Here is a 285,797-nt window from a genome sequence, read left to right as displayed (position 1 = left end):
TTTTAGTGATTGTTGCTTGGAAGAGTCACCAAACCAACCATAGTTGTCGTTGAAAAAAAGTCAAACGCACTTCAGAAGAGGAAATCGCTTGGAGCGAATCTCCATCTTTGCTACTAAAAAAACACATACTAATACAAAAATGAAAAGTAGAGCTGGACCTCTCACTCTTATCTATCTAGTATAGGGGAATAATTTATGGTTTCTAATACAACGAAATCAACCTTAAAATATTATCGTCAAAACATATAGGAAGCTACTCGATAGAGAAAAACTCTATCCTCTAAAGTTAAAATCTTAGCCTCTATTACTAGTATCAATACTAAATCTCAATAAAACATTTTTTTTTTTTTCAATTCTGATATAAAAAAACAACAAAAGTAAGAGGTCTCTATGGGATGGGAGGGAGCAACCAAAAAGAAATCTATGCAAATTTTTTCTCTACCCAAAAAGTAAGGGAAGGCATCAGGAGACACTCTATTTTGCTTCTCCAATAAAATGAAAATTGAAAACTTCTAGAGAGAAATGAACTTGACTTGAAAAAAAAGGAGCAATAACTTTTTTACTTTGTCGGGAGTACAGGTATGTGAAATTACTAAGACATTAATGATTTTCTACATGAAAGATGGAGTATTCCGAAACTAGGTTCTTACAATTTTTCTACTTTTACTTGAAAAACTTAAATTATTTAATTTGCGATCACTCAATTTAGAAATTTTAAGTTTATAAAAAATATTAAAATTATGCTTATTTAGTTGATTATGCTTTTTAATTTTTTTTATCCTATTTAAGTTATTTATTAAATTTCTCAAGAGGCAGACTATTTAAAATATACAAGATAAAATATGATGGTGTTATATTTTTTCAGTAATCTTAACTCTAATTCAATGACTTGGAACATATAATTAAATTATAGAATATTTTCAAATTTTAATTTGATCTCAATTGATTTAATGCTTAATAAAGCATTAAAGCACCAACTTCTGAAATATCAGTATGAGACCTCAATACACTAGAACATTCATTTCTATCAAGACATCTTCATAGCCGGTGAATTATTGGAATCATAAAACATCACTTATTCATAAGTTTTTTTTAAAAAAAACATAGAATGATAAATACAAAAAATGAAATATTAATCGTTCGAACTGTATTTAATTAATTTAATTTATTTTACTCTATTTATAATTTAAATTTAATATTTTATAATTTTTAAAATAATTTTAATATTAACGGTTAAAATTTATTGTTCGAATTGTATATGATTAATTGTTTAAGATTGAATCAATGTCTTGTAATTAAGACTTAAAGTCTGAATACTGAATCTACTTTTTGGATAATTTGATAGACCTCCAACGACTTGAAAGGAGTGGGTGTGGAATTTGGTGAATTGTTGAAGATATGCAACTAAGCTTTTTATGTGTCAATGGTAGGTTTTAGTCAATTGGTATCTCAAATTGTCTAATTACGTTTCCTTTTTCTTGTCCATAACTACACTTCAAGTCTAGCAATTGGGTTAATTTCAAAACTTCAAGTGATACAATCTTAAGTAATATACATGAATTTGGTCCAAAAACTTTTATTACACTATTATATTTAAGAGTTTAGATACCAATATTTTGGTAAAATTTATAAAATTATTATTTTAATACTATTAAAGTAACGGGTTAAAATTATTATAAAAAATATATTTTTACTTTATGTAGTAATATATTTTAATAAAATGTTATTTTTTTTAAATATTACAAAAAAAAATTAACCGCTGACTTATAGGTAATAGTAAAAATAGATTTAGCGGTTCTCAAACTATTACTAATAGTATTTAAGATAACAATTTACTATCGCTATTTTAAAATTATTTTTATAGTAGCGAAAATACAATTACATTCTTATTTTTTTATTTTTCTCATTAATTTCATCACTAAGAAATTAAATTAACTAATCTATATTTGTTGAAAAAAATCTATAAATAAAAAACATTTTATCAGAAAATTATTTGTTTTTCATTGATTGATTGTTAAAAAAAATGATATTAATAAATTTATGCATAAAAAGTTAAGTGGTAGTAAAATTCTAATAGTAAGCAAACGATTTGTTCTTTTAAAAAAGAAATTAACTATCTTAAAAAAGATTACTTTTTTTCTTTGACAGAAAATTTTTGTTGATTAATTTTTTTTTAAATATTTCAAATATTAAAAAAATATTATCTCTAAAATAAACAGGGCTAAATAGTTACTAACATTATTAGACTTAGCTTAGGAGTCCACACTCCACAGCCCTCCATTTCTCTTTTGGGCCTAACATTGACAACAGTTAGCTCCACCCCCATACCCACAATATATACTTTGAGATCCATTCTCATTAAAGGAAACAAACGATTAAAGTCTGAGTTCCATTCATTAATCTGGACTCTTGAGTCCTGTAGAATGAAATAAAAAATTTTAAAATAAAATAAGATTTTTGAGTTGGTATGATTTAATTGGGATGTGGGTAACTTGAAGTTAGCTTGACTGTCGGATTTGGAGAAATTATATTATAATACAGTAATTTCATGTAAAATAGGTCAAATCAGTGAAATTAGAACATGCATATTGAAATAAATTTCATAAAATCTATTTTTATGTACATATTAAAAATAATTATGAATTCATCACAAATTCGATTATTATAGGTTAAACTCGTTCTATTAGGATTCGGTAGAATCGAATGGGACAGACTAATACTGTTGCTATCCCTAGCCACAAGGAAGGCATTGGAACCAGAAGTAGGTTCCACCAAACAACCCATAATCTACTTTTCATAATTGTTGCCCGCTAGAACTAAGACATGTAGGACGAAAATAAAGCTCTTCATGAAGAACTGCCTGTAAGTGAAAATCAAAAGGAAACCCAAGTATTTACGACTAACCCTCAAGGCAGGGTGGGGAACTCACGATCCAAGGCTAATGTATGCCAGAAGGAAGGCACTTTGAAGCCTAGAACCAGAATACAAAAGAGAGAACCAGAATCTATTTGTTTTATTTATAAATATAAATGACATGATAGATAATTTATCATAGAAAAGTTTTATTTCTTCCATTATTTTCATCCCTAATACCCAAATAAGAAAAGGAAAATAAATGTTCATTTACATTTAGTTTTTCCTCCCCCCTACAAGATTTTCCATGTTAACCATACCAAAAATTGATTCTGCTATATTTTCTGGCATAAGATAGATATGCCAAGAAGAGGATTGAATCACACAGCACTACCACAACCTCTAGTGTTTGAATAACGATTCAACGAGTAAAATGATCCACTCGGAGTTGAGTTTGACAAACCCCTGAAATTGTTAGTGGCGCACTTAGCAAACTCTGGCATAGTCACAGTCTTCCCAATTTCAAACTCCATCTCACCAAAATATGCTAATTCAGCTATTTCTATCAAAACAAATCAATTGAAAAAAGCACTATTTTTTCACTTTTTCGATCTCCCTTTTTTTTTTTCCCTAAGAGATAGAGACACACAGGGCTCGAAGACAGACTTGAACTGTTATCAAAACCATGGCTTTGATCTCCTATTTACCTAATAGCCAGTACAATTAATCATTTGTCTTCCTTTTGGATGGTTGACAACTTGAGATATTCAATTACGTTTTTAAAGTGTTTTAAAGCTTGAATTCACCCCTTTCTGCCTCAACTTGGGTGAATGAATCAACTACAAGCTACAACCATCCACAATAAAGCTTTTCACACATTTCCACATCAAAATGGCTTTTAGCTAGGAGGAATGTTTTTATGCGGTGCTAACGATTTAATAACTATCTTGATGGCCACTTTTACTAACATGGGTGCTCTCTAAATCATAGTTTCTCTTTGGTGGCGTGGAAAAATCTTGCACTTCCTTCTTGGATGGTGCTTGCACGTTACCACTTTATTTTGTGCGGTGGAGGCGTAGGCTTTTATGAGTCACAAGTCATAACAAAATAAACAAGAGGGAGTGGGTGGCTGTATTAATTTGAAAAAGCACATGATAGGGAATCATACTCTATAAAAGTACGCAATTTCCTCATCAAAAACAAGTAAAAAAAGCATTCATTCTGTTCTCACTTTCATCTCTTTCCTATGTGATTATTGTAAATATGACTATATACAGTAAGATGTTAAAGAGCTGATCTACCCCGCAATGGTAATAGTCTCCCAAGGCCTGCACTTTCTAATCCTAATCTCCATATTGCTCTTCTTTATGCCTCTAACATCACAGCACTGTCTCCGCCTTTCGTAATCCTACAATCATATCAGAATTTATCTGCACTATTAGCATATGAAGTCAAAGATGCTAATGAAAATTTCAAGCGAAATGTTCTAAGCTAAATATCATCTATACTAGTAGTACCGATATGTAGACTCTCATGCATCCCCATGATCAACTATAATGATAAACATGTGTGCTTGATAAAAAATGTGTGGCACTAAAATTTAGAGATACAGGAAAGTGTGGAAACTGACCTTAGTCCAGTATTGTGGGTCTAATTTCAGAGCTGATACCACAATTCTCTGCAATGACATTGCTTCTGCATAATCTGTTCTGTTACACTTCTCCGGTGTAGGCTCATTCATCTGGTAACTAGTCAGGGACCCCCTTTGGCCCACTTCCTCCGCCTGCTCCAGCATAAAAACAACAGGAAGTTCACATGGGTTGGATTTCATGGGTTGGGTATTGAATGTGAATGGTCCATCCCTCGAACCCCTCCATGTTTTGAATGTCTGCAATGGAGTTTGCAGGTCCTTCGCTGGCAATAGCAAGGGGTACAGCTGAACAGTGAAGCCCCATGCTACTGATATCGACCATTTGCGCTTGTAGTCATAGCAGAATGTTTGTTGAAGGATACGGGGTGGGTCTAACTGGTATGCACCGTTAAGAGACTTGAGGGAGTCCGTTTGGTTCTTGTATGGGAACAATGAATCTACATAATCAAGGTGGTGGAGGGATACCAGTGGGGCTACAGGGTGTGCTGCCATAAGACCATATGCATTCCCTCTAATATCAAACTGTAAGATTTAAAACACCAGGTGAAAATAGTTAAAGCACTTTCAGAAAATTTAGCAACATTAATTTAACGAGTGTGCTTAAATTAGTCATATTATTGTTTCACTCATTGATGTATTTGAACACTAAATCTAATCCTAACAATATAACAAAAATAGAAGAACATTAGGAGTTGAATGCTTTGTTTTTTCAACCATTTCCTAAGAAGTTATATGATATCTCCAAAGGATGTTGAAAGTGCATAAACTTAAACTTAGGTCTAGTTTAGTTAGGAGTAAGTAAACCAAAGAAGTCACACTTCTCATAAAATGCAAAAATCTTGTTTGATTTATATTTTTAAGTTAACTTCCTAGGATGGTAAGGAAAGTAACTTACCTACGTGAGACTTGGTAAGTTGCACTTTTCTAGTTAAGTTCCATGGGATTTACCAATTTATCCTTAAATTTATTACACTTAAAATTATATTATGGACATTATTGTCTTTTGCAACTTAAAAATAATTCTACCTTTTGTAGACTTGTTTTGTACCAAACACATTAATATCATACTTTTCAGCAAGTAATTCCCTAAAAGTGTACTTTCTGAAAATTATATGTGCCATGAAATAAGGTTATTTGAACAAAACAAGTTCTTAAAGCAACAAAGAAAACCTCGAACTCATACTCAAGCTTATAGCCCTTAAGTAAAGTATGAGATTCCTTGACTTCCAAAAGGTAATCATTTTACCAAGATTTGAATGTCTAATGACTTCTCTGATGATTATTAATTTTAAATATAAAGAATTGGGTATAAAGATGGTAAAAATAAAAACAATATAAAAGTGTACAAAGACGGTATGCCAATGTATGGATGCCGGGACACAAGCATGTGATGAAATCTCGAAGAAAAAAGTTAATGTTTTCTTAAAAATCTTTTTCCTTAGTATAAATGAAAAAAACAGTGGTCCAAGATCAATGTGGCTACCATAGATGCAAAAGAATATAAGAGGTGGGTGTAGCACTCAAAAGAAACTTTACTTTAGCTGTCAAACAGTAAAGGAACCTCCCTCTATTGGAAGTATATGGGCAAAGCAATAAGAAAAAGAGCAGAGCAGATTTTAAAATTTTCTGTGTGCCAAGGACAAGATACAAGGTTATAAAAAACGTCTGTGCAGGTACCTCACCTGTCCTTTTTCAAAAAAGAGATGCACGGTATCGTATTCTAAAGATGAAAAGAAAACAGAAACTATTCAGTGTGTCACTTGCATTGCTCTTCCAATATTTATCTGATATATGCGAGTAGATTTCATATTTTTTTTTTAAGGGATTGAAGGTGTAGGGACTCAAACATGGGTCTCCCAGGTGAGTAATATGCCTTTAGCCACTAGATCAAACCAGATTAGGCAACCAAATTTCATAGTTGATTTTTATGTAAATGCAAGAAACTCTATCAATGTGGGGATATATGAAGCAGAAATTAATGTCGTAGGCAGTTTTCATTGAACAAGGATGACTGCAAATGCAAGAATGTAAAGAAGCGGCTGAAAAATTACAAGAAAAAGATTTGAATTAAAATTCACTCTTGAATCATGTCAAATTTATCACAATGAAAATAAGACTCCCACTTCATATCAATTACAGGAACATTTCCAACAAAGATAATCAGCTTTAGTTCAATGAATCTTGGTGAAATGTAGAGTTTCAAGTGGGTATCTATGCAGATAAATTGATAACAAGTGCTATGTATCATTAATCAAATGAAAAACTATTTATTAAACTGTGAAAAATTGAAAGCTTGTATAGATTAAAATCATATGGTCGGTGTGTATTTTTAATTAACTTTATATAAATTTCAATATAAATATTGTGTGAAACATAAAATTTGAAAATCTTATAGAACTACGAGGAAGATTTTTATTCAGTGCCTAGTTGCATGTATCACCTAGTTGCATGTATAAAAATATCAAATTTTATTTTTCAATCCAAATTTAATCTTAAACTATCGGTAACAAACCAAATAACGTCAAAGATACTAAATAAATTATAGCTCATACTTTAAATTTATGACAAATGACAGCTGTATTTGACTCTTTAATGAAAATGCAAGGGCAAATGTGAACTGAAATTGAAATTTGGTGTATTTGATCACTATATAGTTAATGTAAATTTGGCCTTTTGGCCATTTTTAAAAATACAAGACCTAATTGGTTAATTTTGTAATGGTAAAAGGACTAAATAGTAATTTTAATTAATTATAGTAAAATAATCATTACCTGCATTTTATATGATGGACTATATACGTGGCAAAAAGCCCAGAAAACCGTCAAACACGGTCAAGTGAGACGCAGAAATCTTTTGACTCAAGCGCCTCAACCCAAGCGACCCTTCTCCTAGTGCCACGTATGGCAGAAAATCACTAACTAACCCAAACAAAAACGTACCTGGTGGAATCCTAGTTCTCTGGTAAGTGGCACACCGATCTCACTGATACACGCCCATATCCTCTGATCAGAGCCGTAGAAATAAAAGTACCTATCCAGACAACCGTCCAATATGGCGACCAATTTCTCCGCCAACGGATAGCTGATCGCGAATCCTCCACCGCCAAAAGCCATATCATACGTGTGTATCAAATCTTGCTCCACGCTCTCAGAATTCCCTCCAATGTACCACATCCGATTGTGATCATATTTCGTTAACACTGAAACTAAGTTCTCTGTGAAATACACTGTATCATCGTCTCCCATCACGAACCACCTCACGCCAGGCAACTTCAATTTAAAGCTATCGCTTATAATCCTCGCTATCCTCACCGCCGATCTGGAGCTCGAGAATTTGAACCGAGTCCATTCCCGAGAGGAAAGCCGATGCGGGGGTGCCGATATGAGGATTTTGTTTTTGCCTTTGGGAATTTTGTCCAGCCAGACGAAACCTCTAGTTCTTTTTGCGTCCCACCAGAGACAGCTATATCGGCTGCGACTGTTCCATGTCGCTGCTGATCCGCCAATACCGAAGAGGATGTGGGAGATGTTAGTGGGTACGGAATCGAGTTCGGGTTTGGGTTCTGGTGCGGTCCGGTTTGGAGCTGGGAAACTGAACGGGTGGTTTTGGGGGAAGAAGGCGGCGTAGAGGACGATCGAGATTGAGGATACGAGACAGAAGAGGATGAAAATTCTCGCGAGAATTGGGAAAATCTCGCACGGTTTATCGGGGAGAGAGATTAATTTGAGCTTTTTTACCAGATCGCGAATGGGTTGCCAACGAGTCCGACTCATTTCCCTATCTTGTGGAAAATAAGAGAGCTCCTTGTGGAGTTATGAATTAATAAAACAGCTTCCGATCACCGGATAAACTTTTCGTATACACTCTGATCAAGAAAAAAAAAATGTTACAGAACGCCTGAAAGATTATAATCTATGAACGTGGGAAGGCCGGGAAGACTACTAGGGGCTCCTAAGCATCTTCGAAAGTCTGTGAAAACCAGAAACCCTCTGGGATGCTAATTTCTGAAACTAACAATGTCAGCCGGAAAAGCGTTCATTTAAGTATAGAGATAAAGCTCAAAGCTCCGACGATGATGTTGATGAACCCAAAGGGAGGAAAAAAGAAATATCTCGAAAGCTCCAATTTATGAACTACCCATGATTGCACAAAATTAGCACTCTTTCATTTGAGACCAAAATCCTCAAAGCCCTAAATGGAAATGATCAACCCATAAAATCGAACTGGCAGGTGAATTTGAATTGGTGAAGCTGCCCACACATGCTAGGAAAACCCAAGAGTGGGCTTCAGTGGGTGGGAAATTTCTGGGTGATACGGTTTAATTTGGTGGGTTCTTCTCTCCTGTATGTGAAGAAGAAGCTCACTTTTAACTTTGTGCATTCGTGGAAGTTCTGATCAGCTTTTTCGGTTGAAAAGAAAAAGAGAGAGTATGGTACGTACAAATGATGAAGAGACAGCAAACAGAGAGTGAGAATTATTGTGATGAAAAAGATTTTGGGAAATTCCTAGAGGATCTGATCTAAGTCGTCTGTTATACCAATAATGCGAATTTCATGTGATTTTTAAATGCGAATCTCAAAAGATTTGGTATTCTAGGTGTTTTAGAGAGTATGGTTATAAATTACCAATGGTGAGGAAACCAGATTAAGTGGAATGGACATGGTGGACGTTGAACCATTCGCAAGACTGGCTTAATGCCATGCTGCAACGTACTTATATTGACTTCTGAAATTTTAATGAGATTAATTTTCATCAAAAAATTTTATCAAATTAAATTAATTTAAAAATTCAATTTAATTTTTTATTTATTTTAATTTAATTTAATTTTTAATTTAAAATTTTTTTATTATTTCGATTTAATTTAATTTTAATTAAAAAAATAAAAAAATTAAATCGAACCGATTAATAATAATATATACGGAGGGATTAGATAATATTAAAATTAAAATATTTTAATTAAATTTTAAAATAATAAAAATAAAATGTAAAAAATAAAAAATTTATTAAAAATTTAAACCGATCAAATCAAATTAAATCAAACCGAATTAGATTAGTTTAATTCGATTCGATTTCTAATCAAAATTGATTTAATTTTTATAATTATCAAAATTTTAATTTTCAATTTATTCAGTTCAATTTAATTTTAAATCAAACCGACCGAATGCTTACTCCTACCATATATAGTTTGCTAGTAGAGCTCTACAAAATTTCTCCTTCAAAGATATATAAATAGAAAGGAGAGATAATAAGGATATGTAAAATTAAAATTTATATTTATAGTGTGTATATACAGTGTTTCTTTTGATTAATAAAAAATGGTATAGAATTTATTATTATTTACGATTAAATTATTTTTTCAATAAAATTTATTAGAAAAAAAATAAAAAATCTTAAACTAATAAAATCTTATTCATATACAAAGACTTGAGGACAAATACAAGTACCTAATAATTGAGATTAAATAACAAAAAGCCCATAAAAAATGCCTAGAATACTTGGCTCTAAATAAATATCAAACGATAATTTTTTGTCATAAGTATTTGGAAATAGTGAAAAATCAAACTTAATCACTTTTGAAATTTCTTATTATTAGGAGTGAGTAGCTTTCCATTCAAATCAAAATAATCACCCAATTGATTTAATTGAAATTTTAATTCAATTTTAATTTTAAAAAATTTCAATTCAATTTTAATTTTAAAAATTTTTATTATATCGAATCAGTTCGATTTTAATTAAAATTTTTTTAATAAAATCAAAATCAAAACTGAATAACTATGGTTGATGATTCTTAGCTAAATGGCTCAACAAAGTCTTTTAATCAAGCCAATGCCGGCAAATATGTTTCTTGTTTTGTACTAAATTAGGGAACTTTGATCCTCTTGGAGTCTGAGATTAGAACCACAAAAATACCTTCTGTTTTTTTCTTTTTGGAAAAATACCAATTTTTAGATCCACGATGAAAGCTGTTTGTAAGCAATTGTTTTATTATTTTGATGTTTTTATAATTAAATTATGTTAAAAATAATTTAAAAATAATTATTAATATTTTTTAATTAATATATTTAAAAAATTACTTTCACATTAACAGTTTTAACTGCAATGCCAAATAAATCATAAATCTTCCTTTACCGTGCTTCTTTGATATGAGAAAAATACAAAACAAAAGTCCTCGCCAATCCTCATTAGGGTAAGATTGTCGACTCTTCTGCTAAAAACTCTAATAATAATTAAAGGATTGACACTTAAATTTTTTAAAAGTGTTCGAAACTTTTGGACAAAAAGGGAGAGTATTAAGAGAAGAGGAATGCAAGTGTTTATACGGCTTCATTAAACAAACAGAATGCATTCTGATCTTTTGATTGCCAAGATTGTCAAGTCTATTATTTAAAAAACAAATGTTTATCTATTTTGGGATGAAAAAGTGCACGAAGAGAAAAAAAGCGCGAAGATTGTTTTTCTTTGACATTGTTGATTGTAATCGAGTTTGTACTTGTGAGCTTGTTCTTTTCTCTATAACTCATTGTGAATAAAAGATTTCTTCTTTCGAGATGTAGGATGATCCTTAAAGATCGATCCGAACTCATAAATCTATGTATATCTTCTTCATCTCTGTTCTTTCTTTCTCTTTATTTTATCTTGTTTCCATTGCATCGCTCACCGGAGATCGGAGTTTAAGCTTCGAGTAACTACAAGTGGTATCAGAGCGGCAACAAGTGGTATCAGAGCCCTAGTTTCTAAGCGGGGAGGTTCGTCGCCGATCAATTTTTGACACAATTTTGGAAAGTTTATTTGAGAAAAGAATGGTATCGACAATGCAAAAACTTGATGTTGAGAAGTTTGATGAGAGAGGAGATTGCATACTTTAGAAAGAAAAGATCGAGATAATTCTTGAGATTATGGGGTTGCAAGATGCTCTCAATGATGATCCAGGAACACGGAATCTTGAGGAAGAAAATGAACCAAAGAAACCCGGAACTCCAATCCAGAAAAGAATTCTTTCTTCAACTCTTGAAACATCAGAATCTTCTGGAATTGCTTCAATTCTTACCTTGGATCAAGTAGTAAGATCAAAAGAGAAAGAGATTGAGCAGTCAGTCAAATGATCAAGAAGAGAAAGGAGTAGAAAGGCTAGGAACTTGATAGTTCTGTGTCTCTCGGATCAGATTCTTAGAAAAGTAATCCATGAAAAGACTACTTTTGGGATTTAGAGACTTCTAGAGAAACCCTACCTGGAACAATCTTTACCTAATAGAATGTACCTGATGTAGAGGGTTTTAGACTTCAAGATTGATGAGGGCAAGACTATTAAGGAGAACTTGGACGTTTTCCAGAAGATATTGTCTGATTTACAGAATCTGTAGGTTAAAGTGGAGGAAGAATTCCAAGCAATGTATTTATTGAATTCTTTACCTCCTTATTATGAACAGTTGAGGGAGGTTTTGAAGTATTCAAGAACCAATATCATGGTTGAAGAGGTGAAGACTGCAGTAAGGTCCAAAGAAGCAGAACTCAATGCTTATAAAGGTATAAGAAATCAGAGTGAAGGTCTGGTAGTAAGGGGAAGATCTGAGTATAGAGACAACAAGAATAGTGGCAAGAACAAATTGAGGGTAATATTAAAGTCTAAGAGCAAAGCAAAATGCTAGTATTATGATAAGAAATGTCATTTTAAGAAGGACTACTACTCGAGGAAGAACAGTTAGAAGAGTTCTCAAAATGAGAAGGGTGAAGCAGTAATATGCAAGATTATGAAGTTTTTACTATAGAAACTTTAGAGGTATTGCCCATCATTGAGTCAAAGATTAAAGAACAGTGGATATTGGATTCAGATTGTACATTCCACATAACCCTGGGAAAGGAATGGTTTGCCACATTTGAAGAAAGAGATGGAGGAAGAGTCAAGATGGGAAACAACATAACCTGCAATATCAAAAGAGTTGGAATAGTGAGAATCAGGATTCATGATGGCTCTACTGTGATGTTAACTCAAGTGAGGTACATTCTTTAACTCAAGAGAAATCTTATTTCTCTTGGTGCATTGGAATTGCAGGATTGCTGATACAAGGCTGAGAAAGGCATAATGGAGATTGTCAAAGGTTGCAGAGTTATAATGAAAAGAGAGTTGATAAAAGGTCTATATGTTTTACAAGGCAAAACTATTTTTGATGAAACAAATCCATTCGAGGCTACTCAGGATCAAACTTGTCTTTGGCACAACAGGCTTGGACACATGAGTCAGAAGGGAATGGAGACTTTGGTAAAAAAGGAACTGCTTCAAGGTACCAAACTATCATCTCTAAGTTTCTGTGAAAGCTGTGTCTTTGGTAAATCTCATAGATTGTCTTTTAAAACTGGTAAGCATACAACAAAGGGAATTCTTGACTACATTCACTCAAATTTATGGAGATCACCAAATATTCTCTCCTCTTTGTCAAAATGTCAGTATTTCATCTCTTTTATTGATAATTACCCAAGCAAGGTTTAGATTTTTTTCTAAAATCAAAGGATGAAACTTTTGAGAAGTTTGTGGAATGGAAATGCTTAGTGGAGAATCAGACAGGAAAGAAGATTAAGACATTGAGTACAAACAATGGTCTTGAATTCTGTAATCAATGATTTGATTCATTTTGTAAGAAGCAGGGAATCCAGAGACATAAAACATGTGCTTATACACCACAACAAAATGGTGTTATAGAAAGAATGAATAGGACAATAATGGAAAAAGTCATAAGCTTGCTCAGTGAGTCGAGTTTGTCACAAAATTTCTAGGCTGAAACTGTATCTACTTGTGTGTACCTGATTAAGAAGTCTCAATCTATTGTATAGAGTTGAATGTTCTAGAACAGATGTGGTTAGGGACTGAGCCTTCTTATTCACACCTGAGGATGTTTGGTTGTGTGGCTTACATTCATACAAATCAGGGTAAACTGTTATCAAGAGCAAGAAAAGGGATATTCATTGGGTATCCTCAGGGAATCAAATGTTACAGGATCTGGTTGTTTGAAGAGAAGAAGTGTGTCATTAGCAGAGATGTTAAATTCAATGAAGAACAATTGTTCAAGGATTTGTAGGAAGAGAAAGTGGAAGAGGTTACAGGGAAAATCTCAGGAATGAGACTGTTACTCTTCAGGTTCCTACATTGGAACAATAACAGTGAAAGGACTAAAGATCAAGGTGAAATTCCTCAGAGAATAATTGAGAGTTCATCAGGATCTAAAGAGAATGACATCCTTTCAAATGATTAATCCAAGAACACTAAAGATGCAAAATCGGGACAAAGACTGAAGGAAGATGTTGAGTCCAAGCAAGAAGATCTTAGTGATTATATGCTTGCAAGGGATAGATGTAGAAGAAAAATCAAACCCCCTTCAAGATATAATGATGCTAAGACTGTGGCTTTTACCTTCACATCTACAGAAGAGATTGAAATTGAAGAACCAATGTCAAATCAGGAAGTTATGACCAATTTGTAGGTCAAGCAAGGTTTTGGAGTCTGGCGAATGAGCTGGTGAAGGGAGTAGGCAAGACTGCTGAAGTCGGACTGGCTGGGACAATCTGCCAAGCCAAGTAGGAAGGAGTGTTTGGATGCTCGAAAGCTTGTAAGGTAGGAAGGAGTGCTCGGAAGCTTGCAAAGCAGGAAGGAGTACTCAAATGCTCGAAAGCTTACAAGGCAAGAAGGAATGCTAGGATGCTCGAAAGATTGCAAAGTAAGAAGGAAAGCCCAAAGGCTCGAAGACTTGCCAAGGCTTGAAGAGCTCGAAATCCTGGAAGGCTAAAGGGCGAAAGTAGCCCGAAAGCTTGAAGATTCGCACACGGCTGGTGAAGCCTGAAAGCCCTGCCAAGTAGAAATAGAAAGGAGCACGGGTTTAAGCACGCGTAGCCTAAAGATCACTCAGCAACACGGGGCAGATCCGTGTAGTGTTCTATTTCTCCGTGAAGATTCCAAATGGGTCTTAAAGCGTATTTTTAAAACCAAACACTTAAATCACTTTATAATTAATCCGTTCAAATTAAAAATCTTTCCATTCATTTTTGTTATTAAAAATATGAAAATGTATTTATTACTCTTTTCTTTTTAAATGGATAAATTATACTTTAATTATTGAGTTTTAATATAATTAACAGATTAGTCCTTGTATTTTTTAAAATTGAACATTTAAATCCTTCTATAATTAGTCTATCCAAACTTCAATCTTTTCATCCATTTCTTGTAATTAAAAGCGTGGAAATATCTTTATTATCTCATTTTTAAATTAAAAATGTTAAAGAGTTAGAATTTCATCCATTTTTCCCCATTTATTAAAATTTAAATATTTTAATTATTTATTTTTTATTTGAAAAAACACTTAAATCCCTATTAACTTTTGTCCATTTTAGCTTATTCAACTAATTTTAAACACTTTTTGTCCTTAAATTTCTATTCATTAAAATATTTCGGTACTTGATAACTTTAAAATTTTCAGAAAATATTTACAATTTCAGCCATTTTTAAATAGTACCAAGTAACATTAAGTAGATCATAAATTTTTATAAAAAATATTTTAAAAAGAAATTGTACTTTCAGGAATTTGAACTAATGTCTATAATGGATTGAACAATTATAATATTAAATGGATTGAATGTAAAGGGATTTAAGAATTCAATTTTAAAAATATAAGAATTTATTCATTAATTAAGCTAAAATTTAAGAATTAAAGTATAATTCATTCAATATAAATGTTTCACCAATATTAGCAAGAATTTAAGTGTTTATGAGTATTTTAGATATTTAAAATATTTATTTTCGTTTTGATCGATTGACTAACAAAATTATAGACAAAAAAATCATTAATTTGGATGGATTAATTATAAAGAGATTTAATTGTTCGATTTTAAAAATGTTGATTTATTAATTACGCTAAAACTCAAATACTAAAACTATAATTTAGTCTTATATTTAATATGGATAATGGCTCGTATTATCTTTTCGCTTGCCATAGTTTATTTTAGAAAAAAAATTAATTAATCTTTATAAAATTACTAATTTTTTTAAAAATAATTTTTAAATACAAAAAAATAAAAATTTTCATTTCAAACAAAATAATTGATAATAAAACATTAATTAAATTCCATTCTTATGATTTTTTTTTAAATTTCAAATAGGGTATTAGATTTTGTTAAAATGAATTTGCCTTGCCAAGATTGACCTATATAGTTTTATCTTAGATTCTCTTATTTTACATTTTTTTTTGTTGAATTATTATTAAGTCTATATATATATATATTAAAATTAATGATACAATTGCTTATTTTATACTTTTAAAACAATGAAAAATTATGAAAATTTAAAAACCACAACATTTTACTTTTAATTCCTTTTTTAATAATTTTCTTATTATTAGAATGAGAAAATTAAATTCCTTTTAATTTTTAAAATTTTTATTTTAAAATAGGTTGAAATTTTATATGATTTTATAAGAATCCATTTAATTTTTTTTTTATAAAATAAATGATATCAAATAAAAGATTAAAGAGTTGTTGGCTGCCTTTCCCCATCTTCACATGCTTTTTTCAGTAGAAATCCGCACAAGCACAACCCTGAGTTTCCTTCATATGAACTACTATCAAAGGTATCCAGTTGTTTGCCAAGAGGTATGCGTCCTTCGAGTTGGTTATGTGAAACTCGAAAGACTGAAAGAAATAGAAATCCATGAAGTTTGTTGGATCGTAGGACAAGAACTTGTAGCTGTGGAAGAGTTTCCAGAAAAACAGGGAAAGTATCATCTATCTCATTGTTGCCAATTTCCAAAACTTGCAAACTTTTGCAATTGAGAATAGACCGTGGAATTCGCCCTCCTAATTGATTGCCATGTAAGTTCAAATACCTCAAGCTATTGTCCTTCCAAAATGATGTGGGGATGCTTCCTTGGAAACTGTTCAAGCCTGATGACCGCTGGGTTTCACCACCCCGGTATAAGGTCTACCCATGATAGCGACCCGATCCAAAGGTTATGGGGCCTCTTCAATGAACCGGCCTGGACCACCCAAACTTGAGGTCGGGCCTCTCGTGGGCCTCAGCCTTATCATACCAAGCTCAGCCCTGAAACGTGACAGGAGAAAGGACGGCAGGCCCAGTCACCTCGCAGTAGTGTTTAGACGCGCGCCGGGGGGAATTAAATGGCCGTCTGGCGCGGAGTGAGCGTCTGACACTTTTGTACGTACGGACCTGAATGACAGAGACAGGTGACACTGTAGCTGAGATGTCGTTAGGCATCGCTAACGGACAAGAGAAAAGGAATAAAGGAAAGAGAGCACATTCCCTTCACCTAAGCTTACCCAACCATTGTAAATCCTATTGTAATACCCGGCTAGATCAGGCATCGGAATTCCTACCGTCCGGTGGAATTCAAGGATGTTAGAGGTTTCTCAAAGGGTAGAGTGAAGGTTTTCTAAAAGATTGTTACGAGTTTTAATGATTTTTAAAGTGTGTTACAGGTTTGAGTAGAATAGGATTGAGTTGTGAGGCTTTGGGGACAAAGGCCAGGTTCGGCCGCCGAAGGTAAGTTCGGCCGCCGAAAGTGCCCAATGTTCGGCCCCCGAAGGTTATGTTCGGCCCCTGAAAGTTGCATGGTTTTGCATGCAGTTTCGGCAGCCGAAGCTGAGGTGGTCGGTTAGTTGTGCACGCTCTTCAGTCCGTGGTTTGGCCAGGTGTTCACCTCCAGATCATGACCAGAGGTTAGGCCACGTCTCCCTTGACTCATCTGCACGCTTTTAATCAGCTCATGCAGAGGATTGCTCATTTGCAAGAGGTTTTGAAGGGTTTTGAGAGAAAAGTGAGGTTTTGATAATTTGGAGAGTTTGAAGGGAGTTGTTGAGTTCAGATCGTTCAGCTTCTTGAATCAAGAGGTAAGTGAAGATCTTGAGCTCTTTTTTTTGGTTTTGAAAGGTGTGTATGGAAGGGAAGGATAGAGATGCATGCTTAGGGTTTTAAGTTAGTTTTTGATGTTTTAATGATGAAGCATGATTATGTGTTATGTTTGATGTTTGTGTTGGGGTTAATAGGTAGTTTTGGACCCTTTGTGCATATATACCAGAGTATATGTGAGTTGAGGAGTTGAGTTATGCATGTTAGAGTGAGTTTGGAGAGGTTGTGCATGAGAGGAAGCAAGGTTCTGCCTTCTGGAGAACCCAGCTTCGGCCGCCGAAGTAAAGATTCGGCCGCCGAACCCCTTGTGGAGGTAGTTTCGGCTGCCTAAGGTTGTCTCCGAAAGAATGGACTTTCGGATCTGTCATGCACATTCGGCCGCCGAAGGTGCCGCCGAACATGCATGAGTTTCGGCTCTGGAGAGGACATTCGGCCGCCGAAGGTGTCGCCGAATGTGTTCTGTCCAGCCTTCTTTTGCATGATTTATGTGATTGTTTTCAGAGGTTCAGAGGGGATTATAGGGGATTGTTTAAGAGTTGTTCAGAGTATGTTTGACACCTCATTCGAGTCCATTTATGTAGGATTGGACCCGAGAATTCGAGGAGGTCATCAGAGTTAGAGAATGCATAGTCAGTACAGTATCTGCCAGAGGAGCAGAGGTGAGTAGAACTAATCTTAATCTTTTTATACAGAAAGACAGAATGTTTGAGCATAGTTCATGCATCATGGATGCTATGATTTATATAGGGTGATTACATTAGAATCACGAAGTTGGTGCATTGCATTATCATTGTTTATGAGGATTGGACCAAGGCGACATCAATAGCCCGTCGAGGGAGTTTTGAGGTCATGTCTAATCCAAGATATGAAATGTTTGAGTTGTGATGCATTTTCATATAAAATGCGTATGAATGAACTGTTTTCAGTATTTCTACTCACTGGGCTTTATAGCTCATCCCTTTCCCTTAATCCCAGTTTTGCAGGTACAGAGTTAGCTGGGGAGTCAGAAGCATCAGAGTGTTGGCTCCAGTATTGCATGTGTAATAGAGTAGTGGACATGATGTAACTTAAAGAGATAGATGTAAAGATAGTGTATGTATGAGTTAGAATGTGCTTTGCTTATAGTGTATGTTGATCCTTATAGTATGTGGATCCCTAGTGTATGCATGCATCCTGTTTTATGTTTCTTGATGAGAAATGAGTCAAACCAGACTTAATAGATGTTGTGTTTCGAAAACCCAGTGAAGTATAACTGTGAGGGAAGATAAGGTTTAATTCCCTTGACCCAAGACCAGTGCAGAGGGAAGACCAGGTTTGATTCCTGTGACCCATAGAGAGGCCATTAGAGAAGACCAGGTTTGATTCCTGTGACTCTATGGTAGCCAAGGTTAACTTATGATATGCTGACCCTACAGAGTGGGTTCTATGTTTCAGAGCATAGTGCATGGAGGTTACTTGGTAGAGTATCACTGGTTTAGCCCTGAGGGCTATTTCAGATTGAGATGTCTGATGTTTTAAAAGGTTAAGTCTGGTAATTTTAAAGTAAAAGTTAGTAGTCGAGTTGGATCATGTATGTGATTTTATCAGGTTCACAGAGTTCATAGCAGACTTACTACGGGTCTAGGCGGCCTTAAGCCGATCTGGATCCTAGTGCCGAGCACTTTGGGCCGTTACAGAGAGGTACCGGTTTCCGGGGTGTTACACCTATTTTCTCTGGATCTCAGATCATCAATGCCCTTGCAATCCACAATCGTGCAGTTGGAGAGATGAAAAAGAAGACGACAAATTAATCAACCAAATAGGTTTCGACCATGGACATGTTTACCTCATCTAAAATGAGTTCTCTTAGCTTGGTGAGGTTGTTAGCTAGTCTATTGAAAGTGGTGGGTTCTATTGTCAAATGCATAAAATTAGTTGAATAATAAATTCAGTTTCCTTCTTAATCCATTGAAAACATTTTAGAAAATGATTTTATGTTTTTTAAAACCAAAATCAAGAACCTGCAGTGGAACCCAACACACCCTTAACTATTCTAAATATTAATAAATTTACAATATTAAACTTTAATTAATAAAAATAATGATTTATATGATTTGAAAAATAATGGGTTATAATTAATTATATAATATTTATGAAACTCAATTATAGCCGTAAAGACCAAAGGCATCGATTTTAATGGCTTCAACACTATTTTCCCTTGTGTTACGTTTCAGAGATAACGGGCAGTGACTTAGAGACTTGTCCTTTTTAATCTATTATCTCTCTTTTTAATCTACTCAAGACGTGTTATATATTGCAGAGCATGATAAAGTGTTTTTTTTTTAAATGAAATTTGAGAAAATTTGTACTGATATTATATATTTATCCATTCAACTAATTAAAAGTTATAATATGTGATTATCTGAGATTCAGATGATAGGATTTCCTTGTGTGTGTAACCTTGATTCTTTTAGGGGTACTCCTTTCTTTTTATTCTTTCCTTTTTGCTCGCCAATGGCGTCTAACGGCCTTTCTGCAATAGTGACGTCTGTCACTGTAGGCAGACCCGTATCATCAGTTGTCATACCTATGTCAGGCGGTCATTTAATTTTTTCCAGTGCACATATGAATAGAGCTGCGAAAGGACGGAACTTGTTCATTTCTCCCCATGTCTCTTTCTTGGGTCGGCCTCTTCTTTACTGGGCTTGGGCTCGCAGACAACTCGACCTAATTTTCGTGCTAGCTCTTGCCTAAGAGCGTTCTGAACTCAAGGTCTACTCTGCTTTTGTGGGTCTTGATTCAACTTAACGGGGGTGCGAAACCCGACGGTTATCAATATAATTTTAAAATTTTAATATATTATAATTTTTGTCTATATGAATTTTATAGGTAGATAGATATATAAATTAAATTGTAGAGAAAACATTCTCTTATCCATAAAAATAAAATTTTATTTTTGTGAGTAAAATGATCATTTAGACTCTTCAAGGAATATTAAAAGTCCCATTAAACTTTTAAATAAATTTTAGGTATAATCAGATTTTTAAATTTATTAAATAAAATTATTTAGTACTAATATAAAAAGAATTTTAATACCGTTTACATAAAAAGCAGAAATTGACCCACATCAATTAAATTTAGATGCATTTTCCCACTTCTCTAACTAAATCAATTAAATTCAATCTTAAGAGTAATAAAAATCCCTAAATTGATGGCAAAAGAATCTACGCTATCATCTCCCATTGCAACTCTAGTCAAATTGAGAAATTGCAATTTGTTACTTATCCAAAAATTTGAACACCCAAAACGTCTTCTCTTAAATATTTTTCTTTCTAAATAGTCCATATTTTTATAGATAATCGATTACGGCATTTCGCATCTTCTCTTTTATTAAATATATTATAAACTCTTGAGTCATTCTTTCTAATCGGATTGAATGAGTCGATAAAAGAAAGGATACTATTTTAATTTCCTAATCTTCTATTGATTTATTGTTTCTCTCCCAAAATCGTTGACAACAATAGTAAGCAATTTCATATTTGTTCTATATATGAACAGTAAACAGTAATTAATTGAAAGATAACATCTATCTACTGTGTTGTCGGCCACATAATACTACTAATGGTTAATTTTTTTAAATTTCTATTACATTAGTGTTAAATTGTCTTATTTACTAAGTTTGAGAGCCTAATTGGACCTAAAATTTGTTTAAGAACTTAACTAGATTTTTGATATTTATTGAAGGGTTTAAATGGGCCCTTTGCCTTTTTGTTATTTACTTTTTAAAACTGTTTTCTAAAAATTATTTGCATAAAAATAAGTTTATATTTTGTGTTATCCTAATATAAGTGACCAAGAGGGGTGAATGGGTCACTTTCCAATTTTTCAGCTTTTACTCAAAATTTTAATGAAAATTTATGGCTACTAATTCTGAAAGTGAAAAGATAATAAATTAAAATAAGTTTTTCAAATGTTTTCTTGAAAAATTTTGAAAATCAATTAAAATCAAATACTCAAGTGAATAATAGAAGCAATTAGATGAAAACAATATCAAAATAGCAAGCTAATTTTATCAAACTCTTATCAATAGTAATTCTAACTTGCAAACATATATCACAAATTAATAATGAGAGCTGTAAGTAAAGAGTTTAGAGATAAGAAAATCAAATACAGAGATTTTATAGTGGTTCAACAAACTTAGCTACTTCTACTCTTTCAAGGTCCTCCCTTGAGTCTTGATTCCATTAGACCTCTTTTAATAGTAAGAGAATAGTCTTTCATACAACCAGCAAGATTTCTATATGCTTGTAAACCTATACACATTTGATTCACACTCAAATTCTCCCTTAAACTTCAACAGGTGCTTAAAATTTCTATCAAATGATCACACATTTGATCAACCTTATATAGGTTTTGATTAAAAAAAAAAAACACTCTCAATGACTCTATCAAATACAACAGAAATGTTATTAGGATGAGAAAAAGAAGATCTGCCAATAAAAATTAGATGCGAGAATGAAAAACTTTTAATGCAAAAATATCAAATGCTCTCAAAAATTCTGTATTTTTCATTATCCATTTATGAAGAGATTTAATCTTTTAAATAGATGTCTAAAAAACTTTTCTTTCTTAGCTGCAAAGCTAGTTTAATTATAATAATTTTGAAAAAACTAACCGTTAAATCATTTGAAATTCACATAGACTAAAATTAGATACTTTTTCGGTCTGAAAGTAATTAACTAAAATAAGCACACGTAGAAATTAAATCTAAACTGTTTTTAAAATTAGATATATAATTTTAGTCTTTCGGTATAATTTAGAAAAATAATTTAAAATATTTTCTTTGCTTTGTAAGAAATGAATGAGATAGATAGATTAATCATTGGCATATCAACTCATTCACTTTTTTACAATAAATTCTAAAAATACTTTTCGATATTTCTTTTTCCTTTTCATCTTATATTATCGAGTTTTCGTTCTTTTCGATATATAGAATTTTCACGTATCTCCAATACTTTCTAGATATTTTGTTTTCAATATTAAAAATGGTTAGATAAATATAATTCATTAAGTTTTAATATAATTCAAATCAAATTTTTCAAGACTCAAGGAGTCGATAATTTGTTAGTAATAAAATATTTTTTTAAATATAATATAAATAATTTTATAAATATTGCATATAAATATGACTATTAAATTATCTTTATAAAACATGTGATATTATAATAAAAATTATTATTTGATCTCTTTAATTAGTTTATCAATTTTGAAAATATATTAAAATATAATTGAGATTTTAAAAAGTTTATTAATTAATCTCTTCAATAATTTTAATAGTTAAATATTAAAAAATAAAAATTACTATTTAACTTTGTGGTGTATAAAAACTCACTAATTAGTCATTTAATTTTAAAAAATATATTATAATGTCCCTGAGATTTTAAAAAATAGATTAATTAATCTCTCTATCAAATTTAGCTATTAAATATTGCAAAAAAAAAAAAAAATTAAAATGCCTTTAAAATAAAGAGATTAATTAATAAATATTTTTATAAAACCAATAGACCAATTAATAAAATTTTTTTTATTACGGTGACTTAAATAGTAAATTATTTAATGGTTAAATTAATAAAAATACTAATTAGAATATTTTTTAATACTTTAGAAATATTTTAATGTATTTTTAAAAATTAAAAGATTAACTAATGAGTTTTATCATATCATATCATATGGATTAAATAGTAATTTTTTTTATAAAAAATTTAAAATATCCCAAATATGGCGTGAATAATTAATAAATACTTTTATAAAATTGAGAGATGAATTAATAGTTTTTTTATATTATAAAAAGTAAATATTAAAATATTTAAAAATTAAAATTAATAGAAGAATTAATTAATAGATTTGTTAAAACTTCAATCACATTTTATTATATTTTTTAAAATTAATGAGGTTAATTAATAAATTTTTTTATAGTATAAGAATTAAATTATAAATTGTTTTATAATAATAAAACAAAAATAATATTTTAAAAAAATAAATTTGATTGATAAAATATGATTTAAAAATTGTTAATAAGAATCTTATAAAAATTAAAAAAATATAATAATTTAATTGAATATTTAAAAATAATTTTTTTTAAAAAAAATATAATTTAAAATTTTTAAATTTATTCAAATATATTTATCATTAAATTAAATTACTTGTGTAATATTTGATAATAAAATTAATATTATACTTGATTTTCAATAATATTTTCAGTGAAATTGTTAGCCGAGAAATAAATTATTGTGGACATAGTGTGGATTTTCAAATCAATCTGCCATCCTTTCCGTGTCACATCCACAAAAATAACTGCAGTTGTAAAATCCTGTACTACTCACGTATCTGAGTATGCAAATCTATTCGTTTGCAAATTAATAATAATAAAATTATATTAAATAATTTTTTACATTTTAAATTACAAATTATCGCCTTTACATTTTAAAGTGTTAACGTTTTTTTTATTTCCTTAAAATGTCAATTTTTTATTAATTTGATAATTCTTCATAAAATAATTAATTTATAAAAATATATTTGAAAATTTTAAATTTCAAAAAATTAACAAAAAGATATTATATTTATATATTCTTAATTTTAATGTTCAAAACATTAAAAAAAGATATTATATTTATATATTCTTTTGATCTATTGATATTATTTTAATTTAAATTTTATATTTTTAATTAAAATTAATCTCTATATTTTTTATAAATAGTCTCTAAATATTGAAATTATTAATAAGTTTTTATCTTTATAAATTAATCTCATTATTTATTAAATTTTAATATTTTATATATAAAAAAATAATTAAATAAAAAATTTGACATTTCCTTTCTGTTCTAGTCAAATGAGAAAATAAATCATTGAGAAAAGAAAAATTAAATGAAAAAAAAATTCTTTAGGTTTAAATTTAAATATATTGTGTCAAGATTCTTCATTTAATTCTTATTTTATTAATTTATTTCTAAATATAAAATATTAAATTTAATAAATATATAAGATTAATTTGTAAAAAATATAAATATTCATTTATAAATAATTATAATATTTAGATATTAATTTATAAAAATATAAAGATGAATTATAATTAAATAGCTATTTTATTATTAAATAACTTTATAATTAAATTTGTAAATATATGAATTATATTATATTTTTTATGAAATTTTAAAATTTTAATTAAAAATTATTTTTAATTAATTTTTAAATTCCATGTCAACATTTATGAACGGGGTTTAAAAAAAAATTACTTTGTTAATAGTGAAACCATATAACTCATTTATTATAAATTAAATTATTATAGAACATTACTAAAAAAAAATCAAACTATAATTTTTTTTTTCTAATTATCCTTAAAATATATATTATCATTATTAAAAAAATAATTATTCGTATGATTTTACTTAATTAATTAAATTATCAATATATTTTATATATTATTATTTCATCCCTACCCTTGTCAGTAATTTAAAGTTTTGAAACTTGGATGAGGCTTGTATGAATCTATTAATTCTTCATTAGGTTTTTTGGGCCCTTGTATGAATTTTGGATGAGGCTTGGCTCTATCAATAGCAAAAGAGAAGCATAAGCCCAGTTATGGATTCGTGAGTTTTCACTAATCTAGACTACTATGGATCCAAAGTTTTGAAATGGTCAATTTTTTTCTTCTGAAAATTCAGATCATCATCAGGATGTAGATAAAAAGTTTCCGACTTCCAGACGATTAGGCCTTGGTGTCACCACCACCACCACCATCATCGTCTGCGATCTTCAGTCTTCACCTTCTTTGCAACACACAGAACAGAATCATGTCAAAGGCAGAGAGCAGTTTCAAGGAGCCCAGATGGTCTCTTCAGGGAATGACCGCTCTTGTCACTGATGGCACTCGGGGAATTGGGTATCTCTCTCTCTCTCTCCCCCTCTATCCCCTATTTTTTCTGCGGACAAACTATAATGGAACGTGGTGAAATCACTGGTTTAATCTCTGATTGTGGGGTTTTATAGGAATGCAACGGTGGAGGAGCTTGCTGGGCTTGGAGCTAGAGTGCATACATGTTCAAGAAATGAAGCAGAGCTTAATAAGTGTTTGAAAGAATGGGAAGCCAAGGGTTTTGTGGTCACTGGGTCAGTTTGTGATGCGACATCTCGAGCCCAGAGAGAGAAGCTAATTGAGCAAGTGGGTTCTGTTTTTAATGGCCGTCTCAACATTCTTGTGAGTAATCCAGTGACAGCCTGAGCCATTGGATAATATCAGTATTTTTACATCTCATGATTTTGTATGTTTCCTCTGCAATGAACAATCTTGATTGCAATACTTGCACAAGGATATAAAATTGGCTTATTTAGGTATAATCTTCCTGGTTCCAGTTTAAAATTGGATTTTATTCTTGAATTGATTTCTCTTGGAGGGGTTTGATCAAGATTGTCAAAATCTGGACTCAACCAACAAATGGTGTTAGGTCTTCAAATTTAATAATAGAATTGTTCCATATTATGAAATGGCTACTTCTATTGGATGGTATTTTTCAAACTATTTGTATTAGATTTCATGATGAAGTCAAAATGCAGGAAAAATAAAATTTCCCCCTTCTGTTTATCCAGTGGATTGAAATTATATCAAAACAAGATTACTTTAAGTACCTTCCATTGTCTCAGGTTCCACTCTTATTGGGAATAAAATGAGAAACCGAAGATGATTATTTGTTATACTTATTTATTATTTTTATGTATACTCCACCAGGAAAGATTAGCATCAGTTCACTTGCTTGAATCATTATTCTGCACTTTAAGCTAGCCAGGAAGCTCTTCTCAACAGCTTGAAGATGAAGGGGGAATTTTGCTAGACTGTCATGATCAATTAGATTGGCGACGGGTATGTTGGCAGTGTTTTGCAGCTGAAGGGCCATGGTCGGTCTGAAGGTCTTGGTTGAAGGTCTTGGTTAGACATGGCTGCTCCGGGTATGTTCCTGCTGAGTTTGGTGAGGGTTTGAGAAGTATGGGATTGGTTAATGGGTGTGGTAGGGCTAGAGAAAGAAAATTGTTGCCCCTCCGAGGGCAGAACTCAAGTATTGAGGGTGCTTGTAGTGTGATTATCATTGGGGTTAGCCATTGTGGATCTCAGTTGTTTCCTGGTGACATAAAGATCTCCTTCGGTTCCCACACACGGCGCCCATTGATGTTCTGAGAATAAGGTTTACAATAGCTGAGTTAGTTCTCTCCTTGAGGACCCAACCTTCTCCACTTTTATTCTTTTTCTTTTGCTTGCCAGTGACGTCTAATGGCCTTCCTGCTGCAGGTACGTCTCTCATTGTCGTCCAGCTCCGTACGTACGACGGTGTCAGTTTCCCTCACTCATGTCAGGCGGCCATTTAATTCCCCCGAACGCGTGCAAGAAGGGCTGCGAAAAGACCGAGCCTGCTACCCATCTTTGGGTCCCATCGCGGGGCTGGCTTCAACACGGCAGATTTTGGGCCTGTAGGCAGCCCAGGTCGGTGGACATCTTCAGGTCCAGTCTAGTGTTGTAGGCAGGCTTTTCTTGAAACGCTCCGAATTCTAAGCCGTCCCTGGCTATCATGGGTTTTGGCCCAGCTCGGGAGGGAGTAGACCCGGTGGTTATCAAGATGGATTGAATACAAAGAGATTTAAGAATTCAGTTTTAAAAATATAAGAGTTAGAACCATTAATTATGCTAAAATTTAAGAATTAAATTATAATTTATTTAATATAAAATATTTCACCAATATTAGTAAGGATTTAAGTATACATGAAGTATTTTAAGTATTTATTTTCTTTTTTATTAATTGGCTAACAGAATTAAAAATAAAGATATTGATTCGTTAATTATACTAAAACTCAAATGCTAAAACTAAAATTTATTCTTATATTTAATATGGATAATGACTTATATTATCTTTTCACTTCGCATAATTTATTTTAGAAAAAAAATTAATCAAACTTTATAAAATTATTAATTTTTTAAAAGAATTTTTAAATATAAAAAATTAAAAATCTTCATTTCAAACAAAATAATTGATAATAAAAAATTAATTAAATTCCATTCTTGTGATTTTTTTTTTAAAATTTCAAATAGGGTATTAGATTTTGTTAAAATGAATTTGCCTTGGCAAGACTGACTTATATAGTTTTATCTTAGATTCTCTTATTTTACATTTTTTTTGTTAAATTATTATTAAGTCTATATATATATTAAAATCGATGATCTGAGATCCAATAGAATAGGGTTTTACAAGGGTTTTTGTATTGAAAGACAAAGCTTAAACTTTCTGGGGAGGGGGTTCCCCTTTTATCAATTTCGCTATGCTTGCTGGTGACGTGTAAAGGCCTTTCCATGATTAGGACACGCGTCTTTGACATACAGATTCGGGCGTACGAGGGTATCAGCCGCCTGCTCCATGCGTAACGGCCTCTGATTCTCCCCGTGCGTACGTTCGAGCGGATCTGCTAGGCTGTCTGAGTGTGGCTCTGGATACTGGGCTGGGCCGAGAGTCGGGCCGGACGCTGAGCCTGAGAGGAGAGGGCCTGCTGGTCGCGGACTGGGCCGGTCTGAGTGAAGAAGCTTGATTGAGCCCGGCCTTGAAGGTTGAATGAGCCAGGCTTGTTGTGCATATCAGGTGCGTGGGCCTCTACGTTATGGGCCTTTGGTTGTGGTCAAGCCCCTGGTCCGGGGTGAAGAAATCCAGCGGTCATCAATTGCCCCTTCACCTTCTCGGTAGTTATTGCTCCCACTGCCGAGGGGGTGAATATCAAGAACCATTATGACCGCGCCTGTTCGTGTTCAGGTGCCTTAATAACATCCTTTCATCTTTCTGTCGTTCTGCAGTTTCCGAATCCTATCTGCTTTTTCCCCCTTCTGGTTTTTCTCCATTCTTCACGTTCTTTGCTGTCTTTGCTTTCCTGTCATCATTATCTGGACATGTCCTTTATTTCCTTTTCCATGACTATCTTTTAAAATTCTGACACCATTAGCTTAGAGTCTAGCATAGCTCTACTCCGTGCTAAGGCCTCAGGCTCCGGGTATATATCAACGCTAACTTTTCTTCATTCTCAAATCCTCTGCTGGAACAAGAGGTTCTTCCTTTCCGTTTCTCTGTCTGCTTCTTTCCTCCAGCGAGATTGTTCTGATGTTCTGTTTTATCTGCAAAGGATCCATTTGACGCCTTCTTCAAACGGAATGAGGTGAGCTTGAGTTTGTATTGCTTTGTTGCCCCAGAGGTTTGTTTCAATCTTGCTTTCATCATCTTGATGGAGAATTGTTTCTGACTTGTCTCTGTTTTGAAACTTTTTGCAGTACCTGAGATAAAAATGGGTCAGTTCAAAATTCTTGAAAATTTGATGTTACCTCTAAGGAGTCTGGACGGTGCTTTGGAGATCCTTCTGGTAGGGCGGCCGATGGGTGGGACTATTCGGCAAGCTGCTGAGACTGTTTTACCCAGGTCGTTTGGCCGGCCGCCTCCTCTGTTTGTTGTCCGGGCTCCAAAGAGGTTCTGGGCTGTTGGGGAGTTTGCTCTAACTTTGCCTTCCCTCAAGAGGGAGAAAGAAATTTCTCCGATGCCCCTGTTATCTTCTTTTGATATAAATGGAAGTGGCGAGAAAGATCAGCTTATTGTTCCCTTTGATGTGAAGTACCAGTATTATGCGAGACTGAGATCTGCTGCACTCAGTCAAGCTTCTGGCGATGCCTTCGAATGTATGCTCTGCGATCTCCTTGGAGCCGTAACTAGAAAGCCCGTGTTTTCATGGTACATACGGACAAGCTCGGATATTATATCCTGTCCGTATGTATCGTGAATCACATCTGGGCAATCAGGGTGTCGACCTATTATAGGGGAACTGAACAAGTTGATTCCCATAAGTATTTCTCACTGTTCCCCTATAATAGCGAGACAGATCTTGGTCTTTTCTGAAAAACTCACATTCCGAGCTGCGAGAAGTCCTCCGAACTGAAGACTAGAATAGTAGGGTAGGTGATAATCGTAGATGATGAAGTATCCGGATATGTAAATCCTTTAAGGATAGTCTTCCATTCTGTAATGTAGGCCTTTGTAACGTGCTGTAATGTACTTTTCTTTTAATGAAATTCTTATTTTTTACTCATACTTGTTCTTTCTCTGTCATGGATGAAGTACTGATACTGCTTTTCTTCGTAGCTTTAGTCAACTAAATTTTGTTTCGTTTTTTCCGAGCTGAACTGACCATATTTCGCGAACTCTTGCTTTTAGTCGATGAGCCGAGCTTCGGGCCTATTTAACCAACTGGACGGTCGGTTTACTTTTCCGAGCTTTACTAACCGACCTGTGAGCTCGGTCTTTACTTGATGGGTTGAGCTTTGAGCCTCCTTTAGCCGACCGAGCTCTCAAGGTATGTTTTCCGAGCTGGACTAATCCGACCTGTGAGCTCGGTCTTTTAATCCTTGAGTTGATTTCTGAGCTCTCAGCTCTGTATGATTCCGAGGTGCCCTTGTCGCCTCTTTCCGATCTCGCAGCCTTTGTTCAATAATGATAAATCAAATCTTATAACTTTTTAAGTGATGAGCAAGTCTGACCTTTATCATGCTCCCATTTGCTTGTACTTTTGAGTCTTTTCATGACTTGCCCCTCTGTTTCCTTGGTATTTACCATGGAGGTGGTGAATTTTGCAGGTTGAGTTGTTCCTGCGGCCTAAGTTGCTCTGACTGGCGAGTTGGGCTTGTATTATGTAGGTGGCAAATGGGCTTTTGATTGATGGGCTGTAATCACTGATCTGGCCCTTGACGGATGTGGAGAAGCCCAGCGATCATCTTTTTGCCCCTTTACCTTCTCACCGGTTATTTATCTACCCGTTGAGAGGGTAAACTTCGAGAGTAATTAATGATCGCGCCGCTCCAAGACAAAACTGTTCAGATCAACGTTCCGTCTCATTATTGCCTGTCATCTCGAATTCCTTCTGTCTTCTGAAGAAACTAGCTCTTTTCTGCTCTCTTTCTTCCTGCAACTCCTTCTGCATTTTTCACCCCATTGTGTTCTCAGGTACGCTTCCTTGTTCTTCCATGGCAAGTTCAAAGCTTCCTGATGTTGTTAACCTTGAGTCGCATATTACACCCTCCAACATAACTAAGTATATTTCCCAGAGACTTTTAGATGCTCCATTGTATTTCATTCGAGCACCTTTTTCAAATGAAAGGATAGTCCTTCCTTACCCTCCCCCTCCGGGTTTGGTGGATCCCCAAGAGGGTCGTCGTATAGTGTTTTTCTTGAAGCAGAGAGAATTCGGTCTACCGTTTCCTTTTACCACTTTCTTTATTGAGGTCTTTGAATACTTCGGGGTAACTCCTCGGATGTTATCCCCAAACTCCATTTTGTTCATGTCCTGTTTTGAGTCGATCTGCCTGAGTTGGGGTTTTACACCCACGGCCTGTCTGTTTGTCACTTTTTTCCGTCTTGTTAGGGCGGTTCAAAATTTCTATTACTTTTCCCCCCGTATTGGGTTATCTCTTTTCGCGGGGTACAAGGACTCCATAAAGGGATGGGTGGAGAACTTCCTTGTGGCGGAGTTAAAATTAGGGTCCGCCAGAACGTGGGAGGTGGATCTAAGTTGGGGGGAGATCTTTCCGGGTTGCAACGAGCTGTCCCAATTGAGTCTTATTGAGCAGGTCGGGCTGCTTCGACTGACTTCCGTTGAGAGGAAGTATGACGTCGAGAAGTGTATGTTCGCGTCCAATCTTAGGGATATCCGGGACACGGGTATAATGCCTTGTCCGACTATTCTGTTTCTTCTTTGCTCATAATATCGGAAAGTATGCTGACTCTTTATAATTTCATTTCTTTTGCAGCTTCTGAGGTAAAAATGGATGACATCAAGTTCCCCAAGAACTTTGTCCTGTCTCGGGATAATATGCATGCCATTTTTGACGAATTTGGGGATGGGCGTTCAGTGACTGAGATTGCTGCGGAGATGGTTCAAGTTGCTTCCTCCAAGAAGGTTAGCCGACCTCCCGCCAAAGCTTCTTCTAGAGCTTCGAAGCCGAGCTCTCGCAGCACTAAGTCATCTCGGCTGTCTAGCCGGGGTGGATCGAGCTCGACTTCGAAGCCTGCTGAGGGGTCTAGATCTGCTCCAGCCTCCTCAGAGGTCGTGAGGGAAGCCTCCCTAGCTATTGTGGAGCAGACCCAAGGTGCTGATCAAGTGGAGCAGGGTATTGCCCATTCTCCTGGAGGGGTGTCAGGGGGAAAATCTAAGTCCCCTGCTACTGAAGACAAAGAGGCCTCTGGGACAGGGATGGAGATCATCCTCCTAGATGACCAAATCTCAGAGGTTTCTGCTCAAGATGCCCCTGCCGCTGTGAGGACTGGGCCTGAGGGATCTGAGGGCATTCCACCAAAGACCGGGGATAAGCGCCCAGCCCCATCCGGAACATCTGCCCCCTCTCCTGCTCGAAAAAAATCCAGGGCTGCCACAGGACCTTCTCCAGCTCTTCCTCCCATTGGGAAGGAGAAAGGTGTTCCTGCTGTGCCTTCGTTGTCTCCTTCTGGCAACTTTCTGAACACATCGGACATTACCTCCGAGTCTCCGGCCAGTGCTGTCACCGAACTTCTCAGAGAGCGAATGTTCAACGGAATTACAGAGGCTTCGGATCCTCGTCTTCTTGCCCTGACTGGTCTTTTAGCCAGTTCTACCAAGGAGCAAGTGTCCTTCCGATCTCGCTCTCGTGAGGAGCTCAGATCTTCAATTAGAGAAATGCTTCTGATGGTAAGTTATTTTTTCACCTCTCTTTAGGTTTGCTTTGTTTCTTTTTCTTGACAGTTGTTCTTCCTTTCTAGGTGACGGGCCTCTTTATGGAGGTGGATGTTCGTGATCGCTCCCTCCAGGAGTCCGTAGACCGCCGGATTGAAGAGGCGCGTCTGGAGGAAAATCTGTCTGCAACCAGTGATGCGAGGGGTAATCTGGTAGCTGCTCGGAAGCAAATCCAGTCCCTCCAGGTGGAGTTGCATTCTGCACTGGAGGCCCTTAGAAAGGCTGATGAGAAGGCGGCTGAGACAGCAGGGAATACCAAGTATTTAGAAGCAGAGCTGTCTCAGACCCGTGAGGTTCTCAAAGCGTCTGATGAGAGGGCAGCTGCAGTGGAGGTTCGTTGTAAAGAAGTTTTGAAGCAGTTGTCCTCTATGACGGAGGCTCTTAGCGAAAGGGATGAGGCCGTGAGGCAAAAAGCTGAGGTCCAGCAACAATATGAGGCCTTAAAGGCTGATTTTGAAGAGCTTCAAGCTCAGCTGAAGGAAGTGAAGGCTCAGAAGGAAATGGCCCTAGCTCGGGTGGAGGTCCTTGAGCAGGAGTTGATCACGAGCTCTGATCGTATCAGAGACCTGGCTTCATCGGCTGAAGAGTTCAACCTTCGCCACCAGCAGCTCAATCATGAAGTCAAAACCTTAGAGCGCAAGTGTTCAGCCCTGCTTGGGGTAGTAAAGCATGTTGAAAACAAGGCTCAGCTAGTGCGCGAGCAATGTATTGCGGAGTATCAAGAGTCTGATGAGCTGAAGGGGAAAATTGAGCAGGCCTGTGAGGCTCATCTTCAGGACTACAAGGACTCTTCTGAGAGTATAAGGCTTCTGGTGAAATGAAAGCGGCTATTCTTAAGAAAGCCTTCCGTATGTATGTGACCGGCTATAATCGCGGTTTAAGAGAAGCCAGACACGCTCTTGATACTCCTTTGGCCGAGCTTCGCAAGTACGAAGTGGACTCAGATGGCGAGCCAGTGTTGTATGGGGAGGATGATTTCCCTATGCCCCGAGGAGATTGCCGGAGGGACATATGCCGGCCCGCTGAGTCTTCTTCGGAAGAGTCCGAGCTAGAGGGGGAGGACGTGGAAGTCCTTGAGTCAGGGAAGGATGACCCTAACTCTGAGAAGGAGGATCTCCACCTTGAGTCAGAGATAGCTCCTGTTGTAAACGTTGAGGGCTCTGATCCAAGGGATTCCGAGCTTCCTTCAGATGTGACTGCAAGTAGAAATAATGTAGGCGAGGGTGTTCTTACTGATGTAAGTCCTTTAAGGACTATTTATCCCCCCACCTCGTCAGAAAGATAATTTGTAATAGTTATTTGTAATGAAATATCAGTTTTCTATTTCCTCAAGGTACTCTAATATCTTTTTTCTCATATTTGTGCACTATGTATTCTCATTCATAAGCTCTGAATTGCTCTTGAGTTGTGTTATAAGTTATAGAAAGTAAATATGTTAATATAGGAAGTAAATATTGATAGATGGGTCAGTTGCTTAATCCTAGGGATTGTATAATCATAGACTTGATTTTCCTTCCTATTTAGATACCCTCTCTCATGTATAAATAGATTGTAATCTCTATTGTGAAATACAACAAATATTATCCTTCTACATGGTATCAGAGCCTTTCTCGTAGAGATTTAATTTTTCTCTCCCGTCAAAGTTTTTTTTTAAGAAAAAAAAAAAAAATTTTTTGGAGACTTAGGGCTCTGTTTATTTGAGTTACCCATAACGGGTAATATTTGGATCTCACCATCGCTGGAGTCGCCACATCGTTCCCTTGTCAGATCTGAGGTTTATTTGCCGTTCGGGTTTTGGGGGAGGTGTTTTTATCAGTACTGTTCATCGGACTGTTCACGGGTACTGTTCATCGGTACTGTTCATCGACACTGTTCACGAGTACTGTTCACCGGCACGTGGTACTGTTCACGCCGGGTACTGTTTTCTGATTCTGTGTTTCTTTTGTTGCTGTCGTTTTGGGTTTGTTGTCATGGTTGAAGTGAAAACCACCACCGTAACTGATGTGATTCCTATGATGACTAAAATCACGGAACACAAATTGAATGGATCTTCCAATCAAGGAATTTTGATATCTGCAGATGAGTATGCACAATTCGTCCAATACCAGGCATCTCTAAAATCCTCTAATTCCTCCTCTATCACTGCAATTGCCGAGTCAGGTAACTCTACTACATGTCTTGTATCTTCATCCTCAAAATGGGTTATTGATTCTGGTGCTACCGATCATATGTCAGGTAATTCTACCCTTTTGTCCAATCTTGAGTCTCGTACATCGCCTTCTTATGTTACTCTTGCTGATGGCACTAAATCTTCTGTCATTGGTTCTGGTCATGTCAACTTAACCCCTTCTCTTTCTGTATCCTCTGTGTTATGTCTCCCTAAGTTCGCATTTAATTTGCTTTCCGTTAGCAAACTCACTCGTGCATTGAATTGTTGTGTCTCATTTTTTCCTGATCACTGTGTTTTTCAGGATCTTTCGACGAAGCAGATTATTGGTAGAGGGAGTGAGTCAGAGGGTCTTTACGTCTTGGATCAGCAACTACCTCGATCTCCTCGATCTCTGGTATGCTCCACGCGTTTAACACCTTTTGATGTTCATTGTCGTTTGGGGCATCCTTCTCTCTCAGTTTTAAAGAAGTTATATCCACAGTTTCATTCTTTGTCTACTCTAGATTGTGAATCTTGTCAATTTGCCAAACATCATCGTTTACCTACACTGCCTCGAGTCAATAAACGAGCTTCGTCCCCCTTTGAGTTAGTACATTCAGATGTTTGGGGTCCTTGTCCTGTTGTGTCTAAGTCTGGCTTTAAGTATTTTGTTACTTTTGTCGATGATTTCTCTCGTACTACTTGGTTATTTTTAATGAAGAGTCGTTCAGAATTATTTTCTGTTTTTTGTGCATTTTATGCTGAAATCCAAACCCAATTCAATACTTCCATCCGTATATTGCAAAGTGATAATGCTAAAGAGTATCTCTCTGGGGAATTTCAATCTTATTTGTTACAAAAAGGGATTCTTCATCAGTCATCTTGTGTTGCCACTCCTTCACAAAATGGAGTTGCTGAAAGAAAAAATCGACATCTTCTTGAAGTAGCCAGAGCTCTCTTATTCCAAATGAAGGTACCTAAATGTTTTTGGGCTGATGCTGTATCCACTGCTTGTTTTTTGATCAATCGCATGCCTTCCTCCATCCTTCATGGTGATATCCCTTATAACATTTTGTTTCCCACTAAATCTTTATTTCCTATTGAGCCACGTATGTTTGGTTGTACATGTTTTGTTCGTGATGTTCGTCCACAGGTTACTAAATTGGATCCTAAATCACTCAAATGTGTCTTCCTTGGCTACTCTCGACGTCAGAAAGGGTATCGTTGTTTTTCTCCTGATCTGAATCGGTATCTTGTGTCTGCGGATGTAACATTCTTTGAGTCCACTCCATTTTTTCCGCCATCATCTGTTTATAACACCGGGGGGAGGAAGATGACCTCTTGTTATACACTGTTCGCTCTTTGTCTCCTCAGACTACTCCTACACCTTTCGCTCATGTGCCAGGTCGCCCTCCCATCTTTCATGTGTATTCCAGACGCTTAGAGGACTCTGACTCCGTTCCGCTACCTGCTTCTTCGTCGACAGATCCTGCTCCCACTGATCCTTCACCGTCTGATTTGGATTTGCCCATTGCTCTTCGCAAAGGTAAACGTACTTGCACTTATCCTATTTCATCTTGTGTCTCTTATGATCAATTATCCTCCTCTTCTCGTTGTTTTGTCACTGCTTTAGATTCTATTTCAATTCCCAAAACTGTTATTGAGGCTTTGTCCCATCCTGGTTGGCGTGCTGCAATGGAAGAGGAAATGATGGCCCTTGACACTAATGGTACTTGGGAGTTGATGTCCTTGCCCCCAGGAAAGCGGGCTATTGGGTGCAAATGGGTGTTTGCAGTAAAAGTAAACCCTGATGGATCTATTGCTCGCCTCAAGGCCCGTTTAGTGGCCAAAGGTTATGCACAAACTTATGGAGTTGACTATTCTGATACATTCTCTTCAGTTGCCAAGCTCGCATCTGTCCGATTGTTTATTTCCTTGGCGGCTACTCATGATTGGCCCTTGCATCAACTGGATATTAAAAATGCTTTTCTTCATGGTAATCTTCAGGAGGAGGTTTATATTGAGCAACCACCTGGTTTTGTTGCTCAGGGGGAGTCAGGTAAGGTTTGTAGACTTTGAAAATCCCTTTATGGCTTGAAACAGAGTCCTCGAGCATGGTTTGGCAGGTTTAGTGAGGTGGTCCAACAGTTTGGAATGAAGATGAGTAAGTGTGATCACTCAGTGTTTTATAGAAATTCTGATAGTGGAGTAATTCTGCTTGTAGTATATGTGGATGATATTGTTATTACAGGAAGTGACATTGCTGGCATCACATCCTTAAAAGAATTTCTTAAAACACAGTTTCATACAAAGGATTTGGGTTCCTTGAAATATTTTTTGGGAATTGAAGTTATGCGGTGTAAGAAAGGCATCTTCTTATCTCAAAGAAAATATGTTCTTGATTTGTTGGCAGAAACAGGAAAATTGGGTGCTAAGCCTTGTAGTACCCCAATGACCCCTAACCTTCAACTTACCACAGAAGACAGTGAGTCATTTGCAGATCCTGGAAGGTACAGAAGATTAGTTGGTAAGCTGAATTATTTGACTGTGACTCGTCCTGATATTGCATATTCAGTGAGTGTGGTAAGTCAGTTTATGTCCTCTCCTACTGTTGCCCAGTGGGATGCTCTGGGACAGATTCTTTGTTACCTTAAAGGGGCCCCAAGGCGAGGCCTATTCTATGGTAACCATGGACACTCAAATATTGAATGCTTTTCTGATGCTGATTGGGCAGGCTCGAAAGTTGATAGGAGGTCAACTACTGGGTATTGTGTTTTTGTGGGAGGTAACTTGGTCTCATGGAAAAGTAAGAAGCAAAATGTAGTCTCCCGTTCTAGTGCTGAATCTGAATATCGAGCCATGGCACAAGCCGTTTGTGAAATCTTGTGGGTACGTTAACTGTTGGAAGAAGTTGGGTTTTCAAATTCAGTGCCTGCTAAGTTGTGGTGTGATAATCAAGCAGCTATCCACATTGCCTCCAATCCAGTATTTCACGAGAGGACCAAACACATCGAGATTGATTGTCATTTTGTTCGTGAAAAGGTTCAACAAAAGATAATATCAACAGAACATATCCGAACTGGAGAACAATTAGGAGATATTTTCACTAAAGCTCTAAATGGGACTCGAGTCGATTATATATGTAACAAGTTGGGCATGATTAACATTTATGATCCAACTTGAGGGGGAGTGTTATAAGTTATAGAAAGTAAATATGTTAATATAGGAAGTAAATATTGATAGATGGGTCAGTTGCTTAATCCTAGGGATTGTATAATCATAGACTTGATTTTCCTTCCTATTTAGATACCCTCTCTCATGTATAAATAGATTGTAATCTCTATTGTGAAATACAACAAATATTATCCTTCTACAAGTTGCAAGCTCAGCTCTTAGCTAATAGTCTGAGAGATCAAATCTCATACCTTTTAATGGCGACTAGCATGTCTGCTTTTTGCTTTTAGCCCCTTCTTCTTGGTTGTAAATTTGTTTGTTCCAGATAAACTGATCTGGGCTTTGAGTATAGCCCTTTTTCTTATTTCTCCTTCTGAAGGTTTCTTCATTTATGAGCCCTTTTAGAGAGGGAGCTCGACCTTTTTTCTTTGGCCTTCATATCTTTGAGCTTTTGAGGATATACGTCTATCCGAGCTGCGAGCCCGGCTTTGAGCTTTTGAGAGTATAGGTCCTTCCGAGCTAGGAGCTCGGCTTTTTGTTCTATAGCCAAACTTTTAGCGTTAGCATCTGTTTTGAGGTCGGCGCTGCTTAGCTATCGTGCCTCTTCAGGAGGTCGGAACCTGATTTTTCTTTGGTTGCTCCGGGCTCCTCTCTTCTTGTGAGGTCGGAACTGTGTGTTAAGTTGTCCCTGCATATGATATGGGGAATTTTCATTTCGGGAAGCTCTTAAGTCCTTCACCGACCATTTTTTGTTTTCAGGAGATCTTACGAGATCCTGACTGTTTTTGTTTCGGGGTGACCTCGGGGCCCCGCCGACAGTTTTTTGTTTTGATTTTCCCGAGAGTTCTAGGGGATCCCGGTCTTCTTTGTTTACCCGGGAGTTCTAGGGGATCCCGGTCTTCATGCTCCGGGAGGCATCTTTATGATCCTCACCGGCCAATCCGGGGTGACCTCGGGGCCCCGCCGGCAGTTTTTTGTTTTGTTTTCCCGGGAGTTCTAGGGGATCCCGGTCTTCTTTGTTTACCTGGGAGTTCTAGGGGATCCCGGTCTTCTTTGTTTACCCGGGAGTTCTAGGGGATCCCGGTCTTCATGCTCCGGGAGGCATCTTTATGATCCTCACCGGCCGTTCCGGGGTGACCTCGGGGCCCCGCCGGCAATTTTTTGTTTTGTTTTCCCGGGAGTTCTAGGGGATCCCGGTCTTCTTTGTTTACCCGGGAGTTCTAGGGGATCCCGGTCTTCATGCTCCGGGAGGCATCTTTATGATCCTCACCGGCCGTTCCGGGGTGACCTCGGGGCCCCGCCGGCAGTTTTTTGTTTTGTTTTCCCGGGAGTTCTAGGGGATCCCGGTCTTCTTTGTTTACTCGGGAGTTCTAGGGGATCCCGGTCTTCATGCTCCGGGAGGCATCTTTATGATCCTCACCGGCCGTTCCGGGGTGACCTCGGGGCCCCGCCGACAGTTTTTTGTTTTGTTTTCCCGGGAGTTCTAGGGGATCCCGGTCTTCATGCTCCGGGAGGCATCTTTATGATCCTCACCGGCCGTTCCGGGGTGACCTCGGGGCCCCGCCGGCAGTTTTTTATGCCTTCTTGAGGTTTTTGCACAAGATTCAGGCTCATTGGCCTTACTGTCGCTTCGTCATCTCAGCTGGTTTTGTGCCTAACTGAGGTCTTGTTTCAAGGGATCTTTCTGAGCCCTGTTCTTTCTTTTTCATGGAGGAATGTTATTCTTTTTCATGGAGGAATGTTATTCATAAAGATAATTCATATTGTATAAATAACTTTTATTTACTCATATTTGTCCAAATACAATGTTTTTCTTTACAAATATTTCAAGGGAAATACCTTTTTAGGTGCTGGATGTTCCAAGCATGGGGCTCGGAATTTCCTTGCATATCTTTGATTCGGTATACCCCTGGCCTGACCACTTTTGTCACCCTGAAAGGACCTTCCCAGGTCGGTGCTAACTTGCCCGTGGCCACTCTTTTTCCTGTAGCTTCCAGGTTTCTTAAGGTCAGGTCTCCCACTTTTAAGCTTCTTTCTCTGACCTTTTGGTTATAATATCTCGCTGCTCGTTGTTGATAAGCGGCAGTTCGGACTTGGGCTTCTTCCCTGACTTCCTCAAGAGCATCCAGGTTGCTTCTTAACTTATCCTCATTAGTATTCTCACTAACGAATTGGACTCGATGAGTGGGGATCTGCAATTCAACTGGGACTACGGCTTCTGTGCCATAAGCAAGTGCAAACGGTGTTTCTTTAGTGGGCGCTCTGGGAGTGGTTCAGAGTGCCCATAGTATGCTATTGAGTTCTTCTGCCCAATTCTCCTTTGCGCCATCCAGCCGTTTCTTTAATCCTTGAAGGATAGCTCTGTTAGTGACTTCTGTTTGGCCATTAGTCTGAGGATGAGCCACGGAGGAGAACTTATGCCATATGCCCATGTTCGTCGTGAAGGCTCTGAAAATGCTGCAGTCAAATTGTTTGCCGTTGTCTGAGATAAGTACTCTAGGTATGCCAAATCTGCAGATGATATGTCCCCATACGAAATCTATCATCTTGCGAGCTGTGATTGTGGCTATTGCTTCTGCCTCTGGCCATTTCGAGAAGTATTCCACAGCCACCACTACGAATTTCCTTTGCCCCGTAGTCTTGGGGAAAGGTCCCAGGATGTCGATTTCCCATTGTGAGAAAGGCCATGGACTGGATATGCTTGCTTGAGGAGTGGCAGGGGTTCTGATGGCATTAGCAAATCTCTGACATACGTCGCACCTCCGGACAAACTCTTCTGCTTCTTTTTTAACAGTGGGCCAGTAGTACCCTTGCCTGAATATTTTGTTGGCTAATGTCCCTGCTCCCTCGTGAGCCCCACATAGGCCTCTATGTATTTCCTCCATTACCTTTGCAGCTTCTTCCGGACTCACACACCGGAGCCATGGGCTGGACTTCCCTTTTCTGTATAAGGTTCCCCTTATTGCTTGGTAGTTGGCAGCACGAGCTGCTATCTTTCTAGCTTCATCTTTATCTTCGGGGAGCTCACCCTCCTCCAAGTATCTCAGGTATGGGGTCATCCAAGTTGGGCTCTGTTCTACCTGCAGTACCGTGTTTATCTTTTTAAAAGCAGGTGTACGGACATGCTGTATATATACTTCGTCCGGAAGCTGTTCTAACTCCTCTTTGGTCAATCGACTAAGCAGGTCTGCTTCCTCATTTTTATCCCGAGGTATTCTTTGGAATCTGACGATAACTCCCCAACCCGTGAGCTCGGCTTCTATAGTTTTTACTTTATCAAGATAGTTCTGCATGATGGGGTCCCTAGCCTGATATACTCCCGTCACCTGGTTGATCACCAACTGAGAGTCGCTATTCACCTCGAGGTCGGTTACCCCGACCTCCGAAGCTACCAACATTCCATTTACCAGGGCTTCATATTCGGCCATATTGTTAGAAGCCGTGAATTCTAGACGCAAGGCATAACATACTTTAAAACCTTCTGGCCCCTTAAGCATTATCCCAGCGCCACTACCCTCAGCACCTGATGCTCCATCTACCTACAGCTTCCAGCTAAATTCTTGGGGGGCTCTCTCTCTTCCCCCTTTCTCTTCTTTCCTTGACGGCTCATCCGTCCTCCCGTTCCTCCAACAATCATGTGGATGGTCCCACTGGACCCATCATTCACTGTGTAATACCCGGCTAGACTCCGGTATCGGAATTCCTACCGTCCGGTGGAATCTCGGATGTCGAAAACCTCTAGTAGGGTAAAACCATATTTTTATGAAATGTTTTAATGTGTTTTATGTTTTAAGCATGAAAGAAAATGAGTTTTTGCATGAAAATAGCATTGGAGGAAAACTCAGGTTCGGCCGCCGAACCTCAAGTTCGACCGCCGAACATGCATGCGTTGCGGGTGTGCTTTAGGCCCCCGAAAGCATAAGTGAGGGAAGTCCAGGTTCGGCCGCCGAACCTCAAGTTCGGCCGCCGAACATGGCATGCATGGGGAGGCACATTCGGCCCCCGAACGTGGTCTGGCCAGCCACTATAAAAGGGTCCCTTAGCCGAAAACGGGCGAGCTTTTCCCCATTTTCGGCCAAGGTGAGCTCTCCGCCGTCCCTCACCCATTTTTGATGTTCTTCCTCTAAATCTTTCAAGATTTTCACTTGTTTTAACTTGGTTTTGAAGATTTAAGCTTTTGAGCAAAGTTTTGGAGTTTGGAGGTTCAAGAACCAAATCTCTCCCAACTCCGAGTTTTTGGGTCGTCTCTCTCGATCTTCAAGAGGTAAGAGCCGATCTTAAGCTCGTTTTATGTTTTGAATAAGTTTTATGCAAGATCTATGGGTTAGAATGCATGTTTAGGTTATGGTTATGTTTATGGGTATAAATGTGTGTTCTTGAACAATGTGGATGTTTGATGTGTTGTAGATGGGGTTTATGATGGTTTGAGACCCCTAGGAACATGTATGCTTGCGTTTGTGTGTTGTAGAATAGGTTTGATGCATGTTTGATAAGTTTGGAGGCGAAATGTGCATTGGGAGCCAAGTTTCTGCCCTTTGGCAGAAACCAGGTTCGGCAGCCGAAGGAACTTTCGGCCGCTGAACATGGCTGGGGAGGCAGCCTTTCGGCTGCCGAAGCTTGCCCCCGAAAGGAGACTTTCGTCTCTGTCTGGCAGTTTCGGCCGCCGAAGGTGCCGCCGAACATGCATGAGTTTCGTCTCTGTCTGGGAGTTTCGGCCGCCGAAGGTGCCGCCGAACCTGCCTGACTTTCAGATCTGGAGGGACTTTCGGCCGCCGAACCTGCCGCCGAAAGTGCCCTGTCCAGGCCTCCTTTGCATGTTTTTCTATGGTTGTTTCATGTTGTTTTAGGGGGTTTTTGGGGAGTAGTTTAGGGATATGTTCTAGTATGTTTGGTCCCTCATTTGAGTCCACCTGTGTAGGTTCGGACCCGAGGAACCGAGGACCCCAGCAGTGAGTTCAGCTGCTTCGGTGTTGTCAGAGTCAGCCAGAGGTGAGTGGAACTAAACTTAATCTTTTAAATTAAATGTTTTATCATGTTTCATGCATCATGATTATGCAATAGGATGATTGCATTAGTTTCACGAATATGCCGCATTGCATCGATTGTTGTTGATGTGGGTGAATGTTGGATGACCCAATTAGTCCATGACAGGAAGACCAGGACCCCATTCTACGGCCTGGCACAGAGTAAGGAAAGACCAGGACCCCATTCTACGGCCTGGCACGGTTATGGACTCGAAGACCAGGCGCCCAGAGGAGGCCCTGGGATAATGGTAAGTAATGTATGTATGACAGGAAGACCAAGACCCCATGCTACGGCCTGGCACAGAGTTAGCTTGGACTAATTGGTGACAAGTTCGCCCAACCCTTATGTGAATTGTCTGTGTTATGATGCATTTCATAGAGCATAGTGTTAATATGTTTTATAGTCCTACTCACTGGGCTTTTAGCTCACCCCTCTCCCTTTACCCCCAGGCTTGCAGGTACAGTATAGAGCAGGAGTCCGGATAGAGTAAAGAATTCATGTTTATGTAATAGCTAGTAATGGACATGATCATATTGTAATGTAAAGTCTTAATTAGTATAGTTATGTAATGAGATGATGTATATGGATGTTAGTGGTGTGCTTGACCATAGATTGTTGTATCCCTTTTAATACATGATCTTAGAGATTATTATGATGCTTATGTAACCAACTCAGCATATGTTATGTCACCCATTGGGGACACTGATGAGATCCCATAGAGGGATCAATGTTATGTTAATGTTTATGCACAGGTTGAGTTTGGTTGGTGTTCATGGAAAGAAAAGTTTTAATTTTTATGTATGTTGTTGATCATGTATGGGATTAAGCAGGTTTTCAGGATGCATGTCAGGCTTGCTACGGGTCCCGGCGGCCTTAAGTCGACCCGGATCCTAGCGCCGGTAGCGGTCCGATTTTCGGGTCGTTACAGAATGGTATCAGAGCCCTAGGTTCATATGGTCGGACCTAGAGTGTCGGGCTCATAGATGTTATAGAAGGTCAAGCACAATAGGAAAGATCATGTCCACTAGGATAGGATGTGGAGTCCTGTCTTGTATGATGATGTGAAATGCCATGATAATATGCATGTGCATTAATGATATGCTATGATATGTGATGTATGTGATGCGGGTTCATGTGTGCCCACATGAACCATATGATGCTAATGTTTGCTTGTGATGTGTACTGTTTTTCAGAAAACAGGATGAGGGGAACTCGTCGATCAGCAAGATTGACTGGAGTACCACCTGAGGATGAGGGCATGAGCGCCCGTCCTCCAGCATTGCCGAGGGCAATGTCTAGTAGGTCTAGCAGAGAAAGAGCAGTAAGAGACCCTAGAAGGTCTCTGGATCTGGGTAGAAGCAGATCAGTCAGAGGAACAGTTCAGGGAGGAGCGTCAGAGGACGTGGGGGATGACATGGATGTAGAGCAGAGGAGGGATGGCAGTCTGGGAGTTAGCATGTCGGAGGAAGGTATGGGAGAATCCCAAGGAGGCACTCAGGCCTCGGGATTTGTTCAGCCACCTTACTACCCACCCTTCTCACAAAACCCCGGGTATTCGATGGGAGGCACATCGGATTACCCTAGCTTCACTCCTTATCCCACACAGATGCCATACCCACCATACTACCCACCATACTCACAGTACCCAATGTATCCACCCCCACCTTACTATCCAAATCCAGTAAACCCTACCTCAGAAAATGTTGCACCACCTCCACCACCTACAGAACCAGCAGCCCCAGTTGCTCAGCCATCTAGACCTAGCTCAGCCAGTGGGAGCAAGGTTAAGATGACTGACTACATGAAATTGGGTGCTCCCCAGTATGAAAAAGGGGATGACCCATTTGTATATCTGGAAAGGGTTAAAGTGATCACAGAGGAGATTGGGGCTGATGACAGTAGAGCCATTCAGATGGCTGGGTTCACGCTTAAGTGCAAGAAGGCACGAGAGTGGTTCAAGAATTATATGAACCCGAGAGTGGACAGCATGTCTTGGGAAGAGTTTGCAAACGAGTTTGCAGGTTGGGCTTTTCCCGATAGTTCAAGGGAGCTGAAGATGATAGAGTTTGAACAGTTGAGGCAGACGGATGAAATGAGTGTAGAGGAGTACACCGACAGATTCTTGGAGCTGTTGCCTTTTGCTGGGCAGAGTCTGGATACAGATTCAAAGAGGTCAAGGAGGTATGTCATGAAACTTCATTCCAGGTATTCCTCCTTGATCCAGTCAGTGGACAGGGAGAGCTTCCATGCCATAGTAGATATGGCCAGGAAAATGGAGGCCAGTGCCATCGTTCAGGGGACAGTTAAGCAGTCAGTGGCACAGTCTTCCGGTTCTAAAACTCTGGGTGGGGGAAGATTAGATCCCTCTACCCTGAGTGCAGCAGCTTCAGGCAGTAAGAGATGGGGTAAGCCCAAGGGTAAGAAGAACAAGTTCTGGAACAAGGTTAAGTCCAGTCTGGGATTTGGGAGTGGCTCAAGCTCTGGTGCGGATAATGCAGTTTGTGCGAGGTGTGGTAGGCCACACAAAGGAGTATGTCGGTTTGGGACGAACGCCTGTTTCAGATGTGGTCAGGAGGGGCATATGGCTCGAGATTGTCCAAGAGCAGTCCCGATGGCTCAGTCCCAGCAGACAGCTTCAGGCAGTGTAGCGCAGCCAGCAGCTCCAGCCATGACTCAGGCCAGTGGCAGAGGCAGAGGGAGAGGAGCAGCCTCTTCTTCAGCGGGTTTCAGAGGTGAAGGTCCATCAGCTCCAGCACGGATCTTCACAATGACACAGCAGGAGGCAGATGCATCTAACACCGTGGTGGCAGGTAACTTAATCATTGGTTGTTCAGATGTGTATGCCTTGATGGACCCTGGTGCATCTCATTCTTTTATCGCTCCGAGAGCCGTGGGGAGGTTGGGTCTGATGACTTCTGGGTTAGAGTGTCCTCTCTGGGTCAGTGGACCCAAGTGTGATCCATCAGTGGCAGAGTCAGTCTGCCAGTGTAGTCCTGTGTTTGTTGAGGGAAGATGCTTGTCCGCCGACCTAGTGGTTCTAGATTTGACAGATTTTGACGTCATTCTAGGGATGGACTGGTTATCTACCCATGGTGCTACCTTGGACTGCAGGGACAAGGTAGTCAGGTTCAGAGGTCAGGATGGGTCTGAGGTCGTCTTTAGAGGAGACAAGAGGGGTACACCTAGAGGTCTGATATCAGCCCTTTAGGCTCGTAGGTTGCTTAGGAAGGGATGTCAGGGGTATTTGGCTCATGTGAGAGAGCTTAGCAGTCAGGTCAGAGAGCCCGCCTCAGTGCCAGTGGTTAGAGAGTTCTTAGATGTGTTCCCAGACGAGCTGCCAGGTTTACCACCTGCTAGGGAGATAGAGTTCGAGATAAAACTGATGCCTGGAACCCGACCGATCTCTATCCCTCCCTACAGGATGGCGCCAGCAGAATTGAAAGAGTTGAAGGAGCAATTGCAGGAGCTGGTAGACAAGGGCTTCATCCGACCGAGTACCTCACCCTGGGGTGCTCCAGTTTTGTTTGTGAGAAAGAAGGATGGATCCCTTAGGCTTTGTATCGACTACAGGCAGTTGAACAAAGTCACTACCAAGAACAAGTACCCATTGCCAAGGATCGATGATCTATTCGACCAGCTAGCAGGAGCGGGTTGTTTCTCCAAAATAGATCTGAGGTCCGGGTATCATCAGTTGAGGATCAGGGAAGAGGATGTGCCAAAGACAGCTTTCAGGACCAGATATGGGCATTTTGAGTTCCTTGTGATGCCGTTCGGGTTAACCAACGCCCCTGCAGCATTCATGGATCTCATGAATAGAGTGTTTAGTCAGTACCTGGATCACTTCGTTATTGTCTTCATAGATGATATCCTAGTGTATTCCAGGAATGCAGAGGAGCATGCCCATCATCTGAGGTTGGTTCTACAGATCTTGAGGGAACATGGCTTGTATGCCAAGTTCTCTAAGTGTGAGTTCTGGCTGAGGAGCATTTCGTTCTTGGGGCATGTAGTGTCAGAGAATGGTATTGAGGTAGACCCCAAGAAGATAGAAGCTGTGGCTAACTGGCCTAGACCCACTTCAGTGACGGAGATCAGAAGTTTCTTGGGTTTGGCAGGTTACTACAGGAGGTTCGTTCAGGACTTCTCAAAAATAGCAGCTCCTCTGACCAGGCTAACCAGGAAGAACCAGAAGTTTCTGTGGACTGACCAGTGCGAAGAGAGTTTTGAAGAGCTTAAGAAGAGGTTGACTTCAGCACCAGTTTTAGCTCTGCCATCTAGTGATGAGGACTTTACAGTCTTTTGTGATGCGTCCCGTGTGGGACTGGGTTGTGTACTGATGCAAAATGAGAGGGTGATTGCTTATGCTTCGAGGCAGCTAAAGAAGCACGAGTTGAATTACCCCACACATGACCTGGAAATGGCAGCAGTAATCTTTGCGCTCAAGATGTGGAGGCACTACCTCTATGGGGTAAAATGTGAGATCTTCACAGATCATAAAAGCCTACAGTACATCCTGAGTCAAAGAGATTTGAACTTGAGACAGAGGAGATGGGTAGAGCTGCTAAGTGACTATGATTGCAAGATTCAGTATCATCCGGGTAAGGCGAATGTCGTGGCAGACGCCCTAAGCCGGAAGTCACTAGGTAGTCTATCCCACATCACGGCAGAGAGGAGACCAGTGGTGAAGGAGTTTTACAAGCTCATTGAGGAAGGTCTACAGTTGGAGTTGTCTGGTACAGGTGCTTTAGTTGCTCAGATGAAAGTGACACCTGTGTTTCTGGAGCAAGTGGCTTAGAAACAGCATGAGGACCCAGAGTTAGTGAAGATTGCCAGGACTGTTCAGTCAGGCAAAGACAGCGAGTTCAGATTCGACAACAAGGGGATCCTCCGCTATGGGAGTCGTTTATGTGTACCAGATGACATAGGACTAAAAGGAGACATTATGAGAGAGGCTCATAATGCAAGATACAGCATTCACCCCGGAGCCACCAAAATGTATCAGGATCTGAAGAAAGTTTATTGGTGGCCAGCTATGAAGAGAGAAGTGGCACAGTTTGTGTCAGCCTGCGAAGTTTGTCAGAGGGTGAAGCTGGAACATCAGAAGCCGGCTGGAATGCTTAACCCGCTACCTATTCCAGAGTGGAAATGGGAGAATATAGCTATGGACTTCGTAGTGGGGTTACCGGCGACGTCCAACAGATTGGACTCCATATGGGTGATTGTGGATAGACTCACCAAATCTGCTCACTTCATCCCTGTCAGGAGTGGCTATTCTGTGGACAAGTTGGCGCAGGTGTACGTTGATGAGATAGTCAGACTGCATGGGGTTCCTGTTTCTATTGTGTCAGATAGAGGACCCCAGTTCACCTCCAGGTTTTGGCGGAGTCTGCAGGATGCCATGGGTACCAGGTTGGATTTCAGTACTGCCTTCCATCCACAGACAGACGGACAGTCAGAGAGGACCATCCAAACCATAGAAGATATGCTGAGAATATGTGTGCTGGACTTTGGCGGTTCTTGGAGGCAGCATCTACCTTTGGTGGAGTTTGCCTACAATAACAGCCATCATGCTAGCATTGGGATGGCTCCATATGAAGCTTTATATGGAAGGAAGTGCAGGTCACCTGTTTGCTGGGAAGAAGTTGGAGAAAAGGCCTTGGCAGAGCCTGAGCTAGTAGAGATCACCAGCAGGGTGGTACCCTTAATCAGAGAAAGAATCAAGACTGCTGCAAGCAGACAGAAGAGTTATGCAGACATCCGCAGAAGACTAGTAGAGTTTCAGGGAGGGGATCTGGTATTGCTCAAGGTGTCTCCAATGAAAGGAGTGGTTCGGTTCGGGAAGAAAGGTAAGCTGGCTCCCCGGTACATCGGACCCTTTGAAGTCCTGCAAAGGATTGGGAATGTATCGTACAAGTTGGATTTACCTGCTTCAATGAAGAGAATCCATCCGGTTTTCCATGTTTCTATGTTGAGAAAATTCGTGTCAGATCCGGGCAAGGTTCTTAGTGAGCCTGATGTGGAGATCCAAGAGGATCTCACCTATGTTGAGCAGCCGGTACGGATCCTAGACACCCAGATCAGAAAGCTAAGAAACAAGGAAATCCCGATGGTGAAAGTCCTGTGGAACCACCACAATATGGAAGAATGCACTTGGGAGACACGGGAGTCCATGCTCCGGCAATATCCTCATCTCTTTTAAGGTTAGTCTCTATGTGTTTTATGTTGTATGCCTTACATGTGCTAGTTGAGGAACATTCGGGGACGAATGTTCTTAAGGGGGGGAGAATGTAATACCCGGCTAGACTCCGGTATCGGAATTCCTACCGTCCGGTGGAATCTCGGATGTCGGAAACCTCTAGTAGGGTAAAACCATGTTTTTATGAAATGTTTTAATGTGTTTTATGTTTTAAGCATGAAAGAAAATGAGTTTTTGCATGAAAATAGCATTGGAGGAAAACTCAGGTTCAGCCGCCGAACCTCAAGTTCGACCGCCGAACCTCAAGTTCGGCCGCCGAACATGCATGCGTTGCGGGTGTGCTTTAGGCCCCCGAAAGCATAAGTGAGGGAAGTCCAGGTTCGGCCGCCGAACCTCAAGTTCGGCCGTCGAACATGGCATGCATGCGGAGGCACATTCGGCCCCCGAACGTGGTCTAGCCAGCCACTATAAAAGGGTCCCTTAGCCGAAAACGGGCGAGCTTTTCCCCATTTTCGGCCAAGGTGAGCTCTCCGCCGTCCCTCACCCATTTTTGATGTTCTTCCTCTAAATCTTTCAAGATTTTCACTTGTTTTAACTTGGTTTTAAAGATTTAAGCTTTTGAGCAAAGTTTTGGAGCTTGGAGGTTCAAGAACCAAATCTCTCCCAACTCCGAGTTTTTGGGTCGTCTCTCTCGATCTTCAAGAGGTAAGAGCCGATCTTAAGCTCGTTTTATGTTTTGAATAAGTTTTATGCAAGATCTATGAGTTAGAATGCATGTTTAGGTTATGGTTATGTTTATGGGTATAAATGTGTGTTCTTGAACAATGTGGATGCTTGATGTGTTGTAGATGGGGTTTATGATGGTTTGAGACCCCTAGGAACATGTATGCTTGCGTTTGTGTGTTGTAGAATAGGTTTGATGCATGTTTGATAAGTTTGGAGGCGAAATGTGCATTGGGAGCCAAGTTTCTGCCCTTTGGCAGAAACCAGGTTCGGCAGCCGAAGGAACTTTCGGCCGCCGAACATGGCTGGGGAGGCAGCCTTTCGGCTGCAGAAGCTTGCCCTCGAAAGGAGACTTTCGTCTCTGTCTGGCAGTTTCGGCCGCCGAAGGTGCCGCCGAACATGCATGAGTTTCGTCTCTGTCTGGGAGTTTCGGCCGCCGAAGGTGCCGCCGAACCTGCCTGACTTTCGGCTCTGGAGGGACTTTCGGCCGCCGAACCTGCCGCCGAAAGTGCTCTGTCCATGCCTCCTTTGCATGTTTTTCTATGGTTGTTTCATGTTGTTTTAGGGGGTTTTTGGGGAGTAGTTTAGAGATATGTTCTAGTATGTTTGGTCCCTCATTTGAGTCCACCTGTGTAGGTTCGGACCCGAGGAACCGAGGACCCCAGCAGTGAGTTCAGCTGCTTCGGTGTTGTCAGAGTCAGCCAGAGGTGAGTGGAACTAAACTTAATCTTTTAAATTAAATGTTTTATCATGTTTCATGCATCATGATTATGCAATAGGATGATTGCATTAGTTTCACGAATATGCCGCATTGCATCGATTGTTGTTGATGTGGGTGAATGTTGGATGACCCAATTAGTCCATGACAGGAAGACCAGGACCCCATTCTACGGCCTGGCACAGAGTAAGGAAAGACCAGGACCCCATTCTACAGTCTGGCACGGTTATGGACTCGAAGACCAGGCGCCCAGAGGAGGCCCTGGGATAATGGTAAGTAATGTATGTATGACAGGAAGACCAGGACCCCATGCTACGGCCTGGCACAGAGTTAGCTTGGACTAATTGGTGACAAGTTCGCCCAACCCTTATGTGAATTGTCTGTGTTATGATGCATTTCATAGAGTATAGTGTTAATATGTTTTATAGTCCTACTCACTGGGCTTTTAGCTCACCCCTCTCCCTTTACCCCCAGGCTTGCAGGTACAGTATAGAGCAGGAGTCCGGATAGAGTAAAGAATTCATGTTTATGTAATAGCTAGTAATGGACATGATCATATTGTAATGTAAAGTCTTAATTAGTATAGTTATGTAATGAGATGATGTATATGGATGTTAATGGTGTGCTTGACCATAGATTGTTGTATTCCTTTTAATACATGATCTTAGAGATTTTTATGATGCTTATGTAACCAACTCAGCATATGTTATGTCACCCATTGGGGACACTGATGAGATCCCATAGAGGGATCAATGTTATGTTAATGTTTATGCACAGGTTGAGTTTGGTTGGTGTTCATGGAAAGAAAAGTTTTAATTTTTATGTATGTTGTTGATCATGTATGGGATTAAGCAGGTTTTCAGGATGCATGTCAGGCTTGCTACGGGTCCCGACGGCCTTAAGTCGACCCGGATCCTAGCACCGGTAGCGGTCCGATTTTCGGGTCGTTACACACTGGTCCAGCTCCTATTCTCCTAGGCATCTGAGTTGTCGGACCAGGCTGAGGCCTCTGTCCCTCTGGTTTCTTCACAAAATTTTTGAGGTGCCCCCTTTTTATCAGCCTCTCAATCTCCGCGATTAACTGAAAACAGTTATTCGTATCGTGCCCATGGCTCCGGTGGTACTGACAATACTTGTCAGGATTTCTTTGATCTGCTTCCGACTTCATGGGTTTGGGCCTCTGGAGGAACTCCTTATCCTGGACTACCATGAGCACTTCGGCTCTGGAAGCGTTGAGGGGGGTTGGTTTCTCGGGAACCCAAGGAGGGAGCACTCTTGGTTCAGGAGCCCGAGGAGGAGGAGGAGGCCTTTGATCCCTTCTCTCCCAGGCCTGTTTGTACGGCTCAGGCCTCTTTCCATGTTTCTTCTCGTGTCTCTCCGGTCTCCTCTCCTCCGGGGCTTTCTCTTTTCCTGCCATCCCTTTAGCAAATCTACTCGTCACTAAGGCGTCATCCTGCCTTATATACTTCTCCGCCCTCTTCATCAACTCAGCTAGTGAGGTCGGAGGTTTCCTGCTCAAAGAACCAAAGAACTCGGCAGAGGTTGTTCCCATTTGCATGGCCTCCACCGCCCTTCCTTCATCCAGCTCGGGAATCTGCAGGGCCTCCGTATTGAAGCGGGCGACATACTCTCTGAGTGATTCACCTTCTTTCTGTTTCACTGTTTCTAGATAGCTCGTCTTCCTATCTGCTGGCACCCCGGCTATGAACCTGCTGATGAAGCGGGTGGCAAGATCTCCAAAACTTTTAATGCTTCTGGCCTCCAGGCTGTTGAACCACACCCGCGCTGGTCCCGAGAGCGTTGTTGGGAACACCTTACACATTAAGGCATCTGACAGGGTTTGCAACTCCATAAAGGTCTTATAGTTCATGACATGCTCTCTCGGGTTACCAGCTCCATTATAAGCCGCCATCGGCGGCATCATAAACTTCTTGGGAACGGTCTCCTGCTGCACTATCTTTGAGAAGGGAGAAGAAGTGGGCAAGGAGGTTTGGCTCTGATCTTTCTTACCTAGCTCGGCTAAGAGCTGCTCTTTCAACCTTTTCAGCTTTTGGTTCATTTTCTCGTCTTCCGGGCTGGATCCTTTGCCCAAGCTGTATTCCTCCTCCTCTGTTTCAGTTCCCGTTTCCCTGGTTGTTCCGGCAGAATAGTTGTCTGCCTCCTCATTTTCTATCAACTCTCTTGCCCTTCTCCCATGGATTCGGGCCTCCGGTTCTTCCTCTTCCCCGGCATCGTGGCTGTTAGTTTGGAGGCGGTCAGAGGTAGGTCGGGGCTCATTGGTTCTGGGTTCCTCCACTACTGGGAGTGTATTTACTGGGGTGCTAAGGCCCCTCTGTTGCATTATCTGCCCCAACCAGTGAGCAGTAGTCTGTAGCTGGAGAGCCATGGTTTGAATGTCCTGGTTAGACAGAGTCACGGTGGGAGTATTCCCTGCCAAGCTTGGCGAGGGATTAAGAGGAATAGGCGTTTGGTTATTCAACGTTGTAGGGCTAGAAAAGGAGAACTGCTGCCCATCTTGGGCAGAGCTCAGGTCATTTGGAATGTTAAGGTTACTTTCTTGGTGGTTTGCCATCGTGGATCTCAGTGGGTTTTGAAAGTGAAAACTCCGGTGATGAAAAGATCTCCTTCGTTTCCCACAGACGGCGCCAATTGATGATCTGAGATCCAATAGAATAGGATTTTACAAGGGTTTTTGTATTGAAAGACAAAGCTTAAACTTTCTGGGGAGGGGGTTCCCCTTTTATCCATTTCGCTATGCTTGCTGGTGACGTGTAAAGGCCTTTTCATGATTGGGACACGCGTCTCTGACATACAGATTCGAGCGTACGAGGGTATCAGCCGCCTGCTCCATGCGTAACGGCCTCTAATTCTCCCCGTGCGTACGTTCGAGCGGATCTGCTAGGCTGTCTGAGTGTGGCTCTGGATACTGGGCTGGGCCGAGAGTCGGGCCGGACGCTGAGCCTGAGAGGAGAGGGCCTGCTGGTCGCGGACTGGGCCGGTCTGAGTGAAGAAGCTTAATTGAGCCCGGCCTTGAAGGTTGAATGAGCCAGACTTGTTGTGCATATCAGGTGCGTGGGCCTCTACGTTATGGGTCTTTGGTTGTGGTCAAGCCCCTGGTCCGGGGTGAAGAAATCCAGCGGTCATAAAAAATTAATGATACAATTACTTATTTCATACTTTTAAAACAATGAAAAATTATGAAAATTTAAAAACCACAACATTTTGCTTTTAATTCCTTTTTAAATAATTTTCTTGTTATTAGAATGAGAAAATTAAATTCCTTTTAACTTTTAAAATTTTTATTTTAAAATAGGTTAGAAATTTTATATGATTTTATAAAAAATCTATTTAAATTTTTTTATAAAATAAATTATATCAAATAAAAGATTAAAATTTTTCTTTCAAAACAGTGAAGTACTTATTATTGATAATAAATAAAATACTTTCAACATATCCACTTAAAAATTTTTCATAAAACATTGCTTACTGAAAATTAACAAACAACGTAGCTTAAGTTTTATTTAATTTAAATGTGTTAATTCTCTAAATAATTTAATTAAATTAAGGTAAATAAGTAATTTTTCTTCCATTAAAAAATTTTTATTTTATAAAAAATAAAAAAAAAAATATCAAGCAAAAGCAAATAGAACTAATTTTCACATTTTGTGTGCGAGTTATCCCAGACTTTCTGAGCAATGCAGTTGAGCCATTTCTCAACGTGCCAATATTTAGTTCCCTCTCATTATTCACCAACCTTAGGGGTGAGAGTATTATGTTAATTGAAAAAATATTTCAATTAAATTTTAAAATAATAAAAATAAAGTATAAAAAATAAAAATTTATTAAAAATTCAAATCGAACCGAATCGAATCAGATCGATTTGATTTAATTCGATTTTTGATCAAAATTAGTTCGATTTGATTTTCACGAATATTAAAATTTTAATTTTCAATTTATTCGATTCGGTTCGATTTTAAACGTAATCGACTGATTGATCACCCTAACCAACCTAAGAAGTTTATTTAATTAATATTAAGAAATACAAATTGCAAAAATTTGAATTATATATATATAAATATAAACTTAAATATTACCTTGAAAGCTTAACCCAAATGAGTAGGTTTAATTTTTTCCACGACATCTGTAGGTTTTTGTTTTGGCTTCAACCATCTTCACAACCCATATAGGCTTTCTTGTTCTGAACATCAGATGTGCCATTGTGACACTAAATATGAAACCACATACATACCCTATCAAAACAGCTTTCCACCCAAATCCATTTTCAGACTCTGAATCACCTTCTTCTGAAAGAGTTGTTGGCTGCCTTTCCCCATCTTCACATGCTTTTTTCAGTGGAAATCCGCACAACCCTGAGTTTCCTTCATATGAACTACTATCAAAGGTATCCAGTTGTTTGCCAAGAGGTATGCGTCCTGCGAGTTGGTTATGTGAAACTCGAAAGACTGAAAGAAATATCAAGTCTACCAAATCTGTTGGAATCTTTCCGGTGAGCGTATTTGAAGAGAGATCCAATGATTCAAGATTTATCAATTTTCCCAAATCAGGTGGAATATTACCAGTGAGGTAATTATGAGAAAGATTGAGTTGCTTAAGCGATACAAGCTTCCCAATTGACCACGGTATATTCCCAGTAAATTTGTTGGCTGACAAATCAATTGTTGTGAACATAGTTTGGATCCTTAACTCAATCCCCGATCCTTTCCATGTCACATCCACAGAATAAGTGTATCTATAGAATCCTGTGATACCCATGTATCGAAAGCTTTCATCGGAAACTATCATGGCTTCAAAACTATAGAAATACTCAAGTGGCAGAGGTCCACTTAAATTATTATTGGACATGTCAAAAATTCGCAACTTGGAGAAGGAATAATTAGCCGATGCAGCCTTTAGAAATCCATGAAGTTTGTTGGATCGTAGGACAAGAACTTGTAGCTGTGGAAGAGTTTCCAAAAAAACAGGGAAAGTATCATCTATCTCATTGTTGCCAATGTCCAAAACTTCCAAGCTTTTGCAATTGAGGATAGACCGTGGAATTCGCCCTCCTAATTGATTGCCATGTAAGTTCAAATACCTCAAGCTATTGTCCTTCGAAAATGTGGGGATGCTTCCTTGGAAACTGTTCATGCCCAGATGCAACGCCAACAGATTGTTGCTAAAATTTCCCAAGCAATGTGGAATGGAACCGCTAAAGCTATTGTTGGAAAAGTGAAGAACTTGGAGTTGCTTTAGCTTGCAAATTGAAATTGGAATTGCCCCTTCCAACTTATTATTGCTCAAATCAATATGAATCAAGGAATTATGTTGGAACCGACGAATACGACCCATGAACAGGTTACTATTGAGAAATAAAAATTGCAAATGAGGTAGGTTAAGCAAGGAGGATGGTATTGTTGCATTGAGCAAGTTATTAGATAAATCCAATACAATTAGACTTGAAAGTCTACGAACTTGAGAAGGAATGGGTCCCACCAGTCGATTGCTTGATAAATCTAAATGTTGAAGTGTTGCCAAGTTTGCAAAAGAATTGGGAATTGTACCAATGAGTTTATTATTGGAAAGAAATAAACCAATGAGTTGGTTATGGTTCAATAACCATGGGGGAATTTGACCATCAAAATTATTAGATGAGAGTGCCAAATGAGTGAGATGCTCAAGGTTCCCAAATGCGGATGGAATATGGCCACTAAAATTATTTGATGAAAGATATAACCTACTGAGTTGCCTCAAATTACCAAACCATGATACATTTGAACCAACAAAACTGCAACCACTAAGACCCAACATTTTCACAGACCTTAGATTATTAATAAGATCACCATCTAAATGTATTGTAATTTTTGTATAAGAAACAAACAAAACGTCAAGGGAACTACTCCAATTAGACCTTGGCAAACAAACAATGAGGTCATGATTTCCCCATAAATCGAGCACCCGAAGTTTTTGCCGTTGAAGCAAATTGCGTGGAAATTCCCCTTGCAATCCACAATCATTGAGATAGAGAGATGAAAAAGAAGACGACAAATTCATCAACCAAATAGGTTCGACCATGGACATGTTTACCTCATCTAAAATGAGTTCTCTTAGCTTGGTGAGGTTTTTAGCTAATCTATTGAAAGTGGTGGCTTCTAGTGTCAAATCATTGAAAGAGATATCAAGTGAAACCAAGTTAGATAAATAAGTGATTTTTGAAGGAACTTGGCCTGCAAAACCAGAGTTATTCAGATTAAGATGTCTTAAATTAAAAAATCCACCGAACTGAGGTGAAATACTGGAGGAATTGAAATCATTATTGGAGAGATCCAGAAATTGAAGATGAGAGAGGAGGAAAAGAGAGTTATTGGGATGAAAGGAACCAAAAAGCATACTGCGAGAAAGGCGAAGGCCAATTACATAACCTGTTTGTAAGTCACACGTGACCCCATCCCATAAGCAGCAATCACTGCCTTCTTCCCATGTCTCTGTTTTCGGATAAGGAACATCATGCAGGCGAGAGTCCATTGAGGCAGAACTGGTAATGGAGAAAGAATTTTTGAAATGGAGCAACGCATGACTTTGGTGAAGATGGCAAAGCACATGTGAAGACGAGAGATTTGAGGATGAAAATGGAGAACTAGCAGCTTGAAAATGCAAGAGAAAGAAAAGGAGGCAGAGTAATTGACTGAGCCATAGTGAACAACCCATGTTGTTGCTTTTACGAAATCGAAAGTGGGAAATTCTGAAGGATACATAAAAAATGAAGATGAGCATTGCTGTTTTATAGACTAAAAATTGGGAAATATATGATCTTATGTTTTTTTAAACCAAAATCAAGAACCTGCAGTCGAACCCAACAGACCCTTAACTATTCTAAATATTAATAAATTTATAATATTAAACTTTAATTAATAAAAATAATTATTTATATGTTTTGAAAAATAATGGGTAATAATTAATTATGTAATATTTATGAAATTCAATTTTATTTTGAATCTAGATTTGTATTATGACTCTTAAATCTTTAATTAATTACAAGAAGAAGAAGAAGGCAAAAGGCCTAAATATTGCCCTTAAACTTTTAGGAAAGTTTAAAAATGTCCAAGTTTATTTTTTAGGCTAAACACAATACTTCAATCTTTTTAATTAAGTCTCCATATACACGTATATTTTTTTAAAATAGATTTTTACTTTTTTGTTTTTAAATTTAATTTACAATATTAAGTAATTTTATTAATTAAAAATTATAGAAAATAATATCTTATTAATAAAAATATATTAATATGAACTTAATTAAAAAAATTAAGGATCTATTTAGCTTAAAAGATAAAATTGAATTTATTTGAATTTTAGTATTAATGTGCACTAACATTATTCAGTTTAATTCTAGGATGAGCGAGAACGCCAAGGCAAAGGGACAATGACCATAACTATGGCGTTACGACAAAATATGGCCATCTCAATTCAAGAAGACTTATAACTGCCAGGAATAATCAAAGTCTTCACTATCTTAATCAAAACTGCAATCACTTAATAAAGTAATTGCAATTAATATTTCTCATCAAGACAATTATAGACGTAAAGACCAAGGCATCGATTTTAATGTCTTCAACACTATTTTCCCTTGTGTTACTTTCAGAGATAATGGGCAGTGACTTAGAGATTTGTCCTTTTTAATCTATTCATCCCTCTTCTTAATCTATTCAATACGTGTTATATATTCCAGAGCTTGATAAAGTGTTTTTTTCTTTTTTTTTTTAAATGAAATTTAGAAATTTTTACTGATATTGTATATTTATCCATTCAGCTAATTAAAAATTATAATATGATTTTAAAAAATTAATTTATTATAATTTTTATCTATATGAGTTTTATAGGTGGATAGATATATAAATTCAGGTGCAGATAAAACTTTCTCTTCCTCCAATACCTTTTTATTTTTTAAGGTAAAAGTTCCATTTAAATTTTTTAAAAAATATTAAAAGTTCGGTTAATTTTTAAATGATTTTTGACGTAATTAAATTTTTAAATTTATTAAATAAAATAATTTAATATTAATATAAAAAAATTTAATACCGTTTATATAAAAGACAAAGAATGGACCACATTTATTAAACTCATAGGCATTTTTCCTCTTTCTTTAACTAAATTAGTTAAATCAAAGCTTAAAAAGAATAAAAATTCCAAAATTGATGTTCTAAAAAATCTACACCATTATCTCACATTGCAATTCTAGTCAAAGGAGGAATTGAAATTATTACTTATCTAAAAATTTACATACCCAAAAATTTCCTCCTGAATTTCCTTCCAAATAATCTAAAATTTTGTAGATAATGGAGCATAGCATCTTACACCTCCTTCTTCATTAATAATAAATTTGATCTTCCTCTTACTCCATAATATGGGTCCATCATATGGCCTTTCAATATTTAATTTGATGAAAAAATCTATAGAATAAAAAAAATAGTCAGGAGTTTATGGGAATGCTTCGGTGGAAATCCTCCGACGTTCAAGTCAAGTTAATGAATTAGTGTAGTATGGATAGACAAGAGTTGCAAAGAAAAATAATGTAAAAATAAAATATGGAGTCCAGGACAAAGCCGGAAGAAGAAGAAGGAAAGAGAAGACTCTCTTTTTATCTGTTCTACTATTATGCTACATGTTTATGTCACTTAGACCCGTACATACGGACGTGTCATACCCCTCTCCATACCTGTCTATGTCACTCAGGCCCGTACGTACGGACGTGTCATACCCTCTCCATGCCAGGCGGCTATTTAATTCCTCCGGTGCGCGTGCGGACAAGACTGCAAAGTGACTGGACCAGCTTCTCTCCCTCACATCACATCACTGTGCTGGGCTTCTTCCTGCTGGGTCTGGACTCGCGGGTAACCCATCCGGCCCGGCGTGTACTGAGTTGGTCAGCCTAAGAAGGGCTTAATGGGATTTTGGCCATCGTTCTCCTCTTGGGTCCGACCTAGGCTCCTCGCCCAGGATAGAATAAACCCGGCAGTCATCAATTGCCCCTTTACCTCATCGGCAGTTATTATATGAGTGGCGAGGGGGTAAATCCTTAAACTCTATTTATGACCGCGTGGCCCGTGAACTGCTCGTGTCAAAAGCGTCATTTCCTTGCCTTTTTATTTCTTTGTTTCTTTACTTTGATGTTTGAATGTATGACGATCTGGAAATGTGTATTTGATGATGAATGATATTTCACCTCGGTCTGTACTTCATTATTATTTTTTACTCAGACCGTCTTCTAGCTTTGTTAATTTTATTTAATTAATGGATCAGACTATCTCTATTGGGACTTTGCTAGTCGAACTAATCAGGGCTAAGAGCTCAGCGTCTAGCTAAGCTTTTGACTTGCGAATTTTTCTTATTCTCATGAGGGCATTTCTATTTTTGGCTTATGATCTCGTCAGTGCTGCGAGCTCGAATATATAATACCTAAAGGATATATAATACAAAAAGAATAATCAGGAAATATTTTTACAAAAGTGAGAGATTATATAAAATTTTTTTCTTTTATAATAATTAAATAGTAAAATATTTAATAATTAAATTAATAAAAAAATTAATTAATATATTTTTTTAATACTTTAAAAATATTTTAATATATTTTTAAAAATTAAAAAATCAACTAATAAATTTTGTAACACCACAATAAATTTTTTTCAGTGAATAATTAATAAATACTTTTATAAAATTAAAAAATTAATTAATAATTTTTTATTAAAATTTCAAGACTTATTTAGTATATTTTTTAAAATTAAAAAATTAATTAATTAGTTTTTTCATAGTATAAAAATTAAATAATAATTTTTTTATAATAATAAAATAAAAATAATATTTAAAAAAATAAATTTAAATGATAAAAATAAAATTTTAAAATTATTAATAATAATATTTCAATTATATTCCCTGTGAAATTGTTAGCCGACAAATCAATTATTGTGAACATAGTTTGGAGTTGGGAGTGAAAAAGAAGAAGAAGAAGACAAAGTCATAAAGGAAATAGATTCAACCATGGGCGTGTTACCTCATCTAAAATGAGTTCTCTTAGCTTAGTGAGATTTTGAGCAAGTCTATTGGAAGTAGTGGCCTCTAGAGTGAAATAATTATAAATTATTTATCCTTACACACTTAAACTTAAATTTTCTAATAAACTATCTCTATTTAACTCCCATGACTCAAATTAAATTCTCTAAAAAAATTTTTTTTAAAAAAATTTAGCTTATCAAACAGAAAAAAGAATCTGCTGACTAAAATAAAATTGCTATAATAAAATTTTATTATGTCTTTCTTATTACGTTTTTCATGATTATTTATATAATAGGTTAAAAATAATATTAATAATATAACGGTCATAATATAAAAAATTAATAATCGCACTCACTGATTTAAATTTGGTGATAAATATATCTAAATAAATTAAAATTTTTATATTTTACTCCTCAATTTTTTATTTCATTAAAAAAAAGGACCATATCCTATATGTCAATGTGTACATTACACATAATAAGTGAAAAGGAAAAAAATAATTAAAATGTCAAATTTTGAATTAATATTCATAAAAGGCTCAGTATATTTATAAACTGAGATGTTTGTATTTCTGAAATTTATTTGTGATAAATAGTATCTCCTTTCATTATTTAATCTCTAAATTTTGATAAATATATTAAAATTTTTATAAAATTATAAAAATATTTTATTAATTAATTACTCTATTAATTAAAAAAATTTTAAAATTCATTCGATATGATATGAAAAAATTAATTAGCAAGCATTATAAAATTAAAAATTAACTGTTAATTGATATTATTCTATATAATCATTTTAAAATTTATGAATAATTATAAAAAGTTATTTTATAATTTAATGCATTTTCGAGTAAAATTTTATATTTTAATTTGTAATAAAAAAATTATATATGTTCATGTTTAGTAAAATGAGGATTTTTTTCTAACACGATTAAATATTAATGCTAAATTATAATTTAGTGAAAGCTAAATTTTGATTCATATATTTTTAATTTTAGTTTTTAAATTTTATTTGATTATTAAAATAATCTTTTAATTTAAATTTTATATTTTTAATTAAAATTAATCTCTAAAATTTTTATAGATGGTCTCTAAATATTAAAATTATTAATATGTTTTTATCTTTATAAATTAATTTTTTTTATTTATTAAATTTTAATATTTTATATATAAAAATAATTAAATAAAAGATATGAAATCTCCTCTACATTCTAATCAAATGAAAAAACAAATAATTGAGAAAGAAAAAATTAGATGAAAAAATTTTCTTTAGATTTAAATTTAGATATATATTGTGCCGAGATTTTTCATTTAATTTTTATTTTATTAATTTATTTCTAAATATAAAATATAAAATTTAATAAATATATAAAATTAATTTTTTAAAAATATAAAGATTTATTTATAAATAATTATAATATTTAGATATTAATTTATAAAAATATAAAGGTGAATTATAACTAAATAGCTATTTTATTATAAAACAACTTTATAATTAAATTTGTAAATATATGAACTATATTATATTTTTTTACAAAATTTTAAAAATTTTAATTAAAAATTATTTTTAATTAATTTTTAAATTCCACATCAATATTTATAAACAGTATTTAAACAAAAATTTTATTGTTAACAGAGTGAAATTATATAATTCATTTTGTTATAAATTAAATTATAATACGTTATTAAAAAATAAATTATAATATAGTTTTTTTTTCTAATTATCCTTAAAATATATATTATCATTATTTAAAAAATAATTAATTTATTTAACTAATTAAATTATCCATATACTACGGACGCCTCATCCATTAATATTAACTGCCAATCCACTTCATCACCAAACATTGAAGTTTGACTTCCATTCAATTTCTGAACTTCCATTCTTTGCTTCATCTGGTAGTTATATTTTTAACAATTTGGATTTTTATCTATCTCTATATATTGTGGAAATGAATTTATCAAAATATTACAAATTAAAAATTACATAGAAAGGATGAGAAAATAATTGACAAAGTGAGACAGCTCTCCATATGAAAAAATATCTTTTTTCAAAAACAATTAGGTTTTTTGGGCCCTTGTATGAATCTTGGATGAGGCTTGGCTCTATCAATAGCCGAAAAGAAGCAAAAGTCCAGTTATGGATTCCTGAGTTTTCACTAATCTAGACTATGGATCCAAAGTTTTGAAATGGTCAATTTTTTTCTTCTGAAAATTCAGATAATCATCTGGATGTATATAAAAAGTTTCCAACTTCCAGACGATTAGGCCTTGGTGTCACCACCACCACCACCACCACCGTCGTCGTCTGCAATCTTCAGTCTTCACCTTCTTTGCAACACACAGAACAGAATCATGTCAAAGGCAGAGAGCAGTTTCAAGGAGCCCAGATGGTCTCTTCAGGGAATGACCGCTCTTGTCACTGGTGGCACTCGGGGAATTGGGTATCTCTCTCTCTCTCTCTCTCTCTCTCTCTTTCCTCCTCTATCCCCTATTTTTTCTGCGGACAAACCATAATGGAACGTGGTGAAATCACTGGTTTAATCTCTGATTGTGGGGTTTTATAGGAATGCAACGGTGGAGGAGCTTGCTGGGCTTGGAGCTAGAGTGCATACATGTTCAAGAAATGAAGCAGAGCTTAATAAGTGTTTGAAAGAATGGGAAGCCAAGGGTTTTGTGGTCACTGGGTCAGTTTGTGATGCGACATCTCGAGCCCAGAGAGAGAAGCTAATTGAGCAAGTGGGTTCTGTTTTTAATGGCCGTCTCAACATTCTTGTGAGTAATCCAGTGACAGCCTGAGCCATTGGATAATATCAGTATTTTTACATCTCATGATTTTGTATGTTTCCTCTGCAATGAACAATCTTGATTGCAATACTTGCACAAGGATATAATATTGGCTTATTTAGGTTTAATCTTCCTGGTTCCAGTTTAAAATTGGATTTTATTCTTGAATTGATTTCTCTTGGAGGGGTTTGATCAAGATTGTCAAAATCTGGACTCAACCAACAAATGGTGTTAGGTCTTCAAATTTAATAATAGAATTGTTCCATATTATGAAATGGCTACTTCTATTGGATGGTATTTTTCAAACTATTTGTATTAGATTTCATGATGAAGTCAAAATGCAGGAAAAATAAAATTTCCCCCTTCTGTTTATCCAGTGGATTGAAATTATATCAAAACAAGATTACTCAAGTACCTTCCATTGTCTCAGGTTCCACTCTTATTGGGAATAAAATGAGAAACCGAAGATGATTATTTGTTATACTTATTTATTATTTTTATGTATACTCCACCAGGAAAGATTAGCATCAGTTCACTTGCTTGAATCATTATTCTGCACTTTAAGCTAGCCTGGAAGCTCTTCTCAACAGCTTGAAGATGAAGGGGGAATTTTGCTAGACTGTTATGATCAATTAGATTGGCTTCAAAGCATGGTTACATGTCTTCTAATAAAAAAATGATGTTTAAGCCCACAATTGTGTCGCAATGCAGCAAGATTCTGGGCTTTTTTATGTCAGTAACGGTTAAATGTTGGCTTTCAGATTAACATGATCGATATCGTGTCATTTCTCTGCATGCACATGTGCATGTGTTCTTTAGATGTAATTTGAATGTCTTTAGAATTTTGCATGGAGCAGGTAATGGTTATGCGCTTACTAGGATGAGCATCACTTGACGAGTGTTATTCTTTTCTATGAATATCAGGGAGTTTAACATGCTTGATCTCTTTTATTCAGGTTAACAATGTTGGCACAAATATCAGGAAGCCAACTATCGAGTACTCTGCCGAAGAATTTTCAAAACTCATGACAACCAACTTTGAGTCTGCATACCATCTGTGCCAACTTGCACATCCTCTTCTAAAAGCATCAGGAGCGGGAAGCATTGTATTCAATTCCTCTGTTGCGGGTCTTTTGCACATAGGTAGTGGATCGATTTATGGTCCAACCAAAGGTGAGTTGCTGTTCTAACCTAGTATATTTTATTGCCTGAGCATGTAAAAAATTTGATGGGACTGATTAATATGCTAACATAAACGTATATCCACTTTGCTCGCAGGTGCAATTAATCAACTTACCAAAAATTTGGCTTGTGAATGGGCAAAAGACAATATCAGGACAAATTGTGTTGCACCCTGGTATATCAAAACCTCACTCGTGGAAAATGTACTATTCTCCATCCCGCTCATAGAACATTCTTTTTTTCCTTTTTGTTTGGCAAATAATCCTTCGTTTAAAAATATAGGCATGTCATTCTCATTTACGAGTAAATGTATTATTTCTTTAAAGTGGCTGATACTTAATTATACAGTTAGTTGAATCAATCATTAAGCTTTGTTGGGATTTGTTCTTAGAACTGTTTTAAACATGGAAAAGCTATAGACATCAAGTGGATTTCTGGATTCTTGTTGGATCTCGAGGGATATTTTTTCAGGAGACATGTTATACTATAAAAGATGTGTATATGCCTGCATTATAAGCATGATATATGATATTATTCATTATTTTGAAAGTTTTCTGTGCCCTCGACCCTATAACAGTTCAATCAAATTGCAATGATACTGCTGTAATCTGTTTATGGACATGTGTACTTAGAAGTTTTTGTTCCAAGGTCTCCATTAGTCTTCACTATAATGTCGTTCCGCCAAACGGCTGGAGTCTCGGCGAGTTTCAAGCCTAGCACTCTCTCACCAAATTCTCCTTGTGCATAGAAGTGTGGGTTATTATGTCTGGAATCTCTAAAATGCTGCATATTAACTGAAACTGAGAAGAAATCAATACTAAAATTCATCAATGGTACTTGTAACAGCTCCTCTTCTTACCATGTGAACTTTTTTCTTCTTGCAGTTGCTTGCTAACAAAGAGTTCTTGGATAAAATAGTTGCTCGAACGCCTCTTCAACGCGTTGGAGAAGCAAAAGAAGTATCATCCCTGGTTGCATTCCTCTGCCTACCTGCTGCTTCATACATTACTGGACAGATTATTTCTGTTGATGGAGGAGTCACTGTGAATGCATTTGATCCTGGCATGAGACTGGATTGAGCAATCTGCCCTTTTTCTTTTCTCCCCTTCGTTGAAAATGCACATTTGTCCAATGTCTTGAATTGTTCTGGTTCATAACATATTGTTCATATTTAGTTCTGAGGACATGGTGTTTTGTTTGAAGCAATGTTTTTAAACCGAACCTTGAACCGGCGAGATCATAGAATTAAACCCAATTAAGGGTTTTAGGTTCAATCTTGAACCATGGTTGATGTTTAATGGGCATATTATTTAATAAATATTATAAAATTAATAATTTTTTTTACTATAACATTTTATACATTTCTACAAATAATTATTAAAATAAGTTTAAGATCTAAATATTTTTTTAAAAAAATAATTTGAGATTTTAAATAATAATATTCAATAATATCTAATAAGAAAAAAATTTAAAATTAAAATTTTATAATAGCAAATGGAAAATAAATATTACTATATTTATCTAACGCAATAAACACACCTTATCTCATGAGAATATATTAATCGAACACATCTAAATCATATTTGTTAAAAAATAACTTGTAGAAAGTGTATTTTTGAAAAAATTAACTTTTCAATAAATAAGTTATTTTAAAAGGGCGTGGAAGTCATTAATTGGTTAAAAACCTTTGATATGTTAGTTGAGGTCCCATATGGATTCTTCGTGATAACAGAAATTAGTCCTTAGAAGGTGTTTGAATAAACTTTTTCATTTTCGGTCGATAGCTTATCAGTTTCAAACAGTCAATTTAGATGTTTATATCAGTTAGTATTTTTTATTAATTCTACTTTTTAAAATTTCTTTTTGTCGGCTCATAATCAATGAGATTTTTTACTTTCACTGTATTATTTTTTTAATATTTATTAATTATAAATTTTTATGTTAATATAAATTTAAATATATATTAATAAATTATGAGATAATAATAAAAAATTCTAAACTATTTATATTTTATTAAATATATTTTAAATTATAAAAATTAATTAATATATTCTTAACTAATTATATAAATTTATTTATATTTTACCGGTTAATAGTAAGTAAAAAATTAATATTTTAATATAATTAATAATTATTAAAAAATTTAAAATTTTATCAATTACAATAATTATATTATAATTTTTTTTAATAAATATACCTTAAATCAGTATTTCAATTTTATTTAATTTTTAATTTTGATTTAATTTATTTATAATTTTAAACAATATATTTTTAAAATTTGATAATTTATTTTTTAATATTTTTACATCAACAATAATTTTTTGTCGTAGTTATATATCATAAATAATTTTTTGTATAATTATAACTTATAAGTAATTTTTTATGTAATTATAAATCATAAATAGTGTGATAACATTAATTCTAGTAATTTAAAAATTATAATTTTTTTACTTTAAAAAATTAATTATATTTATTATATTCATTTTAACTAAATTAAAAGTTAATAATTTATTTAATAAATCTAAAATGGATAGATTCATTACATAATATACAAAATATACTCATAAATTAAATTTATTTTATCATTTTTAATTTTGTTATTTTTAATTAATTGAGTTAATAATTCACTTTTAACTCTGTTAAAATAGATATTATAATTAATGTTTAAATAGTAAAAGTTACGATTCTTAATTTATTAAATAAGTATAAAATAACATTTCTTATTTTTTCTCAAAACATGTAGATGAATAGAAGAAAAATCACTAATTAAACTTATGAGCTATTCGATTCGATTTTTAAATAAATCAAACTCGAATTTAATTTTTAAATTCGTTTAGTAAACCAGTCAAATTTGAGTTGTATAAGTATTCGACTTGTAAAATTTCGAGTCGAAATTTTGTAAACTCAGTTTATTTTTGAGTTTATGAATAAACAGTCTGATTAAGCATATTGATGTTAATATTATAAGAGAAATAAATTCAAGGCTTACATATATTTTCACTTAAATTTTTTATAGTTTAATTTTATATAATTTAATTACACTTTTAAAATTTATATATATTTAAATGATTAAAATTTAATAATTTATTTTTATAAATTTATGAGCTAATTTTTATATATATATTTATTTAATTAAAATTATTTAATTTTAAATTTATTAATTTTAAATAAAACTTATTATATATATAAATAAATTAAATTATATGTAAACTATTTAAAATTAAATTCAATAAAAAGTTTAACTCGTCTAAATTAATTTATTAAATGAGTTAAATTTAATTTTATTAATACTCAACTGAAATTTAAAAATTAAACGAGTTAAATTTAATATTATTAATATTTTACTGAAATTTACAAATTAAATGAATTAAACTTAATTTTATTAATATTTGACTAAAATTTAAATTCGAATCCAATTTAAAAAATAAATTAAATTTAAACCTTTTAAATCTCGAATTATTATCTACAACCCTACTTCACAACCAACTTCATAGCGTTAAATATGTTCACATAATCAGTATTAAATTCGTCAAACATATATAAATATAATCAAAATAATTTTTTTAATATAATTAATCTTAATTAGAATTTAAATTTAAAATCTTTTAATTTTGAAAAGACTTTAATATTAATAAACTAAAACTCATTAATTATAACTAAAATAATAATTTAAAAGAGAAGCGTCTCATTACATTAAAAATTAGATTTATTTTAGTGAATGTCGTTTCAAGGTAATGGAGAATTTTATGCTGTATTTAATTATTTATTAGAAAAGTTATTAATAAGTTTTTAAATTTTTAAAAAAATTATTAATTTATTTTTATTTCAAAATCACTCACTCTATATTTATAAAAAAATTAAATTATTATTCTTTCTATTAGAAAAATATTTAGTCAATTTATTTTAATTTTTATAAAAAAACTAAATGGTATAAAATTGTAAATATTTAAAATTATATTAAATAAATAATATATATAATTAAAATGACATCTAACATTTTTTTGATAAATATGAAAATAATTTAAATTTTAAAAATATATAAAAATCGACTATTGAATTTTTTAACATCAAAGTGACGTAGTAACTATTAAAATAATAATTCAAGAGAGGGGACACGGCATCACATCAGCCATTAGATTTATTTCATTGAACTGTCATGTCGAGAAAATGGAGAATTTTATGTTCTGTACAATTATTTATTTAGAATTTGAGAAAAAAATATATTTTTTTAGTTTATTTTTTCACTTAAAAATAGAGAAAATAAAATATTTTTATATTAATGAATAAATTAATGAATAAATTTATTAAAATTATGAAAACAAAATTTTCTGTAAAATAGATAATAATAAATTTTCAAATGACATCCTTTACTGAAAGTAACAAAAATTACTGTATTTTACGTTTGAGGAAGAAAAATATTTTCCATTTTCCGTAATTGACAGGTTTCCAATTTCGGAAAGTATCTTCAGTCTTCAGTTTGCATCTTCTTGGCAACACACAGAACAGAATCCTTCAGTTTGCATCTTCTCGGCAACACACAGAACAGAATCATGTCAAAGGCAGAGAGCAGTTTCAAGGAGCCAAGATGGTCTCTTCATGGAATGACTGCTCTTGTCACTGGTGGCACTCGGGGAATTGGGTTTCTCTCTCTCTATCCCTTTTCTTTATGTGGACAATTTATAATGAAATCACTGCTTTTTTAAATCTCTGATTGTGGGGTTTTATAGAAATGCAACGGTGGAGGAGCTTGCTGGGCTTGGAGCTAGAGTGCACACATGTTCAAGAAATGAAGCAGAGCTTAATAAGTGTTTGAAAGAATGGGAAGCCAAGGGTTTTGTGGTCACTGGGTCAGTTTGTGATGCGACATCTCGAGCCCAGAGAGAGAAGCTAATTGAGCAAGTGGGTTCTGTTTTTAATGGCAGTCTCAACATTCTTGTGAGTAATCCAGTGACAGCCTCAGCTATTGGATATTATCAGTATTCTTACATATCATGATTTTGTATGTTTCCTCAGCAATGATGTTGTTGTTTTGCTTACTGTGTCTCCAACCTTGATTGCAATACTTGCATACCGATATATATACATGAGCTAACTTATGCAATTGCAAATTAGATTGTTTATGCTGCTTGTTTAGGTATAATCTCCCTGGTTCCACTTTAAACTTGGGTTTCTTCTTGAATTGATTTGTTTTGCTGGGGTTTGATCAAGATTGTCAAAATCTCTCAACCCGCAAATGGTGTTAGATCTTCAAATTGAATAATAAAATTGTTCTATATTATGAAATGCTTGCTTCTATTGCTGGTATTTCTCAAACTATTTTTTCAGACTTCCATGATGAAGTTAAAATGCAGGGGAAAAGAAAAAAATCCCCCCTTCCGTTTACCCAGTGGATTGAAATTATATCAAAAACAAGATTTATTAAGTACAACTATGCTAAAATTTTTTTAATATATTTCTACTTTTTCTTGCCCTAGGTTCCAGTCTTATGAGGAACATAAATTGAGAAATCTAAGATGATTGTTTTTTTCGTCTTCGTGTAAATTTCTCCAGGAAAGATTAGCATCAATTCACTTACTTGAATCATTATTCTGCACTTTACGCTAACAGGAAACTCTTCTCAAGAGATTGAGGATCATTTTGCTTGGCTTCAAAGAACGGTTACTTGTGTTCTAATGAAAGAATGATGCTTAAGCCCGTAATTGTGTCACAATGCAACAATATTCCGGGCACTTTTATGTCAGGAATGGTGCAACGTTGGCTTTTCAATGAAGGCAATTGATCTCATATCATATCTCTGCATGCACATGTGCATGTGTTCTTTAGATGTAATCTTGAATATCTTTAGAATTTTGTAAGGAGTAGGTAATGTCGTGCGCTTATTAGGATGAGCATCACTTAATGAGTGTTATTCTTATCTATGGATATTCAGGGAGTTTAACATGCTTGATCTCTTTCATTCAGGTAAATAATGTTGGCACAAATATCAGGAAGCCAACTATGGAGTACTCTGCTGAAGAATTTTCAAAACTCATGGCAACTAATTTTGAATCTGCATACCATATGTGCCAACTTGCACATCCTCTTCTAAAAGCATCAGGAGCTGGAAGCATTGTATTCAATTCCTCTGTTGCAGGTCTTGTGCACATAGGTAATGGATCAATTTATGGTCCAAGTAAAGGTGAGTTGCTGTTCTAAACTAGTATATTTATTGCCTGAGCATGAGTAAAAAATTTGAGTGTAATTAATCTACTAAAAAACATTATCAAATTTGCTGCTCGCAGGTGCAATCAATCAACTTACAAAAAATTTGGCTTGTGAGTGGGCAAAAGACAATATCAGGACAAATTCTGTTGCACCCTGGTATATCAGAACCTCGCATGTGGAAAATGTACTATTCTCTATCCTGCTCATAGAACATTCCTTTTTTTCCCTTTTTTCTGGCAAATGATCATCCATTTTAAAATATCAGCATTCCATTCTCATTTATGAGTGAAGGTATTATTTCTTTAAAGCAGCCAATAATTCATTATACAGTTAGTTGAATCAATCATTCAGCTTTCTTGGGATTTGCTCTTAGAACTGTTTTGAACATGGAAAAGCTGTAAACATGAAGTGGATTTCTGGATTCTTGTTGGATCTCAAGGGACATTTTTTCACAGACATGTTAAACTATAAAAGATGCGTATATGCCTGCATTATAAGCATGATATATGATATTATTCATTATTTTGAAAGGTTTCTGTTCCCTTGACCCTGAAACAGTTCAATCAAATTGCAATGCTACTCCTGTAATCTGTTACTGACATGTGTCCTTAAAAGTTTGTTTCCAAGATCACCATTAATCTTGACTATAATGTTGTTCGGCCAAACAGCTAGAGTCTCGGCAAATTTCAAACCTAGCACTTCCTTTCACAAAGTTCTCCTTGTGCATAGATGAGTGGATTATTATGTCTGTCACCTCTAAAATGCTGCATATTAACTGGAATCTGAGAAGAAATCACTATTAAAATTCATCAATGGTACTTGTAACAGCTCCTCTTCTTATCATGTGAATTTCTTTTCTCCTTGCAGTTGCTTGCTAACAAAGATTTCTCGGATAAAATAGTCGCTCGAACGCCTCTTCAACGCGTTGGAGAACCAAAAGAAGTATCATCCCTGGTTGCATTCCTCTGCTTACCTGCTGCTTCATACATTACTGGACAGATTATTTCTGTTGATGGAGGATTCACTGTGAATGCATTTGATCCTGGCATGAGACTGGATTGAGAAATCTGCCCTTTTTCTTTTCTCCCCTTCATTGAAAATGCACATTTGTCCATCGTCTTGAATTGTCTGATTCTACGACATATTCTCTATTTTGGGATTGTTATCTTTATGTTTGGTTTTGAGGACATTGTTTCTGTTTGAATCTCTTAGTCTTCCATTGGTACCCAAAGTGAAACATCATCTCTGAAAATAATAGTTAGTTGTTTCAAAAAATTAGAATTATTTCTTTTCTCATGTTTCTATTTTTATTGGCATTAAATTATAATTAAAATTAAAAATAAAATATAAATAAAATCAATTAAAAATTAAACTGATTAAATTAAACTAAATTAAATTAATTTTTATTTAAAATTAATTTTTATAAATACTAAAATTTTAAATTTTAATTTATTTAATTTAATTTTAAACTTTAACTCATCGAAATGTTTACTGCTAAAGTCAAAATACCAACATTATGCCAGATTCAGTAATATGAATGATATTGTCGATAGAATTTTTACATTTTTGTTGGTATTTAAACAAAAGGAATAAAAATTATTATTATATTGGAAAAAGGATTACGTCTGGTGGCTGACCTTATATTTATGAATTCTAAAGTCACGTGGCAATAGTTTCTGACACGTCACCGCATGAGTAAAGAAAGAGAGGGAGAGAGAGTCGACGGTGACAGCTGCCCTTTTACATTGCGAGTGTGTCAAGTAATGAGTGGCGGGTGATATTAATTGCATGACCCTACAGGAGGGTGGCACGCGAAGTCAGTTCCCCATTCTGTGAAGATAGCCCTATGGGCTTACGTGGAAGTTTTAGGAGTATGGGCATCTTTTTGCAGAACTTGCATCGACATCCCACGTGCCTCTTTCCTTCTTCCTCTTGCTTTCATATTTTTTCTCTGTTCTTTTTTTTTTTTTTTTTTTTTTTGAAGATGCTAACGATATGGCGGTCACCATACAACAATAATAATAATAATAATTAAAAACCATACATAAATATTTAAAAGTGAATATTTAATTAATTAAATTAAATTAAATTAATTAAAAATTAAATTAAAATAAATTAATTTAATTCGATTTGATTTGATTTAATTTAATTAATTATATTTTTTTAATAAATTTTTTATATTTTATATTTTATTTTTAGTATTCTAAAAATTTAATTAAAATAATTTAATTTTAATTATAATTTAATTTTTTATATTATTAAAAATAATATAATATTAAACGTTAATCGATTTAATTTTTTAAATAAAAATAAATCAAATTAAAATAATTAAAATTTTAAAAATTAAAATCAAATTAAATTAATAATTTAATTAATTTTATCTTATTTTTAATAATTTAATTAATTTTATCTATTAGTATGATTCAATTATTAAGAGCTAATAAACTTGGATTTGAATTCTCATTCCAATCCTCTTATAAAAAAATTATATTAAAAATAAAAATAATTATACATAAAATCAGTTTGATACTAATAATTAATAAATATCTAAATACCATTATTTTACTTGTTAATATCAATAGTTAGACATATTTTATTAAATGACTAAAATATATTAATTAGAAATGGTTATCAATAATTTATAATTATTTTATCAGTTATTAATTAATAAATATTTTTTAAAAGAATTTATCAAATAAATAAATTAATTATTTGAAGCTTATCAATTATCCCGAATACTATCTAATTATTTATTATCCTATACCCATTTAAAATTTAAAATTAATTATAATTTTATCACTTAATTTAAAATTGCATGAGTAAATAATTTAATTGTAAAAAATAAAAACTACTCTAGATATTATTTGTTGAGTAGTTTGACAGATTCTTAAAGATTAAATTATATTTTTTTTCGCCATTTTTAGTGAATTTTATAACCTTATTAAAAAAAATAGAAGTGGGACGGTCGATTTTTTTAAAATAATTATAAAAAAAAATATTGAATTTGAATGGACAGCAAGCGGGGGGGGTGCGCGAAACATGTCTAAGCGTAAGGAACGAAAGTAACAGTATACGTGTCAAGAATCGAGTGGGGGCTGAATTTGCATCCTCAGCTCCACGTCAGTTAGTGGCCACGTTTCACCAGATACATTTGCCTAACCTCAGATATTCAATGAAACTTTGACATGCCGTCCGTACACGTGTTCTAATCTCCTTTCGTTACCTTACACACTTTCATTCAACAACTGGAACCAACTACCAGAATAAAACGCCAACAAAGTGTGGCCCCCAGGTGACAACCCTTTTCTTTTTTTGATGCACCCTCGAGCCATTTTAACGAGCCTTTTCTCTCTCGCCAACGATCTCTCGTATCTCAATTTGTTGCGGCCTTCTTTCTTGAGAAACTGTTCTTGCTGAGTTTGTCTGCTAAAAGGAATATTTTTGAGATTTTTGCCTTCTGGGTTTTGGTGTGTAATATCGAATTGGATAAGGGAAAGAGAACGTTAATGGCTGGAATTTGCTGCGGAGTTGTTGGTGAGAGTGACGCAGCTGCTCCAGTAGTTGAAACAAGCTCACGAGCTTCAAGACGGAGTAGATTGGAACTCCGGCCATTCAAGGTCGTTGCTGATGCTGTTGTGCAACCGCCGTTGGAAGATAGCCGGAAGCGGCAGAAACTCGATGTTTGTCCTCTTCCACTCGGTTCTGATGCACCAACGGTCCCTCGTGACTGCGACAACGCAGTAGAGAGTTGCAAACCGAGCGATGATGAGTGTAAAGAAAATGAACAAAATGAAAATTCTCAGAAGAAAGAGTACCTGAATTCAAATGTATCAATGAACGGTAACTCAGATTCTGCGAAATCGGATAATGATGTGGCAGAGGAGTCACCGAAATTTGGCTCTACTTCTGTTTGTGGTAGAAGAAGAGACATGGAAGACGCAGTTTCGATACGGACGTCTTTGACTGGTGATAAAATTTCTTTCTTCGGTGTATATGATGGTCACGGTTGCTCTCATGTAAATAACACTAGCTCTTCCAGTTTTGGTTAGTGTGTTTTTTTTTCCCCCTTCCTACTTAGCTTTGGCGTTAATCGTAGTTCCTTTGGTTTTTAGGTGGCGATGAAGTGCAAAGATCGGCTTCACGAGATAGTGAAAGAAGAGATCGAAAGATTCGAAGAAGTGAAGTGCGTTGAGTGGAAGGAAACGATGGAGAGAAGCTATGCGAAGATGGACAAGGAAGTGGAGTGTTGCAACAACGCAGATAAGAGCGCTAACTGCCGTTGCGAGCTCCAGACTCCACAGTGCGATGCGGTTGGATCAACGGCTGTAGTTGCAGTTGTGACGCCGAGCAAGATCGTCGTCTCCAATTGCGGTGACTCCCGCGCCGTGCTCTGCCGCAACGGTGTTGCTATCCCACTTTCCTCCGATCATAAGGTGTGTAATAAATTCCTAATATACCTTATGAAGTTATTTTAAATTCCGGCTACGCGCCGATGTTAAAGCAGAATTAGGTCTATGATTTTATAGCGCGTGACTTTCACGGGCGCATCACTTTTGTCAAAATGGTGGTGCCACTGAAAGATTAGCGGGGAAACATGTGGGTTAGGTCAATTGTTGGAGCGTGTCGTTCACTTACGCATTTGTTTCTTTGTTGATCTACAGCCTGATCGGCCGGATGAATTGGTCCGAATCCAAGACGCCGGCGGCCGCGTAATTTATTGGGACGGTGCACGGGTCCTCGGAGTTTTGGCCATGTCTAGAGCGATTGGTAAGGACGAATACTTATCGGGGAACTATATTTATACTCCATATAGTAGCTAGTTATAGCAGCGAAGAACACTGATCTAAGATTTGTTTTACCATTCAGGTGATAACTATTTGAAACCATATGTGATACCGGACCCGGAGGTGACGGTGACGGAACGGACGGCGGAGGATGAGTGTTTGATACTGGCAAGCGATGGCTTGTGGGACGTAGTATCAAACGAAACTGCTTGTGGAGTGGCACGTATGTGTTTGCGGGCACAGAGGCCGCCATCACCACCTGAATCACCTGGCAGCGAAGCCATCGTGGGAAGTGGTGCCGGTGAAAGTTCCGACAAGGCCTGCTCGGATGCTTCAATATTGCTGACGAAGCTGGCCCTGGCCAGGCACAGTACGGACAATGTCAGCGTCGTGGTTGTTGATTTAAGAAGGAATCAACATAAGCAAGAATAATTAGTGTATAATGATAGTAATTAGAAGATTAAAAAAAATGAAAATATTTTTTTTTGTTATATTTGGCTTTTAAATACTAATGAATTTTGTTGGAGCAGTTTTAGTTTAACTTGAAATTCTATAAAAATAGAATTTCCTTCTAAGAGAGGGACGTATTAAGAGTAGAAGAAAATGGAGGATTTCTAATTATGATTGGAAGTTGGTTTTTGAAATTGGTTGTGGGGAATATGGTTCTAAAATATGTATAATTTAGTGGGACCTTTTATTCCTCATTTGGTTCAATTTTTTTTATTATTTTTTTTCTTATATATGTATTTTGTTATTGATTGATGCAATTTGAATCAAATTGTTGACTACTCGTAATGTGATTGTACAATCAATTTCAACCTTAATGTGATTATGCAAATGGGTAATGAATTAATTTCGTTTTTGAAATAGATAGATTTCGATTTAAAAAAATTAAATTTTCAATTGTTTGTGTAATATTTAACTGAAAATTTAAAATTAATCAGTTTAGTTATCGCATTTCAGTTAAATTACTATTTGACATAATTATTTAATCCACCGTAAAATATTCGCGGATGAAACTGAACATTTATGATTTTATGTTGCATAATATTTTAGCAGATCGGGTGGCGTCGTTTTGACTAACCAAACACGTGAAGTTGATATATATATTACCAGGAAAAAACCTCCATATGCCACGTAGCCCTGGAAGGAGATTCAAGACCCATGTCCAAGATATAGTTGAAGACTAATTACGATGAACATAATGATTAATTAATAGTAATAATAATATTATTATTAAAATATTAAAAAGTAAAGGACAGATTGGGTCAGGTGTCAACTTGCAAAGATAATGGGAATGGATGATTCAGATACTTGGAAGGCCAGATTATTTTTTAATATTTCAATTTTTTATTTTATAAAATTTTAATTATTTAATCTTCGAACTTTATAAATTGTGAGTATTAATTAAAAAAATAAAGCATGACTATATAATTATATTTTATAAAATTCATAAATTAATCTACATTATTATGAAATTAAATACTAAATATTAACTGTACAAAAATTAGAATATCAATGGACTTTCTGTACAGTGTTATTATTATTATTATTAGTGCTGGAATTTTTTTTTTTTTTTTTGATAAAAATTAGTGCTGAAGTTCTGAGCCGCTCAATTATTTTGATTCCAATTCAGGACAAGATGTGTGGGCCTCACATCACCAAACAATCAGGAGTAGACACGTAGCCCATTGGTGTCAGTTTTGGCATCATCATCTCTGCGCTGTACCAGATTTGTTTAGATTTGATGTTGATTTCATTTCCAATGGGGTGGTCCTCAATAGGATAATTTTTATAATTGAATCTTTCGTTAATTTTTCTTTCAAAAAATTTATTTTCGGTAAACTAAATTTGAAATATCATGCACATCCGAGTTAAATCCAACCAAACCAATAATTAAATGACTAAATGCATCCTTATATTTTTATATTAATTAAAATTAATACATTAAATTATAATAATTAAATGCAAATTAATTATAAATATATATATTTAGCTATAAATTAATAATTATATGTCATTATTTAATATTTGAAAGTATGGTGGCGTTCCTATTTGAGCACTATTAATTAGTCCGAGCGGGCAATGGTAGAGTACATGGGGATGGGTTGGACTCTGTGTTTAAGGGTAACATTGGTCGGCCATTTGCCTCCAAATTGGGTGATTTGGAGTACACGCAGACACAGTCTTCACATTTGGAGGAGAAATGGCAAAATGTGGGATGTCGTTTCCAATTTGCTTATGTGATATACCACAATGACCAGTTCCAGTTGAATGGACTAACATCAAAATTTTAAAATCTTCATATTAAATTAGCTGAAATCAGTTGTATGATTTTTCCTAATTAATTCTACATTTATTAAATAATATAATTCAATTTAACTCTTTAGATTTTTGGTGTAAAAAAAATAAACTGTACTTTAATTTTTTAATTTAATAAAATATTTAATTTAATTTTTATATTTTTAAAAAATTTATAATTTAATTCTTGATATTTTTTAAAAATTATAAATTAATTTTTACTGTTAAATTCTCGATTAACCTACCATTCACTATAATGAAAATGATAAAAGTACTTTTTGGTATATATTTTTAATTTAAAATAATATCATTTTTGAAATTTTATTAAATTTATAATAAAATTAATATAATTTTTCAAATTTATCCTTATATTTTATAATTATTTAAAAATAAAATTTTAGATTGACTCTAAATCCTTATGTTTTACTATTGAATTTCTAAGTATATTTTGAAATAAGTTGTTTTAGTTTTATAAATTAATTTTTAAATAATTATAATATTTAAAAATAAATTTTATATTTTATGTGAATTAAACTTTTAATAAATTTTATAAACTAATCTCTAAATAATTATAATTATAATTTTTTTAATAAATAACTATAATATTAAAAGTTTAATTCATATAAAATATGAAAATTATTTTTAAATATTATAATTATTTAGAGATTAATTTATAAAACTAAAATAACTTATTTCAAAATATACTTAAAAATTTAATTATAAAATATAAGAATTTAGAATTAATTTTAATATTTTATCTTTAAATAATTATAAAATATAAAGAAGACTTTGAAAATTATAGGAATTTTATTATAAGTTTAATAAAATTTTAAAGATTATATTATTTTAAATTAAAAATATATATTAAAAGATATTTTGATTAAAATGAATGGTAAATTAATTGAGAATTTGATGGTAGGATTAATTTATAATTTTTTTTTAAAGTTAAATTATAAATTTTTTAAAAATATAAAAATTAAAGTAAGTATTTTATTAAATTTTTTAGTGGAAAGTAATTGACAGAAACTTCTGCTGGTATATCACGTGGTTAGTAAGAAAAGTCGTAGCTTACATCAATTGCCAAAATGAATCAATTTCGTTTTATAATTTTTGCACATTTTTTATATATATATTAAAAATATCATTCTTTTATTTTTTTTTAAATTATATTCATTTTAAATATATTAAATTTTATTAAATATTAACAAATATTCTAAATAATTTTTTTTAAATAAAATAAAATTATAATATTTAATTTATATATTATTATAATTTTAAAAATAAAAAAAAATTAAAATCATACTACAGAAAGTAAGTAATTTTTTTAATTTAATAGAGATTTAATGAATTAAGTGCAACGGAAGAGCACTCATATATTTAACATAGTGATAAGTATATTTAAATAAATTTAAAAAATTTAGATTTTATTTTTTTAATTTTTAATTTTTATTTAAAAAAATATGTATGAATATAATATTTTTTACCATATAGAAGAGAATAATTTTAAAATAGGTAAATAAAAAGTTCAAAATTAAAAAATTTTCCACTCTTAACACCTTAAAAGATAAAAGAAAATCAACTGGATAATTTTTTTATTACAAAAATATATATATTATTCAATTATAATCTAATGTAAATGAATCAATAAAATTCAGTTATTTTATAGATATATTTTAGTTTGGTTGGATTATTGATTAATCATTTCTAAAAAGTTAGTTTTTAGTTATCGGTTCCATTATTTTTAATTTGGTAACTGCACTAAATAAAATAATTGAATTTTTTGAAATAACTTAATTTTTATTAATTAATATATTTGATATAGTTTTATTAAGAAATTTTATTTATAATTATTTTTTTATATCGATAATATTGCATTATTATTTTACCAAAAAATTTATATATATTATTTTATAAATAAAATAAATTTTATATATTTTTAATGATATATAATTAATTAATAATATATAAAATATATATTTTGTAATTTTCATTATAATCTGTTATTATTTTTTAAAAATTTTCAATTTAATTGAATCGATAAAAGTTCGATTAATTAAAATTTAAATTCAGAATCGAATGGTGGTTATTAATTTATCGATTTAAATCGAAAAAATTGACCGAATCGAATTAATTTAAATTTTAGTTCAATTTTTTATTCATTTTGGTTTGATTTAATTTTTAATTTTAAAAATTTCGGTTATTTCGATTTAGTTCAATTTTGATTAGAAAAAAATAAAAAAAAATCAAGCTGAACTGATTAGTGATAATAATATATTATTTTCAATAATATATAAATATTAGATCATATTAAAATTAAAATATTTTAATTAAATTTTAAAATATTAAAAATAAAGTATAAAAAATAAAAAATTTATTAAAAATTCAAACCGATCAAATTAAATTAAATTAAACTTATTCAGTTTAATTCGGTTTCTGATCAAAATCAATTCGATTTAGTTTTCATAAATACTAAAATTTTAATTTTTAATTTATTCAGTTCAGTTTGATTTAGTTTGATTTTAAATCAAATCGATCAAATACTTAGCGGATTGACATTATTTAATTAAGTGATATTTATTTATTTATTTTCAAACACCATCCATTTGTAAAGAGCTCTCAAATGTTGAACACAATTTTCCTTTTGCAGTCAAGAACACAGTGGGTATGAAATCAGATAATTTATTTACAAAGTGATCATCATATTCCATATCTTTATGCTTCTAGCAACTTGATGTTGGGGAATAGTCTGTCTGATTGAATAATCACCATTAATTATGCATTATGGGGAATACTTAGTCCTTTTTATGATTAATTAATCTCATTAAAATTATCTAAACATAGTTTATTACATCTTTGACTTAGAGTGTTTTCATAATAAAAAATTTCAATCAAAACAACAAAAGCTATACACTTAAGGTGAGTGGTCAACTTGCAATATTTGGGTGCCTATAAAGAATTAATTTTAAAATTTTGCTGCTAATGCAGCACTCTAGTGGACCAAAAAGCAAGTGAATGTGTAGTGAGGAGAAATCCTAGAATACTTATATGGTACCCCATTACAATTTTCTAGTTGCTACCATGATAATATATAAAACATAGGCTCCGTTCAAATTAAGACCGATAGATTGGACATCATTTGAAATTCAAACAATTTACTATTAACACGAACTGATCAAACCGAGCCGGATTAAAAGAGACTAGAGTCATAGGCCGACCTCTCTAAAATTATATCATCAGTCTTTGTTATTTTTAAGATTTTAAATGCGAATCTCTCTAAAATTATATCATCAATTTTCATTATTTGAGATCTTAAATTTACTTACAATAAATTAAGTTGATATAATATACACGATAGATAAAATATGAATTATTTAACTTAATATTTATTAACCAACGATTTTCTATATAGTTTAAAAGTCTATAAAAAATGTATTAGTTTAATTTAATGGAATGTATTGCAAAAATAGTTAATACGATCGGATATATATTCCTAATAAACTTAAATTTGATGCTTGAACTAAATTTACATATAATTTTAAAACTAAATCAGTATTTAAGTGTTTTAATTTTAAAATCTTTTGGATCTCCCATCATTACTATGATAATTCATTTAAATTTTAATATATTAATAATAATTAAAACATGAGTTTATTTTTGTTTTTATTTTGTTCTCTTGTTAATTATTTTTATTTCATATATTATGAAACCACGTCATCTTCAATCACCTGGAAAATGATTCAATATAATTATTGTACATATATAAAATTTGATATTGACTATAAACGGTGATTTGACTTGTGTTAATTATTATATATATAATAATTATATTTGATGATACTATATTCAGTAAAGAGTAGAATTAAGTATTGTGTGTGTGAATTTTGTGTCGTTAGCTTTTTCTCCCTCTCTTTATTTTTTTTTCAATTTATTTTTTTCGACACAAAACCGACCTCTTGCATTTATACACTTTATTAATTTCATCTAACGCCAAATATATTATATTCTTTTTATCATTAAATAATTATTTAATATTTTTTAATATTATGCAAATACGATTTCGAATGTTCAGAATTCGTTATTATCATTTAATATATTTTAATTTTATGCAAATACAATCTTCAATGTTTAGAATTCGTTACTCTATAAATATGTTTAGAATTTATTGTTTCATAAATTCTCGCCTCAAATGAACTCACCTCCTTCCTATTTAATTCAATTTGACCAAATAAAATCTAAGTTTTACGCTAACGGTCTAATCTAGATATAGTATTTGAATGGATTATAAACTAACCTTTTAATGTCAACTCAACTGCAACTCGCATATAAGATTGCAGCGATTATCAAAATTATAAAGTTATTAGGCATGACCTTCCACATTCTCCAACTTTCATTTTTATTTCCTTGTTTAAAATAAAAAGTTTTATAAAAATTTAATTCAATTATTTTATATTAATTTTTTTATTTATAAGAATTTATTTTTTTTAATTTATAGAATTTCATTTAAAAAAATAAAATTATATATAATTTTGAAAGAATTGAAATTAATTATTTTTATGCAAAATAAACCGTGTTAAACGGAAAAATTCTGCAATATTATGGAAAAAATTAAAAACTTAATTATATATGTGTGTAGTATGTATAATATTGTTGTTGAAATTTATATTTATCATTTTACATATTATCTACAAAATAATTTCTAATTATTTTTTCTTTTTTTTTTCTGAAATAATTACAAATATATTCTTTTACTTACTAATTACAAAATTTTCAAGTATATTTTTGTGTATTTTCGCCTGTTCATAATTTCATCTTCCCATTTGAACTTATATAATAATAATAATAATAATAATAATTATTATTATTATTTTCACCTTTTCTGGTTGCATGGCAGGGGATTTTCCTGTTTGTGCTCTCTTTAGCTGATTGGAGTTGAGGTGGTTTGGATTGATGGAATATCGGCGTTGGAGGTTCCCTCTAACTGGTTGCTCTATAGCTATATAGACTGTAAATGCCATGGCATCTTTTCTTGTCTCTATTTTCAGTCGAGGCTGTGCTGGGCGATGGTAGGGTGTGTTTTATGCTTTGGTTTTGATCTCTGCCTTCTATGATTTTCCTTCCTTGAGCCTTGCTTTCTGGGTGTTGGGTTGTGATTTGTGGTTGTTTGCTGTTTGGATGCTTTGATTTCGGCATGCAGGTTGTTCATTCATTTCCTGTCCTCTGTTCGATGATCGTCGACCATGCTGGTTTAGAGGGCATGATTCCGGTGGGTGAGGCTGCGGTAGGCTGTGCTGTTGTGGGCTGGGCTTGGCTTTGAGTGGGCTTTTCTTTGTTGGTTTAGTCTATATTTGCGTAATAAACTTTGTCACCGCCTATTGAGTTTTTAATGCAATCTTGCTTGGTTAAAAAAATAAAAAAACTATTTTATAAAATATTTTTAATATTTTTTATAATTTAAAAATAATTCTTTTTAAAGTTATTTATATACTAAACATATTTATCATAATTTCTAACTAGTAAATTTCCTAGCAGTGTATTTTATGAAAAAAATTTTCAGAAATATAATTATTTAACTAAATACTCAAAAAGTAAAATTATTTGAACTAAATAAAACCTAAAATATTTATTTAATGAGAGAGAAGATTACCTCCATGGTACTCGATTTTTTAATCTCTTTTAAATAAAAAAAATGATATTATATATTCTAATATGCCTTTCATATGTTATAGTCAAGTTGTTCTTCTACTAAATTATTATTGAAACTTACAACTTCTACTAAATTATTATTGAAACTAATAAGATGTCTTAATAATTTAATAAATAAATTACTATATCAAAAATAAAATTTGTATATAATTTGAGATTAATGAAAAAGCGTAGTTTATTGCATAGCTTTCAAATTTAGTAAAATTTTAATTTAGTCCTGCTTTTCTAATATTAAAAATTTTAGCGTTTAAATTTTTGTTTAATAGATTATATAATTGTTTTTTACATTTATTATTAGTTATTATTGATGACGGTCGGGTTCTAGGTGTTTAGACTTTAGCTAAGTCCGCATTAGAAAAATTGGGCCTTAGTTCTATTTTGATCCAATGCACAGGCTTACTCTTTGTATAAGTTCAGAACTTATTCTGACGAGTTGGGCCATATGTGGACTTGCACGTGGGGATCTGGTATCGAATATCTATTAGTCTCATGGGATAATAAACCCCATAATGCCTGAGATCGTGTCTAAGTGACATCGAATGAAATTAAATGATTGTCTGATGATAAAGAAGAATACAATACATCCGTACGTACAACCAACATGACTATGACTGGGATAGACATTATGGGATCAAGCATATCTAGACCGTGACCGTTCTCACAGTGCGGGATGGACATTCTGGGACCATTCCTTAAAACTGTAGGGTAGAGAGGTTCATGATTGTAATTGTGGAATATTTCTCCAAATGGCCTAAAGCAGAAGTTGTGTCCACCATCACAGCTCGAAAAATGATAGACTTTGTGTGGGCAACATCATTTGCAGGTTTAGGATACCCAAGACACTCATATTGGACAACGGGGAGCAATTCGACTACAACTCTTTCTAAGATTTTATAAGAAACATGGGTGTAACATCCTCTGGGCCCACAACAGTAGATATTGTCCGCTTTGGGAGAGCCCATGGCCCATCTTACCCCTCACGGTTTTGTTTCTAAGGGAGAGCCTAAGCCCGTCTTGCCCCTTAAAACGCGTCTACTGTGGTCTCTTGGGGCTTGCCCTTATAAGGCGTCCCCCCTCCTTACCTCTTTCCGATGTGGGATACTTTCAATCCACCTCATAGGGCTTGGAACAATTGGTACTCACTCTCACCAGACTATTCCCTTAAAGTGGGAGGTCAAGGGTTCGAGCAGTGGGGGAGGCGACCTAATTTCCAAAGGGAAATTTGGGCCAAATCCACTTGGGGTAAGATGGGCCGTAGGTGCTCTCCCGAGGGACAAATCCTGCCCGGATCCCGTGAGGGTGAGGGGATGTTAAGAGCTGTTCACGGGCCGGGGCGAGCCCTGGGCGTGAACGGTAATAGTGCCGTGCGAGAAGGGCCGGGCTGTTACATAAAAAGGCGCCTTTTTATGTAACAGCCCGGCCATCCTCCGTGACCGGCACTGCTACCGTTCACGCCCAGGGCTCGCCCCGGCCCGTGAACAGCTCTTAACATCCCCTCACCCTCACGGGATCCGGGCAGGATTTGTCCCTCGGGAGAGCACCTACGGCCCATCTTACCCCAAGTGGATTTGGCCCAAATTTCCCTTTGGAAATTAGGTCGCCTCCCCCACTACTCGAACCCTTGACCTCCCACTTTAAGGGAATAGTCCGGTGAGAGTGAGTACCAATTGTTCCATTGGAACAATTGGTACTCACTCTCACCGGACTATTCCCTTAAAGTGGGAGGTCAAGGGTTCGAGTAGTGGGGGAGGCGACCTAATTTCCAAAGGGAAATTTGGGCCAAATCCACTTGGGGTAAGATGGGCCGTAGGTGCTCTCCCGAGGGACAAATCCTGCCCGGATCCCGTGAGGGTGAGGGGATGTTAAGAGCTGTTCACGGGCCGGGGCGAGCCCTGGGCGTGAACGGTAGCAGTGCCGGTCACGGAGGATGGCCGGGCTGTTACAATGGGTATATGGCATAAGTTTTCCTTGGTACTCATCCGCAAACAAACAGCCAAATTGAGGTGACGAATCGAGCTATCCTTCAAGGGCTTAAGAAACGATTAGATAGTGTTAAAAAGAATTGGGCATCTGAGCTGCACAGCATCTTGTATGAAATAGCCGGGTTCGAACTGGCCCAAATAACTTTTGGACCCACTTTCTACTTGGCCCAAAATGGTTAACCTAAGTTATTTAGTAGTTTCGTGCTAGCTCTGATATACAAATCAATTTTCTTCAAATCTATCGACGTGGGACGGATCAGCTGCCGTAATTCCGCAAGGCAGCTGACCGTTACATTCGGTACCGCTGCTGCAATTCCGCAAGGCAGCTGACTGTTACATTCGGTCTCGCTAAATTTTGCGACGTCCTCGTTGCAACTAAATCGGTTACAATTGCTAACCAGGACCGAACCCTTAGGTATTGTGGTTCGCTAGTCCCTCGGGTGGCTCCACCTCGTCTCTCACGGGTAGCCCTTTCCTCGCAGGCCCACTAGCTCCGCACAATTTGTTTAACCCAGGGTGGCTCTGATACCAATTGAAACAGCTGGGTTCGAACTGGCCCAAATAACTTTTGGACCCACTTTCTACTTGGCCCAAAATGGTTAACCCAAGTTATTTAGTAGTTTCGTGCTAGCTATTATATACAAATCAATTTTCTTTAAATCTATCGACGTGGGATGGATCAGCTGCCGCAATTCCGCAAGGCAGTTGACCGTTACATTGTAGGCACTTCGAACTACTCCTTGGACACCAATAGGGAAAATCCCGTTTGCACTGGCATTTGGGACAGAAGACGTAGTTCCCGTGGAGCTGTAGATCCCCACTCACCAAGTTCAGTTCAATGATAAAAAAAACTAATGGTGAGAAATTGAGGAGCAACATGGATGCTCTAGAGGAAATTAGGGATGAAGCACAAGTGCGAATAGCTGCCTATCAGCAGAAAGTAGCTTGGTACTACAACCAGAAAGTTTATGAGAGGAACTTGAAAGTTGGGGACTTGGCCCTGAGAAGACTAGAAGTCACATGAAAAAGAGTTTATGTAGGAAAGCTAGCACCGACCTAGGAATGACCATTTCGAGTCACTAAAGTCATCAGACCAGGAGTATACAAAATCAAAGATTTACAGGAGAATCCAGAATCTCACACCTGGAATATTCAACATTTGAAAAGGTATTCTCTATAGGACATACAATCTAACTGTTATAGTGAGAATATGAATAAAAATCCTCTTTTTTACTCTCAAAACACTTCTGACAAGTAATGAAAACCTCAATGAGATAGGTGACCAGTCTCGAAGTCATACCCTTCAGGTCCTCGATGTCCTTGTTAAACTCTTGCTGGAAAATAGCAGCACGAGCCAAGGCCTCATCGCGCTGGGCCCAGACCTCATTGCGCTGACAATGGATCTCCTCTAAAGCGAATAGCTGTGTGAGGGCTTCATCTCGCTGTGACTCTGCTGCAGAAGCCTGTTGGGAAGACCTGGCGACCTCCTCTCTCGTCTCCCCCAATTGCTTAGTGAGGTCTTTAATTTGCCCTCAAAAATCGATAATGTGCCCACGAGCCTCACTAGTGGTAACTAGATTTTTGTACCGGTGTGCCTCAGCAATGTGCTGGTTCCATCGAGCTCTAGAGAGACCGATTCCTGACATTGATCTCCATAAACATGCCAAAGGACTGCCATAGAAAAGAAAAAAGTTAAGTTAAGAAAGCTAGAAGATCAAAAACACTTTCAAGAAGGACAGACAATTTACCATGGGGAACATCTCCCTTAGACTGTCCCCAAGATCCTCTAGGGAGCGCGAGCTAAAGACCGCTTGCTGTTTGGTAGCACAGGCCAAATGGCTGACAAGAGCCAGAAATCGAGGGTCAGAAGCATCAGGGACCCCCCAAACATCCTCTCATACAACATCCCGACCATAGAGGCTTGCGTAGACTTAGCAATCACCTCGATGGAGCTCAGTAGCTCATTGTCTGAGGCAGACGACAAATGCTTTACTGCCTTTTTCCCTTTATCAACGGGAGGGGAAGGGGCTACCCCTGTAGGTTCTGAAGTCTGGGCACGTTTAGCAGCCTTGCCTTCGATTGTGATGGCACCCACGACTTGAATAAGTGGGACATCCAAGAGAGCAGTCTTGGTACTCTCTTTCGAGATGCTCTTAGTCGACTCGCTAATCGCGATAGACTCCTTAGAAATTTCCTTTGAAGTAGGAGGAGCCTGGAAAGAAGCTGGTGCTTTAGGAGGAACCGACGTCTTAGAAGCTGCTGAACGAGAGCTCCCTGACACAGGCACCAAAGCTAGAGAAGGTGTGGGGGAAAGAGTAGAGTGACGAGCTGAAGACGCAGGAGCTATAGCTTGGAAAACCTCCCTAGTCACATTAGCTACAGACTTGTTGGCCTTAAAGGCGGCCAAAGTCTCCTTCATGCTCTCCCTAGATAAAGTGAAGTTCTTGGAAAACTTGATGGAACCCATTGGCACGACAAAAGTTGAAAAGAAAATATCAGTGTAACAGCCCGAAAACCGGTACCCCTCTGTAACGGCTCCAAACTGCTCGGCACTAGGATCCAGATCGGCTTAAGGCCGCCTAGACCCGTAGTAAGCCTGCTAATCTTTCTAGACATCTGGTATGAACCCGTACATGATCAACCTGTTCGTTTAAAACTGTAAACTTTTCTTTAATCTTTGTACCAAGCTTCACTTGTGCATGCACTTGCTTTTAGCTTATCCCCACTTGAAGTCCATAAAGGCTGCTCCAATGGGTAGTCAACTTACCAATAAGCTTGGTTACAGGAAAACATCTTGAAAATATGTCAAGCATATGAAAACATTTATCTTAAAACTCATGATCATGTACAACTTCTAGGGTTAGCCAACCATAGGCAAAACACAACTCTATACATTAGGCAAAGTACATTTCTAAACCATATGTCATATACTTTTCTTAACTTTCCTCTATCTCATTCTCACATGCTCCATTCACATCATTACTCTTTTCATTCATATACTTTATGTCCATACATCATGTCCACAACTATACCATACCTGCATACAAGTATAACATTACTTGAACTTCACATCTCTTACACAAACATAAACATATACATCAACACCTCACATACTGAAACATGCTTACACATTAAACCATTCTACGCTATTACATAACTTCTTCATTACTCTTGTCTTTCCCATCTCTGACTTCTTCTAGCTATCTCTGGCCCTGCAACACTGGGGTTAAGGGACTGGGGTGAGCTACTAGAGCCCAGTGAGTAGAACAATAAAACATGCTCTCATGGAATGCATCATAACACAAATATTTCACAACAATATATCTGGTCCGTCGGAGTTCACGCAAGCGTCCTTCCCCCGAGAGTTCACGCAAGCGTCCTTCCCCTCACGGATTGCTCATAATCTCATTAACATAGAATAATGCAATGCAGCATATTCGTGAACTAGTGCCATCAACCTACTACATATGAACATGATGCATGAACGTGCTTAAAGAATTATACTTTTGGGAACAAAAGAGTAAATCTGGTTCTACTCACCTGACGCCTCTGTTCAACTAACTCTGGGCCAATCTAACACTGGCGCTAAACACCTCGTCTCAGATCAAATCCTACACAAGAGGACTCATATGAGGTACTAAACAACTCGAGCATAGTCCTACAATATCGCCTTAAAACCCCCCTAAAACCTCATAAACATGCATGAAAAAACATGCAAAGGAAGGCAAAACAGAGCACCTTCGGCGGCACTTTCGGCGGCCGAACGGCTCCTCCAGAGACGAAACTCGGGTAGGTTCGGCGGCACCTTCGGCGGCCGAATGTCTCGTCCAGAGACGAAACTCATGCACTTTCGACGGCCGAACCTCTACCTTCGGCGGCCGAAAGTCACTCCTTAAACCGAAAGCCTAGCTTTCGGGGGAAACCTTTGGCAGCCGAAACTGCCTCCACAAGGGGTTCGGCGGCCGAAACTCCTTTCGGCGGCCGAACCTGAGTTCTTCCAGAACCCAGAGTCATGCCCCTTCAAGCCTCCCAAAGCCTTCCTAACCCATCAACATGCATACAACCTTTTAACACCATGCCTAAACCCTTAAACATGCATAAAAGAGCCTAAAACAACCCTAAACTACAACACACAACATCAAATAGCACACTTGCACATATAAACACCAAAAACCACCCTTGCCTTACTCATGCTTTTCTACCCATAAAACCTTTACAAAACTTACTTAAAACATCATAAATCATGAGGATCAACACTTACCTCTTGGAGAACTAGAGTTGATGTGATCCTAGCTTCAAAATATGGAGATCCAAGCTTTCAAAGCTCCAAACTCCAAAACCTTGCTTAAAAGCCAATACTCTTCAAAACAAAGCCACAACTCATGAAAACCTTGAAAGATTTGAAGAAACATCAACAAAATCACCAAAGGAGAGCATGAACTCACCAAGGCCAGAAAAGAGAGAGAGAACTCCCCAAAATGCCGGTCAACGGGCATTTTATGGATGGCCAACCGCCTCACCTTCGGCAGCCTAACCTGCATGCGAAACCATGCAACGTTCGGCGGCCAAACGTTTCTTTCGGAAGCCGAACCTTAAGCACTTTCGGCGGCCGAACTTCACTTCGGCGGCCGAACCTGGCACAACTCTCCTTGGCCTTTTCTCTTCAAATCTCACGTCCTTTTCCTTTCAAAACCATTAAAACACATAAAATACACTTTCAAACCTTGAGTAAAACATTGTTGAAACCATACATTATACCCTTCTCGAGGAAACCGGCTCCGGACATTCCATCGGAACACCGAAATTCCAGGCCCTACTCTAGCCGGGTATTACAATCAGTCCAGTCAGAGCTCGAAACAACAAAAGAAGAACATAAAAAGAAAGAAAATAAAAAAATACCAGCTTCTCGGCAGTCCCGCAGGTTAGACATAAATATGTACTTTTTGACATTATACTTCTTTTTTACAAAAGTTAGTTGGAGGAAGCAAATTTGGTCTACTAGACTTAACCTAAGGAAGTCATTATAACCCTGAGGAATTTCTCCTAGAAGAGGTCGATATCCCAGTTAACCCCTAAGCTTTCCTTTAGTTCGACAACCATAAAATTTTTTGTCCAACCTTTAATCGAGTTCTTATACTCCGTGAATATAGACAACCTAGCCTGGGGATCGAAGTAATAAAATCCATGGCTAGACCTAATAAGGTGGAAGAAAGTATAAAACAACTCGATAGAAGGGGCAAAACCCCAACACAAATAGAAGGACTTGAAACAACACATGAACAGAGTAGAGTTAGGAGATAACATTCGAGGAGTCACTCTAAAAAGATGGAAAACCTCGATAAAGAAATGGGTAAAAGGGAAAGTCAACCCAAAGTCATGCTGTTTGACAAAAAAAAAACATGTTATGCCCTTACTGAGCGTCTATCAGGCCCGCCGGCGGTGGGTAAGGGAGAATAATTCGTTCATTAGGCAAAAGTCCTAATTTTAAAGATGGTGGTATCAGAATAGTCATCGAAAAAATAGTGGGTGGAGAAAGGAGTAACAGAGAACACCATACCCACTATATCGGGAATCTTAGTAGAAGCTATAAGAGGAGTAAGACATATCTCGGATTGAAAAATCAGGGATTACAGAGAAGAGAAAGAGCAAGATAGCAAAAGCAGCGCAAGAGGCAGAGCAACGAGTGAAAGCAAGAGTGTAAGTCTGAAATAGGTAAAGGCAAAGAAGGGACGTTTTAATAGAACTCTCTTAGAGCCATACGATAATAATTGGGATCTCAAAGTTTACTCTCTCAAAAATCATAGAATAATTAATGAGCGGGTAAAGAGGCACTTGATGACGGTTGGGCTCTGAATGTCCAGGCCTTAGCTAAGCCCGTGCTAGAAAAACTGGACCTTAGTTCTATTAGGGCCCAATACACGGGTCTACTCCTTGTACAAGCCTAGCACTTACCCTAACGAGCTGGGCTAGGCGTGGACCTACACGCGAGGACCTGGTCTCAAATATTCGTTAGCCCCGTGGAACAATAAGCCTCGTGGGACAACAAACCCCGTAATACTCGAGATCGTGTCAAAATGACACCAAATAAAATTAAATGGCTACCTGAAGATAAAAAAGAATGCAATACATTCGTACGTACGGCTAGCGTGACTATGACAGAAAATATACGATCGCAAAACGATAATTACACGTTATTAGACGATAAAAGAGAGAAAAAAAAAAGAAATAAATGAAAACAGAAGGAGAGAAAAAATTAAATTTATCAAAATATACTCTAAGTCTTAACTCTTGATTGGATTTTAGAGATTAATTATTAATTGAAAAAGTTAACTCAAATTAAAAATTAAATTATTATAAATATTAAATTATAAAAATTAAATTGTTATATTAATAAAATTAAAATAAATGAATTATTATAAAAAGTGAAATTTGAAGGATTAAATTATTATAGTCTAATAATAAATTTAATAAAAAAGCTATTTTATTAATATAATAAAATTTTAGTTGAATTTATTAAATTTAAGAGATTATGTTATATATTAAGAAAAAAAGTAAGTACATGTGAGATGGGAAAGTAATCAATTAATTAATTTTTTAAAATAAGGTATATAATTATTTTAGTTATATTATATTGTCTCAATTTTTTTTAAAAATATTAATTTATTAAATATTAAATTTTAATTTTTTAAATATTAAATAATTAAATTTTATATTATAATATATTATTAAATTTATGAATATTAAAAATAAATATGTAAAATTCATATAATATATCATATTAAAAATATTAAATTTATATTAAAATATATCAAATAAAAATAATATTAAATTATTTTAAAACATTTTAAATATATTAAATTGTATTAATAATATTGTATTAAATTATATTAATAAATTTATTAATATCAAATTATATTAAATAAATCATATTATATGGTCATACTTAATATAATTAAATTAATTATTATTATATAATGTAATATATATAATAAAAAAATTAAATATAATTTATTAATCCACTCCTTATCGTGTTAGTGTCAATACGGGCACAACCCACCAACCCGAATCACCACCAATTTCCCGGTCAATATTCCCAAGCATCTCCATCTCAAACTGTCATAGCAGGGGCGTAAATTCCCAAATTTTGACACTCCAAATTCTACCACTCGCTTTCAATTTTAACCCATCAAAGAAAAAGAAGCCAATCAATATTTCCAAGATTGACGCTCTTCAGACCCTTCTTTATCCCGCCCCCCATCAATATTTCGACGACTCAAAAGAAAATATCGCCTCGAAAAGACAGGTGCATTATCATACAAAACCCTGTCTGCTAAGTTATACCCACCTCTGCCTACTTTACACTCGTAGAACTATTTGCCTATTATAGTATTCATAAGATTCTCAATTGGAAGTTTAAAAAGGGCAATGTGAGAAGTGATTGCCCTTTCTTTTGTCTGATTGGGTTATAGAAGGAGCAAGGAGGCTTCTGCTTTCTGGTATTGATTAGTCTTATACTCTGGTGATCTTAATGGACGTTTTATTAAATTATTTATGTTTTGGGATGTTTATTTGCAATTCTCGAGCGCAATATTGAAGTGTTCCGTTGTTGGGTTCATTTTTTTTATTGATTGTTTTCTGCATTTGGTGATTTCAGCTGTTGGTTTGTTGTTGACTGCAATATGGGTGTTGTCTAATTTTTCTTGTTTTGATCAATTTATCTCAATTGTGCTGTTGGGTATGTTCTTTTCTTAATGTTTGCAGATAGGGCATTACATGGAGGTGGGTTGTATGTTGTTTGTATTCTCGTTTTTGTGTTTATTAATTGAGTTATTGATGGGTATAATTGATGGGCATTAATTATTGAATTGAAAAGATTTTCCCTTGATCAATAACTAAAGGCATATATAAGAATTCCATTAAGGAAAAAAAAAAAAAGAAAAGGAAAAGAGGTATATAAGGAGAAGCAGAACGAAAGCGTGCAGAGGAGTAGAGTAATAAATCTAGCAATTGTGTTTTCTTGAATTCACTCTACAGTCTTAGGCATTAGGCTTGAGAGAGGTGCGTGGTTAATTGGGTCATCAAATGTGCAGAAAATGCACATAATGTTCCTAATCCAAGAGCAAGGAAATGCAGAAAATGTTTTACAGGAAAGGAGAAATTAATGGAGCATTCATTATGTATGTATTTGCTAAAAATGCCATTTTATACATGACATAGGTATCTTTCATCTGTCATTACATCTCTCTTTTTGTATTTCATATGCACTCCCTTTTGTTTTTGATTGTGCCGTAACTGCTGTTTGGTCACCTACAGCTTCATGAAATGAAAAATCCACCAGCAGTTCATTGCACCCATAGGTCGTGCTTAGTATGCCCTTACTAATGGTAAATACTTATTCCTTTTTATGTTATGTTTTCTTTCTGCAAGATTCTTAAGCCCTAACTAATGATTAGTGTTGCATCTGAGTTTTGGCTTCTTTTAATGTGTAATCAGAATTATCAAACAGTGGAGAAAAAATGAATGCATACAGCATACTAGAGCCTACTCTTAAGGATATACTTGAGGTTGTTAAACCTTTACGAGAGGATTGGGAAGTGCGATCTAAAATTATTGAGGAGTTAAAAGATGTTGTTACCTCTGTGGAAAGTCTTAGAGGTACTTGTGCTGTATTTTAGTGGTTTTTTTGCTCAATGTGCTGTTATTTGAATCTCCATTCAGAAAACTTTTTTTTCAGCATTCCATAAAATATCTATAGAGGTATAATAATTTTACAAGAAGCCTTTTTTTTTCTTGGTAACAGAAAAACAGTTTCCAACTACGGATGGTTTATGTAATGGCCGTTATTTAAAGTTTTTCGAAGGAGTTGATAATTTTACAAGAAGCCTTTTTTTTTCTTGGTAACAGAAAAACAGTTTCCAACTACGGATGGTTTATGTAATGGCCGTTATTTAAAGTTTTTCGAAGGAGTTGTGACCGTTAAGGCTTTTATTTCACGGGAAAAAAAAGTGTTGGTAACCGGCCTGGTTGCTCTCATTTTGATGGGCAGGAACCTTCAGAGTTGCTGTAGGAGACGGCTTTTATGTTGTCTATGAATTATTGAAGGCAGAAGTCACTTTTTTTCTTGACATTTTGAAGCCTTCCAATTTCCTTCCTAGCCAAATTTATCCTTTTTCTGATTTCTCTCTACTATCTCTCAAGTTTCTCTCAACTTCAAGACTCTTCAAGTGCTATTAATCAAATTCTTTATAAATTTTTTTGAAGAACTTAAATCATCTAAGATACTAAGTGGTTTTGAAGTTTTATTGTACAAAAGATTATTTTTTATTATTTTCAACAATTTTTAGATTTTTGTAATAATTTTTTAGCGAACGCATAAATAAAAATAATTAGAGGTTAAAATGTTAGACTAGAAATTATGAACTTTAGAAGTTTAGAATTACAACCTAATATCATTAGTACCAATTATTAAAAATTAAGTTTTATACTCTTTTATGAAAAATATATAGTAAGTGTAAAAAAGAATATGCCCCTAAAATTAAAGGTAGTTTCTCTGAATAACTTAAATGCTACACATTCATTTTGATGGTAATGAGGTTAGTTATTTTGTATGATGTTTAAACATTATGGATTTTGTGTTTATTTAATATATTTGTACTTATTATTAAATTGTACAACTTAATGTTGATCACATCTTTAAATATTTGCTAATTTTATGAACTTTGAAAATTTAGCATCAGTCTGTTACTATTACATTATGACCGTTATAGGTCTGCATCCGTTACCATTGACTGCGATTTGAAACCATGTCCCAAAATCCTTTATTTATTTTTAAGCCTTTTAATTTAGCAGCTGCTTACGATATTTTCTTTAATCTTAAGTTGCTAGGTTATGTAATGTCAGGATGTCTGTTTGGATCTCATAGTGACTTTTGGATAAATCTGTAAGATGAATTTTTTATAGTATAAACCTTCAACTTTTTGAGGTTCTATTTTGATTAATGTAGAAACTCTTTCTGCTTCGCTATTGGATTTGATTCTGAGTGAGTTAGCTAAGAAGCATAGACTTTTGTTTTTTTATCAATAATCATTTTTTATTTAATGAAAAACTTGTAGCTGGTGCAAACATCTGAAGGTGATGCATCACATTTAGTTATTTTCCCTTCCCACCTGTGTCTTCTTTTTCCATCTTTTTTTTTTCTAATTTAAGTAGTCACTATGATCGTTTCAAATGTAAAAAGTTCTATGTTTCACCATAATGAAGTGTGACTTAATTGGTGCCAACAGGTGCAACTGTGGAGCCGTTTGGATCATTTGTGTCCAATCTCTTCACTCGATGGGGAGACTTGGATATCTCTATTGTGCTATCAAATGGTTCTTATATTTCATCTGCTGGAAAGAAGCGCAAACAAAATTTACTCGGAGAGTTACTGAGAGCTCTGAGGCAGAGAGGTGATTTAATTCAATAGTCATGTCATTCTTTACTGTTATCCCTTTGATACAATTTGGAAGAGAAGATTTTAACCTTTTACGTTGGTGCTTTTTTTCAGTCCTTCATTTTTTTTTACTAATTACTATAACTTTTCCGTTACTATAATTGCTCATTTCTTCTGCACAATTAAAGACAAAGGAAGAAACTATGTTTGATACCTTTAATCGTTTTATCATTTGTCGGGAGTCGATTTGTCAAGTTCAAATGGAAATTCAGAAGCATTTTTTTTTTCTGGTAAACCTCATTGTTGTATCTCCCTTCCAATATGTCAACTTGTTCTGGTCACAGGCTTTCAGCTATAGGAATAGTGGTTATCTTATGCTGTGAATCCTTTTCTTATCATCTTGTGCAATCTCTTTCAGTATGGAGAGTAAGGCTATTGGGAGCAAATGGATACTCTTTACTGCTTGATTATTCTTTAGTAAAGTGTTACTATTTTTATTTCATAATCATTTTGATATGCAGGTGGATGGCGTGGGTTACAATTTGTTCCAAATGCAAGAGTTCCCATCTTAAAATTTGAGAGTGGGCGCCAGAGCATCTCTTGTGATATTTCAATTGATAATCTGCAGGGTCAAATGAAGTCCAACTTTTTGTTCTGGATCAACCAGATAGATGGACGATATCGCGATATGGTCTTACTGGTACATTCTCAGAGACAAACATTAAATGTAGTGCGGAGGATTTTCATCTCTTTCATGTGATATCTTGCTTCTGTAGGTCAAGGAATGGGCCAAAGCTTACAGTATCAATAATCCGAAGACTGGAACATTGAACTCATACTCCCTCAGTTTACTTGTTATATTCCATTTTCAGGTGATTACATCTTTCTGTGCAGTAATTAGTTGAAACTATAGTTGTTATTTGACTTGTGCCTTCCTTACTGCTTTATCTGGTTATTGTTAACTTAGCCTCTCTCTCTCTTTCGCACACGCACAGAGGTACGTTGACTTTAAGGAACTAAGGTTTAAGTCATGTTTACCATATTATTCAGTTGCCTCGGTCTTCTTATGACTTCTAAATTCTTTCCTTGTATTTTGTGTATGGTTTTAGTTTTCTTTTGTCGCCCCCTTTCTTTTTCCCTACCCAAATACCAGTAAGGAGAAATTGTCACATACGGATAACAGAATAAATTTTCTCTTTGACCTTTCCAATCCATAATATCTTTTTATCACTTTTAGAACTCCTACCCATGTATTTTTGTTTTTCCCCCTAAATATGTTTTTCCTTGCAGACATGTGTACCTGCTATTTTACCTCCTCTAAAAGAAATATATCCAAGAAATGCTGTCGATGATCTTGCAGGTACTTCTCATGTTTGATCTTACTGGAGGGAAATTGATGGTTGGTGATTCTCAAGTTCCTTTAAATTGCTTAAAAATAAAAGAACAATTCCCTTTTCCTTTCCTTCTCATCCTTCCCCTTTCTCTTACTTTGACTTCAATATAGAGAATAAGAAAAAAGATAATTTCATTGCAATAAACTTACGGTCTTTGATTGCGTTTAGCTTTTAATAATTTCATTAAATTTACTAGTGGTTTTTTGAATGCCCTCTACCAAACTTTCAGGAAAGGGAAATACTTTTTTGGCGTGGAGTGTGTCTATTAACATTATTTTTTTATTTACAGTTCCTTTGATGACATAAATGTATGATCTGCTTATAGTGAGGTGGAGTTTCATTAAGCAACCATAACAATCTGAGTATCTGATATTCCTGCATTCCAATTGTTGCAAGGTGTGAGAATTGTTGCAGAGGAACGCATAAAAGAAATATGCAATGCCAATATATCTAGATACGTGTCAGACAAATACAGGGAAGTTAATCGGAGTTCTCTTTCTGAGCTTTTCATTTCATTCCTTGCAAAGGTAATATAACCGTTGGCATTCTATGAGTTGTATATTATATAAATCTCGATTATATCCAGATTCATATTCTGCTTTTCTTAATATTGTTCTCTTTTTATTGGGAAAATGTTTCTTACTATACTTCGAAATGACAATTATGTAATAATGTGATAAGTGCTCCACCGTATTTTCTTTTGATGTTTACTTGTTATGTGTTTTGCAGTTCTCTGACATTCGTTTGAAGGCTGCAGAACTAGGAATTTGCACATTTACTGGACAGTGGGAAGACATCAAAAGCAATACGAGATGGTTGCCAAAAACATATGCATTATTTGTAATCCTCTTCTTCCCGACAATCCCCCTCTTCTTCAAAAAAAAAAAAAAAAAAAACATCATTCCGACTTCTGATTTTGTTTCTGCTGCTGATATATGGTAGATTGAGGATCCTTTTGAGCAGCCTGAGAATACTGCAAGGGCCGTCAGCGCTGGAAACCTGGAAAAGATATCTGAGGCATTTCAGATGTCATATAATCGGCTTGTTTTGGCCGGTCACAACAGTAGTTCTCTCCTTAGCATGTTAGTCAGACCACAAATATTAAATTTTATTGCAAGAACAACTGTTGGGAGCTCAAATTACACTCCTGTGGACTACCAAAGCACTCGTCCAGTTATGAGCAGGGCTGTGCAACCTCAGTCAAGAGTGCAGCATCAAATTCAGAACATGAGCAGCCTGGAAAGACATCCCAATTATTTCACTGCGAAAAGACAGGTGAGTCATCCCAACAGTTTGAGCAAGCAAATACAAGAGACTCATCCGAACAATTCAAAGCTGCGGCTGCAACATCCAATTCAGAACACAAGACTGGAAAAGCAGCCCATCAATTTCAGCAAGCAAAGACAACAAATTCATCCTGACACTACAAGCCTGGAAAAACATCCAAACTATTTCACCAGGCAGAGACAAGAAAGTCATCCTGACACTACAACACTGGTAAAACATCCCGATTATTTCACCAAGCAGACACAGGGCACTCGTCCTTACAGTTCCACTAAGCAAAGACAAGAAAGTTATCCAAGTTACTCGACCAGGCAAAACCATGCAGTTCCATATTATGGTCAGGGGCAACATATTTGGAGGCCAAAATCTGATGGATAGAACTCTAGTGGCTGTTATGTGTTCTGCTTTTGGGACATTTCTTAGGAAAGAAAGAAAAAGTAATGTTACATACAGCTATTTGAGTATTTCTGGAATATTTTAACAATGTTCCCTGGGTTTTCTAACTAGCTGGAGAGCGGTAACTGTAGGTAATTGAACAGGGATTTGTTATTGATAGACGTCATCTTTATAACGAGCAACTGTTAGAATTTTGTTGAGTTTACATATAATCAAATTCCTCTACTATTTTATCTTAGTCCATTAAATATTTGAATTATGAACATCTAAATTTATTAAAGTTGAAATAATTAAATATAAATTTAATTATATAATTGATGATTCAATTATATATAAAAAGAAGTAAAAAATAGTTTATCATGTTAATAAATGTTTTTGATTATTCATACTTCCAGAGCACAGGATCTATCTTACTTTTTATCGTTCGGAAGAGGGGGATCAAGAGAATGTGCTCTTCAACAGTTTTTTTTTTAAACTCTCCATCTCAGGATGAAATAAGAGATTTCATCAACAAGGGAAAAAAGATAAATAAATAAAGTTACAAAAGAATTTATGAAGGTATGATCCAAAGGCCAACAAACAAAACCTTAGTATAAAGAGGTAGAAGATTAGACATGATGGGGAAAAATAAAAATCATACAAACACAAATTGTAAACCTCCAAAAATAAGGAAGATAAAGAGCAGATCTAGAGGAGAGTTCTCTGAATCCAGCAAAAAAAAACTATCAATCTAAGGGGATGACAAAATTCTTACAAGAAAGAATGAAAAAAAACTAGAGAAAAAAGGGTAAGGATGGGCTACCACCAGCCATGATAAGTCGTGTTGTAATAGTTACAAAACAAAACCTATGTCTTATGTTTCAAAAAAGAAAAAGAAAAATAAAAGCCAGACCTATATGCTAAAAAAAACATATTTTTTCCTGTCAATCCGATGTAAGCATAAATGGTAAAAATGCTTCTACTTTGAGACCATGAGATCCTGTTATACACTTTATACAGCTCTAGTATAGTGCAGTCTCCTTTATGCAGCATCTCTCAGCTGCCCAGATTTGGCTATAGCAACATGAGCATCCAACACAAGGTACCAAAATGAGAGGATGGACAAATAAAGAATTTTACTCATCCAATGGTATACCTAAAACAGAAATGAAACATTTCTTCCATCTGGAATAAACACTTTCGACTATCTTTCTCCATCTGTGTTAACCAGATTTTACTACGTCCAGTTGGTTTGAGCTTTACAGTTACCTTAAGAGAACAAGTCAATTTCTGTATGCCAATTACTCAAGGACGCGATAGTCCTTTGTCACAGATCAAGATCCTGTAACTTGCATGTGGACCCTCAGATGTGTCATGCAATGCGACGCGCCAGCTCATGGCCTTTGCTGTCTCTTGAAGTTCATCCATGACATCAAGTGAGTCACGAATGTATACTCGACCACCAGGTCTGAGTATGCGATCCATCTCAAGCATGATGGTAGAGATATTACATCTAATGGAAAGGAAAAATCCAGGTAAGTAAAGTAATTGTGACCTTATAAATGCTTGCAGAAAGACTAAAGTTTACCTTTTCCTTTCAATAGAAAAGAGCCCAGCTGCATGCAAGAAATCGTAGGTTCTTGGATATGTATCAAATGGTTCACACCTGATAACATCATATAGAGATGAAACTCACTAAACCATTTCAAAGCAACAGATGAATCGTGAAGAATTATTCATTATCAGTGATTAATAAAAAAATGAGAAGAAGATGCAGAAGAAATGGTCACAGGTAACATCACTTCATTATTTGTTGACTTCAATTATCTCATAAAACTAATCATTACTATATACCCAAAAGTGAAATCCAAGCAGTCATATATTACCAATCATGCATAACACCTAGAAGTCCACGATCATATATAACAGGCAAGGTATTGGGCCTAGTAACAGGTACCACATTCAGAACCCAGCAATCAAACCCTTGGTCGATTAATGCAGTTGCAAATCTGCCAAAATCAATAAATTAACCATAAGATGCCAGAAATATAAGAAACAATGATGAAAAAACACAAGATGAGATGAACAAACCCTCCAAAGACAGCCCTCATATCCATTACGTTTCTTAATTTAAACTTCTTCCAATGCCAAGCTCGTACATAGCCACCTATTATTTCAGACCAGTATTTTGATTCTGCCTTGAATAGCTCTTCTCTGGACATGTAGGCATCCATTTGTATGCTCTTAAGCCTACCAGGTGTGATGTGCAAACGGTCAGGCCATTTCACAAGATTTGCTCCATATCCATCTTCTGGAATTCGAGTAATGCATGCCTTCAAATCAACATACCTAACAAAATCATGCAACCCACAATAAGAATTGGCTGAGAGAACTTCAAGTGCAGGGAAGCAATATGGGTCTTAGTTTTGTCACAGCACATAACAATCGATTGTCCCTTGTCTGGCCCAAAAGAGCTGGGAGCATTTTTTTTTTTACTTTAATCACAGATAAATAATTTAAGAAGACACCAAAGATATTTTACAGATATTATCCATGCCTGAACCTTAATAAGGAAAAGGAACACCCAGGTGTATGGACTAAAGAAGTTCTGAGGTTTAAGTGGGGAAAAAACAATCTCCTTCACAGCATTGTGTACAATTATCTTTCAAATAAAATAACTAACCTAATTCTTTCAAACAAATATTCTCCGCAAAGGTACCAAGGTGCTGAAAGAAATGGTTAGATTTGTTAGTGTACCTAATTAAAAAAGTAGAACCATGATTTTTCCCATGCAAATGTTCATCGTCCTGCATTCACTTTTCCTCTCAATTGGCAAGTCTTCTTATGCAACTTGTTTGTTTTTAAAAAAAAATTACTACTTAGTCCCTATGGTATGGAAACTCACTAGTTAATCCCTCAGTTTTAAAAAATGCATTAAAATGTCCCTAATATTTTAAAAAGTCTATAATTAGTTCCTACGTTAGTTTTAGCCATTAAATATTATAAAAAAATCTAAAATGCCCCTATTATGGGGCATTAATTAATAAACTTTTTAAAAATATAAAGAACCAACTAATAAGTTTTTCAAAACTACATGGACTAAATAGTAAAATATTTAATGGCAAAATTAAAACGTTAGAGACGTTTTAATACATTTTTCAAAACTGAGAGACTAATTAGTGAGTTTCCCGTATCATAGGGATTAAGTAGTAATTTTTTTATTTTTTCTAGAAAAAAAAAGAGGTTTCTGAAATGTATATGTTCTCTTCCTCTTGATTTTTTTCCTTTCAACATTTACTTTTGGCTCAGATGTCAACTTTGCCTATTCAAATTCAGTTTTACCTCCAGTTTTATGCCTTAATAAAATATAATGCTTTTCATTTTACATCAAGGATAACAAAGATGCTATAGACACTAACAGAAAAACTTAGGTGAGACGATTGATTTACCAAACATTGTCAGGGTCATCATTTGGATCACACAATGGAGGTTTTATTCCTGCTTCACGGCTCAGGTAGCAACTGTTGTTGAAGGGTTTCTGCCATATTGCAATATATCCCTCCTTCTTCACAAGTGTCCAGCAAAGACGAGTAGTAAGATCAAGCATCTCTGAAAAATATATAAATGCAAAAGTAAGTACTCTCTGGCTGATCTCTTTTCTTTTCCTTTTTTTCCTGCATGGACCACTTAAGGATGACTAGGAATATTCATATTAAGAACTAATTCATTTACAATTGCTTATTGAGAAATTGAGCTCATACCTTCCCACTGTTCCTCTAGAATTTGCTCATGCTTATAAACTGGCTGTGCTGCCCAAGCAAAGTATCCTCCTGCCCGAAGCATCCTGTTGACCTCAAGGAGCAAGATTCCATCTTCATCATGATGTATTAGAGCAAAACCAGAATCAGAAGATATCCCATTAAAAATGAAGATTAAAAAAATAAAGTAGAAGTAAATGACTTAGCAACACAACCTAACAAGAGATATTACATGCATCTTTCAGTTGATGGGAGGAAGGAGAGAACAAGGGAAGAAAAAGGCAAGGGAATTCAAAAGACTTGATGTCAATTCCGAATGTAATATAATGCCCTCTATTGCTCTATACTTGTTTTGATATTGAAACTAGGTGTCAAACAGAACGGACATACCATCACGAGTCCAATTGATTCTACATCTTGAACAATGTATCACTTCAAAGGCTTGACTTGGATATAACAAACGGTGAGTTGAAAATGCCGCAACCATTGCAGGTACACCACGCTCAAGAGCAAACTGAATTTGGTTCTCATGAACATCCTTGGGAGCTATTGACATAGTTAACACATTCCTCGATAGCAAATAGGCACCAAAACTTGCGACACCACATCCAACATCCAGAACAACCCGAGTATGACTACCGAAAGCAATATCAGGTACCATCTACGCATGCAAATTATGAGTTATTGAACATGGATTAGACAGGATGAAGAATGCCCAATTATATATGTCCTCTGTAAAACAAAAATTTGAAATTAAAACCTTATTAATCTGATCCAAATATTGATCTGCCCCGTGAATGAACTGTGTACCACCACCAGGAAACTTAAACTTGTCTTTTTCTTTAGAAATCCAGTTTTGACCTCCTTTATCCTCAACTAAACGAGTGTGAGGAACATTGCTATACCATACCTGTAATGAAGTAGAATGTCATAGTAAGAAAACTCAGCAAAAACAAAAAGGGCTAAGGAGTCAATTTTACTAATTGAATCAGCAAATGCAACAAACTAAGAGCCTTTTTGATGCTGCTGCAGGTAGCTGGTGGCTGATAAATAAATGTTAAACATTTGACCAAAGATTGCTGCTGTTGATACGTTACATTTAACTTTAACTTTGTACATGCAGTTGCAATAAATAAAACCTTTTGCCTTTAAATACAAACATCATAGTTATTTCAGCCATTACTTACAAGTTACAATACTAATAATTATTTATTACTTTTAATGATTACAACTAATTTGATTAAATGAAAATTAATTTAAACAATATTTCGTTAGTAATGGGTTTTATTTTAGTAGGGATACTAAAAAATATCAACAAAATCTACATTTTTAACTCAAGCTCATGCCTTTGCACAAAAACTAAGGGAGTTTGATTTGAAAAATACAGTTTAAACCACCAGAAAATTCTCATTTTTATTGTTCTTTTTCTCCCAATTTCTCTGCAACAAATCCAGAATTCTGAAGAGAGAAAAAAAAATGCATACCTCGTCTCGACTCCTCGGCCATGGAATTGGCTGTCTATAGCCTTTCGGCTGAGGAACCAAACAATTCAATCCTCTCCCTTCTTCCGGGCAATGCCGTTCATAATTTTCACCTCTCTCCGTCGAATTCAACCTCTTAATCGCCTCCACATTATCCAAACAAGGAATATACTCTCTCATACTCTCCGGGCAGAGCTCAAATCTCTTAACTCTGACACGAACATCCTTCTCACCACTCTCAACTCCAGTCTCATTCCACCAATTCTCCACAACCTCCGGATCAAACTCCCCCACCTCAAACTCATCGCTCATTCTCCCATCACTATCGACAATCCCAAACGTCCTATTCTTATCAGTGCGCGAAGAGTCATCCATCTCCGGCTGAGGAGTCTTGTCAGGTAAGGTTTTGGATTGATTTTGGGCGATGAGAGCAGTGATGTTAAAGGACTTATTGAAGTTAGGCGAAATGGCCACGGATTTTTGCGGGGCGGAAGAAAAGAAGATGAGTTGCTGGTAGCCATTGGAAGACCAGGACCTACCCAAGTAAAAAAATGTGATGGAGATCAAAACGATGGCTGTGATCTTGAGAACGAGAGGGGTTTTGAAGAAATCCACACTGGTGAGAGCTTTCATGTCGGCAAAGAGAAGCTAGCAAAAAAGAAGCGATCTTGGATCAGGGTTTTAGCTTATGGGTTGTTGAGGTAGAAAATTAAGAATTAAGGCCATACGTGAAGTGGGGAGCAAGTGATGCTCTGGATTGAGGAGCAGCAGCTGGTTAAGTCACGTCGGTGGTCTGGTGACGTAACTGATTATAAAGAGGAAGGTGATAAGAACTAGCGTTACTCGTCATAGCATAGAACTCTGTAAAATCCAGAGATAGATATTAAACATATATATATAATAAAATAATATAAAAAATAACCTAAACTAATTTTTTTACATGAGGAAATATTACATTACAGAGTAAATAAAAATAAACTATTTGTGGTTTTATGCTTTTTTTTTTTTTGTTGAAGTATAATTATGTGATTTTATTTGTAACAAACAGGTTGTTATAATTTCAGGTAATTCATAATTAGGGTTGATCAGTATTCAGTTTAAATCGAAAAAATCGATCGAATTGAATTAATTTAAAAATTTAGTTCGGTTTTTTATATATTTCGATTCGATTCAGTTTTTAATTTCAGAAATTTTAATTATTTTGATTCGGTTCGATTTTGATTAAAAAAATCGAAAAAACCGAATCGAACCGATTAGTGATAATAATATATTTTTTCAATAATATAGAGAAATTAAATCATATTAAAATTAAAATATTTTAATTAAATTTTTAAATATTAAAAATAAAGTGTAAAAAATAAAAAAATTATTAAAAATCAAAATCGATCAAATCAAATCGAATCAAATCGAATCAGACTGATTCAATTCGATTCGATTTCTGATCAAAATCAATTCGATTCGATTTTCATAAACACTAAAATTTTGATTTTTGATTTATTTAATTCGATTCGATTTTAAAGCGAACTGACTGAATGCTTTTTAAAAAATTATCAATTATTTTATAATATTTATTTTAATTTATTTTTAAAAAACCACCAACATTGAAATAGTTATATAAAACAGTTATTTAAATAAATTTCCGATCAATTTTTTAACAAAATACATACTAAAGAATTATATGAAATAATCACTCAAATGAATTTCTTATTAATTTTTGACCAAACGCCCATATAACATATTTTACTTGATTTTAAAAAATTTTAAAATTAAGTTGTTTTATGACATAAGAGACTAAGATTGGAAAATTCCAAGTATTTCATTTCTAACTCAACTTTTTTCTCATTTTCCATATTATATTCTTTTTTTAAGGTACTTCTTTTTCTTACTAACATGGTAGAATTGAAAAAAATTAAATTAAAAATTAGATATTTGAAATTTTGTGAATTTTACATATAAATTTAAAATATCTAATATGATAAAATAATTTAATTTTAAACTTTTTTTAAGACATATTACATACGTGTTTTATTAAAAATTTATGTGAATAACTATTTTAAATAATTATTTAAATGTTGATGATTTTTATTTTTAAATTTAGTAATAACAGTAAAACAGTAACTCTTCAGTAATCACAGTGAAAATTACCTAATAAAAGTGATTTTTTCTCTAATTATAATTTAATTTTTAATATTTAATGAATGTTGTATATCGATTTTTATATTTTTATATTTATTTTTAAAATTTTATTTAAATAATAAAATAGTTAATTAATTTAAATTTTATATTTTTAATTAAAGTTAATTCTAATACTTTTTATAAATTAATTTTTAAACATTATAATTAGGATTAAGTTTTTATATTTCTAAATTAATCTTTTTATTTATTCAATTTTAATATTTTATATGTGAAAACTAACAAAATACAAATTAACCGGAAAACGCCCTTTCTTTTTTCTTTTTTCTTTTTTCTTTTTTTTTTTTTTTTTGAAAAGGAGGAATAGAGCCTTTAATTTATTATACGATCATGAAAAATATTCATACAGTCAGCATCCAAGAGGAGCTTAATACTAGATGAAGGCAAATCAATAAGACTCATACCAAAAACTCCACCATGCGCACTATTCGCAAGATAATCAGCTACCATATTAGCTTCCCTATATATTTGCACGACCTTAACCTCCCATTCCCGCTGGATAAGAGCTCTGTAATTAATAACTAAAGACTGCAGTCTATAAAATTAAAAAAAAAAATCAAAGGAAAGTTTAACAGGAATAAGTTTTTTAAATTTATATTTAGATTCATGTCAAGATTGGTTTAATTTTAAATATTAAAATTTTTAAAAAATAAATTTATAAAAAATATAAATATTTATTTATAAGTAATATGATATTTATATATTAATCAATAAAAGTATAGTGATAAATTATAATCTAAAAATTATTTATTAATAAAATAAAATTTGGTAATTTTATTAAAATTTAATGATTAAAGTTTATCTTATTAAATTTTTTATATCTACTCAAATACATTTATTACTAAATTTTTTATTTATGAATTATAGACTTGTTTTAGACTATCAATAAAAGTTGTATTTATATATAAAATTTATTGGAATTTTTAATGCAACTTCCCTTGCATTATAAAATAAAAATTGTATAAAACTTTCATTATTTTTTTGAATTCATAATTTAAAGTTGAAAACTAATTTATGGTAAAAAATGTTTAATTTTAATTAATAAATGTTATTTATTTATTTATTTTGGTAATTTTAAGCTTATAATTGCCGCATTTTCCTTAACGAACTCGTTTTCCCTGGTCTCCATTCCCGTACACAAATTTCTTCAGAATCAGACCCCAACCAAACTCGCCACCCTCTCCTGTATTATCAACCATTTCCCTAGTCTTACGTCCCTTTCTCTCTGTGCCACCTACAACTATTCATCATCACAACCAACGGAAAAGAAACGGGAAGAAAACCCTCCTCCCTAAAACCCTGTCGATCTCTCTTTATCACCTCTCCTTCTTCGCCCAATTTCCGATCATTCACTACTGCTATTTATACAATTGGGTCGCCAATTTCTTTTCAATTCATTCTCTTCTTTCACTTTTCCCTTTAATTTGGTTTTAGGGTTTGATTTTGCTTGTACAGCATCAGGATCCGAAGAGTTTTCTCTGAATTTTCACAATTCAGTAGGGTTGATCATGAAATTCCAGATACTTATGTGGTCTCATGGTTTGTGTTACGCGTTTCGGCATTCTAGGGTTTGCTTGAGTACTAATATCCGTGTTTAGCGGATTCTGCACTTTGGGGTGATAGAGCAGTGGGGTTTTCATTGCTTTTGAGAAGAACTGTGGAGTTAGATGAAAGCATGAACGATTTCAAGGCGGATTTTGATAAAGAGTCGTGTTCCAGGTCAATAAACGAGACGGTGAATGGGTCACACCAGTTTAAGATAAAGGGGTATTCGTTGGCCAAAGGGATGGGAACTGGAAAGTGCATATCGAGTGATATTTTCTCGGTGGGAGGTTACGATTGGGCTATTTACTTCTACCCAGATGGGAAAAATCCCGAGGACAGTTCCATGTATGTTTCGGTTTTTATCGCCCTCGCGAGCGAGGGAACGGACGTCAGGGCTTTGTTCGAGTTGACGCTGGTGGATCAGAGTGGAAATGGGAAACACAAAGTGCATAGCCACTTCGATCGTGCGTTGGAGAGCGGGCCGTACACGCTGAAGTACAGAGGGAGCATGTGGTAAATTTTTTTTTTTTTTTTCAAATTTCTGTATTCCTTTTTGATTATATATATAACTTTTGGAGGGTGGGGGTGGGGGTGGGGGTTTGGGTTTATTGTTTTTACGAGAATTAGTGGTTTAATAATGTTATGATGTAAGGAGATGATGAGGTTTCGAGGTACTTGAATTTGGCACATTGCAGAATTAGAAGAGTAGTTGCATTACATTGCTGAATAACATTGGAATTATTAAAGAATTCTACCATAACTAATATGTTTCATCCTAAAATTAATGTCTTGTTTTTTTTTTTGGCCATGCCTTTTTAAAGCATTTTCAAAGCCCCTAAAGGGGCACCTCTATTTAGGGGAGGGGGGCTTGATCCTCGAACCCCAAGGATCAAGGCAAGATGCCATGAGCAGCCCAACTAAAGGCTGTTGGCGTAAAATTAATCTCTTGTTAGTCATACTTTCATATGTACTTTCACTTTACGGTTATGTGTATGATTTATCTCTGAACTTTTACCTTTTTTTTGGCAACTGTGTGTGCTTAAAAGCGGCCACCTGAACTTGGTTTAGCAATGTGGCAGCGTCTATTGCTGTTACATTGTTACCATTGTATTTTTCTTTTGCCATTTATATCCTTGCTCTCAAAAAAGGATATGTTCTCTTTAATTCCTTTATCTTTAAGGGGCATATCTGGTAATCAACCATCCTGTTGGTATTGAATTTTAGTATATATAAGAATAAGATTGTGATTGTTTGCAATTCTGCATTGATGTGCTGTCACTGTATTGTGTCTTCAAGCCATCACATCGAATTAACATTTCCTTAGATTCTTGCGTCTCCAATCTGCATTGTAAGTTACAGTGCGAACTAGTTGAGTTTATGTGATGCTAATTTTAATTGGTATTTGCTAGCTTTGAAAATCAGCAGTAATGCATTATATGCCTGGTCAGATAATCTTATTTCGTGGAGTTGGAAGTTCTATTTGCAGTAAAATTTGTTGACTGTCATATAGAAGTTTGTTATTGCGTTTGGATCATTTAACTTCTTACAAGTTAAAGTCCTTTTTTTTTTTTATAGTTTTTTTTTTTTTTTTTTGGGGGGGGGGGGGGGTTGTGCAGGTGCTTTTTGTGTGTGTCTGTGTCTACGGGTGGTTGTGGGGGTGGGATGGGGCTGTGGATTGGGATTGTGTTGGGAAACATCTTGATGTCTTCGTTCATAGTACTTTGCTGCTTGACATATTGCAGGGGCTACAAGCGTTTCTTTAGGAGGACAACTTTAGAAAATTCTGATTATATAAAGGATGATTGTCTAGTCATGAACTGCACTGTTGGAGTTGTCAGAACTCGTCTTGAAGGACCAAAAGAGTATTCCATTCCTGTTCCACCTTCAGATATGGGTCAGGGCCTTAGGGAACTCTTAGAATCTGAAGTTGGTTGTGACATTGTTTTCCAGGTTGGGGATGAAACATTTAATGCTCATAAGTTGATACTTGCTGCTCGTTCCCCAGTTTTCAGAGCCCAGTTTTTTGGACTTGTTGGGGATCCCAACCTGGATAAAGTAGTCGTAAAGGACATAGACTCCTCAATCTTCAAGGTAATTTTCTTGTTATTCTCACTTGCATTTGTCATTGTTATCCATCACCTTTGTACCTATTGTGATAGGGTTTATGTTTTAGTGGGCACCATGGAAATATTTCTAGTTCAGTGTTCTACCCATATCATTATAGTTGAAATTCTCTGCAAATATCTTCCCAGTCTCTTATCAATCTCAACATTTTTTAGTTACTTGATGGGTTCATCATTTACCTTTCCAGGCAATGCTATTGTTCATATACACTGACAAACTTCCTGATGTACATGAGATTACCGGCGTAACATCTATGTGTACATCCACCAACATGGTGCAGCATCTATTGGCTGCTGCTGACCTTTACAACTTAGATAGATTGAAGTTGCTATGTGAATCAAAGTTGTGCGAGGAACTGAGTGCTGATACTGTGGCGACAACACTTGCGTTGGCTGAGCAGCATCAGTGTTCTCAACTCAAGGCCATCTGTTTGAAATTTGCTGCAAATCCACTAAACTTGGGAGGTGCGTTTTGTTTGTAGGTACTAAGCATTGCAGGTGTCAGGATATGTCAATCTCAATGCTTGCATTGCTCAATCTGCTGAAGTAATAAATGCAGTTTTTTGTCAATTCTTTTTCGTGCATTCCTGCATATTGAGAGGGTTTACTTCTTGAGAGGAAAGCACGTTTGATTTGCATCATGCTTGTATTTCAACCGAGGATAAATCATTGCAAGGTGTTCATATAAAATCTACTCAGCTCTACTAAGCTTAAAATCTAATCCTTTTAGGGACATTTTTTCATTCCATTTGAGATTCCTCTTTTTTGGTTTATTATGCAATTATTTTACCCCATGTGGGTTTGCATACTTGTCTATGTTAATGAGATCATGACTCCTTTCATTTGGTCTTCTTGGGGGGACTATTTTCATGCAAGGGGAGGATATCTGTTTGTATGGGCATATATTTTTATCGCACTATGGGGGTTGGGTTGTCTTTGATTTGTACTTAAGAGTCATAATTTCAACCGTAACAGATGAAATCTCAGAATGGCACATGTAAACCCACAAGAATTTTATTGCTCATGTTTTTGGCAGTTTGATCCAGTTTCATGATTTCATTTGCTAATTTAAGAGAAAATAGTGGCACAGTATCCAAATCAGCTATAGATACCCTGTCAAAAGCCAACATGAAGGAAAGGAGAAACATGCATGCCTATACTCTGATCATGGTTTCAAACATTGACAACGGGAGCTACTTTATGCCATTTGTGTTGATGTAGAACAGAGAAGTTTGAGATTTTTAGGTTAAGAAAGTTAGCAGACATAAGAGGAAAGTAGATAGTATTGCCAACAGGGTCCCCAGGTATCTAATGTGCGGCAAAAAGAAATACTATTAGTGGAGATTATGGAATTTCTAAGTCCATGAAATGGTTTTGACTTTTGATAGTTCACAGGAAGTTCATTGTGTTCTGTTTATGGGTGGACTTTTAGAAGTCAATTTGTTAATTTCCTTCAGACCCAAATTTTGCCTGTTCTAGTATATCCTTAGGATGATTTTTGCATTTGAAATGCTATCACGTGGAGCATTTTTATATTCCAACTGTAAGTTCGTATATTAATAGAATAGGAATATGGTGCTTATTCATTTTTATCTATGCCTGTTGAAGAAACAAAAAGTACAATTGTCCCATTTGTGCTTTCCCTCTTGTTTTTCACATTTTGCTACTTACTAAGAAAGATAATAAGGTTGCAATTTTTCTTCTTTTATTTATTTGTTTATTTATTTTTTGCAGCGGTAATGCAGTCAGAAGGGTTTCAACACTTGGAAGAGAGTTGCCCTTCACTGTTGTGTGAGATGCTAAAGACATTTGCATCAGGAGATGAGAACTCGAGTCTACTATCAGGTCGGAAGAGGAGTGGTAGCAGCATATATGGGCTAGATCTAGGAGCAGATGGGGCTGCAGCAGAATCAGTGAATCCCAATGCCAGGCGAGTGAGGCGGCGGTTTTAGGATGCATAGTGTAGGTACTGTTATCCTCTGTTGAAGGAGTTTGAGTCTTAGCAAACTAGGGTGGTTTTGTTTTGGATGTACAGTCATCATGGAAGGCCAGAGATGGAACTACAGAAAAAGAAGAGGAAAATTATCTGCTGCTTTCTTTTCTGTTTCTTTTCACCAGCAACTAAACTTAGGCTATTTTGCTTGTGTTGAACTGAAATAGGAGGTAATCAAAATTGTAACATAACCTTGGTTGCATTATAGTTATCATTATTATCGTTTTTTTCTGTTGAACCAAATATTTTGCAGTGAACGTTGCATTTGTCCATCTCCATTCAGGACATATACCGCAAATGCCTTTCCAAAAAATTTTGCCTCGGCCATTGTTGGACTAGGTTCATGAGAGATCTCCAAAACTATGTAAGGTTTTGATCCTATGTTCCTAATTCGTCTCCATTTCCACTACAGCCATTTGCTACTGTCATTGTGGTCTTACCATTTTAACCATTGTTGTTGCACCCTCAAAAAATTAATTAAATATAGAAAGTTAAAACCTGTCATGATAGAAATTTTTTTTTTTTTAAATGAAAAAACCAAGGGTATGCTGATTTTGCTTCGTGTTTTATTGGACCAAACCATTATTATTATTTTATCAACTCCATCAAGCTGAATTAAATAAAAATTCTTAGTGGTACCTATATTGAAAGAAAGAAATAAACTTCTTAGCCTTATGCTGCAACTTTTTTAGGAAAATTCTAATGAAATAATCATGAATTTCTCTAAATTTCCCACACTCTTTAAAAAATTACTAACTCATTCAGAATTTCAAGTTAATATTAATTTTTAGTTTCTAGATACTTTTATTAGTTTTTAAATTATTTAATATTAGTAATATGTGAAAAAGTATGATCATCTAAAAAAATATTTTAGATAAATTATTATAAATTTTTTAAAAATTAAGGTTAGCAATTATTTTTAATATTTTAAATGTATAAATCTTAAACAATAGATATTATGAGATAAAAGTTGTATTATTTAGTTTTTATAATATGATGAAACATTTTAAAAATACATTAAACTAAGGTTTTGAAATTCAATGAAAAAATTCATTTAATTAAGTTTTAGTACCTTTATTCACTAACAATAATAATCTTAGAACTTAAGAGAAGAGATTTTAATTGAGTTTTATTAAAATTACATGAACTATTTAGTAAAATTAATTAGTTAATTTTGTTATGTCATAAGAATTATTTATTACTAAAATATGAAGAATATTTATTTTATGTATTTAAAAAAAATATATGAAGAATATTTATTACTAAAAATAAGAGAAAGTAGCATTTTATTTTATTTTAAAAAATTCAGCCTGTTAAGCATAACATTCTCTTAGTCCCCGCGCCATAAAATTCATGGATGGAGAACAAATTAACAAGAAATAAGATGATAATTATTGCAAAGAAGGTGACGAGACCCATCAATCGTACATGCACTACTGATGAAGACAGAGACTACACCTACTAATAAAGCTAAATAACTAAGTGTAATCGCTAAATATACTTGTGGCTATGGCTACGATCTTCTTCCCCTGAGAACAGAGAAGAAGAAGAAGAAGCTTGAGGACGAGGGGCAGTGTTCTATTCTGAACGAGGTACAGCCCAATGGAAACAAGATATAGTCAGCTCTCTCTTGTAAGCCAAACAACCCTTAACAGGCAACCCATATGTAAGTGGGAATCAACTTCTAATTAAGCTTAATGACTTTAAAAGGAAGATTAATTAACTTTCAAACGTAACTACACAATTATGAAAACCCTAACAGTACAAGTTCAACTACTCTGCTTGCTTTGTTCTTCTTTCCCTGAGAAGTAAAATCTTTATCAGAATCCACAGCACCATCTTCAGAATGAGGTTCAGGCCAGATGAAGGTAGAAATCGCCAACTCTCTCTTGTAAGCCAAGTCGCCCTGATCAATCGGCAACCCATAATCTTGAAGAAGCGAATCAAGTTTCCACTCAGGCATGTGCTCATACTGCTTCTTGGTGTAACGTGGGTAGTGAAGAGGAATCTTGAATGTCTTGCTTCCACTAAATTCTTGGCTGCTGCTCATCATCGTCGCCCTCTTCTTCTGCTCCTTTGGTCTTTTAACTTGTGATGATTCTATTCTTCTGCGTTCTTCCTCCATGAAAAGCATAGAAAGCCCACCAACCACCATCGTGTGTGATCGTCGATTCTTCAGAATATGTAAAAGCTTGATTTCCTTGGAAGCTGACAATGATGAACACAGAGAGAGAGAGAGAGAGAGAGTTCTGTTTGTGGTTTCCTGATGAGAGGAGGAATACTTGTGGAAAAAGGATACTGTGAGATACGAGTCGCTCATTTAAGACTTCTAAAGAAAAGGGTTTCTAACGAGTAATCCACTGGAAATTGGGAGAGCGAAACGATGTCGTTCAAGTATGCATATTTAGTTGAGTTGTATTTTGGGTACTGTGGCTATTGCTTCCAAGGGCGGAGTGAGGGTACGGAAGGGTCCCGTGTCGTGCCAGCGACCGAAAAATGCTTTAAAGGGGATGAAGGGGATGAAGGGGATGAAGGTGCGCCGCTGTGCCGCCGCAGTGCGCAGCTGTGCCGCCGCAGTGCGCAGCTGTGCCGCCGCAGTGCGCAGTGGTGCCCTACCAAAAGGGAAGCTCCTCCCTCGGCCCTGATTGCTTCGATCTTCTTCCCCTGAGAACAACATAGAAGAAGAAGCTTGACGACGAATCAAGGAGCCATCGGCGGGAGAAGCAGTGATCAGTTTTGAACGAGGTTCAGGCCAAAGGAAGCAACATATAGCCATCTCTCTCTTGTAAGCCAAACTACGGCCGTTAATAGGCAACCCATATTGTTGAAGAAGCAAGTCCAGTCTCCACTCAGCCATGTCTTGGTATTCTTCCTTGCTGTAACTTGGATAATGCAGAGGCATCTTGAACGTATTACATTCTATTACCATTGTCTTCTTCTTGTCATTGTTGTTCGTGTGTTCTACTTCCACAGCTGGTTTTTTGTTTGCCTCTGCAGATTCCACAGTTGCTGCCATGCTCATGGATGCAGAATCTTTTTTACGTTCTTCATCCTTGAAAGCATTGAAAGACCTCCGACCACCATTCTTATAATTATTTTAACCTTGAAAGTTTCCTTGGAAATTTGATAATAAAGTGTTTGGTTCGCACTATTATAGGAAATTTTTTATATGCACCCAATAATTAAAAACTTACTAATTTTATTTACCGTGCATGGTACGTTAATTCCGTAACAGATTATTTAAATTTATATATATATTATTATAAAATATTAATTAAATTTAAAATACTATGTTATAATTAATATTATATAATAACATAAAAAAAACTTTAAATAACCAATTAAATTTAAATATTAATATATTTAAAATATAGTTATCTTATTTAATCTTATTCTTAATTATTCAATTATAAAATTTTAAGGAATAATATATATAATAATTTAAATTAGAAGTCTTTCATTATCATATTTTCTAAAATTCTATGAGATTTGCATTGTTTACTAGAATTTTATTTATTAAAATTTATTATAACATATTAATTAATTTACTTTATATTAGCATGTGAAAATAAAATAAAGATTAGTCTTTAATTATAATAATAAAAATTATCATGTTTGCTTTTTACCATCTTATTTTAATTATTCTCCTTTTCTATTTATAATAATACCTACTTGATATAATACAATAATCACTCAAAATAAAATAAACTATATGCTAATATAAATAGTCCCCTAATAGAAATCTGATAATAATACTACGTTATATTGGAAAAAAAAAAATTAGAAACTTTAAATTTTAGCTCTTCATCAAAATTTACCCTTTCAACTTCGAGGATGAGTTTTCAGGAGGAGTTATTGGCAGAAAACTCAATCTAAGTAGATTTTTTGTTAAATTTATAATTGCGAGATTCCATATCTACTAACCGATGTTAATTGAATTTCTAAAAGATCTAATAATTTTTTACAGTGTAAAAATAGATAAATACAAATATTAATATATATAATTTTTATATAACTATATTTAAATTTAAAATATTACATTATATTACTTATTCTCTTCAACTCACTGACGTGAGTGTTGAAGTTGCAATCTCACATTCTCATTTTTATAGATTAACTAATGGCAATACAATTTGTATTTCAGTCACATTATTTGATTTTATTGCTAGAATTTGAAACCGGAATTAAAATAGTAAAAAAAATATTAATTTCAAATTTTATTATTTATAATAAAATATTAGATGTATTAAAAGTTTTCATTTTAAATTCAGTTAAAATTTTTATGCACTTATAATTTAAAAAAAAAGTTAAAACTTTTCGTTTTTAAAATATTAGAAGATAAAAAAATTGTTCTAGTTGTGTCAATTATTTTAATTGCATTTTTATTAAATAATATTTCCTTGTAATTAAATTATTAATTATTTCTTACTGAAATTTATTTAGTATTATAATAAACATAGAATTGAAGTAGAAATAGGATTGAGAATTTCAAATTTAATGAACTGTATAATTAATTTAATAAAAATTTTAATTAGATTAATTTTAATAACTAATTAAAATTTATTTTTTATTAATTAATCAACTTGCAATTTCTGAGAGCAACTTCTAATTAAACTTAATTACCTAAAAGGAAGATTAATTAACCTTCAAACTTAATTAAGTATGCAATTATAAAAACCCTAACATTACTAGACATAGAAGCTCAACTACTCTGCTGGCTTTGTTCTTCTTTCCCTGAGAAGTAAAATCTTTACCAGAATCCACAGAAGAAACAGCAAAATCTTCAGAATGATATTCAGGCCAGATGAAGGTAGAGATCGCCAACTCTCTCTTATAAGCCAAGTCTCCATGATCAATAGGCAACCCATAATCTTGAAGAAGCAAGTCAAGCTTCCACTCAGCCATGTGCTCATACTGCTTCTTGGTGTAACGTGGATAGTGAAGAGGAATCTTGAATGTCTTGCTCCCACTAAATTCTTGGCTTCTGCTCATCATCTTCGCCCTCTTCTTGTTCTCCGCTGGTCCTTCTGATGATTTTGCAGCTGCCGTTCTCATGGACCTAGAGTTTCTTCTGCTGCGTTCCTCGTCAATTAAAAGCTTAGAAAGCTCACCAACCACCATCTTCTGTGATCTTCGATTCTCGCAATATGTCAAGGTTTGATTTCCTTTGAAAATTGGTAATTAATGATGAGTGTATATATATATATATATATATAGGTGTCTGTGAAATCCTTCCATTTATAGGTTTTGTTTGTGTTATCCTGAGGAGAGGAGGAATTCTTGTGGAAAAAGGATACTAATAAGCAAGCAATCCACTGGCAGCTGACAAAAAAACGATGTCGTTTCAGTATGCTCCCACAAGTGAAATATTTGTCTTGAATTAAGTTCCCACCACTTCTCCTGTAATAAATTAGTTACAATAATTTAATTTAATTAATTAAAATTTTAAATTAATTTAATTCGATTGATTCTTAATTTCATAAGTATTGTGTTACTGGCTCAAATTCTCCTAAATAGACTCATTTTTCCTCTATTGTGATAAGCAGCTAAAAAATCTACTACGTTAAATAAGTAATATTAATTATATAAAATATAATTTTTATATTCATTAATTCAAATTGACAAAAAAAATTCATAATTTAAAATAATAATTAAAAAAATAAAATTACAGTTTAATTTTTTTGATTTGATGAAAAAATTACAGTTTAAATTTTTTAATTAAATGAAATGTCTATTTTAATTTCGGTGGTGTTTAAAATATATAATTTAGTTCTTTATATTTGAAAAAATTATAATTTAATTTTATTGGTAAAATTAAAGTTAACTTGCTATTAATTTTTATAAAAAAATTTAAAATATTTTTAATTTTTATTATTTATAGAAAAAATTAAAAAGATTAAATTATTAATTTATTAAATATTATTAAAGAGATTAAACTGTTAATTTATTGAATATTTAAAGTTGAATTCACTAACCGTGTGACTCACCTAACGCTCAAACTCGATAATGGCTACATCATGCGCGCAGTCACTGCGCGATAATCGACGGTATGGCTTGGTCCAGCATTGGCGCAAGGTGGATGCTGGCCTTATTATTTTCGGCAGCGAAACTAAGTAAAATGAGTTAATTTTCTTCTCTGTGATTTCAGCGATCGCGTGAGTGTTGGTATCCGACGAGAGTGTAAGTGTTGCACGTCCCTCCTGTGTTTAGACTAACGACAATCCAACTATGATGAAAGAGATGAGCTACTGATGAATGGCGATCTGACTGTGAAAAAGAAATTGGGGATCATGAAAAAATTTATTAAACTATTTTTTTAAAAAAATATTTTTATTATTTTTATAAAAATAACTGTAACCTAACTCTAATTTAACGATAAAAATTAAATTATAAATTTTTAAAAATATAAATTAAATTAAATATTTCATTAAACTGGAAAAACTAAATCACATTTTACAAAAACAAAACACCTCCTCCTACTCGTTGGCCTTTACTATCTGTAATATGATTGGACGTATATTTAATTTAAAAGACACATAAGGTCGCCGGTCCAATCAATTATTCTAGATACTTATTGTCTGTGTCCTCCAAATAATTCTTAACGTTAGCGTCGGTTGATTTTATGGAAAATAATTTATATGTAAAAATCATACAATAATTTATTTTTTTATTGATTGATTATGATATTAAAAATAAAAAAAATATTAATAAATTTAGATATAAAAGATTAATAGTGCTATTAATTCTCTTTTTTAAAAAATTCTTTAAAAATATTTTTTTAATTATAAAAATATTTTTATTAATAATTTCAATAAAAAAAATTAATCCAATCTAGAAAATTTATTTAGAAATTTAAAGTTAATGAATAATTATATTATAAAAAATAATAAAATATTATAATTAAATTATAATTTATCTAATTTTTTATTAATTAAAATATATTAATAATAACTATATTTTCAATGTATATATATATATATATTCAATATAAATTAATAATAAAAAGTATATCTTTCAATATAAATCAATAATAATCGATAAATAATTTATTTTTTATTTTATTATGAAATTAATTTTTAATAATATTTATTGTAGAAAAAAATCTTTCTATTAAATTTTATTTTTTTAAATTAAATTATCTAACCCATTAGTTTTGTTTCATTTTTTAAATTTTAATAATCTAATCTATTATCTATAAAAAAATACTTATTTATATTTATATATTTTTAAAATTAAATTATTTTTTAAATTTAAATAGTCCATAAAACTCTTAATTAATAAAACATTAATCATAAAACACTTTTATTTATAAAAATTTATTTCTCTAAATTTAAATAGCTTAACAAATAATTTTAATTATATAAATAAATTAGAAACTAATTAAGTGAGATAATAACTTTTTAATAATAAAATAGTGTATAAAATTAATAATATTTTTCATGAAACTGAAGCATGTAAATTATATATTTTTAATATAAATTAGATAAAATATTTTAAGTAACAAATTAAAATTATAAATCGAATTAAACGTTGCAATTTCTATCTCTAATAGGAGTATGATGAATGGTTGAATTTCCATAAACATGAATGGATGCATTTATAGTTAATTAATCTAAAAAAATCATATTAATTTCAAGAAATAAAATAAATTTAGTTTTTAAGAAAAATAAATTTATGAAATATATATTCTATCTCATAAATTTTATATAAATGATAAATAATTTTTTAATAAAAATTATTATATTTTTATTTAGGAGGAGGGAATTATTAAAGTCACTAAAAGCGACGAGTTAGTCCTTCACAGGCAATCAACCGAATTAACTGCCAGCCACTAATATTTAAGTGGTCTTGATGTACGGATCCGTAAACGACCGCTAACCTAAACCTATCATCAAAATATTCACTTGATGTCTAAAGTAAGCCATCGTGTAGCTCAGAATACTTCTTATATGATTGTATGTGAGAGGACCCACAATTGGGTAGTTGGTCTGCATGTGATCAACTGTTTTGGATAGGTGATCGATGTGGCTTAGAGGTGAGATATAATGATTGTGTGTTATGCTTTTGGGAAGAGGAGTTTGTGGGCAGATTTGGGACAAACGTTGCCTATCTAGTTAACTGCCACGTAATTGGTTGCATGACCCTACAATAATTTCACCTGTAGTTGATGATGGCCCGAGGACCCATCTTTGCCGGCGGCCCGCTAGCTTGGAAAATTTGTCTCAAATCCCTTGCTACTCTAAGGTCAGATCGCAAGTTAGCCATTTTACTAATGGTTAGTTATTTGTAATAAAAAAAAATTTTATAAAAAATAACTTGGCAAATTTTCTATTTGATCCTTATATTTTTTTTATAAATTCGATAATATATATTTTTGGCCTTTTAAAATTTGCAAAAAGCTATGTACTTTTATATTTTTAATTTTTTTAAAGGAAAGATATATTTTTTCTCTTAAAATTTTGAAAATGTTATTGTGGATATTTAAAATCTTTAAATTTATGTATTATTATCTTTATTTATAATTTTTCTAAATTTAATTTATAATTTCACTCCTGAAATTTTAATTATTTTTTAAGTATTTTTATACACTTTTGAAATAAAATCAGTTTGCTAAGGTTGAAGGAGTCTCAATGATTAGTGTTTGGGCTTAATTGTGGCAAGAGACAAATTGATGTGGCAGGGCAGTCGCCCCAGTTTTCTTGCGGCTATAGTTTGTCAACCTCCACAACTCCAGTTTTCTTAGACAATGCTACGGCTATGTTTGGCTCCACAAAAGGTTACGTATTTAATTTTTTAATTAAAATTTATTTACTCTACATCACATTAATAGCTCTTACAAATACAAAATAAATTTTTAGGTGTATTCGATTTACAATGAATTTAATAGATATTGATATAAATTTTATTTATTTTTTTATAAAAATTCAGGCAAATGTTTTCTATTGTTGTATTTAAAATTATTCCTCACTTTAAGAATGTTAAGAGCGCTATTTTTTTTACTTCAATTTTATTTTTATACTATTAAACATAATAATTATTTTTATAACATATTAAAATATATCTTTATCTTTTAGTCAAATATAAATTTAGTCACGTATACGCCTTTTTAATGAATATAATATGAATAAATTAAAAAAAAACCATATTATGGATCGATTCACCCATCAATACTAGCGAGATTTAAGTCTAAACTATACAACATTCATGAATGCATGTGCATTATTATCACATTATATCATGTGTCATAAGAAACGAAATAAACTTCAAACGGACTAATTAGTTAAAAATTAAATAAGTCAATTGTGCACAATAAACAAATAACCGTAAACACTAAAATAAGATAACAAAGTGTATAATAAGTATTTAGCAGAATAGGGGAATATACACGGTACTATTTTGTATTATGCATTCGAAATTATTTTATATTTATTTTAAAATTATTTGATTAATTTTTTTAATTTTGTAAAATTTAATTTTTTTAGTTATTTTTATTAAAAATCATTAATAGTATTTAGCGGCAAATGAAGAATTTAAGTCAAAGGATTAATTCTATTTTTTAACAATACTTTTAATTCCATTCATTTAAAAGAAAATTTTATCCAAACGCATATTAAAAATAATTTTTTTGATGTTATAAATAATTTGTATTATAAAAATATTTTCTATAAAAAAAATTTTTGTGAAGAATATTTTCCATAGAAAATATTTTATAATGAGATAACTTATTTTTTATTATTTAATTTTAATTTAAAAAATAAAATTTATTAAAAAATTTATATATAAAAACTTTAATAAAAATATTAACTTATGAAAAATAACTTTTTTTTTCAAGATAAGAGGTCATTTTCCTTGAAATGACTTTTTTCTTTTATTAAAAAATAAAAATTTTTTGTTAACTATATTTTCTTAATGTTTTAAATCTCAAAATATTTTTTACAAAAATATTTTTTTGAGACAAACAGAATTTAAGTTTAAACAGAGTAATTAGAATTTTTTTTTAATAATAAAAATAATGTATAAAAATAAATTAAATAATAAATATATAATTTATCTCATAAATATTTTAAAAAGAAAAAATTTAAGTAAATACTTGAAGTTGAACTCCTACAGCTTATAAATAAATTTATTGGATTGCAAAAAGGAAAAAAAAAAGGAGATATGTAAAAATTATTATTAGATTTTTGAATTTTTTTAAATATTAATTTATTTTTATATTAAAACATCATTATATTTTATAAAAATTAAATTATTTAATTCATATGTAAAAAAAATAGTTAATTAATTTATTTTATTTTTAATCAAATAGATTAAATAGCATGAGAGCTAAAATTATAGTAATTAAATAATATGTATATAATTAAAATTATGTAAATTTAAAATACAAATATTCAAGACATATAAATGAAATTTTTTGATAAAAAAATTAAAAATTTTGATTTTATAAAATATTAAAAAAAATTTAATTAAATAATTTTTAAATAATGATAAACTAATAAATTTTTTAAAATTGAGTAACTTAATAGTAATTTTTTGTATATATTAAGAGTTTAAGTAAATATTCCTAAATAATTTAAAAAATTTCAAGAGGTCTTGAAATAACTCTGCCTCTGGCTTTATTAAATATTTATAATGTTTAGTTTTTATTATTTTAATTATGTGTATTATTTAATTATTATAATTTTAAATATTTATATTATTTAATTTTTTAAAAAAATTAAAATAATTTAACCAACGATTTTTTCAAAGAAAAATTAAAATTTAATTTTAAATTTGCATTTTGTTGTAATTATTTATATTAATTTAATAATTAATTAAGATGTCAAAGGTTAATAATGATGAGAAATTAATGAGTTAATAATGATTAACGATTAGGATGAAAGTGTTTATAATATTTAAATTGAAAATCGATATAATTTTATAATCATCTAAAATTTTAATATAATATTTGTATTGATAATATTTTTTTTTATATCAATAACCTTTGTCCCATAAAATATCAATACCCTTTGTCACATAATTTTAATATTTTTTTATGATCATATTTTATAATCATCTAAAATTATAAAATATTTTATAATTTTTATAATTCTTTCCTCTTATAATTTTTATCCATTTTATTTTTTTATATTAAAAAAAATATTTTTTATTAATTTTTTAATTATATCAATCTTAAATATATTACATTTTATTAAATATTAATAAATATTTTGAAAATTTTTTAAATATAAAATAAAATTAAAGAGAATTATAATATTATTGTTAGGGGTGTCGTCGGTCGGTTCGGTTTGGTACTGAATCAAACTGACCAAAATCGATTTAACCAAATTTTTTTAAATTGTAAACTGAACCGAATCAAATAAGATATAAAATTAAATCGAACCGAACCAAATTGATTCTGTTCGGTTTGGTTTGAAATCAGTTTCTGATCTTTTCTCTAATTTCATTAAATTATACTATAATTTGGGTCTAATAAGAATCGATTTGAACCTAATATATTTAATTAATCATAAACTCCAATCAATTAATCATAAAATTCAAATTAATCAACAACTTCTAACCTAATATATTTAATCAAATATAATAGCTAAATTATCCCAAAAACCAGTTAGCTTAATTTCCAAATTAATTCTTTTGTTCACAAATTTGAAACTAACAGATCATCTGCTCCATATACAGGTTTCAAATTTCAGAGCAAAAGCGGAGATGAGATTCAATCAGCTTTAACTGAACATCAAAAGCCAACAATTTTACTCAGGAAATATAAAGTTCAAAATTTTCCCCAAATATAGAGGGAATTGTAGGAGGCGCAGAAATTGATCCAAACATACATCAAAAGGAGAATGGTGAACAATGAGAATCCACACCCAAATGCAATTCGGGGCAAAAATTTTCTATAAAACCATTAGAAAAATAAAAGAATGGAATCAATTGAATTTATCTTATAAGGATCAATAGTTTTCGCCTCTCCAAATAATAGAACCAAAGATAAAACGACAATCAATGACAATGTAAAGCGTTTGTTCATCTTCTGAAAATCTGCAGTGCGAAAGGGAATGTCCCACTGGGTGAGTGGATGGCCGTGGCTGCGGGACTGAAGACGCGAAGGATGGAGAGAAGAGACTCTGGCTGGCTTTCGCAAGTGGGTGGGTGGCTGCGGGACTGGCGACTGGGTGGGTGGGTGGGTGGTCGTGGCTGCGGGACTAAACTGAAGGACGAGAAAGGAGAAGGGACGAGAACGGTGAGGAGCCTCTTGCGGCCATCAGCGTGCTTCAACTGAGACTGAGGTTTGAGAGAGAGGGAGGTAGGTAGGTGGCTGGCTGTATGCGGGAGCAGGATGGAACCTGGAAAAGTGACGAAGTGAAGTGATATAACCCTATCATAAAAAGCAGCGTTTAAGGCTAATTCGGTCGGTTCGGTTCGACCGAACTATTTTATCTTCAAAATCGAACCGAACCGATCAATCCGAAATTTTTAAAAATTAAAATCGAACCAAACTGATTTTATTTTAAAATCGAATCAAATTATTAAATTGAATCGATTCAGTCGATTATTTCGGTTCTCACTGAACAGTGCTCACCCCGAATTATTGCCTAATAAAGTGATTGAGTATTAAGACATTATCCATAGAATAGGAGTTATAGTTATCCATATAAAGTTTTGTATTATATTTAAAATATAATTTCATTTGTAACAATATTCGATCTATATTCTTTGTACAAATAGGAATCTCATCAGACTTTTAGGTTTTACTTCTTCAATTTTTAATTTTTATTTCAAAAAGATAAAAATCACATTGAATTTATAATTAGGCATACTAATATTTTTTTAATTAATTTTATATTTTATTTAATATTGCTATTAATTTAAATATTATATAGAGATTATCAAGTTAATACACTCACTATCTTTTTTTAATAAAAATGAAATATATATTGCAAAAGTAGGAAATTAATCAGAAAAGTTGAAAATTCGAATATAAACTTATTGAATAATATATTTTTCATCGCTAAAACAAATTAGATTAAGTAAAAAATAATAACTATATATATATATATATATATATATATATATATATATATATTTCATAAAAATTATGGCATTTCTATTGTGGCCAATAATTCCTAAATAAATAAATGTCATGTCATTATAAAAAAAAAATGCTAATATGATATGTCTATTTAAAGAAACATACCATATTCTAACGTCATTTTCATATATAATTGCTAATAAATTTTATTTAAAAATTATAAAATTATATTATTTGCACTCACATATTTAATTTGGTGATAAATGCATCTGAATTTGATCTGGTGATAAATACATCTGAATAAATCTGAAATTTCGTTCTACTCCTCCAATCTCCGATTTCAATTTAAAAAAAATATATATTATTTTTCATGCTTTTAATTATTACTTCAATTTTATTATTTTTTTGACATCTCATTACTTTAAATGAAATTAGTGCCCAAGTGATGAAAAATATAATATATCATTCAAAATTTTGATGAAATGCATATAAAACGATCAACTCTTTTTTATTGTTTTATCACACAATAAAACTTAAAGAATCAATAATTTGCCTATCATAGAAACTCTTGCTACAAGATTAAATTTTCTATCGAATTATACAATGTAAATTTATATATCAAACTTTATTAAATTTTTAATTATAATATAGGGTTTTGGATTTCTTATTAATATTTCACACTTTAATATTACATATAATTATAAAAGTAAATTTATATTAAATTTTATATCGATTTGAAATAAATAATCTGTTCTTATAAAATTTTCTTCACATTGTTTTTTCAAAAATGAGTTTTTAGGGTGTTTTAAATTTCTCAATAAATTTTTTTATTTCTCTGACTCACGTTTTTGAATATTAAATGATTAAATAAATCTTTAAATTTTGGTTTAAGTAAAGTGTGATTAAACCCTAATCAATCAAAAAAGCAAATCGGAGAGCTTCTAAAAAATGCACGCAATAATACCCAAAACCCTAATAAACAAAACAAATTGGCCCCACCTCTTCCCCAAAAACCTGAAACGTGTCTACCATAATCATTGGAGTTGTATAGGAGGCGACCACGTGTTTTCCAGCTATACCTCCACGTCAGCACCACTCGAATAATTCCCCAACTGTTTCTGGTAATTTCAGAACGACCTTCCAGAAACTTCCGGGAATTCCTGGATAGAATTCATCGACACATTTACTGGCCAATATTAAGACACGTGTACACCCTCTCCCACGTGAGCATCCTACGTGGCATCCCCATTCGCCTGAAAATGATACGCCCCCCTTTTTATTGCTCGCTTTCTAAATTACTTCCTCCACCAAACTCCAGCTCACAACACCAAGCAATTTGGTCTTCGTTTCCTTTCTTCTTTTTCCTTCCTTTTCTTCTCTTTGCGTTTCTGCTCTGCTAGAAATGAATGGGGAAGGAACAGGGAGAGATGAGAGATTGAACATGGAGGAAATGGCAAAGGAAAAGTTTGTTTTTATGTGGGGATACCTTCCGGGAGCCTTGCCTCAAAGGGCGCCGATTTTGTCGCCGGTGGTTGTGCGGCCCGATGAATACACTTGGAAGGACGTTTGCGGCGGCGGTTGCGGTTTCGCTATGGCTATTTCTGGTACTTTCTTTTATTCAATTACTATAATTAGGTTCTATGTTTATAGATTTAAATTGTTTCGATTTAGTTGTTTCCCATTGTTTTATGGTTTCATGCTTTTAAATCCCTGGATTTGGGGAATGCCATTGTTTATTTGATAGAACAGGAGCTCCCCCCTCTCCAGACTAGGTACATTTGTTTACTGTTTGGTTGCTGAGGAAGTGTAAGGAAGGGATGGAAATTGGCTTTTTGACTGATGTATTTGCTGCTTCTTTGGTTTATACAAATTAAAGCTGAGATAAAGTAGAGATATTAAAATCGGTAGAAAAAGGTCTTTGCTTTGTTGGGTTCAAGTCAGTTACACACGGTCAGCTGTTTCTGTTGAAGGTTAAAATTAATGTGATTTAGTCATTTGATTCTCGGTGAAATTCAATTGCAGTTTTCAATATAAACAAATGTGTAACTTAGCATTGAATTTTTGTTGGATTTGATAGTTGTCTATAATATTACTTTGCACTAAAATTGTCTGTCAACTTTTAGTTGTCCTCTAATTTTATTGTCACTGGCCATAACCTATTTGCTTTCCATACTAGTAAGTTTGAGTTGCTTAGGATAGAATTGAGGGTGTAAACAATGCTTGGCTTTCTTTGCCTCCTTAAAAGTTAATTAAGCCTTGCTGTTTACTTTTCTAGTGAAATGAATATTCCTCCTTGATTTGGAAAATAGTGGTATTTTCACTTATTCTTCTCTTTTAATCAGAGTCTGGAAAGCTCATTACTTGGGGTTCAACAGATGATCTAGGTCAAAGCTATGTGACTTCCGGGAAGCATGGGGTAGTGCAGTGCTATATAATACTGCATTTTCACTTCATCTATATCTGTTTTTTCTTGAACTAACCTGCATTTTCTTCTTAATTTTATTATTAAGGAAATTCCTGAGCCTTTCCCTCTCCCAACTGAATCTTCTATCGTGAAAGCTGCAGCTGGTTGGGCCCATTGTGTAGCAGCTACAGGTAATGCTGAGGTTCTCGTTGTTTCTTCAAGGGCATAGAAAAAGCTTGATTAGTTTGTTTTAACTAATCTGATTTATCTATGACCCATATTTTTTTGGGTAAAAATCGTTCTTTGTGGACTGGTAAGCTCAGCACTTTGATTTGTTAAGCACAGATAGCGGAGAAGTTTACACCTGGGGTTGGAAAGAGTGTGTTCCCTCAGGGAAAGTATTTGGTGAATCATCTGTACCAGGGGCAGTGGAAAGGGATGTGATACCAAGGCAGAGTCCGTTTTTAACAGAGCAAGGTAGCTTTATTTTATTCTATACACACACACACACACACATGCACGCACATATAACAGTTAACTGTTTAAAGATTTGACTAATGCATGGAAAATAACTTGTGGCAGTGAGTCCTCGCTCTCAAGGCTCAAGATCTACTGGTGGAATTGATAGTCGTGGAATTGGAGATGAAAGTACGAAACGCAGGAGAATTTCATCTGTGAAACAAACTGCTGAAAGCTCATCTTCCAATGATGAGACACTTTCAGCGTTTCCATGTCTAGTAGCCTTAAATCCAGGGGTGAGGATTGCTACTGTTGCTGCTGGTGGCCGCCACACTTTAGCATTGTCAGGTACGTTCCGTCACAAAAGGGAGCTTTCTGACCCAGAGTTATGTTTTATAGTCCTTTCTCTCCAATATATGCAGCACGGATCTTGAAAATATGGAAGATCTTTTGTGTAAAGCAAGAAATTTGATGTATCCTAATTTTACCGAAGTTTCAGATATAGGACAGGTGTGGGGTTGGGGCTATGGAGGTGAAGGGCAACTCGGTTTGGGCTCCCGGGTACGCATGGTGTCCTCTCCTCATCCTGTACATTGTATTAACTCTTCCTATGGAAAAGATATAACTGGAGCACTTTCTCGAGGAGGCATGGCTTCAGAGGGACATGGTTATAGAGTTCCTGGAAGTTATATCAAGGGAATTGCCTGTGGAGGGCGACATAGTGCAGTAATCACAGGTGTGCATCCAATAAAGTAACCTTATTCAGGATCATTGGGGGTTTTTGATTCCTGAATATCCAAGTGGCTAAAGTTGAGGCATTTCGAATTATTTATTGACTGCTTACATAATGTAGTTTATTCATCTGCATTACCGATGAGTTTAGGATTGATAATAACTATTTATGACCTAATATGTTGGGTGATTAAACATATCAAGTGTTCCTTACCCTTATCCCATTACCTAGTTTCAATCCGGAACAAATATTGATATATCTTGTTTCCTCTTAATTTTTCTTGCATTTACAGATGCTGGAGCACTCCTCACTTTTGGCTGGGGACTCTATGGACAGGTACACTAGGGTACTATACTTTCAGCAGTGATTTTTTTTTTTTTTTTTTTTTTCTGTTCTGAATAATTTCTTGCACAACATGCAAATTTGTGCATGCATTTGTGCGTTTGAAGTTATCATCTCTGTTCAACATACATGACACTTGGTTATATGTTTATGCTACTCTTGGTTCTGTTCTTCTATAGCATCATCAACAAGGGTTTGTTTGGTATTGCTGTCAGAATTGCTATAGAAAAAATATTTTGTTAAAGATTTTAGTTAAAATATTAAAAATTGATTAGAATTAACTTTCCTTTAACAAGTTTTAGTCATAATCATACTAAAATAAGAAAACAACTTTTTCCAAACTATATTTTTTTTCTACAGCATCTAAATGATGCTTTTTCTAAAAGGCACTTTTGGCTCTAAACCATAATGCCGAACAGGCACTCTTAAATACTTCATCGATTACTGGAGTCTTTTGTTGAATATCAGGCCAATGTCTCACAACATTTTAGCTATTAATGAAGACTTCTAATGTTGTTGCGTGTCACATAAGTTTCTAGCCATGTCCTCTGGTATAGACCAAGCACCCAGCAATGACTAATTGACTTGAGCAAACATAAGTATTGGACACTGTGAAGACTATAAAATACTCAATAAATCCCAAAAAAAATCCATTATGAATTCTATAATTCAATTGTAAGTTTGTTAAGTCTTTTGATCTTTCATGGTTCTTGTTTTTTCTTTGCATAGTCATTTAAAGCATCACTGGAATGATGAATTGTGAGATCAGCCTCCTAAAGTGACCAATATGTGCTTGTTTATAGTATACCAATAATAATTGTTTGAATAGTGAAATGATATAATCAACCAACTGTTTTGCCTGTTCTTGGCATGGAAATTGTTTATCTTTTTGCTGCAAATATGAATTCTTGATTATCAAACTCAGTTGGTTAATTGTTTGAAGAGTGAAAATGATATAATCAACCAACTGTTTTGCCTGTTCTTGGCTTGAAAATTGTTTATCTTTTTGCTGGAAATATGAATTCTTGATTATCAAACTCAGATGGTAACTTTGGAATTGAGTAATCAATCTTCCTAAACTATATTTGTTCCAGCTGTAAACTTCTCCATTAGTTGCTTGTTCAAAATGTCAATCCTTTTTATCCTTGATTGACACTGGTTGGAGTTAACTTCTTCAGGGTCACAATGTAGGTAAAGTAGAAAAAGGTGGAGAATAAAGCACTGTAGATGTTGAAGATGAGGTTCATCTAATGAGGGATAATCTACTTTACTTCATTTAAAATGCTTCTCTCCTATTTTCTTGTGACTAATTTCACTGTTACACATTGTAGTACGTCATGAAATAAGGAGTAACATTAGTTTTGATATCCCATTGTTTTTGGCAAGTGTGGACAAGGGAGTACAGATGATGAGCTGAGCCCAATTTGTGTATCTGCATTGTTGGGCATACGGATAGAGGGTGTTGCTGCAGGCTTGTGGCACACTGTTTGCATTTCTGCTGATGGTGATGTTTATGCATTTGGTGGCAATCAGTTTGGGCAATTGGGCACTGGTACTGATCAAGCGGAGGTACAATACAAATGCCATTTTCCCTCCCTCAAAAGAATAATGAAAAAACATGATTCCATATCATGGTTTGATGACATGTTGATGTGCTTATATCATCTTCAAAGGAGGATGGGACCAATATGTTAAACATGTAGGGGACAAAATGCTGAAGTGGATTGTTGTTTACAATAAGTCATCAACTTTATTTTTGAATCAGATTGCGGCAAAGAATGTCTAGAATTATAAGAATTAGTACACTGGCATGTTTAATGTCACTGCTTCAGAGCCTATGCACGTAATTAAAAGATTACACAATTTCTTATTGCTATTTCTGCACTATATTTGAGATCATCATTACTGTTTATTGAAGCTTTGCCGTAGCCCCTATGTTAACTAATATTTTAATCATGTGCAAGTTTTTGCAATTAACTTTCACAAATTTATTGAATTTGTAAACCAGACTACACCCAGGCTCTTGGATGCTCCTTGTTTGGAAGATGCACATGCAAAAATTATCTCTTGTGGAGCTCGTCACACTGCTATAATCACAGGTATGTAAACCATATTCAACAAATCTTCCATATCTATTCTTTTCGCGACACTAAATCCACAAACATTTCATTTAGTGCACATTTACACTTCATTTAAATGTTATTATTATTTTGAGTGCACATGCTCCTGCTTTAAAACACCCGGCAACTGAGATTGGGGGAGAGCTGGGCTTTGGGTTGGGTGATGCACTGGACATGTCCATAATCAACGGATGATGGTTGTTTGAAATCCAATTTCTCTTCTTCCATCTTGTCAGCAAGAAACTTTCTGAGTGTCAGCATCTTGGTCAAGGAAAAGCAAAAGTCCGAATGAAATAAAAATTGTAATTTGATGATTAGGAGGAGTAAGAGTGGCAGTGCTTAAAATGTTTATTATGCCATGAGAGACATAGCTTAGAAGGATTGAGCTGATCAATCTCTGGTTTGAAGAGGAATATGCAGTAACTGGTTTGAACTCTGAATTAGGAGTTTAGAGGACCAACTGAGAGAACTAATTGAGAGATTATAGGCGAAGGGACAACTATATAAGTTGTCTCAATAGTTTCAACATGCAAGGCCTCCTTCATTCCTTTATCCTTTTATTCCCATTTAAAAGCAGTACTGGAATTCTTTTTAAGCATTTCATAAATTTGATGCCTAACTATCTACTTTTGTTTCTTGAAGAGGACGAGAAAGTGTTTTGCTGGGGGTGGAACAAGTATGGCCAGGTATTATGCTTAATACTCATCAAATATTAAATCTCAGGAGCATCTAGAACCATTTTGGATTAATTTCATTTATGTGCCTAATGAAAACCTAAATAAGGCGGTTTACTTTGCAAGTTAGTTGATGGAGAAACCAAGTTTGCATTATTCTGTCCCCAGTACATATTGTGGCTTGCATATGTAATGTATGAGTTGGGTTCCGCTATTCCCATCCCACCTGCGCCTTCCTGTTAATAAAACTAGTGTGGAGGAAGGCCTGGGGTGGGTACAAATTGCATCTGATGATAACTTTTAACTGGGTTTGTGTGACAGCTTGGATTGGGTGATGTAATTGACCGCAACATTCCTTCGCCAGTTACTATAGAGGGTTGTGTCCCTCGAAATGTGGCATGTGGCTGGTGGCATACCCTACTTTTGGCCGAATCACCTGCTTGAGTAGCTGACCTGTACAAGCCATGGCACAGTTTTGTTAGGTTAGGTATTCTTCTAATTGATGTCAGTGTTAATGTATATGTATATACAATAACTAGAATACATATACATATGCTAGTTCTCATTCTTCCTTGGTTCAGGTTCACCTAGTTAGTTTCTTTTAACATTTTTATAAGAGCTATATTTGTAATTCAGATGTAAAACATAATGTAGGTCCATTGTGTACATATTTTCGCAGAATTTAAAACTTAAATGTAATCAGATATGTAACAAAGCTAATTGTTATTGCGTGTTGGCTGTTCTGAAGTTTCTTAGCTAATGCAAGTCGAATGTGCATATTCAGACTGCAGTTGTGTTCTTCATAAAATTGATGTTGTCCCTTGTTTCCTTGGACAAGTACTTCATATGGTCCTTTCCCAATTGAAAATCTGAATCACAGACATAAGTACATCATAGTAGGATTTGGAAAAATCCAGACCGCTGATAATTTTTAAGAAATTGATTTGAGACTTCAGAAAATAAATTTGTATGCATTTTTTTTTGTTCTAATTTCATATGAAAACAGATAAATTACTCTGAATTCTTGTTGAGATAGCAACTTAGAGTGTGCCCTGATTATAGCTGTCCTTCTAGTCTAGTTCCATGTATTACAATACAATCATTTTACAGTTGAACGATTAAACTTTGCAAAAGCTGTGAAAGCAATGGTTGAACTATGATTATATGGTACTTAGAGGCTAAGTAAAGGTCAGTTTAGTGCCCCTATTCGGCAATACTAGCTGTTTTAGTAGTTGTTAGTAGTTATTAGCTAACTGTTGCAAAGAGTAGCATTTTCATGATCTAAATATTATTTTCAAAATTTACCGAATAAAACTTAAGGATTGTGAACCATGGAAAATGGAGATGCATATGATACAATGAAAGTCACACTGTTCCATTATTCATATGAAAGTCAGAACGCCAACAAATAGTCTTGTGATGCAGAACCCCAGATGATGCAGCTTACGATGAGAAACAGAAACCAGGAGAGGAAACAAACATACAAAGACTACACCCATGCATCACATATGGCACAAATCAATTTAGAATTCCTTATTTTCAGGAGGCCCAGGAAAACCACCCCAAATAGGATAAAAATATGTGCATCCAGAAAAAAAAAAAAAAAAAAAAAAAAAGAAAGTAGGATTCTTTTCCATCAGTACGTAAATAGCACTAATTTGATTGTAAAATGTTGCGTGATCAACTCATCAATCCTGCCAAGTAACGGAAGAAGGAAAACAAGAGAGAATTAATATCAAAGCATATAACCTCGATGAGAAGAGACGAGAAAATAAAAGAAATGCTCACCTTGAAAATCTACGACGGTTTCACTATACGTATAATATTATAGAGGGTATGTGACGCACTTTGTCAAAATCCTCTCCTACTCCATTTATGACTTTAACCCTTGTAGTGAACTCTTGTGTCATGCATCTGAGAACCAATTTCCGAACAGTAGAGATAAATTTCAATCCTTCAGGAATCATCCTCAGTTTCCTTAGATAACTTAAAGATAAATCCCTGAGACATGGCAGTGCACCTTCCTCTATTCGCCATTCTTCTAATGCATCTATCCCTGAAACATTAAGACTCTCAAGTTGAGGAAACCCGTGAACAGTGCATACCATTACAGACCCTTCATATGACTCCTCCCCCAGATCCAGAAACCTCAGATTAGGCAGCTTCTCTAGAACACCCATCGGATCTTTCTTCAATCTAGAATTGCTCAATCTTAACTTGGCAAGGCTTCGTGGCAAGCATTCCAAATTGTGGAGAGAAGAATATGGATCTTCTGGTATGATTCCATTTAACTCCAATTTGGTTAATTGATGGCAATCAGAAAGTGTTTCCAAGCTTGGAAATGAACTTCCTTTTAACATATGCATCTTCAAGCAACAAAGACGTCCCAATCCGAAAATGGGAGATCTTAGAACAAGCTCAGCTTCTTCTATTCTCTGAAACTTTACTCCTAAGTTTCGAAGATTAGTCAAATTGAATAGTGCATCTCTTCTAATTAGACTCTTAGCTTGTATCCACTTCAGAGTCTCTAGATTTCTTAATGTATCTAAAAGATACTTGCATAAATCATCTGCATCACTGTCCAATAACAGATGTCTCAAACATTTTAGTTTCCAGACTACATCATGCAATTTCCACGCTGAAACATAATGAACATCCCAATGAACTTCTCGTAAATCGAGTGTGTGTAAACTCTTCAAGTAGCCAATGGGTGAAGGCAATGGTGTCAGTCGTGTGACTAAGTTTGATAAATATGTGCATTGCAATGTGGTGTTTCTCATTCCAAGATATCTCAAATGAATCAGATTGCCAATTTCTCTAGGCATGTAACTCTCTTTTAGAGACATGTTTTCAAGATTTAAGACTCTTAGCAGTTTAAAATTCTTGAAAATGAAAATTACTTGATCTTTTCTCATTGAATATCCAACAACCTTCTCTGGGACGAGGTAGATGAGAGAACGAAGATGTGGATCAAAGTCTTCTGTGGGAAGAAAGAATTTCTTGTGAATGGCAATTCTGCGAGACTTGGTCATTGCAGCTGCTGCTAAGTCCTGTTGATGCTTAATAACTCCAAGAAAGCTTTCTTCTCTTGCTTTTGAAACACACATATCTCTCATAAGATCATGCATGCGGCAGGATTTGATGCCAACTCCAGTGTGATCTCTTCTACTCACTTGAACCATACACCTATTTGCAAGCTCTTCCAAGAATTGTTCGCCTACATCTTCCATTGTTTCATCTCCTTCTCCTCTCAATGGCTGTCGCACAACACCTTCAGCTATCCACATCCGAATGAGTTTCTTCTTGTCAATTTCCGAGTCTTCCGGAAATTGGGAAAGATAGAGAAAGCATGGTTTTAGCCAAAACGGCAACTCTTGGTAGCTTAAAGCTAATATCCAATCCACTCCTGCACAGTGATTATGCAGTTGCAGCTTGATGAATTGTGTATTGATGTCTTTTTGCACCATCTTCCATTCCTTCAAGGACTTGTTAGCCAACAACCCTCCAAGCACAGCAATTGCTAGAGGTAGTCCTCCACATTTTCTCACCATCTCCTTCCCTATTCTCTCGAATTCTGGCGCATAACCTCGCTCGCTGGCAATATCTTCCAGAAATGCTTTCCGGCTGAGAAGTTCCCATCCCTCTTCGTTAGTAAAAAATGGTGGTTCCACCGGCGAGCTCCATGGATCAGCATACAAAGCAACTTCTTTGATCCGGGTTGTGAATAAAACTTTGCTTCCTTTCTTCCCTTTTGGGAAAGCAAATTTTAAACTGTCCCATGCTTCTTCTTTCCAAATATCATCAAGAACCACCAAGTATCTCTTCTCCTTCAATAGATTTCTAAGTGTTCTGATCAACTCTTCCTCTTCTTTCAAGCTTCCCATATTCTCCCATTTAATTCCAACTTCCCTCAGGATTCCAAGCAAAACATCTCCTCTTGAAAATTGCTGAGATATGAAAGCCCATGACAAACAATCAAAGTGTTTCTTGATATCAACTCGATTATATACATGCTTGGCAAGAGTTGTTTTGCCGAGTCCTCCCATGCCCACTATGGAAACAACTCGGAGTCTGTCATCCTCTAGCATCAATTGATCCAAAAGTTCCATAGTTGTACTCTCTAATCTGATAACATGCTCATCCTCATCATACGGGGTGGTTCTCCTCAGTCGCCGCCGCAGCTCAGTGGCAGAACTAGACCCATCTACTTCAACAAATTTGATGCCATAAGTCTGCATGCTGGTGGCGATGTCCCCAAGCTTATTTCTGATGGAGTTAATTTGTTGGCCAATATCATGGAGTTGGGGAGCCTTGGCGATCATACAGGTAGAGTTCTTGATGCGTCCAAAAGATCCGACTTGTGTTCTTGGAATGGTGAGGAGGAAGGTGTCAATGGCATCATCTGCATCATAAGCAAGATCTCTGATTTCTGATACCCAGTTGCGAATACGTTCATCTTGGTCTTTTTTGCAGTCTGCATCTTGCAAGAAGCACTGCATTCGCTTCAATTCAGCTTGTAATCGCTCAACTTCATCTCTTACATTAGAAAGAAAGGCTGCCTCTTGGATTAGCAAGTTGGAAATTCTCTCAACGGCAGTGGAAACTATTGTATCTGCCATCTTTCTTCCAGCCTAGAGGAATTGTGAACTGAAAATATTTTGCTGGGTACAATTACGTCTACAATGGATTAGCTTTTTAGCTGATAAGCATATGATAAGAGAATAACAGAATACCAAAATACTACCAAAACTCCATAAGAGGATAAGGTGAGTATTCAGACATTCTTTCTAAAAACTCGGACCGAATCCTATCCTAAAATCTAGCTCTTATAAACTAGGAGATCTGATCCTAATTAAATACGGTGTACTAATTCTATCAGCAGTCTGTCACAGTCTTCAAATCTTATGTGTTTCTAATATGGGCAAAATTTAATTACATGCGAAATTAATTTACTCTCCTTCCAATTTTCAAAAGTATATTAATTAATTTTCCTATCAATTTTAATCACTAAATAATTTACTATTTAATCGTTGTAATATAAAAAAATTTATTAATTGATTTTTTAATTTTATAAAAATATATATTAATTAATTTTTTGTATTAAAAATATTTTAAATTTTTTTTATAATATTTAAAAAGTCAAAATAGATAAAATAATTAATTAATAAAATTTTTAAAAATATTACAGATATTTTAATATATTTTTTAAAATATAAAAATTAATTAATAAATTTTTTATAATATATAAATTAAATAATAATTTAAAAAAGACAAAGGGAAAGAAGGGAGGGAATTAGATTCCGCTATATGATATCTATTTTATTTATGTAAAGTAAGGTTTTCCTTTTTTTCTTTTTTGCTTTTGTTCTCAACTTTGCCTTTCTTGATTCCTTGCTAAGAACAAGGGCAACATATTTTAGTTTACTTGTTAAATAATCCTAGAATTTCTTCATATATATATATATATATATATATATATATATATATATAATGGAAGCCCTAGTTTCAAGCTAACCGAGTTATTCCATCTTTAAAAATCTTATAACTTTTTATTATAAATGTTAATCTATTTATTTTTCTCAGTTTCCTATTAAAAAAAGTTATTATTTTTTTGACAAATAAACTTATTATTTTATATTATTTTCGACAAAAGTGTATGCAGGAAATCAGATTGAGACAACTCTTCTCTTCCCCTTCTTTTCTCTCGTTTTGCTCTTTCCATTTAGGGTTTTAGACCCTCTCACCTACCGCTTAATCGGTTGTCCTTTGTCCGGAGTCCTCTGCCCCTCCAGGTAAGGGACAGCCTTTCGTCTTCTAACCCGGCAGTGGGTTTCCCTTCCCACCGTCGGGTTGGATTGTATGATATGTTTTTGGTAGTGCTTTCGGCCTGTGCTTCAAGATAGAGGGTTTCTAGAGTTCTGCCTTTCCTTTTTTTTTTTTTTTTTCCGTTTGCGTGGGTTGGTGTTCTTATTTTGTTTGTATAGGTTCAAAGTTGTAAATCTGGGTTCTTTCTTTGTTTTTATTGGGCGGATGGAAAGGGCTCGTGGAGATTCATAAGATCTCCAAAGGCACGAGTGAGATGTCGAAGAGTTATACCTCATTCTTTGCGTCGCCAGCAACGATCTGTTCTCCTCCATGGTTTCTTGTTCTTGCTCTTGTTTAGAGTCTACTAGCCTGTTTTTTCCTTCTTGTTGATCTGCGCATGCTTTCCTTTGCTCCACTGGCCTCCTACGCCAGCCACATGTATGTTGATATCTCACAAAAGCGACCGATGGTGGACAGCATCGATCTGCTCAGCTCTTGATGTCTAGATTGAGCTTATTGTTTGGACTGGGCCTAGTGGGTAGAACCCGTAGCGTATCCTTCGTTTCTGCTTTGAATCTTTATATCAAGTTTTTGTAATTGAGTTTAGCCCATTTTCAATGAATGAAAATTCCAAAAAAAAAAAAAAAAGAAAAACCTAGATTGAGATCATCCGAATGAATGTCATCTCTTTTGCATCCATTCATGGTTCCTTCTTGTGTACTTTGATATTGAATTGTGGCAAATGCAGTAAACTAGGGTCACCCATAGAATGCAAACGATTCATACAAATTGGTTTGCTTTGTTGTCTTTAAATAGTCGATTTAAATCCGAGTTTTAGTACTAAATTGGGGCTTGAAAACTTCCTGAGCATTTGCTGCGACTGCACAATCCTCAACATTGTAAATACGAATCAAAACTTAGGATAAAAAGGAAAAATGGACGGTTTCTAAAACCAATTAACCAATTATGGGAGTCAATACAAACACCTATATCAACTCAATCTTAAATATTAATTATCAACAACAAAATCTCCGAGAACAGGAAAGGAGCCTCAAGAAGGGAATAAAAGAGCAAAATTGTGCTCACCATAAGATATTAGCAGGCAACTCATACTACCTAGTTAGCTCTGGGTGTTGCCCATTCCACTCGAAGGATTAGATTGTCATAACCATATCCATTAAGCTTGTTGATAGCCCTCTCTGCATCTTCCTTGTTTACAAAGTTCACAAAACCAAAACCTCTGCTGACACCAGTCTTCTGATCAATAGCTACATAAACTCGGCTCACAGGACCAAATGTACGGAACAGTTCAAGCAAGTCAGGTTCCCTAGTATCCTCTGATAAGTTGGTGACACGAACTGAATTCTCTTCATTCCTGCGCCTCATATCTGATCCACCGGTTCTTTCCGCACCTGCTCTCATGCTTGGTGGCACATAAGCACCCTTGGTGGCTCCAGCAGCTGCAGCAACAGTCTCCGATGCTGCTGGTTTATCAATGAAGCCTTCAGGCTGTGGAGCAAGATCCTTGTAGGGGCATCGTGATGTCCAGTGGTCACCTTTCTTACCACAAGTTCTGCACACCATGAGAACAGCACCACCTTTGCCCAACTGAGCCAAGTTATCCCCAGGCAACTTAGTTTCTTCCACTTTGGCACCTGTTGGCATGTCCATATTAGAACCAAGATAATGAATAGCATATAATAACAAAAACTATCATCAGTAAGTGATGGCTGCAATCAAAGAATTATTTTGGATCAGATGCTTTGCCAAAGCAAGCATATGATAACTACCGGATTAAAACTTGTATTAAAAACCAAAATAACTGAATATTAAGTGGTGTAGATATTTAAGTAGAATAAGCTGTCACATCGCACATTAGAAGGTCACAGGTTCAACCGCACTTCCGATGATGTGTTATCAAAGTGAAGATGATATTTCCAAGGTAGTGACATCATACCATAAATACTACCCATTTGATCCTCTAGTGAAGGAACTAAAGCATATTAATTTCTATCGAGGAAGGAACTAGAAAAGCAACAGATCCACAGATATATCATGCAAAAACTGAAATGATACTGCTATTGCATATTAAGTAGATGCTAGCAGCTAGACATAAATGGCAACATATTCCAAGCAGCATTTGCTCTGAATAAACTCAGCTAAAACATAGTGACAATACAACAAAATTATAAGAGAGAAGCTTATACAAGGACCACTAGCAACTATGAGACAGAACATTATATCGATACAGTTGATGACCGAAAACTGAATCCAGAATTCTTGTCAACCATAAAAGTCACCAACAGAATACTACTTTCAGTGGTGTACCGACCATTCTCATCCAAAACAGCCATATGGCAACATGTGAGTGGCTCATTGGCCACCGTCACCAAATAACCATCCAAATCCTAATGCAAGACTGAACATTTTACAGATGTGGTTGACGGCCTAATAGTGAAACCAGAATTTCAGTTCACCAAGAAATGCCATCAACAGGAAACTACTTTTGGTGAGCTTACTGACCATTCACATAAATCAACACCCTCAAGGCAATATGTGATTGGCTAATTGGCCACCATTAGTCCATTACTAAATAAAACATGCAAAATTTAACACAGCAAAGATAGAAAAGAACAGTAAATTGCAGCAAAGCAAGACACAAAATAATAGCAATAAATTGACACGTACAATCCTACTGTTGTGCAAAATTCATATACATATCCGATGTAGTTGATAATATAAAAAGTGAAACCAGACTTCTAGTTCACCATTAGTTGTCACCAACATATAATTTGGGTGAGCTTACTGACCATTCACATCAAATAACAGCCACAAGGCTAATATGTGATTGGCTAATTGGTCACCATAACCAAATAATACATTGAAGTCCTAAGGAAGTAAAATCAAAGAAGATAACCCAATTAAAGACAAAAAGAAACACCACAGAGAAAACAGGAAAAAAACCACAGACTCCCAATTATATAGAGTAAAATGCTTAAACAAGACAAGTTAATGAATACATGTAAAAGCATGTTATCTCAGCACAAGTTTTGTGTAAACTGTAAAAAGCATTCACTTCCAAAGTAGCTGCTTTTCATAGAAACAATTGCGCTCACGAAAACATAGTTCCACTTCGTCTATGCAATAATATCCCAGTTCCTGCTTCTGTAATATAAACTAATTATTCTTCTCACGTACAACAAGAAATTCCAATACACTAATAGTCTGATACACAAAAGGACCAGATAATTAACCAAATCTCCTTTTAACTTTCTCACATTTCTCAACCAAATTGAAATCAACATTAAGTCGACCAATCAGATTAACAAAGATCACAGCTTTCACAATTTCCTACATTTTTCATAAAAGCATCCAGATACCCAATTATCATCACGTCAAAACTAATATTTAATGCATCAAATCCTATTCAACACCATAAAATCAACACTTTTGCTGCACAAAGCAGCGAGAAAGACCAAAAGGAAAGCCTAAATAAATTGAATTTGCCTACCTCACCTTTCAAATCCATCAAAACAAAAACAATAAAATAAAACCAAATAATATGTAGAAAGGTACCTGGAGCCCTAGGTCTTTCGAGCAGGATCTCCTCAGTGGAAACCATAGTAAGCCTACTTCCAACATCCTCATGAACGGCGTCTCCAAACTTAGCCCAATTTCTGCGCTCCACAGCTCTTTTACTCAACCTAGCCTTTGCTAGCTTCCGAACACGGGTGGCAGTAGTGATCTTAACCTTATTGCCATCGTCATTGAACTTGTATTCGATTACCTTCTTAATCCCGTTCTCGTCGGGGCCGATTACTTGTTTGGGAGGCAAGAGGAAGTCCAAATCCTCACCGTCGTCCTCGTCCAGCTCACCCCACCGGATTGGCTTGGTTTGGTTTAGAGAGGATTTGTCGAGAAACATGGCTAGGGCGGAGAGATCTCAGGGTTTATTGAGCTGAGTTGACCGGTTGTGGTGGCTATAGGATTTCCAAGCAAAGCCGCGAAGTGGAAGTGGAAGCAGGGAAACTGATAAAAAGTAGGGTTTCGTACCCTTTAACACTGGGCCGGATTTGGTCTTTAGGCCCATTATAGTCCGGACTGGGCCAGACTGTATTCATATTTTTCATTTTAGGTAAGTAGTACCGGTTCAAATGAAAAAAATTAATTTAATTAAATTAATTTAAAATTTTAATTCGATTTGATTTGATTTTTATTTTTAAAATTTTTAATTGAATTTTAGTCAGAAAAAAATCAATAAAACTTAATTAAATAATAATAATATATTATTTTTAATAATATAAATAGATTAGATCATAAATAAAATTGAGATATTTTAATTAAATTTTAAAATATTAAAAATAAAGTGTAAAAAATAAAAAGTTTAACAGATCAAATCGAATCAAATTAAACTGAATTATAAAGATTTGATTCAAATCGATTTTCATTCAAAATCAATTTAGTTTTCATAAATAATAAAATTTTAATTTTCGATTTCTACAAATCAGTTTAGTTTTTAATCGAATTGATCGAATGCTAACCCCTAATTTAAAATACTCATAGTATGAATATTTTAATATATGAAAACTTACTACTTAATGTATGTAGTATGCAGAAATTTATCAATTAATCCGTTAATTTTGAAAGTTATATTAGAATAAGGTTTAAAAGATATACTAATTACTCTATTTAGGGATGGCAACGGATCGGGTATTTTCGGATACCCGATCCGACCGAACCCTAATATAACGGATTTGGATAGTTATAATCGGGTTTGGAATGGGTTCAGATTTTAAAAATAATACCCGTTGGGGGTTCGGATAGGATTCGGGTTTTATGTACAAGTTACCCACTACCCGAACCCGTTTATATAAATAATTAATTTAATATAAAAAATATATTTTACAATAATGTTTATAAATTTTTTTATATATTTTTATTTAAAAATTTAAATTTAAATATTCTTTAGAAATATTATATTTTTTAAATAAAAATTATTAATGAAAAATATTTTTTTATACAAATTATTAATTAAAATATATAAGATTAAACGAGTTCGGGTTTTATTCGGATAATAATAATCGGATTTAGAACGGATTTGGATAGTTTAAATTAATTTTTAATCGGGTTCGAAAAGGGTTCGAATATTAGTAATATAAATCGAATTCGGGTTCGGGTAATTCAATTTTCGCGGGTACCCTATCCGTTTACATCCCTACTCTATTCATTAGTTTTACTCGTTAAATATGTATCAATATTTATATATGAAAAAACTTATTAATAATTAATTTCTCAATTTTAAAGTATATTAAAATATTTTTCATATTTTAAAAAAATTGATTATTTCTCTTATATTTAATTCATTTCATTTTTTTTCTATTATTTTATGGTCAAAATTAATAAAAATATTAATTAATATATTTTTTTAAACCTTAAATATATTTTTTAAAATTAAAAAAATTAATTAATAAGTTTTTTAACACCATAAAACCTCAACAATAATTTTTTTTTTCTTTTATACATCAATTTCATAAATCAAATTTAATTATTATATTTCAATACTTGATATTTGAAAGCGTGTTACGGAGTGTATCAACTAAAGTAGGTCTTTTTTACTTTTGAATTAGAAACTTAAGAGAATAAATCCTTTTTTTTTTGTCAATAATTATTAAAAGAGGAAAAGGGAAATCCAACCTTATTTACCAAGAGATTTCTAAATGTATTTTGTAATCCATCCAATAAGTAGTAGGCTTATAAGAACAAGTTAGACTAAGTACAATTTAGATTTGAAAGTAGGCTTATAAGAACAAGTTAGACTAAGCACATTTTGGATTTGAAATGGTGTAAAAGTAAATTGAGAGTGAAATATTATTAAATTTGGGTTATATTCCTATTCCAAATCGATGTGATATTAAAAATATTTTTTTTTTAAAAAAAACTTTATTAGAGTGTGAAATATTTAAGAGAGATCCAATATTGGTGAGATGTTCAAATACTATGTTAAATTTGGATTAAAACTAACTCGCTCAAAAATAGTTTAAAAGAGAAGCGTCTACAACTCATACCCTATTTCAAATAAATTTAAAATTCAACATATGTGCTACTAAAAGGAAAAAAAAAAAATAGACTGCTTGAAAATAAGTATAATTCTTGGAATTGAGATTTCATTGGAATTTTGATAATTTGTGCTCAATAGAATGAATTTTGCAAATTACAAGACTAATCCAAATTTGTGGATCTTAAACTTGAATGAGGATTGATGTTCTAGGACCCTAGAGAATAGACTCAAGGAATGTATTTGTGAATTTAGTTTGGATGACTCATGTCTTTCTTTCTTTATTCTTTTTTACAATACAATCTTTTATTATCACGCGGGGCCATAAATACGGATGTATTTGTACTTTTTTATCATCAAACGACTATTTTAAGTCAGTAGAGCCGGATCTCCTTCAGATGGGTTGCACGAGATGTGCTAATGGATATATCTACACAGGGAATTTTGATAAGACTAGGGTCCAATCTTCTTATATGAGTTTAGCTGATATCAGGATAGTTATTAGGAATGCATGATACATACGTTAGTAGTTAGGTAACAATCCCATAGGTAATGGCATTTTTTGAGCATGACAAAAAGGGAAATGCAAAGTGTAAGACATCTGTTTTATATATATATATATATATATATATATATATATTTGTTTTGAAATTATTCTTAGTAGTTACTAGTCTAACGGCATATCAAAAAATCCTCTATATATAAGCGTGTGTGAAGGAGAAGTTGTTGCTGCATATTTCTCAGGAAGAAATTAGGCATGGCGATGTTACCTGCTAAAGGAGCTCTCCAGAGTGAAGCTGTAAAGAAGGTTAGTTTTCTTTTTAAATGTTTTTCTTAATTATGCCTACACAAATACAATTAATCCAAGCAATCAATCTTTATCTTGCAAATAATTACAATTTAGGAATTATTTTCTTTTATTCTTGTAGAAGGTTAATTGTTGAATTCTATAATTTTTTTAAGAAATTTTTTAGTATGCAAAATTTGATCCTAATTTCTACCTTCTGCCTACCCAATAATGCACTGTTTTTTCAATGAATCTTCTCAATTAATGAATCTTCTCGATTAATTTTGAAAAATTAGTGTTAATGTTTGAGGAATTATAATTTTGAAAATCTTGTGGCAGTACATCTATGAAACAAGTGGATATCCAAGGGAGCACAAAGAACTCAAGAATTTAAGAGAAGCTACAGCAAACAAGTGTGGCAGCAAGTCAGTATAGTGTTATAATTTGTCTATATTCAAAGAAGAAAAAATAGGTAAATTGCAGATTAATTGTATAATAAAAATTAAAATCTTTGAATTGCAGGAGCATCATGTCTGTGCCAGTTGATGAAGGCCAATTCCTATCATTTCTTGTGAAGATTATGAATGCCAAGAGAACATTAGAGATTGGTGTTTTTACAGGCTATTCTCTCCTTTCCACTGCACTTGCACTGCCTGATGATGGCCAGGTTTCCTCTCTCTTTTACCTTTATTTGATAATTAGTGATGCCAAGCCATATCACTAATTTAACTAGTAGAGTTTTTGTGGACAGATAACAGCAATAGACATAGATCAAGAAGCTTATGAAGTTGGGTTACCATTCATTCGCCAAGCAGGAGTAGAGCACAAAATCAACTTCATCAAATCAGATGCCATTTCAGTGCTAAACGAGATGTTAAACAACGCAAGTGTACCTGAAACTTGAACATACAAAAGAAAACTAAGCAAAAATAATCACTGAAAAAATTTTGTTCATTTTTGGGTGTTGCAGAAGGAGAAGCAGATAGCAGAATATGACTTAGCATTTGTGGATGCTGACAAATTCAACTACAAGCAATATCATGAACATCTGCTGAAACTGGTAAAGATTGGAGGCATAATAGCTTATGATAATACCTTATGGCGTGGCCTTGTTGCTGAAGAAGAAGATGAAGTGCCTGAAAATCAAAGAGAAGTAACAAAGGCCATAAAAGAACTCAACCAGTTTCTGGCTAGTGATGCTCGAGCTGATATCTCTCAGGTTTCCATTGGTGATGGTCTTACCTTGTGCAGGCGACTGTACTGATAAATATTTAATCTGTTTATAAGAATTATTACAGTAATATTTCTAGTAGATCACTTGCTTTCTGCAGCTAAATGGGATGTTTGATTATTACCATCATGGACAATTATCTAACAATTTTTATTTTCATTTTAATTATTTCTTTTTTTGAATGTTTTATCTTGATGTTATTTGTTTCTTTGAGTTTAGGTTTTACTATTTAAAATTGGAAAAATTACTTTTTAGTCCCTGAGGTTTAACGTAATTAACACTTTTGTCCCTCTATTTTGGCGACCCAACACTTAAGTCCCTCACTTTCTCTTCCGTCCAAATTCGTAGTCCTTCCGTCCATTTAAACCGTTTGGTCAAAGAGTCAAAGATGAGATGTAATAATTTTTTTCAAAAATATCATTCTCTCAATGTGAAATCCCAAGAAGAAGAAGAAGGAGGAGGTTAATTTTGTTAATTCACGTGTCCCAAACGGTTATTTTGGACGGAAGGACTACGAATTTGGACAGAAAAGAAAGTGGATGACTTAAGTGTTGGATCGCCAAAATAGAGGGATAGAAGTAGATAGAAGTGTTAATTACGTTAAATCTCAGGAGTACAAACTAATTTTCCCATTAAAATTTAAAGCATTAAATATAAATATGAAATTAATAATAAAAATATTTTTACAGGAATAGTATTTTTTATAAAAATATTTTCTAAAGATTAATTTATTTTCAATTATTTAATTGTAATAATAAAAATAAAGAGTGTTAATTATATTTTTGTATAGAAATTCTAGTGGCATTACAAAAGCATAAAAAATAACATAATTTTCTAAAATGATAAAGTTATTTTCATTAAAAGTAATTTAAAATTTTTATTCATAAAAATATTTTTTATAAAACTAAATTCTTTTAATGTTCTAAATGCTAAAAATGATCCAGAAATTATACTAATAACATTAATTAATAGCCTTAATTTAGAAAAATTTATAATAAATTATTTAAAACACTCTTTAGATTGTGATACTTTTGTCACATATTAATATTAAATAATTTAAAAATAAATGAGTAAAGAGAGAGAAATTTAAGAAATTAAATTAATATAATTAATAAATATATATATAAAATAAAAATTAATATTATCTTAAAATTCTCATAATAAATAATTTTTTTAAAAAAATCTACAATGAAATTATTGTGGAACAGAAATATATGTTCAGTTGTATTTATTTTCCATTGCATAATCAACTCCTATATACAGGCATTAAAATATAGATGGACCAGCCTTGTAAACGGTAATTTTCTTTCAATATTAGTTGATTTAGCTTAAAATTGAATTCAAAGTGAAATATTAATATTTATAAAAATTAAATTAAATTAATTTTAAATAAAAATTAATTTAAATTCAATCAGTTTGATTTAATTTGATGGATTAAATTTTTAATAATTTTTTATTATTTACATTTTAATTTTAATATTTTAAAATTTAATTAAAATATTTTAATTTTAATTATGGTAAAATTCCTATATTATCATTAATAATATAATATTATTATTAATCAGTTTAATTTTATTTTTTTTTATCAAAATCAAATTAAATTGAAATAATTAAAATTTTTAAAAATAAAAATCAAACTAAATAAAAAATTCAAATTCAAATTAAATTTTCACCAATTTTCTCGGTTCGAAAATACTGCTCATGCCCATCCCTAACCATTTCGCATTAAAAAAAATTATGCTCATTAGAGAGGATTAAATCAAAAAGAGGTATCCAACTTTTTATTAACATATATATAATTTGATTCAGGTACAAATGGAATGGAGTTAAAACTAAAATAATTTACTAGCAAGCATAATTTATTTATAATTTTAAATTATTTTTTAATACTATTTAAATTATATTTAATAACAATTTTTTATACTAAACCCACCTATGTGTCTAGATATCATATTTATCCCAATTAATTTAGAGTCGAATTGTTATCTGATTCAATAGTAGAGGTCTCTCAATGAAATATTTTTTATTATCCAGATATTATATCGATCTCGATTAATTTAGAGTTTAGTTGTTATCAAACTCAATAGAAGAACTTTATAAGTAAAATTTTTTCCACTCACAAAATTTAAACTCGATACTTTAATTTTTAATACTAAACTCAATTTAATTATAATTGCTATCCGTATTAAAAATATATAAAGAACCATTTATCCTCAAAAGTAAAATGGGATGACATAAAGAATCAGAGGTCTCGAGTTGAGTATGATGCATCTTTTAGAATTTGGGAGTAGACACGGCTAAGGGCGGATTTCAAGCCGGTTTCGGTTTGAAACCAGTATATTCGATTTAATTTTTAAATTGAATCGAAATCGATTCTATTTAAAACAGTTTGAAACGGTTTTAATTTTTTAACTATTTCTGTCTAATTTTGGTTCGATTCTAAAACGGTTTTGGTTTTAAATTTTCACGGTTTTGATTAGCCTAAATTCTAAATGGTTCAACTTGATTTTGGTTTGATTTCGATTTAAAATTTTTAAATTAAAAATTTACATAAAATTAAATTTTATTAATTAAGTGGTATATCTTATACATAATTCAATAAATAAATAAAATAACATTAAATTTAAATGAAAATAACACTAATAAGAATGTTAAAAAAATAATCAGCTTAAACTTATTTGATATTTTTTGAAATAATAAGAAAACTTCATTTGATATTTAAGTTGTTATGTATCTGCTCTCATTATAAATTTTTAAAATTTATCATATTATAAAAAAAATCAAATTGAAGAACTAGAATTTTTGAAAAAATAAAAAAAAAATTGAGGGAATTGAAATAATTTAAAATTGAAGAAAATATTGAAAGAATTGAGAATTAAGAGTTGAGAGAATTGAATTGAAAATTGAGTGATTTTTTAGATGATTTTGAGTAAAGTAAAATGTTAAAATTTACAGAAGAAAATTTAATTTTAAAAAATAAATAAAACAGTCAAAAACTAGTTTTGACCGTTTGCTACCTGAGCCTTGTCCTGCCGCCTAGGCTGTAAGCCTAAAGGTAGGCTGCAGGTCTGCCTGCTGCATGCAGCCCATAGAGAGAGTCAGGCGGTATGTCTAACCACGGGAGCCACGGGACAAATTTGACATGTGGTGTCTTCTTGTTGGATATTTTTAATATTCATTCAAATTTAATAGGAATCGGATTAGATTTTTTGTTTAAACCGTAAAGTTTCTATTCGATTTTGATTTTGGTTCAGACGAGGGGAGTCTATAACCGGCTTTTTCCAAAAAGGTTTTGATTTGATTCGTGAACTGAAATTATTTAACCAATCTGATTTCAAATTTGATCCATTCGATTTTGATCCATTTCATGGTTTGAACTGAATCATGGCCATCTATTTCGGAGAGAGAATTTTATCTTTTTTTTTTTTCTAGTAAACAAGAAATCAACTACAAATTAGTCTAACTTAGAGATAACAGACTCAGCAACATCATTCAATAGTAAGAATCTCACGCTGATAGGTGATTGCACTAAAATATTGATTGAAATTTTAATGTGTGATGCAAATATAGCAGAAAAAATTAATCCGAGTAAATTTGAAATAATAAAAATTTTTTTATTTGAGCTATTGAGAGTATTTATAGCAATTTTATTATCGTATTTTACACCATATTCTAGAGATTTAATAATTTTTAAAGTTAGTTAGTACCGTTTCTAACTCAATATTGTTGATGAAATTCCTACTAAAAAACACAAATATATGCATTTTTTTTTATCGTACTTATGAGTATGTAAAATTCTTAGCAGGGCATTGTATGAAAGGGAAAAAAGTGGCAGATCACTCTCAAAACCTCGAGATGGAACGCTGCAACTCTTAATCAATAAGTTAGGCCGCTAGAATATACTTGTATACTGACAAGTTGTAGAGTAGATATCCAAAAAGGAGGCATGGTTACTTTGAGTGGATACATGCCAACCCATTATTACCGAGTTCACATTCTAATTTGGTATAATAACATTAAACAAAAAGAATTCCCAATCTCCAAGTTTCCACCTCTGGCTAGTTCTTGAAATCAGCCTAACACGTTCTCAAGTGATCTGACTTCACACTTTGTCAACCCAGCTTAAACCAACTTTGTCAACCCCGCCAATTGTTAGATTATTTGCATGGCAAGTTTTTACATTGTCCTTTATATTTCATAAACGTTAAATAATAAATTTTTCTAACTTTTTGAGGATTTTAAATAGTAAATTCCAGCCCAATTAAGCTACTAGGTCAACGTGTCATTTCTTAAAATTCCGTGCATGCCATGGGCAGCCCGCGGATTCAGTTGCGTGGTCCTGTGGCATTGTATATATTCCGACTTTGACGAAAAAAGAGAAAGGCTGGGGAGGAGGTGGCTGTCAACTTATTTCATTTTTTTAAGGATTTTGCATGTGACATGCAACAATATTATACCTCACGCTATGGCTTTTATGAGCTGTCTCTACTTGCTTTCTGGTTTCCGATTTTAAAATTTGTAATTATAATTAAATCTTAATTTTAAATTAATTATAATAAATTATATAAATTTTTTTGATATATTAGACATCAAGTTTATATTAATTCATCAATCATCACCACAACTTTTCTAATACTAATTCTAATGTCTTTTTAATCCTCTTCATTTCTCTTTCTCTTACTAATTTGTTGTTCTTTCATTATTTTTTGGTTTTTTAAATTATAAATTTATATAATTTAAAAAACAGAGAATGATTTTCAGTTTATATAAATCTCTGAAATTTTACTTATAAAGGTTGTATGTGTCTCTATATATTAATAGATGGCTAATCGAATAAGATTGGATTAGTAAAATGTAATTTAAAAATTAAAATATAATATAAATTTACTGAGAATTCTTTTTATTTCTGTTTTGATTAAAATGTAAATTTATTGACCAATGATTTTTTTAATATGGAGAAGGAATTATAATTATCCAAAAATTATGAGAGAAAATTTTTTTATAAAAAAATTATATAAAAAATTGAGAAAAAAATAAATCAACAGAGTGTCGGTACCTTGAGATCGGGAACTAATGAGGATCGACTTTGCACAAACCTTTATATGGTACTCTACTTAATTTCTTTCCTTCTTTTTAAAGAAAAATTAACTATTTACTTCTTAATAAAATTTACTAATTAATTTTTTTAATTTTAAATTTATTAATTAATTTTTTTTATTAATTTTAATAATATTATAAAAAATTAAAATAATCTTAATATAAAAAATTAATTAATAATTTTTTTAAAAATTTAGAAGTCTAATTAATAGAATTTTTAAAATTATAATGCACTTAATAATTAAAATTAATGAAAATATTAATTAATAAATTTTTTAAAATATTAAAAATATTTTAATATATTTTTTAAAATAAAAAATTAATTAATAAATTTTACCAGACGAATCAGTAATTTTTTTTTTTATAAAACAATATAAAGGTACCCTACCCTAATCCATGGTTCTATGCTGTAAATTCATCAAAGGTTTAACACAACGCTACGGCAAAAATGGAACCGCAGTAAATATTATTTTATATATTTAAATTATAAATTAATAGCACTGATTTAAAATTTATTATATTTATTTTATTATAATATGAAAAATGATTTATTCAATTTTTTATAATAAATAAAAATTACAGTTAAAATTAATTTTATTAATATAAAACAAATAATTTATCGAAATACATCGTTATTATAGTGAAATTGGTTTTTTCTTTTTGTAATATCTTTTAAATTTATTTATAATTTAAAATAATTAGTTTAAATTGATATAAAAGTCTATACTATTATTTAAAAAAAATCATAATTATAATTAAAATTTTAATTTTATAAGATTAAACTAAATTTAAAAGTTTTAATAACAGTTCGTGATTAAATATAAATGTTTAGAATTTTATATTAAATTAAATTAATTATTTTAAAATTAATTACAACAATAATAATTTTAAAAATTAAGCTTTTTTTTTTGTTGAATAAAAAAAATTAAGCTTTATCATCTGAAATTAAAAATTATGATTATAAAAATTTTTGGTATTTTATATCAAATTGGGCATAGTTCTACAATGTGTGCGGATTTATGCTAGGGTATATAATTTGTATTGTCGGCTAACTATAGAAACAGGTAGATACACGTCGGCTGTCCAATCAAATCAAAGAGCATCTTACTCTCCACCAATTAAAATTCACGCTTAATTTTAGGATATTAAAATTAATTTAAAATTAAAGAAGTCTTTTTTATTTTCATTTTTGTTTCTTCTGCTCATTTTTGTTTCATTTTAGGAATTATAACTGTATTATCTTAGATTTCATATTAAAATAAAATATTATTATGTGCTAAATTTTTTTTTATTTTTACCAATACACATCTATTGTATTTATCCAAGACCTCTAAGGCTATACTGAGAGAGTTATAAAAAAATATTCAAAGTTTAAAATTCAATCTAAAATTAAAATAAAACAAAATAGAGAAATTAAATCAAACTAATAAGAACTTTAAATATTAAATAATAAATAAATTAAATTAGAAGATAACCAGACAATAATCTCAATAAAAAAGGCCAGCACCTGCAAAATAAAATAAAGACAAAGCCACTCACAATCGGTGAGAGGAATCAGAACAGATTAAATTTACTGCTATCTTTTTAAAATAAATCAGAACAGATTAAATTTACTGCTATATTTTTAAAGTAAATGATATTTTTTAATATTAAAATATTAGAAAAAGAAAAATACGTACTTTGTTTGGTACCAAGAAAATAATCTTTTTATTTTATCGATTATGATTTTATAAATTTTTTCGGATTCAAAATTTTAATATATAAACTTTAGTATAACCCAAAAATAAAAATGTTAGGAACATTAAGGGTTAAAATTTAAATTTCATGAACAAATTGAAGAAATTCGTAAAACATTAGTTATACATTGTAAAAAAATTAAATTACTGAATTCAAATTCAATTTATTCTTCAAACGATCGAAATTTGAATGTAATTTATATTAGTACTCAAATTCAATTAAAAATTAATTTAAATTATTTAAATTTATTTTAAATTTAATTATTATTATTCGAATAAAATTTCAATATATTTAATTTTATATATTTTAATTAATAATTTATATAAAAATTATTTTTATTAATAATTTTTATTTAAAAAATTTAATATTTTTTAATAAATATTTAAATTTTAATTTTTAAATAAAAAATATATAAATATTTATAAATATTATTATAAAATATATTTTAATTAATAATTTATATAAAAAATATTTTTATTAATAATTTTTATTTAAAAAATTTAATTTTTTTAAAAAATATTTAAAATTTTATTTTTAAATAAAAAATATATAAATATTTATAAATATTATTATAAAATATACATTTTTATATTAAATTAATTATTTATATAAACGAATTTGAAATGTGAATACCTTATATATAAAATCATTCTTATATATAAAACACACGGAACTCACAAGAAATATCATTTTTTAAATTAAAATCCACCCTAAATTTGAGTATGATTATTTAAATTTATTCTATTAAAATTCGGTCGAATTAAATATTTAAAAATACTTAAATTCGTATTTAATTATACACTAATCTAAATATAAATTTTATTTATATTTTTTATAAAAAAAATCTATAAATTATTACACACACAACAAATTCATTCATTTATTTTAATTTAAAAATTCTATGGTGCTTATCATCAATATAGTAACAAAAAATTCGTACTATTTTATCTTCGTCCTTAAAATCTGCCAAAATACGAAACTGTCCCAAATTTTCCATCAATTTAAAAACTACCCCATAACTTTAATTAATAGAAAGGAAATTTACTTCAAAATAAAATTTAGGAAAAATTACTTTTTAATCCCTGAGATTTAACGTAATTAACACTTCTGTCCCTCTATTTTGGCGACCCAACACTTAAGTCCCTCATTTTCTCTTCTGTCCAAATTCGTAGTCCTTCCGTCCATTTAAACCATTTGGTCAAAGAGTCAAAAGTGAGATGTGATGTTTTTTTAAAAAAATACCCTTCTTTCAATGTGAAATTCAAGAAGAAGAAGAAGAAGAAGAAGAAGAAGAAGAAGAAGAAGAAGAAGAAGAAGAAGAAGAAGAAGAAGAAGAAGAAGAAGTTGCTGGGTAGGAAGAAGAAGAAGAAGAAAAAGTTGCTGGGTAGGAAAAAGAAGAAGAAGAAGAAAAATTTGTTGGGTAGGAAGAAGAAGAAGAAGAAGAAAAAGTTATTGGGTAGGAAGAAGAAGAAGAAGAAGAAGAAGAAGAAGAAGAAGAAGAAGAAGAAGAAAAAAAAAAGTTGCTGGGTAGGAAGAAGAAGAAGAAGAAAAATTTGCTGGGTAGGAAGAAGAAGAAGAAGAAGAAAAAGTTATTGGGTAGGAAGAAGAAGAAGAAGAAGAAGAAGAAGAAGAAGAAGAAGAAGAAGAAGAAGAAGAAGAAGAAGAAGAAGAAGAAGAAAGAAGAAGAAGAAGAAGAAGAAAAAGTTGCTGGGTAGGAAGAAGAAGAAAGAAGAAGAAAAAAGAAGAAGAAGAAAAAAAAGAAAAAAGAAGAAGAAGAAGAAGAAGTTAAAGAAAAAGTTGCTGGGTAGGCAGAAGAAGAAGAAAAAGAAGAGGGTTAATTTTGTCAATTCACGTGTTCCAAATGGCTATTTTGGACGGAAGGACTATGAATTTGGACAGAAAAGAAAGTGAGGGACTTAAGTGTTGGGTCGCCAAAATAGAGGGACAGAAATGTTAATTACGTTAAACCTCAGGGATTACAAAGTAATTTTCCCTAAAATTTAATATTTTATTTTAAATCCGCCAAATTGAAGGCTGTTGACGGGTATCCTTCCTACTTTATATAAATGCCGCGTCATCGTCCTTCTCTCCACCAACGCCCTGTGTACACCTCTCCAAAGGAAAGCGCCGAGTTCGGCTCAGTTCCCGCCTTTCTGAATCTCCTGGATTCTAGTTCAGGATCCGGTTCTGAGACTAGATTTGAATTTTTGGATTGGATCTAATAAGGTTTTAAGGTAATCAATTATTGATCTCGCGTTCTCTTGTTTCTGGTAATGTTCTAACAGCGAGTATTAATTGGATCTGTGGTTGACATAAAGGTTTTGACTGAGCTATTATGTTTTATCGAGCTGTGGAAGGGTGTCGTTTGTTTTGGTTTCATTTGGATCTTCAGCTAAATGCAGCAATGTGGATAACGTGCAACTGTGTCTTGACTTTTTACTTTTCATTTTTCTATTGTCTTTGTTTTTAATTGTCATTTTATGTGTTTTTTCTTTTTTTTTTTCAGAGGATTTTGTCATTAGTTAGTAAGAATTTTTGAAGTTTTTTGTTAGATCCCTTAATGTTGTAGCTATTTGTTTCGGTTTAGTTGCTTCAGTGCAATTTGGTGCATTTTTACTCTCTACTGTGCACTTCCATGGAGTTTTTTGGCCTTTTACGACCCAATCAGGATTCTATTTCATTTTTACCTATTACCCAATTCTCCAAATTAGAGGTAAACATCTTTCATTTGCTGGATCTTAAGCGGTAAGAATTGGGTATCTCGGAAAAATTATTGTAGCCCATTGATTTGTTGGAGATCTGTTTTCATTCGGTTGAAGAATTATCTGGATTTCTGTTCTCTTCTGTGTTTTAGAAGTGTACTTTTCGTGGAAGACACAAATCCATTATGGCTTCCATAATTTTAGATCACGGGGAATCTTTTGCTATTTCATCTGTTTCTGTTCAAGTATCGTATAGGAAACCTCTGCGCAATTTCGCTTCTCGTTGTTACTTGCGCACGTCAGCATGTTGCTGCAACCTCCTCCCTCTCTTTCTCTGTTCCCCTTTTTCTAGAATTTGTTAAATTACCGAAATGAGTATAACTGCTTAATATCACATTGGAAATTCAGCTTAGGTCAGCTACTTTGTAGAATGGACCCTTCTTAATATTTCAGCCTTAGGTTGCAATCTTCTAATCTTCCGAGTATGCAGTTGTAGTTATCTCCTAGGCTAGGTGTTTACTAAGTTGGGTATCATAAAAAAGGAGGTCTTTTTTTTTAATAAAAAAAAAGGAAGGCTATAGTAGTTTAAAGCTGTAGTCATTTACGTGAAGCTTGAGTTATGCAGCTCAAATTTGTTTGCTAACACCGGTTAATTCATTTCATCTGATTTGCATTACTCTTTTACCATTATGGTTTATTCTATGCCACGTATGTTTAGAATTTTGTGCCATGGCCGTTGCTCTTTATTTTAAATTTGCAGTCTTATCTCCAAATTCTCATAATGAAGTCTACTTCTTCCTACCTTTTGTCAATTTGGATCAAGCTTATCTGCATACATACTAGTCGAGGTTTAACAGCTTTGCCACATGAGATAATTCATGAGTCCTCCTTATGTTTCTTTAGATCTATAAATGTCATTACAGAGTATCTGTTGCTTCTTATTGTGATGAGAGAGAGATGGGACTGTGCTGTGTATTTTTAAACTGCTGCTTATTTTCTGACCTTTCAACAGGAAAAGCATCAGGCATCCACAATGAAGGCACTCATTCTTGTTGGAGGATTTGGGACACGGTTGAGGCCATTGACCCTCAGTGTGCCTAAACCACTTGTTGATTTTGCCAACAAACCTATGATCTTGCATCAGGTATAAATTTACTTGGCTGTGTTTCTTAAAGATTGTAATGTGTTTCTAATTAGATTCATCATTCTTATGTATTATGCTTTCTTTTTGGTTACCTAGCTCTTCTTATTTCCATTTCCCTTGAGATTGATGATTGAGAGGCAAAATGTTTTTGTTGAATCTTTATAAGTCTTTCATATAAACTTTTGATCTTTTGCTGGGCATTACATTACATCAAGGAAAATTTATGGCTTGACTTTGACTTGCTTGCAGATTGAGGCACTTAAGGAAATTGGAGTGACTGAAGTGGTTTTGGCTATTAACTATCAACCGGAGGTAAAGAATCGATCTCTCACTTCCCTCCTTCCCTTTCCTTACCATCAAGTTAAATTAATGGGTAAGAGGTTTGATTCAACTGAAGTTTATATTGCTGTCTTTCTGCAGGTGATGTTGAACTTCTTGAAGGAATTTGAGGCTAAGCTAGGTATCAAGATCACGTGCTCTCAAGAGACTGAGCCACTCGGCACTGCTGGTCCTCTGGCTCTGGCTAGGGACAAATTGATTGATGATTGTGGTGAACCATTTTTTGTTCTCAACAGTGATGTCATCAGCGAGTACCCACTCAAAGAAATGATACAATTCCACAAAGCCCATGGAGGAGAGGCTTCCATAATGGTGACCAAGGTAACAGTTCCATTAGCTAATTAGTTTATAACTTGGTAAATTCTTCCCCAGAAATACTTTGATACTATAAGACATTTTAATCAATTGATTTTACTCATTTGTCCTTGCATTGTAGGTGGATGAGCCGTCAAAATACGGTGTGGTGGTTATGGAAGAATCCACTGGGAAAGTTGAGAGATTTGTGGAGAAACCTAAAATATTTGTTGGAAACAAAATAAATGCTGGAATTTATCTGCTGAACCCATCTGTTCTTGACCGAATTGAACTGAGACCCACCTCAATTGAGAAAGAGGTCTTCCCTAAAATTGCAGCCGATAAACAGCTCTATGCAATGGTCCTTCCAGGTTTTTGGATGGATATTGGACAGCCGAGAGATTACATTACTGGCCTGAGACTTTACCTGGATTCTTTGCGAAAGAAATCCTCATCTAGATTAGCCAGTGGCCCCCATGTTGTGGGAAATGTTTTGGTGGATGAGACTGCCAAGATTGGAGAGGGATGTTTGATTGGACCTGATGTTGCAATAGGTCCGGGATGTGTTGTTGAGTCAGGAGTTAGACTCTCTCGCTGCACTGTGATGCGTGGAGTTCGCATCAAGAAGCATGCTTGCATATCCAGCAGCATCATAGGGTGGCACTCCACTGTTGGCCAATGGGCTCGTGTGGAAAACATGACGATCCTCGGAGAAGATGTCCATGTTTGTGATGAAATTTACAGCAATGGGGGTGTGGTTTTGCCTCACAAAGAGATCAAGTCGAGCATTTTGAAGCCAGAGATAGTAATGTGAGGGATTGCAATCCAGATGGGGTGTACAATATGTTTAGGCAGGGAGATGGTAATGTACTTGGTTCTTTTTCCTTCCCTTTCTGTCATACACAAGTGTACAAGTTAGTTTCTGGAGGTTCCAATGATGTGAGTCAAGCTTCTGAATGTCTCTGTTGTTGTCGATGGCGTAAGAGTTCATCTTGGTGTGTGAAGTGTGACTTAGCTATGTAAATAGAAATAAATTTTCTGTTTCTCAGGCTTTTCTGTAATTTATCAATTGCAAATTCTTTGTTTCATCCTGCCAGTTAAATAAGGATTCTGGATGTTTGGTGGGATATTTTTGGATTTTTTTTTCCAACCTTTGTTATATGATTCTCATCAAGTGTCGGTGGCTTAAATTATGAATTTTGTTCTCAAGTGATCTCCAAACTTTCACAGTTTTTTTTCCGTTTGAGTGGAGGCCAGCCTTAGTCTTATCATCATGCAAAGGATAAGGGGAGTTTTTTAGTTGTATCTTTAAGGATGTATGCAAGACCATTGGTCCATTTCCAGAGTCTGTCTCAGACCTTTGCTGTATTTGGTGGGTGATGACATTAAAGCCGAGGATAAGTACCTGTACTTCCAAGATGTAGACAACAGGGTGGGCCTAAAAGGGGAGCAGTGTGTTAAAGTGGTTATCTTTCAAATGAATCAGAGATTATTACAAAATGGGGACGTGGACATAAATCATCATTAGACACAGAACCTGTATATGGAGAAGGTACACACAAGGGTCCCAAATTGATTGCTGTGTTGACCTTTGGTGCCATCTAGATTTATGAGAAATCGCAGCCTATCAACCTAATTATACATGGGTTATGGAAAATTTTCCACACGCAGGAAATTTTCATCGAAATAACCCAGTTAGGTTTTTTTAGTTGTGGGAGAAAAGTTTTTGATTTTTTAAAAAAGTCAAGAAAAAAATTAACTAAATAAATATAATTTTAATATTTTATAAAATTTGAAGTCTCTACGTTAAATTACATACCTAACTAAACGAGACCTTAATATATAATGACCACATATCTCAATTATTAAATGTTAATAATAGTGAAATGTTGACCCTTCAAAAAATAATCCTTGGCGTATAATGTGATCTACCTATCATGGCATCAAAGCATATTGCAATTCTTAATGGGTTAAGTACAATTGGAAGGTAAAGTGTTGCAATCTGACAATTTGATAAGCTTTCTCGTGGCAAATAAAAATTATGTAATTCTTGGTATAATTTGATAAAAAGTCCAAATTACAAAGTAGAAAACACATGTTCCTTGGAAGTTTTTATTTTCCTTTTGCTAAGCAAAATAATAAAAATAATAAAAATATTGACAATGCATAACTGGACAATTTAGCAGGTAGTGGATTGTGAATGGTCTGAAAGATCCATTTGGAATCTAACGTAATACTTGTTCTCACAAGTATCAGCAATTTCTCTTTAGTCCCTCATTTTTTTCCAATAATTTAGAGGGTCTTCCATGTAAATTATGCTACAGTTAGGAGGTAGCATTGCAAATATGAGTCTTTATAAGTTTATAACTAATAAAATAATTGAATTATTGCTTTCAGATGTTTGAAAAGAATCATGATCTAATGGTGACATTTGCCATTAAAAACCACAAAAGCTTACATGCCTTCTATGCCTATAATTGTAGAGGCACCACAATCAAGAAGGAATGTAATTCAGTTTAGTGAAGTTGAGTTTTGAAAGGTTCAAACTTGACTTATGAACATTTATGCAGCCCCAATCTTGAGCTCATTTCTACTATGACATTGAATTTAGTCTACTTATTGAACCTACTCATGAATTTAAAAATGAGTTGAACTTATGAATCTTAACAAGTCATATTTTGTAAAGTTTAAGCTAAATTGAGTTTGAGTTTAGTTCGTTTAGAAAACCATTAAAGCACAATCGATCAAATAGTTTGATTCATTCACGCTCCTGTAAATAGTAGGTGTCCTGTGTCTCTAAATCTAAATCTACCCTTTGCTTCTTTATCATTAATTTGGGTTTCAGGTAACAGGGAGGGGGAACTAGGGATGGACTGTTTCAGAAACTTGGCTGCTTGTTTTACTGATTACAGCGGTGTTTTCATCAGAAACAAAATTTGCTTTCAATCATCTATGCAGAAGTAGCAAATGGAGCGGCAAAACAATGTTTCTTCTCTCAATTTTTCTCAATCTTCAGTTCGACAAAACAAGTGGTTGCAACACAATATAGCAACGATCTTATGGGTCAGCCTAAGTAACTCGCTATTGAAAAGGGAAAATTCTGGCATTTCCAGGAAAAACAGATGGGTTCCGGATATAACGATATTTACAAGGTAAAATGAAGAATATTGCACTGTGGTTGATGTTGAATGATTCATACATTGGCCAAAAGCCAAAACATGACATGAGAAGAAATGGCAAGGAGGAACCATGAGATAAATGCCAAAGCAATAGAGATTTGGAACCTGCCGCATGGGAAAAATGGTGGTCCTTTGCAGTAATGCAAGTCTTTCGTGTACAAAACTGTAACTCCAGCTGATGCACATGCACCTGCAAGTGATAGAATAGATGTAACCTGCAATATGAGCAATCATTATGAAAGCATTTAGTTTATGATGTGAAGATTGAATAACTAAATAGATGATTAATCTCAGAAGAGAAAGAACGTTGGATAATTTTTTGAACAATAGTTTAAATTAAAATCTAGCTTTACAACAGCATAGTAATGCAAATAGATGTGCTAATGTGCAGTTCAACAATACAGAACTTGCAATAACTCGTCACAAAATATTGGAGACAGCTTGCATATGAATTATGAAATTTTGAAAAGACGTTGTATAGCTACTAGTGGCCAAAACCTCTCTTTCTCAAAAGGAAGAAAGACATGAGAAAGAGAGCAACAGAACAAGAAAAGGAAGGGACAAGTACAGGTCTTATGGACATGAGAGGGGAACAAGGGAAAATGTCATTACTCAGAAATCAATTAAAAACTTAGTATTTTGCAAGCAAGTCAAGGCTTCTCCTTGTCGTGATAATTATATTCTTAAACATTATTGCACTGCAAAGAAAATAAACAAAAGGTCAAATCCGCCAGATAAAATCAATGTAATTTGTCGCCAGCTTGGTCTTTTACCAATGACCTGGCTGCATTTAGTTACTTTTCCTGCGAAACTAACCTCTCCCCTTAGCTAGCTTGACTTAGTTATGCGTGTTGCAAGGTCATTGGTAAAGAGCCAAGCCCTTGACAAATTGCAGTGACAGGACTGTTTATTTATGCATAGTGTTAATTTTCCACCATTCATACTCGCAACTATGTAAAGAAACCAATAGCCTCAGAAATGTATAGAGCAATAACAATCCATTTTCATCTTCAAAGATTTGTTATTTGAAGTTTAGGGCCAACATTAGAGAGAGCTTTTAAGGAAATACATAAGGTGAGAAAAGTTTGGACACTGGTCCATCCTGATCAATGACAAAATACCTAATTGAGGGAAGAAAAGGGAGTTTTAAGGGACGATAGAGAAAAATTAATGAAGAACTATAGGACTCATATATCCAAATATGGCCTCACCGTGTCACATCTCACAATAAGGCAATCCCAATAGGTCAATACACAGTAAACACTGAACATCGAATCCTAGCAGCAATCAGCATATATAACAGAAGAAAAATGCACTGGTGTTACTTTCTTCTTAGTCAAGAGTTTTATGCTTTTTTATACACAATTTTTAGCTTTATTTAAATTGTTGTCTTGATCTTGAAGTTCACATGAAACAATTCACCCAATAATGCAATTTGGCTAAAACATTTGAAGTTAGTTTTCCTTTAATTGTTGTAGCAGCTGTTCCACTTCCATCCTATCAGTGATTAATGTATGGCCATATATATATATATATGTATGTATAAGTTATGGAATAAACAAAAGAGTAGAAGAAATAAATTTACCCAATCACCAACAACAAATAGGCTGACTAAGACAGGATTTTGCAGGTTTCTCTTTGATCTCAAAGCATGAAGATCAAGGCATGCAAGGCCAAAACTCCAAAGAACTTGAAGCCCCATTGACGCAATCAAATAGCTGAATTCAATATGCATTATGTCAAAATTGTAGTACCACCACATAGAAGAAATGATGCACTGTTAAGAACATGTACCAGAAGAACATAAAAAAATATATCAGCACGCACGAAAAGCAGAGACTGCAATGTTGACAATCCATGCACATATCTAGACAGTCATGCAAACTAGTTCTGTCTTCAAATGGCATCCAAAAATCTTACATGCCCATGAATATGAAACATTGCTTTTTCAAATGAAAAGCAGTCCCATGACCATGTAAATAAGTAAAAAATTACTAATAACTAAAATGTTTTATGGATGTCCATTAACTCTTGGCCATGATTCCTTCTCCATACCACCAAATAATACGGTTGTGCTTGGTCCTTAGTAAAATAGATAAGAGATCCTGCCTTCCAAATATCAAATATCAACTAGGTTACTAGGCTAGCATACACCCACATAAAATCATGACATGAGATAAGAATTGCTCAACAGAGCAAATATATTATCAAAGGCTGGTTTAATATTTATGTGAACCATTATCGTTCTTTGTCTCTCCATCATTTACTGTTGCTTCTGCCAGTGAATGCCTCCACTCTTCACTCTTTTCACAATTTGGAACTTCTATATTGATAAGAAGGCACCAGGCAAAATGACCATTTCTATATTTTGTTAATAAAAGCTTATCAGCTCCATTTTGTTTAAATGATCAAAATTGAAGGTTTGTTACCATCATGATTTATTTCCTTGCAGTCCCTTATATGTAAGTTCATAGTTTTACATAACCTCTCAAACCACCGGTGATAATGTGATCCCATTATTGTGTACAAATAAATAATTGCCAAATAAACCCTTCAATTAACAAAAAGAGAATAGACCTATTATCTAACATTTCAAGCTATGAGGACAGAATTAACAACGCTAAAATCACGCCAAATACATCCCAGAAAGGCAAGCATTGATGACAACGGACTAACTGCTGCAATCAAAGCACAGCACAGTAACTTCCTGCCTCATTTTCTCTCTGAATCCCTCCATGTATTCCAACCAAAAACAGAGAGCTTATTCCAAATAGGGTAAGAGCAAGAAATGGGGGAAACTAAACATCAGGAGGCAAAGTCTTATTATGCTCCCTCACCCATATAATTTAGTGCCATTATCTGCTTAAAACTGCTGATCAAACAAATAACTTCAATCTTGAGGATTCTTAATTCTTAACCAGGCAAAAATCTATTTCCCACATGAGATTGCTCTCAAAGAGGGTAAAAACTAGCACAAGAAGTTGCAGAGGTAAGGGAAGACCAACTCTAAACTCGCAATGCTTTTTTCCGGCAATGCTTTAATAGATAATTCTCAGTAAATCCACAACAGTAATACGAGAACCAATAACATAATTTTACTAATCAAATGATCAATCGAGCAAGTAATAGATGAATAAGCATCAATTCCGAACTAAAATGTGCAGAGCAGACAGCAAAATCATTAATGAAGAGGGACAGCTAATTTGTGCTAAAAAAAGATGATAATAATAATAATAATGAAGGATAAAAATGAAGTTACCAGAAAGCAGTGGAGTTAAAGAATCCACGAGCAGAGACCATAACTCCAATTGAAGCAGCTGCAAAAGCAAACTGCCCAACTCTAAGTCCCAGCCCACTGACTCTACCTGGACTCCCAAACAACTCCTTCATCTCTATCTCTAAAAGAAAGAAAGAAACTTTCTCTCCCTTGAAAAAACCCAAAAAAAAAAGGACACCCTCCAACAATTGACTGAAAAAGAAAGGATTTTTCTGTTAAAGGTATTGGTTGCTTTTCAGATTGACGTTTTACAAGATTCCATGAATGCAACACCTCCACCAACCTCTTTGCTGTTGAAGGAATGAAAAGGGCTTTAACATGGAAGTGGGATATGCATAGATTTGGATTTGAGTTTCATTCTTAAGGATTTCTTAAATTCTCCTTAAGGAATGTTTCTTATATCCTTGAAAACTGACACACATGCTTTTTAATATTATTTACAATTATTATGAAAAGGCAAAACACTGATAATTGCTTCACATGCATTACAGCATTGGCCTCTCTCTCTCTCTCTTCTTTTTGTTTTATCCTTTAGCATTAAACGTTGGCGTTTTGCAATGGCTTCCAAAACGGGGGCGTTGTAGTGATATCCAAGGGAGAAAGATTGAAGAGAAAGGAACAAAGCCCAGCAGTAGTTCCATGGTTATATGATCACAAGAGACAGTCGAGTTTTCCTGGGGTGGTTGAAGAACCTTGAGAATTTTACTGAAGTATAAACCTTTTGGGACCAATTTCTTTTATGAATATATTTATATAATTCTTTATAAATACTAATATATTTTAATTGATTGAATATATAACTGTGGTATAAACTTTCAGATCGATGGAAGGATATCAAAGAATTTACAGAAACACAAATCTATTTTCTGTCTACTGCTAAACAAAACCCAGTGGAGGAATTTCGTTGAACTCCAGAACTAGATATTTTAAATAGCTAAAGATCATCTGAATGCACTAAATATAGGGAGCAAGCAAGACATGTATTTAGTTTGTATAGTAAAATACTAAAACTTAATTGGAGACATTTTAGTTGAGTTTTCAAAATTATATGGACTATTTAATATATTTTTAAAAATATAAAAATTAATTCACTTATTTCGTCATGCCACTAGACTGAATAGTAACTTTTTCATAAAAGATTTAACTCAGAAATCCCGAATCTAAAAATGAAATTTGAATTCCATTCATTTAATAAAGGAGACGGCTTATTTACAATCTCACCATCATAGTCGGAATGGCAAGTTGACATCTGCTTCCAAAGTTAGGCAAAACTAGAAATATCTTGGAGCTAAGAGAAGACTCTCATTATCAGAGAAAAAAAAAAATTATTCTTAGGAAATAGTCTGTTTTTTCTCTCAACTTCTTCTTATACTTCCCGAGTTACCAGAGTTGCAGACTTTCATCTGCCACATTATCCCTTCACTGTTGTTTTCATCCACATCCTCGTACTGCCACGTGAAAACAAAATGAACAAATAAGGAAACAAACATATGTGATAATCTGGATATGATGAATTTCAAAGAAATGGCTGCTCAAAGCATAACCATCCAGATGAAAAAATTTTGTGCCAAGGACACAAATTTTATTAATAAACTGCAGTTTTCTAATTATTATCAGGTCAAGAAGGAAATAAAACAGATATGTAAACTGCTGCCTAGGGAAAGATTACATAATAATTTTTTTAATAAAGATGAAGCAACGGTGGGAGATAGACTTTAAAACAAAGTAATAGAAGGAATACGTCATCCATATTTTCAGTGAATGCCAACGTCTCCACCATTTTCTTCTTTTTGCGGCGAGGGCTGTGTATACCCATTTGCTTGACTGTAAGTTACGTCCTTGTGGGTGTATACCACCCCTTTATCGCCATCCACTACCTGTCCGCTACCTCTCAGGATCCTGCATGTGTAATCATAAGAATGGTAAAGTCGAACAATGAACAAGAACCTCATAAAAAATCATGTTTTCATCAAATAAAACATATTGCTTTGACTAATTCATGATTTCTCCTGCTCTAAGTTCCTGACATAGATTTCTCCAATTACGTACCTACCGCATGGGATCAACATGCTAGTGAGACAATAAAAAGTCATACCCATTATGCACAATTGACATCTTACAACCTTAACATGCTCCTCTGGATGGTATATATTTAACTATGAGATTGATGTAGAAATGAGTTATTTATGTGATGATTGATGTAGAAATGAGTTCTTTACGTGATGCTCAAAGAAACAAAGGCCTGTCGTAAAACTAATACAAAAGAATATCATAAGCATATGGTACATACCATCTTGTTGTTAGCAAACCTTCAACTCCAACAGGACCACGAGCATGAATTCTACTTGTACTTATTCCGACCTACTTGGTCATTAATGTGAATCAACTATGAGAACCCTGAAGAATTAGATAATTTCCCAAAACAATTGTGAATATTTATTTTACCTCTGCACCTAAACCAAATCGAGCTCCATCACAGAATCTTGTGCTTGCATTATGAAAAACTGCAGCGCTGCAAATGTAAATACAAAGAACATGACCGCTGTTTCATTTTAGAGGGCTAAAATATGGGTAGTACATTATAGAACAAACAATTTTGGACAATTAGACACAGAGTAAAATCTATATCATGTTAAATTTGGCAATTTAGATAACTTGAAAAAAAAAAAAGGAGCATGAGGGTGATGAAACGAGAACATGAGACCAATCTTAAGCACAATAGCAATGATGCATCTTTACCTGTCAACCTGATGTAGGAAAACTTCTGCAACGTCATGATCTTCTGCTATAATACAATCAGTATGCGCACTGCAACAAGAGTAAGAAGAATCTGAATCCAAATAATTCTTCTGCAGTAATATGTTGCACTTATGTACAAATGGTCTGAGAATAAGAGATATGACGACAACGAGTTATTTTTTGAAACATACCTTCCATGTTGATGTATATGTTCAATGGCAGCATATACATCATCGACAATTTCGATGGTGCACGCCATAGAATTGTACTCATGATGAAAAGAATGTGCTTCTGGAAGGTTTAGCTCCTTGCTTGCTCTTGGTCCCCCATACAAATTAACACCTGAAAAATATGAGTTGGCTTCTCAGGGCTTTGAATAAGATTGATATATATGTAAATTATTTAGAATGTTGAAAGTTTGAGCCACATCCAAAAATCCAATGCATCTCATACCTGAAAAATAATTCTTTTATTGGTGGATATCAAATAGAGAATTGGAAAAGTTCAAAAGCATAACATTGAATAGAATCCACTGAAATTCTCCCATTTTAAGGACCATAAGCCTTTGATTGTGCCATTGTATACAAAGAAATAGAAACAAAAGATGACTTATAAAGACTTTAATGCAGTTATCCAGATTTCACAAATTGAAGTGTTGAAAAGGACAATAAAAAATCTAAATGCGCACCTTTATTTCCAAAATGTTTTTTAAGTCTAAAGAACCGTCTTACTCAACAATTATTTATAATTATTTCAATTTTGAAGGCGAGTTTTATGAAAAGTATAAAAAAGGTGCACCAGTGTGCATGTTAAGCACAATAAATTGATCACTGGACGGTCATGGAGGCTCAAGCTCACATGCATTGTTTCTAAGGTGTTTTTGAAGATATATACTGATGGAAGAGTGTAAAATTGGACGCTCTGAGAATAACATAACCACAATGATGCTGCTCATAAGGAAAATCCCTACCTTCAGTGCGAAGATCAACTGTCAGTTCATTAAGGCCACCAGTCTGCACTAAATCCTTGTGCACAAGTAGTGTTTCCTGTGTATAGTAAAAGAACACCAAAAAAATGTGCCTAGTCATGAACAAGCAAAAAGAATTCACGAATGTGAATTTAGAAGCACACATAAAAGTAATGGACGTTATCAGCATTAAAATCATAATAAATATATTTTTTTTTTCAAAAAAATGATGGATAACAAATTACCATTGCATTGCAGGCTGCTGGATAATCTACTTTTGCATCCAAAATAATGCGCCTAGCCATTTCCATATTGGCAGACTTATCAACAAACACATGACAAATTCCATCTAGGTAACAAAAATACAGCTTTACTATGAGATCCAGTATTGATCAAGCATTATAATGAATATAAAATATTCCAAAAATTATCCATCTCACCAGCATGACCCAGAACAGGAATTTTAGTTGATGCTTTGATTTGAGAAACGAGTTTATTGCTGCCTCTTGGGATCACAAGATCAATCACATCATCAAGCTGATGTATAAAGAAAAGAGTATAAAAAATAAAAAAAAAAAACAGAAAGACCTCCAATTTTAGTTTTTAAGTGCCAATGCTCAAAGTCCACATGGTCTGTTATTTAGTTGGCTTTAGAATAATTCCCACCTTAAGCAGATCCGGGATTTCCTCTCTTGATGTCACCAGTCCAATAAGTCTTCCACCAACAGTTTCTGGGATGGCAGAAGTGATAACCTGTAAATTTGATGGAGAAAAAATAAAATATTAGACATGGTTTCATCAGATTTCAGACTTTTGCCAAATGAAAATACAGTTAAAAAAATTTTCCAGAAATAATTTTCGCCGAAGCACCAAACCTTGTGCAAGATTTCATTTGATCGCTTGGCCTCCTTCCCTCCTTTCAAAAGGAGACCATTCCCACTTCTAATTGCCAAGGAAGATATCTATTGAAACCATAAGAAGTTTACAAGAAGCAGAAAATCATAACATGGAACTTATAGTCAAAACATTTACAAACAACAAGTTCTTTAGAAACTATTAGTTATCAAGACTTCAATTGTTCAATAAGAGAAAAAAATAGTCTTTAATTTGTAAGTATTAAGAGAATTAATATGCTAATATATGTTCTGAATTTTTTTATACATTTTTAAAGAATACACTGATTCTATTTATTATTTAGGTCAACAACATACTAACAGCATGCAACCAGATTCTAAAATCCACAATATCGCCTGCCAACTCACACACAACCACGCATTCAGAAAGGAGAATTACAAGGGTAATGAAGATGTTTAAAATGAGCAATGACTATAAGATATGAATATTAGAATGCCACTTTATCATGTCCTCATCCCATGGCCAAGACATACAACAGAGTGCAAACAATTGCATCACAATAGAACATGTAAGTTCTCTTCTCATTGACATGCCCTATTAGCTAATGAAAATTATGCTAAAAATGCATTCTTATCTACCTGCACCAGTGCATCTGGTCGAGACTCAAAAATAATCAGAAGAACGCCTAAAGGAGATGATGTCTTCTCTAATAGGAGTCCATCAGCAAGCTGAAAACAAAAGATTCATTAGATAATCCTAAATCAATAAGCAACAGAATTGGAAATCATGGTACTGTAGAAAGCTTAAGGATCTTGTCCAGAATTTCACTTAATAGGAGTATTTCCCAATTGTGAACTGCTCATAAGTTCTTCACTTTGACGCCTAGCCTAGTTTATGGCACTTTTACTTTCAAAAATCATAAATTACCATTTATAGATAAAACTCAAATGCCCTTTTCCCCTTACCTCGGGCAATGACGGAGCCAGAACCAAAAATTAAGGGAGGCCGAACTAAAATTTAGCATGTATTTATAAATGTATATGATTTTTTCCCCATAAAATTATGTGTACTATATTTTCCCACAAAGCTAGGGGGCCCATGGCACCCCGGCCCTGTCAGTGCCTCTGTGGGTCCAAAGAACTGACGCCTGAATGGATATCCTTAAAATCATGAACCAAAAGGATACAAGTGGTTACCTCAGTTCTTTTCAAGACATGACCAATTGGATCTTCCATGTTTGCAAGCACACGAATTGAATTTGCAAGACTTTGAATCTGTCATGGTAACAGATGTTATTTGAAAAAGAAAATGAAATAATGGTTTATAAAACAAAGACAAAATAAATGAATAAATGGATCATTCGGTAAAATAGCAACAAATTAATTTGGAAACAAATAAACTTGGAAAGAAATCAGAAGTAATAAGTGCCAATGACAAGTAAAAGAAAAATAATAATCATAAAAATAATCACTCAATATGAAAAACTGTGTCTAGCACTGGCTTGCCTTTCCAGGCTTTAAAGCCAGCCGAGATATCAAGGATTTTTCCAGTCCAGCCAGTTGTGCAGCAGTAATATCAGCTTCATTTTCAATGCTGATCAGTTTTTCATTGGCTTCTAAGGCTTCAGCTATATTCAGCAAAATTTTTCTCCTATCTTGTGAAGACAATGCCTGCATAGCGAGACTACTAATGTTATGCTTTGTATGCTAAAAATTAAGAAGCAATAAGAGTACCTAAATTGCAGAGAAACAAAAGCTGCAACAGCATAAAACATTGTATATCCGTACATCAGGCATCTATTGTTCTTACCTGAAGCTGTCTGGAACTCTCCCTTGCAGCAGCTGCCATCTCACGCGCACCAAAGTGTTTAACCGGGGACCACGAATGTGCATCTTGATGAAAGAGGGTTCCAACACACTCTCCTTGAAGGACTTTAATTATGTTCTCAGGAGCATACCCACTTTGAAAAAGATAATAAAAAAAGTCATTGCATGCCTAGGAAATAACTAGCTCAAGCCAGTATCAATGTGCACAGAACTGAAAACAGTTGGATTTAACATATTAAAAGCCATAAACTTCCCCTTTCACCTATTGGGAGACCCACCAAACATGGTTATGAGCAAAAATATGTAGCAGCGTAATAAGTTAAATGGCTCAAGAAAAGACAGGTGGCTCAAGAAATTGTCACTGACAATGAAGCTTATGTTTCATACTAGTGGCAGGACATCTTTTAGTTGCAATCAGATGATACTGTAGTTCATATGTTTGAATAAAGGGGGGGAATTATGATCTCATTAACTTTAAATTCCTTTACCTCGAACCATGTATGACAATACAGAATAGAAGTGTACCTGGTTATAACAACAGGGACACCAGCATAAGCTGCATTCACGGCAGCTTTTACTTTGGCTGTCATGCCCCCTCTTCCCACCCTAGACTTGTCACCAAATGTAATTTCTCCCTGATGTATTTCCTTAATGTATGTATGAATCAGCTTTGAGCGTGGATCACTAGGAGGGCCACTATAAAGACCCTCTACATCACTCAACAGGATGAGAAGGTCAGCTTTTAGCTCTAAAGCTAACAAGGCTGATAAACTGTCATTATCCCAAAAAATACCAGAAGAATCCTGCATGAAATCCCATGATCAGAATCAAGTTAACATTAATGCCTTATATGTGAGTAAAAAGATACAAACATGGTGACTTAAAACAAAATCAAGGGCAGGGAGAAATATGTGCTTAACATTTTGATGGGCAGAGAACAAATAAACATGCTTGAATAAATGGGAGTGAAAATCATGAATCGCCTTGATAAAACGGAAGTGAACGATTATAGTTATGGAAGAGAGGAAGGGGGAAAAAGAAAGGAAGCCAAAATCAGAGATACATTTCTTCCCAGCACAACTAATCTTCATGCACAAGTTCACCAAGTGTGGACTGTGAATCATAAAAGGCATAAAAAAAAAAAAAAAACAGAAAAGGAAGAAGAAGAAGGATCAAATCAAAATAGATAACAGCACATTATCAACTCATGTCTAGATTTTTCACACTACTACCACTTAAACATGATTTAGCTCAAAGAAAAATCTCATAGAACCTTGAATCTATCATGCAGAATTAAAGTCTCATAGAGTTTGATCCAATTCATAATCAAAATTTCTTAACTTTTGATCCAATTCATAATCAAAATTTCTTAACTTTCATTAATATATATGAGAATTGCATATTGGATTATACAATGAAATGGTGCAGCAAAATTATATAATTCCACGGGCACATATGAACACTGGAAAATATAAATCCTGAAGAGGGAGAGGATAAAGAACAAAGTTAGAAAGGTCAGTTACATACGGCACATACCTCATATGGAGCTCTCCTAGTACTAACAGCATCATTTTCATTAAATATAGGGATAACCCTCAGAGCTAGCAGTGATTTCACAGTGTCATTAAGTTGCTTCCTGAACTCTTTATCCCTAAAATCATTATCTGTCACAAGAAGCTGTGCTGATGTGACATCCAGCTGCACCAAACAAATGGTATAGACTTAAAATTCAAAATAAACAGGATAAATGGAGAAGGAAATGCTTATTTAGATCACGAAAAAAAAAAACTTATAAATGGTAGACAATTAAATGTGTATATGCTTGGGGGAAACAGCTAAAAAAACAAATATTGAAAGCCACCTGACTAAACAACGTATCATAAAGAGCCATCAGACTGTTTTGTCCAACAGCTGCGCATGCCTTCCCATCTATTTCATTTTGTGGTTTTTGGAGGTCAGCAAAGCTGCAATTAACACAAAATGTTTTTAAGCATATATCCAGTTCAACTAGTTTAAAATAAAAGTAACAAAGAAATCATCTTTTAATCTGTACTCAGGACAATATTTTCTAAACAATATATTGAGAATCCCCCCTCCTCCCCAAACAAAATCTCCAATTTTAACCATAAAACAATAAAATGGAACAACAATCATACCAACAATGACTAAACAAACTGACATACAAACACCATGTTCAATTAAAGAAAAGGGAGGCAGAAAAAAAGAACCTGCTATTGACTAATTTCCGGTATCTGAGCCTCTGGCGACCAATGCCAACAGCACCTGATGACACCAAAATAACTTCATAACCTTCAGAGTTCAACTCTTTAATCTGCAATTAAAAGGGTCACCATATTAGCCATTTAAGGAATAATCAGAGTGCACTCATAAGCAAAAGCCAATTAACCTGACCTGCTCACAAAGAGCTCCTAGTTTCCCAAGCGCCAATCTTCCATCACTTCTAGTCACAACAGCAGTCCCAACCTTCAATAACCAAAGCACAAACTCCTTAAATATACCTTGAAAATTCACAATCCGCATTTCCTTATAATTTGATTCAATTACAAAATTTCCAATGATACAACACCGAAAGAAGTTCACATTCCAATATCCCAGTAAAGCCCATTTCAATAACCCTCCATTTGGAATAAATTTTTTTTGCAAGAATCCATTCAATTGATTTCATTTCTAAGAATGCTCTTGTTTGGAATGAAAGAATTCACTTCTTTTTAATTTAAATTTTTTCCAATTTAAAAGAAGTTACAAATCTTGCATGATTTTCCAAAAATTCGTTTGAATTATTTTCTTTGCAAAATGAATCATGCCAATTAAGGTAAATAAATAAATGAAAGAAACATCTCGCTCGCTTAGGGAGAGCTGTAGGAACAAGAAAGGAAAGTGGAACACTGAGATGACATGCAGTCTTAAAAAATGTAGCCAACTTCCTCCAAGTAACATCATTTCTTAATTCCAATATACGCAAAACAAATATCCTCAATTACCCACATATTTTACGCAAAGACAAGAAAATGAAGATCGATGGATATATATATACATATACATATACGTATAGAGAGAGGGACCTTGATTACGAGACGCTTAACGTCTTTGAAAAAAGGGCGAGACCGATCCACGCAACCATTCATTGTGGAAAGAGGCTATGAGAAAATGTAAGAGAAAAAGCCGAATGACCTCGACTGTGAATACGAGGCGACACGGGAGCGCGAGAATCGATCCAGAAAGAAACAGGTTGAAAAAGGGGTAACAGGTGATGAGGTGAAGAGCTCCTGAGAGAAGAGAATGGGATGTTTATAGTCAAGTAGACCAACAAAACGACAAAGAACGTGAAGTCGTGTGTCGTCTTCTTTGCTTTGGGTTATAGATAGGTGTCCACCTTAGGATATTTTTTTAATCGAGATGGTAGCAATCTATGTGGGATTAATATTTTCAAGTGGGGGCCTCTCGGAGGCAGTTTGCAGCCATGAGCAGCCTGTAACCCTCGGACACCTAGGTGCCGTGGGTTTTTTTATTCCTATGGCAGCGGTCAGCGAGAGAGAACTGTGGAGTTCGGGTTGCATGTGTGATGCACGTAAATGTTTGTGTAAATGCCTGAACCGTAGGCTTCGATTCCAAAGATCATGTATCCATCTGTATCAAATCAAGTAGAAGTTTGATGCGTATAGATAATCACCCTATTGATGATTTGTTTGTTTGTATTTGATTACGAAAATGATCTGTATGAATAAAGTTTCAACATGAATTAAGTGATCGTCATTTCCAAAAGCGACTTTTAAATTGTCTAGCCATTATTGTGACACATACTTGAGCGTTAGGTTCATTGGCGACACCTCTCAAGCTAGTGGTATGAGACTCGATGGATTCTTCAAATTTGGTAGTTTCGGCTTATCTTTTGACTATTGACTTAGAAACTAGTAATTAAAAGAAACAATTGATTATGTTTTGGAAGTACTTATAAATTAAGTATACAAATGACTTGCCCACGATATTACTTTGAAAACAATATCTCTTGTAAAATTTGGTAGACGAACAAGTGTTTAGAATAGATCAAGTGTCAAATGAAGTGGGTTCCCGCAGAGCAATCAGTTTTTAAATTCTCAATCAGTATTGATGGTCCTGGATTTTTAATCAGACTCAAGTATGCTCTGTTGGGTTTCTCCCATGGTGGGTTCTTTCATAGTGGATGTTATACTAGTGAAATTTAAATATCATTTCCAGTAATGTAACATTTCAAATTCCAAACCGGGTCCTTCAGTCGATGGTATGTACAAATAAAACACCGCAAAACACTGGCGTCTCTGTTGATAATACCTTCAATGGAGAGGAGAGACACTTAGCTGCACAGACAAATCACCAGAAAATTGTTCTTAAAAAAAATTAACAAATTGAAACATCATTCCAGTTCTTTTGTTTTTGTATATTTACATTACACCATATAAGAAGTTAAGAAAAATTCAAGCTGACAGAAAAGGGTTTAGTCTGGTAACAAATAAAGGCTGCAGGAAAAAAAGAAAAGAAAAGAAAAAGAAAAAACTCATAATTATCACGCATGAAAATAACAACTCAGTTCTTTTTTCCCTTCCCAGTATACGTCTCTTTGCTAACTGCAGAGCAATTCGGAGTTTTAACATAATATGGAGGATTCTCGTTGCCCATAAAAATTACTCAGGCTAGTATTAAGTTTCAGATACACGTGGTAAGAGTAAAGGCTCAGGGAAAGAACCAGGCTTTGATGAAGATTGCCAGAGCTAGTTGCAAAAAGAAGGCCGCAAACACCACCATTGTGAGATCGCTCCCCTCGACACAAGATTTGAGGTTCACAGCAACAAAGCATGCTGAGTCAATCCCAGCAGCTAGTATAATGATCCAGCGGAGTATCTCAACTGGAATAACCAGCAGAAACTGAAAATATCCATACAGTATGAATGAGATGATAAGTTCTTCAGGAAAAATAAAAAAAGATGACAGAAAGCAGTGAGGCACAGACTTACAGAGCTCAGAATGAAAATGAAGAGAGAATAACCCCACATACACCAAAATCGTATGAGGCTAGCAGTTGTTCCCAGATACTGAAGCAAGAAGTAAAATGCCAATGGAACAACAACAGCATATCCATAGATTGCAAATGCTGCTACATTTACATATCCAACATCAAAGCTCCAAGAAGCATTGCTGTCTGTCCGTTTCTGCATGAGGTAGGTGGCACAATTTCCAAGAGAAGCTAGCGCAAAGACCAATGTAGTTGAAATCCAGATATGTCCATATCTAACACAAGATAAAAATTATCATCAATTAGCCCGCTGAACGTTCAGGTGAAATATGTCACATTCTGTGTTGTCTTCAAATTGATTAGACTATCAACAAATCCAACTACTTAGATGCACTGCTTTTTCCCTATTCTACTGATGAATCCAATTCTCGATTTTCGTTCATCCATGGGGTAGAACAAAGTCACTTGCAAATTTGTAAAGTGCAAGAAAAGGAAAGGCACCTAGAAAGATTCACTTCTTAGTACAGAAACCAAAACCTGGAATCTAGAGGTCTAACATTTGATGACATACAGCTTTTATGGCTGCAACTAAAAGGGGAAAGGTAGAGTGGGGCCTTTAGGAAAAAGAGATAAAGAGAGAGGAAAGCAGAATCTACTAATCAAACTCACAAATAAAGCACATGTAGCTGGCCAGTGCCACCTCACTATTTCTTCTTTTCTGACTTTTCTTTCATCATTTGTGTTATGGCAACTTCCATATGCCTCAGATAATAATGATTAAAAGAAAATAATAAATTTTCATGTTAAATTTCCGGATCAGATATAGATTTCAAATTTCAAATAATTATTTTTCAAGCTCTCAAGTTAATGGAAAAATGAAGCAATGCACTTCTATGTGAGAGCATTGTTGAGTAATGTGTATATGCTTCTGATACAATGCCCACAAATCCTCCTCCCAAATTATAAACTTATCCTTTCCCCTCCCTACCCTCCCTTCTCTCAACAATAGTTCATGAAGTTTTGCATTAAAGTACCAAAGTACAAGGAAATATCTTGGGAAAAAAATTGATTTTCTAATATATGAAAACTTGTCAATCTCAAGATACTGGAGGCAAACAGAACAGGGAAAAAGCAAACTCACAGGTCAGGGTTCGCATCAATCTTGCTGAAAAAATCCCCACCAACAGGATAAAAAGAGCTCATCATTCTGTTTATGACAATGTCTGTATCCACATTGAAATACTGTGTGTATGATGACACACTGAACACCCCTTTCCAATTGTTTGGTGATTGTTGCTCAAATCCTTCTGCAAAAGAATGAGATGTAAAATAGGAGCAAGAATTAGTAACATGAAAATGACTTGTGTGAAACTGTACCGCATCAAAAAATGATAAAAGATTATGCATTTTCATTCTCCTTCAAAGCCCCTCACTATGCTAGTCAAATTCTCGGTAAAAATGAATACGCATTCCTCCATACATGCACTAATACCTACTTCATTGAATATCTACAAATAAATAATTAAACAAGACAAGGTATATCATAGATCTGGATTTATGAAATAAAAGATACCTTGCTGAAACTTCCTATTCAGTAATATCTCTACTTTACTTTTTCTTTTCTTATTGTTTCCTTTGGGATTAATTTTAAAGGAAGAATAAATTATACAGCAACCTTATTTTTTTCCAGTTAAAAATGCATTTCCCAGCCTCAAACTTTGTCAAAAACATCCTATTCCTATGTCCCACTTGAGAAATTAGTATCTCCACTATAATACAACCTCTATATTTCTAAGCCTCAACATCACTACTGCAAACTCACCAATTCAAGTATTCTCGTTTAACCATCCACATAATGCAACATTTGTGATCTTATCAACTTACATCTAGTAGACACACATATAATATATGCCCTGCAAACTCACCAATTCAAGTATTCTCTTAAAACCATCCACATAATGCAACATTTGTGGTCTTATCAACTTACATCTAGTAGACACACATATAATATCAGTATATACCCCGAACCTATTAGGTATTTTCAATCACCAAATTGGGGTATCTGAAACAGATTATAAACCTAGGATTTATATCTTTTGATGATGATGTAAATCTTACATATTGAGAAGGGGAAAATATTAAAATTGTCCTTTCTCATTTATAGCCAGAATACCTATGAACACATATTAATACTAAGTAAAACCAACTGTAATGGGAGAATCCTCAGCAGTTTCAGTTTTCATGGATTTCACCAAAATGATGTTATTAGCCTATTAAATCTCACATTTCCAAGCAAAGCAATTGCCCTTACACGCAAAGGAATGTGAACATGCATATATGCATGTACAAATTCTGCATAGCATACAAGTAATCTTTTGCACATTGTTTGAGAACCAATTTGCATAAACCTAACAACATATATGACCAAGACAAGAATTCAATAATAGCAAGAAATGCTTAGGATAAAAAGAACATAAGCCAAGATCAATAAACCAGAATAGGACACTCAAAACCATGGAAATTAAATATTTAACAACCATACCAGGTGGATTTCCAAGAGTTTGATAACCACGGCTGCTACCTCCTCCTCTATTATTATTTGGAGGGAATGTCTGCATATTTGCCTCGGGGACTGCATACAAATTCACAAACAATTTTTTCTTTTCAAAATACTAGCTTTTGGATACAGGTTCAATATGATCATTAGCCAAACATTTTTATGAGAATGAATTATACCTTCATAGGTGGTGGTACTTTTTTCTTCAATGACCACTGCCTATAAGGCAAGGAGGAAAAAGAAAGAGACTAATCAGATTACCTGCAAAACAATACTAAAAGGGGGGAGGGGGGGAAGACAAATACCCCAATCTATTTTGCATCAACAAGCTTAATGCACTTCACTTGAATCAATATAAATAAAAATGAAATTATCCATTTAAAAAACCACAAATCAAATTATCTATAAAACAAGATTAACAGGAAAAAAGAAAAAGACAAATACCCCAATCTATTTTGCATCAACAAGCTACATGCACTTCACTTAGATCAATATAAATAAAAATGAAATTATGCTTTTAAAAAAGCTCTAATTGAACTATCTTTACCCAAATCTATTTTGCATCAACAAGCTTCACGCACTTCACTTAAATCAACATAAATAAATATGAATTTATCCTTTTTTTTTTTTTAAAAAAAAAAAAAGCTTTTACTTAACCCACAAAATTCCATATTTAAGCATAGCGTTACTATTGAACTCGGTCATATTTAAACTCCTATTTCTTCAAAAACCAAAAAGCACAGACTTCTCCAAACAAATCAAAACTTTATCAATGTAGATTATGCAATTGATTACGAAACCTGTACTTCAAAATTAAACCCCAAAATGCTTCGACAAACAAAAAAAAAAACCCAAAATGCCAAACAAAGAATGTATAACCACCAAAAAAAAAAATAACATCGAAACATGAACAATCGATCATAATCAATGCTAAAAAGCCAGTGCTTACAGGAACAGAGCCCAGTAAATGGCTAGTAGGGAGGTTGCTGTGAGACTCCTCCATGGATGTAGTCAAAGGATCCAGCACTGAGAATAGGGAGAAAGCAGCTTTTCTTTTTTCCTTTTTTTCCTTCTTTTTTCAGATTTTAGAGAGACATTGCATATTAAAAGTCAATGAAAATAGAGGGAAATTAAGAATTGTAACAGCAGATTCGAAATTTAGGGTTTGGAAAAATGAGAAAAAAAAACATTTACCTTTTCGTAGTTTGGAAGCAAACTGAACCAGAAGACGAGAGAGGACTGGCCGAGGAAGGAGAGACTGGTGTACAAGCTCAACTTTTACGAAGGGAGTGGGCTTCCACGCGCCAATTAAAACGTCAATAACTTTGTCGTTTTGCTGGTCGTCTCTCATCAAACCTTCTTATGTTTCAACTTTCACCTTTCAGCTCAGGCGTTGCACGGCTGAGGAGTAAGGATAAGTTATACATGGGCTTCATTTTGGGCTTTCTGTCCACAATTTGGGCAGGTTTTGATCCGAACCCAACACCATAACTTGGACCCGTACATTACTAACTCGACTTGTTTTCTCACCCTCTAGCCCTTTTAAAAAGACCAAAAATAATAATAATAATTTACAGTAATATCTCTAAATTTTAATAAAATTTACTAAATAATCTCTCATTAAATTTTTAATAATAAATTAATTTTTAAATTTAATTTTTATTTAATAAAATAATTATTTCATTAATAAAAATATAAATTACTATTAATTGACCATTGATTATAAAATTTAAATTTTTTAATAACTAAAATACTTTTTTAAGAGGTTAATATTTTCTTTTTTAATAAAAAATTATTTTTATTTATTATTTTAATATTAAAAAATTGAGAAATTATTATTTTAATTTTCAAAAATTAGTGTCCATTATTTTTTTTATTATCGTTATAAATAAATTTAATATTTAAAATATAAAAATCAATTTTCTATAATTATAAAAATTTCTATACTTATAAAAATCAATTTAAACATACTCTGACTATAATATGTGAGTATAAAAATTAATTTTTAATTTTAATTAAGTATAAAAAATTTTATATTTATAAAAATTAATTTAGACGGATTTTTAAATATAAAAATTAATTTTTAATTAACTATAAAATTAATCATTAATTTATAAATCTGTAATTTTTATATTTACAAAATATTAAATTTATATTTTAAAAATAAAATTATTTATTATAACAATAAATGAGAAAAATAATGAATAAAATTCATAAAATCATCGATTTTTAAAAATTAAAATAATAATTTTTTATTTTTTATTATTAAAATAATATATAAAATAACGGTCTATTATAAAAATAATATTAACATTCAAAAGAGTATTTTCATCGTTAAAAAATGTACAATCTCTTATCAATAATTAATTAACAGTAATTTATATTTTTGCAATGAAAAAACTATTTTAGATAAAAAAATTAATTTAAAAATTAATTTATTATTGAAAGTTTAATGAATAATTACTTATAAATTTTATTAAATTTCAAAAAAATTACTCTAAATCACCAAAAAAACCTCACCGGTTTCACAATATCATACACTTTTCATATGTAAAGATTTTTAATTTAACTATGACTTTAAAATTATATTATTAAGATAATTTAAGAAATTCTATTCGGAACAATTCTTTTGATTTATTGATGAGAGTGAATTAGGAAATTAAAATTGATATAAATATTTTTTTTGGTAATTCAGATATAAATAAAATTTTATTTTTGGCTAAAAGGTTGAAATATAGTTATTGGAAATTTTTAAAAATATTCAAAAAATTTTATCTCACATTTTCAAAAAATAGTTATATTTGAAATATGATTTTTAAAATGAAAAATTGAGGAATAGAATCTGAAATATTTCAAATTTATTTAGATACACTTAAAACTAAATTAATTAAAATAAGAATATTAATAAATTAAATATTATTAATTTTTTTTCAAATTTTATCTCACATTTTCATGTTTATATATTCACTATATACTATAATACATCAAGTTATTTAATTCGTATTGCGTAAATATCTTATAACATACAATGTCTTAAAGATAATATACTAAATTTATTATTAATTATGGAATTAAAAGTAAACATAAAAATTAATATATATTCACAAAGAGACTTGCTAAAGATTTCATAAACTCCTGTGAGAGGTCATTGATAATATATATTCACATTATCCTCCTAATTGAAATTAAGATTTTGCATGAATTTTATTTAATTATTCTTTTTATTAATTCTCTTATTTTAAATAATTTTTAAATAAATTGAAATAATTATTTTAATTATATAATAATTGAAATTGAGATTATTTTATTAATTCTCCTCCCTCTATATATATTATATATATGTAAAAGTTTAAGTAGTGCCGATGAATAATTTCTAGTGTACCATGCTAACATAAAAGAGAGTTTAATTTTTTTAAAAAAATCAATTAATTAATTGAATGTGATCGGAGATCAGTAAAACAAAAAAAATACTCTATCAGTTTTATAATTTTTGCTTATTTTAATTTTGTATACATATTAAAAAGACAATATTTAAAAAAAGAAAAAGAAAAAGAAAAAGAAATATAATGCTAGGTTTTCCACTGCATTCATGTCCTATCTGTATCTTCATTTTGCATCTGCTCACTAATTCTTCATCTACCTAACATGTTAGAAATTTCATGAAAAAAGAAAAAGGAGAAAAAGAATGGTAAGAAACTCATGTTAACTAATGATATCACTCAAATTCTTAGGTGTATATAAAATCAAACACGTTTTTGACTTATTGTACGTTGATTATTAGACATTTCAGTCAATTTCTAGTAGAGGAGAGCATAAATCGGTTTGAATTGAAAAATCGAATCGAATCGATCAATTTCAGTTTAATGGTTTGGTTAATTAAAATATTGGGTTCGGTTTGGTTAGTATTTTTTAACTTATTCGATTTTCGAATCGGTTCGGTTTAAAAGTATTAAATAATCGAAAAACCGAAAAATCAATTTTATATATAATTTTATTATGTAAAATACTGATTTTATATATATTTTTAAATTTTGCATGAGTTTTTATGGATTTTTTAAAGATTATCATTATGTATTGAGACAATATTTATTAGTAAATTTATGTGAAATATTTATTAAATAATTATATTGAAATTAAAAGCAGAAAATTAAAAAAAATTATAAATTTTAATTTAAATCGAACCGAACCGAACTGAATTTTATTAGTTCGATTCGATTCAGTTATATTTTTATAATCGATTTTTTTAATTTTTAATATTTTTACAATTCAATTTTTAATTTTTTCAGTTTAATTTAATTCAAAATCGAACTGACCAAATGGACGGCCTTAATTTCTAGTATGAAATTATGACTCAAACTCTATTCTTCTCCATCTTTTATACCATTCTATACGCATAACTTCTGTGACATTTTTTCCACTACCATTTAACTAATGATATCACTCAAAATTCTCAAAGTCATTACTTGTCTTTTCAATGCAAATTAAAATAATAATTTTTTAATTTTTTATTATTAAAATAATATATAAAATAACGTCTATTATAAAAATAATATTAACATTTAAAAGAGTATTTTCATCGTTAAAAAATATAAAATCTCTTATCTATAATTAATTAACAGTAATTTATATTTTTTTAATGAAAAAACTATTTGAAATAAAAAATAAATTTAAAAATAAATTTGTTATTGAAAGTTTAATGAATAATTACTTATAAATTTTATTAAATTTTAAAAAAAAATACTGTAAATCACAAAAAAAAACCTCACCAGTTTCACAATATCATACACTTTTCATATATAAAAATTTTTAATTTAACTATGACTTTAAAATTATATTATTAAGATAATTTAAGAAATTCTATTCGGAACAATTCTTTTTATTTATTGATGAGAGTGAATTAGAAAATTGAAACTCATATAAATATTTTTTTTTTGGTAATTCAGATATAAATAAAATTTTATTTTTCTTAAATTAGGCTAAAAGGTTGAAATATAGTTCTTGGAAATTTTTAAAAATATTCAAAAAGTTTTATTTTTAAAACCATTAAATTAATAGGTCAAGAAATAATTTTTCTGTTTAAAATCTTTACATAATTTCATAAACTTTTCCCTTTCTTAAACAATAAAAATTAAAATTAACGGAACATAAAAATTATACCTTTCTCTCTAATATGCTTTTTGAAATGGAAAATTGAGAATTGAAAAAATAAAATTTGAAATATCTCAGATTTACTTCAAATGCTATATTTTCAAAATAATAATACTTTATCAGTTTTATAATTTTTATTTATTTTAATTTTTTTATACATATTAAAGACAATATTTTTAAAAGGAAAAAAAAAAAAAGAAATATAATGCTATGTTTTCCACTGCATTCATGTCCTATCTGTATCTTCATTTTGCATATGCTTACTTATTCTTCATCTACCTAATATATTAGAAATTTCATGAGAAAAGAAAAAGAAGAAGAATTGTAAGAAACTCATGTTAAAAAGAAAGTTGATTAAGATGAAATTACATGCGAAGAAACAAATATTACAAAACATTACCTGTAAATACCAAGAAATCCTAGTTTTTGAATCTTTTTGGCTTTGGACGTCTTTGTGCTTCAACTATCCTCACAAACCATATTGGTTTTCTTGTTTTAAACACACGATATCCCATTGCAATACCAAATATTACTCCACATCCATACCCTGCCAGTACAGGTTGCCACCCAAATCCAAATTTAGAATTGGAATCATCTTCCTTGGATATTTCTGGTTTTTGCCTCTCCCCATTATTGCATTTTTCTAGTGGAAATCCACACAATCCCAAATTTCCTTCATATGAACTTTTATCAAATGTGTTGAACTGCTTTCCTTCAGGTATGGGTCCTTCAAGTCGATTATCTGAAACCCGAAATACTTGCAGAAATGTTAAATCTGTCAACTGCATAGGAATCCTTCCAACAAGAAAATTTGAAGAGAGGTCTAGTGATTCCAAATTGGACAATTCCCTCAATGATGGTTGAATATTGCCCGTGAGTTGATTGTGAGACAAGTTGAGCAACTTAAGTGCTTTAAGCTTTCCAATAGACTGTGGGATCTCCCCTGTGAATTTGTTGCCTGACAAATCAATGGTTGTAAGAAGTGTTTGGATTCTCACCAACTCAATCACAACTCCTTTGAGTGTCAGACTCACAGAATAATCGTAAGAATAATTTGGTTGCCCCATGTACTCCATCTTCACATCAAAGTTCATCATTGCTTTGAAATTATTGAAATACCCTGAAGGTAATGGCCCGCTCAACATGTTATCGGAGAGGTCAAACATTCGCAGCTTTGAGAAGGAATAATTGGTAGAGGACCCTTTCACAAATCCATGGAGTTTATTGGATTTCAGAATTAGAATTTGCAGCTCCGGAAGAGTTTCCAAGAAATGGGGGAATGAGTCATCTATATTATTGTTTCCAAGATCTAAAATCTCCAAATTTCTACAATTGGAAATGGACAGAGGGATTCTCCTTTGCAATTGATTGCCATTGAAGTTCAAATATCTCAAGCTGCCTCTTGCTGAAAACGTCTCAGGGATGGTTCCTTGGAAATTGTTCATGCCCAAATGCAGCACCGAGAGATCATTGCTGAAATTTCCCAAACATTGTGGGATGAAGCCGTTCAAACTGTTGTTTGACAAGTCAAGAATTTGGAGAGAGTTTAGGTTGCAAACTACTGAAGAAACTTCTCCTATCAATTTATTGGATGAAAGAATGAGAACATTCAAGTCGACAAGTTTGAAAATTGAGCTTGGAATGAAGCCATACAACTTGTTATTGCTCAAATCAATATAGCTCAATGAATTGTCTTGGAATGGACCTAAACGACCGGTGAGCTGGTTATTGTTGAGGAATAAACGCCACAACTCAGGCAGGGTAAACACAGAGGGTGGTATTGTTGCATTTAATAAGTTATTGGATAAATCGAGGATTTTTAGACTTGAAAACCTGCCTACTTGGAAAGGGATGGGGCCTGTGAATTTATTATTTGATAAATCTAAAAAATAAAGCAGTGTGAAGTTTGTAAAATAATGAGGAATTGGACCACTGCAATGGTTATTTTGGAGCCGCAATGTATGAAGTTGTTTAAGGTTTTTAAAAGAAGAGGGAATCTCACCACTGAAACTGTTATTGGAAAGTATTAAAGAAGAGAGCCGCTTAAGACTTCCGAGTGAAGATGGAATTTGACCACTGAAATTATTGGAAGAGATATCCAACTTAATAAGTCGAGTCAACTTACCCAACAATTTCAAATTTGAAACTCTAAAATTGCATTGCCAGAGCTCCAAAGTTTCTAAAGACTTCAAATTACTGATAAAATCATGGTCCAAATATATTGTAATTTGTGTCAAAGAAAGAGACAAAGACCTGAGAGAATTATTCCAGTTATGCCGAGGTAAGGAACCGTTGAGATCTTCATTACCGAATAAATCAAGCAGTTGGAGGTTTGATCGTTGAATTATGTTGTCTGGAAATTTCCCTTTCAATTCACAATATCGAAGTTCAAGTGATGATAAATAAGAAGAGATATTCATCAAAGAACTAGGTTCAACCATGGACATGTTTACATCTCCGAAGGCTAAGTCTCTTATCTTGGTTAGATTTCTAACAAGCTTGTCAAAAACCATTGGTTCTATTGTCAAACCACCATAATTCCAAGAAAGATCAAGTGAAACCAATTTAGATAGACGACTGATATCGGGGATTTTTCCTTGCATTTCACAAAATTCAAGTTTGAGAGATGTCAAAGAAGAAGACAAATTCATCAAGGAACTAGGTGCAACCACAGACATGTTTACTAAAGTCAAGTCCAATTCCCGTAATTGGGTTAGGTTTTGAACAAGCTTGGTAAAAATAGTGGTTTCTGATATCAAATCATAATTCCAAGAAAGATCAAGAGATAGCAAACCTGACAGGTAAGTAATTTCTGAAGGAATTTGACCCACAAAACCAGAATAGCTTAGATTAAGATGTGTTAACTTGGAAAACTGGCCAAACTGAGGAACAATTCGAGACTGGTTGAAATCATTTAAAGACAAGTCGAGTTTTCGGAGATGGCGAAGAGAGAAAAGAGGATTGTTAGAATAGATAGGACCATACAAGAAGCTATTAGAAAGGTGAAGGCCAATTACATTACCCGTTTCCATATCACATGTAATCCCATCCCACCAACAGCAATCAGTGCCCTCTTTCCAATATTTTGTCTTGAGATAAGGCTTGGGATAATAAGGAGAGACAAAGACAGCCTTTGCAATGGAAAAGGTTTCCTTCAATTGGAGCAAGGCAAGACTCTGGTCTCGTTGGCACAACATTGCTGAAGAGTTGGAATTCAAAGAAAAGGAAACTGAAGCTTGAAAATGAGAGTGAAACAAAAGGAGAAAGCTAGCAAGCCATACTAGACTAGCCATTCTGTTGAAGAAAGCTAAAAAGTTGGGAACTTTGAGGTATTAAAAAATCAGGGCAAGCATTTAGCATTTATAATATTATGAATGTGGGAAAATAATTAGCATTCGTTCTTATTGGCAGCGACTTGACTTATCTTTTTTAGTATTGCTAAATCCCGCTTAAAGTAATTTTGGAGGTACCAAAGTTGATTTTTCCTAACATCTTGATATATAAAAAATAAAAATTAAATATTAAAAAAAAAAACAGATATCTCTATCGGAATAGAGCCATCAAGAATGACAAGTTTTTGTTGGCATTTCAAATTTCTTGGTGTATATAAATTTAAAGTTCAAAATTTCTAATATTAATGATTCTGTACCGTTTTTTACGCATAACAAGTAGAATATAATTTATATAAGTTTTATTTCTATAACCATTTGTTTAGAAAGATTCTCATGTCATTATTTGTTGATATTACTAATAAAATAAAAAGTTTGTACTTAAAATACATGGATTAGTATAAAAAAATATTTAATTTAAATTTTTTAAAAATTAATAAAATTATAAAATTATAAATTTTACTATAATAGTATCTAATTTTAGAACTTAAATATCTTGTTTACTTGATAATTTCATATGAATTATTTTATTGTATTTATATGATATATAAAGCTAAATTTTTTATTAATTTATAATTTAATTAAAATCTTTAAAAATTAATATAATATAACCAAAAATGGCTAAATTTATATTCATTAACCATTAAATTCTTAAGAATTTATTATTATACTTCAATCTCTATTCATTTGCCGTAGAAAACTACAATAAGATTTATTCTAATTTTCTAATTTTACATATTTAATTTATTTAAATTTTAATCATATCTACTCTCAAATATAGTGTCTGTATTTTTTCTCTAAACATTATTAAAATATGAAACCTCTTGATTAACTTTTGATTAGAGTATCTCTATCAAAATGGAGCCTTCTTTGTATTCCAAATTTCTTGGTGTTTATGAATGAAGGTTAAAACTCAATTTTCTAAATTTGTTTTTTCTTTGATATTAGACAATTCATTCAATTTCTAATTTGAATGATTCTCTACCTTTCTTTACGCATAACAAGTGGATGACAATTTCTCTTACATTTATTTTCAAGGCCATTTACTTAGAATGATTCTCAAGTCATTATTTGTCTTTTATATATATATATATAAATAAAGCTTATATATAAAAAATCAATCCAAAAAAATCAAACTCCAAACAAAACTTATTACTCATAAGTTTTTCAAAATGTGCAGATAAGATCTCAAACTTTTGGCCAAACAAAGCCTTAGCCTTGCAAGAATTTGCATCTCTCATCATCCAATTGTAAAATTAGTTCCTTTTTCTTTGAAATATATTTTTATTTGCTTTTTTAATCGAATTTATATTATTCGATTAAATTGTATAAAAGTTTTATTAAAGTGTATAAAAAGTCTTCCATCACCAAACCTATCTCACTAATCAGAGGACACAAAAGATCATGTTGGCTTTCGCCGCTGCTGCAACCACCGGCAACGAAAGCCCGCATCAGCATTTGAGCAGCTGCAGCAAAGCCCCTGATTGTCTGATATCAGCAACCACAACCATCACAGTATTTGTCACAGCACTACCCCTAATAATACCACCCATTAACCAGCACCACTACTTAATCAGTATAATCATTAACCTGTTAAGTAATACCTTTTCCCTTCTTTGCCGGCACCATCTTATGAGCATTGCCAGTATAAAAGTTTTTAGGTGAATCCGATTTATTATGAACTTCTATTTTAAGGTGAATCTGACTTATTATGGACTTAAAAGAGACATTGTATCTTAGATCCATAGTGAATCGAATTCAGACAAGTATTTCCTTTGCCAAAGAGGAGGGCTAATGAATTAAGAACAATACAAAGTATTTGTCTTAAATTTGATATTAGTCCAAGATTCAAACAAGCTCTTCATTAAAATAAATAGATGCAACAAAAAAAATAATAATAATAACAATAAGAAATAAAATGGATAATAAAACGACAGTTCTTTCTTTGACTTTCGAACTCCAGGTAAATCACAGAGGAAGGTCAAAGTTATTTAAGAAAAATATATGGGAACTTCATAACACAGAAGGGAAAAAAGAAAATCAAGCAGAATAATTTTTTTCTTTTTTCTAACATCCTCCATCGAATGAGCTGACAATTTGTTTATATTTACAAAGAATACTTGCAACTTAACTGAAATTGAAGTTGCGAGTCAGGGATGGAGTGGTACACTTCAACTCCCTGACCAGTCACAGCTCACTATAATTGCGCCACACAGCACGAAATTCTTCCCGGAATGTGTTGAGGCGTGCCTTCAGATTAGGTGTCCTGACACTTGCATGAAGAACTGTAACTGCAAGCAACAATATATTGGCTCATTAAAACTGAAAAATCATACAAGAAATTATTCAAATCATTATATATAGGATGAAGAATTTACCAAGGAAGCCGATGCCAAATGCCCATAAAGCAAACAGCAGAGTGCCAGAAGTGAACCACAGAATAAAACTGGCGGCTGAGAAAAGAAAATCATTTGATCAGGCAAAATTCATAGAACCAATGCAGACCAGTACTGAACTACTGATTGAGAATAAAGTTTTGAGAAATCTAACTACCAGCTGAGAATAAGAAGACAAACACCCCACGAGGTTGGCCACAGATGAATACTGATTTTTTGGATGAAGGACGGCCACGAATGACAGGCCTGTAAATACAAGTGTGGTAAGCACAATTTCTATCCAATCGACAAACAAACATAGAAAAGCAACTGAGCATCAACTAACATGTGAGGAGACCTATCTTTGCTGCCAAATGTGGAGAGAACTTTCTTACTGTTCTTGTCACCTTTTCACTGAAAGGAGCTGCAAAACTGAAAAATAAACCTTCAGCACCAAAAAATAGGAAAAATAGAGTCTCTATCCACTGCAAACTTAAGAACAAGTTGAAGGCATATGCATATCCTACATGCCAGGTCATGGGGTGGAGTTGGTAGATATTATAGGTTATAGGAAGTAAATATGTTAATATAGGTTAGAGGAAATAAATATATTAATATAGAAAGTAAATATTGATAGATGAGTCAGTTGCTCTTAGGATTGCATAATCACATACTTGATTTTTCTTCCTATTTAGACAGGTTATAGGAAGTAAATATATTAATATAGGAAGTAAATATTGATAGATGAGTCAGTTGCTCTTAGGATTGCATAATCACATACTTGATTTTTCTTCCTGTTTAGATAGGTTATAGGAAGTAAATATATTAATATAAGAAGTAAACATTGATAGACAGGTCAATTGCTTAATCTTAGGGATTATATAATCATAGATTTGATTTTACTTCCTGTTTAGATACCGACTCTCATGTATAAATAGATTATAATTTCTATCGTGAAATACAATAAAATATTATCTTTTTACATAGTATCAGAATGACTTAGGACTCTGTTCATTTGGATTAACAATAAAGGATAACACTTGGAGATTTAGAGATATTGTTCATTTGGATTAGGGTAACATTTGGAAACATTTGGAGACTTAGGACTCTATTTATTTGAGTTACCCATAAATGATAACATTTGGAAATTTGGGACTTTATTCATTTGAGTTATTCATAAGGGTAACATTTGGAGACTTAGGGCTTTGTTCATCGGATTCTGTTCATCAGGTACTGTTCACGGATTCTGTTCTTCTAATTCTTTGTTTATTTTGATTCACGGGTTTTATTCTTCTAACCCTTTTTTTTATTTTGATTGTTTTGGGTTGGTTATCTTTATGGCTGAAGTTGATTATATATGTAGTAAGTTGGACATAATTAACATTTATACTCCAATTTGAGAATGAGTGTTATAGGTTTTAGGAAGTAAATATGTTAATATAGGTTATAAGAAGTAAATATATTAATATAGGAAGTAAATATTGATAGATGGTCAGTTGCTTAATCTTAGGAATTGCATAATCGTAGACTTAATTTTTCTTCCTATTTAGATACCGTCTCTCATGTATAAATAGATCATAATCTCTATTGTAAAATACAACAAAATATTATCTTTCTACAATAGATTAACTTTCATGCTTTGAAAATAACATGGCAAAAACATGGAGAATAAACACATGATTCAACAAAGAAGAAACGCATCTGTGCTATTGCCTTAACAAAAAAAGCATTATGAAATGGGATGTCTGATTAAGTAAATATATAGCTCCAAATAATAAAATTGTCAAGTTATTTTCTCCATGCTTCTCTTTATCTCATAGTCAGATTACAAGCTAAGAAGTAGACAAGGCATTTTTAATAATATGTTATTTTAATAAACTAAAACGAACCGATCAGTGATAATAATATGTTATTTTTAATAATATAGAGAAATTAGATCATATTAATATTAAAATATTTAATTAAATTTTAAAATACTAAAAATAAAATGTAAAAAAAAATTATCAAAAATCGAAACCGATCAAATTAAACCGAATCGAACTAAATTAGATTGGTTCAGTTCGATTTGATTTCTGATCAAATCAATTCGGTTTGATTTTTATAAATATTAAAATTTTTTAATTTTGAGTTTATTCAGTTCGGTTCAGTTTAAAACTGAACCAATCGAATGCTCACCCCTATAATTAATAGATCAAGAAATAATTTTTCTGTTTAAAATCTTTACATAATTTCATAAAATTTTCTATTTCTTAAAAAATAAAAATTAACACAACATAAAAATTATAAAATGAAAAACTCTCATTACAAGTTTTATTTTTCAAAACTAAATTATACTTTTCTCTCTAGTTTTTAAAATGAAAAATTAAGAATTTAGAGAGTAGAATTTGAAGTCTCTGGAATTTATTCAAATGCACTTACACCGAGTGCTATATATTAACTTTTATTAAAATTATCTTTCCGCAATCACTTTTAAAATAATATTTAATAATCAAAATAATAATATTAATAGGTTAAATATTATTAATTTTTTTCAAATTTTGTCACACATTTTCATGTTTATATATTCACTATATACTATAATACATCCAGTTATTTAATTCATGTAATATATTGCTTAAATATCTTATAACATACAATGTTTTAAAGATAATATACTAAATTTATTATTAATTATGGAATTAAAAGTAAACATAAAAATTAATATATATTCACAAAGAGACTGCTAAAGATTTCATAAACTCCTTTGAGAGGTCATTGATAATATATATTCACATTATCCTCCTAATTGAAATTAAGATTTTGCATGAATTTAATTTAATTATTCTTTTTATTAATTCTCTTATTTTAAATAATTTTTAAATAAATTGAAATAATTATTTTAATTATATAATAATTGAAATTGAGATTATTTTATTAACTCTCCTCCCTCTATATATATTATATATATGTTAAAGTTTAAATAGTGACGATGAATAATTTCATTTTAATTTTTAATACATATTAAAAAGACAATATTTTTAAAAGGAAAAAAAAAGAAAAAGAAACATAATACTATGTTTTCCACTGCATTCATGTCCGATCTGTATCTTCATTTTGCATCTGCTCACTTATTCTTCATCTACCTAACATGTTAGAAATTTCATGAGAAAAGAAAAAAAAAAAGAAGAAGAATTGTAAGAAACTCATGTTAAAAAGAAAGTTGATTAAGATGAAATTACATGCGAAGAAACAAATATTACAAAACATTACCTGTAAATACCAAGAAATCCTAGTTTTTGAATCTTTTTGGCTTTGGACGTCTTTGTGAACTATCCTCACAAACCATATTGGTTTTCTTGTTTTAAACACACGATATCCCATTGCAATACCAAATATTACTCCACATCCATACCCTGCCGCTACAGGTTGCCACCCAAATCCAAATTTAGAATTGGAATCATCTTCCTTGGATATTTCTGGTTTTTGCCTCTCCCCATTATTGCATTTTTCTAGTGGAAATCCACACAATCCCAAATTTCCTTCATATGAACTTTTATCAAATGTGTTGAACTGCTTTCCTTCAGGTATGGGTCCTTCAAGTCGATTATCTGAAACCCGAAATACTTGCAGAAATGTTAAATCTGTCAACTGCATAGGAATCCTTCCAACAAGAAAATTTGAAGAGAGGTCTAGTGATTCCAAATTGGACAATTCCCTCAATGATGGTTGAATATTGCCCGTGAGTTGATTGTGAGACAAGTTGAGCAACTTAAGTGCTTTAAGCTTTCCAATAGACTGTGGGATCTCCCCTGTGAATTTGTTGCCTGACAAATCAATGGTTGTAAGAAGTGTTTGGATTCTCACCAACTCAATCACAACTCCTTTGAGTGTCAGACTCACAGAATAATCGTAAGAATAATTTGGTTGCCCCATGTACTCCATCTTCACATCAAAGTTCATCATTGCTTTGAAATTATTGAAATACCCTGAAGGTAATGGCCCGCTCAACATGTTATCGGAGAGGTCAAACATTCGCAGCTTTGAGAAGGAATAATTGGTAGAGGACCCTTTCACAAATCCATGGAGTTTATTGGATTTCAGAATTAGAATTTGCAGCTCCGGAAGAGTTTCCAAGAAATGGGGGAATGAGTCATCTATATTATTGTTTCCAAGATCTAAAATCTCCAAATTTCTACAATTGGAAATGGACAGAGGGATTCTCCTTTGCAATTGATTGCCATTGAAGTTCAAATATCTCAAGCTGCCTCTTGCTGAAAACGTCTCAGGGATGGTTCCTTGGAAATTGTTCATGCCCAAATGCAGCACCGAGAGATCATTGCTGAAATTTCCCAAACATTGTGGGATGAAGCCGTTCAAACTGTTGTTTGACAAGTCAAGAATTTGGAGAGAGTTTAGTTTGCAAACTGCTGAAGAAACTTCTCCTATCAATTTATTGGATGAAAGAATGAGAACATTCAAGTCCGCAAGTTTTAAAATGGAGCTTGGAATGGAGCCATGCAACATGTTATTGCTCAAATCAATATATCTCAATGGATTGTCTTGGAATGGACCTAAACGACCGGTGAGCTGGTTATTTTGGAGCCCCAATGTATAAAGTTGTTTAAGGTTTTTAAAAGAGGAGGGAATCCCACCACTAAAATTGTTATTGGAAAGGTGTAAATAAAAGAGTCGCTTAAGACTTCCAAGTGAAGATGGAATTTGACCACTGAAATTGTTATTGGAAAGGTCTAAATAAGGGAGCCGCTTAAGACTTTCAAGTGAAGATGGAATTTGACCACTGAAATTATTATTGGAAAGGTCTAAATAAAAGAGTCGTTTAAGACTCCCAAGTGAAGATGGAATTTGACCACTGAAATTATTATTGAAAAGGTATAAATAAGAGAGCCGCTTAAGACTTCTAAGTATCTGAATTTGACCACTGAAATTATTATTTTAAAGACATAAATAAGAGAGCCGCTTAAAACTTCCAAGTGAAGATGGAATTTGACCATTGAAATTATTGGAGTTGATATCCAACAGAATGAGTCGAGTCAACTTACCCAACAATTTCAAATTTGAAACTCTAAAATTGCAGCTGCTGAGCTCCAAAGTTTCTAAAGACTTCAAATTACTGATAAAATCATAGTCCAAATAAATTGGAAATTGTGTAAAAGAAAGAGACAAAGACCTGAGAGAATTATTCCAGTTATGCCTAGGTAAGGAACCGTTGAGATCTTCATTACCGAATAAATCAAGCAGTTGGAGGTTTGTTCGTTGAATAATGTTGTCTGGAAATTTCCCTTTCAATTCACAAATTCCAAGTCTAAGTGATGATAAATGTGAAGAGATATTCGTTAAAGAACTAGGTTCAACCATGGACATGTTTACGTCTCCGAAGGCTAAGTCTCTTATCTTGGTTAGATTTCTAACAAGCTTGTCAATAATGTTGCCTGACAAATCAATGGTTGTAAGAATTGTCTGGATTCTCACCAACTCAATCTCAACTCCTTTGAGTGTCGGCCTTTTTGTAAAATTAGGGTCGGGGCTAATTTCATTTGCGGATTTGGAGTTGGAGAGATTTTATTTGTGATTTTGGGGTTCGACTGCCACGTGGCAGCCGAAAAGGACTCCTGGCGCCTCTTTGACAGGCGCCAGGCTTTTTTTTTTGTTTTTAAGTGGTCTGGCGCTACTTAAAGTGGCGCCAGACAATTTTTTTTTTAATTGTTTTTTTTTATTTCTTAATTATTAATATATTATAATAAAATATTTATATTATATTAATTTTTTATTTATATTATATTTTTATAATAATAAATATTTTTATAATTTTAATATATTAATATTTAAAAAATTTTATTATTAATATTTAAATAAAAAATTACTGAAATTATATTTCAGGATTATAAAATTGATATTATGTTGCGATGGATAAATTTTTTTATTATTTTAATATATTAATACAGTAATTCTGCAATTAAATAGTATCAATATTTTTATACACGTTTAATGTTATTTCATAATTTACTAAATACTAAGACTAGTTATAAATAATTATTATATTTTATAAAAATATTTTTAATATGTAAGAATACCATAAAAATTAATAGTAAAGTGATTCCACACAAAAATATTTAGAATTATAATATTATACTGCTATTAAATCTGTATAAGATAGCTTTATTGAATTAATTACTTAATTTAGTTATTTTTTATTTTTAATAAATTATAAACAATTAGTATAAACTATTTAAAATTATTATATTATCTTATTATTAAATGTTATATGAGAACTGAGTTATTTATAATTTATCAAAAAAAATAAATAAATAAATTAATTTAATTGTAAAATAAATTAATTAGATCTATTATATTTAATAAATTATAAATAATCAAGTGATCGTATATAATATTTAATTATTATTTTTTATTAATTATTTAAATTACATTATTATTTATAATTATAAAAATAAATAAATATTAATATTTAAAATTATAAAAATTAAATTTACTTTTTATTAACTGCTACTTAGAATTATAGAATATTATTATAGGTCACTTAAATGTTGCTTGCGATCACCTGATTGTTTATAATTTATCAAATATAATAAATTTATTTAATTTACTTTGAATTAGATTAATTAATTATTTTTTTAATAAATTATAAATAATTCAATTCTCGTATAACATCTAATAGTAAAATTTTAAATATTAATATATTAAAATTATAAAAAATATTTAAATATTAATAATAAAATTTTTTAAATATTAATATATTAAAATTATAAAAAATATTTATTATTATAAAAATATAATATAAATAAAAAAAATTAATATAATATAAATATTTTATTATAATATATTAATAATTAAAAAATAAAAAAATAATTAAAAAAAAAATGTCTGGCGCCACTTTAAGTGGCGCCAGACCACTTTAAAAAAAAAAAAAAAAAAGGTTGGCGCCACTCGCCAGGCGTCCTTTTCGGCTGCCACGTGGCAGCCGAACCCCAAAATCGCAAATAAAATCTCCCTAACCTCAAATCTGCAAATAAAAGTAGCCCCCCATAATTTTACAAAAAGCCCTTGAGTGTCAGACTCACAGAATAATCGTAAGAATTATTTGGTGCCTTCATGTACTCCATCTTCACATCAAAGTTCATCATTGCTTTGAAATTATTGAAATACCCTGAAGGTAATGACCCGCTCAACATGTTATCGGAGATGTCAAACATTCGCAGCTTTGAGAAGGAATAATTGGTAGAGGACCCTTTCACAAATCCATGGAGTTTATTGGATTTCAGAATTAGAATTTGCAGCTCCGGAAGAGTTTCCAAGAAATGGGGGAATGAGTCATCTATGTTATTGTTTCCGAGATCTAAAATCTCCAAATTTCTACAATTAGAAATGGACAGAGGGATTCTCCTTCGCCATCTATGTTATTGTTTCCGAGATCTAAAAAGCCCTTAAAACTGAAATATCATGCGAGGAATTATTCAAAGCATTATCTATAGGATGAAGAATTTACCAAGGAGGCCGATGCCAAATGCCCATAAAACAAACAGCAGAGTGCCAGAAGTGCACCACAGAATAAAACTGGCTGAGAAAAGAAAATCATTTGATCAGGCAAAATTCATAGAACCATTACAGATCAGTACTGAACTACTGATTGAGAATAAAGTTTTGAGAAATCTAACTACCAGCTGAGAATAAGAAGACAAACACCCCACGAGGTTGGCCACAGATGTATACTGATTTTTTGGATGAAGGACGGCCACGAATGACAGGCCTGTAAATACAAGTGTGGTAAGCATAATTTCTATCGCGAGAAAAAAACATAGAAAAGCAACTGAGCATCAACTAACATGTGAGGAGGCCTCATCTTTGCTGCCAAATGTGGAGAGAACTTTCTTACTGTTCTTGTCACCTTTTCACTGAAAGTAGCTGCAAAACTGAAAAATAAAACTTCAACACCAAAAATAGGAGAAATAGAGTCTCTATCCAGTGCAAACTTAAGAACAAGTTAAAGGCATATGCATATCCTACATGCCAGGCCATGGGGTGGAGTTGGTAGATTAACTTCCATGCTTTGAAAATAACATGGCAAAAGCATGGGGAATAAACACATGATTCAACAAAGAAGAAAAGCTTCTGTTCTATTGCCTTAACAAAAGAAGCATTATGAAATGGGACGTCTGATTAAGTAAATATATAGCTCCAAATAATAAACTTGTCAAGTTATTTTCTCCATGCTTCTCTTTATCGCCGAAAATGTAACTTCTTGATTGCAAGTAAGACAGCCCACGCTTATCTATAGTCAGATTACAAGCTAAAAAGTAGACAAGCCATTTAAAGTAACTAAACAAACCAACACAGTGATCATTGAGTGATCACCTCTCTATTGACTGGTTCGCAAAATACCCAAGATTTTACATCGACTTTAAGCATGAGTCTTCCACGATTCAATCCTTCAGAATTTGTCTCTCTGTTTTAAAAAATCATCAATTTAGTCACTGTGATTTTTAAAATCTATACCATTGGCCTCTCCCGTTAGATTCAGTTAAGTTACCGTTAATTTTAATTAAAAGACTAAAATACCCATGCTTCTTCCCAAATGGCCACTTTGGCGTTCAGGTCCACCACCAAGCGAACCCCCATTGCGAAATCCTCTGCTTCGTCCACTGATGACTCCTCTTCTTCCAATCAAAGCTCCTCGGCTCACCACCGCTCTCGGAGCCTCAGCCGTTTCTCCCGGCCTTTGCCTCCATCAGGGGATAACTTATCTGGCGACGCGCCCCTTCCAAGAGGGAAGTTCGTCAACACTGTTAGGGGATTGGGTTTCCCGGATGTTACTCTCGACGATCTCGCTGTTCAGTTCTTCAGTTCTGCTGATCGAGGCCGTTCTTATTCGAGAATTGATGATGTCAGCTCTGGGGATAAAGTCAGTGTGTCGCAGAGAAGAGGGAGGTCCGTGTCGAGGCACGGTTCGAGAGTTGGTGAAGGGAAAGCTAATGGTCGAAATGGCTATGTCGGGGGACAGGTTAATTCCGATAATAATTCAAGGAGGCGACGCTCTGTATTTGTTGTCCGATATCAAATTACTGATTCTGAGGTGAAATTCTTTTCTCCTTTTTATTCTGTGATTTTTAACGCATCACAGCTTTGCTACGGTGTTGAAGATCTGAGTTTTGCATGTTTCGCTTTATAACTTGCGGGTACTTTTTGTTCTTAACGTTATAATGATGTTTGAATCGGGTCGGATCAGGCAGAGGGTTTGATGTGAACAGATTATCAGCGGAGGAGGCAGAAGAAGAAGTAGCAATGTCATCGCCAAACAGTGCTGTGTCGTCATTTCATATGGATTTTGGGATTAGAAACAGAAGCTATAAAAGAGATATGGAAGCCATTGATGTCGAGAGAGCGAGTTCTTGTTCCTTTCAGATTCAGAAAATCCTCACAGTAGTCCTAATGCCACACTTGTAATTTTTATTCAGATATCTTCTCTCCCATCCGCCGCTGGTATCGAGTGAGCAACTGGTGATCGACATCCTTTATTAATTTGTCTGTGCATTATTTTTTTTCTTTCTGGAAAGAGAGAGAGAAAGAAAGAGAAAAAGAAAGAAAATATACAAAGTCGTGGAAAGTATTAGAGAAGAAGCTGTTATGGGTATTTTAGTCTTTTAATTAAAATTAAAAGTGACTTAACTGAAAATCTAACGGGAGGGACCAATGGTATAGTTTTTAAAAATCACAATGACTAAATTGATGATTTTTTAAAACAGAGGGACGAAAGGTTGTATTTCACTAAACTAGAGGGACTAAATTGTAGTTTACCCAAATAAATAATATCAAATAGAGAAAAAAAAATGAAGTTTTTGTTCTTACCTAGCAATGGAATCTCAAATTCTTAGGTGCATATAAAATCAAACACGTTTTTTACTTATTGTAAGTTGATTATTAGACATTTAAGTCAATTTCTAGTATGAAATTATGACTCAAACTCTATTCTTCTCCATCTTGTATACCATTCTATACGCATAACTTCTGTGACATTTTTTCCGCAACCATTTAACTAATGATATCACTCAAAATTCTCGAAGTCATTACTTGTCTTTTTAATGCAAATTAAATATTTATGTTATTGACATAAATTTTTAAATATTTATGTTATTGATATAAATTTTTAAATATTTATGTTATTGATATATTTAATTAATCATAAAATTCAATCAATTAATCATAAAATCCAAATTAATCAACAACTTCTAACCTAATATACTTAATCAAATATAATAGTTAAATTATAAAATAATTCAAACAACATCAAAATATAGACATCCAAAACTAGTATTAGATAGTTTCAAAAATATAAAAAAATTAAGTTTAAACTACTCCATAATTATAATTTACCACGATTGTAAGGGAGAGATGCGAGCCACGGTCGTCACGGAGAGATGCGAGCCGCGAGCAACGGCTGTGAGAGAGAGACGCGAGATGACCGTGAGAGAGAGACGCGAGAGATGGCCGTGAGAGAGAGACGCGAAGGATGGAGAGAAGAGACTCTGGCTTTAGCGAGTGGGTGGGTGGGTGGCTGCGGGACTAGCGATTGGGTGGGTGGGTGGTTGGTCGTGGCTGCGGGACTGAAGAAGCGAAGGATGGAGAGAAGAGACTCTGGCTTTGGCCAGTGGGTGGATAAGTGGTTGCGGGACAAGCGACTGGGTGGGTGGGTGGCTGTGGCTGCGGGACTGAACTGAAGGACGAGAACGGAAAAGGGAGTACGACAGCCGGTGATTGGTGAGGAGTCGTCTCTCCATTAGGCATTTTCAATCACCAAATTGGGGTATATGAAACAGAATATAAACCTAGGATTTATATCTTTTGGTGATGATGTAAATCTTACATATTGAGAAGGGGAAAATATTAAAATTGGACTTTCTCATTTATAGCCAGAATGCCTATGAACACATATTAATGCTAAGTAAAACCAACTGTAATGGGAGAATCCACAGCAGTTTCAGTTTTCATGGATTTCACCAAAATGGTGTTATTAGCCTATTACTTTTCACATTTCCAATCAAAGCAATTGCCCTTACAGGCAAAGGAATGTGAACATGCATATATGCATGTACAAATTCTGCATAGCATACAAGTAAATTTTTGCACATTGTTTGAGAACCAATTTGCATAAACCTAACAACATATATGACCAACACAAGAATTCAATAATAGCAAGAAATGCTTAGGATAAAAAGAACATAAGCCAAGCTCAATAATCCAGAACAGGACACTCAAAACCATGGAAATTAAATATTCAACAACCATACCCGATAGATTTCCAAGAGTTTGATAACCATGGCTGCTACCTCCTCCTCTATTATTATTTGGAGGGAATGTCTGCATAATTGCCTCGGGAACTGCATACAAATTCACAAACAATTTTTTCTTTTCAAAATACTAGCTTTTGGATACAGGTTCAATATGATCATTAGCCAAACATTTTTATGAGAATGAATTATACCTTCATAGGTGGTGGTACTTTTTTCTTCACTGACCACTGCCTATAAGGCAAGGAGGAAAAAGAAAGATACTAAATCAGATTACCTGCAAAACAATACTAAGAAGGGGGGGGGGGGAGGGGGGGAAGACAAATACCCCAATCTATTTTGCATCAACAAGCTTAATGTACTTCACTTGAATCAATATAAATAAAAATGAAATTATTCATTTAAAAAACCACTAATCAAATTATCTATTAAACAAGATTAACAGGAAAAGAAAAAGACAAATACCCCAATCTATTTTATATCAACAAGCTACATGCACTTCACTTAGATCAATATAAATAAAAATGAAATTATGCTTTTAAAAAAGCTCTAATTGAACTATTTTTACCCAAATCTATTTTGCATCAACAAGCTTCACGCACTTCACTTAAATCAACATAAATAAAAATGAAATTATCCTTTAAAAAAAAAAAGCTTTTATTTCACCCACAAAATTCCATATTTAAGAATAGCGTTACTATTGAACTCGGTCATAGTTAAACTCCTATTTCTTCAAAAACCAAAAAGCACCGACTTCTCCAAACAAACCAAAACTTTATCAATGTAGATTATGCAATTGATTACCAAAACCTTTACTTCAAAATTAAACCCCAAAATGCTTCGACATAAAAAAACCCAAAATGCCAAACAAAGAATGAATAACCACCAAAAAAAATAACATCGAAACATGAACAATCAATCATAATCAATGCTAAAAAAGCCAGTGCTTACAGGAACAGAGCCCAGTAAATGGCTAGTAGGGAGGTTGCTGTGAGACTCCTCCATGGATGTAGTGAAAGGATCCAGCACTGAGAATAGGGAGAAAGCAGCTTTTCTTTTTCCTTTTTTCCTTTTTTCCTTCTTTTTTCAGATTTTAGAGAGACATTGCATATTAAAAGTCAATGAAAATAGAGGGAATTAAGAATTGTAACAGCAGATTCGAAATTTAGGGTTTGGAAAATGAGAAAAAAAAAAAAAACATTTACCTTTTCGTAGGTTGGAAGCAAACTGAACCAGAAGACGAGAGAGGACTGGCCGAGGAAGGAGGGACTGGTGTACAAGCTCAACTTTTACGAAGGGAGTGGGCTTCCACGCGCCAATTAAAACGTCAATAACTTTGTCGTTTTGCTGGTCGTCCCTCATCAAACGTTCTTATGTTTCACCTTTCACCTTTCAACTTTCACCTTTCAGCTCAGGCGTCGCACGGCTGAGGAGTAAGGATAAGTTATACATGGGCTTCATTTTGGGCTTTCTGTCCACAATTTGGGCAGGCTTTGACCCGAACCCAGCACCATAACTTGGACCCGTATACTAACTGGACTTGTTTTCTCACCCTCTAGCCCTTTTAAAAAGACCAAAAATAATAATAATAATTTACAGTAATATCTCTAAATTTTAATAAAATTTATAAAATAATCTCTCATTAATAATAAATTAATTTTTAAATTTAATTTTTATTTAATAAAATAATTATTTCACTAATAAAAATATAAATTACTATTAATTGATCATTGATTATAAAATTTAAATTTTTTAATAACTAAAATACTTTTTAAGAGGTTAATATTTTCTTTTTTAATAAAAAAATTATTTTTATTTATTAATTTAATATAAAAATTGAGAAATTATTATTTTAATTTTCAAAAATTAGTGTCCATTATTTTTTTTATTATCGAAATGAATAAATTTAATATTTAAAATATAAAAATCAATTTTCTATAATTATAAAAATTTATATACTTATAAAAATCAATTTAAACATACTCCAACTATAATATGTGAGTATAAAAATTAATTTTTAATTTTAATGAAGTATAAAAAATTTTAATGTGAGTATAAAAATAAAAATTATTTATTATAACAATAAATAAGAAAAATAATGAATAAAATTCATAAAATTAAAATAATAATTTCTTATTTTTTTATTATTAAAATAATATATAAAATAACGGTCTATTATAAAAATAATATTAACATTTAAAAGAGTATTTTCATCGTTAAAAAATGTAAAATCTCTTATCTATAATTAATTAACAGTAATTTATATTTTTTTAATAAAAAAACTATTTTAAATAAAAAATAAATTTAAAAACTAATTTGTTATTGAAAATTTAATGACTAATTACTTATAAATTTTATTAAATTTCACAAAAATTACTGTAAATCACAAAAAAACCTCACCGGTTTCACAATTTCATGCACTTGTCATATGTAAAGATTTTTAATTTAACTATAACTTTAAAATTATATTATTAAGATAATTTAAGAAATTTTATTCGGAACAATTCTTTTTATTTATTGATGAAGGTGAATTAAGAAATTGAAACTGATATAAATATTATATTTTTTAGTAATTTAGATATAAATAAAATTTTATTTTTCTTAAACTAGACTAAAAGGTTGAAATATAGTTATTGGAAACTTTTAAAAATATTCAAAAAGTTTTATTTTTAAAATCATTAAATTAATTAGAAGTGAGCAGTATTTAATTTAAATCGATCGAATCAAATTAATTTAAAAATTCAGTTTGATTTTTTATTCATTTCTGTTCAATTCGATTTTTAATTTTAAAAATTTTTAGTTATTTCGATTCGATTTAATTTTGATCAAAAAATTATAAAAAAAAACGAACCGAACCGATTAATAATAATAATATATTATTTTTAATAATATAAAGAAATTAAATCATTAAAATATTTTAATTAAATTTTAAAATTCTAAAAATAAAATATAAAAAATTTATTAAAAATTAAAATCAATCAAATCGAACAAAATCGAACTGAATCAGACTAATTCAGCTTGATTCGATTTTTAACTAAAATCAATTTGGTTTGATTTTTATAAATACTAAAATTTTAATTTTTGATTTATTCAATTTGACTTGATTTAAAACCGAACTAACTAAATACTCACCCTAAAATTAATAGATAAAAAAATAATTTTTAAATTTAAAATTTTTACATAATATCATAAAATTTTCCCAACTTAAACAATAAAAATTAACAAAAACTCCCATTACAAGTTTTATTTTTTAAAACTAAATTATACCTTTCTGTTTAATTTTTGAAATCGAGACTTAAGACATATAATAAAATTTAAAATCTCTCAGATTTATTCAGATGTATTTATCATTAAATTAAATATGCGAGTGCTATATATTAAATTTTATTTGATAATTAAAATAATAATATTAATAAATTAAATATTATTAATTTTTTCAAATTTTGTCTCACATTTTCATGTTTATATATTCACTATATACTATAATACATCAAGTTATTTAATTCATGTAATGTATTGCTTAAATATCTTATAACATACAATGTCTTAAAGATAATATACTAAATTTATTATTAATTATGGAATTAAAAGTAAACATAAAAATTAATATATATTCACAAAGAGACTTGCTAAAGATTTCATAAACTCCTTTGAGAGGTCATTCATAATATATATTCACATTATCCTCCTAATTGAAATTAAGATTTTGCATGAATTTAATTTAATTATTCTTTTTATTAATTCTCTTATTTTAAATAATTTTTAAATAAATTGAAATAATTATTTTAATTATATAATAATTGAAATTGAGATTATTTTATTAATTCTCCTCCCTCTATATATATTATATATATGTAAAAGTTTAAATAGTGACGATGAATAATTTCATTTTAATTTTTTATACATATTAAAAAGACAATATTTTTAAAAGAAAAAAAAAAAGAAAAAGAAATATAATGCTATGTTTTCCACTGCATTCATGTCCGATCTGTATCTTCATTTTGCATCTGCTCACTTATTCTTCATCTACCTAACATGTTAGAAATTTCATGAAAAAAGAAAAAGAAGAATTGTAAGAAACTCATGTTAAAAAGAATGCAAAGAAACAGATATTACAAAACATTACCTGTAAATACCAAGAAATCCTAGTTTTTGAATCTTTTTGGCTTTGCACGTCTTTGTCCTTCAACTATCCTCACAAACCATATTGGTTTTCTTGTTTTAAACACACGATATCCCATTGCAATACCAAATATTACTCCACATCCATACCCTGCCACTACAGGTTGCCACCCAAATCCAAATTTAGAATTGGAATCATCTTCCTTGGATATTTCTGGTTTTTGCCTCTCCCCATTATTGCATTTTTCTAGTGGAAATCCACACAATCCCAAATTTCCTTCATATCAACTTTTATCAAATGTGTTGAACTGCTTTCCTTCAGGTATGGGTCCTTCAAGTCGATTATCTGAAACCCGAAATACTTGCAGAAATGTTAAATCTGTCAACTGCATAGGAATCCTTCCAACAAGAAAATTTGAAGAGAGGTCTAGTGATTCCAAATTGGACAATTCCCTCAATGATGGTTGAATATTGCCCGTGAGTTGATTGTGAGACAAGTTGAGCAACTTAAGTGCTTTAAGCTTTCCAATAGACTGTGGGATCTCCCCTGTGAATTTGTTGCCTGACAAATCAATGGTTGTAAGAAGTGTTTGGATTCTCACCAACTCAATCACAACTCCTTTGAGTGTCAGACTCACAGAATAATCGTAAGAATAATTTGGTTGCCCCATGTACTCCATCTTCACATCAAAGTTCATCATTGCTTTGAAATTATTGAAATACCCTGAAGGTAATGGCCCGCTCAACATGTTATCGGAGAGGTCAAACATTCGCAGCTTTGAGAAGGAATAATTGGTAGAGGACCCTTTCACAAATCCATGGAGTTTATTGGATTTCAGAATTAGAATTTGCAGCTCCGGAAGAGTTTCCAAGAAATGGGGGAATGAGTCATCTATATTATTGTTTCCAAGATCTAAAATCTCCAAATTTCTACAATTGGAAATGGACAGAGGGATTCTCCTTTGCAATTGATTGCCATTGAAGTTCAAATATCTCAAGCTGCCTCTTGCTGAAAACGTCTCAGGGATGGTTCCTTGGAAATTGTTCATGCCCAAATGCAGCACCGAGAGATCATTGCTGAAATTTCCCAAACATTGTGGGATGAAGCCGTTCAAACTGTTGTTTGACAAGTCAAGAATTTGGAGAGAGTTTAGTTTGCAAACTGCTGAAGAAACTTCTCCTATCAATTTATTGGATGAAAGAATGAGAACATTCAAGTCCGCAAGTTTTAAAATGGAGCTTGGAATGGAGCCATGCAACATGTTATTGCTCAAATCAATATATCTCAATGGATTGTCTTGGAATGGACCTAAACGACCGGTGAGCTGGTTATTTTGGAGCCCCAATGTATAAAGTTGTTTAAGGTTTTTAAAAGAGGAGGGAATCCCACCACTAAAATTGTTATTGGAAAGGTGTAAATAAAAGAGTCGCTTAAGACTTCCAAGTGAAGATGGAATTTGACCACTGAAATTGTTATTGGAAAGGTCTAAATAAGGGAGCCGCTTAAGACTTTCAAGTGAAGATGGAATTTGACCACTGAAATTATTATTGGAAAGGTCTAAATAAAAGAGTCGTTTAAGACTCCCAAGTGAAGATGGAATTTGACCACTGAAATTATTATTGAAAAGGTATAAATAAGAGAGCCGCTTAAGACTTCTAAGTATCTGAATTTGACCACTGAAATTATTATTTTAAAGACATAAATAAGAGAGCCGCTTAAAACTTCCAAGTGAAGATGGAATTTGACCATTGAAATTATTGGAGTTGATATCCAACAGAATGAGTCGAGTCAACTTACCCAACAATTTCAAATTTGAAACTCTAAAATTGCAGCTGCTGAGCTCCAAAGTTTCTAAAGACTTCAAATTACTGATAAAATCATAGTCCAAATAAATTGGAAATTGTGTAAAAGAAAGAGACAAAGACCTGAGAGAATTATTCCAGTTATGCCTAGGTAAGGAACCGTTGAGATCTTCATTACCGAATAAATCAAGCAGTTGGAGGTTTGTTCGTTGAATAATGTTGTCTGGAAATTTCCCTTTCAATTCACAAATTCCAAGTCTAAGTGATGATAAATGTGAAGAGATATTCGTTAAAGAACTAGGTTCAACCATGGACATGTTTACGTCTCCGAAGGCTAAGTCTCTTATCTTGGTTAGATTTCTAACAAGCTTGTCAAAAACCATTGGTTCTATTGTCAAACCACCATAATTCCAAGAAAGATCAAGTGAAACCAATTTAGATAGACGACTGATATCGGGGATTTTTCCTTGCATTTCACAAGAGTGAAGTTTGAGAGATGTCAAAGAAGAAGACAAATTCATCAAGGAACTAGGTGCAACCTCAGACATGTTTACAAAACTCAAGTCCAATTCCCGTAATTGGGTTAGGTTTTGAACAAGCTTGGTAAAAATAGTGGTTTCTGATGTTAAACCATAATTCCAAGAAAGATCAAGAGATAGCAAACCTGACAGGTAAGTAATTTCTGAAGGAATTTGACCCACAAAACCAGAATAGCTTAGATTAAGATGTGTTAACTTGAATAACTGGCCAAACTGAGGAACAATTCGAGAGTGGTTGAAATCATTTAAAGACAAGTCGAGTTTTCGGAGATGGCGAAGAGAGAAAAGAGGATTGTTAGAATAGATAGGACCATACAAGAGGCTATTAGAAAGGTGAAGGCCAATTACATTACCCGTTTCCATATCACATGTAATCCCATCCCACCAACAGCAATCAGTGCCCTCTTTCCAATACCTTGTCTTGAGATAAGGCTTGGGATAATAAGGAGGGACAAAGACAGCCTTTGCAATGGAAAAGGTTTCCTTGAATTGGAGCAAGGCAAGACTCTGGTCTCGTTGGCACAACATTGCTGAAGAGTTGGAATTCAAAGAAAAGGAAACTGAAGCTTGAAAATGAAAGTGAAACAAAAGGAGAAAGCTAGCAAGCCATACTAGACTAGCCATTCTGTTGAAGAAAGCTAAAAAGTTGGGAACTTTGAGGTATTAAAAAATCAGGGCAAGCATTTAGTATTTATAATATTATGAATGTGGAAAAATAATTAGTATTCGTTCTTATTGGCAGCGACTTGACTTATCTTTTTCAGTATTGCTAAATCCCGCTTAAAGTAATTTTGTTGGTACCAAAGTCGATTTTTCCTAACATCTTAATATATAAAAAATAAAAATTAAATATTGAAAAAAAAAACAGATATCTCTATTGGAATAGAGCCATCAAGAATGTGACAAGTTTTTGTTGGCATTTCAAATTTCTTGGTGTATATAAATTTAAAGTTCAAAAATTCTAATATTAATGATTCTGTATCGTTCTTTATGCATAACAAGTGGAATATAATTTATATGACATTTATTTTCAGGACGATTTGCTTAGAAAGATTCTCATGTCATTATTTATTAATATTATTAATAAAATAAAAAGTTTGCATTTAAAATTCTACAGCTGGTGCGTAAAATTCTACAGCAGGTGCATCAGCAAAATCTGTAGGTGTAGAAAAATCTGCTGGTGCAGAAAATTCTGCTGGTGCAGAAAATTCTGCAGTAACCTGGAATCGGGTATCTGGTTCAGCTTCAAGTGTAGTGGTGATTTGTGCAGCAGACTCAACAGCTTGGTCTGTTTCTTCGTCATCGTCCCATAGATCTTGAAGCTCTTCCTCTCTTCTTAATATGTGCGCGTTCATTGAATTGACCGCTTGATCCACTTGCTGTTGGAGAATTTTCCCAGAAATTTCCAATTTCCTCACCATCTCTTCAAGTTCCATATTGGAGTTTTGAGGTGTTGCTTGGGCTTGATAGTTTTGGTAGTAGTTAGCCCTTGCATAGTCATAATTCGGGTGGTCTCTCCAACATGGATTGTAGGTATCAAGGTAGGGATCATGTCTTGGTTGGCTATTGAATCCTCCAAAGGCATGTACTTGCTGGTAATCCACATAAAGAGTAGGACATCGATCAGTTGGGTGTCCTACATATGTGCAAATCTCACATGGTCTGTTTCGCTAAAGTTGTTGAACTTGTTGAGCTTGAGCTATACCATAATTCCTCACAATAGAGGTTAGTTCAGAAATTTGAGAAGAGAGAAAAGACATACTTACCGTAGCCATGCTTGTAAGGTCTTGGCAGTGCATTCAATTTCAGGATCGTAAAGAAGAGCTTCTTTACGATTAGCCCTGGTCATAAAAGGAAAATACGTTAGTTTAAATCAATTCCCCGGCAACGGCGCCAATTTTTGATAAGCAGTTGTCGAAACCGTAAAAAATAAACCTATTATCAATCAACAATTAAATTTGCAGATAGTGGCAATAGGGTCGAACTACAGGGAATTGACACTAAAGATCTTCCTAATAAAGACCAAGATAAGTAAATAACAAATAATTAAAAGAGGGGGGTTTGATTTGATGAATTAATATTGAACAGCAAAAGAAAGCAATAATTTAAATGAATGAAAATCTCAATGGGAGAGGGATTCTAGTTGAAGTATGAGTATATCTCAGTTTGTTCAGAATTGATCATTGATTATCTAAGACTCTTGCTTTATTTCAATAAATTAGTTTTGGTTGTGGAAGACGCTTCTCACAATCCAAATTCCTCCTTAGTTCTAGTTTGATTAGGAAACGTTCGCTAATCAAACACTAATCAACAAATTGCCAAGGAACGTCCTTGGGGCATTGTAGCATCGAACAACTGTTGACTGTATTAAGACTTAGAGAAACCCAATTCTATCATTGCCAACCGCGTGGTCAAGTTTAGATTATGCAACTTGATTAAATGTGTATTTGAACAACCTAAGCAATTACGGACCTAAATCATCCAAACAATATTACTTAAGCAATTTAAAAGCAATGGGCCCTTATTGATTCTAAAAGCTAAGTAATAATTATGGATAGATCAAATTGCATAAATATTGAAAGCAAATAAGAGTTTTAACAATGGAGTTTTAAATCTCCCAATTCATCACAAACTGAATTTCCTCAAGTTCAACTAGAAAAGAAAGGAAATTAGCCACTCATGGTGGACTAAATGAACAAAAGATGAAAAGAAAGGAAAAGGAAAGAAGCTGCAGGGTTTCTGGCGAGGGGAGAAGATGCTGAGTAGCTGATCAGAAGATGCCCTTTGCTGGTTTGGAGGTTGCTCTTTTATAGCTGAAGAATTCCATCCTTCTAGGGTTTTGAAATCCCTTTTTAATTTGGCTTGTGATTCCTCTTTTGATGTTGAATTTAATTACAACTGGAATTCCTTAGGTGAGAAACTCTTTCGTGGCTCTTGGAATTGTGTTGGTAGTGATTGAGTTGGATTTGGACTTCTGAAAATTCGAAATTTGGTTCCCTGCTGTTTTCCCGCCTCTGCTGTTAATTTCTGCTGTCAAGGTGATTTTGGCAGTTTCTGCGAGTGATTTGGGCAAATCACTTGCCCAATCTGCCCCAATCGCTCTCTGGGATTCAGTCCAGTTTCTGTCTCTGTCTCTGCGAGTGATTTGGCCAGTTTCTGCGAGTGATTTGGGCAGATCACTTGCCCATATCACTTCTGCCTGTTGCCTCCAGGTTTTTGCTTCAGCTTGATCTGGGCAGTGATTTGGGCAAATCACTGACCCAATCACTTTTCTGTCATTTTCTGCACTTTTTCTCCATTTTTCCAATTTCTTCCTTTTCTGTAAAAGCAAGGTAAAAACCATAAATTAAGCTAAATAATGTGTAAATAAACAGTAATAAATATAATAAAAATGTGGCTAAATTATGCTTGATTAATAGTCCTACATCAGATTGGTATCAGAGCGAAGTTCGACCATGGCAGATAACCAAGAGGCGCGACTTGCTGCGATTGAGGCATCTTTGGCAGAATTGAGGGAGATGATCGGACAACTGACCCTGCAGCAGGGAACCCATCAACCCGCCGCCGCCGCACACCCCCAACCAGTCGCCAATCTTATGGCCGCCAATACTAAAGTCACCTATATGGTGAAGAACATCTTATGTTCAACAAAACAGGAGGATGAGACGCAAAGGAGGAAGATTTTCCAGGCAAAATATCGAGTAGGAGAGGCAATTTGCAGGCTAATTATAGATAGCTGCAGTTGTGAGAATCTGATAGCTAAGCAATTGGTGGAGAAATTGCAGTTGCCTACACAGCCGCATCCTTCGCCATACAAAGTCGGATGGATTAAGGAAGGTCCGACAATTGAGGTCAACAGAATTTGCAGCGTGCCTATCTTGATTGGTAAATCTTATACTGAACTTGTTAATTGTGATGTTGTGGATATGGATTGCTGTGGAATTTTGCTAGGTCATCCTTGGCAGTTCGATGTTGGTGCTTTGCATAAGGGGAAGGAAAATTCATACATGTTCATGTGGAATCAAAAGAAGATTACTATCTTGCCTTCCAGTTCTGCGAAACATTCTAAAGTGGAAGAGAAGAATGATGTTGCTATTCCTACGGGAGTGCATAAGCTATCAGACGCAGTTGAGAAATCTGGAGGCACACTAGTTTTATTGGTGAGAGAAAAAAGTACAATTGAGGATGCACCACCTTTACCACCACTCGTCAAAGAGCTGTTGAAGGAGTTTCCTAAGATAGTGGAGGAATCACCCAAGCTTCCACCTCCGCAGGATATCCAACATCAGATTGATCTCATTCCTAGATCAAAGTTATCGAATCTGCCTCATTACGAGATGAGTCCAAAGGAGAGTGAAATCCTCCAAGACCAGGTAGAATTTGCTTACAATAATGTTGCCCATAGCTCCGCAAAGATGTCACCGTTTGTTGTTGTGTACAGGAAAGTCCCAGAGTATACAGTTGATCTTATTGCCTTTCCCACAGGTTCTCACAACAGTATTACCGCAAGCAACTTGGCAAAGCAGCACGTGGATGTTTTCAAACAGATACAACAATACCTTACAAAAGCCAATGACAAATATAAAGTTACAGTTGATGAACATAGGCGTTTCAAGTCCTTCAATGTCGATGACCAAATTATGGTGTATTTAAGCAAGGAGCGTGGTGGAGGACAGAAAAAGCTTGACGCCAAGAAGATTGGTCCATTCCGAATCATTCAGAATATCAATGACAATGCCTATATTCTTGATCTCCCACATGAGATGAAAATTTCCAAGACGTTTAATATGGCAGATCTATTTCAGTACTACCCTGCTGATGACAACTCTAGGACGAGTTGTTTACAAGTAGAAGGAAATGATATGGAGCAACTAGGCTTGGATTTTACGGCAGATTTAGACCGAGGCTAACTTTTGCATTCTAATTTTTTTTTTTTTTGATATTTTGGGTATTTTCATAATTTTTCATATTAGGGTTTTGTTTTTCATATTGAACTCGAGGTCGAGTTCTTTACAAGTGGAAGGGAATGATATGGAACAGTTAGACTCCTATTAGGATTAGGATTATTTTTGCATATTGGGATTTTATTTTTATTGTAAATAGCCTCCCTTGGCTATTAGGATTTTAGACTCCTATTAGGATTATGATTATTTTTGCATATTAGGATTTTATTTCTATTGTAAATAGCCTCCCTTGGCTATTAGGATTTTAAACTCCTATTAGGATTAGAATTATTTTTGCATATTAGGATTTTATTTCTATTATAAATAGCCTCCCTTGGTTATTAGAAACTAACTTTCCAATTTTTAAGAAATTTCAATAAGACTTTTCGTCTTTTAGCCTATCTTTTCTCTTATTTCGTCTTAACCAAACAATATTGATTACAACTCTTGACGGAGTCTAAATAGTCCTACATCAAAGAATTATTCAAAGCATTATATATAGGATGAAGAATTTACCAAGGAGGCCAATGCCAAATGCCCATAAAACAAACAGCAGAGTGCCAGAAGTGAAGCACAGAATAAAACTGGCTGAGAAAACAAAATCATTTGATCAGGCAAAATTCATAGAACCATTACAGATCAGTACTGAACTACTGATTGAGAATAAAGTTTTGAGAAATCTAAATACCAGCTGAGAATAAAAAGACAAACACCCCACGAGGTTGGCCACAGATGTATACTGATTTTTTGGATGAAGGACGGCCACGAATGACAGGCCTGTAAATACAAGTGTGGTAAGCGCAATTTCTATCCAATCGACAAACAAACATAGAAAAGCAACTGAGCATCAACTAACATGTGAGGAGGCCTCATCTTTGCTGCCAAATGTGGAGAGAACTTTCTTACTGTTCTAGTCACCTTTTCACTGAAAGTAGCTGCAAAACTGAAAAATAAACCTTCAGCACCAAAAAATAGGAAAAATAGAGTCTCTATCCACTGCAAACTTAAGAACAAGTTAAAGGCATATGCATATCCTACATGCCAGGTCATGGGGTAGAGTTGGTAAATGTTATAGGTTATAGGAAGTAGATAAGTTAATATAGGTTATAGGAAGTAAATATTGATAGATGAGTCAGTTGCTTAATTTTAGGGATTGTATAATCATATACTTGATTTTCCTTCCTGTTTAGATACTGTCTCTCATGCATAAATAGATTATAATCTCTATTGTGAAATAGAACAAAATATTATCTTTTTACATGGTATCAGAGCGACTTAAAACTCTGTTTATTTGGATTATCCATAAATGGTAATATTTGGAGGCTTAGACCTCTGTTCATTTGGATTACTCATAAATGGTAACATTTGGAGATTTAGGACTTTATTTATTTGGGTTACCCATAAAGGGTAACATTTGAAAACTTAGAACTCTGTTTATTTAGGTTATCAATAAGGGTAACATTTGGAGACTTAGGGCTTTGTTCATCGGGCACTGTTCGTCGGGTACTGTTCACGAATTCAGTTCTTCTAATCCTTTGTTTATTTTGATTGTTTTGGATTGGTTGTTTTTATGGCTGAAGTTGATTATATATGTAACAAGTTGGCCATGATTAACATTTATTCTCCAACTTGAGTAGGAGTGTTATAGGTTTTAGGAAGTAAATATGTTAATATAGGTTATAGGAAATAAATATATTAATATAGGAAGTAAATATTGATAGATGGTCAATTGCTTAATCTTAAGGATCATATAATTATATACTTGATTTTCCTTCCTGTTTAGATGCCGTCTCTCATGCATAAATAGATTATAATCTCTATCGTGAAATATAACAAAATATTATCTTTCTACAGTAGATTAACTTCCATGCTTTGAAAATAACATGGCAAAAACATGGGGAATAAACACATGATTCAACAAAGAAGAAACGCATCTGTGCTATGGCCTTAACAAAAAAAGCATTATGAAATGGGATGTCTGATTAAGTAAATATATAGCTCCAAATAATAAAATTGTCAAGTTATTTTCTCCATGCTTCTCTTTGTAATTTCTTGATTGCAAGTAAGACAGCCCACGCTTATCTCATACTCAGATTACAAGCTAAAAAGTAGACAAGGCATTTTAAGTAACTAAACAAACCAACGCAGTGATCATTGAGTGATCACCTCTCTATTGACTGGCTCGCAAAATACCCAAGCTTTTACATCGACTTTAAGCATGAGTCTTCAACGATTTACATGCACATATACTCTATGACACAAGAGTAACAACTTAGATGTTTCTAAAGGCATATCTTTAATTCTTTTGACATGCAACAGCAAAATCAATTTCAGTAGCATGAAGTTATACCTTAATTCAACCTACCTTCGAAGGGAAAACCCACACTGCTACGTATGAATAACATAAGGTAAATTTGTACTTTGTGAATAACACAAATGATTACCACCCACCCTCATACAAGATCCAACAAATTTTAGAACTACTAATGTCATTTTTAGAAAACCAAAGAGGGAAACCATACAATTGAAGCATTAGACAACCATAAGAAAATCAAAGATTCAATAATGAAAGTAGAATACCTATCATTAAGAAAAGCAAAGCTTAAAGCTGTCAAAGCAGCAGCAAGAATAGCCATCGGCCTTGTGAGACATGCAACCCCTGAAACCAAAATACAACAAAAACTACTCCTAATTACAGAAATGAATTAGAACCCAAAACTCATAATTTAATTTACTAATATCTGTGCTTCCTTGGCTTACCCAGAACGAATACTATCAAAATGAAGTAGTTTGTCCTGTAGCTGCCAAAAAAAATATAATAAAATAATTATTTCATTAATAAAAAATATAAATTACTATTAATTGACCATTGATTATAAAATTTAAATTTTTTAATAACTAAAATACTTTTTTAAGAAGTTAATATTTTCTTTTTTAATAAAAAATTATTTTTATTTATTATTTTAATATAAAAAATTGAGAAATTATTATTTTAATTTTCAAAAATTAGTGTCCATTATTTTTTTTATTATCGTTATAATTAAATTTAATATTTAAAATATAAAAATCAATTCTCTATAATTATAAAAATTTCTATACTTATAAAAATCAATTTAAACATACTCTGACTATAAAATGTGAGTACAAAAATTAATTTTTAATTTTAATTAAGTATAAAAAATTTTATATTTATATTTTTATACTTACTAAATATTAAATTTATATTTTAAAAATAAAATTATTTATTATAACAATAAATAAGAAAAATAATGAATAAAATTCATAAATTCACTCGATTTTTAAAATTTAAAATAATACTTTTTTATTTTTAAATTGAGAATTGGAGATTAAGAATAAGTAGAATTTAAAATCTCTTTGATTTATTCAAACACTTATTATAAAATACACGTATCATCAAACTAAGCGTGTGAGTATAATTTTTTATTTTTTATTATTAAAATAATATATAAAATAATAATCTATTATAAAAATAATATAAACATTTAAAAAAGTATTTTCATCGTTAAAAAATGTAAAATCTCTTATCTATAATTAATTAACAGTAATTTATATTTTTTTAATAAAAAAATATTTTAAATAAAAAATAAATTTAAAAACTAATTTATTATTGAAAATTTAATGAATAATTACTTTTAAATTTTATTAAATTTCAGAAAAATTACTGTAAATCACCAAAAAAACCTCACCGGTTTCACAATATCATACACTTTTTATATGTAAAGATTTTTAATTTAACTATGAATTTAAAATTATATTATTAAGATAATTTAAGAAATTCTATTCGGAACAATTCTTTTTATTTATTGATGAGAGTGAATTAGGAAATTGAAACTGATATAAATATTTTTTTTGGTAATCCAGATATAAATAAAATTTTATTTTTGACTAAAAAGTTGAAATATAGTTATTGGAAATTTTTAAAAATATTCAAAAAGTTTTATTTTTAAAACCATTAAATTAATTAGAGGTGAGAGTATTAAGTTCAAATCGAAAAAATCGATCGAATCGAATTAATTTGAAATTTTAGTTTAATTTTTTATTCATTTCAGTTCGGTTTTTAATTTTAAAAATTTTGATTATTTCAGTTCGGTTCAGTTTTGATTAAAAAAATCAAAAAAATTGAACCGAACCGATTAATTAATGATAATAATATGTTATTTTCAATAATATTGAGAAATTAGATCATATTAAAATTAAAATATTTTAATTAAATTTTAAAATATTAAAAATAAAGTATAAAAATAAAAAATTTATTAAAAATCGAAATTGATCAAATCGAACTGAATCAGACTGATTCAATTTGATTCGATTATTGACCAAAATTAGTTTGGTTTGATTTTTATAAATACTAAAATTTTAATTTTTGATTTATTCAGTTCGGTTTGATTTAAAATCGAACCGACCGAATGCTCACCCCTAAAATCAATAGATCAAGAAATAATTTTTCTGTTTAAAATTTTTACATAATTTCATAAAATTTTTCCATTCTTAAACAATAAAAATTAACCCAACATAAAAATTACAAAAAGAAAAACTCCCATTACAAGTTTTATTTTTCAAAACTAAATTATACATTTCTCTTAAATATGATTTTTAAATGAAGGATCGAGAATAAAACCTCAATTATACATACCCTGCCACTACAGGTTGCCACCCAAATCCAAATTTAGAATTGGTATCATCTTCCTTGGATATTTCTGGTTTTTGCCTCTCCCCATTATTGCATTTTTCTAGTGGAAATCCACACAATCCCAAATTTCCTTCATATGAACTTTTATCAAATGTGTTGAACTGCTTTCCTTCAGGTATGGGTCCTTCAAGTCGATTATCTGAAACCCGAAATACTTGCAGAAATGTTAAATCTGTCAACTGCATAGGAATCCTTCCAACAAGAAAATTTGAAGAGAGGTCTAGTGATTCCAAATTGGACAATTCCCTCAATGATGGTTGAATATTGCCCGTGAGTTGATTGTGAGACAAGTTGAGCAACTTAAGTGCTTTAAGCTTTCCAATAGACTGTGGGATCTCCCCTGTGAATTTGTTGCCTGACAAATCAATGGTTGTAAGAAATGTTTGGATTCTCACCAACTCAATCTCAACTCCTTTGAGTGTCAGACTCACAGAATAATGGTAAGAATAGTTTGGTTGCCCCATGTACTCCATCTTCACATCAAAGTTCATCATTGCTTTGAAATTATTGAAATACCCTGAAGGTAATGGCCCGCTCAACATGTTATCGGAGAGGTCAAACATTCGCAGCTTTGAGAAGGAATAATTGGTAGAGGACCCTTTCACAAATCCATGGAGTTTATTGGATTTCAGAATTAGAATTTGCAGCTCCGGAAGAGTTTCCAAGAAATGGGGGAATGAGTCATCTATATTATTGTTTCCAAGATCTAAAATCTCCAAATTTCTACAATTAGAAATGGACAGAGGGATTCTCCTTTGCAATTGATTGCCATTGAAGTTCAAATATCTCAAGCTGCCTCTTGCTGAGAACGTCTCAGGGATGGTTCCTTGGAAATTGTTCATGCCCAAATGCAGCACCAAGAGATCATTGCTGAAATTTCCCAAACATTGTGGGATGAAGCCGTTCAAACTGTTGTTTGACAAGTCAAGAATTTGGAGAGAGTTTAGTTTGCAAACTGCTGAAGAAACTTCTCCTATCAATTTATTGGATGAAAGAATGAGAACATTCAAGTCCACAAGTTTGAAAATTGAGCTCGGAATGAAGCCATACAACTTGTTATTTCTCAAATCAATATGAACCAATGGATTTTCTTGGAATGGACCTAAACGACCGGTGAGCTGGTTATTGTCGAGGAATAAAGAGCGCAACTGAGGTAGGATAAACACAGAGGGTGGTATTGTTGCATTTAATAAGTTATTAGATAAACGTAGGTAATTTATACTTGAAAACCCGCCTACTTGGAAAGGGATGGGGCCTGTGAATTTATTATTTGATAAATCTAAAAAATAAAGCAGTGTGAAGTTTGTAAAATAATGAGGAATTGGACCACTACAATGGTTATTTTGGAGCCGCAAAATCTGAAGTTGTTTAAGGTTTTTAAAAGAAGAGGGAATCTCACCACTGAAATTGTTGTAGGAAAGGCCTAAATAAAAGAGCCGCTTAAGACTTCCAAGTGAAGATGGAATTTAACCACTGAAATTATTGAAGGAGATACTCAACTTAACGAGTCGAGTAAATTTACCCAACAATTCCAAATTTGAAACTCTAAAATTGCAGCTGCTGAGCCCCAAAGTTTCTAAAGACTTCAAATTACTGATAAAATCATAGTCCAAATAAATTGGAAATTGTGTAAAAGAAAGAGACAAAGACCTGAGAGAATTATTCCAGTTATGCCGAGGTAAGGAACCGTTGAGATCTTCATTACCGAATAAATCAAGCAGTTGGAGGTTTGATCGTTGAATTATGTTGTCTGGAAATTTCCCTTTCAATTCACAATATGGAAGTTCAAGTGATGATAAATAAGAAGAGATATTCATCAAAGAACTAGGTTCAACCATGGACATATTTACCCAACTCAAGTGCAATTCTCTTATCTCGGTTAGATTTCTAACAAGCTTGTCAAAAATCATTGGTTCTATTGACAAACCACCATAATTCCAAGAAAGATCAAGTGAAACCAATTTAGATAGACGACTGATATCGGGGATTTTTCCTTGCATTTCACAGATTTCAAGTTTGAGAGATGTCAAAGAAGAAGACAAATTCATCAAGGAACTAGGTGCAACCACAGACATGTTTACATCACTCAAGTCCAATTCCCGTAATTGGGTTAGGTTTTGAACAAGCTTGGTAAAAATAGTGGTTTCTGATATCAAACCATTATTCCAAGAAAGATCAAGAGATAGCAAACCTGACAGGTAAGTAATTTCTGAAGGAATTTGACCCACAAAACGAGAATAGCTTAGATTAAGATGTGTTAACTTGGAAAACTGGCCAAACTGGGGAACAATTCGAGAGTGGTTGAAATCATTAAAAGACAAGTCGAGTTTTCGGAGATGGCGAAGAGAGAAAAGAGGATTGTTAGAATAGATAGGACCATACAAGAAGCTATTAGAAAGGTGAAGGCCAATTACATTACCCGTTTCCATATCACATGTAATCCCATCCCACCAACAGCAATCAGTGCCCTCTTTCCAATACTTTGTCAAGAGAGCCGGCTTGGGAGAATAAGGAGAGACAAAGACAGCCTTTGCAATGGAAAAGGTTTTCTTGAATTGGAGCAGGGCAAGACTCTGGTCTCGTTGGCACAACATTGCTGAAGAGTTGGAATTCAAAGAAAAGGAAACTGAAGCTTGAAAATGAAAGTGAAACAAAAGGAGAAAGCTAGCAAGCCATACTAGACTAGCCATTCTGTTGAAGAAAGCTAAAAAGTTGGGAACTTTGAGGTATTAAAAAATCAGGGCAAGCATTTAGAATTTATAATATTATGAATGTGGGAAAATAATTAGTATTCTTGGCAGCGACTTGACTTATCTTTTTCGCAAGTAAATGTGTTCATACTTATATATTTTTAAATTAAATTTAATTTTAAATAATTATAAATTTTTATTAAATTTTAAAATTAATATTTTTATTAAATGAATTTATCATAATATTATTCTAACTACTCATATTTACGTATAACAAATGAAATATAATTTATATGACATTTATTTTCACTAATATTTGCTTAAAAAGATCATCATGTCATTATTGTAATACCCGGCTAGAGTCCGGCATCGGAATTCCTGTAGTCCGGTGGAATCTTGAGTGTCGGAACTCTCTAGAAGGGTATTATGTGTGTTCTAAGTGTTTTTAAGATGGATTTAATGTTTTAAGTGTTTAAAGGAGATGAGTTTTTGAATGAAAAGCAACAAGGGAGAATATAGCAAGTTCGGCCGCCGAAGGTAACTTTCGGCCGCCGAACCTTGCATGGTTTAGGGAGCACGTTCGGCTGCCGAAGGTGGTTTGGCCAGCCACCTATAAAAGGACCACAGGTCGGTGAGAGGAGATATTTTCTCCTTCACCAGCAGCCAGAGGTGAGTCCTAACCCTCTCCAAGTTGACTTCCATGTTTTTGATGTTTTTCATCAAATCTTCCAAGGTTTTAATGGTTTTGGGATGTTTTGAAGGTTTTTAGCAAAAAGAGCAAAGTTTGGAAGTTTGGAGCTTTGGGAGAGATTTTTCTCATAACTCCACGTTAGGATTCTTCATCCTCAAGTTCTTTAAGAGGTAAGTGAAGATCCTAAGCTTCTATGATGGTTTTTGAAGGTTTTATGAAGTTTGTATGGGTAGTATGCATGTTTAGGTTTATGGGGGGTTTTGGTGAGTTTGGCATGATCATGTATGTTTATGTGTTGTTTGATGTGTTTGTTTGGGGTTTTAAGATAGTTTTGGACCCCTTGGTGCATATATATACGTATATGCTAGTTGGGAGTAGTTGATATGCATGTTGTGTAAGTTTGGGGCAAAGTTTGCATGAAGCAGAGCAAGTCTCTGCCCTTGTGGCCAAGCCAGGTTCGGCCGCCGAAGGAAGGTTCGGCCGCCGAACCCCTTGTGGAGGCAGTTTCGGCTGCCAAAGCTTGCTTCCGAAAAATTGGACTTTCGTCTCTGGAGGCAAGGTTCGGCCGCCGAAAGTGCCGCCGAATGTTGAGTTTCGTCTCTGGACGAGACATTCGGCTGCCAAAGGTGCCCCCGAAGGGTAGTAAGAGGACTTTTGGCCGCCGAAGGTAGTGGATTCGGCCGCCGAAAGTAGGCGAGTTTCGTCTCTGGACAGGACTTTCGGCCGCCGAACCTGCCGCCGAAAGTGTCCTGTCCAGCCTTTCTTTGCATGCTATATGTGTTTGTTTTAGGTTCTTTTAGAGGGCTTCTGGGGGAGTTTATAGAGATGTTCTAGAGTTGGTTTGGTCCCTCATTGATGTCCATCTGTGTAGGAACAGATCAGAGGAACCAGAGTGGTTAGCAATGAGCACTGCTACAGAACCTGCAGAGTCTATACAGAGACAGCCAGAGGTGAGTGGGACTAACTTTAACGTTTTAATATGAGCAAATGGATATTTTTAGCATGATTCATGCATCATGATGATTATAGTAGGTTGATTGCATTAGTCTCACGAATATGACGCATTGCATAATACGATGCACATGATGAGGTAGATGGACCAAGGCGACCCCAATAGCCGATCTGTGTAAGACCTGGCCGGGCCAGGCAGCCTATTGGTATAAGACCTGGCCGGGCCAGGCAGGCAGATCGAGTAAGACCTGGGTGAGCCGGGCAACCTTGAGAGTCTAGGGATTTTTGGTGGTCATGTCCGTCCCAAAGATAGAATGTTGTGATGTGAAGCATCTCCATGAGAGCATTTTTTTATCACCTGTTTTATAGTTTTGCTCACTGGGCTAGTATAGCTCATCCCTCTCCCTTAACCCCAGTTTTGCAGGTTCAGAGGTCAGAGAAGGGTGTCAGCAGGGTAAAGAGGAAGAGAAGAGATATGTAATAGTTTAGTTGGACATGTAAATGTAAAGAGATAGAGTATGATGTATAGAGTATAGATTTGTGCTTGACATATGTAAGATGTAAATCCTTTTGATACACATGATCATTTTTATGAAAATGTTTTATGTTATGTGAATGAAAAATCAGGCTTAACATTATATGAGTTGACCTGCTTGGAGCATAGTTGAGAGCTCTAGCAGGGGTTTTACAGGTTAGAAATAGTGCATGCACAGGTTAAGTCTTGGGTGAAGAAAAGTTTTAAATTTTTTACAGGAAATGTTTGATCATGTACAGGTTCTCACAGGTACACAGAGGTCATAGCAGGCTTACTACGGGTCTAGGCGGCCTTAAGCCAATCTGGATCCTAGTGCCGGTAGCAGTTCGGTTTTCGGGCTGTTACAGAGTGGTATCAGAGCAGTTAGGTTCACATGATCGGACCTAGATAGATAGAGATGGGCTCATAGAGTTTTGAGTAGGTCAAGCACAATAGGGAAAAACATGTCCACTAGGATAGGATGTCAGTCCTGTCTTGATGATGATGTGAAATGCCATGACTTATGCATGTGCATTATATTATGTGTGATGTGTGCTGACATGTTACTGATGTGATGTGCTATATGTTGTTTTCCAGAGAGTGATCATGAGAGGAACTCATCGATCCACAAGATTGACTAGAGTACCATCGGAAAGAGAAGGTACATCTGCTCGTCCTCCTGCAATGCCAAGAGAAAGGGCACACAGGTCAGGCGGGGAAGGAACGTCAAGAGACCCTAGAAGGTCTTCTGACGAGAGCAGAATGGGAGTGAACAGAGGAGGAAGACTGGAGGAAGTAAGAGAAGCTAGGGAAGTAGAGCAGGAAAGAGATGAGGGAATGAGTGTGGGAAGGCAGGATGAAGGTATGGGGGAGTCCCAGGGAGGAGCACAGGACCCCGGGTATCCGATGGAGGGTACGTCGGACTACTTCAGTTATGCCCCCTATCCACCATATATGCCCTACATGCCATATCCTACCTTCTATCCACCATATCACATGTATCCACCCCCACCATTTTACCCAAGTCCAGCATACCCCGAGTCTCAAGAAGCAGCACCTCCACCACCACCAGAACCAGTAGCCCCTGTGGAGGAAGCACAGCCATCTAGTTCTTCAGGGGGGAGAAAAGTAAAGATGACAGAGTACTTGAAACTGGATGCTCCTAAATTTAATACGGGAGACGATCCATTTGAGTATCTTGGTGCGGTCAGAATGATCACAAGTGAGTTGGGGGCAGATGATTGTAGAGCCATTGAGATGGCAGGATTTACCCTAAAGTGTACGAAGGCCAGAGAATGGTTTAAGAATTATGTGGAGCCCAGGATAGACAGTATGTCTTGGGAAGTGTTTGCTAATGAATTCGCCGGATGGGCGTTTCCTGACAGCTCCAGGGAGATGAAAGTGGTTGAGTTTGAGCAGCTCAGGCAAACAGAGGAAATGACTGTGGATGAGTACACGGATAAATTCCTGGATCTGTTGAGGTATGTGGGTCAGGCATATGATACTGACCAGAAGAAGGCGAGGAGATATGCCGCAAGACTTCATCCCAGGTATTTCTCCTTGATTCTTCCAGCTGAGAAGGAGAGTTTCCATTCGATTGTGGATGCTGCTAGGAAAATGGAGGCGAGTGCCATTATTCAAGGAACAGTTAAACAGCCCAAGGCACAGTCTTCAGGTTCTAAGATGGAGACTTCTTCTCAGAGTACAGCAGCCACAGGCAAGAAGAGATGGGATAGAAGAGGAAAGAGAGGAAGGTTCTGGAGCAGAGTTAAATCAAGTCTGGGAATGGGTAGTAGTTCCAGTTTAGATGCAAGCAGTGCAGTATGCAAGAGATGTGGGAGAATGCATAAAGGAGCTTGTTTGTTGGGATCTACAGCTTGCTATAAATGTGGGCAAGAAGGGCATTATGCATAGGAATGTCCTCATGCGACTTTGGTTGCACCATCCCAGCAGATGACATCTGGCAGTGTTGCACAGCCAGTAGCTCCAACTGTACCACAGAGTAGTGGCAGAGGAAGAGGTAGAGGATCAGCCTCTTCATCAGGGATGGGTTCTCGAGGTGCAGGTCCGTCAGCTCCGGCACGGATTTTCACCATGACTCAACAGGAGGCAGACACTTCGAACACTGTGGTGTCAGGTAAACTCATCATTGGGTGTTCAGAGGTGTATGCTTTGATGGACCCCGGTCCTTCTCACTCTTTTATTTCTTTGAGAGCCGCAGAAAGATTGGGTTTGATAGTTTCTGAGCTAGAATGTCCTCTTTGGGTTAGTGGACCCAGATGTGATCCATCACTGGCAGAGTCAGTCTGTCGGTTCAGTCCAGTCTGTATAGAGGGTAGATACCTTCCAGCTGACCTAGTGGTTCTAGAGTTGATAGATTTTGATGTCATTCTAGGGATGGATTGGTTATCTACATACGATGCTACCTTGAACTGCAGAGACAAGGTAGTTAGTTTCAGAGACCAGGATGGGTCGGTGTATGTGTTCAGAGGAGATAGGAGGGGAACACCTAAAGGGATGATATCAGCCCTTCAGGCTCGTAGATTGTTGAGGAGAGGATGTCAGGGGTTCCTGGCTCATGTGAGAGAGCTAGATAGTCGGGTTAGGGAACCGTCCTCAGTACCAGTGGTTAGAGAGTTCCCAGACGTGTTTCCAGAAGATCTTCCAGGACTTCCACCTGATAGGGAAATAGAGTTCGAGATTGAGTTAATGCCTGGTACCAAACCGATCTCTATTTCTCCCTACAGGATGGCACCAGCGGAATTGAGAGAGCTGAAGGAACAGTTACAGGAGTTGGTAGATAAGGGTTTCATCCACCCGAGTACCTCACCTTGGGGTGCTCCAGTACTGTTTGTCAGGAAGAAGGATGGATCTCTTAGACTTTGTATCGACTACAGGCAGTTGAACAAAGTCACTACCAAGAATAAGTATCCCTTACCCAGGATCGATGATCTATTCGACCAGCTGGCAGGAGCAGGTTGTTTTTCTAAAATAGATCTGAGGTTCAGGTACCATCAGTTAAAGATCAGAGAGGAGGATGTACCGAAGACTACTTTCAGGACTAGGTATGGGCACTATGAGTTCCTGGTGATGCCGTTTGGGTGGACTAACGCCCCTGCAGCATTCATGGATCTCATGAACAGGGTTTTCAGAGAGTACCTGGATCACTTTGTGATTGTCTTCATAGATGATATTCTAGTGTACTCCAGGAATGCAGAAGAACACGCCCAACATTTGAGAATAGTCCTGCAGACTTTGAGAGAGCATGGCTTGTATGCCAAGTTCTCTAAGTGCGAGTTCTGGCTGAGGAGCATTTCCTTTTTGGGACATGTGGTATCAGATGAAGGTATAGCAGTGGATCCCAAGAAGGTAGAGGCAGTAGCTAACTGGCCTACACCCACTACAGTGACAGAGATCAAGAGTTTTCTGGGTTTGGCAGGTTACTATTGGAGGTTCGTACAGGACTTCTCGAAGATAGCTGCTCCTATGACCAGACTGACCAGAAAGAATCAGAAGTTCTTATGGTCTGAAGAATGTGATGAGAGCTTTGAGGAGTTGAAGAGACGGTTGACTTCAGCACCGGTGTTAGCTCTGCCTATCAGTGATGAAGACTTCACAGTGTACTGTGATGCGTCCCGAGTGGGATTGGGTTGTGTGTTAATGCAAAAAGATAGAGTAATAGCTTATGCTTCTAGACAGCTAAAGAAGCACGAGCTGAACTACCCGACACACGATCTGGAGATGGCAGCTATTATCTTTGCACTTAAGATGTGGAGGCATTACCTCTATGGGGTAAGATGCGAGATCTATACGGATCATAAGAGCCTGCAGCACATCTTGAGTCAGAGGGATCTGAATCTAAGGCAGAGACAGTGGGTAGAGTTGCTTAGTGATTATGATTGTAAGATTCAGTATCACCCGGGTAAGGCTAATGTTGTAGCTGATGCCTTAAGCCGGAAGTCACTGGGCAGTCTATCTCATATTACGGTAGAGAGAAGACCGGTGGTGAAGGAATTCTACAAGCTCATGGATGAGGGATTACATCTAGAGTTATCTGGTACAGGTGCATTGATTGCACAGATGAGAGTGACACCCGTGTTTCTAGAGCAAGTGGCTCTGAAACAGCACGAGGACCCTGAGTTAGTAAAAATTGCCAGGACTGTTCAGTTTGGCAACAGTGCAGAGTTCAGATTTGACAGTGAGGGGATTCTTCGGCACGGGAAGAGGTTGTGTGTACCAGATGACAGAGAGTTAAAAGAAGACATTATGAGGGAAGCTCATAATGCGAGGTACAGCATGCACCCTGGAGCCACCAAGATGTATCAAGATTTGAGAAGAGTATATTGGTGGCCAGCGATGAAGAGAGAAGTGGCACAGTATGTGTCAGCCTGCGAGACATGTCAAAAGGTGAAGCTAGAGCACCAGAAGCCGGCTGGAATGCTTAACCCACTGCCGATTCCAGAATGGAAATGGGAGAACATAGCCATGGATTTTGTAGTGGGATTACCGGCGACGTCCAACAGATTAGATTCCATCTGGGTGATTGAGGATAGACTGACTAAATCTGCTCACTTCATTCCAGTTAGGAGTAACTACTCTGTGGACAAGTTAGCGCAGGTGTATGTGGAAGAAATAGTGAGACTACATGGAGTCCCAGTGTCGATAGTCTCAGATAGAGGACCACAGTTCACCTCCCGGTTTTGGCGGAGTCTGCAAGCTGAAATGGGCACCAGATTGGATTTTAGCATAGCTTTCCATCCACAGACAGACGGTCAGTCAGAGAGGACCATCCAGACCATAGAAGATATGTTGAGAATGTGTGTGTTAGACTTTGGCGGTTCTTGGAGGCAGCATCTACCTCTGGTGGAGTTTGCCTACAATAACAGCCATCATGCTAGCATAGGGATGGCTCCTTATGAAGCTCTGTATGGAAGGAAGTGCAGAACACCAGTTTGCTGGGAAGAGGTAGGAGAGAAGGCTCTTGCAGGGCCAGAGATTGTAGAGATTACCAGCAGACTAGTGCCTATCATCAGAGAGAGGATCAGAACAGCTGTCAGCAGACAGAAAAGTTATGCAGACATCCGGAGGAAACAGATAGAATTCCAGGAGGGGGATATGGTATTGCTGAAGGTGTCTCCGATGAAGGGAGTGGTTCGCTTTGGAAGGAAGGGTAAACTAGCTCCACGATACATTGGTCCCTTCGAGATTTTACAAAAGATTGGAAAGGTATCGTATAAGCTGGATTTACCTGCTTCTATGGAGAGAATCCATCCGGTATTTCATGTTTCTATGCTACGGAAGTTCGTGTCAGATCCGGGTAAGGTTCTCAGTGAGCCTGATGTGGAGATCCTAGGAGATCTCACCTATATAGAGCAGCCAGTACGGATCATCGACACTCAGATCAGAAAGTTAAGGAACAAGGAGATACCGATGGTAAAAGTTTTGTGGAACCACCACAACCTTGAGGAGTGCACCTGGGAGATGCGAGAATCCATGCTTCAGCAATATCCCTATCTGTTCTGAGGTTAGTTAGCTTTTCCCTTTCCTATATGCTTATGTGTTTTATGATGTGTTAGGAACATTCGGGGACGAATGTTTTTAAGGGGGGGAGAATGTAATACCCGGCTAGAGTCCGGCATCGGAATTCCTGTAGTCCGGTGGAATCTTGGGTGTCGGAACTCTCTAGAAGGGTATTATGTGTGTTCTAAGTGTTTTTAAGATGGATTTAATGTTTTAAGTGTTTAAAGGAGATGAGTTTTTGAATGAAAAGCAACAAGGGAGAATATAGCAAGTTCGGCCGCCGAAGGTAACTTTCGGCCGCCGAACCTTGCATGGTTTAGGGAGCACGTTCGGCTGCCGAAGGTGGTCTGGCCAGCCACCTATAAAAGGACCACAGGTCGGTGAGAGGAGATATTTTCTCCTTCACCAGCAGCTAGAGGTGAGTCCTAACCCTCTCCAAGTTGACTTCCATGTTTTTGATGTTTTTCATCAAATCTTCCAAGGTTTTAATGGTTTTGGGATGTTTTGAAGGTTTTTAGCAAAAAGAGCAAAGTTTGGAAGTTTGGAGCTTTGGGAGAGATTTTCCTCATAACTCCACGTTAGGATTCTTCATCCTCAAGTTCTTTAAGAGGTAAGTGAAGATCCTAAGCTTCTATGATGGTTTTTGAAGGTTTTATGAAGTTTGTATGGGTAGTATGCATGTTTAGGTTTATGGGGGGTTTTGGTGAGTTTGGCATGATCATGTATGTTTATGTGTTTGTTTGGGGTTTTAGGATAGTTTTGGACCCCTTGGTGCATATATATACGTATATGCTAGTTGGGAGTAGTTGATATGCATGTTGTGTAAGTTTGGGGCAAAGTTTGCATGAAGCAGAGCAAGTCTCTGCCCTTGTGGCCAAGCCAGGTTCGGCCGCCGAAGGAAGGTTCGGCCGCCGAACCCCTTGTGGAGGCAGTTTCGGCTGCCAAAGCTTGCTTCCGAAAAATTGGACTTTCGTCTCTGGAGGCAAGGTTCGGCCGCCGAAAGTGCCGCCGAATGTTGAGTTTCGTCTCTGGACGAGACATTCGGCTGCCAAAGGTGCCCCCGAAGGGTAGTAAGAGGACTTTCGGCCGCCAAAGGTAGTGGATTCGGCCGCCGAAAGTAGGCGAGTTTCGTCTCTGGACAGGACTTTCGGCCGCCGAACCTGCCGCCGAAAGTGTCCTGTCCAGCCTTTCTTTGCATGCTATATGTGTTTGTTTTAGGTTCTTTTAGAGGGCTTCTGGGGGAGTTTATAGAGATGTTCTAGAGTTGGTTTGGTCCCTCATTGATGTCCATCTGTGTAGGAACAGATCAGAGGAACCAGAGTGGTCAGCAGTGAGCACTGCTACAAAACCTGCAGAGTCTATACAGAGACAGCCAGAGGTGAGTGGGACTAACTTTAACGTTTTAATATGAGCAAATGGATATTTTTAGCATGATTCATGCATCATGATGATTATAGTAGGTTGATTGCATTAGTCTCACGAATATGACGCATTGCATAATACGATGCACATGATGAGGTAGATGGACCAAGGCGACCCCAATAGCCGATCTGTGTAAGACCTGGCCGGGCCAGGCAGCCTATTGGTATAAGACCTGGCCGGGCCAGGCAGGCAGATCGAGTAAGACCTGGGTGAGCCGGGCAACCTTGAGAGTCTAGGGATTTTTGGTGGTCATGTCCGTCCCAAAGATAGAATGTTGTGATGTGAAGCATCTCCATGAGAGCATTTTTTTATCACCTGTTTTATAGTTTTGCTCACTGGGCTAGTATAGCTCATCCCTCTCCCTTAACCCCAGTTTTGCAGGTTCAGAGGTCAGAGAAGGGTGTCAGCAGGGTAAAGAGGAAGAGAAGAGATATGTAATAGTTTAGTTGGACATGTAAATGTAAAGAGATAGAGTATGATGTATAGAGTATAGATTTGTGCTTGACATATGTAAGATGTAAATCCTTTCGATACACATGATCATTTTTATGAAAATGTTTTATGTTATGTGAATGAAAAACCAGGCTTAACATTATATGAGTTGACCTGCTTGGAGCATAGTTGAGAGCTCTAGCAGGGGTTTTACAGGTTAGAAATAGTGCATGCACAGGTTAAGTCTTGGGTGAAGAAAAGTTTTAAATTTTTTACAGGAAATGTTTGATCATGTACAGGTTCTCACAGGTACACAGAGGTCATAGCAGGCTTACTACGGGTCTAGGCGGCCTTAAGCCGATCTGGATCCTAGTGCCGGTAGCAGTTCGGTTTCCGGGCTGTTACAGAGTGGTATCAGAGCAGTTAGGTTCACATGATCGGACCTAGATAGATAGAGATGGGCTCATAGAGTTTTGAGTAGGTCAAGCACAATAGGGAAAAACATGTCCACTAGGATAGGATGTCAGTCTTGTCTTGATGATGATGTGAAATGCCATGACTTATGCATGTGCATTATATTATGTGTGATGTGTGCTGACATGTTACTGATGTGATGTGCTATATGTTGTTTTCCAGAGAGTGATCATGAGAGGAACTCATCGATCCACAAGATTGACTAGAGTACCATCGGAAAGAGAAGGTACATCTGCTCGTCCTCCTGCAATGCCAAGAGAAAGGGCACACAGGTCAGGCGGGGAAGAAACGTCAAGAGACCCTAGAAGGTCTTCTGACGAGAGCAGTGTAACGACCCGAAAATCGGACCGCTACCGGCGCTAGGATCCGGGTCGACTTAAGGCCGCCGGGACCCGTAGCAAGCCTGACAGAAAACCTGTGAACCTGTATAATCCCATACATGATCAACAACATGCATAAAAATTAAAGCTTTTCTTTCTATGAACATCAACCAAACTCAACCTGTGCATAACATTAACATAACATTGATCCCTCTGTGGGATCTCATCTGTGCCCCCAATGGGCAACATAACATCTGTTGAGTTGGTATACATAAACATCATATAAATCTCTAAGATCATGTATAAAAGGGATACAACAATCTATGGTCAAGCACACACTAACATCCATAAACCTCATTACATAACTATACTGTACTTTTACATTACAACTTGATCATGTCCTTTGCTAGCTATTACATAAGCATGACTTCTTTACTCTATCCGGACTCCCGCACTATACTGTACCTGCAAGCCTGGGGGTAAAGGGAGAGGGGTGAGCTAAAAGCCCAGTGAGCTGAACTATAAAACATTTTAACACTATGCTTTAATGAAATGCATCATAACACAAACAATTCACATAAGGGTTGGGTGAACTTGTCACCAATTAGTCCAAGTTAACTCTGTGCCAGGCCTGTAGAATGGGGTCCTGGTCTTTCCTGTCAGAACATAAATTACTTACCATTTTCCCAGGGCCTCCTCTGGGCTCCTGGTCTTCAAGTCCCATAACCGTGCTAGACCATAGGATGAGATCCTGGTCTTTCCTTACTCTGTACCAGGCCTGTAGACTGGGGCCTGGTCTTTCTTACTCTGTGCCAGGCCTGTAGCATGGGGCCTGGTCTTCCTGTCATGGACTAACTGGGTCATCCGACATTCACCCACAACAACAACAACTTATGCAATGCGGCATATTCGTGAAAACTAATGCAATCATCCTATTGCATAATCATGATGCATGAAACATGATAAAGCATTTAATTTAAAAGATCAAGTTTTAGTTCCACTCACCTCTGGCTGACTCTGACAACACCGAAGCAGCTGAACTCACTGCTGGGGTCCTTGGTTCCTCGGGTCCGAACCTACACAGGTGGACTCAAATGAGGGACCAAACATACCTGAACATAACTCTAAAATATTCCCCAAAAACCCCCCCTAAAACATCCTGAAAAATATCACATAGAGATATGCATGAAATGGCTGAACAGGGCACTTTCGGCGGCACCTTCGGCGGCCGAAAGTCCTGGACAGATCCGAAAGTCAGGCACTTTCGGCGGCACCTTCGGCGGCCGAAAGTCCCAGACAGAGACGAAAGTCTCTTTTCGGGGGCAACTTCGGCAGCCGAATGCTGCCTCTACAAAGGGGGGTTCGGCGACCGAAACTCCCTTCGGCGGCCGAACCTGGTTTCTGCCAGAAGGGCAGAAACTTGGTTCACATGAACCCTTTGCCTCCCAAAACCTCTAATCATGCATAATCTTGTTCTACAACATGCATACTTCACATACATTACACCTAGGGGTCTCAAACTATCATATACCCCAACTACAACACTTCAAACACACAAAAATCAACATACATTGCTCAAATCGTCAATATAACCCATAAACTCAACATATAACCTAACATGCATTTCTACCCATAGATCTTGCATAAAACTTATTTAAAACACATAAGGAGCTTAAGATCGGCTCTTACCTCTTGAAGATCGAGAGAGAGACGACCTAAACTTGGAGATCCTCAAAAATGAACTCCTGAGTTCCCAAAGCTCCAAAACTTGCTTTAAACGCTCAAAACTTGCAATGTGAGTTTAAAACTCAAGAAAAATGGAAGAGATTTGGAGGAAGAACACTAGAGTTGCAAAGGGAAGGTCGGAAGCTTGCTGTGGCCAAAAATGGGAGAAAGCTCGCCCATTTCGGTTAAGTGCCCCTTTTATAGGTGGCTGGCCAGGCCACGTTCGGGGGCCGAATGTGCCTCCGCATCCATGCAATGTTCGGCGGCCGAACTTGACTTTCGGCGGCCGAACCTGAACTTCCCTAACTCATGCTTTCGGGGGCCTAACGTGCCTCCAAAACGCATGCATGTTCGGCGGCCGAACTTGACTTTCGGCGGCCGAACCTGGGTTTTCCTCCAAGGATTTTTTTATGCTAAAACTCATTAAATTTCATACTTAAAACCATTAAAAACATAAAATCATTTCATAAAAACATGATTCTACCCTTCTAGAGGTCTCCGACATCCGAGATTCCACCGGACGGTAGGAATTCCGATACCGGAGTCTAGTCGGGTATTACATTCTCCCCCCCTTAAGAACATTCGTCCCCGAATGTTCCTCAACTAGCACATGCATAGCAAACAACACAACCTACACATAAAACACATAGAGACTAACCTCAAAAGAGATGGGGATATTGCCGGAGCATGGACTCCCGTGTCTCCCAAGTGCATTCTTCCATATTGTGGTGGTTCCACAGGACTTTCACCATCGGGATTTCCTTGTTTCTCAACTTCCTGATCTGGGTGTCTAGGATCCGTACTGGCTGCTCAACATAGGTGAGATCCTCTTGGATCTCCACATCAGGCTCACTAAGAACCTTGCCCGGATCTGACACGAATTTTCTCAACATAGAAACATGGAAAATCGGATGGATTCTCTCCATTGAAGCAGGTAAATCCAGCTTGTACGATACATTCCCAATCTTTTGCAAGACTTCGAAGGGTCCGATGTACCGCGGAGCCAGCTTACCCTTCTTCCCGAAGCGAACCACTCCTTTCATTGGAGACACTTTAAGCAATACCAGATCCCCCTCCTGAAACTCCACTTGCCGTCTGCGGATGTCTGCATAACTCTTCTGTCTGCTTGCAACTGTCTTGATTCTCTCTCTGATTAAGGTGATAAGCGGTTGTCGAAGCCGTCAAAAATAAACCTATTATCAACCGACAAAATAAATTTGCAGATAGTGGCAATAGGGTCGAACCACAGGGAATTGACACTAAAGACCCTCCTAATAATGACCAAGGTAAATAGATAACAAATAATTAAAAGAGGGGGTTTGATTTGATGAATTAATATTAAACAGCAAAAGAAAGCAATAATTTAAATAGATGAGAATTTCAATGAGAAAGAGATTCTAGCTGAAGTGTGAGTCTAATTCAATTTGTTCAGAATTGATCATTGATTTCTTGGATACTCTTGTTTATTTCAATAAGTTAGTTTAGGATGTGGAAGACGCTTCTCACAATCCAAATTCCTCCTTAATTCTAGTTTGATTAGGAAACGTTCGCCAATCAAACACTAGTTAACAAGTTGCCAAGGAACGTCCTTGGGGCCTTTGGCATCGAACAACTGTTAACTGCATGAAGACTTAGAGAAACCTAACTCTAACCTTGCCAACCGCGTGGTCAAGTTCAGATTATGCAACTTGATTAAATTTGTGTTTAAACAATCTAAGCAATTACGGACCTAAACCATTCAAACAACATATTACTTATGCAATTAAAAGCAACAGGCCTTAATTGATTCTAAAAGCAAAGCAATAATTATAGAAAGAATCAGATTGCATAAATATTGAAACAAGCAAGAGTTCAACAATGGAGTATTAAACCTCCCAATTCATCACAAATTTGAATATTCTCAACTTCAACTAGAAAACAATGAATTTAGCCACTCATGGTGACTAAAATACAAAAAATAAAGAAGAAAAGAAAGAAGGAAAGTTTCTGCTGTGTTGCTGGAGAATTTCCGAGGATGGCAGATGCTGAAAGAGATGATCAGTTGCCTTTGATGCTGCCCTTTTATAGCTGGAGAGTCCCAAGTCCAATTTGATTAGGGTTTTGTAATCTCAATTTGATTTGGTCTTCTTTGTAGTCTTTGATTCCTCTTTGAATTTTGTGTTTGATTGAGAATGGAACTCTCTAAGTGAAGGGCGTGTGTAATACCCGGCATGTTCAGACATCAGAATTCCTATCGTTCGGTGGAATCGAGGATGTCAGAGCATCCCTGAAGGGAGAGTGGAGGTTTTCTAAAATGTTTTTAGCTGTTTTAAGCTTTTGTTTTAGCAAAGGAATAAGTTTTGAAGAAACAAGGCTAAGGAAAGTTTTGCCACTTTCGGCCCCCTAAAGTGTAAGTTCGGCCCCCTAAACTCAATGTTCGGCCCCCGAACGTGATGAGGTGTTACATGTAGCTTTGGCCACCGAACGTGAAGCGGTGGTTCACTTTTTTTAAGTGGATATGACCGACTATGGAGGTGCTTAAGCTCTCCTTTGGGTCAGGAACAAGCACATGTTTCCCCTTGGTGATTTTCTTGAGTTTCTAATCAAATCTTTCAAAGAAAAATAAGTTTATGGTGAGTTTTAACTAGTTTTGAGAAGTTGTGGAGTTTGAGAACTTGTGAAGCTTGAATCTTCATTTCTTCAAGTTTGGGGTCACGCCAGCCTTTGTTCTTCAAAGGGTAAGAGTGAATCCTTTGTTTTTATTATGTTTTAAATGAGTTTGATGATGGGAAAGGGGAGTTGTGCTTGAGTATGCATAAGTTGTCCATATTAGGGTGTATGGATCCTATGCTTTGTGTATGGTTGTTGTGTGTTGTTTGTTGGAGTTTAATTTATTTGAAGCTCCTTTATGCTTATTGAAGTGTTTATGCATGTTTTAGAAGGGTTAAATGCATGTGTTGAGGTCTGAGCAGGTGATGGAGGGATTGGCAGGCGTCCTTGTGCACGAAACTGAGTTCTGGATGAACTCAGGTTCGGCCCCCGAAAGTCCAAGTTAGGCCGCCGAACATGCCTGACTTTCGTCTCTGGAAGGGACATTCGGCCGCCGAAGGTGCCCCCGAAAGTGCCCTGTCCAGCCTTCCTTTGCATGTTTTCTATGTTTGGTCTAAGGTGTTTTAAGGGGTTTTAAGGGGAGATGTTTAGCGGTATGTCCGAGTATGTTTGGTCCCTCATTTGAGTCTATCTGTGTAGGCACAGAGCAGAGGAACCAGAGAGAGCAGCAGTGAGTACTGCTCCAGAGTTTTCAGAGCCTGCAGAGTCAGTCAGTTCAGATAGCCAGAGGTGAGTGGAACTAAACTTAATGCTTTGTGAATTGATCAAAGACATGTTTTAGCATATCTCATGCATCATGATTATGCCATAAGTTGATTGCATTAGTATCCACGAATATGTTGCATTGCATTGTTATTTGTTGATGTGGGTAAATGCTGAATGATCCCATAGTCACAGACAGGAAGACCAGGAGCCTTTGACTACGCCCTGGCACGTATAGCAAAGACCAGGAGCCTTTGACTACGCCCTGGCAGGTATATAGCAAAGTCCAGGAGCCTTTGACTACGCCCTGGCAATGGTAAGTTTACAGGTGTTATATACACATATACATATATGACAGGAAGACCAGGTGCTCGATTCTACGCCCTGGCACAGAGTTACTGGGACTATGTGGTGACAGGTTTACTCTTGATGTGGCTTGTCTGTGATATGGTGCATTCCATGAGATCATATTTTACTGAGATGTTTTACTGTTCTATTCACTGGGCTATAGAGCTCATCCCACTCCCTTAACCCCAGTTTTGCAGGTTCAGTGTACAGTGTACAGGGACAGTCCAGCAGAGTACAGGAAGAGTAAAGAGATCTGTAATAGCTTAGAGTGGACATGTAATATTAAAGAGATGTAATAGTTGTTGCTTGACCTAGTGATGTATATGTTTTGTACATGATCTGTATCTGTATATATGTTTTTCTGTATGTGAAAACCAGGCTTAACAGGTATGAGTTAACCCATCTAGAGCAAGCTCTAGTCAGGGATACAGAGTACAGAGTACAGGAGTACAGAGTACAGAGATAGTGCATGCACAGGTTAAGCCTTGGTTCAGAAAAGAGTTTTATTTTCACATAAAATGTATGATCATGTATGAGTGTTACAGGTACACAGAGAGTATAGCAGGCTTGCTACGGGTTCTGGCGGCCTTAAGCCGACCTGAATCCTAGCGCCAGTGACGGTCCTTTTTGGGGTCGTTACAGATTGGTATCAGAGCCCTAGGTTCACATGATCGGACCGATAGAGACAGTGTTGGGCTCAGACAGGTTAGAAGTGGTCAAGCACAATAGGAAATCATGTCCACTAGGATAGGGTCTTGAGTCCTATCTGCTATGATATGCCATGAGTATTGTATGTGTATGATTGTTATGTGATATGTGATAGTTATGTGCTAAAGTGGTATGGTATATGTTGTGTTTCCAGAGTAAAGATGCGAGGAACTCGTCGATCAGCTCGATTGACTGGAGTCCCACCAGAGAGTGAGAGACCAGCTGCTCGTCCTCCTGCATTGCCAAGGGCAAGGTCTCAGAGATCTAGCAGGGAAGGTACGTCGATAGACCCTAGAAGGTCTGTAGACGAGAGCAGAAGAGGAACAGTGAGGGGAGGAAGATCAGAGGAGAGAAGGGAAGCTATGGAGATTGATCAGTCTAGAGATGATAGCATGGGTATAGGCAGTTTTGAGGAAGGTATGGGAGAATCTTTGGGAGGTGTTCAGGCCTCAGGTTATGGCTATCCATCCTTGTTTCAGGAGCCAGAGTATCCGATGGAGGGTATGTCGGAATACTCTCGTTTTGACCCATATCCTACATACATGCCATATATGCCATATCCTCACTACTATCCCCCATATCCGAGGTATCCATCTTCCCCTATACATCCAAGTGCAGCACATCTAGAGCCAAATGAACCAAATGAACCAGTACTACCACCAGAACCAGTAGCCCCTGTTGTTGATAGACATGAACCTAGCTCATCTGGAGGTAAAGTTCAAATGACGGAGTATTTGAAATTGGATGCTCCTAAATACAATACGGGAGATGATCCATTTGATTACCTCAGAGCAGTTAGGATGATCACCAGTGAATTGGGAGCAGATGATAGGAGAGCCATTGAGATGGCAGGTTTCACAATAAAATGCAGGAAAGCCAGAGAATGGTTTAAGAATTATGTGGAGCCTAGAATGGACAGCATGTCATGGGGAGAGTTCGCTAATGAGTTTGCAGGGTGGGCTTTTCCTGATAGTTCGAGGGAGATGAAGATAATTGAGTTTGAACAGTTGAGACAAACAGATGAGATGACTGTGGATGACTTTACAGATAAGTTTCTGGATCTGCTTCAGTACGTGGGTCAAGCCTATGATACTGATCAGAAGAAGGCAAGGAGATATACCATGAGACTTCATCCCAGGTATTCTTCTTTGATCCTTCCAGCAGAAAAGGAGAGTTTTCACTCTATTATAGATGCAGCCAGGAAAATGGAAGCTAGTGCCAATATTCAGAAACAGTCAAAGGCACAGGCTTCGGGTTCTAAGGCCCCCAGTTCAGGTTCTACAGGCAGTAAAAGATGGGATAGAGCGAGAGGAACAAGGAAAGGGTTCTGGAATAAAGTCAAGTCAGGTCTGGGAATAGGTAGTGGCTCAAGCTCTGGCACAGCTCCAGTCTGCAGACGATGCGGAAAACCACATGGAGGAGTTTGTCGGTTGGGATCTACAGCTTGTTTTCGATGTGGACAGGAAGGGCATATTGCTCGAGATTGTCCGCAGATGACCTTTGTACCATCCCAGCAGATGAGTTCAGGCAGTGTGGTTCAGCCAGTTGTACGGCCAGCAGCTCCAGTCATGCCTCAGACTAGTGGCAGAGGCAGAGGTAGAGGGGTAGCCTCTACTTCAGCAGCAGGTTCCCGAGGTGGAAATCCGGTAGCCCCAGCACGGCTTTTCACAGTGACACAGGAGGAGGCTAACACGTCGAACACAGTGGTGTCAGGTAATCTCATCATTGGGTGTTCAGATGTGTATGCTTTGATGGACCCCGGTGCTTCTCATTCCTTTATTGCTTCGAGAGCCATAGAGAGGTTGGGTTTGATCAGTTCTGAGTTAGAGTATCCTCTCTGGGTCAGTGGACCTAGATGTGACCCATCAGTGGCAGTGTCAGTCTGTCGGTTCAGTCCAGTGTTTATTGAGAGTAGATGCCTTCCAGCTGACCTTGTGGTTCTAGACTTGACAGATTTTGATGTCATTCTAGGGATGGATTGGTTATCTACATATAGTGCTACGTTGGACTGTCGAGAGAAGCTAGTGAGTCTCAGAGACCAGGATGGGTCAGAGTGTGTCTTCAGAGGAGACAGGAGAGGTACACCCAGAGGTATGATTTCAGCCCTTCAGGCTCGTCGTTTGCTTAGGAGGGGTTGTCAGGGGTTTCTAGCTCATGTGAGAGAGCTAGACAGTCAGGTGAGGGAACCAGCCACAGTACCAGTAGTCCGAGAGTTTCTCGATGTGTTCCCAGACGATTTGCCAGGACTACCACCTGATAGGGAGATAGGGTTTGAAATTGAATTACTGCCAGGTACTAGACCTATCTCTATTCCTCCCTACAGGATGGCGCCAGCTGAGTTAACAGAGTTGAAAGAACAGTTGCAGGACTTGGTAGATAAGGGTTTCATCCGCCCTAGTACCTCACCTTGGGGTGCTCCAGTGCTCTTTGTCAGAAAGAAGGATGGATCCCTCAGACTTTGTATCGACTACAGACAGTTGAACAAGGTCACTATCAAGAATAGGTATCCCTTACCTCGGATTGATGATCTATTTGACCAGCTAGCTGGAGCAGGTTGTTTCTCGAAAATAGATCTGAGATCTGGGTATCATCAGTTGAGAGTCAGAGAGGCAGATGTGCCTAAGACAGCTTTCCGGACCAGATATGGGCATTATGAGTTCTTAGTGATGCCGTTCGGGTTAACTAACGCCCCTGCAGCATTTATGGATCTCATGAACAGGGTATTCAGTGAGTTTCTGGATCACTTTGTCATTGTGTTTATCGATGATATCTTAGTGTATTCCAGAAATGCAGAGGAGCATGCCCAGCATCTGAGGATTGTTTTGCAGACACTGAGAGAGCATGGTTTATATGCCAAGTTCTCGAAGTGTGAGTTTTGGTTGCGGAGCACTGCCTTCTTGGGACATGTGGTATCAGCAGAGGGTATTGAGGTAGACCCCAAGAAGATCGAGGCTGTAGCTAACTGGCCCAGACCCATGACAGTGACTGAGATTAAAAGTTTTCTGGGACTGGCAGGTTACTACAGGAGGTTCGTTCAGAACTTCTCAAAGATAGCAGCTCCTATGACCAAATTGACTCAGAAGAACCAGAAGTTTATCTGGTCAGACCAGTGTGAAGAGAGCTTTGAGGAGCTCAAGAGGAGATTGACCACAGCACCAGTGTTAGCTCTGCCTGTGAGTAATAAGGATTTCACAGTATTCTGTGATGCATCTCGAGTGGGATTGGGTTGTGTATTGATGCAGAGTGATAGAGTAATCGCTTATGCTTCTAGACAGTTGAAGAAGCACGAGTTGAATTACCCTACCCATGACCTAGAGATGGCAGCAGTTATCTTTGCACTTAAGATGTGGCGGCATTACCTCTACGGGGTGAAATGCGAGATCTACACTGATCACAAGAGTTTACAGTACATCTTAAGTCAGAGAGAGCTGAATTTGAGGCAGAGAAGGTGGGTCGAATTGCTCAGTGATTATGATTGTAAGATCCAGTATCATCCGGGTAAGGCGAATGTAGTCGCAGACGCCCTAAGCCGGAAGTCACTAGGCAGTTTATCCCATATAGCAGCAGAGCGGAGACCAGTTGTGATAGAGCTTTATAAGCTCTTTGATGAGGGCTTACAGCTAGAGTTGTCTGGTACAGGTGCGGTGATCGCACAGATGAGAGTGACACCTGTGTTTCTGGAGCAGATAGCGCAGAGACAGCATGAGGACCCTGAATTGCTGAAAATTGCCAGGACTGTTCAGTCAGGCAACAATACAGAGTTTAGATTTGACAGTAAAGGGATCCTTCGCTATGGGAGTCGACTTTGTGTACCAGATAGGGGCAGTGTGAAGGAAGACATTATGAGGGAAGCTCATAATGCGAGGTATAGTGTTCACCCAGGAGCCACCAAGATGTATCAGGATCTGAAAAGGGTCTATTGGTGGCCAGCCATGAAGAAAGAAGTGGCACGGTTCGTGACAGCCTGTGAGGTTTGTCAGAGGGTGAAATTAGAACATCAGAAACCTGCCGGTATGCTTAACCCATTACCGATTCCAGAGTGGAAATGGGAGAACATAGCCATGGATTTTGTAGTGGGTTTACCAGTAGCGTCCAACAGGATAGACTCGATATGGGTGATTGTGGACAGACTCACGAAATCTGCTCATTTTCTTCCAGTACGGAGTACCTATTCTGTGGATAAGTTGGCACAGGTCTATCTGGATGAGATAGTGAGATTACATGGAGTTCCAGTGTCTATAGTTTCAGACAGAGGACCTCAGTTTACTTCCCGCTTTTGGCGGAGTCTGCAAAGTGCGATGGGCACGAGGTTGGATTTTAGTACTGCTTTCCACCCACAGACTGATGGACAGTCAGAAAGGACCATCCAGACCATAGAGGATATGCTACGCCTATGTGTGTTAGACTTTGGCGGTTCTTGGAGGCAGCATCTACCTATGGTAGAGTTTGCCTACAATAACAGTCATCATGCTAGCATTGGGATGGCTCCTTATGAAGCATTATATGGGAGGAAGTGCAGATCACCTGTTTGCTGGGAAGAGGTAGGAGAGAAGGCTCTTGCAGGGCCAGAGTTAGTAGACATTACCAGTAGAATGGTGCCCATGATCAGAGAAAGAATCAGAACAGCTCAGAGTAGACAGAAAAGTTATGCAGACGTTCGCAGAAAGCAGTTAGAGTTTCAAGAGGGTAATTGGGTATTGCTGAAAGTGTCTCCAATGAAAGGAGTGGTTCGTTTTGGGAAGAAAGGTAAATTAGCTCCACGGTACATTGGACCCTTTGAGGTGTTGCAAAGGATCGGAAATGTGTCGTATAAGCTGGATTTACCTGCTTCTATGGAGAGGATTCACCCGGTATTTCATGTTTCTATGCTACGACAGTTTGTGTCAGATCCGAATCAGGTTCTGAGTGAGCCTGAGGTGGAGATTCATACAGATCTCACCTATATAGAGCAGCCAGTGCGGATTCTTGACACGCAGATCAGACAGCTAAGGAACAAGGAGATTCCAATGGTGAAAGTGTTATGGAACCACCATAATCTCGAAGAGTGCACCTGGGAGACGCGGGAGTCTATGCTCCAGCAATATCCATATTTGTTTTGAGGTTAGTTTTCTCCGTTTCATGTTTTTATTGTGTGTTTTAGGAACATCCGAGGACGAATGTTCTTAAGGAGGGGAGAATGTAATACCCGGCATGTTCAGACATCAGAATTCCTATCGTTCGGTGGAATCGAGGATGTCAGAGCATCCCTGAAGGGAGAGTGGAGGTTTTCTAAAATGTTTTTAGCTGTTTTAAGCTTTTGTTTTAGCAAAGGAATAAGTTTTGAAGAAACAAGGCTAAGGAAAGTTTTGCCACTTTCGGCCCCCTAAAGTGTAAGTTCGGCCCCCTAAACTCAATGTTCGGCCCCCGAACGTGATGAGGTGTTACATGTAGCTTTGGCCACCGAACGTGAAGCGGTGGTTCACTTTTTTTAAGTGGATATGACCGACTATGGAGGTGCTTAAGCTCTCCTTTGGGTCAGGAACAAGCACATGTTTCCCCTTGGTGATTTTCTTGAGTTTCTAATCAAATCTTTCAAAGAAAAATAAGTTTATGGTGAGTTTTAACTAGTTTTGAGAAGTTGTGGAGTTTGAGAACTTGTGAAGCTTGAATCTTCATTTCTTCAAGTTTGGGGTCACGCCAGCCTTTGTTCTTCAAAGGGTAAGAGTGAATCCTTTGTTTTTATTATGTTTTAAATGAGTTTGATGATGGGAAAGGGGAGTTGTGCTTGAGTATGCATAAGTTGTCCATATTAGGGTGTATGGATCCTATGCTTTGTGTATGGTTGTTGTGTGTTGTTTGTTGGAGTTTAATTTATTTGAAGCTCCTTTATGCTTATTGAAGTGTTTATGCATGTTTTAGAAGGGTTAAATGCATGTGTTGAGGTCTGAGCAGGTGATGGAGGGATTGGCAGGCGTCCTTGTGCACGAAACTGAGTTCTGGATGAACTCAGGTTCGGCCCCCGAAAGTCCAAGTTAGGCCGCCGAACATGCCTGACTTTCGTCTCTGGAAGGGACATTCGGCCGCCGAAGGTGCCCCCGAAAGTGCCCTGTCCAGCCTTCCTTTGCATGTTTTCTATGTTTGGTCTAAGGTGTTTTAAGGGGTTTTAAGGGGAGATGTTTAGCGGTATGTCCGAGTATGTTTGGTCCCTCATTTGAGTCTATCTGTGTAGGCACAGAGCAGAGGAACCAGAGAGAGCAGCAGTGAGTACTGCTCCAGAGTTTTCAGAGCCTGCAGAGTCAGTCAGTTCAGATAGCCAGAGGTGAGTGGAACTAAACTTAATGCTTTGTGAATTGATCAAAGACATGTTTTAGCATATCTCATGCATCATGATTATGCCATAAGTTGATTGCATTAGTATCCACGAATATGTTGCATTGCATTGTTATTTGTTGATGTGGGTAAATGCTGAATGATCCCATAGTCACAGACAGGAAGACCAGGAGCCTTTGACTACGCCCTGGCACGTATAGCAAAGACCAGGAGCCTTTGACTACGCCCTGGCAGGTATATAGCAAAGTCCAGGAGCCTTTGACTACGCCCTGGCAATGGTAAGTTTACAGGTGTTATATACACATATACATATATGACAGGAAGACCAGGTGCTCGATTCTACGCCCTGGCACAGAGTTACTGGGACTATGTGGTGACAGGTTTACTCTTGATGTGGCTTGTCTGTGATATGGTGCATTCCATGAGATCATATTTTACTGAGATGTTTTACTGTTCTATTCACTGGGCTATAGAGCTCATCCCACTCCCTTAACCCCAGTTTTGCAGGTTCAGTGTACAGTGTACAGGGACAGTCCAGCAGAGTACAGGAAGAGTAAAGAGATCTGTAATAGCTTAGAGTGGACATGTAATATTAAAGAGATGTAATAGTTGTTGCTTGACCTAGTGATGTATATGTTTTGTACATGATCTGTATCTGTATATATGTTTTTCTGTATGTGAAAACCAGGCTTAACAGGTATGAGTTAACCCATCTAGAGCAAGCTCTAGTCAGGGATACAGAGTACAGAGTACAGGAGTACAGAGTACAGAGATAGTGCATGCACAGGTTAAGCCTTGGTTCAGAAAAGAGTTTTATTTTCACATAAAATGTATGATCATGTATGAGTGTTACAGGTACACAGAGAGTATAGCAGGCTTGCTACGGGTTCTGGCGGCCTTAAGCCGACCTGAATCCTAGCGCCAGTGACGGTCCTTTTTGGGGTCGTTACAGCGTGGCTCTTGGAACTGATCTTGTGGTGTTTGAAGTGGACTTGGACTTCTTTTCTTTGAATTTCTAATTTCTGCTCTTTTCCCGCCTCTGCTGCATTTTCTGCTATTAAAGTGATTTGGGCAAATCCTGCGAGTGATTTGGGCAAATCACTTGCTCATTTTGCCCCAATCGCTTCCTGGGGTTTAGTCCAGTCTCTGTTTTTGTCTCTGCGAGTGATTTGGCCAGTTTCTGCAAGTGATTTGGGCAAATCACTTTGACCCAATCACTTTTCCAGCTTTTTCTTCACTTTTTCTCTAACTTTCCAATTTCTTCCTTTTCTGTAAAAACATATCAAAAACACAAATTAAGCTAGAAAAATGTGTAAATAAACAGTAGAAAATATAATAAAAATGTGGCTAAATTATGCTTGATCAAATACCCCCACACCTAGCTTTTTGCTTGTCCTCAAGCAACAAACAACTTAGTCAATCAAGCTCCTTTTTCTTTTGAGCCTAAGTACCACTTAATCAGCCCCCCTAGACTCCTAAATTGAAACACTACAGTGTAGGATGCATGTACTAAGGTTGTCCCCTTCTTTCCTTGTTTCCTATCGCTCACCATGGCCAAGGGAAAGTTTGTTATTTGATCATGCTTATTAATTTATATTAGGTTTAATGCAATCCCTTAAGAGTGACTTGCCCTATTTTAAGCATTTTTAATTACCAGCACTTTTTATCCTTGCCTGAAAAAGTCACCAACCTTTTTACGCGATGGTGCATATGGGTGATACACCCCCGGTTACTTAGTTGGTCACTTGTCCAAGTGGCTACTAGCTCTGTTCATAATCTTAGACCATCGAAACTTTATTTGCTTGAAAAAGTCACTGACCTTTTTACGCGATTGTGTGCATGGGTGATACACCCCCGGTTACTCAGTCAGTCACTTCTCCAAATGGCTTTTAGGCACAGTTCATAGTCTTAGATCATAGGAACAGGTTGTGCTTTCTGATTTGCTGAGTTTCTTTTTTTTTTTTTTTATATCAATTTGGGCAAATCAACTCAAAGAGAATTACACTAACTTTTATTGCATGTATTTTATTTTCCTTTCCTATTGGCCACAGCAGTTTCAAGAACTCAATTCAAGAAGAAAAACTTCCTAAGTAAAGGCTACACACTGTGCATGTTTCAATTTAGATTTAAAGGGTTGGATAATTTAATGGGGTCATGAGGTAAGAAGCTTTGTTGACTTAGTCATCTATACTGAGTAAAGCAATAGGCTAGAAAAAACAAAGTTCTGTGTGTGTGTGCATATGTGTGGCAGAGATAAAAATTTCTGGTGTGTAACAGAGGTAAAACCTAAGCAAAAATAAACAAAAAGAATGTAGAAGAAAACTAAACATGTAAGCATGGTGAAAAAAAAATGTTCCCCAAACACCCCCACACCTATCCCAAACATTGTCCTCAATGTTTAAACATAAATATGAAAAAATTAATAAGGAGAAGGAAAGGGACTGCCTGGGATACGGGTGATTTGGGCAAATTGCCCCAGTGATTTGGGCAAATCACCCAGCCAAATCACTGTCTTTGCTGTTCTGTGGGCAGGAAGTGATTCACCAGTATTTGAAGCAAGTGCTCCATATTGTGCATTCTGGTCTCAATTCTGTCAAGACGAGCCTGTATTGACTGGTTAGGGGCTACGTCTTCATGGACTTGATTCTGTTCCTACTGTGGTGCTTCTGGAGGTGCTTCTTGTGCTGGTTCATTGACTCTCACTTCTGCTGTTGCTTCTTGAGGTGCAGGATGCTGAGAAGTGGATGGTTGACTAGCTTTCCTTTTCCTGAACACACGCTCATGGCGTGGGGCGAGGGGTCCTGCAGGGAAAAGAGAAAAGATGCCCCCCACTTGGCGTAGCAACCCCATACCATCCAATGATTGGAGGTCCAGGGGAGTTTGCTTACCAGTGGGGGTGAGGTCAGTATGGGCAGGGTGTAACAGCTTCTGATTCACTGCTATGGCAGTGATCAGATGCCCAAAGATCAGTGGCCTATTGTATTGTATGATGCTTGAGATTTGTGTTGCTACCCAATATCCTAAGTGAATTTTCTGTTGTGTGTGCATACACCACAGAATGTAAAGTTCTGTTTTGGTTAGGATGTTAGGTGCATCCTTTCTCCCAGAAAAGGTATAGGCCAATAATCTGTGCAGGTATTTGAGGCTGGGATTCCTCAGGTACAGGTCTTTGGACCTGGTGGGCAAGTAAGAATCTGGAGGGTTATCACATAACTCCAGATAGGCATTGCTGGGATTGAAGTCAGTAGGAAAATCCCAGGTGGATCCAAGGCATTCAGAGCCCATGGCAACACCAAACTCATGCATGGACAAGCGAAATCGCTGTCCCAAAAGTCTGAATCCAATTACATCATGTGTGTGCAGATGGTGCATTGCATGCTTATCAAAGTAAAATGTAGTGTAGAACTCTTGTGTGAGTTCAGTGAAAGAAGGGAGGTGAAGGTAGAAGAACCTGTCCCAACCAATGGCAGTAATGAAAGAGCGTACCTGGGTATGGAGTCTCAGGGTGGCAAGAGTGTTATGATGGAGGCATTTACCTGGATGGTGTGGAAGGGACGAGATTCTTGCAAGCCTGGCCCTTTTTGAGGCTTTGTTGAATGTGAGCGCCTGGCTGATGTGATCAGGGTGTGACGGTTTGGGCAAATCACTGGGTAATTTGCCCCCTTCATTGCTTGTGGGAGGTGTACCAATGGGGGTGCCTGAATGTTGCTCGGTGACGGGCGGTGGTGGTGACGGTGTCCTGGGTCTTTTCTGACCACTGGTGGTGGAAGGCGTGGTCTCTTGAGGCGTGTCGCCTTCTTGAATGTCCGTCGCAACTGGTGAGGAAGGAGGCGGTGGTGCCTTCAGTGACGACCTAGTCCGGCGGCGGTAGGTCTGCGCCACTGGGCTTTCTGAGTTTCTTGCTTCGACTGTCACTCCAGTGTTGACGCCGTCGTTGTTGGGTACTGATGGAGGGCTGTCCATTGCTTCCTCGTCGCTGTCAGTGGGAAGGCGGACGGGCCTAGTCATTCCGCGTCGCTTCCATATTCCGGGGCCGCCGGTGGTCATTATCTTGCTACGGGCCATGGTGCTTCTTGATGTCGCCAGTGGGTAGGATCTTGAAAGAGAAGGAGAAGAGGAAACAAAGATTGCGTAAGAGAAAAGAAATAAAAAAAAAAATGAAAGAGAAATTACTTAAAGTGATTTGGGCGGTTGAACTGCCCTGATCATTAATTGCTGGTCCTCTGGATTCTTGACAGGATGATTTGGGCTAGTGAATTGGGCAAATCACTTGGCCAAATCACTTTTCCTCTTTGCAGTGCTATGTCGGTACTCCTCGTGATGATGTGCTGAATGGGTGTTTTGGCCTGGTGATTTGGTCAAATCACTTGGCCAAATCACTCATTGGGTTCGACCGACTTGTTTGAGCTTATTCTCCCTGTCGATGTGCCTGTCGATTTGGGCATATCACCTGCCCCAATCACTTTCAACTATGCTACAGTCAGATGATCTGCCCCAGTGATTTGGGCAAATTGCCCCAGTGATTTGGGCAAATCGCCCCAGTGATTTGGGCAAATCGCTTCATCTGGGCTGCCTCCCAGTAGCGCCCTGTTTTCTGTCTTGGGCTGGACAGCAGTATCTTACTCAGTAGTTTGGGAAGGGGGATCCAAGGGAACCTTTTCCACAAGATGGGCAGTGAATTCTTCATAAAATTTCTTCAAACGGTGCCCATTAACCTTAAAAACTTTGCTTGTTTGTGGGCTCCGTATGTCAATAGCTCCATGTGGATAGATGTGCTCAACCAAGAATGGTCCAATCCATCTAGACCGTAGCTTCCCAGGGAATAATTTGAACCTGGAATCAAAGAGTAAGACCTTATCACCCACCTGGAAGTCTTTTCTGGAGATATTCTTGTCATGGAAGGCTTTAGTCTTTGCTTTGTAATCCCATGAAGCTTCGTATGCATCACGTCGAATCTCCTCGAGCTCTTGAATTTGCAATTTTCTGTGGACTCCAGCTTCTTTTTCATCAAGATTACAGCTCTTTACAGCCCAATAGGCTTTGTGTTCAAGCTCCACAGGTAGATGGCAAGCTTTCCCATAAATCAGCCTATATGGAGACATCCCAATTGGGGTTTTATAGGCTGTTCTATATGCCCATAGAGCATCATTAAGGCGCACACTCCAGTCCTTGCGATTTGGGCAGACTATTTTCTCCAAAATTGACTTGATCTCCCTATTTGACACTTCGGCCAGCCCATTTGTTTGAGGATGATAGGCAGTAGAGGTTCTATGGATGACATGGTGCTTCTTAAGGAGAGTTTCTACTACCTTGTTGCAAAAATGGGTGCCTCGATCACTAATAATGGCCTTGGGCATACCAAATCTTGAGAAAATATGGGATTTCAGAAAGTCAACCACTGTTTTTGCATCATCAGCCCTTGTTGCCTTGGCCTCAATCCATTTGGACACATAGTCCACAGCAAGAAGTATGTAGGTGTTGCCAAAGGAAGGTGGGAACGGCCCCATGAAGTCAATGCCCCATATGTCAAAGATTTCACACACCATGATGGGTGCTTGTGGCATTTCACTTCGGTTGCCAATATTTCCCGTTTGTTGGCACCTTGCACATGACCTACAAAATAAATAAGAGTCTCTGAATATGTTAGGCCAAAATAACCCACTTTCAAGGATCTTCATGGCTGTCTTGCGTGGCCCAAAGTGGCCTCCACAGCTGTGAGAATGGCAGAAAGTTATGACAGAAGAAATCTCATGATTTGGGATGCATCTCCTTATGACTTGGTCTGCACAATGCTTCCATAGGTAGGGCTCATCCCACACATAATACCTTGCATCTTTCTTGATCTTGTCTCTCTTGTACTTGGGCAAATCAGTAGGTACATTTCCTGTGACCAGGAAATTCACAATATCAGCATACCATGGTTCCTCTTCTTGGACAGCAAAGAGGTGCTCATCAGGGAATTTTTCATTGATGGGGTAGGTCTCCATCTTGGTCAGAATTCTGCTGAGGTGATCAGCCACAAGGTTCTCCTTTCCCTTCTTGTCTCGGATCTCTAAGTCAAACTCTTGCAACAGCAATATCCATCTCACCAGCCTAGGTTTGGACTCTTTTTTCTTGATTAAATACCTTAGTGCCGCATGATCTGAGTAGATAATCACCTTTGTCCCAAGTAGATAGGACCGAAACTTCTCCAATGCAAATACAACAGCCAGCAACTCTTTTTCTGTGGTAGAGTAGTTGCATTGTGCAGCATCTAAGGTACGTGAAGCATAGTGAATGACATGAGGAGAGTTACCTATACGCTGTCCCAACACTGCTCCAACAGCAAAGTTGCTGGCATCGCACATGATCTCAAATGGGAGAGTCCAATCAGGTGGCTGGATGACTGGGGCAGAAATCAGCAGTGATTTGACCAAATCAAAAGCTGTTTTGCAGCTGTCATCAAACTCGAATGACACATCTTGCTGTAACAATCTGCACAAGGGCTGAGTTATCTTGGAGAAATCCTTGATAAACCTCCTGTAAAAACCAGCATGTCCAAGGAATGATCTAATTTCCCTAATGCTGGTTGGGTAGGGCAGATTTTTGATGGTGTCAATTTTAGCTTTGTCCACCTCAATCCCTTTTGCTGAAACAATATGGCCTAAGATTAAGCCATGGTTGACCATAAAGTGGCATTTTTCATAGTTGAGAACCAGATTTGTCTCCAAACATCTTTGGAGTATTTTCTCCAAGTTGGCTAGGCATTCATGGAATGAGTTGCCATGCACCGTGAAATCATCCATAAAGACTTCAATAATCTTCTCCACATAGTCAGAAAAGATGCTCATCATGCACCTTTGGAAAGTGGCTGGTGCATTGCAAAGGCCAAAGGGCATCCTCCTAAATGCGAAGGTGCCAAATGGGCATGTGAAGGTGGTCTTCTCTTGATCTTCAGGTGCAACAGGGACTTGATAGAAGCCTGAATATCCATCAAGGAGGCAGTAATGGCTCTTTCCAGCAAGTCTCTCAAGCATTTGGTCCATGAAGGGCAAGGGAAAGTGGTCCTTCCTTGTGGCTGTGTTGAGTTTTCTATAATCCATGCAAACTCTCCACCCATTTTGTACTCGAGTGGGTACTAGCTCTCCTTCAGAATTAGGGACAATGGTAATCCCAGTCTTCTTTGGCACCACATGGATGGGACTCACCCATTTACTGTCAGAAATTGGGTAGATGACCCCAATGTCTAAGAGCTTTACTATTTCTTTCTTCACAACCTCCATCATGGGTGGATTCAGCCTCCTCTGTGCCTCACGAACTGGTTTGCACTCATCCTCCATATGTATTCGATGCATGCATGTTGAGGGTGATATGCCTTTGATGTCCTCCAAGGTCCACCCAATTGCCTTCTTGTGCTTTTTCAACAAATCAAGGAGTTTTTCCTCTTCTTCTTGGCTGAGCTGGTTGGAAATGATGATTGGGAGTGTATTTCCAGCCCCCAAGTAGGCATATTTGAGATGATCTGGCAGGGGCTTCAGATCTGGTGCACTTTCTGTCTTTGTCTCAGCCTGCTGTCTGCTGGTTGATTGGGGCAGATTTCCTATTGATTTGGGCAAATCATCCGGTGATCTGGGCAAATCTCCTTCTGTCATTTCTGTCTGCTCACTGATTTGGGCAGATTGCCTGGGTGATTTGGGCAAATCACCTTCAGTCATTTCTGTCTGCTCACTGATTTGGGCAGATTGCCTGGGTGATTTGGGCAAATCACCTTCAGTCATTTCTGTCTGCTGGTTGATTTGGGCAGATTGCCTCGGTGATTTGGGCAAATCACTCGCTGAATCTGCCCACATCACTATCTGGTCTGTCTCTGAGCAGTTTCTGTCCATCTCTTCATATCTGCACAAATCAGCATGGAGTGTTTCTTCTAGATCAAAATCAAAGACTTCTTGGCTCAAGTCATCAATGACATCAAGGCCATAAACAGGAGAAACATCTTTAGGGAATTTCATAGCTTCATAAACATTGAATTTGATAATCTCCCCTTCAAACTCCATGGTTAATGTGCCATCATGCACATCAATTTTGGTTCTTGCTGTGCTCAAGAATGGCCTTCCAAGTAGGATGTCAGAGGTGCAATTGCTCTTGTCTTCCTCCATGTCAATGATGTAAAAGTCAGCTGGGAAGACTAGTTGGTCCACTTGCACCAACACATCTTCAAGCACTCCCTTGGGATAGACAATCGATCGGTCAGCCAATTGAATTACAATGCTGGTGCTTTTTAGTGAACCTGCATTCAATAAATTAAAAATAGAGAGAGGCATGACATTGATTGAAGCTCCAAGGTCACACATGGCTTTCTTTATCCCCACGTTGCCTATCTTGCATGAAACAGCGAACATTCCTCTATCCTTGCATTTGACTGGAATTTTTCTTTGAATAACAGCTGAGACACACTCCCCCACACTCACCTTTTCACGTTCAGCAAGTTTCCTTCGGTTGGTGCATAGCTCTTTGAGGAACTTAGCATACCTTGGAATTTGCTTTACAGCATCAAGTAGGGGAATGTTAATTTCCACCTTGCGAAAGGTCTCAAGTATTTCTTTCTCCTCTTTTTCTTTTTGAGACCTTGCAAATCTTTTGGGGAAGGGAGGAGGTACCTTAAATTTTTCTGCTTGTGGCTGTTTCTGCTTCTGACTGGATTCTGCCTCATCTGTTGACTTGGGCAGATCGAGTTCTGCCTTCTCTGGTGATTGGGGCAGATTACCGCAGATGATTTGGGCAGATCGATCGCAGAAATTGCCCTTATCACTTTCTGGCAGATTTTCCTCCATGGCTTGTTTTTGCAAGTTTTCAGACCTACTGTCTTGTAACTCCTTTCCACTCCTCAATGTGATGGCACTAGCGTTTTGCCTTGGGTTTATCTCAGTTTGGGAGGGTAGCTTCCCTTGAGACTCATATTTGCTCATTGAGGAGGCCATTTGACTCATCTGTTTCTCAAGACTTTGCACAGTATTTGCTAAATTTTGCACAATCTCTTCAAGAGGTATTTTGGAGTTCTGAGGTGCAGCTTGAGCTTGATTCCTTTGCTGATAGCTTGGATATTGATTTCCCCTTGCATAGCTAAAATTTGGATGGTCCCTCCAACCTGGATTATAAGTATTTGCATAGGGATCATACCTTCTTTGCCCATTGAAGCCTCCAACAGCATTGACTTGCTGGTCCTCCTCTTGAAGGGAAGGACATAGATCAGTTGGGTGGTTGTTGGCACATATTCCACATGACTTGGGCTGCTGAATCTGCTGAACTTGTTGGGTTTGACTCACAACAAGGCTACGGACAGCATTGGTGAGTTCAGAAAGTTGGGATGATAAAGTGGAATTACTCACCTCATTTACATTCCTTGTTGGCAGCTCTTGGTCTCCAAATTGTTGAGAAGCTGCAGCCATGGAGGAAATTAAGTCCCTCATCTCTCGAGGTGATTTTTTTTCAATGGTTCCTCCACATGCTGCGTCAATAAATTTTCTCTCTGAGGGTAGCAATCCTCCATAGAAGTACTCAATGAGAGATTGGTCAGAAATATCATGCCGAGGGCAGCTTGTGCACAACTTTTTGAACCTTTCCCAATACTCATATAAGCCTTCAGAGTGCTTTTGCTTTATGCCACTTATTTCTCGACGGATGCCTATGGCTTTTGAGGTTGGAAAGAATTTTCTCAAGAATGCTCTTACCATATCAGCCCATGATGTGATGGATCCGGGTGGCAAGTAGAATAGCCACTCTTTGGCATAGTCTTCAAGGGAAAAAGGGAAGGCTCTAAGCTTGATATCGTCTTCTGGAATGCCTTGGGGTCTCATGGTTGAGCACACAACATGGAATGCCTTCAAATGCTTGTGAGGATCTTCATTTTCTAGGCCTCTGAATTTAGGAAGGAGATGAATCAGTCCTGTCCTTAGCTCGAATGGTGCTGTCAATAGGGGATATTCAATGCATAAGGGTGCTTGATCTCCTGTTGGTTCAGCTAACTCTCCGAGAGTTCTTTCCCGTGGCTGGGGTGCTTGGATGGGCACGTTTCTTGCTTGATTTTCAGCTTCTACATGTGCAGCAGGTGGTGCCGCCATTGCTGGATTTTCTGCCATGACCAGAAATTCAGTTTCTGGTGCTAAATCAGTGGTAGCAAGTGTGGTGGTGGAAGTTTCTGCTGGTGCAGAAATTTCTTCAGCAGGGGCAGTAGGTGGTCTGTGAGATGGTGTTGTTGATGAAGATGCTTTTGAGGCTTGGTTCCTCAAATTTGCTTGCTTCCTTAAGCTCTTGGCAGTTTTTTCAATCTCAGGGTCGTAAAGAAGTGTGTCTTTACGGCCAGACCTGGTCATAAAGGGAAAATACGTTAGTTTAAATCAAATCCCCGGCAACGGCGCCAATTTTTGATAAGCGGTTGTCGAAGCCGTCAAAAATAAACCTATTATCAACCGACAAAATAAATTTGCAGATAGTGGCAATAGGGTCGAACCACAGGGAATTGACACTAAAGACCCTCCTAATAATGACCAAGGTAAATAGATAACAAATAATTAAAAGAGGGGGTTTGATTTGATGAATTAATATTAAACAGCAAAAGAAAGCAATAATTTAAATAGATGAGAATTTCAATGAGAAAGAGATTCTAGCTGAAGTGTGAGTCTAATTCAATTTGTTCAGAATTGATCATTGATTTCTTGGATACTCTTGTTTATTTCAATAAGTTAGTTTAGGATGTGGAAGACGCTTCTCACAATCCAAATTCCTCCTTAATTCTAGTTTGATTAGGAAACGTTCGCCAATCAAACACTAGTTAACAAGTTGCCAAGGAACGTCCTTGGGGCCTTTGGCATCGAACAACTGTTAACTGCATGAAGACTTAGAGAAACCTAACTCTAACCTTGCCAACCGCGTGGTCAAGTTCAGATTATGCAACTTGATTAAATTTGTGTTTAAACAATCTAAGCAATTACGGACCTAAACCATTCAAACAACATATTACTTATGCAATTAAAAGCAACAGGCCTTAATTGATTCTAAAAGCAAAGCAATAATTATAGAAAGAATCAGATTGCATAAATATTGAAACAAGCAAGAGTTCAACAATGGAGTATTAAACCTCCCAATTCATCACAAATTTGAATATTCTCAACTTCAACTAGAAAACAATGAATTTAGCCACTCATGGTGACTAAAATACAAAAAATAAAGAAGAAAAGAAAGAAGGAAAGTTTCTGCTGTGTTGCTGGAGAATTTCCGAGGATGGCAGATGCTGAAAGAGATGATCAGTTGCCTTTGATGCTGCCCTTTTATAGCTGGAGAGTCCCAAGTCCAATTTGATTAGGGTTTTGTAATCTCAATTTGATTTGGTCTTCTTTGTAGTCTTTGATTCCTCTTTGAATTTTGTGTTTGATTGAGAATGGAACTCTCTAAGTGAAGGGCGTGGCTCTTGGGACTGATCTTGTGGTGTTTGAAGTGGACTTGGACTTCTTTTCTTTGAATTTCTAATTTCTGCTCTTTTCCCGCCTCTGCTGCATTTTCTGCTATTAAAGTGATTTGGGCAAATCCTGCGAGTGATTTGGGCAAATCACTTGCTCATTTTGCCCCAATCGCTTCCTGGGGTTTAGTCCAGTCTCTGTTTTTGTCTCTGCGAGTGATTTGGCCAGTTTCTGCAAGTGATTTGGGCAAATCACTTTGACCCAATCACTTTTCCAGCTTTTTCTTCACTTTTTCTCTAACTTTCCAATTTCTTCCTTTTCTGTAAAAACATATCAAAAACACAAATTAAGCTAGAAAAATGTGTAAATAAACAGTAGAAAATATAATAAAAATGTGGCTAAATTATGCTTGATCATAAGGGTACACCTGCGCCAACTTGTCCACAGAATAGCCACTCCTGACAGGGATGAAGTGAGCAGATTTGGTGAGTCTGTCCACAATCACCCATATGGAGTCCAATCTGTTGGACGTCGCCGGTAACCCCACTACGAAGTCCATAGCTATATTCTCCCATTTCCACTCTGGAATAGGTAGTGGGTTAAGCATTCTAGCCGGCTTCTGATGTTCCAGCTTCACCCTCTGACATATTTCGCAAGCTGACACAAACTGTGCCACTTCTCTCTTCATAGCTGGCCACCAATAAACTTTCTTCAGATCTTGATACATCTTGGTGGCTCCGGGGTGAATGCTGTATCTTGCATTATGAGCCTCTCTCATAATGTCTCCTTTTAGCCCTATGTCATCTGGTACACACAATCGACTCCCATAGCGGAGGATCCCCTTGTTGTCGAATCTGAACTTGCTGTCTTTGCCCGACTGAACAGTCCTGGCAATCTTTATTAACTCTGGGTCCTCATGCTGTTTCTGAGCCACCTGCTCCAGAAACACGGGTGTCACTTTCATCTGAGCAACCAAGGCACCTGTACCAGACAACTCCAACTGTAGACCTTCATCAATGAGCTTGTAAAACTCCTTCACCACTGGTCTCCTCTCTGCCGTGATGTGAGATAGACTGCCTAGTGACTTCCGGCTTAGGGCGTCTGCCACAACATTCGCCTTACCCGGATGATACTGAATCTTGCAATCATAGTCACTCAGCAGCTCTACCCACCTCCTCTGTCTCAAATTCAAATCTCTTTGACTCAAGATGTATTGCAGGCTCTTATGATCCGTAAAGATCTCACATTTAACCCCGTAGAGGTAGTGCCTCCACATCTTGAGTGCAAAGATTACTGCTGCCATCTCAAGGTCATGTGTGGGGTAATTCAACTCATGCTTCTTCAGCTGCCTAGAAGCATAAGCAATCACCCTCTCATTCTGCATAAGCACACAACCCAGTCCCACACGGGACGCATCACAAAAGACTGTAAAGTCTTCATCACTAGCTGGCAAAGCTAACACTGGTGCTGAAATCAACCTCTTCTTAAGCTCTTCAAAACTCTCCTCGCACTGGTCGGTCCACAGAAACTTTTGATTCTTCCTGGTTAGTCTGGTCAGAGGGGCTGCTATTTTCGAGAAGTCCTGAACGAACCTCCTGTAGTAACCTGCCAAACCCAAGAAACTCCTGATCTCTGTTACTGAAGTGGGTCTAGGCCAGTTAGCCACAGTTTCTGTCTTCTTGGGGTCTACCTCAATCCCATTCTCTGATACTACATGCCCCAAGAATGAAATGCTCCTCAACCAGAACTCACACTTGGAGAACTTGGCATACAAGCCGTGTTCCCTCAAGGTCTGTAGAACCAACCTCAGATGATGGGCATGCTCCTCCGCATTCCTGGAATACACTAAGATATCATCTATGAAGACAATAACAAAGTGGTTCAGGTACTGACTAAACACTCTATTCATGAGGTCCATGAATGCTGCAGGGGCGTTAGTTAACCCAAACGGCATTACAAGGAACTCAAAATGCCCATATCTGGTCCTGAAAGCTGTCTTTGGTACGTCCTCTTCCCTGATCCTCAACTGATGGTACCCCGATCTCAGATCTATTTTGGAGAAACAACCCGCTCCTGCTAGCTGGTCGAATAGATCGTCGATCCTTGGCAATGGGTACTTGTTCTTGGTAGTGACTTTGTTCAACTGCCTGTAGTCGATACAAAGCCTAAGGGATCCATCCTTCTTTCTCACAAACAAAACTGGAGCACCCCAGGGTGAGGTACTCGGTCGGATGAAGCCCTTGTCTACCAGCTCCTGCAACTGCTCCTTCAACTCTTTCAATTCTGCTGGCGCCATCCTGTAGGGAGGGATAGAGATCGGTCGGGTTCCAGGCATCAGTTCTATCTCGAACTCTATCTCCCTAGCAGGTGGTAAACCTGGCAGTTCGTCTGGGAACACCTCTAAGAACTCTCTAACCACTGGCACCGAGGCGGGCTCTCCAACCTGACTATTTAGCTCTCTCACATGAGCCAAATACCCCTGACATCCCTTCCTAAGCAACCTACGAGCCTGAAGAGTTGAGATCATGCCTCTAGGTGTACCCCTCCTGTCTCCTCTGAAGACTACCTCTGATCCATCCTGACCTCTGAACCTGACTACCTTGTCCCTGCAGTCCAAGGTAGCACCATGGGTAGATAACCAGTCCATCCCTAGAATGACGTCAAAGTCTGTCAAATCTAGAACCACAAGGTCGGCGGACATGCATCTCCCCTCAACAAAGACTGGACTACACTGACAAATTGACTCTGCCACTGATGGATCACACTTGGGTCCACTGACCCAGAGAGGACACTCTAACCCAGAGATCATCAATCCCAACCTCTCTACGGCCCTCGGAGCAATAAAAGAATGAGATGCACCAGGGTCCATCAATGCATATACATCCGAACATCCAATGACGAGATTACCTGCCACCACGGTGTTGGATGCGTCTGCCTCCTGCTGTGTCATTGTGAAGATCCGTGCCGGAGCTGATGGACCTTCACCTCTGAAACCCGCTGAAGAAGAGGCTGCTCCTCTCCCTCTGCCTCTGCCACTGGCCTGAGTCATGGCTGGAGCTGCTGGCTGCGCTACACTGCCTGAAGCTGTCTGCTGGGACTGAGCCATTGGGGCCGCTCTTGGACAGTCTCGAGCTATATGCCCCTCCTGACCACATCTGAAGCAGGCGTTCGTCCCAAACCGACATACTCCCTTGTGTGGTCTACCACACCTTGCACAATTTGGAATATCCGCACCAGAGCTTGAGCCACTTCCAAATCCCAGACTAGACTTGATCTTGTTCCAGAACTTATTCTTCTTACCCTTGGGTTTACTCCATCTCTTACTGCCTGAAGCTGCTGCACTCAAGGTAGAGGGATCTAACCTTCCCCCTCCCGAAGTTTTTGAACCAGAAGCTTGTGCCACTGTCTGTTTGACTGTCCCCTGAACGATGGCACTAGCCTCCATTCTCCTAGCCATGTCTACTATGGCATGAAAACTCTCTCTATCTGCTGACTGTACCAAGGAGGAATACCTGGGATGGAGCTTCATGATATACCTCCTCGACTTCTTCTGGTCTGTGCTAAGGTCCTGCCCAGCAAATGGCAGCAACTCCATAAACCTGTCAGTATATTCGTCTACACTCATGTCATCAGTTTGCCTCAACTGTTCGAATTCTATCATCTTCAATTCCCTTGAACTATCAGGGAAAGCCCATCCTGCAAACTCGTTTGCAAACTCTTCCCAAGTCATGCTGTCCACTTTCGGGTTCACATAATTCTTGAACCACTCCCGTGCCTTCTTGCACTTTAGTGTGAACCCAGCCATCTGAATGGCTCTACTGTCATCCGCCCCTATCTCGTCTGTAATTGCCTTAACCCGCTCCAAGTACACGAACGGATCATCACCGGTTTCAAACTGGGGAGCACCCAGCTTCATATAGTCTGTCATCTTGACCTTGCTCCCACTGGCTAAGCTAGATCTAGGAGGTTGAGCAACTGGGGCTGCTGGTTCTGCAGGTGGTGGAGGTGGTGCAACATTTTCTGAGGTAGGGTTTGCTGGATTTGGATAGTAGGGTGGAGGTGGATACATTGGGTACTGAGAGTATGGTGGGTAGTATGGTGGGTATGGCATCTGTGTGGGATAAGGGGTGAAACTAGGGTAATCCGATGTACCTCCCATCGAATACCCGGGATGTTGTGAGAAATGTGGGTAGTGAGGTGGCTGTACAAATCCCGAGGCCTGAGTGCCTCCTTGGGACTCTCCCATTCCTTCTTCTGACATACTGACTCCCAAACTGCCATCCCTTCTCTGTTCTACATCCATATCATCCCCCATATCTTCTGACGCTCCTCCCTGAACTGTCCCTCTGACTGATCTGCTCCTACCCAGATCCAGAGACCTTCTAGGGTCTCTTGCTACTCTGTCCCTGTTGGACCTGCTAGACATTGCCTTAGGCAATGCTGGAGGACGGGCGCTCATGCCCTCATCCTCAGGTGGTACTCCAATCAATCTTGCTGATCGACGAGTTCCTCTCATCCTGTTTACTGAAAAACAGTACACATCACAAGCAACATTAGCATCATATGGTTCATGTGGGCACACATGAACCCGCATCACATACATCACATATCATAGCATATCATTAATGCACATGCATAAAGTCATGGCATTTCACATCATCATGTGAGACAGGACTCCACATCCTATCCTAGTGGACATGATCTTTTCCTATTGTGCTTGACCTTCTATAACCTCTATGAGCCCGACACTCTAGGTCCGACCATATGAACCTAGAGCTCTGATACCATTCTGTAATGACCCGAAAATCGGACCGCTACCGGCGCTAGGATCCGGGTCGACTTAAGGCCGCCGGGACCCGTAGCAAGCCTGACATAAAACCTATGAACCTGTATAATCCCATACATGATCAACAACATGCATAAAAATTAAAGCTTTTCTTTCTATGAACATCAACCAAACTCAACCTGTGCATAACATTAACATAACATTGATCCCTCTGTGGGATCTCATCTGTGCCCCCAATGGGCAACATAACATCTGTTGAGTTGGTATACATAAACATCATATAAATCTCTAAGATCATGTATAAAAGGGATACAACAATCTATGGTCAAGCACACACTAACATCCATAAACCTCATTACATAACTATACTGTACTTTTACATTACAACTTGATCATGTCCTTTGCTAGCTATTACATAAGCATGACTTCTTTACTCTATCCGGACTCCCGCACTATACTGTACCTGCAAGCCTGGGGGTAAAGGGAGAGGGGTGAGCTAAAAGCCCAGTGAGCTGAACTATAAAACATTTTAACACTATGCTTTAATGAAATGCATCATAACACAAACAATTCACATAAGGGTTGGGTGAACTTGTCACCAATTAGTCCAAGTTAACTCTGTGCCAGGCCTGTAGAATGGGGTCCTGGTCTTTCCTGTCAGAACATACATTACTTACCATTTTCCTAGGGCCTCCTCTGGGCTCCTGGTCTTCAAGTCCCATAACCGTGCTAGACCATAGGATGAGATCCTGGTCTTTCCTTACTCTGTGCCAGGCCTGTAGACTGGGGCCTGGTCTTTCTTACTCTGTGCCAGGCCTGTAGCATGGGGCCTGGTCTTCCTGTCATGGACTAACTGGGTCATCCGACATTCATCCACAACAACAACAACTTATGCAATGCGGCATATTCGTGAAAACTAATGCAATCATCCTATTGCATAATCATGATGCATGAAACATGATAAAGCATTTAATTTAAAAGATCAAGTTTTAGTTCCACTCACCTCTGGCTGACTTTGACAACACCGAAGCAGCTGAACTCACTGCTGGGGTCCTTGGTTCCTCGGGTCCGAACCTACACAGGTGGACTCAAATGAGGGACCAAACATACCTGAACATAACTCTAAAATATTCCCCAAAAACCCCCCCTAAAACATCCTGAAAAATATCACATAGAGATATGCATGAAATGGCTGAACAGGGCACTTTCGACGGCACCTTCGGCGGCCGAAAGTCCTGGACAGATCCGAAAGTCAGGCACTTTCGGCGGCACCTTCGGCGGCCGAAAGTCCCAGACAGAGACGAAAGTCTCTTTTCGGGGGCAACTTCGGCAGCCGAATGCTGCCTCTACAAAGGGGGGTTCGGCGGCCGAAACTCCCTTCGGCGGCCGAACCTGGTTTCTGCCAGAAGGGCAGAAACTTGGTTCACATGAACCCTTTGCCTCCCAAAACCTCTAATCATGCATAATCTTGTTCTACAACATGCATACTTCACATACATTACACCTAGGGGTCTCAAACTATCATATACCCCAACTACAACACTTCAAACACACAAAAATCAACATACATTGCTCAAATCGTCAATATAACCCATAAACTCAACATATAACCTAACATGCATTTCTACCCATAGATCTTGCATAAAACTTATTTAAAACACATAAGGAGCTTAAGATCGGCTCTTACCTCTTGAAGATCGAGAGAGAGATGACCTAAACTTGGAGATCCTCAAAAATGAACTCCTGAGTTCCCAAAGCTCCAAAACTTGCTTTAAACGCTCAAAACTTGCAATGTGAGTTTAAAACTCAAGAAAAATGGAAGAGATTTGGAGGAAGAACACTAGAGTTGCAAAGAGAAGGTCAGAAGCTTGCTGTGGCCGAAAATGGGAGAAAGCTCGCCCATTTCGGCTAAGTGCCCCTTTTATAGGTGGCTGGCCAGGCCACGTTCGGGGGCCGAATGTGCCTCCGCATCCATGCAATGTTCGGCGGCCGAACTTGACTTTCGGCCGCCGAACATGCATGCGTTTTCCCAGAGGAAGGAATTGGGCCAAATCCACTCGGGCTAGGGCGGGCCGTAATGGCTCCCCCGAGGGACAAATCCTGCCAGGAACCCGTGAGGGTGAATGGATGTTAAGAGCTGTTCATACGCCATTGGAAAGCCCGAGGTGGCAAGAGGCCAGGCGAGGGATAGCCCTGGGTGTGAACGGTAACAGTGCCGGGGATCACGTCCGGGCTGTTACAACGTGCCTCCAAAACACATGCATGTTCGGCGGCCGAACTTGACTTTCGGCGGCCGAACTTGACTTTCGGCGGCCGAACCTGGGTTTTCCTCCAAGGATTTTTTTATGCTAAAACTCATTAAATTTCATACTTAAAACCATTAAAAACATAAAATCATTTCATAAAAACATGATTCTACCCTTCTAGAGGTCTCCGACATCCGAGATTCCACCGGACGGTAGGAATTCCGATACCGGAGTCTAGTCGGGTATTACAAGCAGAATGGGAGTGAACAGAGGAGGAAGACTGGAGGAAGTAAGAGAAGCTAGGGAAGTAGAGCAGGAAAGAGATGAGGGAATGAGTGTGGGAAGGCAGGATGAAGGTATGGGGGAGTCCCAGGGAGGAGCACAGGACCCCGGGTATCCGATGGAGGGTACGTCGGACTACTTCAGTTATGCCCCCTATCCACCATATATGCCCTACATGCCATATCCTACCTTCTATCCACCATATCACATGTATCCACCCCCACCATTTTACCCAAGTCCAGCATACCCCGAGTCTCAAGAAGCAGCACCTCCACCACCACCAGAACCAGTAGCCCCTGTGGAGGAAGCACAACCATCTAGTTCTTCAGGGGGGAGAAAAGTAAAGATGACAGAGTACTTCAAACTGGATGCTCCTAAATTTAATACGGGAGATGATCCATTTGAGTATCTTGGTGCGGTCAGAATGATCACAAGTGAGTTGGGGGCAGATGATTGTAGAGCCATTGAGATGGCAGGATTTACCCTAAAGTGTACGAAGGCCAGAGAATGGTTTAAGAATTATGTGGAGCCCAGGATAGACAGTATGTCTTGGGAAGTGTTTGCTAATGAATTCGCCGGATGGGCGTTTCCTGACAGCTCCAGGGAGATGAAAGTGGTTGAGTTTGAGCAGCTCAGGCAAACAGAGGAAATGACTGTGGATGAGTACACGGATAAATTCCTGGATCTGTTGAGGTATGTGGGTCAGGCATATGATACTGACCAGAAGAAGGTGAGGAGATATGCCGCAAGACTTCATCCCAGGTATTTCTCCTTGATTCTTCCAGCTGAGAAGGAGAGTTTCCATTCGATTGTGGATGCTGCTAGGAAAATGGAGGCGAGTGCCATTATTCAAGGAACAGTTAAACAGCCCAAGGCACAGTCTTCAGGTTCTAAGATGGAGACTTCTTCTCAGAGTACAGCAGCCACAGGCAAGAAGAGATGGGATAGAAGAGGAAAGAGAGGAAGGTTCTGGAGCAGAGTTAAATCAAGTCTGGGAATGGGTAGTAGTTCCAGTTCAGATGCAAGCAGTGCAGTATGCAAGAGATGTGGGAGAATGCATAAAGGAGCTTGTTTGTTGGGATCTACAGCTTGCTATAAATGTGGGCAAGAAGGGCATTATGCATAGGAATGTCCTCATGCGACTTTGGTTGCACCATCCCAGCAGATGACATCTGGCAGTGTTGCACAGCCAGTAGCTCCAACTGTACCACAGAGTAGTGGCAGAGGAAGAGGTAGAGGATCAGCCTCTTCATCAGGGATGGGTTCCCGAGGTGCAGGTCCGTCAGCTCCGGCACGGATTTTCACCATGACTCAACAGGAGGCAGACACTTCGAACACTGTGGTGTCAGGTAAACTCATCATTGGGTGTTCAGAGGTGTATGCTTTGATGGACCCCGGTGCTTCTCACTCTTTTATTTCTTTGAGAGCTGCAGAAAGATTGGGTTTGATAGTTTCCGAGCTAGAATGTCCTCTTTGGGTTAGTGGACCCAGATGTGATCCATCACTGGCAGAGTCAGTCTGTCGGTTCAGTCCAGTCTGTATAGAGGGTAGATACCTTCCAGCTGACCTAGTGGTTCTAGAGTTGACAGATTTTGATGTCATTCTAGGGATGGATTGGTTATCTACATACGATGCTACCTTGAACTGCAGAGACAAGGTAGTTAGTTTCAGAGACCAGGATGGGTCGGTGTATGTGTTCAGAGGAGATAGGAGGGGGACACCTAAAGGGATGATATCAGCCCTTCAGGCTCGTAGATTGTTGAGGAGAGGATGTCAGGGGTTCCTAGCTCATGTGAGAGAGCTAGATAGTCGGGTTAGGGAACCGTCCTCAGTACCAGTGGTTAGAGAGTTCCCAGACGTGTTTCCAGAAGATCTTCCAGGACTTCCACCTGATAGGGAAATAGAGTTCGAGATTGAGTTAATGCCTGGTACCAGACCGATCTCTATTTCTCCCTACAGGATGGCACCAGCGGAATTGAGAGAGCTGAAGGAACAGTTACAGGAGTTGGTAGATAAGGGTTTCATCCACCCGAGTACCTCACCTTGGGGTGCTCCAGTACTGTTTGTCAGGAAGAAGGATGGATCTCTTAGACTTTGTATCGACTACAGGCAGTTGAACAAAGTCACTACCAAGAATAAGTATCCCTTACCCAGGATCGATGATCTATTCGACCAGCTGGCAGGAGCAGGTTGTTTTTCTAAAATAGATCTGAGGTTCGGGTACCATCAGTTAAAGATCAGAGAGGAGAATGTACCGAAGACTACTTTCAGGACTAGGTATGGGCACTATGAGTTCCTGGTGATGCCGTTTGGGTGGACTAACGCCCCTGCAGCATTCATGGATCTCATGAACAGGGTTTTCAGAGAGTACCTGGATCACTTTGTGATTGTCTTCATAGATGATATTCTAGTGTACTCCAGGAATCCAGAAGAACACGCCCAGCATTTGAGAATAGTCCTGCAGACTTTGAGAGAGCATGGCTTGTATGCCAAGTTCTCTAAGTGCGAGTTCTGGCTGAGGAGCATTTCCTTTTTGGGACATGTGGTATCAGATGAAGGTATAACAGTGGATCCCAAGAAGGTAGAGGCAGTAGCTAACTGGCCTACACCCACTACAGTGACAGAGATCAAGAGTTTTCTGGGTTTGGCAGGTTACTATTGGAGGTTCGTACAGGACTTCTCGAAGATAGCTGCTCCTATGACCAGACTGACCAGAAAGAATCAGAAGTTCATATGGTCTGAAGAATGTGATGAGAGCTTTGAGGAGTTGAAGAGACGGTTGACTTCAGCACCGGTGTTAGCTCTGCCTATCAGTGATGAAGACTTCACAGTGTACTGTGATGCGTCCCGAGTGGGATTGGGTTGTGTGTTAATGCAAAAAGATAGAGTAATAGCTTATGCTTCTAGACAGCTAAAGAAGCACGAGCTGAACTACCCGACACACGATCTGGAGATGGCAGCTATTATCTTTGCACTTAAGATGTGGAGGCATTACCTCTATGGGGTAAGATGCGAGATCTATACGGATCATAAGAGCCTGCAGCACATCTTGAGTCAGAGGGATCTGAATCTAAGGCAGAGACGGTGGGTAGAGTTGCTTAGTGATTATGATTGTAAGATTCAGTATCACCCGGATAAGGCTAATGTTGTAGCTGATGCCTTAAGCCGGAAGTCACTGGGCAGTCTATCTCATATTACGGTAGAGAGAAGACCGGTGGTGAAGGAATTCTACAAGCTCATGGATGAGGGATTACATCTAGAGTTATCTGGTACAGGTGCATTGATTGCACAGATGAGAGTGACACCCGTGTTTCTAGAGCAAGTGGCTCTGAAACAGCACGAGGACCCTGAGTTAGTAAAAATTGCCAGGACTGTTCAGTCTGGCAACAGTGCAGAGTTCAGATTTGACAGTGAGGGGATTCTTCGGCACGGGAAGAGGTTGTGTGTACCAGATGACAGAGAGTTAAAAGAAGACATTATGAGGGAAGCTCATAATGCGAGGTACAGCATTCACCCTGGAGCCACCAAGATGTATCAAGATTTGAGAAGAGTATATTGGTGGCCAGCGATGAAGAGAGAAGTGGCACAGTATGTGTCAGCCTGCGAGACATGTCAAAAGGTGAAGCTAGAGCACCAGAAGCCGGCTGGAATGCTTAACCCACTGCCGATTCCAGAATGGAAATGGGAGAACATAGCCATGGATTTTGTAGTGGGATTACCGGCGACGTCCAACAGATTAGATTCCATCTGGGTGATTGAGGATAGACTGACTAAATCTGCTCACTTCATTCCAGTTAGGAGTAACTACTCTGTGGACAAGTTAGCGCAGGTGTATGTGGAAGAAATAGTGAGACTACATGGAGTCCCAGAGTCGATAGTCTCAGATAGAGGACCACAGTTCACCTCCCGGTTTTGGCGGAGCCTGCAAGCTGAAATGGGCACCAGATTGGATTTTAGCACAGCTTTCCATCCACAGACAGACGGTCAGTCAGAGAGGACCATCCAGACCATAGAAGATATGTTGAGAATGTGTGTGTTAGACTTTGGCGGTTCTTGGAGGCAGCATCTACCTCTGGTGGAGTTTGCCTACAATAACAGCCATCATGCTAGCATAGGGATGGCTCCTTATGAAGCTCTGTATGGAAGGAAGTGCAGAACACCAGTTTGCTGGGAAGAGGTAGGAGAGAAGGCTCTTGCAGGGCCAGAGATTGTAGAGATTACCAGCAGACTAGTGCCTATCATCAGAGAGAGGATCAGAACAGCTGTCAGCAGACAGAAAAGTTATGCAGACATCCGGAGGAAACAGATAGAATTCCAGGAGGGGGATATGGTATTGCTGAAGGTGTCTCCGATGAAGGGAGTGGTTCGCTTTGGAAGGAAGGGTAAACTAGCTCCACGATACATTGGTCCCTTCGAGATTTTACAAAAGATTGGAAAGGTATCGTATAAGCTGGATTTACCTGCTTCTATGGAGAGAATCCATCCGGTATTTCATGTTTCTATGCTACGGAAGTTCGTGTCAGATCCGGGTAAGGTTCTCAGTGAGCCTGATGTGGAGATCCTAGGAGATCTCACCTATATAGAGCAGCCAGTACGGATCATCGACACTCAGATCAGAAAGTTAAGGAACAAGGAGATACCGATGGTAAAAGTTTTGTGGAACCACCACAACCTTGAGGAGTGCACCTGGGAGATGCGAGAATCCATGCTTCAGCAATATCCCTATCTGTTCTGAGGTTAGTTAGCTTTTCCCTTTCCTATATGCTTATGTGTTTTATGATGTGTTAGGAACATTCGGGGACGAATGTTTTTAAGGGGGGGAGAATGTAATACCCGGCTAGAGTCCGGCATCGGAATTCCTGTAGTCCGGTGGAATCTTGGGTGTCGGAACTCTCTAGAAGGGTATTATGTGTGTTCTAAGTGTTTTTAAGATGGATTTAATGTTTTAAGTGTTTAAAGGAGATGAGTTTTTGAATGAAAAGCAACAAGGGAGAATATAGCAAGTTCGGCCGCCGAAGGTAACTTTCGGCCGCCGAACCTTGCATGGTTTAGGGAGCACGTTCGGCTGCCGAAGGTGGTCTGGCCAGCCACCTATAAAAGGACCACAGGTCGGTGAGAGGAGATATTTTCTCCTTCACCAGCAGCCAGAGGTGAGTCCTAACCCTCTCCAAGTTGACTTCCATGTTTTTGATGTTTTTCATCAAATCTTCCAAGGTTTTAATGGTTTTGGGATGTTTTGAAGGTTTTTAGCAAAAAGAGCAAAGTTTGGAAGTTTGGAGCTTTGGGAGAGATTTTCCTCATAACTCCACGTTAGGATTCTTCATCCTCAAGTTCTTTAAGAGGTAAGTGAAGATCCTAAGCTTCTATGATGGTTTTTGAAGGTTTTATGAAGTTTGTATGGGTAGTATGCATGTTTAGGTTTATGGGGGGTTTTGGTGAGTTTGGCATGATCATGTATGTTTATGTGTTTGTTTGGGGTTTTAGGATAGTTTTGGACCCCTTGGTGCATATATATACGTATATGCTAGTTGGGAGTAGTTGATATGCATGTTGTGTAAGTTTGGGGCAAAGTTTGCATGAAGCAGAGCAAGTCTCTGCCCTTGTGGCCAAGCCAGGTTCGGCCGCCGAAGGAAGGTTCGGCCGCCGAACCCCTTGTGGAGGCAGTTTCGGCTGCCAAAGCTTGCTTCCGAAAAATTGGACTTTTGTCTCTGGAGGCAAGGTTCGGCCGCCGAAAGTGCCGCCGAATGTTGAGTTTCGTCTCTGGACGAGACATTCGGCTGCCAAAGGTGCCCCCGAAGGGTAGTAAGAGGACTTTCGGCCGCCGAAGGTAGTGGATTCGGCCGCCGAAAGTAGGCGAGTTTCATCTCTGGACAGGACTTTCGGCCGCCGAACCTGCCGCCGAAAGTGTCCTGTCCAGCCTTTCTTTGCATGCTATATGTGTTTGTTTTAGGTTCTTTTAGAGGGCTTCTGGGGGAGTTTATAGAGATGTTCTAGAGTTGGTTTGGTCCCTCATTGATGTCCATCTGTGTAGGAACAGATCAGAGGAACCAGAGTGGTCAGCAGTGAGCACTGCTACAGAACCTGCAGAGTCTATACAGAGACAGCCAGAGGTGAGTGGGACTAACTTTAATGTTTTAATATGAGCAAATGGATATTTTTAGCATGATTCATGCATCATGATGATTATAGTAGGTTGATTGCATTAGTCTCACGAATATGACGCATTGCATAATACGATGCACATGATGAGGTAGATGGACCAAGGCGACCCCAATAGCCGATTTGTGTAAGACCTGGCCGGGCCAGGCAGCCTATTGGTATAAGACCTGGCCGGGCCAGGCAGGCAGATCGAGTAAGACCTGGGTGAGCCGGGCAACCTTGAGAGTCTAGGGATTTTTGGTGGTCATGTCCGTCCCAAAGATAGAATGTTGTGATGTGAAGCATCTCCATGAGAGCATTTTTTTATCACCTGTTTTATAGTTTTGCTCACTGGGCTAGTATAGCTCATCCCTCTCCCTTAACCCCAGTTTTGCAGGTTCAGAGGTCAGAGAAGGGTGTCAGCAGGGTAAAGAGGAAGAGAAGAGATATGTAATAGTTTAGTTGGACATGTAAATGTAAAGAGATAGAGTATGATGTATAGAGTATAGATTTGTGCTTGACATATGTAAGATGTAAATCCTTTCGATACACATGATCATTTTTATGAAAATGTTTTATGTTATGTGAATGAAAAACCAGGCTTAACATTATATGAGTTGACCTGCTTGGAGCATAGTTGAGAGCTCTAGCAGGGGTTTTACAGGTTAGAAATAGTGCATGCACAGGTTAAGTCTTGGGTGAAGAAAAGTTTTAAATTTTTTACAGGAAATGTTTGATCATGTACAGGTTCTCACAGGTACACAGAGGTCATAGCAGGCTTACTACGGGTCTAGGCGGCCTTAAGCCGATCTGGATCCTAGTGCCGGTAGCAGTTCGGTTTCCGGGCTGTTACAGAGTGGTATCAGAGCAGTTAGGTTCACATGATCGGACCTAGATAGATAGAGATGGGCTCATAGAGTTTTGAGTAGGTCAAGCACAATAGGGAAAAACATGTCCACTAGGATAGGATGTCAGTCCTGTCTTGATGATGATGTGAAATGCCATGACTTATGCATGTGCATTATATTATGTGTGATGTGTGCTGACATGTTACTGATGTGATGTGCTATATGTTGTTTTCCAGAGAGTGATCATGAGAGGAACTCATCGATCCACAAGATTGACTAGAGTACCATCGGAAAGAGAAGGTACATCTGCTCGTCCTCCTGCAATGCCAAGAGAAAGGGCACACAGGTCAGGCGGGGAAGGAACGTCAAGAGACCCTAGAAGGTCTTCTGACGAGAGCAGAATGGGAGTGAACAGAGGAGGAAGACTGGAGGAAGTAAGAGAAGCTAGGGAAGTAGAGCAGGAAAGATATGAGGGAATGAGTGTGGGAAGGCAGGATGAAGGTATGGGGGAGTCCCAGGGAGGAGCACAGGACCCCGGGTATCCGATGGAGGGTACGTCGGACTACTTCAGTTATGCCCCCTATCCACCATATATGCCCTACATGCCATATCCTACCTTCTATCCACCATATCACATGTATCCACCCCCACCATTTTACCCAAGTCCAGCATACCCCGAGTCTCAAGAAGCAGCACCTCCACCACCACCAGAACCAGTAGCCCCTGTGGAGGAAGCACAGCCATCTAGTTCTTCAGGGGGGAGAAAAGTAAAGATGATAGAGTACTTGAAACTGGATGCTCCTAAATTTAATACGGGAGACGATCCATTTGAGTATCTTGGTGCGGTCAGAATGATCACAAGTGAGTTGGGGGTAGATGATTGTAGAGCCATTGAGATGGCAGGATTTACCCTAAAGTGTACGAAGGCCAGAGAATGGTTTAAGAATTATGTGGAGCCCAGGATAGACAGTATGTCTTGGGAAGTGTTTGCTAATGAATTCGCCGGATGGGCGTTTCCTGACAGCTCCAGGGAGATGAAAGTGGTTGAGTTTGAGCAGCTCAGGCAAACAGAGGAAATGACTGTGGATGAGTACACGGATAAATTCCTGGATCTGTTGAGGTATGTGGGTCAGGCATATGATACTGACCAGAAGAAGGCGAGGAGATATGCCGCAAGATTTCATCCCAGGTATTTCTCCTTGATTCTTCCAGCTGAGAAGGAGAGTTTCCATTCGATTGTGGATACTGCTAGGAAAATGGAGGCGAGTGCCATTATTCAAGGAACAGTTAAACAGCCCAAGGCACAGTCTTCAGGTTCTAAGATGGAGACTTCTTCTCAGAGTACAGCAGCCACAGGCAAGAAGAGATGGGATAGAAGAGGAAAGAGAGGAAGGTTCTGGAGCAGAGTTAAATCAAGTCTGGGAATGGGTAGTAGCTCCATTAACTGTTCTTCGGCACTCATGGTGCCGAACCTTCCTTTCTTCGGCATCATAAGTGCCGAACTAGCGTCTTCGGCACTATGACTGCCGAAGATGCTAGATTGACACACAGGATCCGAAAATATTTTTGGATCCTGCATAATTTTCAAAATATTTTTCCATTTTTGCATGATTTGAAAATTTGCTCTTCACTTGCCTTGTCCCTCTAAGACGTTAATGAGATGAATGATCAAGTCATTACTCGTCTTTTCATGCAAATTAAATTGGTGTTACTGAACATAATTTACAAAAAAAACACATTATATTTATGTTTTAGATGTGATTGGTTCATGAAGAAACGATCCAGACAAGTATTTCCGTTGCCAAAGAGGAGAGCTAATGAATTATGGCATACCCTGATACAGTGTTAGTCCAAGATTCAAACAAGCTCTTCATCCAAATAAATAGATGCAACAAAAAAAACTAATAACAATAAGAAATAAAATGGATAATAAAACGACAGTTCTTTCTTTGACTTTTGAACTCTAGGTAAATCAGAGAAGAACGTCAAAGTTATTTAAGAGAAATATCTGGGAACTTCATAACACATAAGGGAAAAAAGAAAATCAAGCAGAATAAAATTTTCTTTTTTCTAACATCCTCCATCGAATGAGCTGACAATTTGTTTATATTTACAAAGAATACTTGCAACTTAACTGAAATTGAAGTTGCGAATCAGGGATGGAGTGGTACACTTCAACTCCATGAGCAGTCACAGCTCACTATAATTGCGCCACACAGCACGAAATTCTTCCCGGAATGTGTTGAGGCGTGCCTTCAGATTAGGTGTCCTGACACTTGCATGAAGAACAGTAACTGCAAGGAACAATATACTGGCTCATTAAAACTGAAATATCATATGAGAAATTATTCAAAGCATTATATATAGGATGAAGAATTTACCAAGGAGGCCGATGCCAAATGCCCATGAAGCAAACAGCAGAGTGCCAGAAGTGAACCACAGAATAAAACTGGCTGAGAAAAGAAAATAATTTGATCAGGTAAAATTCATAGAACCATTACAGACCAGTACTGAACTACTGATTGGGAATAAAGTTTTGAGAAATCTAACTACCAGCTGAGAATGAGAAGACAAACACTCCACGAGGTTGACCACAGATGTATACTGATTTTTTGGATGAAGGACGGCCACGAATGACAGGCCTGTAAATACAAGTGTGGTAAGCACAATTTCTATCCAATCGAGAAACAAACATAGAAAAGCAACTGAGCATCAACTAACATGTGAGGAGGCCTCATCTTTGCTGCCAAATGTGGAGAGAACTTTCTTACTGTTCTTGTCACCTTTTCACTGAAAGTAGCTGCAAAACTGAAAAATAAACCTTCAGTACCAAAAAATAGGAGAAATAGTCTCTCTATCCACTGCAAACTTGAGAACAAGTTAAAGGCATATGCATATCCTACATGCCAGGCCATGGTGGTGTAGTTGTTAGATTAACTTCCATGCTTTGAAAATAACATGGCAAAAACATGGGGAATACACACATGATTCAACAAAGAAGAAACGCATCTGTGCAATTGCCTTGACAAAAGAAGCATTATGAAATGGTACGTCTGATTAAGTAAATACATAGCTCCAAATAATGAACTTATTATTTTCTCCATGCTTCTCTTTGTCGCAAAAAATGTAATTGATACAGATCTAAAAGGCCAAATTTCAAACAACAGTGTAGAGCAACCTTGTATCATTCAAATGACTCTAAAAGGAGTTCGGAATCATATTCATATATTTAAATACATTTGGGCCATGCTTCAATTCATATGGACAGATTTTGTGCAACACTTGTAATCATAACGGTGGGTTTTATGTTTTATTATTTAAACACTTGCTTTTATTTTGGATTTATTTGAACTTGCATTTTGACAATATTTTATCTTTCAAGTTTTAGAGCGTTGAGCCATATTTTGGGCTTATATTTTAATATTTATAAGTTTGATATGTTATTTTAGTGTGTGATTGGATTTGGACCTTTTGTATGATTCGGCCAATCTTAAGAAGAGTGTCTTAGACTTTTAATTTTCTTCTGACTATATAAGAATAAAGAATACTTGTAGGATGTAAATTTCAATCAAAATTTTCAGAATTCTTCTTTGTGCTTTTGGCATGTATTGCTTTGAGTGAGAGTGGGAGTGATGATTTGCTTTTATCAATTGCAATAAGAATCTTAGCTAACTTATCAATTATTTGTTATGGCGTTTCTTGGATTCTCATATAAATCTAAATCCTTCTATCATTGGTATTTCAACTTCTCTGATTGTAGGGTGCCACATGAGGTGGATATATCAAATTTTTAAATTCCATATATACTTGTACGTATGGATTTGAGACTTGTGTCATAGGATTCCAAGTCGGTATCAGAGCCAAAGTGAGGTAAATTCTAATTTGTCTTAGGTTCTAGGGTTTTTTTGAGTTTTCCTTTCTTCTTCTTTGTTGATTTCGACGAAGTTTCTTGTGTCCATGGGTACACCTTTTTTATTGTTTGAATCATTACCTAAACTCATTGGTTTGATTTTTGACTAAAATCAATTTGGTTTGATTTTTATTAATACTAAAATTTAATTTTTGATTTATTTAGTTTTAAAACTGAACCGACCGAATACTCACCCCTAAAATTAATAGATCAAGAAATAATTTTTCTGTTTAAAATCTTTACATAATTTCATAAAATTTTCCCTGATTTATTTGGTTTAGTTTAAAATCGAACCGACCGAATACTCATTCCTAAATTAATAGATCAAAAAATAATTTTTCTGTTTAAAATCTTTACATAATTTCATAAAATTTTCCTTTCTTAAACAATAAAAATTAACACAACGTAAAGATTACAAAAAGAAAAACTCTCATTACAAGTTTTATTTTTCAAAACTAAATTATATCTTTCTCTCTAGTTTTTGAAATGAAGAATTAAGATACGAGATCTCTCAGATTTATTTAGATACATTTATCATCGATTTAAGTCAGCGAGTGCTATATATTGATTTTTATTAAAATTATCTTTCAGCAATCACTTTTAAAATAATATTTAATAATCAAAATAATAATATTAATAAATTAAATATTATTAATATTTTTTCAAATTTTGTCTCACATTTTCATGTTTATATATTCACTATATACTATAATACATCAAGTTATTTAATTCGTATTGCTTAAATATCTTATAACATACAATGTTTTAAAGATAATATACTAAATTTATTATTAATTATGGAATTAAAAGTAAACATAAAAATTAATATATATTCACAAAGAGACTTGCTAAAGATTTCATAAACTCCTTTGAGAGGTCATTGATAATATATATTCACATTATCCTCCTAATTGAAATTAAGATTTTGCATGAATTTAATTTAATTATTCTTTTTATTAATTCTCTTATTTTAAATATTTTTAAATAAATTGAAATAATTATTTTAATTATATAATAATTGAAATTGAGATTACTTTATTAATTCTCCTCTCTCTCTATATATTATTGATAGGCGGTTGTCGAAGCCGTAAAAAATAAACCTATTATCAACCAACAAAATAAATTTGTAGATAGTGGCAATAGGGTCGAACCACAGGGAATTGACACCAAAGATTTTCCTAATAATGACTAGGTAAAGTAAATAACAAGTAAATAAAAGAGGGGGGTTTTGTTTTGATGATAGTGAATTAAATGGCAAAAGAAAGCAATAAAATAGATGAGAAATTTCAATAAGAGAAAAGCTTCTAGTTGAAGTATGAATCTTATTTCAGATTTGTTTAGAATTGATCATTGATTCTTTAACACTCCTATTTATTCCAATAAATTAGTTTTGGATGTGGAAGACGCTTCTCACAATCCAAATTCCTCCTTAGTTCTAGTTTGATTAGGAAACGTTCGCTAATCAAACACTAGTTAACAAGTTGTCAAGGAACGTCCTTGGGGCCTTTGGCATCGAACAACTGTTAACTGCATTAAGACTTAGAGAAACCTAATTCTAACCTTGCCAACCGCGTGGTCAAGTTTAGATCATGCAACTTGATTAAATGTGAGTTTAAATATTCTAAGCAATTACGGACCTAAATTATTTAAACAATTGTTACTCAAGCAATTAAAAGCAATGGGCCCTTATTGATTCTAAAAGTAAAGCAACAATTATAGAAAGATCAAATTGCATAAATATTGGAAATAAATAGAAGTTTAACAATGGAGATTTAAATCTCCCAATTCATCACAAAATCTGAAATTCACCAACTTCAACTAGAAAAGAAAGAGTTTAGCCACTCATGGTGGACTAAATACACAAAAGGATGAAAAGAAAAGAAAAGTGAAGATGCTGGAGAGTTGCTGGCGAGTTGAGTTGCTGATCAGAAGATGATTTGCTGGTTTGGAAGTCCTCCTTTTATAGCTGAAGAATTCTCTCATCTAGGGTTTTGAAATCCCTTTTTGGTTTGGTGTTGGACTCCTCTTTTGATGTTGAATTTAATTGCAAGTGGATTTCCTTGGATGAGAAGCTCTTTCGTGGCTCTTGGATTTGTGTTGGAAGTGATTGGATTGGATTTGGACTTCTGAAAATTCGGATTTCTGTTTGCTGCCAATTTTCCCGCTCTTTGTAATTTTCTGCTGTCACAGTGATTTGCCCAGTGCTTTGACCAGTTTTCTTCAAGTGATTGGGCAAATCACTGACCTGATCGCTTCTCTGTGAGTCAGTCCTCTGTGTCTCTGCGAGTGATTTGACCAGTGATCTTCGAGTTTCTTGGGCAAATCGTTGGGCAAATCACTGCTGTCTGTTGCCTCCGGGTTTCTGCTTTAACTTTGATCTGGGCAGTGATTGGAGCAGATTTGACCAGTGACTTGTGAGTGATTTGACCAGTGACTTGTGCAAGTTTTGGGCAAATCACTGGGCAAATCATCCTTTTGTAATTTTCTGCACTTTTTCTTCAATTTTCCAATTTCTTCCTTTTCTGTAAAAACAAGATAAAAACCATAAATTAAACTAAAAATTGTGTAAATAAGCAATAATAATTATGATAAAAATGTGGCTAAATTATGCTTGATCAAATACCCCCACACCTAGCTTTTTGCTTGTCCTCAAGCAACAAATAACTTAGCCAATCAAGCCCCCTTTTTCTTTAGAGCCTAAGTTCCATTTAATCAGCCCCCTTAGACTCTTAAACTGAAGTATCACAGTATAGAGTACATGCACTAAGGTCATCCTCTCCTTTCCTTGTTTCCTTTCACCTACCATGGTCAAGAGAAAGGTTTTTGGCTCAATCATGCTTATTACTTTATGTTAGTTTTAATGCAACCCCTAGGAGTGACTTGCCCCTTTTCTTCTCTATTTCTTTTTATTTTTGTTTTTATTTTCAGCAGCACTTATTCTTATCCTTGCCTGAAAAAGTCACTAACCTTTTTACGCGATTGTGTACATGGGTGATACACCCCCGGTTACTCAGTTAGTCACTTGTTCAAGTGGTTACTAGCTCTGTTCATAGTCTAGACCATCGAAACTTATTTGCTTGAAAAAGTTACTGACCTTTTTACGCGATTGTGTACATGGGTGATACACCCCCGGTTACTCAGTCAGTAACTTCTCCAAGTGGCTTTTAGGCACAGTTCATAGTTTTAGACCATTGGAACAGGTTTATGATTTGTGCTTTGTGCTGATTTTTTATGATAGTTTGGGCAAATCAACTCATAGGGAGTTACACTAGCTTTAAGTTTGCATGCATTTGTATTTTTATTTCTCTTGACCTTAGCACATTTAAGGATTCAATTCAAGAGAAAAACTCCCAAAGTGAAGGCAACATACTGTGAATGATTCAATTTAAGCTTAAAGGGGTGGTAAATCAATGGGGTCATGAGATAAGAGCACTCTTTCAACCTTGTTATCTATGTTTGAATAAAGCAATTAGCTACAAAATTCTGTGTGTGTGTGTGCTAGGAGTGTGAAAAAAAATTCTGGTGTGTGCAAAAAGGGGTAAAAATAATGCAAAAAGAAACAAAAAGAAACAAAAAGAAAATAAAAAGATGGGAAGATTTTGTGATCAGTGAATAAAGACTCTCCAGTACCCCCACACCTATCCCACATATTGTCCTCAATGTGTGCAAAGACATATAGAAAATTGAAAGAGAAAAGGGAAAGGTACTCCCTGGCCTGTGAGTGATTTGACCAGTGACTTGTGCAAGTACTGGGCAAATCACTGGGCAAATCGCTATCTGTGATGGTGCTGGGGCAGAAAATGGTCCACCAGCAGGTCCAACAAGTGCTCCATCCTTTGCATTCGATCTTCAATCCTACTTAGACGAGCCTCTACTGTCTGGTTGGGGGCTTCGTCTTCAGGTGGTTGAGGGGCATCTTGTTGGGGGGCTGCTGGAAGTGTATTTGCTGGTTCTTGCCCTGTTTCCTGTGCTGTCTCATCTGCAGGGGCTGCTATGGAGGCTGGCTGCTGAGTGGTGGTGCTTATGGTGGCTCTCTTCCTTCTGAAAACACGTCATGGCGTGGCGTTACTGGACCTGCAGGTGCAATGGAAAAAACATCCCCCACCTTACAAAGCAACCCCATATCATCCAATGTGTATAGGTCCAAGGGGGTTGTTTTGGGGGTGGGGGAAAGGTCAGTATATGTTGGGTGCAATAGTTTGAGATTCACTGCAATGGCAGTGATCAAGGGGCCAAAAATCAGTGGCCTGTTATACTGAATAATGCTAGACAATTGGGTGGCAACCCAATATCCAAGATGAATTTTCCTGCCCCTGTGCATGCACCAAAGAATATACAACTCAGTTCTGGTCAGGATGTTTGAAGCATCCTTCCTCCCAGAGAATGTGTAGGCCAGGAATCTGTGAAGGTATTTCAGACTGGGGTTGCTGAGGTATAGGTCCTTGGACCTAGTGGGTGAGTATGGTTCTGGGGGATTATCACTCAGTTCCAAGTACACAGAGCTTGGATCAAACTCAGCAGGGAAGTCCCAGGTGGACTGTGGGCATTCACAGCCCATGGCTATGCCGAATTCCTGCAGGGATAAGCGAAATCGCTTCCCCAACAACCTGAAGCCAATGGTGCCAGGTGTGTGTATGTTGTGCATGGCAGGTTTATCAAAATAGAATGTGGTGAAGAACTCCTGTGTGAGTTCCAGGAAGGAGGGCATGCGCAGGAGGAAGAAAGTGTCCCAGCCAATAGCAGAAATTAGAGAACGTACCTGGGAATGGAGTCTCAGTGCTCCAAGGGTGGCATGGTGGATATACTTACCTGGGTGATATGGTAGGGATGAGATTTTAAGCAGCCTGGTGCGCTCAGAAATTTTGTTGAATGTCAGTGCTTTGACGATGTGATCTGGGTGTGCTGGCCTGGGCAAATCGCTGGGCAAATTACTGGGCATATCACTGGGTGTGTCGCTGGGCACATCGCTAGGCACATCACTTGGTAAGTCCATGGGCGCATCGGTGGGCACATCGCTGGGCATAGCGCTGGTGAAATCTGTATGCGCATCGCTAGGCACATCGCTGGGCAAAGCGCTGGGCACATTGCTGGGCACAGCGTTGGGCACATCGCTGGGCAAAGCGCTGGGCACATCGCTGGGCAAAGCGCTGGGCACATCGCTGGGCAAAGCGCTGGGCACATCGCTGGTGGAATCAATTGGCGCATCAGTGGGCGCATCAGTGGGCGTATCAGTGCTTGGTATAGCGCTTGGCAGATCCGTGGGCGCATCAGTAGGCACATCAATGGTGGGAGCAGTGGGCAAATCGCTAGGCACATCGCTGGTCATAGCGCTTGGCAAGTCCGTGGGCGCATCAGTGGGCACAGCGTTGGTGGAATTAGTGGGCGTACCACTTTCTTTGAGTCCTGCGGGATGTATGGCAGGTTCTGGCTCTGGGTCTGATCTTGGTGGCGACTGTGTTCTTGGCCGTTTGTGGCTGTAGCCGGAGGAAGTGGTGTCTTCAGGTAGCAATTTGCCCGTAGGGTTTGCCGTCGGGGCTAGTGTGGATGGTGGTGACGGCGTCCTTTGCCGTTTCTTTTGCCGGCGATATATCTGGACGGCCGGTGAGTTGGTGCGTCTTGTCGCTGGTTCAGTGGCCGGTGGCGTCTCGGTGCTGGTGGTGGCTGTTGGTGGTGTGTCCCACGCTTCATCGTCACTGTCAGAGTGGCTGGGTGGTCTGGGTAGCCCTAATTTCTTCCACATGAATGGTCCGCCGGTGGCCCTCATCTTGATTCTTACCATGGTGGTCTTGAGCTCGCCGGTGGGTGAGTGGTGGTCGGAGAGGAGAAAGCTCGAAGAAGAAGAAGAAGAGTTACAAACAGTAGTTTAGCGTAAAAAGTAAAAGAATAAAAGAAAAGAATTACTTAAAGTGATTAGGGAATGTGATCTGCCCTGATCATTTAATGCTGGCCCTCTGGATTTTTGACAGGGTGATTTGCCCAGTGATTTGGGCAAGCAGTGGGCAAATCACTTTGGCCAGATTACTCCTCCTTTGCAGTTGCTGGGCTGGTACTGTTCACGCCCTTTGCTGATATGTGCTTGGTTTTGCGATGGGACCGGTGATCTGGTCACTTTATCTGGGCAACTGGGCAAATCACTGCCCTGATCACTTGTGATTATGGTACATTCAGTCGATTTGCCCGGCGATTTGGGCAAGCAGTGGGCAAATCACTGGGCAAATCACTGCCTCTGGGCTGCCTCCCAGTAGCGCCCTGTTTTCTGTCTTGGGCTGGACTTCAGTGTTTTGCTCAGCAATCTTGGGAAGGGGGATCCAAGGGGACCTCCTCCACAACATGAACATTAAGACCTTCATAGAATCTCTTCAAACGATGCCCATTAACTTTGAAAACTTTGCTTGTTTGTGGGCTCCGAATGTCCACAGCTCCATGTGGGTAGACATGTTCAACCAAGAATGGTCCAATCCACCTTGACCTAAGCTTTCCAGGGAATAGTTTAAACCTTGAATCAAAAAGCAAAACCTTATCACCAACCTGGAAGTGTTTCCTGGAGATATTTTTGTCATGGAAGGCTTTGGTCCTTGCTTTGTAATCCCATGAAGCTTCATATGCATCTCGCCTAATCTCTTCAAGTTCTTGAATCTGTAATTTCCTGTGAATCCCAGCCTCTTCTCTATCAAGATTGCAGCTCTTCACAGCCCAATAGGCCTTGTGTTCAAGTTCCACAGGTAAATGGCAAGCTTTCCCATAAATCAGCCTATATGGGGACATCCCAATTGGAGTCTTATATGCTGTTCTATATGCCCATAATGCATCATTGAGGCGTGTACTCCAGTCCTTGCGATTTGGGAAGACCGTTTTCTCCAAGATGGACTTGATCTCCCTGTTTGATACTTCAGCCAGCCCATTTGTTTGAGGATGATAGGCAGTAGATGTTCTATGGATGACATGGTGCTTCTTGAGGAGAGTTTCTACTACCTTGTTGCAAAAATGGGTGCCTCAGTCACTGATTATGGCTTTGGGCAGTCCAAATCTTGAGAAAATGTGGGATTTTACAAAATCACACACTGTTTTTGCATCATCAGCTCTTGTTGCTTTGGCCTCAATCCACTTGGACACATAATCCACAGCAAGTAGTATGTAGGTGTTGCCAAAGGAAGGTGGGAATGGTCCCATGAAGTCAATGCCCCATATGTCAAAGATTTCACACACCATGATGGGTGCTTGAGGCATTTCACTTCTTTTGCCAAGGTTTCCTGTTTGTTGGCATCTTGCACATGGCCTACAAAATAAATAAGCATCTCTAAATAAGTTAGGCCAAAATAGTCCACTTTCAAGGACTTTCAAGGCTGTCTTGCGTGGCCCAAAGTGGCCTCCACAGCTGTAAGAGTGGCAGAAAGTTAGGACAGATGTGATCTCATGGTTTGGGATGCATCTCCTTATGACTTGGTCTGCACAATGCTTCCATAGGTAAGGCTCATCCCACACATAATACCTTGCTTCTTTCTTGATATTGTCTCTTATGTGTTTGGGCAAATCAGTGGGCAAATCACCTATGGCAAGGAAATTAACAATATCAGCATACCATGGTTCCTCTTCTTGGACAGCAAAGAGGTGCTCATCAGGGAAGGCTTCCTTGATGGGGCATGTCTCCATCTCTGTCAAAATTCTGCTGAGGTGGTCAGCCACAAGGTTCTCCTTGCCTTTCTTGTCACGGATCTCCAAGTCAAACTCTTGTAACAGCAATATCCATCTCACCAGCCTAGGTTTGGACTCCTTTTTCTTGATTAAATACCTTAGTGCAGCATGATCTGAGTATATAATCACCTTTGTACCAAGTAGGTAGGGTCTAAACTTCTCCAATGCAAACACAACAGCCAGCAACTCTTTTTCCGTGGTGGAATAATTGCATTGTGCAGCATCTAGGGTGCGTGAGGCATAGTGAATGACATGAGGGGAGTTACCTATACGCTGTCCCAATACTGCACCTACAGCAAAGTTGCTGGCATCACACATTATCTCAAATGGGAGGGTCCAATCAGGTGGCTGGATGACTGGGGCAGAGATTAGGAGTGATTTGATCAAGTCAAAGGCTGATTTGCAGCTGTCATCAAAGTTGAAGGGTACATCCTGCTGTAACAATCTGCAAAGAGGCTGAGTTATTTTAGAAAAATCTTTGATAAACCTCCTGTAAAAACCAGCATGTCCAAGGAATGATCGAATCTCCCTAATGCTGGTTGGGTAGGGCAGATTTTTTATGGTGTCAACTTTAGCTTTGTCCACCTCAATCCCTTTTGCTGAAACAATATGGCCTAAGATTAAGCCATGGCTGACCATAAAGTGGCACTTCTCATAGTTGAGAACCAAGTTTGTCTCCAAACACCTTTGAAGTATCTTTTCCAAGTTGGCTAGGCATTCATGGAATGAGTTGCCATACACCGTAAAGTCGTCCATGAAGACTTCAATGATCTTCTCCACATAGTCAGAAAAAATACTCATCATGCACCTTTGGAAAGTGGCTGGTGCATTGCAAAGACCAAAGGGCATCCTCCTAAATGCGAATGTGCCAAATGGGCATGTGAAAGTGGTCTTTTCTTGGTCTTCAGGTGCAACGGAGATTTGATAAAATCCCGAATATCCATCTAGGAGGCAGTAATGACTCTTTCCAGCAAGTCTCTCAAGCATTTGGTCCATGAAGGGCAAGGGAAAGTGGTCCTTCCTTGTGGCTGTGTTGAGCTTCCTGTAGTCCATGCAAACTCTCCACCCATTTTGAACACGGGTAGGCACTAGCTCTCCTTCAGAATTAGGGACAATGGTAATCCCGGTCTTCTTTGGTACCACATGGATGGGACTCACCCATTTACTGTCAGAAATGGGGTAGATTACCCCAATGTCTAGGAGCTTCACAATCTCTTTCTTTACAACCTCCATCATAGGTGGATTCAGCCTTTTTTGTGCCTCACAAACAGGTTTGCATTCATCCTCCATGAGAATCCTATGCATGCATGTTGATGGTGAGATACCCTTTATGTCCTCCAATGTCCACCCAATTGCCTTCTTGTGTTTCCTCAACACATCTAGGAGCTTTTCCTCTTCTTCTTGGTTAAGCTGGTTGGAGATGATTACTGGAAGTGTATTTCCAGCTCCCAAGTAGGCATATTTGAGGTGGTTAGGCAGGGGTTTCAGATCTGGTGCATTCTCTGTCTGCTGGTTTTCAGTCTGCATACTGTCTGATTTGAGCTGTGATCTGAGCAGATTTTCTGGTGTTCTGGGCAAATCACTGGGCAAATCGCCCACATCCAGCAAGTTACAGCAGTCTGCTGTTTTGTCTGTTTCAGAGATGTTGCTGTCCACTCCTTCTCCCCTGTAAAGACCTTCATAAAGTGAGTTTTCTTGATCAAAATCAAAAACTTCTTGACTTAAATTATCAATAATATCAAGGCCATAAACAGGAGAAACATCATTGGGGAATTTCATGACATCATAAACATTAAATTTGATAACTTCCCCTTCAAACTCCATTGTCAATGTGCCATCATGCACATCAATTTTTGTTCTTGCTGTGCTCAAGAATGGTCTCCCAAGTAAGATGTCAGAGGTGGTGTTGCTCTTGTCTTCCTCCATGTCAATAACATAGAAATCTGCTGGAAAGACTAATTGGTCCACTTGCACCAACACATCTTCTAGCACTCCTTTGGGATAGACAATGGATCGGTCAGCTAATTGGATCACAATGCTGGTGCCCTTGAGTGTACCTGCATTCAACAAGTTAAAAATAGACAGAGGCATGACATTGATTGAAGCTCCAAGGTCACACATGGCCTTCTTTATTCCCACATTGCCTATTTTGCATGAGACTGCAAACATTCCTCTATCCTTGCATTTGACTGGTAGTTTCCTTTGGATGACAGCTGAAACACACTCCCCCACACTTACCTTTTCACGTTCAGCAAGTTTCCTTCGGTTGGTGCATAGCTCTTTGAGAAATTTGGCATACCTTGGAATTTGCTTCACAGCATCAAGTAAGGGAATGTTGATTTCTACCTTGCGAAGTGTCTCCAATATCTCTTTTTCCTCTTTTTCTTTTTGAGATCTTGCAAATCTTTTGGGGAAGGGAGGTGGTATCTTGAATTTCTCCATAGGTTGCTGTTTTTGCCTTTGACTGGATTCTGTCTGGTCTGTTGATTTGAGCAGATCACCTTCTGCCTTCTCTGGAGAATTGGGCAAATCACTGCTGGACAGCTTAGTTTGCCCAGCGATCGGGTCAGTTTCTACTGGGGCACTGGGCAAATCACTGACTTTCTGGCAGAATTTCTTCCATGGCCTGTTTTTGCAATTTTTCAGCCCTATTGTCTTGCAACTCCTTTCCACTCCTCAATGTGATGGCACTAGCATTTTGCCTTGGATTTATCTCAGTTTGGGAAGGTAGCTTTCCTTGTGATTCAATTTTGTTCAAGGATGAAGCCATTTGCCCCATTTGTTTCTCAAGATTCTGCACAGAATTTGCCAAATTTTTCACAATCTCTTCAAGAGATGCATTAGAATTCTGAGGTGCAGCTTGAGCTTGGTTCCTTTGCTGGTAACTTGGATATTGTTGTCCCTTTGCATAACTGAAATTTGGATGGTCCCTCCAACCTGGATTATAAGTATTAGAATAGGGATCATACCTTCTTTGCCCATTGAGGCCTCCAATAGCATTGACTTGCTGGTCCTCCTCTTGAAGGGAAGGACATAGATCAGTAGGGTGGTTGTTGGCACATATTCCACATGGCTTGGGTTGCTGAATTTGCTGAACTTGTTGGGTTTGACCCACAACAAGGCTATGGACAGCATTGGTGAGATTAGAAATTTGGGATGCTAAATCAGATGTACTCACCTCATTCACTCTTCTTGATGGCTGCTCTTGATCTCCAAATTGCTGAGAAGCTGCAGCCATGGTGGAAATTAAGTCTCTCATCTCTCGAGCTGATTTTTTCTCAATTGATCCTCCACAGGCTGTGTCAATAAATTTTCTTTCTGAGGGTAGCAAACCTCCATAGAAGTAATGAATGAGAGATTTGTCAGAAATATCATGTTGAGGGCAGCTTGTGCACAGCCTTTTGAACCTTTCCCAGTATTCATACAAGTCTTCCGAGTGCTTTTGCCTTATGCCACTTATTTCTCGACGGATGCCTATGGCTTTTGAGGTTGGGAAGAATTTTCTCAAGAATGTTCTCACCATGTCAGTCCATGATGTGATGGATCCGGGTGGCAAGTAAAATAGCCATTCCTTGGCATAGTCGTCAAGGGAAAAAGGGAAGGCTCTAAGTTTGATATCCTCTTCTGGAATACCTTGGGGTCTCAAGGTGGAACACACCACATGGAATGCCTTCAAATGCTTGTGAGGATCTTCATTTTCTAAGCCTCTGAATTTGGGAAGGAGATGGATCAGACCTGTCTTTAGCTCAAAAGGTGCTGTCAATGGGGGATACTCAATGCATAAGGGTGCTTGGTCTCCTTCTGGTTCATCTAGCTCTCCGAGAGTTCTTTCCCGTTGCTGAGGTACTTGGATAAGCAAGTTTCTAGCTTGGTTTTCAGCTTCTACAGGTGCAGCAGGTGGTGCTGCCATAGCTGGATTTTCTGCCATAACCAGAAGTTCAGTTTCTGGTGCAACTTCAATGGTAGCTGGTGCGGTGATGGAAGTTTCTGCTGGTGCAGAAATTTCTTCAGCAGGGGCAGTAGGTGGTCTGTGAGATGGAGTTGTTGATGAAGATGGTTTTGAGGCTTGGTTCCTCAAATTTGCTTGCTTCCTTAAGCTCTTGGCAGTCTTTTCAATCTCAGGGTCGTAAAGAAGGGTGTCTTTACGGCCAGACCTGGTCATAAAGGGAAAATACGTTAGTTTTTATCAACTCCCCGGCAACGGCGCCAATTTTTGATAGGCGGTTGTCGAAGCCGTCAAAAATAAACCTATTATCAACCAACAAAATAAATTTGTAGATAGTGGCAATAGGGTCGAACCACAGGGAATTGACACCAAAGATTTTCCTAATAATGACTAGGTAAAGTAAATAACAAGTAAATAAAAGAGGGGGGTTTTGTTTTGATGATAGTGAATTAAATGGCAAAAGAAAGCAATAAAATAGATGAGAAATTTCAATAAGAGAAAAGCTTCTAGTTGAAGTATGGATCTTATTTCAGATTTGTTTAGAATTGATCATTGATTCTTTAACACTCCTATTTATTCCAATAAATTAGTTTTGGATGTGGAAGACGCTTCTCACAATCCAAATTCCTCCTTAGTTCTAGTTTGATTAGGAAACGTTCGCTAATCAAACACTAGTTAACAAGTTGCCAAGGAACGTCCTTGGGGCCTTTGGCATCGAACAACTGTTAACTGCATTAAGACTTAGAGAAACCTAATTCTAACCTTGCCAACCGCGTGGTCAAGTTTAGATCATGCAACTTGATTAAATGTGAGTTTAAATATTCTAAGCAATTACGGACCTAAATTATTTAAACAATTGTTACTCAAGTAATTAAAAGCAATGGGCCCTTATTGATTCTAAAAGTAAAGCAACAATTATAGAAAGATCAAATTGCATAAATATTGGAAATAAATAGAAGTTTAACAATGGAGATTTAAATCTCCCAATTCATCACAAAATCTGAAATTCACCAACTTCAACTAGAAAAGAAAGAGTTTAGCCACTCATGGTGGACTAAATACACAAAAGGATGAAAAGAAAAGAAAAGTGAAGATGCTGGAGAGTTGCTGGCGAGTTGAGTTGCTGATCAGAAGATGATTTGCTGGTTTGGAAGTCCTCCTTTTATAGCTGAAGAATTCTCTCATCTAGGGTTTTGAAATCCCTTTTTGGTTTGGTGTTGGACTCCTCTTTTGATGTTGAATTTAATTGCAAGTGGATTTCCTTGGATGAGAAGCTCTTTCGTGGCTCTTGGATTTGTGTTGGAAGTGATTGGATTGGATTTGGACTTCTAAAAATTCGGATTTCTGTTTGCTGCCAATTTTCCCGCTCTTTGTAATTTTCTGCTGTCACAGTGATTTGCCCGGTGCTTTGACCAGTTTTCTTCAAGTGATTGGGCAAATCACTGACCTGATCGCTTCTCTGTGAGTCAGTCCTCTGTGTCTCTGCGAGTGATTTGACCAGTGATCTTCGAGTTTCTTGGGCAAATCGTTGGGCAAATCACTGCTGTCTGTTGCCTCCGGGTTTCTGCTTTAACTTTGATCTGGGCAGTGATTGGAGCAGATTTTTGGGCAAATCACTGGGCAAATCATCCTTTTGTAATTTTCTGCACTTTTTCTTCAATTTTCCAATTTCTTCCTTTTCTGTAAAAACAAGATAAAAACCATAAATTAAACTAAAAATTGTGTAAATAAGCAATAATAATTATGATAAAAATGTGGCTAAATTATGCTTGATCAATTATATATATGTAAAAGTTTAAATAGTGCCGATGAATAATTTCTAGTGTACCATGCTAACATAAAAGAGAGTTTAATTTTTTTTAAAAAAAATCAATTAATTAATTGAATGTGATCGGAGATCAGTAAAAAAAAAATAATAATACTCTATCAGTTTTATAATTTTTGCTCATTTTAATTTTGTATACATATTAAAAAGACAATATTTAAAAAAAAAGAAAGAAAAATAATAATAATCAATTTTGTATACATATTAGGTGCATATAAAATCAAACACGTTTTTGACTTATTGTACGTTGATTATTAAACATTTCTGTCAATTTCTAGTAGGGAGAGCATAAATCGGTTTGAATCGAAAAATCGAATCGAATTTATTAATTTCAGTTTAATAGTTCGGTTAATTAGAATATTCAGTTCGGTTTGATTAGTATTTTTTAATTTATTTGATTTTCGGTTCGATTCGGTTTAAACGTGTTAAATAATCGAAAAACCGATTTTATATATAATTTTATTATATAAAATACTGATTTTATATGTATTTTTAAATTTTGCATGAATTTTTATGGATTTTTTAAGTATTATTATTATGTATTGAGATAATATTTATTAGTAAATTTATGAGAAATATTTATTAAATAATTTTACTGAAATTAAAAGCAGAAAATTAAAAAAAATTACAAATTTCGTTTTGAATCGAATCGAACCGAACCGAATTTTATCGGTTCGATTTGATTCAGTTTTATTTTTATAATCGATTTTTTCGATTTTTAATATTTTTACAATTCAATTTTCAATTTTCAATTTTTTCAGTTCGATTTAATTCAGAACCGAACCGACCGATTGTACAGCCCTAATTTCTATTATCAAAGGATGACTCAAACTCTATTCTTCTCCATCTTTTATACCATTCTATACGCATAACTTCTGTGACATTTTTTCCGCAACCATTTAACTAATGATATCACTCAAAATTCTCAAAGTCATTACTTGTCTTTTTAATGCAAATTAAAATAATAATTTTTTATTTTTTTATTATTAAAATAATATATAAAATAACTGTAACAGCCCGGAAACCGAACTGCTACCGGCACTAGGATCCAGATCGGCTTAAGGCCGCCGGGACCCGTAGTAAGCCTACTGTGAACTCTGTGTACCTGTGAAATCCCATACATGATCATACATTCTCTGTAAAAAAATTAAAACTTTTCTTTCTGCCAAGGCTTGACCTGTGCATACTCTATCTCTGTACTATAACATATCTGCCAGAGCTCTCACTTTTGCTCAAGGCAGCTCAAACTCATACTATGTCAAGCCCGGTTTTTCATACATAACTATAAAACATTTATATAAAATGATCATGTATATACACAAGGGAATACCAATTCTTATACATCAAGCACCATCTATCCACTATACATCACACTGTCTCTTTACATTTACATGTCCATACTAACTATTACAACACTCTATGTACTCTTCTTGAACTCTTATGTTTTCTCTCTCTGTCCTTTGAACCTGCAAAACTGGGGTTAAGGGAGAGGGATGAGCTTCTATAGCCCAGTGAGCGGAAACTATAAAAACATTTATAAAAACATATGCCATCATGAATGCATCAAAGCACAAACATTTCACATCACGGATGGACTGATTCAAAAATCCCTTAGCTCTATGCCCGGCCCTAAAGAGAGCACCACAGGACTTCGTACAAATGCCCGGCCCTAAAAAGAGCACCACAGGACTTCGTGACTCAGAGCTATTGCCCGGCCCTATTATGGGCACCACAGGACTTCGTATACCAAAATCAGAGGGCTAATGAATCATCCTAATGTCCATCCACATCATCAATCATATCAATGCAATGCGTCATCTTCGTGAACTCTAATGCAAACAACCTAATAT

General features: G+C 35.8%; 23 protein-coding genes and 1 pseudogene across 38 annotated transcripts; 9 read left to right on the top strand and 15 right to left on the bottom strand.

Annotated features, from left to right (window-relative positions):
- Positions 1–3,955: 3,955 nt before the first annotated feature.
- Positions 3,956–9,177, bottom strand: LOC110624099. The gene is made up of 3 exons (XM_021769184.2): positions 7,444–9,177; positions 4,484–5,026; positions 3,956–4,261 (listed from the first exon to the last, which is right to left on the bottom strand). The coding sequence occupies exons 1-3, from the start codon at positions 8,275–8,277 to the stop codon at positions 4,151–4,153; spliced, it is 1,488 nt and encodes a 495-aa protein (XP_021624876.1). The 5' UTR covers positions 8,278–9,177; the 3' UTR covers positions 3,956–4,150.
- A 15,886-nt stretch (positions 9,178–25,063) lies between these two features.
- Positions 25,064–27,158, top strand: LOC110624470 (tropinone reductase homolog At2g29170). 4 transcript variants are annotated; one of them, XR_002489423.2, is made up of 4 exons: positions 25,064–25,326; positions 25,434–25,641; positions 26,170–26,635; positions 26,725–27,154. XR_002489423.2 is itself a non-coding variant. In XM_021769637.2 (3 exons), the coding sequence occupies exons 1-3, from the start codon at positions 25,238–25,240 to the stop codon at positions 26,221–26,223; spliced, it is 351 nt and encodes a 116-aa protein (XP_021625329.1). In that variant the 5' UTR covers positions 25,064–25,237; the 3' UTR covers positions 26,224–27,158. The 4 variants fall into 4 exon arrangements, 2 of the variants coding, with proteins under 2 accessions (XP_021625329.1, XP_021625330.1); XR_002489422.2 differs by having other exon boundaries at positions 26,170–26,620; positions 26,725–27,153; XM_021769637.2 differs by having other exon boundaries at positions 26,170–27,158.
- Positions 27,159–54,202: 27,044 nt separating this feature from the next.
- On the bottom strand, positions 54,203–56,928 carry LOC110625323 (receptor-like protein Cf-9 homolog). Its single transcript, XM_021770939.2, has one exon. The coding sequence runs from the start codon at positions 56,901–56,903 to the stop codon at positions 54,321–54,323; it is 2,583 nt and encodes an 860-aa protein (XP_021626631.1). The 5' UTR covers positions 56,904–56,928; the 3' UTR covers positions 54,203–54,320.
- Positions 56,929–62,409: 5,481 nt separating this feature from the next.
- Positions 62,410–65,508, top strand: LOC110625324 (tropinone reductase homolog At5g06060). Its single transcript, XM_021770940.2, has 5 exons — positions 62,410–62,685; positions 62,809–63,016; positions 63,985–64,201; positions 64,307–64,413; positions 65,095–65,508. The coding sequence occupies exons 1-5, from the start codon at positions 62,597–62,599 to the stop codon at positions 65,287–65,289; spliced, it is 816 nt and encodes a 271-aa protein (XP_021626632.1). The 5' UTR covers positions 62,410–62,596; the 3' UTR covers positions 65,290–65,508.
- A 3,121-nt stretch (positions 65,509–68,629) lies between these two features.
- On the top strand, positions 68,630–71,672 carry LOC110624586 (tropinone reductase homolog At5g06060). 2 transcript variants are annotated; one of them, XM_021769784.2, is made up of 5 exons: positions 68,633–68,849; positions 68,938–69,145; positions 70,172–70,388; positions 70,492–70,598; positions 71,282–71,672. In XM_021769784.2, the coding sequence occupies exons 1-5, from the start codon at positions 68,761–68,763 to the stop codon at positions 71,474–71,476; spliced, it is 816 nt and encodes a 271-aa protein (XP_021625476.1). In that variant the 5' UTR covers positions 68,633–68,760; the 3' UTR covers positions 71,477–71,672. The 2 variants fall into 2 exon arrangements, 1 of the variants encoding a protein (XP_021625476.1); XR_006352279.1 differs by lacking the exons at positions 70,492–70,598; positions 71,282–71,672 and adding an exon at positions 69,818–70,072 and having other exon boundaries at positions 68,630–68,849; positions 70,172–70,310.
- Positions 71,673–73,713: 2,041 nt separating this feature from the next.
- Positions 73,714–75,912, top strand: LOC110625187 (protein phosphatase 2C 37). Its single transcript, XM_021770759.2, has 4 exons — positions 73,714–74,430; positions 74,527–74,847; positions 75,076–75,181; positions 75,281–75,912. The coding sequence occupies exons 1-4, from the start codon at positions 73,921–73,923 to the stop codon at positions 75,628–75,630; spliced, it is 1,287 nt and encodes a 428-aa protein (XP_021626451.1). The 5' UTR covers positions 73,714–73,920; the 3' UTR covers positions 75,631–75,912.
- A 16,388-nt stretch (positions 75,913–92,300) lies between these two features.
- LOC110624115 (protein HESO1) lies at positions 92,301–98,928 on the top strand. 4 transcript variants are annotated; one of them, XM_021769216.2, is made up of 11 exons: positions 92,301–92,680; positions 93,275–93,401; positions 93,498–93,568; positions 93,678–93,839; positions 95,468–95,632; positions 96,138–96,316; positions 96,393–96,488; positions 96,907–96,976; positions 97,407–97,537; positions 97,740–97,850; positions 97,953–98,928. In XM_021769216.2, exons 4-11 carry the CDS (start codon positions 93,701–93,703, stop codon positions 98,670–98,672), a joined length of 1,611 nt encoding a protein of 536 aa, XP_021624908.1. In that variant the 5' UTR covers positions 92,301–92,680; positions 93,275–93,401; positions 93,498–93,568; positions 93,678–93,700; the 3' UTR covers positions 98,673–98,928. The 4 variants fall into 4 exon arrangements, with proteins under 4 accessions (XP_021624908.1, XP_021624910.1, XP_021624907.1 ...); XM_021769218.2 differs by lacking the exon at positions 93,275–93,401 and having other exon boundaries at positions 92,301–92,487; XM_021769215.2 differs by lacking the exon at positions 93,275–93,401.
- Positions 98,929–99,280: 352 nt separating this feature from the next.
- LOC110624114 (probable methyltransferase PMT11) lies at positions 99,281–104,755 on the bottom strand. The gene is made up of 9 exons (XM_021769214.2): positions 103,912–104,755; positions 103,188–103,337; positions 102,818–103,088; positions 102,431–102,541; positions 102,119–102,278; positions 100,761–101,018; positions 100,556–100,678; positions 100,258–100,335; positions 99,281–100,182 (listed from the first exon to the last, which is right to left on the bottom strand). The coding sequence occupies exons 1-9, from the start codon at positions 104,539–104,541 to the stop codon at positions 99,975–99,977; spliced, it is 1,989 nt and encodes a 662-aa protein (XP_021624906.1). The 5' UTR covers positions 104,542–104,755; the 3' UTR covers positions 99,281–99,974.
- A 2,453-nt stretch (positions 104,756–107,208) lies between these two features.
- LOC110624973 (BTB/POZ and MATH domain-containing protein 3) lies at positions 107,209–112,005 on the top strand. Its single transcript, XM_043961093.1, has 4 exons — positions 107,209–108,159; positions 109,389–109,737; positions 109,958–110,234; positions 111,504–112,005. The coding sequence occupies exons 1-4, from the start codon at positions 107,777–107,779 to the stop codon at positions 111,719–111,721; spliced, it is 1,227 nt and encodes a 408-aa protein (XP_043817028.1). The 5' UTR covers positions 107,209–107,776; the 3' UTR covers positions 111,722–112,005.
- A 1,083-nt stretch (positions 112,006–113,088) lies between these two features.
- Positions 113,089–114,181, bottom strand: LOC122724865. The gene has a single exon (XM_043960772.1). It carries the CDS (start codon positions 114,080–114,082, stop codon positions 113,507–113,509), a length of 576 nt encoding a protein of 191 aa, XP_043816707.1. The 5' UTR covers positions 114,083–114,181; the 3' UTR covers positions 113,089–113,506.
- An 11,904-nt stretch (positions 114,182–126,085) lies between these two features.
- Positions 126,086–132,268, top strand: LOC110624059 (ultraviolet-B receptor UVR8). Of its 2 annotated transcripts, none has more exons than XM_021769130.2 (11): positions 126,086–126,393; positions 127,132–127,205; positions 127,300–127,384; positions 127,539–127,670; positions 127,776–128,000; positions 128,152–128,388; positions 128,678–128,721; positions 130,114–130,296; positions 130,736–130,826; positions 131,490–131,533; positions 131,843–132,268. In XM_021769130.2, the coding sequence occupies exons 1-11, from the start codon at positions 126,192–126,194 to the stop codon at positions 131,963–131,965; spliced, it is 1,440 nt and encodes a 479-aa protein (XP_021624822.1). In that variant the 5' UTR covers positions 126,086–126,191; the 3' UTR covers positions 131,966–132,268. The 2 variants fall into 2 exon arrangements, with proteins under 2 accessions (XP_021624822.1, XP_021624821.1); XM_021769129.2 differs by having other exon boundaries at positions 128,146–128,388.
- A 143-nt stretch (positions 132,269–132,411) lies between these two features.
- LOC110624436 (probable disease resistance protein At1g58602) lies at positions 132,412–136,512 on the bottom strand. The gene is made up of 2 exons (XM_021769573.2): positions 133,310–136,512; positions 132,412–133,215 (listed from the first exon to the last, which is right to left on the bottom strand). The coding sequence occupies exon 1, from the start codon at positions 136,138–136,140 to the stop codon at positions 133,333–133,335; it is 2,808 nt and encodes a 935-aa protein (XP_021625265.1). The 5' UTR covers positions 136,141–136,512; the 3' UTR covers positions 132,412–133,215; positions 133,310–133,332.
- A 1,737-nt stretch (positions 136,513–138,249) lies between these two features.
- On the bottom strand, positions 138,250–141,357 carry LOC110625002 (eukaryotic translation initiation factor 3 subunit G). Its single transcript, XM_021770479.2, has 2 exons — positions 140,903–141,357; positions 138,250–138,981 (listed from the first exon to the last, which is right to left on the bottom strand). The coding sequence occupies exons 1-2, from the start codon at positions 141,249–141,251 to the stop codon at positions 138,443–138,445; spliced, it is 888 nt and encodes a 295-aa protein (XP_021626171.1). The 5' UTR covers positions 141,252–141,357; the 3' UTR covers positions 138,250–138,442.
- Positions 141,358–144,072: 2,715 nt separating this feature from the next.
- Positions 144,073–145,535, top strand: LOC110625372 (caffeoyl-CoA O-methyltransferase). Its single transcript, XM_043961327.1, has 5 exons — positions 144,073–144,189; positions 144,508–144,593; positions 144,691–144,835; positions 144,920–145,051; positions 145,139–145,535. Exons 1-5 carry the CDS (start codon positions 144,139–144,141, stop codon positions 145,430–145,432), a joined length of 708 nt encoding a protein of 235 aa, XP_043817262.1. The 5' UTR covers positions 144,073–144,138; the 3' UTR covers positions 145,433–145,535.
- An 8,750-nt stretch (positions 145,536–154,285) lies between these two features.
- Positions 154,286–157,800, top strand: LOC110624923 (mannose-1-phosphate guanylyltransferase 1). 3 transcript variants are annotated; one of them, XM_021770385.2, is made up of 5 exons: positions 154,286–154,467; positions 155,948–156,079; positions 156,329–156,391; positions 156,500–156,739; positions 156,855–157,800. In XM_021770385.2, exons 2-5 carry the CDS (start codon positions 155,969–155,971, stop codon positions 157,524–157,526), a joined length of 1,086 nt encoding a protein of 361 aa, XP_021626077.1. In that variant the 5' UTR covers positions 154,286–154,467; positions 155,948–155,968; the 3' UTR covers positions 157,527–157,800. The 3 variants fall into 3 exon arrangements, with proteins under 3 accessions (XP_021626077.1, XP_043817158.1, XP_043817159.1); XM_043961223.1 differs by lacking the exon at positions 154,286–154,467 and adding an exon at positions 155,020–155,348; XM_043961224.1 differs by lacking the exon at positions 154,286–154,467 and adding an exon at positions 155,489–155,783.
- Positions 157,801–159,680: 1,880 nt separating this feature from the next.
- On the bottom strand, positions 159,681–163,668 carry LOC110624466 (CASP-like protein 5B2). The gene is made up of 3 exons (XM_021769631.2): positions 163,151–163,668; positions 161,477–161,609; positions 159,681–160,106 (listed from the first exon to the last, which is right to left on the bottom strand). Exons 1-3 carry the CDS (start codon positions 163,279–163,281, stop codon positions 159,906–159,908), a joined length of 465 nt encoding a protein of 154 aa, XP_021625323.1. The 5' UTR covers positions 163,282–163,668; the 3' UTR covers positions 159,681–159,905.
- Positions 163,669–164,329: 661 nt separating this feature from the next.
- Positions 164,330–173,036, bottom strand: LOC110625066 (delta-1-pyrroline-5-carboxylate synthase). Of its 2 annotated transcripts, XM_021770574.2 has the most exons (21): positions 172,639–173,035; positions 171,968–172,039; positions 171,784–171,887; positions 171,417–171,519; positions 171,092–171,253; positions 170,081–170,358; positions 169,539–169,689; positions 169,235–169,399; positions 168,926–169,003; positions 168,368–168,457; positions 167,750–167,836; positions 167,541–167,627; positions 167,315–167,411; positions 167,120–167,223; positions 166,878–166,953; positions 166,099–166,249; positions 165,908–165,976; positions 165,614–165,680; positions 165,459–165,529; positions 164,910–165,067; positions 164,330–164,616 (listed from the first exon to the last, which is right to left on the bottom strand). In XM_021770574.2, exons 1-20 carry the CDS (start codon positions 172,699–172,701, stop codon positions 164,923–164,925), a joined length of 2,220 nt encoding a protein of 739 aa, XP_021626266.1. In that variant the 5' UTR covers positions 172,702–173,035; the 3' UTR covers positions 164,330–164,616; positions 164,910–164,922. The 2 variants fall into 2 exon arrangements, with proteins under 2 accessions (XP_021626266.1, XP_043816544.1); XM_043960609.1 differs by lacking the exon at positions 164,330–164,616 and having other exon boundaries at positions 164,721–165,067; positions 172,639–173,036.
- An 875-nt stretch (positions 173,037–173,911) lies between these two features.
- On the bottom strand, positions 173,912–178,517 carry LOC110623876 (protein YIPF1 homolog). Of its 2 annotated transcripts, none has more exons than XM_021768891.2 (7): positions 178,315–178,517; positions 178,070–178,189; positions 177,300–177,339; positions 177,106–177,195; positions 175,705–175,870; positions 174,565–174,838; positions 173,912–174,475 (listed from the first exon to the last, which is right to left on the bottom strand). In XM_021768891.2, exons 2-7 carry the CDS (start codon positions 178,121–178,123, stop codon positions 174,284–174,286), a joined length of 816 nt encoding a protein of 271 aa, XP_021624583.1. In that variant the 5' UTR covers positions 178,124–178,189; positions 178,315–178,517; the 3' UTR covers positions 173,912–174,283. The 2 variants fall into 2 exon arrangements, with proteins under 2 accessions (XP_021624583.1, XP_021624582.1); XM_021768890.2 differs by having other exon boundaries at positions 178,070–178,192; positions 178,315–178,516.
- A 4,073-nt stretch (positions 178,518–182,590) lies between these two features.
- Positions 182,591–185,580, bottom strand: LOC110625226 (receptor-like protein 9DC3). Its single transcript, XM_043960817.1, has one exon. The coding sequence runs from the start codon at positions 185,559–185,561 to the stop codon at positions 182,688–182,690; it is 2,874 nt and encodes a 957-aa protein (XP_043816752.1). The 5' UTR covers positions 185,562–185,580; the 3' UTR covers positions 182,591–182,687.
- Positions 185,581–187,577: 1,997 nt separating this feature from the next.
- LOC110625320 (PRA1 family protein A3) lies at positions 187,578–200,692 on the bottom strand. 4 transcript variants are annotated; one of them, XM_043961286.1, is made up of 8 exons: positions 200,535–200,692; positions 200,281–200,409; positions 199,524–199,563; positions 199,330–199,419; positions 195,871–195,949; positions 188,211–188,299; positions 188,036–188,103; positions 187,578–187,948 (listed from the first exon to the last, which is right to left on the bottom strand). In XM_043961286.1, the coding sequence occupies exons 2-8, from the start codon at positions 200,332–200,334 to the stop codon at positions 187,910–187,912; spliced, it is 459 nt and encodes a 152-aa protein (XP_043817221.1). In that variant the 5' UTR covers positions 200,335–200,409; positions 200,535–200,692; the 3' UTR covers positions 187,578–187,909. The 4 variants fall into 4 exon arrangements, with proteins under 4 accessions (XP_043817221.1, XP_043817220.1, XP_043817219.1 ...); XM_043961285.1 differs by lacking the exons at positions 188,036–188,103; positions 188,211–188,299 and adding exons at positions 195,534–195,605; positions 195,706–195,794 and having other exon boundaries at positions 200,535–200,686; XM_043961284.1 differs by lacking the exon at positions 188,211–188,299 and adding an exon at positions 195,707–195,794 and having other exon boundaries at positions 188,036–188,108; positions 200,535–200,684.
- Positions 191,051–192,657, bottom strand: LOC122724937 (receptor-like protein 9DC3). The gene is made up of 2 exons (XM_043961282.1): positions 191,282–192,657; positions 191,051–191,154 (listed from the first exon to the last, which is right to left on the bottom strand). The coding sequence occupies exons 1-2, from the start codon at positions 192,533–192,535 to the stop codon at positions 191,140–191,142; spliced, it is 1,269 nt and encodes a 422-aa protein (XP_043817217.1). The 5' UTR covers positions 192,536–192,657; the 3' UTR covers positions 191,051–191,139.
- A 2,563-nt stretch (positions 200,693–203,255) lies between the features above and the next one.
- Positions 203,256–206,509, bottom strand: LOC110625097 (receptor-like protein 9DC3). The gene is given in 3 exon segments (XM_043961287.1): positions 203,256–203,359; positions 203,456–205,079; positions 205,221–206,509. Coding segments are annotated over 2 exon segments (2,802 nt in total). The 5' UTR covers positions 206,418–206,509; the 3' UTR covers positions 203,256–203,359; positions 203,456–203,474.
- A 4,665-nt stretch (positions 206,510–211,174) lies between these two features.
- Positions 211,175–218,181, bottom strand: LOC122724915 (annotated as a pseudogene).
- Positions 218,182–268,633: 50,452 nt separating this feature from the next.
- LOC110625321 (PRA1 family protein A3) lies at positions 268,634–269,642 on the bottom strand. The gene is made up of 4 exons (XM_021770937.2): positions 269,296–269,642; positions 269,128–269,216; positions 268,956–269,027; positions 268,634–268,868 (listed from the first exon to the last, which is right to left on the bottom strand). Exons 1-4 carry the CDS (start codon positions 269,487–269,489, stop codon positions 268,765–268,767), a joined length of 459 nt encoding a protein of 152 aa, XP_021626629.1. The 5' UTR covers positions 269,490–269,642; the 3' UTR covers positions 268,634–268,764.
- Between the last annotated feature and the right edge of the window lie 16,155 nt (positions 269,643–285,797).

This window comes from Manihot esculenta, chromosome 10 (genome assembly GCF_001659605.2).
Source record: "Manihot esculenta cultivar AM560-2 chromosome 10, M.esculenta_v8, whole genome shotgun sequence".
NCBI classification, from domain to species: Eukaryota; Viridiplantae; Streptophyta; class Magnoliopsida; order Malpighiales; family Euphorbiaceae; genus Manihot; species Manihot esculenta.
Note: the sequence above shows the minus strand (reverse complement) of the source record. Positions and strands in the feature narration are given on the sequence as shown.

Bases quoted from the DNA above. Each gene is read 5' to 3' on its own strand.
- LOC110624436 (XM_021769573.2), bottom strand. From the start codon at position 136,140: ATGGCAGATACAATAGTTTCCACTGCCGTTGAGAGAATTTCCAACTTG.
- LOC110625372 (XM_043961327.1), top strand. From the start codon at position 144,139: ATGGCGATGTTACCTGCTAAAGGAGCTCTCCAGAGTGAAGCTGTAAAG. The intron at 144,594-144,690 runs GTCAGTATAGTG...TTTGAATTGCAG, and splicing joins GCAAACAAGTGTGGCAGCAA to GAGCATCATGTCTGTGCCAG. The intron at 145,052-145,138 runs GCAAGTGTACCT...TGGGTGTTGCAG, and splicing joins TAAACGAGATGTTAAACAAC to AAGGAGAAGCAGATAGCAGA.
- LOC110624059 (XM_021769129.2), top strand. From the start codon at position 126,192: ATGAATGGGGAAGGAACAGGGAGAGATGAGAGATTGAACATGGAGGAA. The intron at 127,206-127,299 runs GTAGTGCAGTGC...TTTATTATTAAG, and splicing joins TGACTTCCGGGAAGCATGGG to GAAATTCCTGAGCCTTTCCC. The intron at 128,389-128,677 runs GTGTGCATCCAA...TTGCATTTACAG, and splicing joins ACATAGTGCAGTAATCACAG to ATGCTGGAGCACTCCTCACT.
- LOC110625226 (XM_043960817.1), bottom strand. From the start codon at position 185,561: ATGGCTAGTCTAGTATGGCTTGCTAGCTTTCTCCTTTTGTTTCACTCT.
- LOC110624099 (XM_021769184.2), bottom strand. From the start codon at position 8,277: ATGAGTCGGACTCGTTGGCAACCCATTCGCGATCTGGTAAAAAAGCTC. The intron at 5,027-7,443 runs GTACGTTTTTGT...TAAATCTTACAG, and splicing joins GAGAACTAGGATTCCACCAG to TTTGATATTAGAGGGAATGC. The intron at 4,262-4,483 runs GTCAGTTTCCAC...ATATGATTGTAG, and splicing joins ACCCACAATACTGGACTAAG to GATTACGAAAGGCGGAGACA.
- LOC110625002 (XM_021770479.2), bottom strand. From the start codon at position 141,251: ATGTTTCTCGACAAATCCTCTCTAAACCAAACCAAGCCAATCCGGTGG. The intron at 138,982-140,902 runs GTACCTTTCTAC...ACATGCCAACAG, and splicing joins CGAAAGACCTAGGGCTCCAG to GTGCCAAAGTGGAAGAAACT.
- LOC110624466 (XM_021769631.2), bottom strand. From the start codon at position 163,281: ATGAAGGAGTTGTTTGGGAGTCCAGGTAGAGTCAGTGGGCTGGGACTT. The intron at 161,610-163,150 runs GTAACTTCATTT...TATTGAATTCAG, and splicing joins TTTAACTCCACTGCTTTCTG to CTATTTGATTGCGTCAATGG. The intron at 160,107-161,476 runs GTAAATTTATTT...CTCATATTGCAG, and splicing joins TATTTGTTGTTGGTGATTGG to GTTACATCTATTCTATCACT.
- LOC110625323 (XM_021770939.2), bottom strand. From the start codon at position 56,903: ATGGGTTGTTCACTATGGCTCAGTCAATTACTCTGCCTCCTTTTCTTT.
- LOC110625321 (XM_021770937.2), bottom strand. From the start codon at position 269,489: ATGGCCTGGCATGTAGGATATGCATATGCCTTTAACTTGTTCTCAAGT. The intron at 269,217-269,295 runs GTTAGTTGATGC...TTGTATTTACAG, and splicing joins AAGATGAGGCCTCCTCACAT to GCCTGTCATTCGTGGCCGTC. The intron at 269,028-269,127 runs GTAGTTAGATTT...TTCTTTTCTCAG, and splicing joins TGTCTTCTCATTCTCAGCTG to CCAGTTTTATTCTGTGGTTC.
- LOC110624586 (XM_021769784.2), top strand. From the start codon at position 68,761: ATGTCAAAGGCAGAGAGCAGTTTCAAGGAGCCAAGATGGTCTCTTCAT. The intron at 68,850-68,937 runs GTTTCTCTCTCT...GGGGTTTTATAG, and splicing joins GGTGGCACTCGGGGAATTGG to AAATGCAACGGTGGAGGAGC. The intron at 70,599-71,281 runs GTACTATTCTCT...TTCTCCTTGCAG, and splicing joins GAACCTCGCATGTGGAAAAT to TTGCTTGCTAACAAAGATTT.
- LOC110623876 (XM_021768891.2), bottom strand. From the start codon at position 178,123: ATGGAGGAGTCTCACAGCAACCTCCCTACTAGCCATTTACTGGGCTCT. The intron at 175,871-177,105 runs GTATGGTTGTTA...ATTCTTTTGCAG, and splicing joins AACTCTTGGAAATCCACCTG to AAGGATTTGAGCAACAATCA. The intron at 174,839-175,704 runs GTGAGTTTGCTT...ATCTTGTGTTAG, and splicing joins ATTGATGCGAACCCTGACCT to ATATGGACATATCTGGATTT.
- LOC110625324 (XM_021770940.2), top strand. From the start codon at position 62,597: ATGTCAAAGGCAGAGAGCAGTTTCAAGGAGCCCAGATGGTCTCTTCAG. The intron at 63,017-63,984 runs GTGAGTAATCCA...TCTTTTATTCAG, and splicing joins ATGGCCGTCTCAACATTCTT to GTTAACAATGTTGGCACAAA. The intron at 64,202-64,306 runs GTGAGTTGCTGT...CTTTGCTCGCAG, and splicing joins GATTTATGGTCCAACCAAAG to GTGCAATTAATCAACTTACC.
- LOC122724937 (XM_043961282.1), bottom strand. From the start codon at position 192,535: ATGTTGCATGGCTCCATTCCAAGCTCCATTTTAAAACTTGCGGACTTG.
- LOC110624923 (XM_021770385.2), top strand. From the start codon at position 155,969: ATGAAGGCACTCATTCTTGTTGGAGGATTTGGGACACGGTTGAGGCCA. The intron at 156,080-156,328 runs GTATAAATTTAC...ACTTGCTTGCAG, and splicing joins AACCTATGATCTTGCATCAG to ATTGAGGCACTTAAGGAAAT. The intron at 156,392-156,499 runs GTAAAGAATCGA...GTCTTTCTGCAG, and splicing joins CTATTAACTATCAACCGGAG to GTGATGTTGAACTTCTTGAA.
- LOC122724865 (XM_043960772.1), bottom strand. From the start codon at position 114,082: ATGAGCGACTCGTATCTCACAGTATCCTTTTTCCACAAGTATTCCTCC.
- LOC110625187 (XM_021770759.2), top strand. From the start codon at position 73,921: ATGGCTGGAATTTGCTGCGGAGTTGTTGGTGAGAGTGACGCAGCTGCT. The intron at 74,431-74,526 runs GTAAATAACACT...TTTGGTTTTTAG, and splicing joins ATGGTCACGGTTGCTCTCAT to GTGGCGATGAAGTGCAAAGA. The intron at 74,848-75,075 runs GTGTGTAATAAA...GTTGATCTACAG, and splicing joins CACTTTCCTCCGATCATAAG to CCTGATCGGCCGGATGAATT.
- LOC110625066 (XM_043960609.1), bottom strand. From the start codon at position 172,701: ATGAATGGTTGCGTGGATCGGTCTCGCCCTTTTTTCAAAGACGTTAAG. The intron at 171,888-171,967 runs GTCAGGTTAATT...TTTTAATTGCAG, and splicing joins TAGGAGCTCTTTGTGAGCAG to ATTAAAGAGTTGAACTCTGA. The intron at 170,359-171,091 runs GTATGTGCCGTA...GATTTCATGCAG, and splicing joins CTAGGAGAGCTCCATATGAG to GATTCTTCTGGTATTTTTTG.
- LOC110624114 (XM_021769214.2), bottom strand. From the start codon at position 104,541: ATGAAAGCTCTCACCAGTGTGGATTTCTTCAAAACCCCTCTCGTTCTC. The intron at 103,338-103,911 runs GTATGCATTTTT...ACTTCATTACAG, and splicing joins GGCCGAGGAGTCGAGACGAG to GTATGGTATAGCAATGTTCC. The intron at 100,679-100,760 runs GTTTGTTCATCT...TGATTTTGGCAG, and splicing joins ATGAGGGCTGTCTTTGGAGG to ATTTGCAACTGCATTAATCG.
- LOC110624470 (XM_021769637.2), top strand. From the start codon at position 25,238: ATGTCAAAGGCAGAGAGCAGTTTCAAGGAGCCCAGATGGTCTCTTCAG. The intron at 25,327-25,433 runs GTATCTCTCTCT...GGGGTTTTATAG, and splicing joins GATGGCACTCGGGGAATTGG to GAATGCAACGGTGGAGGAGC. The intron at 25,642-26,169 runs GTGAGTAATCCA...ATACTCCACCAG, and splicing joins ATGGCCGTCTCAACATTCTT to GAAAGATTAGCATCAGTTCA.
- LOC110624115 (XM_021769218.2), top strand. From the start codon at position 93,701: ATGAATGCATACAGCATACTAGAGCCTACTCTTAAGGATATACTTGAG. The intron at 96,317-96,392 runs GTACATTCTCAG...TTGCTTCTGTAG, and splicing joins ATCGCGATATGGTCTTACTG to GTCAAGGAATGGGCCAAAGC. The intron at 96,977-97,406 runs GTACTTCTCATG...AATTGTTGCAAG, and splicing joins TGCTGTCGATGATCTTGCAG to GTGTGAGAATTGTTGCAGAG.
- LOC110624973 (XM_043961093.1), top strand. From the start codon at position 107,777: ATGAACGATTTCAAGGCGGATTTTGATAAAGAGTCGTGTTCCAGGTCA. The intron at 108,160-109,388 runs GTAAATTTTTTT...GACATATTGCAG, and splicing joins AAGTACAGAGGGAGCATGTG to GGGCTACAAGCGTTTCTTTA. The intron at 109,738-109,957 runs GTAATTTTCTTG...TTACCTTTCCAG, and splicing joins TAGACTCCTCAATCTTCAAG to GCAATGCTATTGTTCATATA.
- LOC110625320 (XM_043961285.1), bottom strand. From the start codon at position 200,334: ATGGAGGAGTCTCACAGCAACCTCCCTACTAGCCATTTACTGGGCTCT. The intron at 199,564-200,280 runs GTAAGCACTGGC...CTTGCCTTATAG, and splicing joins ATTTACTGGGCTCTGTTCCT to GCAGTGGTCAGTGAAGAAAA. The intron at 195,606-195,705 runs GTAGTTAGATTT...TTCTTTTCTCAG, and splicing joins TGTCTTCTTATTCTCAGCTG to CCAGTTTTATTCTGTGGTGC.